Genomic DNA, 225,491 nt, shown 5'->3' on the forward strand with positions numbered 1-225,491 from the left:
AATTTACCAATTCTGCTTGCCCTAGTTTGGAAAATATACAACTCTCGTGAAATAGTTCGAACTACGGTTGTATCGATTTATCGATTGCACCGCCAAATTGTTTCGTGCTTCAATTAAACTCTGCGATTGAACTTTCTAATGTCTAGTCGGCATACACTGGAAGAATTATTCCGACGTATCCCACCGAGCCGGTATTATCTCTCCGTGGCTATTACATATCGCGATTGCTCTTTTTTTTTCACCTTTCCCTCGTGTAGACTTTGTCCTAACCATTCGAGATGCCTGAAATTAATTCTAGAATAACGCGGCACTTACCGGGTAAAGGACCGTACAAACATTAGATAAATCAGAACCGCACCCTTTCGTAAATTCTGAACCGGGATATCCAATAAAATAAGATTATCTATGGTATATCCGACTCGAAGCGAGGCGAAGCGTCGATGCGTTAGTCGAGCGACGGGACGCGCCGTAAGCCGACCTTTTAGAATTAACGAATATCCGAAAACAAATGAGGAAAATTATCAGGCATTAGTCAATGCTGAAGTACCCACGTGTATACGCACCGCGGTGCCGGAGATTTTAAGGCCGGCGGGGTGAAAAAGAGGGAGAGGGATAAGAGGGAGCCGAAATAGAATCGATGAAAGGGTTGAGGGTTGAACATCAAACCCCTTGGTGTCGTGATCTTCCCACTCCTCTTCCAGCCCCACATCCGCCTCAGCCGTCGTTTCAGTCCTCTAACTCACCGGCACACGGTTGCGCCCTCGTCGTGTACACATTTACATAAATTATTGATCTCTATGAAGCGGACTATCTGCCAATGTCATCGCCGCCGAGGATAAGAAAGTTGAGACTGTGGCGTTGACTCTTGGCATACCAAGTTACAATTTCCCTTCTCATTCGACTATATTAGGTACATCGGAAAGTGGGATTCAAGTTGGTTCGTCAAAGTCTTTCCTCTCATACAACTCTGCGACGAAAAGATATGTAATTCCTTTCAAAAATTTTTGTTCATTCGTCTGAATCAATATAAAGTCAGACGAGGTAAAAAAAAAAATTCACAAACAATCGGAAATTTTTCCTAAATTCTGTTTCGGTTTCATAATTACGCAAGTCAAAGTCTCGATCAACTCAAAATGTGCGATGATTCGAAGCAAACGAAAAAGCAGAGACTCGTCCAACGTGATAAATCCGGTTCAACATCGCGAGCGTATGATCTAGGTGTTGACTTGCTTCATCGTTGTTTGATACATACAAGTTACATGTATATTTTTACCTTTATATACGTGGATATTTGTTTTTCTGCCTTTTTACTCTCTCGTTTTTTTTTTCTTTTATTTTTCAAAATGTTGGAAAGAAATAATGATCCGTCACGTTCGCGAGTCTCGCACTGGTCTCATTGGAGTTTTCGCAACGGAAGTACAATCTCTTCGCGTCGGTACGACGAGGCACCGAGTTCCCGCGGTGTTATGTTTTCAAAATACACCAAGAAAATAATAACACCTGGGCTTGACGTCTGACAAAGGGTTTCATATCATTAAAATAGAGATATTGAGAAAAGGACCGCGCGGGCAACGCCTCGAGGGTTAACGCCTCACAAATCAATGGGAATATTGAACAATTGTCTCTGACTACGACTGGAGCGAGAAACCAAGACAATCACCTCGCGTCGAACAATGCTTGGCTTAATGACGCAAGCCCATTTCCTATAACTGAATGCACCGCCGCCGTCGTGCAACCGGCGGATCGAATGAATCTTACAATTAATATTTTAAATAATCCGTTCTATTAAATCACGCCCTTGGCCTACGGACAAATCGCAATCCTTCGCCTCCTCGCAGCTGTATACCTATAGGTACGCGTACACTGCACGTATATTGCGCTGCTGCACGAGTTTCGGGCCGTGTCTGCCGGTGATTGCAGACCAATTGCGTACCGGGATGTACCTACACGCTATATCGAAATAATTAACGTTCATAAATTATAAATCTAAACATCGGTTGGCGTCCAGCAATCCTCTCGACCTGACGCACAGACAGTTGCGACCGCGGCGGAACGGGCCTGGGGGACACGCCAAGCCAAGGGTGAAAACCCGGCTCCGGTAGAGTTGCGGATACCAAAACTGAAACCAGAGTTGTCCAAAGCTGTGATTGATATAGAGACGCGCTATGCCAGCGTTCGCCTCTCCCAACGTTGCTGCTGACGTCCGCAGGGCCAGCGGCGTTGCACCGATGCACGCGTGTGCCACCGAATTTGCTCTCCCTAAAAGTTCAGCAAAAAACAAAGACAACTTTCGAAATTCCATCAAGTGTGAAAGAAAGCGTGGCCAACTGTCTGGCAACCGGTTCTCCGTCGGTTCGACGGATTATTTCCTGTATCAATAATTTACCGTCGATATTCATTTTTGTACCTTTCAATGTGTAACGAATATAATAACAACTGGTCCTGGAACGGGATATAATGGATGAGATGAGAATTTTTCATACGAGTGTATTATCAACATCACCTGCGAATTTGTAAAAATCGGCATAACGGGGAAGAAACTCGACGTGAACGGTACGTATGGAGTGAAGTGGAAAGTCATTGGTTCCTCGGATATTTTGCATGCAAATACAAACGGCCGTCTACCGCCTTAATAAAATATGAAAAGCCGCGGGCTCTCTTTGGGGGGTTAAAGCCCCGTACCCACGGCTAGAATGAAGGGCGAGCTTGGGATCGGCGGGAGGAGGAATCGCGGATCTGAACCTCAATATCCGCGCTGTGTATAAGCATTCCCACAGACAGACAGAACTGAGAGATCCACGCCTGCACGGCTGTACGCTTTAATTCCTTCGGCGGCTCTAATTCTCATATTCGTATTCTACTTCCCCACCTGAGGGTGTTCCTCCCCTCGCCGCTTCACCGCCGCCTCGTGCCCACTGCGGCTCGGACGATGCACGCATTTCCAAAATAAACTCACCCCTGCACAATTACTTTTCATCGGTTCGAATGGGTCTTCCTTCTTCCATGTTCCGAAGCGTCGCAATCTCATTTTCTTGCGTATCTGTTTTACCTCTGATTTTTCTTCCGAGTGTGCCCCCCCCCCCTCTCGACCACCTCCTTCTGAAATTCGACACCCGTGGCGGAAATTGGGCTACGCCGTAAGAAAAAAATGGACTTGCGAATGTTCGGCCGCGAAAGCAAAGCCGAGCAGCTATTGGCCGCAAGCCCCAGAGTGCGAGTTATACGGGGTGTAGAGTAGAGGGTATAGGAGCAGTAAATTACAGAGTTTATTCCGGAAATACGTCTCCAGCACGTGGAGGGATAAAGATATTCCGGTTTTTGCATGGATTAGTAATGGAAGCTCTCTCCCGGGATAGAAGCTCTTTCGGAGGGCGGTTCGCCGCGGCAAGGAGGGGATCCCGCACCCTGCCTCCCCCCAAAACCGGCCCCCTCAGAGCCGCCGTATCAACGATGGCCACGATCAAGAATTGACCGCAACAGAGCCGGCTAAGTCCCCGCGGTGTCATTCTTCCCCGGATCTCCGTACGCGCCACGTGATTCAGGGTTCTCACTCTTCATCCCGTGGAAGGAATGCGGAATCACTCCGCGGCCCGATTCTCTCCTCGATAAGTATCAGAAGCTTCAAAGATCCAGGTGCGTAACATCGCTGATCGTGAGGTATAATGACCCCGGTCATTCCGAGCATGGCGAGTCGGGAAAATCCGAAATTAAATTTCGACACGCGCAGAGGCTGTCTTAGGCAAAGTGGTCAGCGCAAAGCGAGAACGGAGATCCGTTGCCGGTGGTGGGGTGCACGTATGCGCAAATAGGGACAGGGTGTGGTCCCCCTCCCCGGCACGTCGGGAGACGAGGGGAAGGAGCCTCATATGCATAGAGAAAGAGATATTCAACCCCGCAGGGGGTGGCTTCTCCCTGGCCGTCGCTGAGGTCCGGTGCGGCAAACGAGACGACGGAAGAAGGGCTGAAAGGATAACGAATATCACGTCAATTTTAAGGCTGCGAGGGGAAATCGCAATCAACGACGGTGCTCGCCATCCTGCTGCAGGGTCGTCCGTCCGCTAGCCGGCTCTTTCCACTGCCCGGCGAAAACTTATCGCGGGCATTCAACTCGTTTCACCACGTGTATAATCTGTATTCTGTAAAAGACGTCGTTACGCGTACGTCATCGAAGAAATAATCTTGTGACGATCGGAGTGAATTTTTTTAATTCGGGCTTCTTTTCACGGCTTGTGAATAGTTGAATAGAGATAAAATGTCATTTTCAACTCTTTCGGATCCTCGTAACGGGGTACTGAATATTTCTGTGACGGTTGATTACGATAACAATTGTCAAATCTATCCAGACCTCGAACGAATTCAAGGAAGAAGAAGTAAATTGCAATCGAGATGTGGTTAAGCGTTAATATTTTCTTGCATCCCAATTCGAAATACCAAATATGCCGAGTCACCGTCCGATACGCGGAGTCTGAACGGTCGAAACTCAACATACTTTTTCTAAAATTCGAAGGCTGTGCAGCCATATCGTAAAAACCTTATCTTCGCGATGGTTATTTTCAGGATATTATTTTAACGAAGTTCGCAGGCGGCGCGGAAATGAATTCCGAGAAAACGAAACCCGGGCTAAAATATAATTATTATATAGATTTAAAGCTCAATGCAACGGGTAATAATTCATAATTTAATATCGCCACTGTATAACGGTATAGCCGGCTCAATAAAAGCTTAGCAGACGTAGGTGTGTATTGTTCGGCATTCTATGTATAGTAACGCGCACACGTACGCACAGCATGCAGATTCGCATTCGAAGGCAGGACGAATACAGAAATGGCTAAGTGGTGGCATTGGCATCCCCCATCCCTCGGCTAACGACAGTCTATTGTTTCAGCGTATTAGTCATTCGACGTATCGCAAAGTGCTGGAGCGTTCTGCCGTAGCGTCGCGTCGCGGCGTCCCTCCTGCAGCCCTCTTTTCCCGCCACCGCTTTTCCCACCCCCGGAACACCTCGTCGCACCCCTGAGGAGCCTCGCGATTTCACCGCGTCGCGACGCCACCGTACGGTGAAGGCTGGCGCGATTCTTCATTCCCGCGACACCTTTATTCCGAGCAAAAATATCCCATCACCGAACGTTTCTCTCTTTTTTTTTTTTTTTTTTTCTTCTTTTCCTTTACTTTTTATTTTACCACTACAATGTCGACTTCAATTTTACATTCACTGCGATAGAATGCATTCATACCCACGAGCTTAAACGCTGAAAGCTCGTACAGTTCTCATCGCTGAACGCTCGATTAGAGACGCACTTGACCGAATGGCTCTCCGTCGGGCTTTATCACCATGGTATTATTATCGTTATTATTATTATCGCCATCGGTATTTATTTATCATACAAGTATGCAGGTCTCGAATGTGCGACGCAACGCAACGAGTTCACTCTAGCCAGGGCCAATCGCGTGTCGTTTTTGTTGTAACATTGACACCGTGAACAAAATATCTGATCAGTCAATTTATCAGACTCAAGAGATCGTCGATTTAGATCATCGGTTAAGACAGTCGAAAATAGTCAATAAGTCTTGCGCATCTGTATGATCTGAAAACGTAAAAGATCTTAGTGCAATTTAATGTAACGATACTACAGGCAAATCATTGCAGCGGAATAAAATGACTAAAGAGCTTACACCCATTTTACTGATTACAGATTTAACACCGGTGTAAAATGCACGGCTGTAACAGAACTTTATTTCGATAATTACTGCACATCGCGATATGGGCGCCTACCTTAATGCATTCCGCATTGTTCTGTAGTTCTCGACGAATCCACAGAGTTGTAATTAGCCCGCGCTCACCTGCAAAACGATCGTGTATAAGTACAAGCGTAATGCATTTTTTCAACAAAATGCAAAAACTCAGCGCCGTTGCGCAGCAACAATCCATTGGTCTGCATTCTGAGAAGAATTTCCTAAACACGGCTGATGCCTCAGGATGTTTTTTATTAGTTTTTTTTTCTTGTGAATGAACGACTGATCCGGTGGAATAAAGAGATTTGATTTATCTCCACGAAGAAGAAAATGAATATAGAAAAAAATTAGCAATCGCTGCTGAAACGGTTATTTTGTACACAGATACATCTCGGCGTGTAAAACTCTGGATCATTCATCTTCCGCGGGTACGAAGCGCTCGATTCGCGTCGATTTCCTCGCCCACGGGCAGGCAACGCTCCGATAAATCAGTCATCACACGCGAGGACACGTGGACGTGATGCTGACCATGATGCCCACGCGCCTACGTAGCCACTCACCGATTCGAGAATATCATTAATTCCGTCTTCATTTCCGTCGAGCGAATCGTTCGATCACTTTCGCCGTGGGCCGACGGCGCCGCGTCAATTATCCGCATGCCATTCAATCATTTCGTCAGATCGATGCTGGTTTAGTTTCCGGATCGAGGTTCCCCGGGCACCAGTCACGGCATTCATCTGGCTGCTCCTTGCCGGCGCTTCTGCTTTATTTTCCAAAGTGAATCTAATTCGGCGCCGAAATAGCTAGGGCAAATAAAGGTGCGGGGATGGATGGATAAAGCGGATTGATTGCAGGATGGGAGGTGTTGTGATAACCTATTATTGTCAGGCATGGATGATACCGACGTAAACGTTATCGGCGACTCGCGTGCCGCTTCGGCAACTACGACGATCATCCTGCCAAGAAGTCCGACCGGATCCGACTAATGGATCGGTGCCCTGCAAGTCGGACAAAAATCGGCCCGTATCCACTCTGCATGCATTCTTTCGAGCAGCGCGAATTACGGGCAAAATTAGGAAATTACACAGCTACCGTGATCGAAGGGGAGGGTGGAGGGGCCGGTATCAGGCTCCAATGAAAGATATCGGCGATTTTTGAACGCTGATCCTCGGATAGCGTGATACGATTCCACCACCCCCGTGTATTTCAGCCCCCCAGCACCCCAACGCGGCCCCAGTCGTCGAAGGAGGGTGAAATCGAGGGAACGAACGAACGAGCGGAGCCTACGAAGGGGGTGATTACATCATCAGATTAAAGCGTGATTGGCAGGTCACGATATTCGGCAATACTCGAGCAACAACAAAAAAATACGTGATTTATTCTACTTCCGGCTGTTCGGCTTCCATTCCTCTTCCCCCCCCCCCCCCCCCCCCTCTCGACCCTCGATTACCGTTTCCCTTCTCGCATCGCTCCCCACAGGCGTGTTCCTACCTGTAATACTCGATTCGTTCACACCGCCACTTTCAGTCAGTTTCTATATCCTCACGTGATGCCCATCAGCGTCATAGAAGTACCTCGCTCCTTCTCACCCTTAATCCAAGGAATCAATCAACACCGCGATACAAAAGTATTCTCCCTCTCGAATTAATGGAAATCTATATCTACACGTGATAAATCTCCTGAAATGGCATTAATACCGTGTAGAAAATCCTCTGATCCTGATATTCTGCAGATTCAAAAATAATCAACAACAAGTTAATTCGGAATGTTACACACCGACATCCTGGAGGGATTGAAAAAAAGAAACGTCATTCGTTGACTTATATTGTTCGATCAGAGATGAATATTCTTTCTATACGAACCGCGAAGGTTTTCTCCTCACACCGTATATTGTAACGACTTACCTATCCAGCTGGGTATTATATCTCAAGATCATTGATTGTGTGTCGTTAATAGTACGGCTGGTTCATAAACCGACACGCAACCCGCGCCGCGATGAGGTATGGCTATAAACTTCTCGGTGCCCGGGTTAAAATCACTATACTTTCTTCACAACTGTTGTTAATATCGATTATAGCCCGTGAGTTTGTGGAAAAGTATTAAAAAAAAAAAAAAACACCTTCACCACGACGCGGATCAATCTTTCGCGAAACTTTCTCGCCTAATGTGCCGAGAAGCTTTACTCGCCATAACGAAAGGTGCAAAATTTTACTTTGCAGAGAGACAGAGAAACAGAGACGGCAAGCGAGAAATATAAAGAGAGAGAGAGAGAGAGAGAGAGAGAGAGAAGTGCTAGACGAGGAGATAAATCGAGAAACCGAGTCTAGAAGTGAATTGCTGTTCCTGCAGCTGCAGGGTGAATCAGGGGCAGAACCGCGTACATATCTGCGTACCTACTCGGTTACGCTAACGTCCCGATGCTACGGGATAAGATTGACGACGATCCGCCAGGAGAGTAATATGTCGGAGGTTAGACCACAAACGCATAAACCCCATATCTAAGGGGTGCTAACCCCTTCGCGGTGCGCGGAGCACCTTCGGATGCCAAGTGTTCGCCGCAGCGCGAGGAGCTCTCTATAAATTGCCGGGCTTCTTAGCGGGCTGGTAACTTTCGTTTTGCACACGGGTGAATCATGCCCGCGATGCTGCAATTGCGGTGAAAGGGAAGGCCGAGTGAAATTGATCGAACCCGAACAGGCATCGTCGAACGACGAAGTCTCGCGGCCGTTTATACGCGTTATTAGCCCCGAGGCGCGAGGGTTGACCCGGGAAGGAGACGATCGGTCCGTGTAATATCCCCAAGGCTGGGAAGGAATACCTGAGGGATATTTTATAAATCTCGTGTAAACATTTGCAATGGATTTCGCGAGCTATTCAAACGGCTAAATTCTCTTAAGAATTTGGTCGGCGCCGGGGGTGCTTCTCCTTTCAATCTCTTACCTCGAGTCTCCTCCCTCACCTTCCTCACCCCCTTCTTCTCGGCCGCCCCTTTGGCACTCACCCTTTGTATTTCTAACAATTGATATTCTTCCCTGTGCAAAGAAACGGATTTCACCCCTCACCGGTATCGAACAAATACGAACGAAGAGCCAAGAAATACTTTACCCCCGGGTGTGGTAATTCGCAAAGTAGCTGTATATATACCTCGTGCCGTTATATTCTCTCTTGTCTCGATTCTTCCGAATCCGTGGTAACAAGCCGGCTATCAAAAATTTCCAACCCCATCGGTGTTTCGCTCCCCTCCTCGCGGTCTGCGAGATTACCCCCCCCCCCCCCGCTTTATTATACTTACATAGCTGCTCGGGAAACTTGAGACAATGAAAAGCCGGTCAGGATGTATCCTGAAAAAGTTCCTTTCGATTCAGAAGTCTCCACAGCCCGGTTTCCATGCCATCGAGGATCACGCCTGACTCGTACGAGGATATGGCGAGGTGAGAGGCGAGAGGCGCGCTCGCCTGCTGGTTTAATAAGGCGATAAATATATCATCTGCAGCGGTGCACCTCGCGCTACATTCGAATTCCCTTAACATCATCTTAATATCGCCAGACGCAGGAATCGAACCACCCCATTTGCTCCGTGAAGCAGAGTTCTGACGGGGCTGCTGCTGGCGTCAATAATAATCGCGGAGCAATTTGTGCATGGAAATATATTACTTTGCCAATAGCTCAAACTTGAAATTCAACAATTATACATATGTAGAATATACCTTGTCTACTGCCGCTGTAAATAGCGAACGAAAGTTTGGTTAGTGATCATACCTTCGCCCGGCTAGCTTTGGTACAAGTTCTTATCGTCTCGGTGGTCTAGGCTGGTGGTTTCCTAGGGTGTCTCGTTAGTTTTACGAGTGAGCGAGTGGGAGACGGTGGAGTGAGTGTGAGTAAGGAGGAGGCGGCGGGACTGAACCGCGTACTTGTATTTTGTAATTTAGAATTTAGATTCATCCCCTGCTTATCCGCGCGCGGCGCATAGTCGACACAAAGGACTTCGCGACCTCGTTATAAGGGCCGCGTTAAAATAAAGTATGATTAGGGCGATAGTTACGGCGTTTTGTATTATCATTCCGCGAGGGTCGGCTGAGGTGAGGAGTGGCGGTGCCGTCTTCGCACTCTCCGAGGAGTTGTTACAGTTTCCAAAAGTTTCACCCGTTGCCGCGTTCCCCGGAGCCTCGGGGTTTGCTGAAAATATTGCCAGGAGGTAATTGATACAACTTGACGATGTCAAATTCTCACTTGTCAAAAATATTTCCCGCTCGTTCTTTCGCGTATTTTCTCTGCGAATTCCGAAAGTTCAGAATAATTGACGGTTCATCTTTTATATTTCGCAACATATTTTTAAAGACGGGCTATTTCAGCCACCTGGATAATCGAAACTTTCGCCGACGATTTGCACAGGGATCGTTTGAAGACCCGCGTTATGAGGATAAAATCGGAGAACTTTTCAGCGTTACTAACAGCCGACTCTAACGGGCATCGACACGGCTGCAGTTTCGGAAGGTGAAATGCCGTTGAAAAAAGACAATCAGAAGTTGGGATTTATCGGCACGGTGGGTTAATTATGCTAATAAGTATGCCGGTGGTGGTAATAAGGCAGTTCTGGCCTCGGTCATACAGCTTTTAGCCCTCTTTACTGTGCCTAAAAAGCTCCGAGCGTCTCTCCTCCTCCCCAACGACTGGCGGAAAATAAAATAAAATCAGTTGTAAAGCAATTATTAATCGGGGAACATGCAACGTGGCTTGAAAACTTTTGGCGGCACGCAAATAAGCAATATTCCTTCTCCGTATACATATTCCAACTTTGACTCGTCGTGCCCGCCGTTTTAATCCGCTTCTTTGGCACATGTACATAAAACCCGGAACACGATTTATTCATTCGAAACGCTATCTCGCAGCGATAACTTGCCAGTTAACTTCACTCGTCGGTATACAAGGTACAACATACTTTTTCAATATCGCCGATTTTGAAAATAACTCAACCGTTTGCCCATGTCTTGGTCACGAGCTTACCAAAAGATCCTGATCCTTCGAGTCGGGCCGGTCTGCCGAGGATTAATCAACTCTAAAGTTACACAAGAGCTGAGAAAAAAAATCGTCCGTAAGATCGCGAGTTGCGGGATCCGTAGTTTGGCGCGTTGGAAATCCGGAACTGAAACCGCGGCAATCAGTAGCGAGCCTGGAGCAGTTCGTCTCGGCGACTGCAAACGGGCGAACGTACGTATGCAAAGCGGCCACCGAAACAGGCCAAACACCCGAAACACCCGAAACAGCCCGTTCCCCTTCGTTTCAAGACAAACAGTAGCGGTATCTTAACAAGTGGACGACGCCGAGCCCAAGACAAAGGGTAATTGAGGGCGTGGATTAATACCCCTATACGCGCGGAATCTGCAGGAGCTGGTCTTCGAAGTTGGAGTGTATCCTTCCGAGGAGAGGAGATAGTCGGTCCCTCTCCCCTGGACGACGTTAAGATGGGCGAGCGGTCGCAGCTCCTGCTTCGCCGATGGCCCCCAGGGATCGGGGGTGGGGAGGTCATCTTACTAATTAAACAATCAAATACGGGCTTCCAGGTACCCGCTGTGGAGGGATGCTATACATGTACCTTCCGCCCGTATCCCCGCCACTCTGCCACACTCGGGGGAAAGAGAGATCGATTGATTGCTTTCCTCAAACTTCGATGACTCTCCCTCGGGGCGCCCGCCCTTCGCTCTTCGCTCTACGACACACACGCCGATCATCGCCTTTTCTACCATGAAATTAAACAGACAGTCCGACACAGCTATCGCGCGGACAATGAGGTTTTTATTTCTCATCGCCGGTTGTTACGTTGTACGAAAAAGGTCGGAGATGTTGGCGAACAGACGATTACCAGAGATTGAACTTTGCCGCTTTTTTTTTCGTTTTGAAAGAAAATTGTCAACCTTTGACGAATTATGACTTGACCGTGCAGCTCGTCTCGACACGCTGAATGATTGGGTATAACTCTCGTGCAGAACTAACCAGATAAGGTTTCATACTCGGGTCGATTTCTCGCCCTAAAGTTACCGGCTGTGGTGTATCGATTACCAACGCGCATCTAGGCACACCGTGATCGTTGAGATAATGTGCCTTGGTAATGCGGGAGCCGCATAGCTTATCCAGGCGAGACATCTTGCCATGCGATCGTCAATATATAGGATAATGAAAATTGTTCAAATAGGTGTTATACGCAATCGCCTGTTGTGGTTATTGAAAAATGGCCAAGTTTAGCTTTTGCCAGCGTATTTTGCATTCTCGTGTGTAGATCGTGACCTCTGTCACTTTACACCGGGGAAAGAAAAAGGACCGAAAAATCAGATTGGCCCGAATTGAATTGCGAGTTTTCCTCCTTGCCTGTTTCTTTGTTCCATGCGAGGAATATTGGAGGCAAAGCAAACGTCTTTGGTTTGGATATACGATGTACCATGAATTTAGTAATTCTTAAAATGTAGAATTCGGGTAGTGCGTGAGGAATCCGAGATATGAACGAATATTGAAACGACGGTGACATTCCATCGGCCGCACGACAAAGACTGCGATGTGATATGAGAGATACGCGAACATCGCATCCGCGTACAATCCCCTGTCTATACGTGCAAGCTCTCGGCGTTCTCGGATCTGCACATACTAAATTGAATAATATTGTAATGTTGGACTTCAGATTCTATGCTAACGTAACAACGAACCACAGCCCAGGTACATTATTGGAATTTTCCCTCCCCCCGCCACACTGCTCATATCGCTGGAATGCAAGTCATTCAACGACATTCGACGACTCTACAGCAATATAAGCTCACTCGAAATAAGAAATCTCATAACATCCGCCGACGGTATTCCTTCGTGCGGGTACATTGATCCAGAACGTCTTCGCGTTTCATCGCCATTCGATTCCTCCGTGCGACTCGAAGCCTAACACAGCGACGAACCGATTTCCGACAAGGTGTACAATGAAATCGCATAAGCCGCGGGAAAACTTGTACAAGATTCAGCATCGACGCGGAGGAGAAAACCTCGCGTCGTGTGATATTACACATGTAAATTCAACGAGCACGTGAGATCGAGCGGGTGTTACAGTCGGCATCGCGGCGAGTGAACGATAGGGCATTTGTTTATACTGGATAATTGCTTAGCAACAATACACTAGTCGATATATTAATTATTGAACCGGGTGTCGGAGGCCTACGGCCTCAGACGAGAAGGGCGAGGGTCGCCTAGATACACGGCACGTGATAATTATTGTTTTAAATTTTACATTTTATAGCCGATCAACAGACGGCGATAGGAGTAATTGCGTGCGTTCGATTGTAATACATTATTTCACCCCCCACCAGACCTATCCTATTTTACTTCGGCTCTGTATCGTTCGATCATCGCCCCCCAGGCCCACCGCGTTGGCGATACTAAACTCTCCTCTACACTTTACCGGTTTTACACAAACCCGCACCTTACACCGTGTGGGATCGTGCATGCGGTACACACGCCACCCATGCGGATCAAAAGCCGTATTGGGTTCAACCTGCTTCTCGTATTCACGCGTATACACGTGATGCGCTCACTTCTCATACAGCGGAAAAGAGAGCCCGATCACTTTCGGATTTTCGTATGGCGTATTCGAAAAAGCTGACAGAGACAAGGATATCTGAATGCCGCTCGCTGATGCGGATCAAAGGATAGAGGGATGTGGATCCATGGGTGGACGATGGTCGCGTTGTCTCTGTCGGTTTCGTTCAGTCCGAAGAGCCTCGTTAACGATGGAAGGATCTGATCAGCCCTTCGGCTGTCCGTAAAAGTGATAATGACAATAATTATGTTTGTGTTTATACAGAGAACGTTGAAGGAAGTATATAGCGTGTTGTTGCGCCGAAATCAGATACCGTCCGCAACGATATAACCGTCGAGATTATGGGGAAAAAAATGCGAGGGTGAAATTGAAGAATCACTTGTCCGGCGTTGAATTCGAGGAAAATCGATAAAGGTGTGTCGAATAAACTCATTCACGGTGAATTCTGGGTTAGAAAGTCCGTGAATCATTCCCCGCGAAAATCTCAAAGACCGTTAAAAACGTTCGAACGAATCCTTCAGCGGGAAAGGGTGGATATACCGCGGAACATAATTTAGGCGGAACAAGATTGTTGATAAAAATCGTAAAACTTGACCGGCCCAACGCCCACACACCGTTAAACTGAAAGCAGGTGGTGGGAAATTGGTCAGCCGATAGTCAAACTCCGTATCGTGGGACGATTCGTCGGCTAGTTAACCGACGACCTTTGACCCGAGCCTCCTTGCTGCACAACACTCGCGGTGCATGCACAGGGACTTGTTACCGCTATTGATTATTACTCGTTATCTCGGTGAAGTATTGCGCTGATATAGGCAACCGGCTATTGCACGACGCGGCGTCTGTCGAGAGCACCTTACATACATCACTCCTCGGTTTTATGCCCCCTGCAGAGATAAGGAGGAGAGTGATGGCTAGGCGATACCTGTGATTAATAATTCCGAGCCCTTATCGGATCCGGAGCATCGCACTCTCGTCTCCTTTTCATAATCTCGCTGTAATTATTCGCTTTCGTTGATTGACGCAAATCTACGCGATTTTATACCAGCACGAATTGAGCCGTCGACTGCAATCCGATCAACGCCGGGCGACCTGAATTTTTTTTTAACTTTCAGGCGATAATCAGACTTTTTTCATCGGGCTGCCGGAAGCGGAAGACGATAGCGATAAACCTCCTCGGCAGGAGCAACGTCGCCGAGAGGCGATATTCCCCATCGCATCGTTGCCGGGCGCCATCGGTGACAGTTTTGGCGTGTCGTGCATAAGTCGTGAAAGGCGGAGGCGTGATTACAGCTTGAGCCTTGATCGCCTTTGCGTTATTATCGCCGCGGCTGCGTGTCTATGGCTCGAAATAGAAATTTCATCAATAACGAACGCCCGGCTCTACGCGAGTCTTAAAGAAATACTCGCGGCTTACTCGCGGCTTACTGGCCGCTGCACGACGGGAATGAGAACGATCATTTCTCCTCGTAATTGGCTCTTAAAATATTCTCGATTCAACGATAAGAATTGCCGCTCATTGATTACCCGTCATTAGCTCTACAGGCAACGGCAAATTGAATACCCTTGCATAACGACGTCGTTTCTTGCACAAATTTCCGCACGATTATATATTATTCACGATACTTGACTTATACATTCTGCAAATATGCTAATATACGGGAATCTGACTTACTTCGCGATATTTCGGAGCGAATAGACTCCCGAGGATACGGATTATTACTCGGTGCATTGTACGTCGCTGTCGACTTTCTTGCGAACTAAATTTATCACCACGTTGCCGAGAACCATCGCGTGTCTAGCGATCGGCTGATCATTTTGTCGTGTAGGTAAGAAATCCTTGCGGGGTTAGTATTTAATATCAAAGTGTCAGATGTTCGGTTCATCAAGCATCCTCGCGTCAAACATCTGCCGTCCTCTCATCGCACACGCAACGAATGAATTAAGTCAAATTATCGTAGTGATTATTAGCCCGATAATTAAACCTGCAGTTCCTAGTTCGGAGGCGAAAATGGAAGCCGGAAGAATACTCGTCGTTCGAAATCACTCCTCTTCGGACTTCTCCCTAAACGCGGTTCGTTGCCTTATAGTTCCAGAAACGCTGCAACCCCTCGGCGAGTTCCAGTTGGCGTCTGTCACTCTCTTCCGGTTTGGTCTACATCGGAATGGGATAACTTCTGCCCGAAGCAACAGCGACTGTGGATGGCTGAAGTAACGATCTTGCATCGATGTAACGAATGACTTCCGCTTACCCTTTGCAACTGTCTTTCCTCAAACTCGACGTTGGCGTATACGCCGGAAAACTTTTTGCCACGATATCTCGTCAGAGTTTCTGCTGTTCTTGCCAAAAACTTGTGCATTGGCGTAATAATATTTTTGCCACGCTTCTGCATTAGAAAATATAATACGCTGTGTTTATAGTGTCAAAAGTTTTAGGACAATAGAGCGAACTGAAGTTGTTCGCATTTATTCCGAGGGATCACAAGATCCTGATCCTCGAATTATCGAATCAACTGCGAGTGTAGAATAGATTTTACTCCCATCTCATGGTTCGATATTGTTGTTTAACCAGAAATTCGAGCCAGATATTTCTTGTCAAATTTCCATCCTCTCGGACGGAACGTATAACGTATACGCCATTGTTCCCGAGGCGATACATCATTCGGCAGAATATCACAGTCGGTTATTTCTTGCCCATCTTAAAGTAACGAAGTTCGCTGCCAACTTTACCAGTGATTTAGAACAACGGAAATGATTGGTTATAACGTCGCAAATGGCAACTGAATTTCCTCCAATAAATTCACGGAAATTAATAACTTGTGCAAGATTTTTTTTCCCTTAGTTTCATAAATCCAGAGTCGTTGGGCTGTCCTGAAATCAACGAATCGTCTGCCTGTTTCTGCAATTAGTTCGCGTTTCTTCACAACGAGTTTCAGAAATTACTCGGTCGATTACCGAATTTGGGAACGAGCGTGGTTTTTCGTCGCATTTTTTCTTCCCCGTTCCGTTCGCGCTTTTATTAGATTTCGTGACCTATCCGAGGAACCACCTCCGTCTGAGATTGAAATCAAAGCATTTCCTCGCCGACTCGCGACTAATCAAATTCGACAACAGCCGAGATTGAATTCGGAAAATTACTCCTCGAGTATAACGTGAACCTGACGCCGCACCTATAATGAGGATTTTTTCTTGTCTCGATGATTTACCGGGCGAGATTTGAGTAGAGCAAAACATGCACGAGTCGTATCGGACGGATTCAATATCCGACACGTGAAAGATATATTCGATGCAATGCTTATAAGACGTAAAAATTCCTATATTAAAATGATATAGACTTTGGAATGACGTCGCGCCGTGTCGTGTTCGATGCGTATATATCGCTCTCCTATTCTTCGCTATTTATTACATTCAGAAAGAAACGTCGACTGCTGCAGTATCGTACCTACGAAGCAGGTATGTTATACGAATATTTATCGTATCGATAACGTCCCGTCTCGAACTCGTAAATCGTTGTATTTTTCTCCATGGAATTTGAGAAATAAAAACAAGAAGTCACGAAAAGTACATACTCCCCGACCAACTTCGCGGCTTCCATAAATCTCCTTATATTCAATCATCCCTAATACAGCGAGGACGTGTGCATGTAGTTTTTTTCATATAAAACACTTGTTCCTTTGATCAATATTCAATCTTGGCATGCAACAATCAACAACGAAATTGGAGGACTGAAATACAGTTTCAATCACGACTGGTTTTAACGACCCGCTGAATTCTATTCGCCGTTTCTCTGCTATATTTTTCAAATCGTTTCTATTTCTATCCCAGCTACAATCCGCGCCAGTTTTTCCATGTTAACGGAACACTGATTCTCATTGTCAGCCTTGAATCGCATTCACGCAAACGTCAAAAATAGGCACTACTTTTCGTCCGACTTAAAATTATAGCCGCGGAAAATTTGTCAAAAATGTCAATACGGGTCAACAAATGATTATTTTTAAGCAATCTTAGGCGCCGCCTCGTTTCACCGAGTGTCGCACGAGTCGTGCTTTTCTCTACCATTTAGATTTTAGACGATTCCCTAACGACCCTGCAGGCCGAAGTCACGCGTTTGTCCCCACGGTGTCGTGGACGAAGACGGGGGTTTGGGGGAAACTGAAACGAGTCGGAATTGCGTTGAAACCATCAGAATTGATCGAACTACCGCTGAACTTTATACACCGACGTAAAACGCTCGCACGCGACACCGATAAAACTGCGCAATTGTTTTCCTAAATTATTAACTCAAACAACAAAACTTCCGAAGCTTTTGTCACCTAGCTCTGAATCAATTCTCGAATAGTGTTTTTAAATGTTTACAGTAAGAAAATAAATTGTATCAGATTTATTGATCACTCTTACTCCGTTTCAGGATCACGCTGCTTTATCCCCTTTTATTCACACCGTTGTTTAATGAACAACTTACCAACTGTTCGATCAATCGATCGCTGAGGTCTGCTGTTTCGAAAATACTTCAATCATAAGGCATGTGTGGCTGTGAAAAAAAAAACCGAGAAGGGTATTTTATTTTTATTTGTAACGTGTCGAGATGTGTTCCCTTCTCTGCCACAACAGACGCGTTGAGAGATATTGTGTGGAGCAAATTGATGCCGATTCGTATCAATAAATACACGCTCGTCGAGTGTGGATTTGACGGCGGGTTAGCTGAACACCGGGTTCCAATTTGATTTATGCCCGTCATATATCCTCTGCACTCCTCTTTGGCATTCGATATATTCCCGATAATTTTTACCTCGATTTAAAAGCCAGGGGAGAGCCGCAATAAGTGACACGTGCACGACTTGTGGTATGCATGCAAACGCTGAACCGGACGGAAATTCGGCATTTGACACTTTTCTACGTGTGCGATAAATTGGCGTGTGCGAGACGGATAAATTTTTTAATTCGATAAAACTCACCGAGCGCTCAAAGAGTCGATATTATTATCCCAGAATTTTCGAGTATCACAGAAACTTGATGTGAAATTTAATTTTTACATTATTTCATACGCGGTGTTCTTGTCACCCATTCGCAAAAAGCTGATACGATCTGTAGAGGCGGCGGAGATCTAAAAGAATGAATCGCCAAGGTTTCGCAAAAATATTTGATGAAAAATAGAGAGAGAGATAGAGAGATAGAGAGAGAGAGTGAGAGCGGTTGAACGAAAGGGGTGAAAGAGTGAGGTAAGAGAGAGAATTTCGATTGAATAATTAATGTTTCATTACAGGGAAGCCTATAGGCTCTTTGCAAGCACGACTACCTATTTCGTACATTCAGAAAGGCTTGAGCACACAAAGTCTGAATTCAGCTTTTCACATATTTCCTATACCCATTCAAGGGCCGTGAAAAGAATTTTGTATCGAGGTATTGAGCCAGCTGGGCAATACTGCCTTAAATCTCCGCCAAGCCATAAAGTCCTGAAGGTTCAAATGCATTCGAAGGAACACTCTTTTTGATTTTACTTTATTCAACGTATTTTTATTTTTTTTTTTTATTTTGCAACCGCCTTTCGAAACGAAAGGTAAATATATCGTTTGAAATCCATTGCGATGTAAAATGTGTAACGATACAACTGAAACATCGAAACCGTAGCTTTGTTTGTGGCAATCAATTAAGCAATCAGTAGCATATTGCTAGGAATTTTTCTCACGCGGAAAACTTTGGTCCATGATATGAAAACTGCAACCGAAACGCGCCGATTCCCCGAGATCGGTTCGTATAATATTCATCAGACGTCCCCCTTTGAAACATCCATTTTCTTCCCAATACGTGTTGACACACGCGAAATTGAGACACATTCAATTTTAAAGCGAGGCAGGGCCGACGTCGCGCACCGTAGGCAGCGGGGGAAAGTATAAATGACACGTGATAAGTCAGGGCAGGGGGGGGTATTTTCCATTTGAAAGTATAGGGAACTCCGGTGTAAGAAGATGCGACGTCCCGTCACATTTATCCATACGAAAAAGCCGCCGTCCCAAGCCAGCATGCATATAAGACGCAATTGCCTTTTCAATTTTTAATGCCCATGGAACACATATTGCCTTATACGTTTATTTCGTTCCGTCAAACTCGTATTGCAGCGTATATCGATGTGACACTGCCGACGTATTCACTCTGGTCCGATGATCTTTTATACCTATCTGCGTTATCAGTAAGCTGAACGCGTTCTTCGATGCGAGAAGATAAGTGAGATTGGATCTTGAAGGGGGTTGGATGGTCAAAAATCCAAACCACTTTTCAATTTTATTACGAGCCAGTCATACATTGAGTATTTATCGAGTTTTCATATTCGTAAGTTACGAACAAATCTTTGAAGATGTTAAATTAGAAAATACTAGCATAATGAACAAAAGTTTATCGTTATGGATATCGATGCTTCTTTTCGAATTTCATCGCAATAGTTATCTGTCAGATTCCTGGCGATTTAACTCAATGATAGTAGATTTTATTCAGAAGACAAAGCCACTGAACTATTTATTCATGATGGTCCCGTTGTTGAATATTTAATTTTACAATAATTCAACGATGTTGATTGTAATCAACAAATGACAACGAATTTGTTTCGGTGACTTCGTAGAAAGTGGTCTTTTGAATAAAATGAGCCATCGTAGAGTGAAATCCAACGAAACTATTAGATTTTTAACCATTTTGAAGTGGTTCGAAATGACTCCTAAATATCAAGGCTTTTGTCTGTGATTCCAGTATTTTCTATTTTTCCATTTTTACCGAAATTTTCGGACCTTACTAATATAATGATTTCATAAATACTCAACGGACGATTATCTCGTAATAAAATTGATATAAAGTATCTGTATTAGCCTGAAATTTATCAACCAGTTGCTTGTTATCATCATTCGAAGTACGCCTATCAGAATTTGACTAAAACTTTTACAGCTAAGAGCAAGAAGTGATGGAAATGTTCTGTCCAAAAAAGAAATGCAGTGTTGGTAGATCCGTCATAGATCAGGTGACTTCTGACAGTTCTCATCGCTATCGTGAAGTTATTACAAAAAATTGGGAAATACTCGGGAATCACGTTGAGAGCATGAAATCTCTTTCCTCCTCCTTTTTTCCTTCTCAGCCACCGAATTTTACCGGGGGGCAGTTTTATTTCGAAAGTTGTTGAGCAGAACGCTCGGCCGCCCTTCCCTCCGATTCGCGAAGCGAAACCTCGGCTCTCCCGGAACTTCTCGTTCTTGTTAACGTATAAGTAGGCTAAAGTAAACATTGTTCGGAGCGTTCCGTTGTGGGTAGGCATTTAATTAGGCCCGTGTTTAAGTGCGTGGGATTCTGCAGCTTGAGACAACGTCTTAGATCTCGCACACAATTCCCTTCGTGCTCAAACGCCGTGGTTAGTTGTGGCTGAAGACGGATCTCGAAGGTTTTGGGAAACCGACTTACCACGACCGCTAATCTCGCGTCAACCGTTAGCGCGCCCCGCTAGTCTGCCACACCGAATCTTGGGTTTACTGTAAGAAAGGATGAAGAAAAATCCACGTCCCGCTAAATCGGAAATAAAAGTGTGAGCCGGTGGTTTCAAAAATTGTCGTTGAAAAGAAAAAGGGACTGTAAAATAAATGACGAGACGCGGACAGTTGTAGAAATTGATGTTGAGTTAGAATCAAAGAATCAACTATTTTCTTTTTCAATATTCTAGGCACAAATATTGTTCCAAATGACGAAAAAAAATTCTGTCAAAGTTCAAACTCTCAATACGAACATTAAGAGATCGATGATCGCCATTTTCAATTTCCCATTTAAATGATATTTCAATTTTTTTCTTCAACTTTGGAATTTTGTATCTCGTCAACGCATTAGTGTACCGATAAGACTAGGACGTATTTTCGTAGGGAATCGAACGCTCTGCAAAACAGGTTTCTCGTCATTTAACGATAAATCTGCTCTTTGAAAAGTTATTCAAGAACGTTAATACGGAATAATACCCAAGCTTGGAAAAGATAAAAATTCCTCGAGGAATACCGTCCGAGTTTGGTCGGGGTTGAGAATCCGGTAAAATGCACGCCCGCGGGCTGGAGGGTTTTTGCATCTCGTGCTATATGCACTTTAGGCCCTGACAGTTTTAACGGGCACCAGCTACGGTATGTTATGCGCTAGGCGTATGGAAGTATGGATTTCTCATAAACTCGATCTACCCACTTCCCGGCTGGTACCCATAATTTCCAAAACACATATATTTAATTAAACAACCCCTCGAGTCGGAGGCTAGCCGCGCTTGCGATAATCGCGATTCAACTTGCAGGTCTCGTTAAGCTCTTCGCCGGCGCTTGCGGACCAATGAAAAAACCGGCTAGAAGAACGGCGGCCAATCAAAACGGGGCTATCGAAGGTACGAAAGGGCAGGCATGCGGAGCCTTGGCAAGCCTCCCGAGAAACGTATCGCGACCGTGTACCGCATGTTCGCCGCAGTATCGCAACCGCGATCAGATATCAATGAAATTTGCATAAAAATCTATACAATGCCCACACCGAGTAACCTGCACACCCGCACGCCGTAGGCCAGACACTTGTTCATTTCGAAATTGCAACCCGGTGTTATTTGCTGCAGCCCCACCAGGCATGATTGATGATTAAAAATTTCCTCCCGCTATCTTTAACCGTATTTATTTAATCCCGTTCTCGACGGAGGAAAATTTCGCGTCCGAGTTGGCGAGACCTTACGGATACGGTCAGAAAGTGTCCCCTGGCACAGTTGTCAGCTACCCCTTTCTACCGGGGAGAGTTGGTAAGGCGTGGAGAGCGAGCGTGGTCGATAAGGGAGTCCGACATCGGCGCGTCACCGCTTTTCGCAAGTTTCTGTACTACCGACAGGAGAGTCGACTTCTCACCCCTTTTCGCGGGGCTTGCGAGAAGCGAAAAGCGAGAAGCTTTCGCGAGAGAATTTTAACGGTCGCCTGTCGTGTCTCCGTAGCGTTGCGGCGTTATCGTCTCGACTGTGTATATAAGGTTTCATAGATTACAAGTGAGTGAGGGGCGCCGGGGGTTGAGCAATATAATTGCAATCATTATGCAAATACATTGTACCCACTGGCCTCTGTGTTGCTTGTACGCGTTTACACGCGTCGTTATAATTGATCGTCGACTGTGAAAAATATCCTACCGCGCGAGTTTTGTATCTCGTATCGATACCTGCGCGTTGCGTTTATATTTTAAAATTACCTAGAGATTTTCATCGGAAATTTATTACCCTTCGTTCCACAAGGCGATACTGTGATTTAATAACACCCTTGGCAATCTCTTGACGGGGAAAATTGCGCATTGGCAAAAGAAGAAAACAAGGAATGAAGTAACTCCAAGTTGGCAGAGAGTTAACAGAATATTGTCACGACACGGGGAAAAAAATATCCAGTCTTGACAACCGGTATTATTTTATCCCGATAATTGAATATACAACTCTGAAAACGTTGAATCGATGCAACCTAAAAAAAATTCCAAGGCCCTTTTATAACGGAAAAGTTTGACACCACAATCCGGAGGATTTTGTTACGATTTCCCAATCAGCTGCAAAATACGTATACAAATTATTGTCGTTGAAAAAATTGAATCAAGAGTATTTCCTGAGTGGATATACACAAATCCCCTCCTGAAATCATTTATCAAAACGATTGGTAGGTAATGAGAATATAATTTATGAGTCAATTATAATAAACATATTCGTCATAGAATAAAAAATGCTCTTCACATGACTGGAATTGTTATTCCAATTGAAATCCAACGGGAGGAATTGATTAAGAAAATAGACCGCAATGAGAAGCGAATCTTGCAATATTATAAGCGTAACCCTCTTGCAGCTGAAGTTCGTGACATCCATTGCGGATGGTAAACTTTTCGATTGAATGTGAAGTATGAAAAGCTCTGGTATTATGTTCGCGTTCGTCCGTTTTGCATGCGATTTGAGCACAATGCGGGCCATCGGAAGCCGTCTCCTACTACTTCCGACGTCTGACTTGCCTGTCTGTCTGTCTCCCCTGCATACGCAATCTCACACACACGTACACAGGCATGGGTATTCGCATATTTATTTGCCGCTATAGAAAAATACACAACGGTTTAGAGGGAGAATATATTCCTTATACGCGTTCTGTCACTCAGACGCGAAGTTTTGCATACGTCGGAAGGGAGGAAGGATCTGTGTTCTTAACCTAGCATATCACTTCTTATACGACGAGTACGACGCTGAGGCATATGTAAATGTCAATTCGGTGCCGTAGAGGAGCTTCGTCGGTGCGCGTTAGCGTCAATCGCTCGAAATCGCTCGAAGACTCGAAATCTGCGGAGCCGAAATAATTTCTATCACTTTACATCGTGATCCTGCGGCTTGTGGCCGATAGCATGGATCAACACGAATTTCGAGTCAGGGTGCTAGATATCAAGTTTTGATTTCTTCTATGCAACTTATAAATGAAAGAATAGTTTTCCTAGATAAAGTTTGTTTTCGAAGAAACCAGAACGATATTTCGGATTTTAAGCAAAATTATCTATTTTCTCAAATATTTTTTGTAAGTAACAAGTAAATAAACTCCAGTATTGCACTTAAATCACTTTTATTCAAAAATAATAATTAATAATAAATTACAAATGTAAAAGAATTGGTAAACAAAGTTTGAGAATTAACATTTCTCGTACTTCTTCGATTCTCGTACGGACTTTCTCGTATCAAACCCCAAACGTAATCTCCCACAATGGTCTCATGATACGTCTCCGATAAAGTCCATCTCATCTTGATGAAAACGTTCTCCTTGTTCTTCCGAATAGGCACCCATATTACAGCTGTCAACCAAAATCTTAAAACCTTGCTTATCAACGTAAAAACGACAAAAACAAATTTTATAAGTAATAAATAAAGGTTTCGGTTATAAATCGACGTATAGAATCGAAATCTATTTACTTCAATAGAAATTCGAAAACAAAATTTCTTTTTTCTCTGCTAACCCGTGTAGTCTATTCCCATATCCGATAACATCCAGGCGAAGACCAGCCTGCCCACGGCGATCGAGGAACGTAACGAGACCGACGATTGGAAGTCGGAGCACAGACGAATTCGCGGATCTGGGCGGGTGACAAATGGTCCCGGACTTGATTGAGTATCGGCACGCCAGACACGCGAGGCTGATAAATAAATGAATCCGGTCCTCCTGGGGCGCATCTTACATCTTACGCGGAATACAAAGCATTAATAGATACGTTTCCACCTTATACGGACTCGCTATGTACTCTCTATCTTACACTCGCCTCCATCTTGGCCGTACGTTGCCGTCCACGTTTCCACGATGAAAATAAACGAGGGACTGCCCGTACCGCTATCGATCTATTCCCGCAGGATAACCTCGGAATCTCGGAATATCGTTGCTCGAGGAAATTAATCGACGTCCCGCCCCATGTTCATGGTATTCATTGGATTTTCAAATTTGTTCTCCTGTAAATTGACGCAGGGTAATCTTACGGGGCTTGCGTCCTTTAAAACAGTCAAACAGGTATCTGAAAATTGCGAGAAAATGTGAATGAAAAATTGACACCAGCGATATGTTGAAAAATGATAGTCATCGAACTTTTGTTGGAAACCTTTTTCATTCGACTGTTCTCGAACATCAATCCAAGAGAAGGTGATCGGAATCCATTTGCATCAAGAGCCAAAGAAATCGTTCGTTACAGGCATCCCTTATTATTAGACGGCAATGCTGCGGGTTTAGGACTAAGCGGTTGATAGGTACGTAGCCTTTCATCGGAGTCCCGCCGCACGCTCATACATGGAGACGTAATACGTACGGTACCGTATACTAATGGCGGGTAGACCATAGCTGGTCATCCAGAAACTCGAGGGCTTATTACGGGAGCGCGGTGTCGAGAGCAAACAAAAGTCAAAGGCAAACTTATATGGGTGTAGGTGGGATACGCGTACCCCGTCTGACGAGTGTTTCTACGAACGCGGACGGGCATAATCTCCACATGACAGCAAAGCTCCAGTGACATGACGACCGGTAATAAGAAAGGGTTAGCCCGGAGGCCTAATGTAACACACCCTCGAAACACGAGGGTGAAATAAAAATAGTATCCAAGTTGTGAGTGGGTATGCGCCGCGGGGTGGTGGGTGGGTGGGTAATATAGAGCTTTTGGTATCATTATCATATCACGTGAGAGCATGTATGCTTGTCAGAGAAAGATGGGTGTTGGTGTCGGGGTGGAGGGAGGAGCGAGGAGCAGAGGGGAGATGACGAGGATCGGGGCGAGGGGGAGTAATGTATGTGTAATATTTTTAATTGTTGACATTAAAATGTGTCCCCCTCGGTTTTTTCTTGTTAGCGTTACGGCGACGGTGGAACGAGGGATTGTAGGGTAGGTTGGCCGGCTTCTGCTGGTTGGCATGCTCGCCCTACCCAACCCTGGGATGTTATTTATTTTCCGCTTAAAGAATTGTTCATGTGTCTCATCAAACGAATGACTTTGGGTCAGAGCTTGGAATTTATGATACGGAATGAAACGGAATGAAATGGACGTCGTTGGCATTTCCTAATCGTCCGAAGTGATGCTCTCTCTGTAATTTAACGGACCTTATTTATAGTTTGATAATTATTGTTGTTTGTTTATTCTTTCTTTTTTTTTTTTTTTTTTTAGTTTCGTTTTTTTCGTCATTTTTATTTTTCATTTTCTGGATTATAAAGGTGAAACACCTCAGATATCGGCACAACTTTACCGATTAGAAAAGCCCGTCGTCGTATAAATTTTTAACCCTTCGGTCATGCAGTGCTCAGAAATCCTCGCACGAAATCAACTGGTAATATTTAGGTACTCCGTAAGGTTGGTTAATTTCACATCACGCAATTTTTTCGAAATAATTATAGTCCCGCCTCTTTCATCCGCCAGAGTTGGCTGTTCCACAAATTGCGCAAGACTTATACCTGTAATCCAAAAAAAAAAAAAAATAATAATTCCGTCGCTGGTTCCAGAATCACGTTAGCCGTCCATGCAAAGTTGAGAAATGTATGATATCTACGACACTCGGCATAGAATTTAATTAAATGTAAGCGAAGAGTCCTACCGTGACCTTATCCTGCGCTACGATTTGATGGTAGAACTCTAATGAGCTATAAAACGGATATCTAGTCCAGCGCATCAGGAGCATGTGTGTCTGAGAACTGTTTTACCCTAATTACGAAACAATGGGTAATCCGAATCAACGAGCCATAGATCAAACATTCCAGTCTCGCTGAACGTACTTCCCATACTTTACTCAGCTCATTTCTAATCTCTCCGGTTGTCGTGCGGAGCAAAAATTCACTCTCGAACAAAAAAGATAATCACATTTTCATGAACATATTCGATGAAGTACAAACCGTTGAAGGTATTTCTAGGTTGAGCATTTCAAGTATTTCAAACTTTGCGTTTCACGTGCAGACTTTATTGAATTGACAATTTGGAAAGCGTGCCTCGAAATTGACGAAGAAAGTACCAACCTATTTTGAACTCGTGTGTACAAGGAAACAGGATTTATCCATGAAAATCTTAACCGTCTATGGAGAAAGGATATCTGCAACACGAGGAACTTTGTGTCATTTCCGTCAGTTAAGGAACTCGTCTGTCAAACATTTTCCCTTTGGTGACGGATCAAAAGGACTGTTTATACATCTAGAGAACGGTTTTTCACCATTTCGACCACGCCACCGTTACAAACGTAGAGTAAACCTACGTGAGAATGATGGAGTGATTGCGTTCCAACCAACTATACAAACAGCGTTTGTCACTGAAACAAATATATCGAGATGGTACGAATCGTTTAGCAGGTATTAACCGGGCACACGAAACGCTACCGCCAAAGTACGATCCAGCGATTTTCTGAGGGCAGAAGCAATCGAGTACGTAAACTTTTAGATAACGGATCAACACCGCCACGACGGGGGCAGTCTGCTCCACCCAGTCATTACAATTACTCGTTACTCTACGTAGTCCTCACGGTGTACGCGTTACGCGGGTATTCGTTACAAGTCAAAATATTTCACCGACCTTTCGCTATCTCCTCCCCCGGAGCAGTGATGTATTCGCAATAAACTAATTAGATGGCACCTCGAACAGAGGCGTCCAGGTGTTGGGCTCAATCGTTGATTAGGTACTGATTGCCTCGGTGATTTTGCAAAACCACTCACGAATAATGAGATCGCGAGATACGATCCATGCCCTTGCCGGCAGAAGTGGGGTGGATAAGTTGGGTGCTGAATTGGGCAGGGAAGCCGCGTATTAACCGTGTATTAACCCACCTTATTACACCTATCGAGGACGCTCCGTACTCGCTCACGGGGAAGATTCGACACGAATGGCTTCGCCGCCGCCATATGGCCGTTAGTTGTTCGTTGTTCGTTGTTCCTTTTATTGGCTCCGTTATAACCAGATAACGGAGTTGTCGCGAAGCTCTTTTAATGTCTGTATTTAGTCAAGCTTGTTTAACGATTAGGGAAGGTTAACTCTTTCTCCGTAAGGGAGAGACGCACACGCCTCGTTAATTACCAAACCAACGTTAGTATATTTTAAGGCGTTATACTATAACCTTTATGCCAAACGAAGCTTGTCGAGTTATTTTTTCAAAATCGTCAAGAAAACGATATTTTCAGACTCAAGTATATTAAAATTAATCCTCAAAATCATTGATCATTTTCCCCGTTGGATATACCTTCATATTTCGTATTGACGAAGAAAATTAGTGACATTTGTCGCAATTCGGACGGATTTCATTCACTTAGAAAAGACCTTCGCTTAGAAAATATATATATATATGTATAATTAATCGTTCGATCGTATGGTGAAAACATGGCCACAACTAATTTATAGAGAAAATGAACGACAAATGTTGTGTTTCTTCCTCGTTTTAAACCGTCACAATCAAACGCAACGTATATTGCTTACCAAAATATCTCCGAGCGTAGAAAATACTTAAGCAGATAAACTTGGTCTACTCAATGTGTAAAATCGCATTCAATGTCAAGTTTGAGTTTGGATAGTCGAATAATTGTTTCCTCTGATTTTCCTTAGTAAAACCACCAAGCTTGAGTATTTTTTTTTTTTTTGTGAGTGTAACGTATCGATCAAATCATTATCTCACTTCCCACACATGTACGTAGAGGTACACCCAGCTGTACATAAGATTATAGGATACAAACAATGACACATGAAATTTTATTACACCGGCATAATGCGTTTAATGAGTAGAATTACCCAAATGCACATGACAACAGCGTGTCCACCGGTCGTTGCATATCACAATGAGTAGCACGCGTTGTTGATACCGGTAACGCATATTGGAAAAAGTGACATTTTTAAGATGGTATCATGCCCGGCGTACGTATATATTTTGATGGGTGGTGAGATACATAGTTTGTCCTACCCTCGGCATACGATCCCGTAGAACGTATCACGGTTTAATTCGAGTCCTTTCGACTCTCTCTCTCCCACTCTCTCTCTCTCTCTCTCTCTTTCTCTTTGTATTTCTGTAATTAGGTAGTTTTTCGGAGTGATGTGATACTCGGTATTCTCGTATCTTCGTTTCACCGCCCTTATCTTGATATTTTTACGAGCCCATTTTCCGCCGCAGCGTTGTATTCTTTGTTTATTTTTAATTTTAGTTTGGTTCGAGACATTTGAGAGGCGTTTCCCTTCTTTTTTTTTTTTTTTTTCTTTGTATCATACCTACGTTTGAATGTCCACGAATCGTATAGTAATTAGGACTTTCGGCACGACAGTTTGTTCCTGCATAAAAGTGACTGAAAGTTGCATCGAAATGGTTTTGATATATACATGTATAAGATTATTTACCACCAAAATTGGTTGGTGTATTAAGTAAATGAAAACATATGAATTTCTTAAAAATACATCAACATATGTATTGATACAGTGGCGCAACTTTGTCTACAACTCATTTTCGAGTCAAAGTAAAATTTCAGGAATACAGGAAAACGTAAGTCTCGTTCTTATAAACATAAACCAAAAATTTAAGAAATCATTTTCTGTCTTTCTGAATGAAATACCGAATCTTTTGCATGGGAAATGTTTGGAATAACGTTATTTACTCGCGACCAGTGATCTGCTGGGAAAAAGCGAGAAAACGGAGAATTATTTCTGTACCTTTTAATGAGAAACCTGTCAAAGGATCCATTAACCGTTGGAATATTAATGAAAAAAATTGTTTCACGCCTTAGTCGTTCACGCGAGGTGAACAACAGCGGTTGTGATATACCTCCGTATACATGACGACATTCTCATTTTGCTTGATTGAAAAATTTCCCACTTGGAACATCCATTAAGTCATATCGGCACAGATGATCCTTTTGTTGTCGCTAGTTTGCATGTTAATGTACCGTTTTCATACATTCCGTAGGTATAGAGCAACACGCGCGGAACTAACGCCAGTTGGATTTCTGCGCTGTATTTGTACAGCGGGGTGTAAACGGCATTGCACTGACCTAAGTGACACCTGACGTATTCCCTGTAATTATTCACACTTTTAACATTAATTGATACTGATTACTTTGCCCGCGTGACCGACACGGCATCCTGCAGCCAGTTCGCCAACCAGGCTAAAAGCCTTTTCATTGATAAACGATATTTCTTCGTTCGTGTAGGTAAGGCACACCTATTTTAATTTTTTCAAATGCTTTTGTAACAATATCTGACCTTCAGGATCAATCAACGAAATTCTCCGACTAGCCATAAAGCTCACGATAAAACGAACGTATCGTACAATTACCTACCAAGCCTGAAACTTTCACTGTAAAACGTTGTGCAAAATTGAGTTAATTTCCTCGGCCAATTTAGTTCGGCATTTCGGCGAAGAAAATTGTACGTATGTATAGATATCCTCTCCTCTCCTCTCCACTTCTCGGGCCTCGCGCCCTGCGTCGCATATGGTAGGCAGGAGCATCTAACCACATGGTAGGAAATGGGCAACGGTTTGATGTATGGAAGATGCCAGGAGAGGGATGGTACGGTATGTTGTCGATTCGTCTTCCTGCGCGGCAACATCTTTCGCCAATCCTTCCATCCTTTCCCAGTTATAAATGAAGACCTACCATCCTGCACATCGACCTGGCAGGCCGCAGATTGCTCTGCTTTCTCGTCTACTCAATTTATCTATCGGTTCCATCTTCCCACTTTGCAGGGAATAACGGATTTCGGTACACGCGCACGTCGCAAGCTTTTCAGCGATCTTTCAAATTTTAACCCTGCTAATTACCAATTAATCAAGGACAGTCTGCGTCGTGAAGAGATTCGGGGTGAACAAGGGCTGAAAGCGTCCTGCAGCGCCGACGACCGACGGTTAAGGCTTGGGGGGGGACACAGGGGTGGTGGGAAATCTTAACGCCAGGCGTATCCTCTCGGGAGACAAGTGTGAGGAGAATTACAGGAACCCTTGATCTCGAACTGCCGTGGTATCTCCCTAATAATAAACTATAGTAAACTTAATCCCCAATGCTCCTATAAGTTAGTCCCTTTCAACGCCACAATAATCTATGTGAGCCTAGCATGCTTCTTCTATACGCAGTGCCTTCCAATCAGGCATTTAATATTACTCGTACAAAGTCGTACAAAAGGTTCCTCTGAAATTCCACCGGAGCTTCTGTATCAAGTACGTATTGCAACTGGTATGGTATCGATGCGCCGATTTTCACAAGTCTGCGTCGTAAGGAACATAGCTCACCTCATTTCCGAAGAGGAACTCGTGAACAGTAAGCTTTGTTTTATTGAGAATAACAGAAACACGGATCTGACATGCTTTTTAGAGAAGAAAACAAGGGAAGGCAAAATATTTGTTATTCAACATCCTCCACAGTAATTCGTATCCTTTTGTCGTTCGACGTTGTGATTTTCAAATGTAAGAAAAAGATGTGACTTCCTCAGATCGAAAAATGGTTAGTCAATGCTCGAAATTGAACGTGTACAACAGCTAGCCACAGTTGACGGTGGAGTTACGGAAAGACGAGGAATTCGAGTTGGAACGGTCTGAACACCCGTTGGATGATTTTAGGTTGGGCTTGGTTGAGTATTTCGGTGCTTGGTAGGCAGATGCAATGTAGATGTGCCTATAGGTGGGTATTACACAGGTATAGGCACGCAGCCCGTAAGAGATGCCTGGTTCGACCTAAGCGGAGTAAACTTCGTCGGCCAAGATTCATCCTCTCAGCGCCCCGCGTAGATTTATGGCCATAAATTTCGACCTAATAAGAAGTAAACGGAGCAGCTCGAGGTACCCAACCACCATCGTGCAGCCACTACACCTTCGCCCAACACCCGGTCGCCTTTCGAGTTCACCTTTACCTACTATAAAACCCACCACCCTGTTATACCGCCTACTCACCTACACGGTGATCATGCTGATGATAATCATAACAATAATGACCTTACGCTCGTTATATTATGCCGCGTGTAATAATGCACATATTTGGCATGCCTTTATACCTACCCAGGCGACGTTAATTTACCACCGTATCGTGCAGCATTAATTGCTCGACACTTCAACTCGAAATTGACTCGATCTCTAAGAGTCCCTGCACTTGTATGGCACGTTAGGGTGGTTCTTATTTGGGGTGGAGGTCATTTTTTTTCACCCTACTACCCAAATCAACTTCAAAAAATTCAGAAACACGTGCGTAATTTTTTCAGATTTTCACCTCAACTCTAAGATAGTCCTCGTTGTGATCGAAGTTTCTTATGGGAATAACATGGGAAAAACTTTGGTTTGCAGTATTGTATTTTATTACAAGCGTAGTAATGTTCCGAAAAATCTGTAACTGCGAGGTTTCAGTGGCTGCTGGTGCTACTATCTGAAAAAATCATTTACATCATAATATCAGTCAATGCAGATGGATTGCACTTCCTCTAAATAAAAAAAAGTCAGATTTCGCGAGTGTGCAATTCTTCGAGATTGCATGGTATGATGATGTAAATTTTTTCACAGGTAGTAGCATTAATGCCCACTGAAACCTCGCTGTTACAAATTTTATGGAACATTATTACAATCTTGCAATAAAATATATACTGAGAAAAAAAGTTTTTCTCATGTCATTTCCGTAAAAAACTTGGATCACAATACGGACTATCTTAGAATTAAAGTTGAAGTTAAAATACGAAAAAAATTAGGCAATTGTTGGAGAAAAATTCGACAATACCGTAAACAGGGACCACCCTGATGTCACGTGTACCGAAGCTTCGTCGTTGGGGTTAACGATCAGTCGAAAAATTCCAAAACAATAAGTAATTCAACGATCAATCCTAGTACTGCAGCCCGTGCGGCGCTAAATTCGGAAGGGGACACGTGGCGTCGTCTTGGGACTTAGGAGAAAGCCGCTGCTCGGTACTGTGCCCCGGATCTAAGGGCACGGAGGCAGAAAACACTGACCAATAAATTTCGCGGCAACTGTCTCTTACTTGTAATTAAACACACAATTTAAACGCCCCGTTAATGTCCGCGGGCTCGAACCGGAGGCCATCGCCTAGCCCTCCTTCTCGTCTGTCTAACGCTACAACCGGAATTCCCTTCATCCCTTGCTCCGCGTACTTGTGATATACGCACGCGGTATCGAGCCATCGAACTTAATTAGGGCTGCGGACCTTGTAGTTTTCGGGGACACGTGGTCGTAGCCTTTTTTGAGAGTTATTAGGATTTGACTGAAGTGCAGCGTCAAGAGCGGAGTTTGCTGTAACGATGAACTCGAGACGCGAAAAACAAGTAGATGAAGTATATTTCTCGAGTGAACGTCGAGTCTCGTACTTTTGAAATTCAAGTAATCGGAACATGTACAGCTGTATAATTCTGTGCTTCCTAATTCATGGAACACCTGATGATCAGTGATTTTTTGTACACGCTTTAATCAAGTAAGTAATATTAGCTTGTGTGCGATGAAATAAAATTTGCCTACGTTATCAGATCGATGACGCGTGTTACGTTAATGTCATTGAGTTAGAATCGAGTGTTACCAATCCCAGTTATAAGTCTAACTAACTGAAACTGATAAGAACGATTTTCGCAATCTCTGAATGTTTTGAATAATCAATAGTACGACTAGAAGAAATATCCACATATTCTAATCGTTTTCACCAAACTCTCGATCAAAATCTAAGGAAATTTTCACTGATCAATTATTTTATATTTCCATATCATATTCTAGTATTTTTGTTATTTCATTACAACCCATCGAACAACGGCCTCCGTGGCGCAATTGGCTAGCGCGTTCGGCTGTTAACCGAAAGGTTGGTGGTTCGAGCCCACCCGGGGGCGTTTAATTTTGCCCTTTTTTGGTACGAAAGCTTGAGAAGGAACAGCAGAGTACCGTCCGAATCGCGTCGTTATTGTAGAATTATTTTCGGAAATAATGTTACAATATCACCATCTAATTATACGAATCGTCTTTAGAATTCTCCATGACTATCTCAACGGGTCTGTAGAAATTTTCTTCCATTCAGACCAAAACCATTTGCCGAACGAAGCCCACAATCCCTCGGCTTAAATGCTCTCTCAAAACGGGTTTCTAAATTCGAACAGTTCCGTAAAAAATAGGTTTCCTTCAATACCTGAGACTACATCCGCAACGGCGCCGTGGCTTAGTTGGTTAAAGCGCCTGTCTAGTAAACAGGAGATCGGGGGTTCGAATCCCCCCGGGGCCTGAATCGAACACAAGTTTCGATTCATCTTTTTTCGCCGTATTTTTGCTCCGATTTGATAAACATTCGCATGATCAACTCGAAACAGCGGTGACGAATCACGGCAAGATCGACGCTGCTCATTGTAAGCAAATTTTAAATTTCGAACGGCCGCAGCCCGCGCGTCACGTGGCTGCTGCGCGTTCTCGTTCTCAGGCTGGCAGCACTGGCTCGTTCAGTCAGCTTTGCGCGAGCGAGAGTGAGACTGACGAGTGAGAGAGAAGCCGTGTTTTGTTGTGATCATGGAGTCGAGCACGGACACGTTGCGTCTCAACGATACGAAGTTGTTTAAAGTGATAAAGGAGACTGTGCCAGGCGACGGCACGGAAACTCTGAACATCATCGAGATTCGGGACAACGTTTTGTACGTCTGGAACAGCAACGATAGCTGCATCTTGACCCTGAACGTCGGGGCGGCGCGCGGGAAGACCGGCGACGAGATTGTTTATCAGGTATTTATCAATCTTTCAGCATTGTTTTTGACAATGAGACTGACTAATTTGTGAATTTCGAATCTAAACCGCTTACATCATCCTTCGTAGACAATAACTTTGACCCGTTAGCGCACTCTGCGGTTCCTAACCTCTCTAACCTCGCTTACTCATGCCTCTTGAGAGCGAAATGCGTCAGCACGTTTTCTGTCAGGTTTTGTTTGTAGTTGGTTGATTATTCGCCTCGATTCGTAAACGATGATATTCTTTCAACGAATGGTAATCGTTTTATCAGCTATATCGTGTGATTTCTATCGCATTACTTTTCACCGTTGTCCAGATTGATATTGCTGACAACTTCGCTTCGTGTTTTGGTCTGAAATTTAAGGAAGCTTCGGGATTTACTCGCCAGAAAGAAACTGGTATTTTAGATGCAGCGATGACAATGTTTATTAGTAGTGTCGTATGCTTTTTGAGAACTTCGGTGAAACTTCAGCTGACTGAATGTTCTTGATTGTAATTATGCGAATTACTTATATGTGTTAAATCGGTTGATTGAGACGCGTTAAACAAGATTGTTGGTACAAAAAGCTTAATAAGGGACACGAATGGTAAATAAGCCATATTGATTACGATATCGCTGGATATGAAACATCTGGCAAATCAGTAAGACGAGATTCAATACACCGAATCCAGGGACCGTCGAGACTGCGGACATCAATGATGTGAGAAGTAGCTCTTTGATCCGGAACTGACAATGAGAGAAGCTTAATAATATGAGTTTTCGACAAGCCAATGGCACTGATGTCAATGTTAGAAAACACGACTCAAGTTTATTTGACACAATCGTTCGCCTATTGCTTACCTGTAATTATTTCACTGGGAATCGACGACAGCATGCGAAGCCTTTCCACCAGAATTCTCCTATTGGCTCGAACGTTTTTGTCCACTTGAGCATTTTACCAATAAGACGTGGTTTTGGTCAATTGAATTTCCACTTTGATTAATAAGTGTTTCCTTATTATTAAATAATATAGATAAATATATAATGTAGGACAATAATGTGATACACGCTGGACGGTTCCTTCTTCATATTACATTTACTGACTATTTTTTGCTGTGTATAATACTCACAGGTTTTGATGATGTGAAAAATTTATTACACTTCGAATTCTGTTGAGCGAGCAACAAATCCGTTAATTATATCCATCGCTTGCTCTTTCGGAGGGGTATTAAAGAAATGCAATACCTGTACAGAGCGTCGAGTAATTTTTATTTTGTACAACAAAAGTTAACAAGGTATCAATGTATATCGTGTTTATAATGGCATGTATAGTATATTCTTTCGATATTTCTGAGACATGTTATGAAGTGCTTTTCACGGGGCTTCAGTAATAGAGCTATTTCATAACTTCAATGTAAAGACGTTCAAGATTTATTTTTATTCTGATTTCAAGAACGTGATAAATTGCTCCCATCCGCATGTACATATTGCTATATACGAATGTATATACTCAACATCTCCCCATTGGAATTGCCTCTATTCGAAATATTCTGAATATTACATATCTGCTACATTGAAACGTTAAATCATAATTTATGCTTTGATTTACACCCCGACGCATCTTTTATTAGATTTTCATTTATTGGAGGGTGGAAATTGGCTGGCATAGAAAATTCTTTTCACATTATGTTACATATTATATTTCATTCTCCGTTTCGGTTTTACTTTTCATTATTCGCCGACCAATTAGACATACCAAGTCAGGGGTAGTTCAAAATTTGCCGTCCGGTATTCAGTATTTTTACCTATATCCATACCGTAGATTTGTTAATAAAACAATATTTAAAAATTACAAGCACCTCTCAGTCACCATGTTCCACAACATTTCTCTATCTTCGTTTCGAATTTTTTTTTCTCGTACAAGACACACGCGAACGACGTGATTCTCAAGCTTGCCAATCGCACGCCAATCGTCCTTCTCACGATAGACGAGCAAAGTCGAATGTTTGATTCTGTATGGGAGTGTTTTGAACCGGATTCAAATCCGAGACTACACCCCATGTGAGTTTTTCAATACGCAAATTCGCGAGGATGGCCCAACGGGGCGCACCGAATGGACTATTTCCCTTATTTATCGCCTTTGTGCTCCGCACTGTATCAAACTCCGATATGTTTTCGCACGCATCTCTGGAGACCGCGGGGGGTTCCGTAAAAATAGGGACGAAGAAGCGGCGGAGGGCGGGAGGGACTAGAGTGGGTGTAAGAATATCTGAATAACTCGAAATCGAAGAAACCCTCGAGCCAATGACTGCGACGTCTCGGTTCTACCTTCGTTCGCAATACGCGCTCGTTTTGCATATTTTATCCCACGCGCATAATATCTCTGGTGTTATTCGACGATTAGGGCTGTTTTTCGATAGCGATTTTTCGCCGGGGTGAAGTCACAACTGCGCTAAGGGAGTTGAAGCCGTAACGCGAATTGACAGGACCGAAGGGGTCGCGAGGGCGCCTCCTATCCGAACTTATTATATATCTTGATAAAAGTATTTCATTCAATTTCAATTTCTGCGTAAAACGTCGTGCGCATTAAAACCTCTGTACATGCAAAGTTGGGTAAGAGGGGATGATAATTTATAGGAAATGGGTTGTTCGACGCTCAGATGTAATTTAATTAAAATAAATGTCGTCCGCGAAAAGGCGAACCAACACCATGGCAAATAAAATGCAAATTCAGACCCTTTTCCCTCCTCCGTGTAGGTACGCGACGTGTATGCGCGGGCATATATTCGACTACGTATACGTTCGATGCGCGTAAATGTGCCCTGCCAGCCTTGCGGTCGTTCGCCGCGGTATCCCGTCGGCTGTAAGGGATGGTCGAAAGCCAGGGGTGCAGGATGCCTCCATACACGCTTTCTACTTCTCTCCGTTTGCCTCTCATCGACGCTTTGGCCAAATCCCTTGTCTCCCTCTCGCTTTGTCTCTTTTCTCTCTTCGTGAAATTTTACACACAGCAAATAATTCGCTGAGGCGGACCCCAATTTTTATCTCTTCGAAGGTATATATATATATATACATGTATATGTTATACAGCTGTACGAAAATCTCTTCACGGTAGAAGGGCCAATTTTTAAATTAACGATCAGTCGTGATCTGTTATGCGGGTTATTGTTTAGTGGGAGGCACAGGTACGATAAATAGCAGTTTTATTTTTCTTGCTTTTCCGTTTAGAAGACAAATTTTTACTGCTCAAATTCACGAGGTTGAAATTATGAGGCTTAGCAACGACGTAAGGAAATTTGAAAAAAAATATAAGGAAAAAAAAAAACGAACAATTAGTATGTTACAACTTAATATGAATGACTGAACGAGTTTAGTTTTCAAAAATGAATATATTTCACTGTATCAAAGTTTATTAAATTTTGGACAATTGCGAAATAACACAACATTTCATACAATAATGCAACAGTGCATGCATCGTTACATTATATCGTTACGAACTTAAACTTCATTGCAAGTTTAGAATAACTTCACCGAAATTACGGTATGTGAATTAATTGATTCTCGAAGATTGCACATGATTAAATATTTTATCTCAATGAATTTCATCGTATACTATAATACAGGGATGTCGAGGAATCAATCGCTACATAATGCATTTTGGAAACACAAACCTCCAGGGAAAAGTACAGAAAACGTGAATATCCAAGCTTTGTTACATAATAATACAACTGACGAAATTTGAACACGCTGTACGAATCGCGATATTGCGTTATAAGTTTTCAAACTTTCTTCGGTTACAGTACGCGGCATTGATTGTTGAGCTGAAAATTTCTGACAATAAAACCGTTCATGGAAAGTTTCCGTATAGCCGGCGAAGGTGGCGACGTGGGCGTTTTTTTTTTTTCATTTTCGGAAGGCTGCAGCAGCGGCAGCAGCAGGGTGTCGCAGATCTTCGTAGGAATAATTACTTCTTTCTCACCCTGCACTAAATTTCCGTATTAAAGAACTTATCCCATTTCGTTAGTCAAAGGGGTGTGAACGTTTTCGTATTATCTCTAGCCTCTCGCAAAAAAGGGAGAGAGAGAAAGAGAGACCTCTCGAGGCCGCCGCGAAGTCAAGGCGCGGTTAGACGTTCGCCGGTAATAAAGAAAGATAACAAAGATAACAAAGATAACTCGATGCAATAAAAATGATTCAAAGTTTCCCGCGGTGGGCTGCCGGTTCCGATGGCGGCGCGGGTGACAATGGGGCGTCTTTGTGTTCTCTCCTCTCCTCTCCTATCCTATCCTCCTCCCGCTCCCCCCTTACCCCATCCTCTTCATCCACCCCCCGACACGCTGTGATACCTATCTTCCGGTTTCAACTTCGCCGCGGGAAAGCCGAGCAACTTTTATTATTTATGACTAATATTTCAGTCATTTTAACTCAGTGCCAAGGGAAAATCTCTCTCTTCGCGACCTCGGGACACCCGACTGCATTGGACCAGCTACTGAGCTTAATCTTCGCCATTTTCATAATTAATTACTTGCGTGTGTAATTTGTTATATCCGACACACTTGACCCCCCATCTCATTGGTCGTTTGACAGACATGCGATATCGTGATCTTTGCTTGTAACATTGAAACGTAGCTTCAGTTTGGTTCATTTTTGGTCGGAATCGTAGGGTTAATTTTTGTCAAGCATACTCACGATACAACTTATGATCCTTGCGATAAGAGACCACATCTTACGACACGGTGGCATGTACGTCGAATTCTTTTCCCGGGGGTTGAATTTATCCACCTGTCCGTGAACACGTACGTAATGCGTGTGTCGTGCCTCCCGTAATTCCGATCGAACCTGTAAAACGTTAAACGTTCCCGCACGCACTTTGCAGCCTGAGGTCGACCGGCTGCGGTAATGGGGCAGTTAAAATTTAGCGCTCCCGCAGAAATGCGAAACATGAAATACGAAATGCGAATAACTCCGGTCGCAACGTCTACCACAAAAGCCATTGTCTGCCACTTAGTGAATTCACGGGCTCGTCGACCCCCGCCTTTGCCTCTTCTCCTGCTGCCTTCAATGTAAAACACTTCCGTGGATTTTATTGTTCGCGTTCGTTCGCTCGGCGTACGTCTATATGTATACCTGTACGTATATGCAGCCCGGGCTGGACCACGTGGGAGTCCGAGGGAAGAGCAACATCCACCAATGAGAAACGTCAGCGTTAAATTACTTTTTAATTATCACACCCGAGGATTCGGCTTATTACGCTCGACGAGGTGTCTCAGCATCGCGTCGACGATTATGTATAAAATGCACGAGGGTTTATACCTACCTTGTATCTATATTTGAGATCGATGGAAGTCTGACGGACAGACTTAACGACGTGGTGTGTTATTTATGGGCACCACTTGGACTAACACAATTTTTCATTTTGATATCGTCACTTGAACAATCAAATGAACTGAATTTATGATCTTTACAACTCTCTTGAAAGACAACTGCACCCCTTTGTTTTTTCACCAAACATGTACCCTTCAATTTTTTCACACTGAATTGAAACCGAAGGTGAAAAAATATTGCGGTATTTTAGAAAAATACTCTCCGACAGTACATAGTCGAAGAAATATACCTTATACCATAGAATAAATATAACGCACAAGTGTCGCAAAATTAACCGGGAAACGTTTGGGTATAATATGGGGTGTGGAACTCATGAAAGTAAAATAGGCAGACAGATCAATTTATAGTGAATACATAAATTTTAAAACGTGATTTATTCAGCGGTACATAGAATAGGTTTTGTATGTCGATATTGAATATAAGCATTTTAATAAGTACGAGTAATTACGTATAATATGTTGTAAGTATGAACTTAATATTATAACGGTTATTTGGTTTGAGAAATTATCTACTTTGAATTACTGTCACGCGAAACATAACGTTTTAACACAATTTGTTTGCAAGAATACAAACTACCATAAGTATCGAATGTACGAGAAATTGATCAATTACATCAGCAATAACAATAAATGCCAACAGCTGATCGAACGAGAAACGCTGCCATTCGTTCACCTGACTCAATGACGAATAAATATACATCAAGTTATCGTGATTATACGTTTAGGAAGGCAGAGCACAGTTCAATCGTATTCGCTAAAGCTTTTGCCATGTCCGCCAACGCGGTCAATGAATTGCTCTCTATTTCTTTCAACAAACTGATTGATTTCTCACTTTCGGAGATAGACCCGGAGAAGGCATCGGCCATAATCTTTATCTCATCGTATATACCACCGACACCATCCCCACATTTTGAAATCGCTTCATTTTCGACTTTGTCGATCACACTTTTCTGCATTCCAGGTAAACGTGTTTGGCAATCTCGCAATTCAATGAAAACAGATTTCGTCGCCGAACTGCATGCAGAATACATTTCGTTCTTTTTCACTTCAATTTCGGTGAAAATTTTCGAATAATCCACATTTTGGTACCGCGATCTCGATAAAGCCATCATTATGTTTACCATGTCATCAGCAACTCTTCTCACTTCCCTTCGTATAACGTACCGAGCGGTTGCATCAATCTCCGAAGATTGGTACCCTATTTTTGCAATTGCGCCGAGAACATCATCGTATGCTTTGCAGACTGCATTAGTCAGTTTATCTCCGATCATTTCGATCGCAATTAAGTCATTTTTACTATCGTTTTCAATCCTGGTTCCGAATTTGGACACCTCGTCGATTATGAAATCTAAAATAATTCTGGCTGAATTTTCGTATTCATCAGACAATATCTCTTCGATGGCATCGGACGTGACAAAATTATTCACAGGTTCAACCGAAGATGCAGAAATAGTTGGTAATCGCGTTAATAAACAGCACTGTGCTGCGATTGCTAGCCCGGCGAAGACACTACGCTGCATTTTCATTTTATCAGACTGATATTCCCCGAGGCCGAATTCTCTTTATATACGGTTATGTTTGTGTTTACAATAAATATTTATTCCTATTTGAACGATTGAAAAAAACATTCGTATCATTTGATGCGACATTGATGTATAAACTGGTTTAGTATTCGACGTTGGATCACATGTTTTTAAAATTATTTCGCATGTGTGAATTGTTATATTCGACCTCGCGATACCGCGATGTCATGTTCTTCGGTGAAATGTAATATTTTGCGAAAAGCTTCTCCAAGTTTCACGATCGATTTGTCCGACCGACATTACTGCTTGAAAATTTAACGAAATCTACATCCACTGTCTTCTTCAGATTTCAAGTGCTGAATATTTCTACTGCATTTCAACAATTGGTCTGCATTACGGTCATCATTTTTTTTTAAACTATATTTTTCCACAGCTCAAGAGTACAGTTCTGAATAAAAAATGATAATTAATTTTATAACTGTAACGAGAAAATCTCGTATCGGTTGATATTCAATTTGATTATGGTCACTCTTACCGTGCTTTCTCGCAACTCCTAAAATAATGTCATGTTGGTACGACGATAAATTCGTGTTAAGGTATCAAATTTTCGAGTTCTCCACACGGTGAAAATATGACAAGGTGTAGTTAACCAGTCAGGATTCGAAGCCCGCGTAAAGTGCAATCGGCTACAGAAGAGTGTAATGTAAAAATACAAAATGACCGAAATGCGTCTGGAACTTTAGTAAATTCGCACGCCGTACGAACCAATAGGCAAATGTCGAACAATGCCCATATATACATATATATTGTATTCAATAGCTATGCACATGCTTTAAAATGCTGCGAACTCGTCCATTCGCTGGGCAATAATCTTCGACGAGTTCATATTCGACACGGCGTTGGGCTCGTAAAGGGGCGAGAATGGGGGCGAACGGGGCCAATACCAAAACCTATCCCTCGTCCTTTTCTCGCCCAGGCGGCATGCCGGGGACTCGATACGGTGTGAAGTGTGACGCACATTGCCATAAAACTGCCAACGCTACGGTGTTCAATAACCCGTATACCGCATTGCTATATAAGCCCATCCTTTCGCGCCCGAAACTTCCATATTTCGAGTGTGCCATCCTCCTCCTCCTCCTCCTCCTTCTCCTCCTCTACCTCCTCCACCGATTCGGGGCGAGCGAGCGACGTTGCGTATCGCGAAGCCCCGAAAAATCCCGTAAAGATATGCGCGTGCTTCGAGGGGCGGCTGAATCCCCGGGCGAGGGAATGGAAAAAATTTCGAGTCGCGAAGTTTGTAATTGCCGACGGAAGTCAAGCTGGGACAAGTGACGCGATGGCGAAGAGAATACCGGCGAAAATGAATTGCACGTTACCGAGGCTGGGGTGAAGGTGGAGGTGGAGGTCGAGGTGGAGGCTTCCCCGAAGGTATTGTATTGGGTGAAAATCTACGAAAATTCCCGTGGGGGAGAATCCCGTGCAGGCACAAGTCGGAAACTGCCCTCGTAAATTTTTAAATTAGAAAGAATAAAGCGCTGTGGCGACCAAAGGCTCATGACTGTATATTATCTATATGTATGTAACTATATATATATATATACATATATATGTTATACGATCGTTCATTCGCATTTTTCTTCACGCGGTTCACGCAGCTGCGGTGTTAAGCATCATCTTTTATTGCGCTGAAGCTGACCGCCGGAGTGCGGATAAATTGGAACAAATATATTTATTTCGTTTTGTTGATCACTCGGAATGAATAGGAACATAAGAGAATCACGTGGAAACTGTGTGCAAAGGTATTCTTACTTTTTCACTTATTTTCCGACATTCTTCCAGAAATATTGGCTTACCCTCTAGGCGGCTCGCTTTAACGTCGTAATTATTTTGTGAAACTGTGTCCGGTGTCGTCATTGTCAGGGTTTCCGCTTCGAATTCCATTTGCAAGTAAAAGTCTATCACGCATGTAAATGGTATCAATAATCGAATATTTTACTTCCTAATAAAATCGAACATACAAATTCTTCGATATATGTGTAGATTGCACAACCGACGCAGTTCGTAATTATTTTTAAGTAATCATCGCGGATGAGTCAGTGTAGAAAGCATGAAATTTTTGCTCTGGTAAACCTGAAAATGATGGAAAAGTTAAAATTAAAATATGCAAAATTAGAATATATGAAAAGACTGCATGAAAAACATCCTCTCGGTTAACGTGTGATATAACACGATATGTAAGCCTGTACCGAGTTGGTAATGAAAACCAGATCTTGGCTCACACGTACATACCCGATACGCGTACCGTGAACGCAATATAATGCGAAACTTGAACGGCAACGCCGACCGGGGTTGTGGGACTCCCTGAAAGGCGATTAGAAATTAACATCTTGCGGATCCACGGAACGGTCATAAAGTCGGTCGGCGAATTGGACTCGCTCGGCGTATCTCTCAAGAAATATACACAGCAATGGGGGTTGGATGGTGGGTGGAGTACAAACGTGTAAGACTCGGGGCGCACAATACTGTCGAGCATCTATAACTACTATGGCACGGTGTGTTCTTCCCTACCTGGAAGATAGTAGGGGGATGGCGCCTTTATCTCTCAAGACACTGGATACAACAATGCCGCCTATTGTCAAACCTGGCCATTAAAATACGGGGACACCCTTACGGCTTCCTTGCCCCCTCCTTACCCTTCTGCCTGTACTTCTTCGGGCTCGGAACCACCCACCAACTCTCGATGTATTACGCCTTCTCCTCCTCCCCCCTTCGTTATTACCGGGGTATAGCCTATAAGCGTAGAAAGGGTTATGTACACAACCGTACACTCGAAGTGATAATAATTCTCAGCTAATAACCCTACCGAAGCATATTCCTTATTACTGCCGGAGTTTATTACCAATTTAACAACTTCGTTATCACCTATAGACATTGCGTATTTATTCCGGTTGAAAATTTATTTGCCTGTTTCGCACAAAAGATGAAGAAAAATGTTATCACGTCGGGTGGAATCGAGTAACCACCATTTATGTACATTGTACATGCTTCTAGTTCCGACTATTCCACCGTTGATCGTTCAGAAAATCATCAAAATTTGGCAAGGTCCACATGCGGGATTCTTGAAAGGGTCCCTTCATTTCGAATCGGTAAGAATTCTTGAAGACGCATCGAACGTTGCGGGAAATCAAGGAAGTGCGAACCGAGCGTTCCATCTTCCGGATGTGCCAGGAGAGATGGAGTGGTGAATGGTTCTTGTATGTACAATGCCGGAGCATCGTCGAGTCGAAGATCGCGGAGTGCGATCTCGGATGGTGGGCTAATGCATTTCCTTTGCCAGTTTTAACGGGCATTCGTATACATAACTAAGTTTAATAACACCGGATGGAAAAGGACCGCCGTTTGCCTTGGCTGTTTATGTTTATAATAATACCGAGATTCCATCCGATGTGGTTTTTATTCATTCGAAAGTTGGATAGGAGTTGGGTAGAAGTACATTATTGCTACACGTTTGCACAATTCTTGAAAGATGAATAACATTTGCGGTCATCCGACCACTGCGAATCTATAATAAAGCGATATGTTTCCATCAATTATCTCATCGCGCTATTAATAACTGGCACGATCCGGCCCCGAGGGTGTTCCGACGAAATGGTCAGTCCGTGATGCGGCGATTTTCTCCCTCGGATCGTTGAGAGACAAAGAAGCAAAGGCGAAGGGGTTACGTTCATCGTAATTGGTCACGCAAGAATAGATCCGGTACAAGCGGGGAATTCGCGTTAATAAATTTGCCGATATCCAAGTTGCATAATCCATGAAGGACTAGGACTAAAATAGCGTAAGAAGGGTTGGACGCGAGTCACGCCCATTCGGACGCATGAGTTTCACCCCATTAGTCACGACCGATCGGGGAATGTCAAGTTTCACTCAAATGATCAACTCCGTCACGGTGAATACGCGAAACTCGATTCTTACGCGACTCGTTTTCTCTCCCCTGCGGTGAACAAATTTTGAACGTCAGCATTTATGGTCCGGCGTGGCGTGATTCACCGGCACCGATGCACTCGCGATTCCTCACCGCGCTACCGTCCTTTGGTCCATCGAAAGTTCGCCGATGGAACGGGAAAGGTGACCTCAGGGTCCCGGAGGTCCCAACTCCTAAGATCCACTCGGTCCCCGTAGGTCCTGGCGCATAATGCCGTCTTGTTGGGTGGCGATAAATCTACTATTATGTTATAACCGCCATCTCAGCGTCGGATGGCGGTACCAACTCGCGACGCCGTCTCTAATAAATATCCTCGAGACAATGGACACTGTCCAAAACAGCGCAGATCTTACGCCTTTAAGTTGGGTACCAAGTCGCCCCTCCCGCCCCCGTCCTCGCCTCTATCGCCGTAACCCCTCCTTCTACCAGCTACGCTCGCCCCGTGGCCAGAATTATAATGTTTGTTTCTAACAAATTACCATGATAATACGTAGTTGTGGTTTCCATGAAATGCGGTAATGCGTGTCTTCGGTGGCACACTTAAATTACCCAACAACTAGCTCGGAGATTCTCGCGGGTAGTTGTAATGTTAATTAGCCACTTACAATACACACGCACGCATACATAGATCATACCTATACCCGCTAGATTCTAGAAGACAATCGTACTCCTCGCTTATACCCTCAACCAACTCGTGGTATTTACAACTTTCTTCAGCTCCTTGTTGTGGCTAAACTAGAGATTCTTCAAGGACTTAACGCTTCCGTGGATTCGTACCTATTCCGGATATTCAAGGGCACCCTAAAGCAATGAGTTATTAGTCTTTCGCTACAGTTTTGCATTTGTTGTCACGTTTGCTTCACGAAGGTACGTTGACAAGGGCAAAAATTTCCGCTGGTGAACCGAAACATTAGAAAATTTGATTAAACACGCGAATGATGATAGAATCGGCTCTCCGCAAACTTGTAATTTTCAACCATCCTGAATTTAAGGTGCTTCGAGTAAAAAATGGATCGAAGTACAAAAAATTAACAGTTTTCTAATACCATGATCTCTTGGTACATTATACATCTGATTTAGAGGTCACCGTGATAACCTCGTGTCCAATCAGTGACGTTTGTTCTTCGGCTAGTCAGACAGTGACAAAAAGCAGGAAACGAATGAAGGTTGAAGTAGAGTGACAGAATAAAACGGCAAGTTTCCGGCAATGGAATCTGCGGTTTGACCATCAGGGGACCGAAAGTCTAATTTTGTTGCGCACTCGGTGCTCCGCGTTCAAGATTAACGAACTCGTGTCTATAACTTCCGCGGAAATTATAAGTCAACCGACATTTTGAGAGGTGACAGTATATTTAACGCGCTGCACCGCGCTGCGTTCCTCGGTACACGAATAAATCCTCTTCGTAACGTTCTTCCCTCATCCTATTTGTGCAAGTCGGATTCACGCGTCAAAATATAAAAATCTACATTCCAGCAGGTCTATTTATACGTCGCCCGCAGCCTCATTCCAAATCGACATTAAAAACTTGCAGCGTACGCTCGACAATGGATGCAAAAGCGATAAAGTTCATGTCTCAAAACACACCCTCGCTTCTCTTACGTGTTGGAATTGGTAAAATAATAACATTGTTCGTTGTAATTACGAAGGTAATAATACTAATAATCCACCGGACACGGCAAACGACGAGTCGGGAAATGAAAACCTCTGCAAAGGCACAAGAGCAACGAGGAATTTCCCGTACCTGTCATAGTGAATTTCTATAAATTTCAACTCCAGAAACAGTGTTGCCGACCCGACTTCCGGTGTTTGTTGCGAAGTTTGGAATTTTTCCACGGTGTTTTTTTGCTAACCACACCTTGAATTTCGTTCGATGAATGTAACGAGGTGTCGTCGTACAAGCCCGGGTAAACCGGGGGTTCACGATTTTTAGAGGGTATTGAAAAAGTTGGACCCAGGCATTTTAGGTTTCTAATAAAAACCGCGGTGTCGCGGTGTGTCAATAAAAGCTCGGGGTGGTTCGCTGCTCAGTCGATAAAGTGACTCGCAGCCTGGCTCGCTGGCAGACTCGGGACAACTTTGTTCGTAAGCTGCCGATATAAAGACCGTTTACGACCTCGTCCCGCTTTTCCTCCTCTTCCTCCTCCTTCACCACCGCCTACGCACTTGTTACCCGGGTAAAATAAACTGAGCCCGTTCAACCATCCTCGTGATACTGCCAACACGTTGTGCATTTTCACCGCAAATGTCGGAAATCGTTGTACCCTCACTTTTCACCTATCATGTATTATGAATTATAAGAAATCGCGTCGATGACTCTTCCAGCATACCTACATGGAATGTCAGAGCTTATTACACGAAGATTGGATATCAATATACGAGTGCAAATTTTTAGCGACTTTCAACGTTTCATTTTCTTCGGTACAAAATTGCATTTGTCTCGTCATTGTTTCCAAGGGTGAAAATACCTACCTCTATAATTTTATATCGTGATAATGTTACATCGAAAACCATAAGATAAGTCCGTCTGCATTTATACAGACTTGTCAGGGTACATTTTGCCAAAATCTACCTGCACTTTGGCAACTGATAGTACATTTTTGTGAACGACAATTATCTCGTTATTCACGATTGGCGTCCTTCTTACTATCTCAAATCGTCGACCATGTGATACTTGTCAACCGATGTGAAATATTGTTAACCGATAAATGCAGGCAGATGTAATTGAACCTATGTCGAATTGTCAGTGTGATATTTTTACGTATAAATATACGTAACGTCCGATATACGTGTAAATTGAAGAAGGATACAGAAATGTATGTAAACGTTTCTGTACACAGGCTGACTAATATTGACGTATCTTTAAAAAGGAGGACACGGTTATGTACCTACGACGGTTAATTTCAACGCGGTTGCGAAGGAGAGATAATGTGCAATCATTTTGAAATGGAAATGAAAATCAGATGATGAATCCTAACGATGCCGTTTATTATTTTAATTTTCAGCAGAGACTGGTTCGTTGCTCTCCGGGCTCTTCGCTGCTGGTAACTCGAGTTCGAGCCACTAAATTGCGTTCCTATTAGCCGTATAATTGCAAGATGGCCCCAGTAATTTCCGTTTATTCCAACTTCGTCTCTGAATGGGGAAAATTATAGGCAAAAATAAAAATAAATATCAGTATTAAAAAGTACAGGCTTAATTTCGCGGCCGTGCGATCCTCTCATTTCGGAACCTTTATAACGTATCGCGAATACACATCATTCGCTGTACCTTTGAGAAAAACACGCAAGGATCATATTGCATAATCATTCGCTGATTCATGCGCCAATTGAACTCTACGATACGCTCACCATACAATTCTAGTTACCAAAACTTTTCGCAAATGCAGAATATTATACGGATTATAAGCGTAACATTGACGGACGATTATACTCGCAGCGTTGTTGGGCGGCTGGTTTTCATGCCGCAGAATTTTTACGGGGCATATAACGTTTAGAATTCGGTATAGTAGGTGGCTGGGTATCTTGGGGTTGCAAATCGAACCATCTGCCCCTCCACTAAACGGGCCAATAATCGGGAATTTAAATTTTAAACGGCGATAAATTCGCGCACCGCGTACCGCCGTGGCGGACTTTTTACCAACAGCTTATACGAGGATTCGCGCGTTTATATTTATAGTGACTTTAATGTAAAGCCGTTCTCGCACTGCGACTGGCTTCAAACTTTATGCGGCTTGTTATAATGTAACTATAACTTTTTATATCGCTCCATAATGCGATACATCCCATCTCGCGCTCTGCATTGCAGTCTGCTGGTCTGTATCTCTACGTTCGAGCAGCAAAGCTATCATGGACACGCCATATTTACACGGTGCTTACGCCCCCTGCTCGATCCTTATTCGACTCGCAGAAGGAGGAAAGGATCGTGGAAATTTTCGGGAGACTTCTTTTTTCAAAATTACCCGTGAGAAGTGATTTTTACTTCGGCAAGTTCAGATTCGCGCATTCGGATATTCCCGGTTCCTCTCTTGATTGCCCCTTTTATTCGCCGCCTCGCGCCCTATCTAAGTGCGCGAACCTCATCTATGTCGAAATTAAAAACGTTAAATTTCATTATTATTTCACTCCGGTACCCAATTAAACAAGGAGAAAAGAAACGGCGTAAGAGTCCGGTGTGTATATATGTAGGAAAGAAGAATAGGTCACGTTCCGCTCCTTAAAAAAAGAGATTCTTAAAAATGGTTGCCCGCTATTTTTCTAGTTAATTTGAATTTCGTAATTACCCGGGTGCGAATACTCGAGGTAGTGTTGAATGAAAAAAAAAGAAGAAAAAAACGATCCTCTTTTTAATATCTCCGAGAATTCGTTTCGCCTCCCTTTCTCTCTACTTCCCTCTCGCTCTCTCTCTCTCTCTATCTCACACTCGACGACGACGAGAGAAGATCTCTGGCAGGGTCGCGTCGTCGCGACGCGGAGGGGACCGGAAGTAGGGTCAGGAAAAGGATTCATTACGCCGGGATTTGTAAATCTTCTTGTTTCTGATTAATTCCGTCCCAGGCATTAATGTTTCATACATCATCTCTGTCTATGCTGCATGGCAGCTATATTATTCCGCCTGGTAGGTTATACGTGCACTTCTTCCGGGGCAAACCCGCTGCTTTATTCATGGGGTGACGGGATTTGGGTACATGAACACGAACGGATGCTTGACCCTCTTTTTCCGTTTATCCAAAACCGCGTCCCCAAGCCGATCAACGCCGATCCCCGTGGCTTATCGATCGCGGGTTTTCGACTTTACCCCTGCAAGTCGCGTTCGCTAAACGAATTCCGCAGTACGCGATAATTGAAGAAATCGTCCTAGAAAAATCACGGAAGCTAACCGTCGCGGATGTAGTTGACAACGGATCGAAGCCGAAAGACGGGGGCTGCCGCACCGATCGAATCCAATCCCGAAGTAAAGAAGCGTTCGTCTTTCGAATATAAAGTCTAATTACGTAAGCGCGGAGCTTTTTCCCGTCCCTCCGGCTCCAATCACTTAATTCTTTTCCACCCCACTACCCCTCGTCTCGACCTTAGACACCCGGGTGTCAGACGGAGGCTGCCCCCCGTCTTTCACGTCCCCGACGCCACCCGCCGGCACTCCGTCTACAAGCCTCGAAATTCTCCTGCCACGAGGGCCGAGGCTGCAGGTGCCCTGAATACAAAATATCAATCAGCTTTTGGGGAAGGAGCGTGAAAAATACTCGGTAATTACGGGCGGCAGCGCAAATATATTCATTGTCTTGATTACGACGCGGGGATGGCGGCGGAGGTGGGGACGGGGGGAGGTTTTGGAGCGGAGCGACCCTCAGGCATCGGGAGTTGATCGGTCTAAACGACAATTCCGACGTCTCCAGAGGTTAACCCACGTTTTAACTTGAACGGAGAAAAATTATTCAATTTTCGCTGAAGTGCCCGTCGTTACGGGATAAGTTGATTATTTATTCACGCTGAGTAAATAGTGTCGGACTTCTTTTATTTCGTGCCTATAATTTACGTTTCGCAATATCCGATTTTCCAACATACGAAAATTTCAAGAATCGTCAGGAATTTATAGTTTAGCTTACTATATTCTTTTTTATTCAGACGATTCTATATTCTGACCTTTTATACTTTGAAATTTTTACAATTTATCCATTTTATTAAATCGAATTTCGCCTCTTTGAACATTTGATACCTATTTTGAACATTTCATTTTTTTTTCCTCTTCAGGCAATTTTTCAGACAGTTTGATAATGTTAATGAAAATTATTTTATTCTCAAATTGAGCCCATTTTGTCGCTAAGAATTAATCCTTCCAATCTACTTAGTAAAGTTTTATAGACTGTAATTTCATTTTTTATCAACGATGTTTTATCAGAGATAAGATAATTACAGAAAATCTTCCTTGATTGAAATCGATCCGTATGTTCCATCGTCGGCCTTCTTCGGTGGCGTCGCGTTTCAACGCACGTACACGTACAGTACAGAAGTGATACTTGTAAAAGTCTCTTGGTATCCCGCCGTGTCTCTCCGGATGTAAACTGCCTCATCCCCGGGAGGCCGTACGGACTTAATCAAAACCGCTAGAGCGAAGTGCGGAGCGTTATTCGCCCCCGACGGCTGCGAGAGTGAAAATTTGAATTCTCACCGAGGAGGCAAAGGTTCATCTTTAATTTCTCCGTGTTTCGCGATCCTGCTTCTTTTTCTGTTGCTCTCTCCATCTTTCTTCCACCTCCATATCTCGGTTCGTTTCTTACCTACATACACGTACGCACACACACACGTATATATATATACATTTTTCCCCCGTTCGCTCTGTCTCTTCTTCCTGCTTGTACCTCTCTTTTTACGGCGCTTGACACTCCTTTAAATATCACCCTCGGCTTCCGCTCATTTCTCCGCTTGTCTTAGGGCGATTAACCAGACTGTCCTCCTCTCACCCCCTCTGAAGCTGCTCGCCGAACCCGACAACAATTTCTCCGGCCCCCTCCTCGAACCCCCGCGAGTTCCTTCTGCAGTTCTTACCCCGCGGCGCGTAGTCACATTCGTAATATCGTCTTTTTAAGATTTTTTAAGCACCATTAGGGAAACTATATTGCCACTCGGCTTGCGCCCGTTCTGCAGGATGATTACCTAGCAGCGGCTACCGGCTTCGAACATACGCTCACCCCGCAACCCCCGCAACCCTCCTTGAGCGGCTCCTGCTCAAATTACGCAAATAAATTCTCTTTATTTTTATTCCGCGAGTTTTCTTCGGCCTGTTACTCCACGGAGGAGGAAGGGGCCCGAGTCGGAATTGATGTACGCTTTAACGATGACAGCCCGGACTTCGTTAAGTGGGTGTCGGAATTAGAGTTCTTCGCCGTCTTTTCTCCGCTTTCCTTGTGTAGTTTTCTCTTCTTTCTTTCTTTCTTTTTTTTTTTCTTTCATCACCTTTATACGAACACACATCTTATGGAGAAGCCGGAATCGTAAAGGAAGCTCGCGAATAACCCGACGTTTTAAATACCGGGATCTCCGATTCGACCATGTTACGTAGGGACTATACGGAGTCTCATCACCTGTTTCGCCAATTTCAGAAGATTTAAGTATAGGCATTTGTTCGTTTTCCCTTTTTCCCCACTTATCATATGTACGTACCTCCGTTGCAGAGCAAAATGCGGGGTCGGGATTAAAATTTGATTTTAAGCCGGTCGTAGATACGAGGAAAGAAGACAAATGGCTTGAAAATTTCTATTTTTTTTTTTTTTGTTGCATCGGGTGGTTGCGAGACGTGGCGAAGAAGTCTTGTTTATTGGGGGTGAGTGGGGGGCGTAAAGAGCACGGAGAAGAACGTACTTAAAAAGTACAAATCTGGTTGTCAGTCCTACGTCAGCCTCTGCCCTCTCTTACACTCCGAGACGAACCCACAGTTCACCGGCTTTTGTTTTCCAAGAGAAAGTTACGAAGTGTAAATGACATCACTTAGTCTTTTAGTCAGTGTTGAGGAAAAAAGAAAACAGCCCCGAGGTTTTACTCGCGTCTCATTCTTGCGGCTCGGTTCTCCTGTAGGATCCAAACGGTCATTCATATTTATTCGTTACAAGTCAGAGATTTCATTTCTGCAGGTAGGTGTAAAAAGGTAAACTTTTCAAAGAAAACGACGTCGCCTTCTCGCCATGTATCGCGTTATTTATCCTCGATACAGACGTTCGGAAAAATCTCAGGACAAACGTGGCTCGTAGTATTTCACTGTAACGTTACCCAAGCGTGCTGTATCACCCCCTTGGAGTTATTTTCTTTCATATTATGTTCTTCGCTGCAGACGTAGTCTGGGAGTATCGTATTCCTGTCCGTCTGTGTACGGCCTAACCCGTGGCGAATTCAATGTTTCCTTTGAAATATTGGTGAATCAGAGAAAATTGAAACGCCCACCTTTCGCGCCAGGCTACGCGACATTCTCAACTCATTTTCACTCTTTATTTACACGTATTCGTGCGGAGGAATCGGGATCGCAACGTATATTTGATAACGCGAAATTTCACTCACGTCAAAAGTAGGTATACCTACCAAAGAAGTGACTTGAAATTTTTGCCCCGGTAAAATGTCGGGGATGACGAGAATAAAAGGACACGAAATTGATACAACTTTCAGCTCTTTGCGAAAACCATTTTCTAATTAGAACTTTTAATTTTTATTAGCAATGCTCTGTTTAAATAAATGACTATATATGCATAATTCCATGAATATTTCCGTAATAATTCTGACAACTTGTCTTCCAAGGAATTAACCCTTAAATTAGCAGTAGCCACGGTCTCAGAGGCAAACTCTCTTTTACCGACTTACTAAATTAAAACCATTCATATCTTCGTCCCATTTTCACTGTAAAAAACATTTTTTATTCTTTTTACTCGATATCCTCTTCAAATTTATATTATTTTTCCCGCTTATTTCTCTCTCCCATCCATTCCTACCGTATATATTCACGTATGGATCACGCACGATACGATATTTAAATCTGTTTTCTTATTTTCTGAGGAATTTAGATTCAAATTTACATGCACATGACATAACACCAGTACGTATGCGTGAGTATCCGATGACTGCAGCAGATCCGTTGTAAGGTACGAATCGTTGAGAGCAACGTTTTAAGCCAGAGAAAAGTACTCTAAGAGCTTGTGCACTCGCTTGGCCGGCGCAGAACTTATTACACGCTCGCAACTTTTGCTTGCTACTGAGTCTCCGGTCTGGTTATTATTAAGCTGCCTTCCTAAGTATGCATACTAAATATGATAATATTGCCACGGCTAAAAAAAAAAAAAGAAAGAAAAGAAATGAAAACGCCGTGGGTATTTAGCCGCCTAATTAGAAAATCGTGACTTGTTTGTTAACCATTTTATTCCCTTTTTCATTCTTCGTTCTTATGATTTTATTTTTCGTCATCATACGGTCATTCCCCATATTCTTTTACTAATTACCTTCTAATTTTTCCACGATTTTGTAACCGAGTCGCAAGCTACAATTTTCTCAGATCAATTTCTCGTTGCGAAAACCGTAAACTTTCACAACATCTTGCTTGTAACAGTAATAAAAATATTTCTAACAACAATATGCCAATTTTTTAACATGTAGAATCATCAAACCATTCAAAAGTCGTCATTCTCGAAATAACGCCTAATACTGTTTTTGTATTTAATTCAGTTGATTGCAAAACGTTTCGATTCGAAAATGATATTCGATTACTTTATCTAATTCAGAAAGTTTAACATATTATTAGAGTTGTTTTATGAAAAAATCTCCAAGTTTTTCTATTCCACATTCTAGGTAAAATTAAATCAGTCCACATGACAGTTTGTATTAAGATCATGTTATTATTGACTGAAGCAATTATGCCAGTCTACAATATAAATATTAGAAATTAATCATGTTAAAGTTTCGAGCGTGTTGACATTGCTGTACATTTTTGGAAAAATCGATTATTCTATAACAGATTGGCTGTAACTCACAGTAAACCGTAATAAATCTAAACATAGTCTTATCTTTTATATTCTTCCCCACCTTCAGCATCACTCTAAAATTGCAGAATAATTATTTTTCATTCAATATTGCGTAACATTACTAACTTCAACCACGTGGAAATTATGACGCAGTGATAATTCGCACTTTTATACAAATATTATTTCACTTCCAAAGTATTAGTTACCCCGTATGGTCTTGTCAGAAAAATTTTGTATTCGTATTTATACTGTACGGATCGACTACATCGTCTTACTGGCTATACAACAACAGTATGTTACTATTAATGCAGAATCAGCGTGATATTTTCCTTAAAAAATGAGAGCAGGCTAATGTATAAGGTAAGATTGAATTTAACCAAAGATCTGTTTCGTCGAATATGACACGCCTTGTAATTTGCGTCTTTGGAGTATCTGTATCGTCCTCCCCGCCTCTCGTCCTCGGTACGTTTCTATGGTTAGAATTTCATCGGTGGCCTCCTCTTGTGGAGGAGGTTGGCCGCGTCGTGGAGGTGGTAGAAACGCGGCTTCGAAAGCTTCGGCCCTCGGCAACGAGAACTAATGCGCGGGGCGTTCGGCGGCTACGGACCGGCGCGATGCTCGCTATGGGAGGGTCCTTGGTTCGCGGCCCGACGTCCCGACGCTCCCGACGTCCCGACGTCCGCTGTCCAACCCCGTTCATCCACCCTCCCAGTCAAAACTACCCTCAGACGTACCTCTAAGCTCTCTAACCAACGCTTTCCACCCCGCCGGCTGGGCTAGAAAGAAGAGATCCCACGTTTTCAGGTGTCCCTCAAACGTTTTCGCAAACGACACATCTTACGACAACCCTTTTTTTTTCTGATCTATTCGTCTTTTGACACTTTCGCCGTTTTTCTCAATCACACGTATCAGTGATAATGATGCAACGTCACGGCACTTCTGCATCGAAGCTGTCACTACAGGCATACTCAATTAATTTCGGATGTGACAATGTAATGATTGCCGGTGATCTTTGCACCCATTAACTGTATTTATTCAATTTATTGATCATATTTTATAATGAATATCTCGGTAACAACTCTGGTTATTTGCTTAGTTTTAACCACTATGCGTAATGTTTAACTGATTATTTGTAGGAGATTTATCAAGAAAGTAGAAGATTTCGATGGTTTGAGAAAAATTTCATCAAACTGCTAAAAAATTTCATGATAATAATTACAATTCAATATTCTGGAAGAATCACAGTGTCATTAAAAATGTTAATAAGCCTAAGTATCATCATAAAAAAAGAACGTATTTTCTTATAGTTTTAATTTTTCAAACAAGAAATGCACTCAAACCGCCGAAGGACACTTGCAGTGTAACTATCTTTCACTGATCACACGACTTCTGTTTTATTGTCTTACAGTGCAGCTCATTGAATTAGATTTCGTCTCATTTGCACATCCATGATACCTTGTCGGTCTCATAATACGCGTAGTAAAACTGCAACTCAATGAAATCTTCCGCAGTAGTAATATCATGCTGTGGTCAGCCAAAAATCAGCATAAGCAATCGGACCGCGGCATTCAATAGTTTGCCGCTCATATTGGTAGCCTAAAAACAAAAAAAAAAAAACTATGCACAAATGACTTTTGCAAATCGTTTATGTTTTCTACGGATAGGCTTGACTTTCTGAACGTAGACCCTGAAATATCAAAAACTTACAGTACGGCACAAGGAATATTTCTGCAGAACGCGCGCGCCGCCTTCGGAGAGCACTTTCCTATCAGGCATCGATATCCTCCGATATTCAACTCTCCGGTCGGCTTTGCAAATAACCGAGAAATGGTTTCCGTTGAGGAGTATTAGTACATCAGAGTATTGTTTATGTATTGAATGATCCGATTCTCGATATTCAAATGAAGTGCAAACCAGTTTCTCCCGATTAGTTATCATCGTGACGTACTCAAGATTCGCGGATTAAAGATATTTCTTCAATCGCAAATTGATTTGAAATTCTTGAGAAACTTGGATCTAGAAGTAATAACCGACAAGTATACTCACACGTATTCGAAACCTTTAATTGAATTGATGAATTATAGAAGAGTTTCAAATATTGACAAATGATACATTTTTCGTCGATTAAACCATAAATTCCGGAGTTAATAACTATACTTATACACAGTTACCATCGCATATGCAATGAAGTAGATACGGAATGAGAATTAGTCAATTTCGATCGGGATCGACTTTCTTTGCTTTTTAATCCTACCAAACCCATCTTATACCGATTGATTGAAGGACAATTTTCATGTTGTATTCGTATTTGTGTGATTCCTCTTCACCGTAGGTATTCCGGATTTGAAGCACTCATCGATTCCCATACTTTAATCAGAAGTCGTCTTTTTCATAACAGCGCAGATGACTTCTTCTTATTATACACAAGTACTCTAATTTCTGAACGTCATGTAAATGGTAATATTTTTTCGAGTCTTTCAGTTGCCAAGAATAAAGCTCACCGTCAGGATTATTCCGTCGGTGCTGGAGACACCTGTGTATATACATATTAATATCGGAGGCTATCAGCTTCGCTCCGAAACCGTACATCGCTGTCGCGTATATCTTAGCTTAGATATGTGTATACAGCATACCTATACTAACAATGTGACGACTATGTATAAAAATGAGATTCTAGTCAGGTATTTTCCGAATTAGGGGCATAATCTAGAAGTGGTCCGGGACGCCCGCGCCCTTGCCACCAAGTCGGCGGCGAGCTTGATGTATGTTCGCACCGGGCGCCGCTCTCGCCGGTACCTAACCGTACTCATACCCAACCACCCCCACCCCCATACACCCTCGCCGCCATCCCCACCCGCCGAGTTCCGCTACACCGGGGAACACCGCGGACTCGCATTTGTACCGTAGTAGCGAATGCATTAATACATCGGGGGGGCGGCGGCGGCGGCGGGCAGGGAGAGGGGGTGGCGCACCCCCTCCCCACTCCGCCGAGTTCGCGTCTCATCCCTGAACACCGGTACCGAGAAAGCCACACTTCTCCCCGTGCCCTGCGACCCCCTAGTCCAGAGGCAATCCTCCCACCCTTCCCCGCCGGTACAGCCGTAATGATTTTGTTTTAAGGGCGTGTTTAATTATGAATCCGCATCTGGGTGTAGGCTCCACCTCCCGAGCGGTGTAGACCTCCGATGCTAGAAGCTAGATGGCTCTCGCTCTCTCTCTCTCTCTATCTTTCTCTCTCCCTCAACCGTAATTACGTCATATATTATCCATGCGGTATTTTTAATTACTTATTTCTTCGTTCCTTCCGCGAGGAGGGCTTCTCTGCGGGCGTGAGCGGGTTGGATGAGTCTAATATCTTTGGCAGTCCGCGCGCGCTCTTTTAATTGGTGCCTAACCGGCTGCTTATACGCGCCGACTTTGCTTCTGTTGAGATTTATTTTATCGTCGGGATAGGTGGGTATAGGTACGTCATGCTCACCGCACTTACGCCAGACTTCATCTTTAGTATGCGTATCTTTACTGTGCGCGATCATGGCAGAATGATCTGCGCTTATTTTATTTTATTTTATTTTTTTAATTTTTTTCTTACGTACAAAATTCGATCTCGGTAGACTGCGAAAGCTTATTGAACATCGACCACGCTTTGAGTTTTTTTTTTTTTTGTTTCGTATTAAATCCGAAATTTTGGAAATTCAATTGAAAAATTCTTAACAACGCCGTACTGATTTGACGAATATTCGACTCTTGCGTTGCGTTTTAACGTTGTTTTTACTTTGGTCACCCGCTAGGCGAGGACGGCTATCCGTTTTGAATGCCCGTATAATATTTGTGACTCACACCGTTCGTCCGCAGCTTTCAGGAAAGGTGCGTAAGACGCCAACCCATTATATCAACGTCGCGTCAGCCGTGGCTTTAAGAGTGCGCGGAGTTCCGCAATGTCTCTTCTCTCGGCGCGAGGATGGCACGGCTCTCTTTTTCTCGCCTTGTGTCACCAGCAGCTCGTCCGGTGTCGCGGTCGCTTCGAGAGAAGTTGTTCAGCCGAATTTCGAATCTTTTCAAACGAAAGAGCCACTGAATGCCGCGGCGAAACCCGTTCTCCCCGCTAACGATAAGCTCGAATGCCTGGCAAACTTGCATAAATGCACGGATAGGTTGGCACGCTCATTCTCGATACGTGCGTTGCACCTTTATGCAAGGGTAATCTCCGTGTCAGCCTTGCCTCTTCGTCAAAGGAAACTAAGAAACAAAAGGCACGGTCGGAGCGGGGAATCCTCTTTGACGTCTAACGAGCTAAGAAAGACTCTTTCAATTACACCTTATGCATCTCAATCTCAGGTGCATGTAGCGGTTCAAAAGAGCAGATAACGATTGAGAATTCGCAGGCGTGGGGAAAAGCTGAAGCCACGGAATTTCAACGGAGCGAGAAAACAGGGAACGAACGAATCCGATGACTGAAAAATGATGCAAAACGTTGAGGGGAACGAACGTCGTCACCGGAGAAGGTTCGGTTCCCAAAGAGGATTTACGTATGCGTTTCGTAGCTTCATCTCGAGGGGTGGTATCAGATTAATCGTCGCCGCTAAAACCTATTTTCCAAGGTATAATGTAGGTACACCGGTTGACTTCCCGCGGAACAGTCGTGTCACAGTCACGTAGGCGTCGAGTGTTTCATATTCCCGCGTGTAGGCGGTGCCCCTCGACAAACACCCGTTACTCAAATTTCTTGGCGTTGACGGAGCGAATTCCAGTCGTTGACGCAATCAGCTCAGCAATTCGAGGATCTAAAACGCAAGAATTCTCTTCTCTCGCCCGGGTGCTCGGAGGGAACGAAGCGCGTAGCGCGCGAAGACGAGGCCGGGATGAGATGGAGCAGGATATGAGCCAGCAGCCGTCAGCCGGGTACGTCGCGAGAATCGTCCGCTGACCACTCGGCCAGATGCTGATGATACAATTAAAATAGCAATGCTTACCACGGTTAGGACCACCCTGGAAGGGAGGAGAGCGAAAAAGGAGATCCTTGCGCCCGTCGAGGAGGAGGTATTGCAAGGGGGGCCTTGGTAAGTTCTTTCCGCTCGGCTGACGGCGGAAAGGGAATTATTTTAATTGCGGGTAGCCTCTACTCTCATTCTGCCGCACGAATTTCTCCGCATGCACCCTCCGCCCACCCGCCCGCCACTTCCTACCCCGACCGTGTGTGCTTTCGCCCATATACGTGTCCCGATGGAACTAACGTGGCAACACAATGACAGTCTCCCAGGACCGTGGTGCCTCCCATATGCGCCCTTCTTCCCCCTCTGAAGACCCGCAACAACTCCCTTCCATCCCGAGGGATATGGGAGAGGACGCTGACCATTAGCTTCTCCCTGCTCAATGTTACCCACCGTGCAAGACTTTTAATTCAGATCTTTTCCGTGTTATGTTTTCGGGAAATTCAACATACCCAACTTCGTAAACTGGCGATGGGAAATTTTACTCAAGGAATATACTCGAAGCCATCTCAATGTGTCTGCAATGGGAATTTCAATTACGGTCATGGATGAACGAGAACTTTTTGAGCATGCGAATTACTAAACATTGTATTATAGATACGGACTCTATTTTTTAACACAAAAATTTTGCTTCCTGTCGGCTAGTAAAAATTTTTCGTTTGATCTGTTTCAATACGAACGACAAGCATCGAAATGTCTTCATAGTTTGAATCTACTTGGGTCAGTGGCACTTGTTGAAGTATTGGGTGTAGTATAGGGTAAAACGGGACACAACACAGCAAAACATTTTGTATTTTCTCTTTTCTCGGGAATTTCAGAAGTTTATAAGAGTCGAAGCCTTTGCCGGCAGAATGTTTATACGATACCCGGAGTCCTCTTAAACCTGTCAGCCGATTTCCCTTTAGGACAAGAGGGTCTCGTCCGAACATTACAGTAATCGTCTTTCACATACGCCGCTAGTAGGATACTAGGATACGACACCCTGCTTACTCGCAAACTAAACCTCTGTCCTTCCCCCGCCCTTTCTCGAAAGCAATGTCCATCTGAAACCAACAACACTACTGCTGACCCCCGTTATCGTAACAATGCCGGCAATTAGAATCGCCGGCCTCCAAGGGACCTTGTACGATTAACTACTGATCTCACCGACACTCGAAATTCGACCCAGGTGCTTCGTAGATTCTATCCCAAAATTTGTCAGGACATTACCCAACGCCTCACTGCCTACCCGCCTTTTTCCCCACGTCGTAGATCCGTCGACTCGGAATTTCTCTCGAGGGAAGAACGAAATTCAAAATTGAGGCAAGTGAGACTGTAACGTGCGACAATCTTTCTGACACCAATTATGCGATAGAATGCTGTCTAAAGCGGGCTGTATTTTTCTCACATTTCCAATCTCTTTTCCTCGAACCGGGGAAAAAAGCTTGATATATATTTCGATACAGAGTACCGTGAAGGGCGCGGGACTCGCGATCCTCGAAAATTTGCGTGGTCCACCTCGTCGGGCCGAGTGGCGAAGGGGGTGGCAGAGGAACTCCGACGAAAATGGTAAAAGAGCGCCACTATTGTTTCTATTGTAAACGGGAGGCGGCTACGAGAAACGATTCGCGCCCGCATGGAAATTCCAAGTGAACAGTTCAACTGTTCAACTGTTCAACTGTTCAACTGAATAGCCCTTCAGAACTCAAGCTCGACCTTTATAATCCAACCATAATTACTACGGCTACAGTTCTATGTACGAGAGATTAATTGTTATTAATTATTTCGCGGTAATTATGCCATCGTCGTTCGTTCCCCCCAACAATGCTGGTGGCGTTCCACTTGAACACGGAAGTCCCCGCTTCAGAAATGCACCGGTACTCTCGTGGAGGCACTTTCTGTTTCCTCTTAGATTCTTTCAATTGCATGTCAAGTGCGCTCGCGAAATTTGCATTGTGCCACCATGGTGAAGAAACAAGGCTTGAGGTTCGCGAAAATGAACATGTATTTAAAACTCGAGTGGAATCCCTTCAGCGTTTCCACTCGGGTCTTATCACCTGTGTCTTATCATTGATCAGGTATCACCAACCATTCTTCGCATGGATCAGAAGGTACCGAAACTTTTTTTGGCAATCAATCTATCACCACTCATGCCTGCACCGACTCGTCAATTGGAGGATGGCGAAACTGGTAAACGTTTTGGCCATTAAACTACCCCGGGCTACCGTTTCTTACGGCGACAATAGAGGTGGAGATAATCGAAACTGACCCGCTGCTGTAAATCCCACGGAACTAGGGAAGATATTGTAACTGAAGCGCCGCGAAAGCAGGAACGAGTATTTGAACGTTGACCCTCTTAAATTACGGAAGACATTATATAAAGGCGCCCGGTGACACGGGAACGACGAAATCTGTCCTATTTTTAATATTGCCATAATTCCTGGCCTCATACCCTACCCTATTTACGTGAGCCTTGAGTATTATGCTTTGGTGTCACGACACAGAACCGTTACAGAGACACCCCCGACATCCTTTACTTGGACAATGTCCATAACGTCGACGTGATAAACCGTCCTTCAGGACGAACAATGCTACAAGTTGTCAACTCGGTATTGTCGGCGATCACGCCTCGGCAAGGATATACCAACGCATCCTCCACGGCTGTCGTACAGGACGCTCATTCATTATCTCTAGGAATCCAGGGTAATGGTGACCCTATAAATTTACACGATGTCTCGTATTAGTGACGAGGTGGTCGGACCGGCCATGCCGGGAGTGAATCTTCCTTCATATCAAGCCCAGCTAATGTCTGTTGTAGTGCCTCACGGCCAAATATCCCGCCTAATCCTTCACCAAAAATATGCTCATCACATGTAACGGGAAAAAGTAAATGTCTTCACGCGCGATCACCGGGTAGAAACCATGATTATTGTCATGTAGAGGACGAACCGCTCGGTATTGAGGAGGCTGTGCTCGCGTTGTTGGCAGTTCAGAATTACAAGTCTTCACGTACTCCTCAACGGCTGCGATGAACCGTTATGGTTCGCAGTTTCGCGTGGTAATAAATAATAACGTAAGTACCGTTGCCGTTAACAGAAACTGGGATAATTAGTGAGCGTATGAGGTGCAATCTTGGCCTAACGTCTCTAACGTTCTGTTATGTCATTACAAACAACGGTTGTACGATTAAAGCGCTCATTTGAATCATCCCAAGAGTCTTGATGTGACATTCGAATCAAATGCCGAGAGAATTTTCCCTCTCAACTTAGCGCACAGTTCAACACGTGTTCAAGAAGTTTTGTAATATTTATTCAGGAATATATTCAACTTTGTTGCATGCTCAGTGAAAAACATTGAAACTTGAACAATAAAAATATTACGTATGAAATTTCTTAGAGTCTTAAAACAGTTTCCTACGCTTAAAAAAGGTTTTCTTGTGAAAACGCTTTATTTTTTTTATTCCAAAAATGGAAAATGAATTTAATGTTTTTTGTTTTGAGTTCCAAATCCGTATATGTGGCAAGTGGAAATTTAAGCGAGCCTATCTACAGTGACATTTCATTTTACTTAATCGTTGGTGGCGAACGAACATTATACACGGCAAACAGAAGCGTTGACTTAATTGGTATCTGGCTGTAGTCTCCTTAACCGAATGAGTCCGCAAACAATCAGCAATAAAACTGTGTAACAGAGATTTTGTTGTACCGCGTGGACCGAGTGAACGGTTTACGAATTGCCTTACCGATCCCAAGGCGCCTCTCTCACTGGAATTGGCGAGGAGCAAACAATATACTCAGATTTTATTTGTTTTCATTAGATGCGGTGATGGTCGACGTCGTCCAACTTCATTGCCAAGACTTGATGTGATTCGTTTCCGTTTCACCATCCATTTTACCCATATAATTCATTCGCTTTTACAAACGAATGCACTCTCGTTTCGGCGTGGGTGTAAGAATCGACTGATTAGCTCCGGTCGATGATGAAAATAAGAGGGAAAAATTATGGATCTAAGTTTGATTTATGAAGCTGCGTCGTGGTACGGTGAAATTTTATTCGGTATTAAGAATTTCTCCTCGGAAGTGAATCCTCGATACTAAAATGGGGCGAGCATCACCACGTGTGGCCGGCGTAATGATATCTTCCGGTGGACGTTCACTTTGATAAATATCCTATTGTCTAATAAAGCCTACCGAAGACGAAGCGACGCGGGCAATGTCGAAGAAGTGAGGTGAGGTGACCGACCATTTACCATCCTGGCAATATCCAACTCGAAGTGGACATAGACCAGACGTTCGGACCGGTCTAATAGACATCGCATTTGTTACCTTCTCCATCGCAAACATTCCACCAACTCTCATTTCCAAGGATTTCCAATTATTTCGCGGGGCACGACTCACTATCCGACCACCGTCGTTTACCTTGACGTTATCATATAGCAATAAACAAATCTGTAGTGGCTAGTGAAGTACATTTTTTTCGAAAAATTCGGCCACTTCCATTTTCAGAGTTTCGAGAGACTCGCTCTGTGTGGAAGTGTAAATTTTACAGCATTCTGGGTTGAGTTTTCGACATTTGTTTTTTTTTTTTTCATTTTATATCGAGAACCCGGTAATTCGCGGACAACTGACAGGGACGTGTGATCCCGAGCAATTACAGGCACGTTCCATTGTCGGACAGCGTTAATAGCTGGCCATTTGGAGACCCCTCGCGCAGATGCTTTTACGGATGACCGAGAGGCCAGAGTAGAGGGTGCAGACTAGAATGACCGAGAGATCTACTTACCGATGATCCTCTGTAAGGGAGCTTTTCTTCGGACATCTCCCGGCGACTTTTGGGAACGTTCGTAATCTCTCGCCCACTACAGACGCACATATATCGTTGTCTTCGTCAAAAACCCCCTGCCCGTATCCATCGTTCTCATGGAACTGATCTTTTCTCGCGAGTTCTTTCTTGCCTTGTTCCACCACGTACGTTATCGTGAAATTTGTATCCTGTAACTCGATGCATGTTAGTCACTACGCAACCGAGACCTCGGTCAGTCGATGTAATCGGAGGAATCAATCCGGATAATTTCGTCATAAGTCTCGATTACGGTATGCGGTCAATAATAAAAAGAGGGTACGAGCGGGCAAGTCGAGTGACTTATTTATCTGGATAAATAATAGGAAAAAGGAGATACGTAGAAAAAGAAAAAGCACTCGATCCTACAGTGGATAAAGTAGCTTCGGGTGGCCCCGGGGAGGAGACGCGCGAGTTGGTAACAAATGTCTGCCACTCGATCTAAATTGAGTTAGGGCTCGGAGCGCCCCCGAGGATACCCGTAGAGGTAGGAGACCTGGGGCAGGACAACACCCATATTGCTACCGCTTGCGACGCTACTGACTTTCTTTCTTTCTTTCTTTTCGGGACGGGTGTGGATAAATTTTTCTTCGCGGACTTAATCTAAGCCTCAGAAATAAACCGTCGCTTCGAGCGAACGAACGGTATAGAGGGAATCAGAAAAAGGAAGAAAAAAGAAACGGCGATGAGCGTTCAGAAAATGACGAAGGGAGAAAAAACTTTGAGCCCGAAAAAAGACAACTCTGGGTAAACCCGTTGTCAGATGCGAATCTAATCATTATTTGACATGCTGGTTCGAGATCGACACTCGTTACTCCAAATACGAGTTATATTAAATATTCGCAGCATTTCCATTTCTAACTTCGATGCATCGACCAAACCTTTCGCACATCCGGCCACCGCGACCGCAAGCATTGGGGGCCAGTTTTTTCAGACTTCTACCAGCAAAACCTGCAAAGTAAACAGCAGTTGATATTCGAAATTTATAATTTCATGGTGTCAGAAGTTCCCCGTCCGATATTTTGCAGGTAATTTACACCCCGTGCCTTGTATCTAGTGAGAACAAGTAAAATGAGATAATGATCACGCGGTGGAGGTGAACCCGTTCACGTATGAGTGTGGATATTATATACATATGTCTGAATGTCCGGTGTTGAAAGGCGGGAACACCCATGCAGACGTTGACAGTTGACGAAGTGTACACGGTGTCTATATCGCGTAGCAATTTATCATTCAAGTAATAAAATAATAGCTGGGTGAGCCAGCGCTCATTAGAGTAGCTTGAGTCACGTAGTGCTCGGTCGGGTGGTTATACCCACCGTATACGCGATACTTACGTGTATATGCAAGTGCCCAAATGTATGTACGTGCATATAAATGGGAATGCTTTTTCGTTGTGGATGACAGCACATTATATCCTACTTTTATCCAGGACGTTGGCGGTGCGCGATTTGCAGGTGTGGAGCAGGTATTAACAGTGGTTAAGGTGGGCTAGCTGTTCTCTCAAACGTGACATGCGGCACACCAAAATACCATGGTACGACCCCGGCCAAGATTAATGGCACAATCAATTGTATTGCTCTTAGACGTATTACTGCATAATACACATGAACGAGTCGTTAGAGCCGCGTCGTATCGTGACTTTGGTCATTGGATATGTAACGCAGGCGACACTTCTGACGAATAGTTACAGCCGAATGCCTCTGCGTTGTTGAAACTTGGGCAAAAAGTGGGGTGGAAAAATTCTTTGATTAAAACACCCAGCAGCCCGTGTAAAAACGGTAGAAAGAATTTTTCACTCATGTCACGGCAGACTCGTGTATATTTATGTACGTACATAACACAGAGCTCGCATTTATTAACACTGTGCAGCAAGGGATAATCGTCATTGTTCGTTAAGTAAGACACCGACGATAGGTATAACAGTCTCTGGGACATTCCAATAGGACGGGAAAGAAATGAGCTCATTCTGATAATGCGACCCTATATATAGCTGCCTGTATAAAAGCCAACACTCTATAAGGCTCACTGAGGGGATTTGGACATCCCGGTGTACCCATCGCACCCCCCTTCGTTCCTCCCTGTCCTTGGAGTCTTGGCACCCTATATAGGCTCAGTCTTTTTCTAGAGATTCGGCTAGGCCTTTTTTCCCTTTGAGTTATCGACTGTCGGAAGCACACCGGAAGACAGAGTCTTTCCGGCTTATAGGTAATTTCGAGTCTTTTATTCCATGGCTCGGATATTGTAACATGATACGGTGAAAGGAAACCAACAATTTCACAAGTCTTAACCGAGTGTTTAATTGTAAGGTAGAGTTTGGCGAAGAATTAGGCGGTTCACTAAAAATGTCTTGCTAATCAAGCTCCTCGGGCCGCTCTTGAGTCTTGTAAATGAAGCCGGATAGACGACGACCCGGACCGTGTGGGTACCTACGTAGAGGTGTGTACCCATCTCTTCAACGGGCAAAAAGATCTTCCGAAGCGAAGAAAAAGTTATTACAAAATTGTCTCTGACCGAACGACACAACGACGACTAATTCTAACGAGCTTAACCAAGCGACAAGAGTCTGCAGTCAGCCTTGAGCTTAACAGGATAAGCTAATTGTGGGGTACCTAGGGTGGGTATTGGCTAAGAAGTCGCCAGACCCAGTGCTAGTGGATCGTTAGCAGCTGGCAGGCGACCGGAATCACAATGTTGTTTCTTATACCAAAGGACTACAGAAAAGCTGATTGTGTTTTCTATTTTGCGGTTGACAAGAAACTCCGGCTGTCAACAATTCATCCCCCTGATCCTCATTGAACAAGACTTGGTGAGTGTCAAAGAATCATTAAAAATCAAACTTTTCACCCTGAAATTCATTCACGAGTGAATAGACCTCTCAATTGGCCTAAATCATTCTTTCTCACACCACGTAGCAGTGTATCGTTCAACGTTCCGACTTTTTCTAATCGTACCTAACAGAGTTCGAATTTATTTTCTATCAATTCGTACGGTTAGCCATTGGTAACCAACAGGTGGATCACTGTGGGATATGGTGTATATGGAGTATAAAGCTAAGGGGTAGCTTGGTTGGTTGGTTGGCTGGGCTAAGGGTAATTTGAGGTGGATCAATGCGAGCTGAGCGTAAATACGCTGTACGCCCCTAAATGTGTGAACACAGTTCAGGGCTTTACTGCCTACTCCATATTGACAGTTTGATGTCAGTGACTGTCATTAATTTTCACCTGTGTAAATTACACACAAGGTACGTTTTTGGTACTTTCGTTATTCGTTCAACAATCCTGTTGCGTGCGGTACGGATACCTATTATGTGTTATGTGCTTATCTGTATTTTGTAGTTGTACACTACAAAAAAAGTCTATTATCATCTGTGGCACTCACTAATTCTCAACTCAACTATAAGATGCGTACCAATCTTATTCGAGCTGTCACTTTGACAACTGTAATAGATTTTCGATCACTCTTCAAGTTTGTTTTCAAGAATCTTTTTCCCGATGAAAATTTGATACCGCTGCAAATTGTCACAACAAAAAAACAGTGAACGTAATTTAAAGAAAAATTCAAGACAGTAAAAAACAGTCTAGATAATTCGAATGAGAACCTTCGCGGGATGTGCGAATGTGCGAACACCACGTACGTTTGCTGATAAATTGCAAATCAATGCGTATCACGCCAACTGAGCGCGGCATAACGGAAGTGTTGCAGAAATAGGTAGAAACGCGTCAGCACGTAAATCCGGAAGCTGAGCATCGAGTGGACTCCGGTACGTAAATCCCCGATAATCCGGTAGATGCGAGTGGGTATCCAGTGTGCGAACCATGTGATCCGCACCCGCAGGGTTGGAAATGACGCAGTGGCAAAAGTGAAATGAATGATACCCCTCTGTAGCGGATTCTCGTGCATAGAAGGATGGAAGAAATGGGCTGCGATATTTGCATTTCGCACATTCCATCCAGCGATAGTGAAATAATCCCAATATTGATGCATTGTTTACAAATATGAAATTGCTTCATATGCATCGAGAAGTTGAAGAAAATGACAACGGCTTCTTTCAATTATTATCGATGACATTATTTTACTACGAAGGACGTAGATTCAATTACGTCACGGTTGTTCCCAAAGGGACAAAGCCATTTCAGACGTACATCCCATTAAAGTTGATGTCCTTTTTGGTGAACTCAAGGCTGTTACGAATGTGCACTGCGGAAGGAATTGCTGCGTGGTCCAGAAGCCGACGGTCAGCTTCCTCGTTACTCATGAAGCATTCCATGTTTAATCTCGACATTCCCATAGGATCCTACCCTCCACTTACCTCCTAACTCCCCGCCACTTTAAACATAGTTTTTTCGGACCACCTTATCTATTTCACTTCGTATCATCAGTGACGTTGTTGAAAGTTGTTTAAATTGTTTGACTATAGTCAGTCATCAGTCGTCCTTTCGAGTCCTCTATGTTAAATTCAACGTCAGATAAAAAATGCCTAATTGTCCGTCAATCAAACCAAATTCTCGTTGTACGTCACTTTGCAGAAATTGGCTGCTCCATGATACGTCCACGTTTCTATCACTCTGTAGTGGGAACTCGACACCCTGACCACTTCATAGCCGATCACCGACAGGGGTAGCCGACGGTTCGAAATTCCCCCGAGTTCCCCGGATCACCCTGAATGCTTGAATAGCCTGCGAATAGCTTTCGAACTCTAACCTCTCGCCATACCCTATCCCGTCCCTGCACCCCAGCAACAGGTGATCCCCTTCGCGTAATATCGGACAACTATCCCACTCCGAGGAGAACGATTCGTGGATAATAGATTGCCGTGAACGGTTTACCTTTCCGCTTCAACGCTGTTATTATCCTCGAATACAAGGCCGGGGGTGAATGAGTGGTCGCGTTATACGGAAACAAAGATTTTCGAAGATTATTTTCACCCTGTTCGTTTGATTCATAAATTTTTTTTCCTCCTGAGAAGAAAATTGCCTTTTATTTTTACAGCGGTATAGAATGTTGATCTAGAATCCGATGCCCATAAGGATCATGAATTTTGGAAACGGAGAGACCTGAGACAGACTTAAAAAGTTAGCGGAACTTCTTCCGTTAAGACCCGTAGTCAAAAGTTTTGATCCGCCCGACTTAGGAGGCGAATAGAATTGGCGATTTTTCTCACCACGTTTCTGTCTCTGTAGAGTTCTCCACTGCCATACTAGCACTTCTTTGCGAGTTACCGCCGAGGATTGAATCCACCGAGGATTGATTACATTCAGACCGACGTAATCTTTTATTTTGTGGGAACGAAGTTCGAATGTTGCTTCGACTCGACAACCAGCTTCGCACCGGAAACTTGGCATTCTGATCTCGGGATCTAAAAAAAAACCAGACTTTGGCGACATTTGGGTAAACTTTTAGTAGAAAATAGAATACCGTGACAACCAACGTTGGTTCTCTCAATCCAATCGTCTCTTCGGTAAGACAGAATAAAAGAAACGAAGTGGCATGGAAAAGTTTGACATTGCCTGCAGTCACTACACTATGTCTGACAATGAGTCTTGCAATTAGAGCAAGACTCAAGTCCAAGGAACGAAATAATCTCGTGGTGCTAACTGCGTTATAGATTCTCGCCAGCCTGATCGCCGCGTTCAACTACGAAGGGACTTGATTAACACTTGATCACGTTAGCCTGGCGCAATTCTTATTCCCGACTTCTCCTCCAAGCAGCGAACTAAATATTCTTCGCGAAACTCCATCCAGGCTTGGTAGAGCTTGCATGTGAATCGCCTTTCAATACGTTGAAATCGTTGAAATTCTCGGTGTAAGCCGCACGTAGCTCGCTTTTCTTCCCCGTCCCGGGCTTGTGTTGCGATATCTATAAATCAAATCGTTGAGCAGTGAACCAAAAAGCTTATCTCTCCCCCAGTTCCGAATCCTCTTGAGTCCAGACGAGGGGGTAGATCGCAGAACGGGAAACGATACCGCCACAACCCTCACGTTTCTCGTGCGGTAATTATTTTCATCTTTAATTTAAATCGTTTGATTGTCCTCAAAGTCAAAGGGTTGTTTCTGGTTCTGACGTGGACTGATGAACGCCACCGAATCAAACCTTTGGCTCGACTTCTAGCGGGGCTGTGAAAAGTGAGGGGTTGGTGAGACGGACTTCAGAGTGCTGCTGGTTCTTTGAAAGATTATTGTTACCAGGAAATGAGGGTGAAATTGACAAATTGTTACTCGACCGAGTAAGGGTGAAAATGAGTGAGCAGGTAAACCGAGGACTGTTTCCGATCCCGTTCCACTTAATATTTTCAACCGTTTCAACTTCGGCGGTTCGTATTTGATTCAACGAAAATCAGTTCTTAGAATTTAACGCTTGATATTATTGTAACATTTCAGTACCAAGCGTTACAATCTTGTGAATCGGTGATTGTGTATTCTAATTCGTATCGGGTATTTGCCGAAGTCCGTGAAGGAATATCTGTTTCCTGACGGAAGGGTGGGAGGGCTGTATATCCGAGCATTTCATAAAGTTTGTGGAAAACGTGAAAGCGGACGTTTTGATGCGAAAACCATTAATATTTAAATACGTCTCCCCTGCCGCGGATACGTCTTCGAAATGAAATCGAAATTCAAGTCTCAATAATTATGTCACGTGCAGACTTTGCTGTTTTTGATTCATAGTAGGTATACCATTCCGACCGCTGCTGCCGCTGCTGCTGCAGTCGCCCGAGTTAACCGTCGTCGCGACGGCCGCAGTCAGTAACATCTTTGGATAATCGGAATTCAATTAAGCCATTAGCATCGGGGCTTGGCTGCGCTCGGCAAGGGTAACAAGCAGGCAAGAGGGGTTGCTGGCTGGAGCCGGGGTTAAAAGGGACTCGAACCTAATGCGAAGGAAAATCGAACTACCCGCAGAAACAACAAGCAAGAATTCCGCTCGTTGAATAATAAAGAAGCTGCTGCTGCTGCTGCCTCCGCTGCGTCGCGATCCGATATTTATTCACTCGACTTCATCCCGGTTGAGAATATTCCTAATTTTCAGCACGAAATGCGGTACGGTGCGATAACTGGAATAAAATCACAAATATTGAACTAATCAAAGGGTCATCTTTTTTCGCAGAAATATTCATAAACATTGAGAGCAGTTTTTACCCCACGCGAATACACCACGGTTAATTCGAAAATCGGACGCCGTTGCTTGTTGATCTTCAAAGAGCAAACAACCTGATCAATTATGGAAGGGGGCTTCCGATCCTCGTGTAAGCTGATTTCGAGTAACCTCATCCTCGTGATTCTTTTTCAGTGTTATCCATTGTCAGCCTGGGATTGATTAATGGATTTATGCAGACAGTGGGGCCGATGCTTTATTGCTAGTAATTATGATATTTGCGTAGCCTCGATAGATTGATTTATATGACCTACAAAACCACCCCTTGACGAGATTGATAGATTATACGAAAATAACAAGCCAGCTTGAAAGAAGTTCCGCTTCTTTCTCGACAGCAGCTATTCTGCTAAGATTACACTTTCCGTCAGCACAGTTTGGATTAAAATTTTGGGTCCTTCGATTTATACTTGTAAATAATATCGCCGTGCTTTCCATCCGGCATCTGTTTCCCGCGTCGTTTTTCCCGTCAACGAGAATTAACCCTTCACCCAGCCGAATCGGATCCGGAATGAGTTACGTTATAGTCACCCAACGCGTACAAGGGATGACAGTTTCGCCATCTTTGTGACACCCGATTCCCGTGTGTCCCGTCTCCTGCTATTCGACTTGACAATCTTGCGCTACACTCCAGGATTTTTTTTCTTTTCGAACTACACACACCTTAGCCGAAAATAATGAACAGTTTGCATTTTTTAAAATTTATTTATTTATTTATTGGGATAAACACGGGCAAGGTCCACTTACGGCTGGAGTAAGAATATCCACCAAACAGAGTTGATAGTTACAAAGTCACAAATTGAAACTAAATCCAGTAAAAGGCAAGAAACAGCAAGAGGGATTCGGGGGTGACCATCAAAAGACGTGAAGAAAATTGTCGTTTAATTTTCTAGAAATAAGAAGCTCTGTATTTTTTTTCTATTGGTACAATATGGAAAAGGTTGGAGTGTCCTGGAACATGATTTCGATTGGAGGGTGACAATTCTATCTCAGAATAACCGTTTCGAGCCGCTTGAATCGTTAAACTTTTCACGAAAGCCAATCACAAATAAGTGTAAGATCACATAAGTGGTTCGCACATACCTTGCATATCTCAGAGCTGTACATCCACTATCAACCGTTGATGTGTGCCAGCGTGGCCGAGTGTTCTAGAGTCAGATCTCAAGTCTCATAAACCCCACGAAAACACAATATTTCCATTTTTAACTACACCAATGCTGAACCTCTGTCGTTTTGGTGAATTAAAAACCGACCCAATCGCATTGTGGATTCATCCAAAGAGAAAAAAATCATCCCGTTTTAAAAAACGTGCCGCATGTTTTACTCATTCTTTCAAATATCCGCGATTTTTTCGTGCAGTACTTATCCTAATCGATGCATGGTTTCACATTCGATGCCTCTCGGAAGTCTTACAAATCCGTACGGAACAGGATGAATTTGAAGTGACCGTATAGGTAAAGGCTGCGCAAAGCCGCGAGGGATATACTCGGCTCTCAAGAATTCTGAGTAGGATTGGTACAAACACGCCATACATCCCGCGCAACGTCGAGAGACAAATGCAGTAGCTCAAACGCAGGACCGCAGACTCGAGGGTACAGATCAGCTTGCATCAATATACCGGGCACGAAGCGGCGAGAAGAGGGCGAAGTGGATCGTATTGCGTTACTTTGGGGGACATCTTCGCCCCCGACCCCAGAACCCCAACCATCCCGTCACCCGGTCATACATCAACTCTAATATTGGACTCTTACGAGGATATATCGCGATATCGTTGTCTAGTTCTTACCTCGTCCTGTGCACGCCGCTTCTTTTATTTTATTCTTCTTGTCCTTCTTCTTATTCTTACGCTTCTACTCATCTCCTAGCTCAATCTCACCCTAGCTTTTATAGCTAACTGTGAAACGTAGTCTGAGTATTCGCGAATCGTTTGTATAAATTCGTCAATTGAGTCGTGTGAACGTTTAATTAACGTAATCAACGATGATCAGGAGTTTAACTCTGCAAAAATATGAATATTTGGAAAACGTGAAAGTCTTAGCACAAGCTTATAAATAATGTTGAGGACTTTTATTATGGTTTTCAATTCAACAGTCTATTCTTGGTTTTTTGTTTCCATGAAAGAATCTAAGCATTGAAAAATAAAAATTCGGAATTCTTTTTGTCTTTATAGGTTTTTTCATTTATGTTTATTTATTTTTCTCCAACCGTGTACGACAGTATAATTTTTCCAAGATGTCATTGTCCACGATCAATAACAATCTCGGCTAGTCTAGGTCGAATTGTTAGTTTGAATTATCCCCGAAACTCTAACAGCACGATTCTTTGGATTCAGAGCCGTTTTTATTTCGACGCCGAAGGATTCTTGACTACTGTACGTTTATGGAGGGTGGGGGGAGGCGATCAAGGCAGATCGCATGGGGGGTCGCAGGGTCGTTTCGGAATGGTGGATGATATCAAAGCGAAGTGGGTGGATCGCAGGTGACAGGAGTCACCCTTCGTTAGGATGAGGTGTCAGTCATTCGATACCGGCGCCCTCTTCGTCACCTAGCGCGACGCCAACGACGTCCTCAAATATTCCGTTTGTGCGCAATCCGCGACTAACTCGTCGCCGCATGTGACTCGCCTCGTAATGAGAACCCGCACCACTGCCCCAAATTCATGCGGTCCTCATCTCTTGGCGACCGTACGAGCTCGATGATGCGCACTCAGGTTTTTATATTGGGCCTTGGATGCCCCGCAAAGCCAGCCTACAAATCTTACCATTCTCCGATTTCGTCTTCCCTTCACGTTATATACCTGAGTAGTTTTTACAAACTCGAAGACGAACGCGAGTTTTTCATCTTTGAACCGTAATTGTATCTTTCCACCATTTTCTTCAACCTCCGAAAAAAATGTAAAATATGAATATTTTGAAGAAATTCCAAATGTATTCTTCAACATGCGTACAACGATTATTTCCAAAGCCGTGTTATTTGAGAGTGATATTAATTTTTTACCACTTATTAAATTTCTTAGGAAATATTTGACGTTTCGTAAATGTTGTATAATTAATTATGGAAATTACAATTTTTTAAATACGGACGAATTATTAATAAAGAAATTATCCAATGAAAGTTATCAAAAAATTAGTCAAGCTCACTTAGGAATTGCAGTGCATTTCCACATTTTTTTAAACGAATGATGATCGTGAACTTGGAAAAATTCGACAGAAATTGATTTCAAACGTTTCACGAATTGAATCAATCGTATGATTAAAAAAAAAACATGTATGATTTTTTCTTTTTTCTTTTTGACGTTACAATTGTAGAAAATTAATGGGAAAATACTTAGCTGCTTCTTCGTCGAGAAAATTTAAAATTCGACATCTACTGGTATAATAGTAGCTTTCTCGGAAGGGAGGGTAGTAACTCATTGCGGTTATAGTTTACCATTTTAAAAAGTCCATTACGCCCGGAAATCGCCATTAGGCAGCCGAAAGACGGGCGCATTTTCCGTGCCATAAAGATCGGATATTGCGAGAATTATTCAGGATAATTTAAATTGATATATCAATTCCTTTCCGGGGTCGCGGGGATTCGGGGATATCTGCAGCGACGGGCCCGAGTCCGTTGAAATATCTTACACTAATATAGGGTGCCGCGAGAAAACAAGGGTATAAATTATGTACAGATATAATTTGAATTGCCCACACTCGATAACGCCGCGTACCTCGTAAAATTCAAATGGATACCATTACTCACCTTTAACTTAAACCGAACTCAACTCGCGATATCAGCTTTATTACTGCACAACTCGATGCAGGCAATAACTTCCCGCGTCATTCTTCAAAGTATCCCCTTGATAACGGTGGCGATGAAGTAATGTACCAATTTTCTAATTTAAATTAGCAATTTTCCACATTAGTGTGGCAGTACATATAAGACGAACGATTTTCAAGATGTGCGAACAATTGATTTGCTTCATGCAATTTTAGACGAGTTGTATTACAGTATCTACTGCGGTATAATCATGTTTCTCGATGTCGTCAGATTCTGTAATTTAAAGACAATACTATATTAATACAAAGCAAATACGGGTGCGCCTATATAATTGATAACATGTGATTTAATATTCTGAAAACATGCCGCCAGCCAGCTTCGCTTTGAGGAGATATTAGTACCTGCGATACGTTCCTTGTTTAAATAATATACCGCAGTTTGGCTGAGGGGGAACCACGGGGCGAAATGACAAGTCGAAGGTCGAGTATAGAGGGTTCGAAACAAGCTACTCGGAAAAACCCTGCGGACGTATAGGATTTTCTTTTAATAAATTAGATACGTAAAACCAAAAATAATCACTTGTCTAATAACATAAGTCCGCGACGAAATCCTCCTTCGATAAAAAACATAGACATAAAGGTTTTAATATGCCGAATCTATATCTGCTTTTCAGTTTTTTGCTGTCACGTCGAGACATTACATGATACGATTTTTTTTCAAAATTTAAAATTTGTTGTGTTTCGTTTTTTCATTTACACTACTTTAATCTATTTAAATAGTTTCTGTATGTACAAAACCAGTTCGAACTGACCGAAAGAGAATTCAAAGGAGAAATTAAGAAGAGATGAAATTCGCCACGAAACTCCAATCGATGATGTGAAAAAAAAGAGATTTACAAAATCATTAGAATTATACTAGGAGATAGATTTTCTGACGATTTTAATGTTTAACATTTTTAACTTGATAACTTTTTTTATAAATATTTTTGCCATCGTTAGTATTTGATTATGATTTGTAAGCAAACATAGCGTTTTATTAAAAAAAAAAAATCATTACATGAAAAGTATACATGGTACATATTTTCTATTACTATATTTCAATTCAAGAGCATTAAATCTATTACAATCACACGTAACAATAAGCAGTAGAAAAATAAACTTTCTTTATTTTTCCTTGCAGACCAGTTTAATAATTCATTATTTTATGGGCTTAATATTTTGTGTTTGACTTACGAGTAGTGAGAAATCAGCTAATTTTACAAAAATTATATCTACCAACCAGGTGAAACATACGTTTTTTTATTCAATTTCATACGCTTGCTTAATATCGATGAAAAAAATGTCTTCAACTGTCGGTTAGGTCGCTTCAGAGGCGAAGCATAAAATTCAAGTGCAATTTTTCACGAACAAGTGAAAAATGGGATGAAAATTCTCAAAGAGATTCGCACGTTGTGAAATTTGTTGGGGCTGAGTGAGTAAAGCGTGTAATAAGTGGGAGGTTGAGGGTGAGAAGAAAGGAAAGAAAAGAAGTCGAGTGGCGCTTTGCTCGATTTTTTAAAAACGGCATTTCGTGATACCTGACCTCATTCTGATTCGTACCTACTTCGTTTTTTATGTATTTATTTTCTTCCCCCTTATTTGATACCTAATCCAACTGAACTCGTTCGCTCTACCGGCATAACGAAGGGACGCCTGGAGAGTTTTGCTGATTTTCACAAAGACCAATACGTCTTGTAAACCTGCTTGAAAATCACATGCTGTTTAAACGATTCGAATCAAATTCGCCGTTGTTAAAGCCAAGCCGTTGTAAAGCGACACCGTTTCATCGCAAAACGGCTCGTGTGACATTTGACTGAAATGCAACCGGGATCGGGATTGATGCTGATTAATAAATTCACATCAAATTACCCCCCTTTGTAAAATGGATCCGGACATCGCTATGGGGCACGATCCAGACGTGTATTATACCTGTATGGTGTAAACAATGGAGAACGAAAGATCATTAAAGATAATAAATAGAAGCCATTCATATTCGTAGCTAACTATTCGACCCCGCAGTTAGTTCCCGATGCCGGGAGTTTTTGCCATCGGTTATAAATTACCCATAGCTGACAAACGGCGATATTTCTTACCAGGGTGCGCCCGAGTGTATCTGAGAGGTTTGATTGGTCCGTCGTCTGCATTGACTTCTATCTGTATCTACCGTCAGGGTCGTTTGTCAAAGACATATACTCCGTTCTCCGTCTGCTCCCGGCAATTTTGCGCCCATTGTGCGAAATCCGTCCACGATTGTTTTTCACTCTTTCTTCCTGCACTCGTTCACCATTGACAACCCCCCCGACTGATCATTAACCTCTTTTAAAATCCCACGATTTACCAAAATGTACCCTAATACGGACTGACAGCCACCGCATCGTGCACTCACTTGTATCTTTCAGTCGGTGAAAATTATACCTAAAATACTTGCGTATGAATGGATCGTCAGACTTTTGATATCTCAAATCATAGACTTGATCTACGAATGACACAGTAAGAATGACGATGATCAGCGGATCTGTTTTCACGCCCGTTTTGCAATCGGTAGATACCATCGGCAGAGCCGTGTAAAAAAATCTTACCATGATCTACAGCATGATTACGTGTTCTTTGGGTGCTAAACTATAAGCCCTAATCAAAGTGTAGGAACTTCATGGTAGCTCAACCCTGACAAAAAGTACCGAAACACCAAGTATTTTGGAATTCAATGAGGGCAGGAATTAAGTTCTCTTTAAGTGGTTATTAGATATCAGTTTGAAAACTGCTATGCTTGACCGTGTCCGAAAAAAGATTAATTTCTTTAAATTTAGCTGTCTGAGCTCGTCCTAGTGATTTTTTTGCAAAATTTTTAGCGATTTTGAAAACGTCCAAATTGTGTTCTTATAAGCTACTGCACAGATGTAGCTTTTTCGAGAGGGAAACAACTAAAAAGAACCTAATTATCTTGTAGGTGTACCTACCTCGTTATCGATTTTCCGAACATGTCTCTGTTGATATTACGACGTCCACGCGGCTGGCGCGAAATAAATTTTCACACGCAGAATTTAGAGGTGGGTGCGTCTATCTCATTTCAGAGATTGAAGGTGCAACCGTCACGCGTTGTAGGTGGCAACAGTGGAAGAAGCTTAGATTTTGACTAGTTCCACTCTGGCTCCAAGAATGCCATTTATATAAGACGGAGCTTTAGACAGATATCTAGTATTGCCTGCTCGGCGTGATACATTGCTTCGGCTACATGCCATATATTCGCCGACATTCGCCTATATAATGCATCGTGTATACCTATAGAAAGCCCTCGGTGGGCATGGAGCGCGTTTTTCTCTGAGTAAATTGTGAATATGATAATGTGAGCCTACAATCCGATTCGGTATTTCACCGGCGTTTTTCCGATTGCCTGCCTATTTGTTTGAGAAGCTCATCCACGACAGCTTGACGTACGAGGGGAAAGGCCGCCCTCAAAATACACGTAAGTCTGTCTCACACACGCGTATACTGCAGCTATATTATATATGGACGCGTTTATACGACTATATTACCGACCACGAACGGCGATGTCAAATTTCGATTTCATCGATCGAAGATATCCTCCGTACGCTCGATTCTCCGTGTTTTTCTCTTTCGTTTCTGCACTCTCAAATCTTTGTTCTTACCAGATTCTTACTTTTTTGAACCTTCGTGTAACCGTGCTTATACCCGTGTTCCAAAGTTCTGAAATTGGATTTTTTTCTTGGCTTCAGACTCTTTTCGTACTAAATAAATTCCATTTACGTCAAATTACTTTGAATGGTTTTAGACGTTGCGAGTAGAGAATCAGAAGTGAGAACGACAAAGTTTCTCTTTGGGACCTCTTGGGATCTTTAATCAAGATGCATAGAGAAAAATTTTCTAGTTAAAAAATCGCGGCCGTATGAAGATATTCATTTCGAATTCTCCAATTTGGTAATTACTCAGATATAGCCTGTACATGTATATTTTCATACAGCTAACCCGATTATAATCAAACTCGAAGATGAATTTAGGCTCGCTTGGACCAGTCGTGCTTATTTCGCGTATAATATTTTTTTTCACTTCGTTTTATTGTATTTTCCATCCATTTTCTTTTTTTTTCCTTCCTCCTTCTGTCGCGTGCACCGCGTCACGTGGCGGCGAGCATTTGCGATTTCGAATTCTAAAGAGCGGCGGTAATATATCGCGTAAAATTTATATTTTAAATCGACTCGCGTTAGGAACACATGTTCGGCGCGGAGAGCTCTCTAAGCACGTGCGTGCTTCTACGCGTTCGTACGCATTTACACACATTTGCGCACATTGAGGCGGGACTATACGGTTTCTGCCCGCGGCGCTATGTATCAAACACGCGTAATAATTTAACAAATAGCCACTTTATGGTGGCTGATGGAGGAGCATTCCTACCGAAGCATTACGCTCAACGTGTGACGTCACTTTACCTCATACCATGCTACCTATACTCTCTTACCTATAGTACCCACCCTGCGCGCACACAGAGGGAGATGTGGATGTAGGTATAAATTTACTAGAATTTATTCTCACGCGCGACGTGTTGCCCTGAATATTCTTCTCGACGAGAATCTAGGTGTAACGTACGCGTACATCTTTCGAAGAAATTTCAAGTTGTTACTTTGCAAAACGTGAGAAAGCGATTTTTTTTAAATGGTCTCACAATTGTTCCGTTGAAAACGATATTGCCAATCTTCTTTAGGCTTAATTTGGCGATGAAATGATAGACTGCGAATATCATCTAATTCCGTTTGAAAATAACACTCGATACGCAAGTATTGTACCAGTGACGGGAACGTATAGGACTGAAAAATGTCAGCGTGAAATTCGCAACCATAAATATGGCGACCGTTGAAAAATTCCCGGGCAAATTGAATATAGCGGGCGAGCTCCGTCATTGTAATGATGGAGGGTTTGGCCTCCCGGGGTTCTGGAGGACGCGAGGGGGTTGTACTTAAATGTAGAACTATTTTTCGGTTGTCAAACGAGGCGTTATCGCACCGCCACACTCGTTATTCGTCGCCGAGTTTTCCGAGTGCTATGGTCGCTGGTGTGCGGTTATACATGCAGGGTAGGTGATAATATAGGTTGTCGCGGAAAGAGAAATGATATTCGTGACTATGTCTGCCCATTTTGTTCGCGAATCGATTGCTAAATCCAACTTCGCCTAGCTACGCTGAGATTCCAAAAGTTTTGCCAAACAATTTTGGTTAAATATTCGAAAGGTTGTCACTTATTCTATCTCATCATGCCCGAAACTTGATCCTTAACGTATAATTCGGCGAAAACTATCAAGTGTTTTTACCTTGTATAATAATGTACATGTCACAGCATAATTACGAATCCCTGTTTTCTCAATCTCTGCCGCGTCACGATGAATTCATTCCAAGATTTTTACCTGACTGAAATCCGACGCTCCAACAAGTTCACATTTGTTTATGGAGCATTCTCCATCGGTGATTCTTCTTGTTTTCATGTACGGTGTAGAGTGTACGAACAATACGCCTTTCACCAGGTTTTAGATTTTCTTGACCACGCGTTTGATTTTCAATTTTTGATTTAATTCTCTCAAAAACACGAAAATCCAATTTTCGAATGAATAGCTCCAATCGATTGACTTCAAATTTTTCTCACGAATTCTTTTTAAAAAATTTTGAAACCAGGGTGGAAGTGGAAAAGTTTTTGATTTGGAAGCTAGAGGGAGAACAAGTAAGTGAAAAGTAAGGCAAGCTTATAAAATACAAACTCGTATATTTGAAATTTACATTTAAATCGATTTTTCTCCCTTATCAATTACTGGTTCTGCCTTTTGCTTTTAAACCAAAACTTTCCCACTTCTATCTTGGTCTCAAAATGTTCGTTTTTTAACAAAGAATTCATAATAAAAATTTTAGGCCAATCGATTAGGGCTATTTATTCGAAAATTCGATTTTGGTGTTTTCGCGAGTAATAAAAATCAAACCCGTGGTCCAACGGATATAAAACTCAGTTTTTTGTGTACATTCTACGACACACTTAGAAATAAATAAAATCGCCGATGGTGAGGCTCAGCCGTGGGTCGGTTTGAGGTGGAATGCCTCTTATTTACCTACGTACCTGTATGTATGTGTAATGTGTATACTTTTGCCGCCTAGCAAGTTGAACAATATTTTACAATTATAGTAAAATCCATTAAGACAGCGAGCTCCTCTCAGCATTACGCGTGCAGTGAGGATCGGATGAGAACCAGGGCGTGTTACTCGACGGAGTTGAGAGTTATAAGTGAAGAGTAACCCCCTTCAGTTACTCTCTTCTGTCGAGACTACCACACCTCGGGGCAACCCTCGACTAGTAAAGGCAACCTTCGTGATTATTGTCGCGTTTTATCTACTTACTCGCTCTTTCTCTCTCTTCATCCCTCTCTTCTTTCACAAGTTCGGTCAATTATGCGTGGCGGGAACGGGTTCTAATCCGGCACAGCGACATCGACGGTATCGACTGTATAGTTAAGCAGCGTGTTCAACCGCGAATGACAAATTTTTACAGCGCCGGCTGAGGGATCAGGCGAAAGAATAGTAATAATAATAAACTAATCACGGGTATCAATTATCGCGAGAGAGTAACTTATACGCGTGGTCGGGTCGGCGGTCCGTTCACGTGCTCGAGGGGCGAACTTCGGCCTCTGCGGAATGAAATTCGAGGCTCCCTGTTACGAGTCGCGTTTGTGTTTCGTACGTGTGTAATGTAAATTTCCATACAACTCACGGGTTGGCAAAGCGTGGCAAGTATAAAGACCAGCAAGCTGCACTGCGTGTACGGAGGAGGTGTACCACCTGATATTTCCAACATCTCCACGCACCGACGCGTGCACGTATACATGTTCGCATCTACTTTCGCGAATCCAGCAGTTTCATAACTACAGATATAACCGGGAGTTAAAACCACAGCACGAATGTCGTATCTTAGAAGCCCAAACAGCCTCCCATTCTCTTCTACTCCGAGGCGAGGGGAAACCTTATTACCAAACTAAATCTCATCCCTAAAACAAGTACCCGCCAACCTACCTACACCTGAAAGGGGGGTGTGGGTACTGCTCGAACAACTTCTCCACACGTTTGCGTGTATACGCTTCGTTCCGTTCGTTACAGCCTCGCTTCCTCGGAACATACTTCGCAGGTTCTTAATATCGGAACGAAAGAAATTTACCGGAGGAAGTTTATCGCAAGATTCGTTTAACTCCTCAAGTTCCGATTCAAGTTGATCGAGTTTCATTTCACTGGAACAGTATGTATTAATCGTACTTTAGGTTCATATTTCCAACGTGCGGTCCGATTCGGTGCAGTTAAATTTGACCGGTGATTATTCATCGCCGCGAAAACGTCGTTATTGGGGTAAAAACAAAGAGAGAAAAAGGGAAGGCGAATTAAAAGAACGTGAAAAAAAAACAAATAAAAAATTTTTAAAAATGATGTGTGGTTAGGTAGGATGGTAGGTGCGCGGCCGCAGGTGGGTTTTCAGATTTTAAGAGCACCGGCGCAATAAAAGGGTAATATATGGAAGGAAGATCTAATTTGTTCTTGTCGGGGTTCTCGAGCGTTGTAGCGGTCGGTCTCGGCCACCCCCTCAGTACGAACGAAAAATTAATATTCATAAGCGACCAACGAGGTCCAAAGGCGGGGTCAACTTACATGTATCTTTCGTTACTGACCCGAACCCGCGGCGATAACGGTCGAGCATTAAAATACTACCCGCAGGTTTCAACCCTTCTTTATTCAGTTTCTCGTCCGAAACCCACTACCCCTGAGTTGAAATTCCAACCCTCTTCCGTGCTCTCTACCCACACTACCTCTGATGCGAAGGTAGAAGCAAACTCGGGGTGGCCATCTTCTTTTTTTTTCGAACCGCTCTTCTTCTTTCCCCATGCGTGGATATGAATGGACGAGGTAATCGTCGTGCACGGAGAATATACTTGATGTTCGAGGTATATACGCGGTAAAACGTCAAATACGGAACTAATTTGGAGCCTGTATCATCCCCGGTTCCTAATTTCGCATCCCTCCGCAAGGGGTGTAAGGCGGGAAGGAAGGGAAGGGAAGGAAACGAGTGCGAGCCCTGCCCACGGCGGCCCTAGGAGTCGGTAATCGTTTGCGCAAATGCATAAACGCGATATAAGCCGTATCAGTTATAATTTACAATGTTATGGCTATTTTATGTATATCTTGCCGCTCTCAGAGCGGAGAAGTATTATTTAAATTAAACGGAGCTAAACTAAGCGAACGAAGCATCGAGAAGAGAAGAGAAGAGAAGAGAGGTATGGGTGGCAGGAGAATGCAGAGGAAGCCCCGGCTCGACGGAGAGGGATGAAACCCACGGAGGTGGGGATGGTAGAGGTATGCAAATTATTATCGCGGGGCGATAATTTAAATGCATATTCCGCCTCCTATATCATTTTATTATTGCCAGCCAAGTTAAGTCAGTCTACTATGCTATGGGCCAGTACCCGTTACCAGACGACTTGCGTGTTACCATCGCTATAACGCATTCCCGATTCGACATTCGTATTTATCGGCTAGACATTTGCCAATCGACGCGTAATTCCGTTCGGCCTTAGAACACCGTGTGCAGCCATCCTTAGAATCTTTTATGCGCGTGGGCTCTCTAGTCTTGAACGCCTTTGGATTATTCATTTTATTTTTACAATTATAAATCCGACTTCACCTCATAGCCAGGTAGAACTTTACGGATTTCTAACTGACATGCTCGAAAAAATTGAGTGTGAATATGGGGAATACGTTCAGGTTCTCGTTGCAAGACTTGACTAGGGGTATAATCGGGGCAGAAAGGCGGATCATCGCTGGAATCACCTGGTACGGCTCACACTTGCCCTCTTCTCACGACGCGATTTTAATTCGGGGAAGCTAGACTGTGACGATAATAAGGCAGTTGTGGAATTTTCGGTTGATACAGAATGGGAGGGGGGGTGGGCGGATAATAACGCTAATTAATATGCTAAGCAACTATAGAGCGTTGCCATAGTGACAGCAACGTGGCACCTTCTAAATACTTGGTTCAAACGTTATAAAATCGTTAATAGCACCGATTCGCATTAGTATGCTAAACTTTGAGCCTTTCGCCATCATGAACTTACTTCCCGCGCGCTGCTACTCCGAACTAATCCGGTGTTTCGCATAATCCCTGTTCCATGCAAAGATATAACTGAGTGAAGCCCCCATCGCTTTGGTTATATCCCGATATTAACCTGGATATGAGAATTCTGTGAACTATTTTTTTTTTTTTTCTTTTTTCCTATTCGAAAAGATTCACTCGTCGATTACGTCGCTCTATTTCTCTTCTCGGACGTTTCGGCGCTCATGCGGTATTCTAAGACAGGGATCTGTGTGATCGCAGAAGCAAGCGAATCAAAATATTCCGTCTATTATCGCGTTACACGAACTCGCCTTAATCTAGACTGACTTCTCACCGAATCAGCGGCTAACTTCGCGTAATAGAGAGAGAAGGGTTATAGTGCTCTGTAAGTTATAAGGTAGGCCATCGTCGCATCGGTGAGCCCTGTTGGTTCCTGACCATGGTATAGAATTTTAATATACTGGTTTACGAGCGCGATTGTCCGCCATTTTACGGGTGGCATAGGCGGCCATTTGAATTCTTAGATCTGCATACTTGGCGGAATTGCGTGGCGCTATGTCAGCCCTCCTCGTGAGTATGGGAGTCCATGGAACGGATACCCCGTATTACCATAGCGGCTACCCGAGTATTCTAATATCTCGGTCGCCTCTCTATATTATTGCTTAATAAAATAATAATATACAGCCTCAATTCGCGTCGTTGCGGATATAACAAACTCATTTTGACGTCGACGCGTCGGCCCGAGGAGGCATGGGAAACCCATTTGATTTCCATAGAATTCTAATTCTTTTCTGGGCACTTCGGAAATATTTTATATTAATTTTCTCTTCTCGGAACGCGGAGACGTCACGTTTAATTCCAATCGATATTTCTTATTCGCAATCCAACGATGCACGCAAGCGCCTTCCTTCAAATTTTTCTACATTAAGGGGCAAACGAAAAATTGACCGTATCGTTGCGATCGGACCGGATGCGGACGACTTCGTCATAACTTCCGTGTCCATAACGCAATTAGATTTGGGGAATTGTTGAATCATGTCCAAGGCGTGTGCCTGCGTGGATGGATGTGGTGGAGGAGTCGGTAACGCAAATGTGCAATAAGTAATCAGGTTAGAGTCTTGTCCAGGGTTTGATTAAATGAATAATCATCACCATATACAGATGGGTGCAGCCCGAACAAACATTAATATAAAACTTGATTGTCATTCCGTGCGGACGCTTCATCCGCCTCCTCCGCTCGGCTGTCCACCTCTGTATATCCGGCTGACCGGCTGACCGTCCATACGAGCTTCTGTCGGTTCATTAGCTAAACTGAAGACCCGGCTAACGAACTAACATTATTTGACCGTCATGCAAGGCCTGTCGCCTTGCCCCCTTAATCCGTCAAACTTCGAACCGGGCAGCTAATCCCATGGGTAAGGTTTCACGCCCGCGATGCGGAAAGAATTTTGTTGTCCAAATATACATTCGTTGGTTTCAACTCCCTTACCAATTCTCAACGTCACGATGACAATACATTTGGCGTTAAATAACGCGGATCGAAATGACGAGAAGAAGCGTACCGATATTGCTTTTCCATGCGTTGGTGGAAAACGTGGTTTTTTCGTCGTGTTCTTCACGTGGTCGTGGATCAGGTCTCGTGTCGCGAATGGCTACGGGGTGTGGCTTTCGGGTTGCGATGCTATAATTGTACAAATTTGTATTACCTAGAAACATGTGACGCTATTTTCTCTCTTGTTTCTTAGATCACCTAAGTTTTAACCAATGTACGTTGATATGGAAAATCCGTAGATCACTGAAATCGGATGGTTTGTAAATCCTGAAAATAGGATGGTCGATTCTTACAAGATTCACCTAAATTTTTTCAGTGTTCAAGGAAATCGTGTCGTGCAACGTATGTTTTATCCTTACCTATCGCAACAACATTCAATCCTCATTTGACGAACCTTGCAAACGAAATGTGTCTACGAAACGTCAAATCCCTAATCCGTAACAACATTCACGATGCGAGAAGAATTCAGCAGTGGATTCGCTGCAGAGGTAAAGAAGAAATCCCGACGTGGAAATGCAATTAAATTGCAAAACGAGATAGAAGACGAGCGAGAAGCGCGTACACCACAACCTACAAGGGAATACGAAAAAGTGTCCAAGGAAGCTGAGTAGGAGAGGGAGTAGTTTATATGGCGGAACGTATCCGCGCAGTTTTAGAAATATTAAAAAAGGCAGATTTAACAACAATGGGGTGGCTCGTTATAATAAAATAAGAGTAATTTATGATAATTGCTAGAGGCCGGTATGTATATATCTATATATATATATATCGCCGTTATACACGGACCTGCCCCGTCCGCACTTCTGCAGTGTTATTATAACCAAAATTAGTGCAACAATGAAAAGTAGAATCTTCATTATTTACGGCGTAGCGATTTCCCCGCGTCGCTTTCGGGATTAACCCCTGGGAATCGGGAGCCACCGCGAATTGTAGTCCGTAATTTCAAACTCACCTTGCCGCGGCTGTCGTACTTGCATAAAAGTTCTCTCTGTAAGCCGCATGTCTTTTGCGCAGTTGTATCGGCCTAGGTTTAATCAACGATCTTTCGTGATACGACGCTGACCTACTTGCTGAGTAGCGAATTGTGTAACCCCTCATGGACCCGGAATCATTCTCGTCACCTGCAATGAAAAACAAGGCTATCGGTGTGTGTGTGTGTGTTTGCGGGGGTTCCAATTCCACCTTCCCCATTTTGCATACCGCTACCTATTACAATCCTCGACCGCGGCTGTACGGTGATGGTGTCCCGAAACATAAAATACATTATTAAACCATATTAGCCAAGCTCAAATCATACTAAACGACGTAACTTACTCTGCCGCGATATTTCACCGCTGCTTTATGAATCCCTCGAGGTCAGGTTCAGAATAAAAGCCCAGCAGGGTTAATATAAATGACCAAATGCATTACGGGTCGCTTTGCTGACTGCTGTTTTTTCCTCCCTTCCTTCCTCCGCGTCGTACTAATAGAACTTAAAGATGACATGCATGCATTAATGCGGGATAATAAATTCTATTTCAACTTAAGGGGATGTCGGAACTTCGTCAAGTGCGGCAAATCGTATTTTTCTGACTAATGAAATCTCTCTAAACTTTGACCAATGATCGAAGGCTTATAATTTCGCTAATTGGTTGACTTAGAAAAGTTGTGATAACTCGTGATAGAAAGTAGAAAATATCTGATTCAGCTGCACTAGCGTACCATAATCTCAAATCGAGTGCAAACTATGTCTCAATTTTACGAACTTTTCTTAGCCAATCCACAGGCACAATCATAAGCCCCATAATTTCCTAGAGATTGGAGAGATTTGATTACTTGAAAAAAGAAAGAACTATTAAAAATACAATGTGCCTTATTTGACGGAGGTCCCACGATCCCCTTAATGTTTCACGAAAATTGCTCGAAAATTGAAGCGTCTCTTGAAACCAATACAAACAAGACCAAAATTAAATAATTCTCGTAAAAAGATTATCTTCAACTTATGACAGTTCAATAAGTTATTGCCAATCACGAGTATTGCAGCACTTAAATTTCTAAGCCGGTACATCATATTCTTAGGCTAAGTCCTACTGAAGAAAAAAACAACATAAAGCTGTAAACGAAATCGCAGACCCGTGAAAAACTGTCCGTCAATCGAAAAATATTCTGCCAAGTTTAGCGCGTATCGTGTTGTGTCGTATCGCACATTCCTCAAAGGCTGGACAGAAAACAAGGTGTGATGGAGTCGGGCGTGGCTCGTACGTTGGCATAATTCATTCAAACTCGCGAGTTTTTGAGTCCACATGATGTAAAAATTTCTAAACATTAATACAGCCGATAAAATTTTCGTGAGAATACGTATACCTAGCGGGTGGGTATAGAGAAATTTACGGGCAAAACGCTGCGTGCTTCTAGGCTCTACTGGCATAATTATATAATTAATTAAATAATTAAGCAGCGTGCCTCCGAGCTCTAGAATCTATGTATACCATCAGTGATAAATGCTTGTACAGTGATTCTACGACACGGAGCAACGCCAGACTACCTTATACTGTGTACACCTTTTTATTATGCGCAATTTTACAACACGTGAGGAAAAAAAAAATTACCTTATACACTTGGGTGTGCGATAGTATGGAAACGCTCCCAGAAGGTTCGTCGGTATACTCTAATTTCCTAATGAATTTGTTTCGTTTCTATACCTCAAGTAGATACGCGGTGTACCTCTGAATGAATGATAATCCGATTCTTTGCACGATTAGTTATTAATTGAGTAAAAAGGAAGAATTCTGCGAGTCCGTCGCCTGCACGATGCATACGTATAAGTGAACAAGTCGGAATTATCAATGATCCTTCGATATCGTTACGTTATAAAATTAATTACTTAAAATTTAACTTCAAAGAGGAAACCGCACGCTGTGACTCAAGAGTCCATTCAGCATGCGGCTTATAGTCCGTCCATTGATAGATTTTCAGAGGGTCGTAAAGAGCCACGTGTTTCGCGTAGTGACCTCGTCGATTTGCTCCGCCCACTACGGAACTACCACGTGGTCAATCCACGTGCCATTCCTGAAAACCTGCTGAAAACTGGAACTCGAGTCACTGATTTTCTTCACATCGATGAAAAGCATGTCAAAATTGTTTTAGCAACATTGCAATTCGACAAACTGCATAAACTCCAGTGCCAAAAAGAATTGGATTGTGCAAAAAATTGGTATCGGAATACAAAAGCGGTAGAAAAACTCCTGTTGTATCTGTTTTTGTTGGTTACACAGGTCGACACGATTTTTATTTTCCGAAACATTGTTAACTTGTTTTACTGATTCGGTGACACTGGTTACGAATCTAATACTCGTTTTATCGTATCACATTATGAGGTTTTTTAATAAAATCATTATGGTGGTCATTTTCAGTTTTTTCATAAAAATTATTATTTTCGAATTATAATTCAAGCTATCAAGTCTCGACACTCTCTCCACGAGTCAAAAGACATCAAAATTATGGAAACAAGATAGCAAGGTCGAGTGATTGTGAATATGATGGCTAATTGCAGTTGGTCATTAAAACGTAATATTCCATATAAAATACAAAAAAGAAAAAATTATGCCCAGGCGCAATTTTATGGGAAAGCGCAAAAGATGTTATTGAGAAAAATCGTAATGTAACAATTGTAATTGATATTTTCTTTCTAAATGTTTGAACAGATATATTTTGAATTGAATAAATTGACTTTATCTTAAAAAATATATAATGAACCTTTTTTTTCCAATTTTGTAGAAAAACCAGATGTGATTGAAAGACAATGCAGACACTTCTGAATTCAGAACACGTGAAATAAAGAATAATAGCAATAAAAATGAAAACAAATTCCGAAAATTATTCATACGTCGGCCTGTGTTATTAGCGAAAATCAGCTGAACGGCGTTCAATCTCTCCTCACATACGATTGCACGAAATTTTTCTATCCTGACGCCAACTGGGTTTGAGGGTTGTACTCTACATTTATAGTATATGTACGTATATACACAAAACTGCCTTGGGTGGCTGTAAATTTAACGCCTAGCTGAAACCGGCTCGAACTCCGGTAACATCCACACCTAGAATATGGGCTTTGGTGGTGTTCAGGAATTTCGGGTGATCATTGCACGCTGTCAACACATGCGGGTGGTCCTCGACGCTAAAGGGGTGAAAACGATGGCGAAGCGAGGACAAGGGGGTGCGGACAGGGGGACTCGAGGGTACGAACAGTGGCTGGCGGCGAGCGGGTGTAATGCGATATTAATGAACACCAAGAATTTCATTAAAGATTGTTTGTATATCAAACTGTCCACTAAATTATTCTCTATAACCCCTATAACGCCTTTTCCGGCCTAGAAACTATTGGCTCGTGCGTCAGCAGCGTCGCCCGCTGCCGTCAGCCGATTCTCCTTTCAAATCGTCACCCCTCAATGATCGGTCATGCTTTATTACCGCGAAACGATTGGCTTCTTGGTTTCAAGTTATTATTCGGTGAAAGTTTAACGTCGCGATACCGTCTCTTCATCCCTCGACGGAGTCAATTATTCCACATCGCTTTCGAACATATATTATCAGGGGATAGTAGTTGGAGAGCGAGAGAAAGAGAGAGAGAGAGAGAGAGAGAGAGAGAGAGAAACGGGGGCTGGAGCACGAACGCAGAGAAGGAGAGAGAACGCCACGGTTTATCGTTGTGAAGCTATTAACTCCGGCCAGGAATGCGCCATAGCGTCCTGCTTCGTTCAATTCAAATTTATGCCACCACCGTAGGTACACCGTACTTCGCTATGCTCAAAATCGACGCATTAACAATAGCGAAAATTTTTATTTACTTAACTGTTGGACACTTGTACCTGCTCGAACTGTATTGCGTATAAAGTTCTTAATATATGTTAATCAAATATATGCGATCACGTGTGTTCGTATATTATATGTTAATATTTTTTCGACCCAAGATACTTACAATTGAAGCATCTGTTTCTATACTGATAGCATACTTCCTCGATAATGCAATAATATTTTATTTGAATTGAGAGACTTTTAAATATTATTCGGCACGTGGATATTTTCTTGAAAAAATTATCTCAATCTTCGTTTACTCAGCTATTTACACTTCACGTCATCGTCGTACTGTGCGTATTTGTGATTTTCAAGTAGGTTACATGTTCGAACGCTGCACACTGACTTGAGTTTTAATTTCCGTTTTTTTTTTCTTCTGTTTCAGGTGAGTCAAAAATGTGAGGATATCTTACCCTTCACGTGTTATACCAGTGCGCAGGCAAGTTAGAAAAGATTTTTGTTTCGTGTTTTAGAGACGACTCTTTTTATTACCCCACCTTGGTCAAAAGATATTTTGTCAAATTTTTGCAGGAATGTGAAAAACGCACAAAGGCCGGCTCATCCGCATTAAAAGAATGCGTGGGGTTATTGCCACAGAAATTAAAAGGGAAAAAGAGATCTCGCATTGTACCTATACTCGACCGTAGTACACGTGTAAACCGACAACGAAATTTCATTCGTCACACGTGCAGAATCATTCATAAGATCCCTTGCTCCAGTTTTTGCCCGTAAAACGAAACTAACGTTCGCAAAAATAAAAGTGTTCACAGTTTTTCCATTCGTATTTTGATCTTATGACAGAGTCTTATCTGCCAAGCGTTCCATTATATTGATCTCTGTGTAGACTCCGAAACGAAAAATTCTGTTTCTTTCATATCATTTATAGGAAATTTGGTGTCGTCGTAACAGAGCTCGCTTCAAAAACAAGACCGTTCGAAGTATCAGGTCTTTACCGTACTTTATTTTCAAACTTCTGATTGAAGCAATAACTGCAGCTTCATTGCAGGGAAATTCGCTTCTTATTATGTTCACTTTCAACCGAGACAGGGAAATATAAAATACAAACAGTTTCGGAAATAGAAATTCACACATTCAAGCAAATTATTTTCTGCGATAGCGCGTGAAAACGGATAAGCCGCACTTCGTCGGATCGAAGTACGAATATGCAAAGAATAGTGAAAATTTGATGAATTTGACGTCTAGTCGTTGAAGCCAACTTGTTGGAGGTGACGAACGTACACGAGGACTCGACGTATTACTACGGTCATTATAAAGTTGAACTTGTTCCCGTGGCGCAGCTAATCCCAACAACCCTGTTTCGCGTTACTCCAGTGACCCCCGGTTGACCCAACCTCGAAAACTAACCACCGGCAAATGTACGAACCCTCTTATGCGTTACACGCGGTCAACAAGTCCGACTTACCGATTTTTCTCACGAAAATATCGCCACGCGCCTCGTCGCATGGATTAATTGCTACCTTGGCGACCATTTGACAGGCTTCAAACTTTCCCGTCGTTGTACAGCCTAAGTGAACGTGAATGTTTCAAGGGTCTTAATTGGCTTTTGCCATATTAGTAGAGACCCGTTCGCGACACCAGACCCAACTGCTATGCCGTGTGTATCTGTAATGGACTTTGCTTGGCTCTTCACGTTCGCAAGTCCGAGCTGTAGGTTTTAATGGTTGTTTGTCTGTGACAAGAAATATTCCGTTAACACAAGAAAAAAAAAGAAAACTCATTATTTAGAATACGAGATTCAAACTACAAAGATAATCGCTTAGACTGATTTGATGACAGGTCCGCAACTGTTGATCGGTTGTTTCCGATCAACCCGACATTGCTATTGGCTCCCTATGCAGGTCTGCTCAGATTGTTTTCGTAAACGAATCCACTCGCATGTACAAAACCCCCGATGCCACGCATCCCCAATTGCATTTGGCGACTTATTTTGCTATAGTTATTATTTTCCCTATAGTAGAAGAAATTCATAGCTTTGCTACAAGTAGAATTTCTATGGCTTCGGAAAAATTAAAAACTGGTTATGATATTCGAGCCAGGGGTATAAAATTTAATCCCGGAGATTCTGTCTGGCTCTTTCAACATCGAAGACAGAAAGGACGATGTCCGAAACTACAAAGAAACTGGGAAGGCCGTTACTTAGCGGTTAACCGGATCAAGGATTTACAGGATCCGAGGAAACCTATTTCTTCTCTGATATAACTCTCCTCGAGTTCTGTTTCATTACTTCTGCTAACATGTTTGCCAGTATGATATATTTGAAACGATACTCAGTCTCACCTCTGCGTGTCGATCTTGAGTGACGTATACACGATACGCCAGCGCGCGAAAAAGACAATTTCCGTCGGGAATCATCTTGATAATTCTCGTTTGCATGTTTATTTTTTGCGTGTCAGAAACGGATACCTATAAAAATATTTGTCAAAGACTGTCATAAGCAGCCGATGACAGCTGTCAAACGAAGTTTTGTTTGCTAGATGCGTTTTGTTTTGTTTTCGGCATCTCACCTCACCGCCAACTTCATGCGTATACTATTGTTATTATAATCTTTTTTACCAGTTCATTTGTTCAGAACTTTTTTATTAGATAGAGAGAAGACTAAATGAATAAATCAGAAGTGTAGAAACTTGTATAGAAAAAACTGTAAATATTAATTATTTTTAATCATTCGTTCATCTATTTGTAAGATTAAACGCATCGGTGTGAAAACAACGTTAAGCGATATCTTTCTTTCTCTTTCGATCAGTTCGAACTGACTTTGTATGTACAGAAACTGTTTAAATAGATTAAAGTAGTGTAAATGCAAAAACAAAAGATAACAAATTCTGAATTTTTAACAAAAAAAAAAAAAATCAAACCATATAACGTATTGTACGTGACAGCAAAAAATGGAAAGCAGATATAGAATCGGTAGATTAAAACCTTTATATTCATAATGGTTTTTTATTGAAGGAAGATTTCGTTGCGGGCCATGCAAATTAAATATTAGCATATACAACTCGTTTTTATTGAGAACAATAATATGGACACATATGCGTATATTTATTCAAACAATATATGATAAATTATCATACGATACGTACGTGATACATCGAATTACTTGTAAAATACAGTTTAATGACCCACAATGTAATATATATGCTTATACCTATTGAAACATTTGAACGCGTCAGCAAAAGATATTTTCATACATTACTCATATCACATATATTATACGTATATTATATGTACTTAGGGTTCTGTCTGAGTAACGAACCAGCAACTAACAATTTTCATAAACATTACTTTATTCTGATAATAAGATTATACACGTTCGCTTTTAGTTTTCACTTATCACTGGACTTTTTCATTTCAAATTAATCAATTATTTACAAGGTTATAAGTCGTTGTAGCTACGGTACGTGGTTTTATGAATAAATAATAAGCTGATTTCAATGAAGTTGATGGCTGCGTTTGTAGAAACTAGATTAGCTTTGAAACGCGTTGAAATCACCCGCCACAGGTCGGTTGGTTTGAAGGCAAGGGGGAACGGGGGGAATAACACTTAGCGCGGTTGGCAAGTTTTTGTTTTCGGATAAGATCGACCATAAAGTAAATTGGGCTGTACCGAATGTACAAAATTTGAAGAGCATTTATCGCCAATCTGGCCCAGCTAATCTTATCAAAAAAACATTTTGGCAAGCACGCACGTGTCGACGATATGGTAAATTAAAACGAAAACCAGGGTACTATATTTTATCGGATGTCGCATCAGGACCGCCTTCGGTCAACTTAACAGAGCATTAGGATATTACGTGATTACCTCTTGATTTATTTGCCCGACTGGCTACTTCGTTTGCCATCCACATTCGTTTCACCTGTCGCGCTGAAATTCGTCTCATCTGAACGCGCTGTTCTAGAAAATTTTTCGAAATTTCAAATACGGTGTTATTTCAATTTGATCCCGTCAAGGTGTCCGTAAAAATATAAATGTCGGAAAATTTGTTGAATGAAAAATAGCATTACTTGTTTGATCATGCGTTAAAACTTGGTGTTTCTTTGACGGTAAACGTTTCTATATTTTATAGTAACAAAACATACTTGACACAAGCAATGAAAGAATGATCGATGATCGAAAAATTTTTTGAGCAAGCTCATAAATCGTATTTTGTCATGTGCAATTTATGGATTAAAATAATTGCGGAAAGAATTTAACTGTGATTTTAATGATGCTACAAAAAATGCATTGTTCATACGGCGTCGCTTCTTTAAAAATGTCGAATATTTATACGCAAGTTGTACATTGAACTAAGGATTGTATATGTACCGACTATTACAAATTGGTGAATTTTGACGGGATTCCGGTACGAGATGGCGAGCCCTTTTCTGAGTACCCTGTGGCACAATGTCCATTGCATAAACGAAATTACAACACACGGAGTTTACGTTTATCTTCCAACAGAGAAATGTGACACGTAGCGATATAACGGGTGCTCAAAACACACATAGTTATCGTTGGTATGCGAGGTTGACTAATACCAGGTGACGTGGTGGCAATATAATTTTCATCCCCCCCCCCCCCCGCCCTCCCTCCGACCCTCTGCCACCCACCCGCCCCTCTTTTCGTCCATCCCTACAACCGAGTGCGAGCTGACACTGCCTTAATATGGACAAATGCCGGACTATATCTCAGGACGGGTTTGCCTTGCATTATTTGCCTAACATCCTCATTTGCCATCCTTACGTACATTATATGCCCGACCTTTAGACACCCAGGAAGGAACGACGGGGCTGACAAGCAAGACAAGGGATGCGAGGACACGGGGGCGATCCTTCCCATCCTCTAATTCATGCCTTTCACTCCTGTGAAAGAAGGCTACAATATGCATTTTACAATCGTTTCTTGCTACTGCTTTAATTTGTTACTGCATTTGTTTGTAAACACTGTACGGTATATTCGGGTCGAAGGAGACACAGACACAGCGGTTGTTATAATTATGATAAACAAATACTGTTGCAAAATCTGGCGATAAATAACGCACTGCATTATACCTATACGTATTGAGTCAACTTTGAATGGGATTGCCGGATATTCAAACAACTGCAGCACGAATTGTCAAAACAATTAGCGTGAATATCGAAATTTATCTTCCATCAAGAGCTTGAACAAACTGTCGCAATAATGCGCCTAATGTATATATATATATGTATGAATATACCTTTGATAAAATCTTGAATTCCAAATAATGAGAGAATGAATCAGAGCAGAATTGATGCTGAAGGTCCCGCGTAATAGAATTTCTCAAAACTAATGAAGTGTAACACAATTGAATCTGTACTAAAATTACAAAGAGGTCAAATTTATTGGTTTATACGTAGGGGGTAATCTCTGGAACTACTAAATCGATTTCAATAATTTTCACTAATAAAAAGCTAAACTATCCTTGAGTAATATAAGTTACAATTCATTTTGATGAATTTAATAAGTTTTTAGTTTAAATTGTCAATATTTGTAAATTACGTCGAAAAAAAGCATTGCTTGACTGCTTTATCGGCGTGGGATAACCAAATGATTGGATATACGTGAAATGTAACATTTATGTGATGGATAACTTTAAGTTTCGGGGTTACAATGCCGTCTTTTGTGGAACTTTCAAGCGGAGAGACACGAGAGCAAATAAGTCCGTGAAAATTAACTATCAATTTTACAAATGAAAATACCAAAGCTATTGAGAGTCTCGCTCTGAACTTGGAGGATAGGTAATTACAAAGAATAACTAATTGTAAAAAAACGTGCTTGGAAAATTGGCAGGGAATATTACTGGAAGACGATTAGATTCGCAGATCGAGCGCCGTTAGCATATCACGGGGGAAAAAGGAGCCCCGGGCAAAAATGTTGGCACTAATAAACATTCATGCTTCGGCCGAGGGTGGAGGTTAAATCCTGATGCATTAATATCATCCCCATCTCGCCTCATCCCCCTTCGGCCCTTCTCTTTTTATAATTCTTTGCTACGTCGTTATCCGCGCTCGGGGCTTGCCGGCGGTCGAGAAGAAGGGAGAATGGGAAGGAAAAACTCCTGTCTATTTCCCTATACCCAAGGGCACGAAAAATAATTACCAGGCTCAACGTAATTCCTGTATTTCCAGCGTTTTTCCAGTTATTCGCCGCCGAAGCATCGCCTGCTTATATCAAGACTGAACCAACCCTGCCGCCCAGTATTTTTATAATGTTTCTTTCCATTATCGTGCTACAGACTTAACCCTGATTAGCATGAATACGACATGAATTCAACGTCAGAAGTACCCCGAGGGTCTTAACTTAACTCTGATATTTCGAGACCTTGGAGAATTTCTTTTTTCAATACTTTAAATATCACTGTGTATGGCTCTGCGTTTGATTGAAAGTATACAAGCTTAACTCTCGTATATTTTACCCTATAATCGTCGATCGGAATACGACAATTTTTATTTTTTCAATTATCATCTCAATTTTATTATCTTTCAAGATAGCTATGATGCATCATTTCTCAACCGAAATTAATCGCGAAATCACATTTTATAACGATTCATCAAAAATTCGAGAATCACATTAATTAATCGATTCAGGTTGCAAACGACGTTTTTCACAATATAAATATAAACGGTATTCCGCTACGGTATTTCATGTTATACCTAAGAAGGATTGGGTGAACTACAAGTAACTATACACACTACGAGTAACTATGAATATGGAAGATTTAATGTACGAAATTTTTTTTTTATTCAGCACGATGTTACATCATGATTAACAATCGGTAACTAAAATCATTGTACAATAACACTTTCGTTCCCGTCTTCACAATAAAATCAATAAATTTAATCTCTACGTCGAAAGCAATTACTTCGAAAAAACTTATTGATCATCGACCCTGTAAACCACTTCAGAAAAAAAGGAAATTTACATTAAATGAGGAAAAACTATTTACTCGAGTAATACTATAAAACAGTTTTTGAAAAAAACTATACACTGGAATCGTCAATAATTTCGCATAGCCATTGCTTGGAAAATCAGAATGGCAAAATTTTGTTCAACTCTTGAATAATAATAATATTAACTATATAAATAATCGTCGTATACATAAAATCTAATCACATTACTGGAAAAGGCTTAAGTGTTAATTATAGGAGTATAAAATTCTTGAGGAATCACTTTTCCAGCAGGTACATTTGGTAAAGCTTCTTGTCTTTTTCGTTTTTAAACTTTGGCACAAAGTTGATCTTGACGATTTCGGTAAAGCCTTCGTCCATCGTTGGCGGCTTAAAATTCTTTCTGTAATGTTCATCATTCATGAGGTCGAAGTTCGTGCAGAATCGTAAGATCAACAGTAGCAGTAGCTTCACAAATCTGATACAGCGCCATATTACTTGCGACTTTGTGTCACTAACAATACAAAGGAAACAACATCAGATCTCAAATATACCTAGACTAGCTATAGTAACGGCGTTGTCACATTTTCGCCCAACCACCTGTGTTAAGACTACAAAAGCAGGCTGCCACCCTTAGTGAAATACTTCATACTGCATCAATTACCAAGAAAGAAAAAAAAAAAAAAAAAAAAACTTTACCGAATTTTTGTAATAGAATTTAGTCATTCAATTAATCGACTTTATATCATAACACTACATTTACCGTCACCTGAATTATATCTTCAGTTATTTCTGTCAACAGAATGTAATGAATATGACTGTCTACTCACATGTACGCGTGGATTATTGCGTCGCTTATCGTGTCATGTAAGCTGTCTGTGAGCTGCCGAAACTATAATAAAAGCAAATGATTTATAACTTACTTAAAGTTGTTCCACAACGCCTTCTCGTGAATCGATTCTAAATTTCTTTGTATAACTTGTACTATTAAGGATTTAATAATCGGTACCTTGTTGTTATGTTTTGTATGCTCGAGTTCCGTCCCCATTAAGAAACATCTCACCGGAATCCCCCGTGCCTTGGCAACATCGATATATTTCTGTCTGACAGTTGGATCTGGGTTAGTGTTATCCACAACAGCACTTTTGCCCTCGGATAGTGCTTGTTCCAATGCTGAAATACACTTTTGCCAACTGCCCAAGGTGTCTCGGTTTATCCGACGGTAAGTAGGCAAGTGTACTTTAGCAAAGTGTGATTTACCTGAACCAGGGCTGCCGACCATAATTATCACCTATTAAGAAGTTAATTTTTTGTCACATGGCCAAAAATCAATTACTTTTGTTGAAAATTACAAATACATTAACATCTGATAGCTGAAATGAAAAGTTGAAACGACGCGATACCTCCTGCTTGTCTGATTTAAGCTTAGCCGTAGGAGGGTCTGTTACATCTGTATTTTCGGTCAATTTCATTGGATCAAATTTAGGTAGTTCCCACGGCGCTGGCTTATGTCCCAAAAAATGTTCCTCTGGTGTTTGAAATTTTAAACCCAAATTCAAAGCTAATAATCGATCGGCACTCGAATGATCTTTCTTTTTTTTTGGCCCCCAATCTTTCTTTCTTCCAGCTGCATCGCCGACAAAAAAAGAGGAATCTTTATCCACAGTTACTCCTTCGTTTTTCTAAAAATTTATATTGCATTAATATTATTCCCCTGAGAAGCTTTCGAATACATCAATCATAGTGTAAATTGAATTTAATCTTGCACACATACATGGTTAACCAGCGAATCCCACATCCCGGTCAACGGTTTTCTGTATATACTTTTTCCAGTAGCTATGAACACCTTTTTTACCGAAATATTTGCGATTATTTTTGGTTACAGGATTACAATTTCCTTCGTTACGTAGGTCATAAAAATCATAACTGCACCTGTATCGGAACTCCAATTTTTTGGACAATCCTTTCAATTTTTACTTTGAAATCACTGGGTTTCCACTTTCCGAGACTAAGTGATCCTTGATTTGTAAATATTACTATTTTATACCCTTCCTTGTGTAATTTCTTCAATTTTCCGGGCACCTCAGAGAAAATTAATTGCCAATCGTTATGATCTTTGGGAAAAACATGCCCTGACTGCGTCTTTATCAAGGTACCATCCATATCATAGGCTGCTATCTTTGAAAACATAAAATACATTCGAGATTTCTTTTTTTATAGTTTAACACAAAGTTTTTACTGTTTAAATTGAATGATGAATATTTATTTGTATGGAAGTTCCCTGACTTTTAAAGTGCGACGTTAACGAATTTTCAAGACCAAAACTATGCTTCATTTTCTTCGAACTCTAAAGTACCTAATGATTCAATTTGTATAGCACAACTACGGCTATGAAATTCATTTAATCACGTACTAACTTTGGATCGTGCTACGACACCCTTGCTTGTATATATTAGTAAAGCCTTATCAATGTCTTCCCAAAGTTCTTGCTCTGTCGGCTTTGAATTTTCCTGACATTCCAAATCCTCCGTTTGGTTGCATTCTCCGCTGCCGTTAGCTGGCACGTTATCTTCTACATGATCTTCAGGAGTTTGCATATCTGGGTCGATATTCTCATCTAGGATTTTGAATTTCTTAGCTTTTGCTGATTTACTCAGATTCACCCCATCCTCTTCACCATCGGAACTAGATACGTAAATTCTCTTCTTGAGACTGCCGCTCTCGGCCTTCTCGTCCGGCGGCGGATTGAATTCTATACGGTATTTGTACTTATTGTAAAGCATTTCCAAACAGTCTCCGTGTTTGGCGATAAATTTCACATTCTTCTGCGTTTTGAAGCCGTTAAAGCCGGACGAGTGAGAGCCGACTTGTTTGACAAATACTTTGTAATCCGCATAGCTTGCATAAAGCCATACTGGTGAATTCACATGAAAAAAATAATAATTCACCAGATATATTCACCTAATGTAAAAATGAATAATAAAGCAACTTGAAACAATGATTATGAAAAAAGTACGATTTGTTCATAATTCGCCATTCTATTTGACGTTTTTCTTGTTGAATCAAACATTCTGGTGAGTGAGACGGGCCTACAGGGTCCGAATTCGAGGCGAGAATGTGTTTAGATTGATGTTACGGTCATGTTAAGCTAGGTTATGGTCGAAGGAAAACTAACCTTGCTGCTTGGAGCACTTAACGTCAGTTATTTGGGTGGCGACGCTTCTCCCGACGAAAGTTGGCGTTTCGTCAGCAAGATAGATCGGCGGCAGCGATTTGTCGTCGCTGAAAATGTAACAACTTTGCGGAGGCACGCTCATCTTAATTAAACAACAGAGAACCGCGGAGATTTTCGTTGTAGCCGAGAAACACGCGCCGGAATCCATTTACCTTGCGAGTCAGACGCGGCTGTAGCTGATCGAACGCTGCCAACAGCAGCCAACAGCAACGACGCGCGACGCACCGTGCCGGAGTTTGTGATTTTCCGCCTGATTCTTCGCAGATCGTAGGAGCACGATTGTGGTGATTGGAGGCAGCTGGATAAACGCGGCGGTATCGCCGGTTGCCTACGACGCAGAGTAAGGCAAGTGTACCAGTTATTGACATACACGTGTAGACCCAATTACTGATCCTTTTATTCTATAAAATTATAAAATGACGGCGCAAATTGTGAATTTTTCGACGGCTAAAACCAATTTTTGCCAATTTTAGAACTAAGGATCAAACAGATACAACCAAAACAGGTCAATATTTTGGACAGGATCATAACTGGTACACTTACCTTACGTGGCACAATCCTCTCGCGAAATATTTTACTAGAAGGTTCTTTCAAATTATTTTTAATCTTACGTTTTGGTTTTTGCCGATTATTAGCACTGATCCCGCCGCGACGCGGACGAAGTGGTAGATATCGCATCCTGTAATTTCAACCATTTCGGGACCGCTTGTGCAAGGTAGTATAGTCGAGGATTGCCATTCCTGTCCCAAAAAGGAATTTCTATTTTTTCTATTAACCATTTCGTTTTGCGTGTGTAACCCTTTTACTCTCCGCCCCCACGTTCCTCTTCATCACTCACTGACATGACGGCCGAGCATATCGTTTGGTTGAGGTTTATTCAATTTCCTTTTATTTATTAAGATTTTGTTTTTGTCCGTTTCTAGTGTCATGGCACTTACAGTTAGTGCCTGGCGCCCAACAATTCTTGCGTTATTATTTTTTATTGTCAATAATTACTTTTCTATTTATTTCATTATTTCGTTTCTTTCGGTATTTTATTTTAATATTGAGTATTCGTGAAAAGCGCCTGTGCGAGCCTTTACTTCCACGCAGGGTGAATACATACATGTATGAAATTTTTAATTTCTTATGGTAATACATTTGCAATACGCAAATATGTATCTAATGTAGATCAAACTGGGTTATATTCCTTATGCCACAGAAACTCATTGAACTACTTTTAAATTTTAATACAAACGTAAACAGTAGTTACAGCTTAGCACGTTCAAATGTTAAAATTTAGTCTAGCTTATCAAATAATTATCCGACTGACTTAGCGTCACCTGTATCGACATAAATTTAAATATATTGTCAACAATACAAAGTAGTATATAAAGCGATTAGAAATGAATAGAGCCACATTCCAACAAAATGGAAAACCAACGTATTATGTTTGTGGTGCTTTCAATGGTAGTATCTTGCTGTTTTGGAACGAAATCAACTACTACGTCTGTAACTCAGTATGGATCCGTGAGTGATTCGTCGCGTGTGATTCAATTAAGCGAAGAGTATTCGCTACTAGAGTTGGAAAGAGGTATCAATTTTTGTTTTACCCTTATGAGGGATATCGGTACAAAATTATCCGATGAAGCGGACAACGTTTGTCAACATGATTTCTACAATATCATGATGACCCGAGACAAAGCAAGCGGTGCATTAACGATGGGGTTGGATAATGTTATAAACACATACATAGCTACAAGGCCAAAAACGCAAGCTTCTTCACTGGATAGTATGGCTCGAAGCATTGTACGGTCTGAAACAACTAACTTTATTAATAATGTGACTGATTCAATCATGGAAGTATCAAATCTACAAGGTAATCGTAGGGATTTTGTAGTGGAGGCTAAAATCGCCGAAAGACGCAACGCCACCCGTTCCGCATGCATCACAGCGATTAGAGCAACTTTCCTGCCAATACAAAGGAACGCAGTCCAACCTGGAATGGAAGCTGTTATTGAGAACGCCATAACTAAAGCAGCTGCCGAATGCATTAAAGTATTTGGTTTTGTTTACGATGGAATTGAAATTCTTACGGGTTTTAGTTCCGACGATGGCGATCGAAGAGAGGACTGTTACTGCAAGTTGGAAGAAACACGACAGAAATCAATGCTCCCACTTAGGTCGCAGACAAAATATATGTACGGTGTACTTCAAATGATTACTAGCAGTGATTCATCGAGCAAAAATGAGTTGTTGCAAAACTTCTTTGACCTTGATTCAGTCCAAAAAATGCTGTCTGTCAGCCTTAGATCAGGTATTGATAATATTTTTGATGCAATGGAATCGGAGATAACCAAAACTTCTTGCAATGAGAAAAGTTCATCTGATTGTAAATCCTCCACGATTGATATTGCTGAAGATAAAACAATTGCCGATTTCCAGAAAGCGGATTTACTGTATCTCAATATAATTTCATCACTTTTCGGAGAATCTTCATCGACTTCTTCTATGACCTGCCAATCTTCAGGTTTTACCAACTTATCGGAGCAAATAGTTAAAAACATATTTGCAGTACTTAGATTGAACCAAACCGCAAATTGTACCGCATCGCAACCTACGATCGTACACAGGAGAAACGATTCACTTGCTGCTGCCAAAACTTCGGTGGAACAAAGCTACGCGATGGTAATCAAGAACGGCCAAAAGTTTCCCGAGAAAATTCAACGTGCGTTTGACGCTTCCAAAGCGAATGCGACCAAACAATACCAGTTTGCAATAAATGACATATTCAATGGACTTGAGGCCTTTCATTGCAGAGGTTCTCAGAATGGATCTGATGTCGTCTTATCTGAGATCCAATTATCTACTACTCGTGCATACTTGGATGTTGTGAGCCTATTTCAATACATGACCAACAATTTGCGAATTCTTGCGTTGTATAATGTATTCGGTCTATCCGAACAGACGGATATATTATTAGAAATTCAAGAGAATCAGGACAAAACTTACTTTGAATATTCCACTGAATTCAATCAAGTGTTTAATATGATTGCCGAAATACAGGAACAAATTAACGCCGCAGTCCGAACTGGAAAGGAGGTTCATCTGCAGTGCAATAATTCTAGCACGGCTCAAGCTATGAATATGAAATTGTCCAATGCTGTCTTAAGCACAGCACAAATTCCTCTTAACTCAATTGTAGAGAGCAAACCTGATGCTTCCGCCAACGTCGAAGTAGCTCGGCCGGAAGTACGTGACGCAGCGAAGAATTTACTTGCGGCGGTGAATAACGCAATACAATTATACTGCTGTCAAAACTGTACCAACGTCCTAGATAACTTGACTGCCATCCTGGAGGATGCAAAATCTTACAGTTCCCGTTTCGTCAATTCTACTTTCGAGCCATTGGTTTGCGACTCGCCGAGCAATAGCCAAATTGGAATTAAGATCGAACAACAACGAAATCACGCCAATAAAGCAATTTTGAATGAAGCTACAACGGGATTTGCTGGAATCAAAGCTCTCCTCGGGCAAATTTATCCATCTTCTAGGATTGGTAACAAATTGAGTCGACTTCTCGTTGAAATTTCACGATATTCTTTCCTTCTCAATAAGAAAAAAGAAGTCAAATCCGAGTACAACGCTGTACAAGACTACTTTGTGTATCAACTTACTTCTACGAGGCAGTCCAGATATTTACATTATATTAATGAAATACAAACGCAACGAGAGATCGCATACGATGGGATGTCCGAAGGAATCAGCACCCTATTTGATATGTTCAAGAATGACGCTTCCAATTCACAATCTAATGATACCATTATCATTGATCGCGCCCAGAACAGGACGTACATTTGCATAAAGAGAGCAGTTGACGCAATGCAAGAAGCAGTAACAAGAGTCTTCCACAAAACTTCTTCAGCTGTAAAAACTGTCCGGATCCCAACGTATGTCGCAATAAGATCAGCCACTTCAAGTATTTATGCCATCGTTCAATTGATCCTACAAAGAATGTTTTCTGGAATCTACCGTGAAATTGTAATCATGCAAAGAACAGTAATCTGCTTATCCGAAGTTATCGTCAAAAACTTATTTATACCTATGCGAATCGACCAGGAAAGCCATAAATCCACACATGAGCTCAATAACGCAGAATTCTCAGCGGGTAACCAGAGCGAGGCTGCATTTGAAACTATGTTCGCTGCATTTGAAGACTATACGAAGAACCTCCGTCCCGAAAAACATCCTCGTTTTAAATACTACTCATCTTCAATAGAAGTCGCCAAATCAAGAGTGATAGTCCATTTTAAGGCTATGTGCGATGTTGTCTTCAACTTTATAGTGAACTGTTTGATGAATGAATTCATGGATAATACCGCCCTTGTTTAAATTATTATCATTATTATTATTATTATTATTTATGTACTTAGTGCAAAATCACTGAATCTCTTTGACACGGAAGCTAAGTAGACATTTCGTTCTAGTAACTCACAGCTGAAATCGGAGGTACAAGCTAGTTTATAAAGGAAGATTTACATATTCATTTCGTAGTAATTTTCTACGCAGTAAAATTCTGCTGCCTGGCCCGTCAACTTTTCTACTGGAAAATAACTTTATCGTAGATACTGTCTTCTCATAGAATAAAAAGTACCTATTTTTGTGATGAAAGCAACTTCAAGAGAACTGAATTTGTGCATCTGCGTTGGTTGAAAGTCACTACGGAACTAACATCATATTATGTTACATTTTACAAGCCCTATTAACTGAAAAATATCATGTCTGACAACACTTAAAATTAATAATTTAAATAAAAATAGGTATGTTATTCAAATATAATTTTTATATTCCTTCCTTTCATAAAATAGTAATGATAATGTTGATAATGATAACAATAATAATAATAATAATTAGAATAACGAGGACGAAAACACCAACAACAACAACACTAGTGATAGTAATAGTAATAGCAGTAGTAGTAGTAATGATAATAATGTAATGTATCTTTTGCAAATCATCAATTTGATTCAACCTAAATATGACGTAACTGTACGAATTTTTATTAATCTCTGTATTATAGTAACTACAAATCATACATCATACATCAGACGTCACATATCATACATAGTATTATAGTCGAAACCAAATTTTGGATGTGCGGATGTTCGGATGTTCAGAAAGTGACGTCACCCAAAATTTTTTTTCTCTTGACGTCATCGATCTATAGTAACCGTCGACGACGAAAATTAGCTAGCCGAATTCCTCAGTCTGGAAACAACCGCGCAGTAGAATGGACGTATGAGAATCGCGCTCCGCGGATTTCGAGTGCCGGGTTCTCTACCTCCTGGATTCTACGCTCCAGGTCCGCTACCTGATGAAACACGACTTCCAGGACAAGCGCTCTGTAGTTTCTGCGCTCTAGGTCCGCTACCTGATAGATCTCGACCTCCAGGACTCGCGCTCCGTAGTTTTGGCTGTCCAGGTCCTTGATATGCTGACTTTTGAATTTTACAAGTAATTTTCTGTGGTTTCTGCGCTCCAGGTACGCTACCTGTTGAAACTCAACTTCCAGGACAAGTGCTCCGTAGTTTCTGCACTTCAGGTACGCTACCTGGTGAAACTCGACTTCCAGGACAAGCGCTCCGTGGTTTTGGCTGTCCAGGTCCTTTACCTTGTGGATTTCGACATCCAGGACTAGCGCTTCGTAGTTACTGCACTCGAGGTCCGCTACTTGATGAAACTCGACTTCCCGGACTAGCGGACTAACATTTATTACCCATTGAACAATCCTCAAGCATCGAGGGCGTGAGGTATCTGGTAAATCTCGTATCATCTGGTAAAACACTGACAACGAGTAAGCGAGCGTAGCTAGCGCACGAACACAAAAACCAGTTACACTAAGGCATCCGACCCCGGGCGAGCTTTAACGAGTGAGGGTTTTAAAGCTACTATAATACGATGTACGTAAGCAATTCCAAGATTCGATATTCATCAAGGCAAGTCGCAATTCCTAACATTCTTAGGGTTTCCAAACCGTTTAATTCAAAACTAACTAGATGCAATTTTTATACAAGAATTACCCATTCTAGCTTGTCCGAGTCTATCTGGGTCTCTCACACTAAGTAGTAGTCGCCTTAGCGAATTACACTGCAAACTTCGCACTCACCGGAAATCGCCCAATTTCCGAACTTGTATTTCAAGTTCTTGTGCATTATTTTCATATCGTTGTGCATCATGAATGGGCTCCTGTCGCCTGAAAATGACCTCGTTAAATTGTGCCATATTTACGGAAAGGTATCTGATGGAATAGGTTTTCCCGGATTACGGTTGTGCTTTTACACGCCCCTAACTCCCTGTGGGAAGTGTAATAAGTTCTGAAATCGTAGAAGCGGCGAATATTCAACAAGTCGGTAATTCCAATCGGCCATGCTTAATGTGCCGTGATTTTATTTATTCAACATTATTTATAATAAACATTATCAGCGATGTACGTTAGCAATGACTGAGTTAGAGATGTACACATTATATCTACGATTTAAAAATTTTCCTAATATGTATGAAATATACAACATATATATGTATATATGACAAGCCAGTTCCACGGTCAGCTATAGTTCACTTATTCCATGCGAAAAGCGACTGTAAAAATCGAAGAATAAATCGACATTGGAAATTATCTGACATTCAGAGCTTTCATGAGAAAACATTCATCTGAAGAAATCGAAAAAAATTTGACGCAGGCTCTGGATAATGAGTATGTGACGACGAAGGTAATTTTTCAAGTACAATACATATTTACAACATTAATTTTCAATTTTTTCGTATATCTAAATATAATACATACATTACAGGCTGCTCTCATTTTTTAAATCACCAAAACTTACTGGAGTAATGAATTGGTCAATATCAAACTCGAAGACATTGCGAAATAACAAGGTGACTTGCTGGTCGTTAATCTCGAACCGCCAAAATAACGAAACCTCGCATCTTCGTCATTACAGAGCAATTCACCGGAATAGTACAAAAATATGTTGAACTGCGTCTAAGAAATGTAACGAACGATCGATTCTTCTTAAATTTTCAAAAAATATTATATTATATAATACAAGGTAATCTGATCAGTGTTTTTCAATCTTCTTGAATTCGCGACCGCTTTACATGTAACACGAATCTGGCGACCCCCCTAGGTCCATAATTAAACTATATCAGTAATTTTACAAACGATGTATTTAATTCTCTTTTTAGTGAGACTATATTCTAAGACCCAAAACCCTTGCTTTTTACTTTTACCTGGATTGCGACCGAGAGTTTGAAAAACACTGAATTACATACCCCGAAAACGTGCACAAGGCATTCCTTTCGGAAAACCTCTGCAACACTGCTTGCCAACAGTGGCGCAAATATCAAGGTTCTAAAACGTCATGATGGGTGGAAACCAAGCAATATTGCAGAGTTACATTGGATAATCGATCAAGACAAATCAAAAATTGGCAACATATTATAATATCGTCGTCCGTTACTCCACCGCCAAAACGGCAAAAAATTGAAACTGCGTGACCCCCGGAGAAATTAAATCAGCTGAGCAACAAAATATTGATAAATCTGGTCTAAAAGTCAAAGATACCTCGTCAAAAAATCATCATGTTTTTTTTAAACAATTCTTGGTTCATTGTAAGTGAAAATTCTAAACGATAAAACCCGTTACTTCAATATATTTCAACCGATTTTATTCTTTTTAAATGTTATTTTAGTCATGCTTTGTTTGTTGTTTTTTTTTATTTATATAGTATTAAGTTACTGGACCCCCCCTCCCACACTTTCCCGTAGTAGCACCTCTAATAAATCAGTTTAGAAGGAAAGCTCGGAAAATATGGTATTGTTAGATAAAGTATCGTGTGGACTGTAGAGGGGGGGTGACTCTTAACGCTGCGTTAAATGTCCCACTTTTCCAGAATTGTTCAATCGAAGACAGACCGTCTTTCGGATAAAATCGTGTTCCGTTATGAATTTTGTGTAATACTATGGAAGTGTTCATCTGCCGTTGGCCTAATTGCGTTCCGAAACTAATGTATTGTATTGAGACACGTGTAACCTATTTTTTCCTATTCATCACATCTTATGTACGAAAGATTGATTCTTCGACGATTGATTACTCACACAGTGTTGGACAGTGTTACTTGAAGAACTTTGATGACCTACGTAAGTCAGTAATTTAATACGTTCCATAAATTACTTACGCTATAAAATATCTGAGATTATTCTTTTTTGCATTGACACAAACTCACGAATTTTAGTGAATTCCAAATTGTATTAGTGAGCGAAATCCTTAATTGAAAATTGCGTCATATAATCGTCTATGACTATGGAATAGGCTTTTATGTTTCTATCAATTATATACACGCATTGCAGCGAATTAAATTCTCTAGACTAGGTATTTAACTCCTTGTAGCCCAAAATCATAAATTTTAAAATAAATAGCATTTAAGGACTTGTCATTAATACCTTCCGTATGGATTTCGTAGGATCTTATTTAGTTTGTTACAGAAATGTTACACGGGGCTACAAGGGGTTAACCATGTTAATTTTATGATTTACATCAATGAAACTTAATATTTACGAATCTCTAGGATTTTTAGGTACAATCAGCCAGAAAATCTTCTACAGCAGCATTCGTTACGTTATACTTTCCACCACAATCATGCCGGAAACGAAAATGTTTTCGACATTATTTACATAGACGTAACTTGACGTTAAAAGAGATGTTCCCATACGTTTGTAAGATCGAGTGGAAAAATGCTAGCAACAAAAAACACTGATGAAAGTTCTTAGTAATACGTATGCGCCGAAGTATTACTGCGCATGAAAGAAGCCGAAAAAATTATTGTAAATAACATGATAGTTCTATTTATATTGAATAAATACGCTCCAAATTTAGACTAAATCGAGTCACGCTCCAAATACTACATTAACCAAACATACAGGCTAAGTATACTTGTAATTGTTTGTTCAGACGTCTACAGCCGGCCTAGTTTTTCAAAAAACTGTATGAACGGTTGAACAGCAACTGTATTAATATACGTTACAAATTTAGACCTCTATATAAGCTACGCCTTGTACAAAAAAATGTTATTCTGTAAAAATGAAAATCCAAATCAGTACTTTCATAGTGCTCGTGGTAATTGCACAGTGCTCTCTCGGATTAGTGCAACCAATTACTGCTTCCGGTTCTTCGTTTGACATCGACTACTGTGGAATAAAAGCTGACCTAGAGACAGCAACTCGTCTGTCTATAGAAGGAATCGGTCATATTTTTGATCTCCAAGGTGACATTTTGGCTAGACTTATTGACGAAAATGGAATCTTGAGTCAGCATGTCTCGAATAAAATTCGAGTGGCCAAAAACAAAACACTTACCGCCTTTGATAGTGCATATTTGATTGTGTCAAATACAATTGCCGGAACGCAACCAGCGGCATCCTCGGCGAACACAAACATCCGATACGTCGTCGACTACTACTCAATGATGGAAGTTGATCATATTTTTGCCTCAATTTATCTCATAATAAATACTTCAAACCAGTGTAGTGACAGCTATTCGGAGGTCTTAGCTAAACTAGGAGATAATCTACACGCATCAATTTCTGCAACCTATACTATGATTGAGAAACTTTTCATGAAAATACAAGGCGTCCAAAAATACGAATCTCAAATTGAAGCTTTATTTAAGGAGATCCAGCTAAGTGTTATTTCAGAAAATACGATTGAAAAAGAATTTATATTTAGTGGAATGGAAATCTTGGCCAAGGCTGCTTTCGGAATTAACCCTGAAAATCAGGGTTGTTGCCGTACGCTGGAAGAATACAGGAACAAAACAATAGCCACGGTCAGAAAAAGGATGAATTTGATCCATACCGCAATTAAATTGAAATCTCTCGCTCTTTCCGGAAGTGGTGTTGACTTGTTCGGACACTTCTCCGTTATCGACTCGGGTCAGGAAATGGCAACGGCTGCTGCCCAAACGGTTACTGTCAGTATCACGAATGCAGCGATATCCGAGATAAATAAAGCTGATAGCGAATACATAAGCGCATCTGAATTTGAGTCTTGCAACATTAATATTGCAAAAGACGAAACGTATGACAACTTCAAGGACTTTAGTCACGTCGTGTTGCGTATGGCTACAATAACCGATTCCGGAACATCCTCAAGTGCTATGACATCTAGTTTTATGATAGATTTTGCATTGAAAAAACTTGTAAGTAATTTTTTTGATGCAGTAAAATCGTCAGGGGAAATTGAAACTTTTCATAATTCAATACCTTCCACCGCTCGGAATATAGTTCAAGCTGTCTTCACGGCGATTCAAAACGGCCAAAAGTATTCGGATGAAATTCAAACTGTGATTGACGAATCACGAGTAAACGCAACTTCACAATTTGAGACGCTATTGATTGGTATGGACCAAGTACTTGAGCTTGTGGTTGAGGCTTCTACAGTGACCAACGTCAATTATGCGAAGCTTTCAGCTCAGATTATAATAGCACGCTCCGATTTAAGCTCCGCATTCCAGAGCGTCATTGAACATTTTTTCAACGCAATACGACTTCTTCTCGTGAACGAAAATTCCCCTGACCGGTCTAAAATCACATCCATTATTCTTATTCAAAATAACGAAACGAAAGCGTCTTTTGATTTTCGCGATGCATTTACAATGATATTTGAAATAATAGAAACTTTCTTAGCCAAAATTATAATCACAAATCAGAATGGAAGTAAATATTATTTGCCGACGAATTACTCCATCGCAGCTCCAGAGGTCAACTTGACTGAAATAATCAATAAATTAATAAGTGCAAGCAACTTAATGATGGATACATTTTTAACCATCAATCCTGGAGCTTCAGCAACAGCTGAAACAGCAAGGTCAGCAATGCATTACCATTTTACCAATGTGATTGAGGTTATTTACCAGTCGACCCTGCTAGTATACTGTCAAAATTGTGCCGGAATTCTAGCTGAAGTCAGAGACTTCCAGGAACAAGCAACTTCGAACTTCACGGCTGCAATGAAACATATGTTCAATGCATTCGGCCAAAAGAACAACACTCAACTCGGAAGTATGATTTATGAATACAGAAAGAGAACAGTTGAGACCATCATAGCTGCATTTGACTCAGTGTGCAGTGTCATTCGCAACGTTATCAATCAAGCCTACCCACTGACTCGAATGGAAAATGATCTCATTTCAACCCGCATCACCGCCGCCAAAAAGAGAACCTACAACCTGATGAAAAGTATAGTTATCGATATATTTCACCCACTGCAATTTCTTTCCATATCCGTGCAATCAAAGAAGCCGAGACTGATGGATGGTTTATCTATGATACAAAAAGGCCGGGAAAAATCGTTTTCCATGATCAATAATGCATTCATGAATATGTTTGGTAACATAAAGGACGCGAGTAATAACACCTCTTCGATTGATCGTTGTATGGATAAAACATTTGGTTTCCTCGAGATTTCGATTAGCACTTTTTTTGAAATAACTCAACAAATACTGCCCGAATTTTCGTCTGCCGTGAAACCCGCTGTTTACTCAACATCCGTCGCAATAAAACAATGGATTGCGCTCACTTATAGCATCGTGGAGTCAATGAACCAAGGACATTTTTCTGGAATACGAGATGAAATTGAAATCGTACAGAAAGTTGTAGTCTACGCAGCCCAGGCTATGACAAAATTTCTTTTTCTTCCAGCGCGAATAAATCAACAACACGATGGCGATATTGAATGCGATACCGATAGTGCAGAAATCGAAGCAGTTAACAAATCCGGGACGTCGATGGAAGCTATCTTTGCCGCGATATCCTATCTGATACCACCTCGTGAAAATGGCCGTGAAAGCGAGGATAATGAATCTTCAATTAATACCATGCAAATCAGAGCAATTTCCGATATGAACATTGTAATTGGTCGTTCTTACGACGTTATTGAAAGAATGTATACAAATAAAATGTTAAAACAAGAGGGAAACACAGATAAATGTCCTTGTAAAATACAGAGTTAGCACGCAGAATCTTTGATGAATCATAGCCAAGGTTCAGAATTGACAAAATCACTGACACATGTGTCTCTGTTTCAAAAATCTTCAATCACTACCGAAGCGTTACACAAATGTGCTACAAAAAGCCTCATCTTACCTCGCCGAATGGAACGAAGTTATTTGTGAATCTCATGCATTAGTTGTGAAAAAATTTATTTGTAATATATACATTTTATTCAGGTCATACACACGTATTTCCTCATTTATATCGCCGTACGTGCACTTGAAAAAAGTCAATCATCGTGTTTATGACAATCTGTATACGGAAAATCTAATTCCTTGCCTGTTATCATATGCTACTTTAAATCGAATCTAATTGTAAGTTATTCATAACGGGGTAAGTTTTGCTAATCTGAATTTGGCAATAGTTTCCCCCTTGTATTCGTACACAGTGACGGAAATACGAGTACCTTGACTCTGTTTATAATGAACATTAAAAAAACTATATCGATCACCCTTTGACAAATTTATCTCTCTTCCGCACAACCAAATCTAACCCTGTTTACGTCTGGATGGATTCGTTTAATGCTTTAAAGCTGAAACCTAAAACTTGGAGAAAAAGTTCTAGGTGTGATTATGACGGTGAAAAATCTGGTGTTATTTACTTTATTGTTTTTTTGTCAGAATATAAGATCTTCGGAAACGTTAAACGGTTCCTCACAACTTAGAACAAGTTCTAATACAATAACTACGTCACACACTGTTGTAAAACTACGTTAATTTCGTACGCGCGCCTCGCTGGCGATGAGGGCAAAAAAATCCCAAAACTCCATTCTGCTCCGGAAAATATTTGTAAATAAACAGAGTAAGCTAGAATATCTTAAGATAAGCATAATACCAGACAACGGGCTCAAGGACCTAAGAAATGCTCCTCAAGTAGCCTGGGAAGCAACCGAGTATCGGGGACTCAGGCTTATAATTTTGCGGTCTTTCGATGGCCTGGCCGAAACCCCGGACCAAGTGTCTGGGACCAACGTTTAGTAATACCCACCAAGACGCATCCCTTTTGAGCGCGTTGGAAGAGACCTCTCCTATCGCAGCCAGGAAGCTCCACGAGGTCCTTGGAACAGCCTAGGATCACATAGTTCTCTCCCTGTTATTTTCGTCTTCGGTCATCCTTCTCTTATTCAATATCCATCACTCATCTTTCCTTTTCTCATTGTTTTATTAAAATAGATATTTTTTTTCTTTGTTTTATCACAGTCTTCGCACAAATTTATCTCGTAATTTCTTTAATTTTATAACCTGCCAACGACTTCCTCAAAACCTACTACACCAACCCCGATTTTGTATTAAATTTAGTACGAAGAAATGTAAAAATTGCTACTGCTTGGTCAGCTCACATTGAAGTCAGAAAACTTCGTTCAGTTTGAGCATCCAGCAGTTAGAGAGATGACAATCGTTACTGAGAATGGTGAGTGTACGAATAAATTCACAGTCAATAATCGAGGAATACTTACCTAATTCTAATTTCCCCAAGGACACGCTATCCATGCATAGTGAAGCGAAATGTCGAGAGCTCAAAAGTCGACGTAAGAAATAATCGAATCACTCTGCAGCTAAAAATACCCCGGTATACCATCGCGTTTAAACCGTGACAAGGCTCAAGATGTCTATCTGCCTCATACTTGGCTGGGGCGAAGAAAAAATGGTTAGGGGCGCCGGCGGAGGGAGTGGATGGATGTATTCACATTATACGCTCTGTTCTTTTAATTTCTTCAAAGCTCGCCCTCTCTCACCTCCCATCCTCGCTTCCGGATTAATAAGGCGTCGACAATGTGACGTCTTTTTTCGTTCCAACCCCGGACAAGACAGTAGACAGCTACCAAAGTATACAGAGGGTGGAAGCTGTTAATAAATGTGTTCGTCGCACTGAGAGAAGGTACTTGGTAATCCACCGTCTCCTTGCGCCTTGCTCTTTGCTCGTTGCTCGCTGTTTCTTGGCTCCAGGGAATTTGTTTTAACGAGGGAAGCTCTTTTGAGAATACAAACTTTATTCGGCAACACCAAATGCACTCAAACAACGTCTGCAGTCCATCACGGTGAAGATCTACAAATACTGTATGCGTTCAGCCGTCCAATGCAAATTGTTTCGTTGCGGCATGGACTCTAATCCGTGGAGAACTTTAATTAATGACTCTGATGAAACCAAACAGGACAGACCGATTCAGAGGTAACATATATTTACATATATTGATTTCACATTCTCATATACCTATGTACTGAATTTTGCATAGCGTCATGGGCATGAAATCGAATACAAATTAATCTCAGGTAGACTGATTCTGTCAAAATGTAAAAATTTCGCAACAACCAATTTGTTGTTTAAATAGTCCCAGCAATCTACTTGCGGTCTTTTCTCTCATTCAAAGTAACGTACGTTATACAATGATTATATTATTTGAAAGATGCAGGTACTCTGTTCGTCAGTTTGGACGAACAGGCGAGTGAGAGTAACAATTAATTGCTCTTTGCTTATATCAGGTTTGGTAACAATTTGCCTGAAGGCAAAATATAGTTACCGTGTGATCGCCAGCGAAATTGATTGATTTCTGTCTAACTCAATAAGGAGTCAGCCCGAGGCGGATATTGCTATTTGATCCGATTAGAGTTTTAATTTATCACAGCTCACACAGGCTGCGATCTGCCGATTTAAATTTTTGAGAATGTAGATTGTCGATTTGCACGATAATATGGAAAAATAATCGTGTTTGGTTACGGAAACTTGGCAGCACTCGGTAATAAACTCGTTCGTCCTTGAAGGTCGAATGACTGTCTCGCGGCCCTTTATCCCGGTGATAATGAACTGTGATTTTTTTTTCTCCCAAGATACGTTTTGGACCGTCTTAAGAGAGTTTGGACGGAATATTAATAATTTCACGGTGCGGTGAGCTCGCTCTCCCTCCAGTCTATCAGATTCTCTTTTCAATTTTCAATCAACGTTACGGACGGTGCAAAGTATAATATGAAATAATAGCAATGATAACTTTGTCTTCGGCTCCTTGTTATATTATTATACGGTATCAGTTTCAATTTTTCCCTTCAATTTTTATATATTCATATATTCATGAAGGTATACCAACATGTCACAGCGCAGCATTTGGCATTGAGAGGGTCGCCTCGTCCTGAAATTTAAAAAAAATCGTTTTCCGTTTATTTGCATATTATTATAAGCTACATTTTTAAAGAATATTTTGGCCCAAAGCCGATGCCAAATTTTCAAAAATTGAAGAAGTTATGAGCACTTGAGTGATACAATGCACAGTGTGCATCTCAATAGAGCTAGTTCAAGACTAGAATGATCAGCCTATGAGGAGGCTTCAAATGTGCGTTAGTGAACCTCCTATATGTCCCAGGAATTGCAGAATAATGGTAAGCAAAATTTCCATGCCATTTTATACAGAAATCGACGTCAAAACCGAGGTCAAAACTTTAAACACGCTGACGTTAAAACGCGTTTTTCTCAAAACATCCTTTATTCAAAAGTGTAGACATGATATCTCAAAAAGCACTAGACCGATCCTGCTCAATTTTTTACGGCATCTTTATTATACCTATACGTATCGCGTGAACTAGGACAATCATGACGGCTTTGGTAGTTGTTTGGTGACTGAAAGTCGTTTGGATATCGCGCCGTCGTAGTTTCTCGAGATCGCCGCGCTCCATCGGTTCATGGCAGCACTGGTACCTGATTTCTCGCTGACGAGTGAGCAGGCGCGCGCGCGAATTTGGATCAGTCGCCAGAACGACGCGCTCCGGAAAACACGTTCACGTCAAGGCCTAAGGCCGATACACATTCAACCTAACGAGATTGACGACAACAGTTCTTGTCATAAAGATCGAGAGAACGGCAACGGTGCGAGATTCTCCGATCCTTTGACAATGAACATCTGACCGAGGGGACGGCAACAGCTCAAGATCCCCCGGTACGGATACACGAAAAGAAAAAAAAATGTGAAACCAACGTATCGTGTACACGAGATTGCGATAGTGTGAGTCAAACGGACAACGTCCGTTTACACTAGGCCGATTTGATATCATATAAAGATCGTTGTAACGTCATGGGTTTTTATGCCTCAGGCTTTTCCCATATGAGCTAATAAACGATATTACGATTCGACAGCTCAATCATTGTGAGTTCTCATTTCAAAAATTCATAATAGACCTGGAACTCCCATCCTAGATCATTGAAACCAATACGAAAATCCGAAGTAACTTCGAATTGAAGAAGCTTCGACCATACGGTAGTTTTTGATTTACGAGCTAAACATATGGAAAGAAAATTCAAATCGTTTTTTTTTTTTTTTCAAACTGAGTCGTGTCCAAACAATTGACAAAGTTTGTTTAAATGTCGATAAATATATTATGAGAATCATTTTATTTCAACGATTGTCTTGAAAAAATACCCAAAAAACCTTTTATAACAACAGCCTTCACACTAGACGACTCCCTTAAGGAGGTGCCCTGGTCGATTTCGACGTTGACGTAGGTATGTATCTCGAAATATCAAATTCTTTATTTCTGCATCAAATGATATTGTATTGTAGTGTTTTTGCTCAGAATTGAATTCAAAATCGCGCTGTTGAGCCCTTTTTCACGTTTGTGATACATGGATTTACATATTTGGCAATATATACGTCAACGTCGAAATCGACCAGAGCACATCCTGAACTCTGTAAAACCTAAAACAGGCAGTTTCGGGCCTGGGAACGGGATTACACACTTGTTGTTGGATAGGAAGCCTAATGAAGATGCAGAAATCGAATCATCCACGCGAAAATACCGTGTGTATAAACCGCTTTTGGTACTTCCAGTGAGTGTAAAGTGAAACGTGGCTTTGTCCAAGAAGGCTGCTTGAGTTTTTGAAAGTAATAAAACCAACGCAAGTTCCGTGCCCTGAGAAGCAATCGCGTCTCCATGGGCTGATACCCTTCCCAAAGTTACTTTGAGACGGGCTACGTAGAAATTCCTGCGAAATTAAATATCGAGAGTCTGGGTACCATATTCACGAGTAGACGCCAGCGACTACATAAAAATCAAAGTAACGAACGAATAAGTGGTGACCTCGTATTATAAACTTTTTTAATCAATATAACTTTTTTTGAGAATGGCATCGAATTCCTTGCAGTAATTTTCTCGTTTGGCAAACGTCTTACAAGCCTCAAGTTTGCCGATAAATTTCGTCGAAGAGTTCAAAGTAAACTGTTTGTTCTTTTTATAAATCGTTTCTCTACTGCATGTATTAATTATTGTTGGTACTGTTACAGTTATTGTCATTATTATTAATCCTATTGTTGTTGTTATAATAATAATAATCTCAATATGCGGTGTGTCGGAATGAGAAAAAAAATTATTGGAAATTATTATTAGAACACCTGCTTGTAGCCGCTGGTGCGATATTTGGCGACGAGATTTTTCACCCCAAATTGGCGCGTGAAAATCTTATGACAAATAATAATGCGTGTAGACGCAAACGCGTATTAATATCGTCATATCAACGCTCATACTTTTGTGGAAAATTTTTACTCGTAATAAAGCCACAAAGCTCACTGTATTCCACTCAAGTCTCAAGTAAGATATATCCTAATATGATTTCGGGTAAAAGGCCGCCCACACACACAGACGCACACACAACGGTGCACTTCTTCTTAAAATGAAGACGTCTCCCGCCCCTCAGAGTGAATAATTGAGCAGATATTTTGTGAGTTACGTTCGTCGCTAGGCAAGACATGTATATGTATACCTCTCCTTACCGTACATCTTTGAAGATAAGGCATATCCATTCCAGAGTTAGGAATACCCTCTGTAAACTCGCATGCATATTTCAACACTTAATTGATGTTTTTTGTCTCCTTTTTTTCTCCGAACCCTCAGAGTCTGTACGTACATATAATAACAAAACAATCTGAATGACGAAGAGAACCGACGTGTCGATTGAAACCCATGCAATAATGGAATATCAAAACGTATCTGGTCTTTCCAAGTACTATCACTGGTCCCTGAAACACTGGTTCCAAATAATCATCCCGCTTCGGAATAGCAAACTAATAGGATTCAATCCTAGATAGTGCAACGGTAACATCGAATGCTAATCGTAATTTACTTTTTATCTTTTCAGACATTACTGCTCACAGATCCTCCCACGTACGAGGTGACAAACTTGCAGATTAATGAAACCACAACGCAACTTGCAATCTGGGGTAACTGCGGGATAGCTGTCGTAGAGCTGCCAAAACGATGGGGAAAAGACGCTCTGTTTCAAGGTGGCAAAGAAGTAATTTCCTGTCGGTGAGTCTCACCACCTTCATACCGTTTAACATATCTTCACGTTTTCGAACTTGTGAAAATCTCATGGTGTGGGTGATAACATTGAAGATCTTTTTTCGCACCTTAATTGGATACGTTGAATAAGAAAATAATAGTCGAAAATAGACGGTAAAAAGATGGCACTCTAACCGTGATTAATACAGCTGACGAGTAAAGGTGAAATTTTAACTGGGTTGTTGCTAGGAAAAGAAAATGCGAATAAACGTTGTGACAACCAGCGACTCGCGGCGTTATCAACATACCAAAGCGTAATTGGAGACAGCATCGTTTCTCGCAACGCCTCGCGATGCGTTCTAATATCTAGCAATTACGGGGGTGTCATAATAATGCTCAAAACCGTGTCTTCCTTCCTTCCTTCCTTCCTTCCTTCCTTCCTTCCGTCCTTCCGTCCTTCCGTCCTGCCTAGCCCTTCTCGTCGGGTTCGTCGAGCGGGGCGAGAGGTATAAGGTATACGAGGTCTGAGGTGTAACTGTGTGTAAGGTATGTAAGGTATAAGGCAGCCTCTTATGGAATTAACGGGGCTTTACTTAGTTAGTTTTGAAAAGTCCTGCGCGGGGTGCAGCCCTGAATACTAACCGCCTCATCAACAACACATGCCACCCACCCGCAGCCCAACTCCCGAGGATCTAATCTTTCGGGCAATTATAATGTCACGTAATTAGTGGCCTTATTAGAGATAACCGTCCGCAAGTTGCGATGCTGTCGGTATCCAATCTTTTCGCGAACATGATCCTGCTGACGGCGTTCACATGTCGCACGTTTCCAACTTACTTAGGCATTACTTTCCACATTTCACATTTCACATTTATTATTATAACATATCTAACTCTTCGTGCCTAAAACCCTCATCATTTGACTCTTCTTAATTATTGTTTTTTTCCACTCCAGTTTCGTATCTAAATGTATTTTCACTATGTTGTGAAAAACTGTGATTAGTCGACCTAAGTATCGTTTGCTTTGAAGGACGGAAATAAAAAACGTTGATAACGACTTCGTCCTTTGAACTTTTTATGATACCGACAGTTCTCACTAATTACATTACTTGGCATGCCAAAAGAATACGTAACGTACAAAACAAAGGCAGGATTCAGAAGTGAAATTTTTCGTTTCAAATTCTGCACTCACACTGGACTCGCTCTTCCTTTAGCGTCCCGGTGAGTGTTCCGCCAAATTTACACAATCGGACGTATAATATTCTCCGACGCATTCATACCCAGGCACCGTTGTAACCTAGAACGTGCACACATATACATATTTGAGGTATACTTTCTAGGTAAATATATACACGTGACACACGAAACATGGAAGGGGGAATGCGACGCGAATAGTTTGTAAGCAAGTTGCAGCCATTAGAACAAATCTCAGGGATTTAAGGCCCGCTGTCCCCGAGCTGCTGCATGCAGTTTAGCGAAAGAGCACACTTTTACAATCACACTTTGCTCCGCTATTTTATACACCTTGAACCCAGACGCCCGGTACTGTAACCATCTTTTTCATACTAATTTTTGTACACGGTATATACAAATCTTTCGCTGTAAGACGGGAAATTTCTTGCACCACCTTCGTATGATGATCATAACAGTGACTTGAGTTTTGCGTATAAACTGGCGTGCCCCAAAGTATCGAACATTAATATCCCCGATTTCTGAAGGCGAAAACGGATTCGTATTCCCTGAGTTCATACCGACGGAAATCTGAATGAGGTTCAGAATTTCAAGGTAAACGAAAATCTCACGGCTCTGATGTATCTTTCTTCCCCGCTTTCTCCCGGCGAGCTTCGGATGAACATACCTATACTTAAACCGTGAAACATTAGTTTGACTTCCGGGTGAAGAACACCACGCCGCGGCGCCTTGCACCAGGCTGCCGGTGGATTAGCAAAATGGTTGCAATAATGGCAATTATTCGGCTTATGATATCAGCGCGGCAAGTGCGGGTGCGCGACTTGCCAGCCACTAACTACCGCTTGCGGAATCCGCGGACCCCAAGACACTGGATTAAAACTATCACCACTTCATCCCCAACCCCGTTCCCTTCTTAAGAACTTTCATCCGCAATTTCACCGCGACGCAGAAGCAAACTTTCGTACAGTGGGAACCAGGATTGGTTATTCTTGCAAAGATTTTTCAAAATCACGATCGAAGCTCGTGTCTTGACATTGACCACACAAACTTACATTTCAATTTATTACGTCAAATTGAAGAATAAATATTTCCATTTGACAAATACTCCGATATAAGTATATCACCCATTGTATCGTTGAGTAAAAGTAAATCGAAGCCTTTTCCGTTTCGGCTTTATATTCAACGAGAACCTTCTTGGACAGCAAAATTGCTCGCATCAAAACATATATATGTAAAAGGTGTATATTAATTCTTTCCAACGTGGATAAGATCGTGATAAAAAGAATTTTTGAAAATAACTTGATAAACATCAATTTTTGCCATAGCTGGAATTATTTTTGTTGAAATATCAACAGGTTACATACACGTATGAGTGTTAGAGATGGAAATGTAGAAACGGTCAGCAAAGAAACGTGCTCGGTTGGCTTATATCGAGTGGCTTACAAGCGAACGCGGATTAATTTAAACGAATAGGAAATTAACACCCTTCGGAGAGGAGAGAGTACACCCTCCAGTCCACCACCTTATCCGCTCTTCGTTCCTCCCCACTCCTGCTGGCGGATACAGAAACAGTTCTCGGGGTTTGGCGGGCGAGGTTTTGAAGCTAATTATTGTTTTAAGGATTACTGTTATGTGTTTATTATGCGAGGACGCTCGGCGTAATATTCGGTAGCATTCAGCGAGTGTATAGCAAGGCAAAGCCACCTTCACCTCGCCTCCGCCATTTATGAATAATTCGCGCCTCTCCTAACCCCCGAAAGTTCGCCTCGTAAACCGTAATGCCCGCTCCACGCATTCTAAGTCACAATAATGCCGAACGAAGGTAAAGAAGGAAAAAAGAGAGAACAAAAAAGGTGAAAAAGAAAATGGAACAAAAAAAAAAAAAAAAATAAAGAAAAACGAAGGTAAAATAAGGAAAAGAGCGAAAGTATTTCGACCTGGCATAGCGGATGGCCGGAGGACGGGAATCGCGGGGGTCCCACTTCATTTATGCATGGCGCTCTCTCGATGGCGTCGTTTTATTTTTTCATCTGTACGTTTATGAGCCGAGCGCGCGAGGGCAACGAGGCCCGGTCTGGTCCTTCCTCCGGATCGCCTACCAGGTCATCGTCGGTATCATCCATACCTGTGGTATACGCGAAGAGAATTCAAAACTGAGTGTAAGTTATATCGGACCAACCAAATCGATCAATTATTTCTCATAAAATCTCGTCGACGAATGCAATTAGATTCCTTTTAATTTCTTCCATTTCAAATTCACATCCGATTTCCGCATGTTGTGCCTGCAGCTACGACGATTTGGCGCACAGACTTTGCGTAACGTTATATCTTTCGCGAAAGGCGTAATTAGTTTCTGATTTTAGTTTTTCGTAATATTTTTCAGTGCTTTCATTTTTGGTTTTCGAGAATTAACTATTCATATCGCGAAGCGTTGAGACCGCGTCGGACTAATTTCTACTTCTGAGGCCATTAAAAGATTAGCGGAATATCTTGAAGGGTTACGGGCTAAGGTGGTGGCAGCGGTTGGGTTTAGTCGCGCGAGATTTCATTTCGTAGGCTATACTTGGTAAGTAAATATACGTATATAGGCGGTTGTAGGAGTCTGTAAGGAAGGTAGGGTAGAGGCTGTTACAGTCCTCCTAGAAGTTAGATCCGCATTACAAATTACCTCATTATAAACGTGCAGTTACTCGCGACGTGAAAAAATTGAAGGAAATACGATGATTTCATGCACAAAGCAAAAGCCACGTACGTGGTTAACCGCTCATACTGATTAACACCGCAGACCTAAGGGACCTGCGCGTCGTCTCAGTCTAAATGAAAAATCACAACGCGTCGTAATCGGTGGACTGAATCAGCTGACTCGGTCATTGGTCAAGAAAAATCTTCTTCTAATACGGAACAACACCTATACTATCATGTAAATATAGTTATCTTTGCGCACAAGTTTGTAAAATTCAACGATCCTCAGGCTTCCGTGAATTATGCTCCAATATCTTACGCAGATATGCATTTATTCCATAGCCTCGCTCCCTGCAGCCTGAATGAATGTTACGAATTTTTATTTCATCATATCCGTAATACGTACGACGTGCAGTGCTCAAAGCGACAGGCTAGCAAATAAAGCGAATTAAAATTCACTGCAGTGTTATAGATGCTCGTTTAATTATGCGTGATTGGGAAATATTGTTCGAAACTCTCCCCGCGTTGTATATACATATACATATATAGGTACTCGTATACACCTGGTTGAATCGGAGTTTTATCATCGGTCATAAAACGCTTTCGTATCAAACCTATTCACTCGTAGGAATTATATAGGTGTTGAGAATGAGGAAGGGCGGGGGGAAGGGAGGGAAGTTTGGACGCTGCGGCGACAAATTTCGAAAGCTGAGGTCGCATCCGGAAACTCCGGCATCGCCCTGCCGGATCGAGCTGTCCGCGTGGGAGATCAAGATAGACCACCTTGCGCCGATATTTCATGCTCTTATTTGCTTTTATCATTATTCATCCCCTGCAAACGAACCCTGCAGGCTGCGCATGCTTGCAGAAAAAAGGAAATGGAAAATCTCTGTACGTTTCTGATAAATTCCTGATTCATAAATCGTTCGTATATGTATATATACATACATAGGTACGTATACTCGTATGTTAAAAAATGAAAGATTTGAAAATTCAACGCGCTGCAGACGTAAACTTCTCGGCATGATTTCTGCGCTTGGGCTATTTTGGAACACCGGCGCTGTAGACAAAAAGCGAGATGTCCGTCATTTGATAATTTCGAGAGGATATAAATCTCAATAAAGAAGTGAGAAGAATAAACAAGGATTTGCTCTTTGGCCGCCCGTCCGAACCCAGTCCATTGACACAGATTTGGTGATCCTACTCCCCGTTATGAAAAAGGAAAAAGAAGAGGCGAAAAATTCATTCGACGGTACTAAATCACGTTCTGTATCGCGCGCCGGCCGACTGCAAAGCGGTGTCGCCACTCCCGCGGGGTTGCGGCGTGTCGGTCACGGTGTGCAAACAACCCAAAACAATGACCCAGCACGACGATTTTTACTCTCTGCTTGCTCATCGAAAAAAATGCGGTAAAAGTTCAGATAGTGGGGGACGGAGTGAAAGGGGTTTGTGTCAACGGCGAGTGCCGGGATGGGCGGGCGGGATGCCCGGGACTCCCTCTCGCGTATGGATTATCAGAGGGAATATACGAGGCAACGGCGTGTGGTTCGCCGAGATTAGCCCAGGTTTACGTTAGATTACATATGTAAAACCGTTTGGTTAAATCATTTTTTAAATAAACGCGTTATACCAAGTAGCTGCAGGGCCGGCCCTCCGCCCTCGTGAAATATCGGGACTCGTTAAACCCTCCCGGAGTCTTGACTCGAACGATTAGAGATAAATTTCTGCACACGTACGCTTTGCTCCTAAGTTTACGCATTTGGCAAAATACAGTAAACACCTGCGTAACGTCTCCGATGGTCCTTGGTTCCCGTCAAAGCATCGTGAAAGGGTGAAAGTACTTGTATAATTACATCGTAAAATGTGTATTTTCTTCTGCTTTTTTTTTATGAGTGGGGTGATTGTTAAAAATAAATTTAGAAAAATAACTTGGTGACCAGATTTTTATCCGCTTCAATACCCTACAGCTTTCGCGATTCGATCCTTGAAATTTTTTACCGCGAATACCTGCGTAAAAACGAAAAAACTACTCTTGCGGGTAGTCTTGAAGAATTTTTTCTTGAGGAAAAATTAACTTGTCTCTTAAATTTTCACCGACGTCCTCGCGTCGCCGGTGGTTTCGCACGACTTTTATACTACCTACCCTGAATGAAGAAAGAGTTTCAAGCACCCAGACAAGTTTCGGATGTATACTCTCGCGTACACACGCCTGTATAAAGCAGGTGTATACGAAACGTGGTAAAACCATCCGGCTTCTTTTCTTCCAACATGGCTACATATAAGAGGAGAGATAGTTAAAAAATATTTTTCAACTCGCAAGTCGCAACTATCCCGGCGAAGACTGAAGATCCCGTGCCAGCGGTATATATGGCGACAAGGTGATTTGCAGCTATCCTCCCACAAATTAATTAATGAATAAATAAACTCTGCCGGGTCGTAGGTATACAAGGTGGACGTGGAGGGGGGCGGGGGTGCCGGAGGACGGTGATTGGGCTGTATCTTCTTGTAAGTCGCCCGCAGCCCGAGAGCTGATGCTACTATACGACCTACAGAGATGCCCAATTCGACACTCTTTACGAGCTTCGCCAAATTAACCCGCGCCACGTGGTCAAGTAGTCCTGCCGCTCCGTGCCGTCGCCCCCTTGGAATTACTCCAGTACACCCAAAACCGCCTGTTATCGAAACGAAAACATGGTGCCAACGAACTCGAAAACCTACACCGCCAATTTCAACCAAATTCGTACGCTCTAAGAGAATGTAAGGGAATATCGGTAAATAGCGTAGATAGGGAGATGAAGAACCGCAAAGACAAGATTTTGCGCGGGGTTCGCGAGTACTGGATAAAGTGAAAAAAAAAGTTTCTAATTTAATATATAAAGCATGTAATGAAATCCGTGGTTTCGGGACGAAAGATTGAAGTATGGAACGAAGTACCAGGGTGTCAAATTTGTGGAGAGGGAAGCTGTGCAATGTGGTGAACATTCATAGACACACACGTGCCGGGGTGTGTAGAAGCACATAGATTGGTGGGTGGAAAGGGAGGGAGGGGAGAAGATGCCACGGTATTATACGTTCTTTTCAGTATCTCGGCGCGGTTAACAATCGCAAGTTTTACGAGCTAATCAGCCGGTTCATCTTGCCAGACTCCCGACCACCACCGGCTGAGCTGGTTCAGAGCTCCGACTCCGGGCTGGATCCCCGGCTCACATCAGAGCCAAACTTGAATTCCTGAGCTGGAATCGCGGTCTACAGCGGCACTGTACTCCTCGCAAAGGAAAGGAGCGTAAAGCAAAGCAAAGCAAGGAAACGAAACGTCATAGTTGATGCACTGCGGCTGACACCATCAAGACTCAAACGTGGGTCGAGCGGTTTTACGTCACGTTCACGCACACCGTAACAGCAGGCGTATAACGGCGGGTCTACATTTTTCTACGTCGTTGAATAATTCGTATTTTTCAAGAGGCGCAGCCTTTAAGTACTTTGCATATATGCGAGTGTATGTATATTATATTATACGCGGTGCATCCACCCGCCTCTGCATCCACCTTTCCCGCAGCTCTCTGCATCTCTAAGAACGCTTCTATGAACATAAAGAAATTTCCTATTCAACCACCACCGCCGACAATTCGTGAAATTAAAACGACGAGTTGTATAACTTGCGTGCCCGTACAATTTCAATTGATTGCCGGTAAAATTGATCCTTGTGCAAATGGTTATTGGTTCGTTTTGATTCAACTTTTATCCGTTGTGGGTGATCAATAAACCGAGATACATTTTCAAGAGCCTGAAATTTCGCTTTCGTAATTGCTTTTCTTCTCGCTATAGCTTTGCTGAAATCATGTTTTTCCTGTAAGCACATCGTCAGCCAAGCCTGGTTTTCTCCGTATCAAAATTGACTCGTTGAATTGACCAGTTCAAATCGAATAATGACGGAATTTGATAAATCTTACGTTTCCTGCCCAAGTATAATAACATACATATTTTCACTTGAATTCTTGAAATAGTAAATTTCACACATCCTGCATGTAAAGCTTCCGGATGGAAGACGGGGATGCATGCATAGATATAGCCGGGCAGGTACACGTAGATAAAGGGAGTCAACAGCAGCCCCACGGACGTCGGAAGAATACAAAAGTAATATAGGTTTTTTGGGGCACGAAAGATACAGGAGCTGGTGTGCATGACGTATATAGCCGGACGTGCGCCCTCGCGGAAATGTATTTGTACGTAGTCATATACATGCACAAGCTCATTGCTACCTCCGGCGGCCTTTTCTAATCAAAGAATCCGCAGAGACAGAGGGAAAATTTAAATACGAGACATGCCTCGCACGTAGCGAAATAAACGCAAACCACGGCTGCCAACCAGGACGAAAGAGACAGCTGTCGGTTCTTTTAATTACCATCCTACGTGCGATCCGCACGCTCCGAAAGCAAAGGGGCATCCTTTATACCTTTATTCTTTTATCTCAATTTCTATCGCACTCAACCTTCCGCGGACCCCTATTCCTCGCTCCGCAGAGTAGAATACTTCACGTTTGTGCCTACCACCTTCGCGTGTAACCTCAAATCAGAACTGCAGATGATATGCAACGAGTGGAAGTTTCATTTCCGTTTTCCAAGCCCCGTAAAACCTTCAATGACGCTAATTTTTTTCATCTTGTATCGTGATTATGCGCTTCAAAGATTCTGACAGATACGACTTTGTTTTTTTCAATTTTCACTTTTACTTTTGAAACGTTCTTCATCGTCCACTCGCGTGTTAATTTACTTGATCATTTCTTTGCCGTCGAGTACGCATTTGCCATTTGCCCAGCAGTTGCGAAGGGAAGAAGATTCATTTTCGCAATACACGCCATCAGACAGTCTCATCTACTCATTCGTGTAAGCATTCGAATGAAAAGTCTTGAAAATCACTCCAGAATAAATAGTCAGCCTTGACCCTTAATCGCGAGAGGAAAAATAATTCGCTAAAAATTGCCAGATGCCTATGAAAAAAACAATATCGACAGGCCAAAATTCTAAGGGGCACATTCTTTGCGTCCAGTAAAAAAATGTATCGCCGTCAACTTCGTACAATTGTTTATCAAATGAAAAGTCTCTAGCTTTAATTAGAGTAGGTATGCATACCGGCAGGAGGTCAGGTAAATACGCGCAGGCCGTACGTGTATTTCATGCTCGGGGTGTAAAGGAAGGCGTCGGGACAGTAGGTGGCAACCAGGGGGTGGCGGAGGGGTGTATGGGCAGGGGAAGCAACAAGGGCCGCTGGGACTTTGCAAATAGGGGCCGGAGACGCTAGGCAGGATTAACGGGCATAGTTGCCGACGGGGCCGACGGGAACGTCGCAGGCGACGCTGGCGAACCCGCCACCGTACGACGCGAGAGTCACAGGACGCGGGCACACGGATAAATTATGGCAAACTCGGCGAACAGGTCTTAACTTGAGGGTAACTGTTATATTTTGTGCAACATCCTGATTTTATGGCTATGATGCGAACGAACTTGAGGACACGCCGTCGTGAATACGAAAATCTCGTAGAACTTATTCGTAACTTACTAATTAACTAGATACGTAATGGACGACGCTGCGAGCACCTATACATATATGTACGTATAGGTATAAGCTAATCCATACCACCGAAGTGCAATGCGGGAACCGCTGTAACTAGCCAAAGGATTTACCCTTTGACCCGAGTTCAAACTACTGTAGAACTCCTCCGAGAAGCGTTGATCACGTCCCAGATGGTGTAGCTCAGATAATTTACTGCAGACCTAGATCTTCGCTTGTGTTTATTAAATATCAATCTATTCTTAGCTTTCCCTTGTTGGAAATAAATTGAACGCCGTTATTATTAATGAACTTTATTCGATCGCATTGTATTACCGACAACACACGTCATTCGCACCACACACATTCGCGTGGCTTCTCACATAAACAAAATTAATATAAAACACAAAGCTAAGCCCATTTTTGAAAACTTCCTGTATGATAGTCTCCAAAGATTACGTGCGTCTGAACACCAGATTTAGTCGCTTTGTGCTGATGGTACGTATATTTTCCGTTTGCCAATAAAGTCAGCCGAGAAAATTGTAGTTCGATAAGAAGTCGGTGAGATCAGTGAAACTCGTTGCCAACAAAAGAAAGTCACTTCGATATTTTTTTACCCAGTAATAGGAGATCTGTTACATTTTATTCTACGGCAGGTATACTTTCACTCACTTGATACTCAAGATATTCCAACTACGAGCTGACCCCGTAGCTCTTACTTGGTATGATAATTAAGCACCCTGATTCCTCATCATTTGCTTGCTGTGCAATCTGAATGGATTTAGTCTTTATCATAATGCGAGTGATCTACCCGCTATTTGTCCCATTTCGTGTAGGCACGTGGGTTATACTCCTGTCCTTTGGGAGTGTGCCGAGGAGGATGAGAAAGGCGTGAGGAAAGGGAAGGACGCCACCTGTACTTTATGTGGTTTTTACTCTTTGCGATTACTTAGGCGCCCTGTAACTCACCCTTGGAGACAACAGTTGCCGAAGTTAAGTTTGCCGTACGCGGCCGCCTAACGTAATATCACCTTATTTAGAATATATTACATCGTCCTTGGATCGCAAGAGGAGTAAGGAGGACGGTAGAGGAAGGGGATGCTCGAGATATAATGAGAGAGACCCATTATGATAATCCGATGCATAGATTAGACATAACTCATTAAACCACCTGCGTGTGACGTCTCTGCAGATTCCGAGCCGCAGACCTTGTCTCGATAAAACTGGTTTCCGATTTTCATCTAATCTGTTTCTCATCTCTTTATTTACTTTTCACGAAAGTATCGGCTAATCGTGCTTCTATATGTCGAACGATTCGTTGCGAATGTCAAATCCCAAATACGGCTCTACCAACGCATCATTTCGCTTATTGATAAAATCGATTGATTAAGTATCGGCGCTTTTTCCAATTAAGTTTGGGAACATCCTGCCGAGTATCCGCGTAATTAGGGCATAATCGCTTCACCTTAGAGCAGACGCTGCTTCGATGGTCCTTTGTCCGATTGGGTAGACTTCTGATAATGGATAGGTACTTGGAAGAAGATACGTAGGTACTCACCTGACGCCTAACGAGTAGCCGTGGTATTTGTCCGAAAGTGAACGAAACTTTATTATTTACCGCTTACAATGCATTAAAAGTTTCTCCAGCCGAAAAAGCAAACACATTAAACACCACGGTAGGTTGGTGTTGGTAATACAATCAAAAAGTTTCCCTACGGAGGGCCAAGTCGCCCGGTACAAAGATACACAGTGATCTTGGTGGCCATCCCGGTACCCACCCATTCGCCCATCCCCCGTTCCTTCTGCCTACCAAATTTATGTTAAATTACGCCTTAAAACAGCCCTCACACCATTTCTGCTAAGCTGCAGCCGACTGGAATTGTTTTGTCCAATTTTATCGTTTCCTTACAATTCGACAGATGCGCACCTCGCGAATTTCCTCATCGACTTCCGGCCGTCGCTCCTCGCCTGACGCTGCCTTGAGTCAATTTCGCGAAAATTCGAAGCAGACGACGATTCAAGGCGCGTAGCCAGTCTCAGAGACCGCGGGCAACCCTTGCGCGGACAAAATTTTCACCCTCCTCAGTGGCCGGAAGAGGTGACAAAGTTAAGAATCCCCACAAAGAAAGTGCTTAGCCACTCCGCGGGTTTATGCGCAAACTTCACAAGAAAGTTCATATTTTATTTTATATTTATGTAATATTGTTAGCGACTGCGGCCAGGAGCGGATGCCCGAGTCTCCAGGCATACAGTGAACACGGTAGACGTTCGACGAAGACCTTCTTTAATAACGGCGCGGTAACTTTTTCTATTTCTCAACGACGGTAACGACGGATCGTGATAGTCTCGCAGAAGCTGCGCATCGAACAATCGCACCATACAAAGATCGCCTTTTCCCACAAATCTTTCGACCGCCACTATCATGCGAATAATTATTATTTCGCGATACTGTGCGGATAGAGCAAAGCACGTATGCACGTGCCGTTAGTCCAGTTTCGGGTTGGCTGGAGTTTTGGATCGTAAAGACGCGGAAGCCTAGAGGAGGCTGCATCGAGGGGCTTACCACTCTCATAATGACTGTCCCAAGTATGACACCATTGCATATGTATTTCACATATTACATAGTTATTACACTGGTATTACATGTATGGCATAGGGATTACAATAGTATTGCATGTATTGCATAAGTATCCCATAAGTATTGCACGTATTCCACAGATAGTGCACAAGTATTACATACGTATTGCATATGTATTACACATAGTATTACATGAATTACATGACCATTGCATGACTATTGCATACTAATTATACAACTATTACAAGACTATTACATGACTATTATATATTTATATAGATACACATTATATTACTGTAAGATGAGTATTTCTCAGTATACCTATTAACAATGGTTTTTGTCTCACTGTCATTAATTGCATCCCTGAAGTCTTGCTTGAATTACATTAAATAGTTTATTGCAACTATTTTTTTATAACCTCTTTTACCCTCTAAATTTCATAATAAAATTTGCAAATCAACCTTTAAATATAGTAAAGAATAATTCAACGCAACCATAATTTATATATTATAATAATATTCTCTGTATATTTATGCTAATAGTACTCTGGAGAGGTTAACGATACATAATTATATATATTTTTTAGCAATTGAGACGATCTTCAATTAACTTTTAAATCACAGCGTACTCTAACAAATCAGAATCACTGAATACATGATGACGTCTTCGGTCAATTTTCGGGTTGCTCAGAATTAGCTTTATTTGATCTCCTGTTACATAACTTGTATCGTCCACATCTGGAAAAACGAATATGGAGCTCGACGAATTCGTCACTTTTCGCATGAATTTGACTTCATAATCTTCCTCGCAATCTCTGTCTCTTGATTGGATACTTTTAACAACGCCGATGTAGTATTTTTTGGTTTTTTTGGTGAGAAATTCGATCAGCACAAAATTTCCGATATTTGCATCTTTACCTGAAAATTCAAAACGTTGTAACCAGACGTGCAATGATTTCAAATGAAATTTTTTCACAGCAGTATTACCTTGGAGTGAAGTTGTAGGAATAATCTCGAGGATTAGTTTCAAAACTAAATCCGAATAAAAAATATGCCCATCAACTATCTGTGGTGTTGGTAAAGTTCGCATATATCCAGAAATGCATTTGTAATCATGTGACCCCACTGGTGCCGGACGGAGACTAGAACTTATTAATCTATACCAGGTACATAGTACGCCAATACTTTCATTATTGACGTCAGCGCTTAATCTGGAGTATTCTCTTTGTGGGTCTGTTTTTCCAGTTAGATAGACGAATCCAAGAACAAGGCCTACTCTGTATTTCGTTTCTGCCTCAGTGTCTTCTCTAAAAAGCATCCATGTCCCTATACTTATTTCCGGATTCTCTTCGACAGTATTTGATCTAGTAGCTGATTCCTAGAAAAACAATAACATTATACGGAGAACCAAGAAGTTGAAAATTAACACTTTTTGTAGTCATCACAACGACAGGATGTGCCAATGATGGAATCTAAAAAATTTATGAGGTTGAAGTTCGTAACGTTAACGTAACGACACATTATTTGAAAAAAAACTATGTTTTTCAACTTCGTAATTGCTTTACAGAGGCTGTAGTTCTGATGTGGGTTGACTTTGCTTGATTCAAGCCACTATTTATTGATTACTGCATTTCTAAAAAATTCTAAAGTTGCAAAATGGCGATTTTCTTCAAATTGTATCGTCTCGTTAACGTTACGAACTTCAACCTCCTAAAAATTTAGAATCTCAACCAATTGCCGCATAAATTATACAACTCTATTCGTTGGGGTTATACATTTACCATAGAATAATGCTGCATTATATTTTTTTTCTAGGTGTAGGTAGGACATTTTCCGCAGTATTTTAATGAGTCTGGGTCATAAGGAAAGATATTCATTACTTATTTAGGAAGAGTTAATATCAAGCTAATAAGTACCTTCTTGGACAAATGCGGCAGTTCGATTTCTCGTACTCTCTGAAGTCTGTCGCTACTTAAACGGTGCTTGGTTTTATTAAGCAGCCAACAAATGGACGATTTTCTAACGACGTATTCGGCTTGCGACGAATCACGCACGACTGCAAATGGACTCGTTTCATTTAGTTGAACTGTTTGGGTGGAGTAATTTTTGAGTTCCAAAGTTCCTGTTACAGACTGCAACGTAATCATATCATGTTCAAGTTCTGCAGATATAGTGTCTTCATTTGCGCTCTCCGTTTCCTCGCTGATTTCTTCGCTGTCAGATTCGTCGTCTGAGTCTAGTTGAATAGACTTTGCAGAAAAAGGCAGTGTACATAAGATATTGTTGAAAAATATACCAAGGTTCCCGAGATCTTCAATAGCTCGACATTTCGCGTCTTCAACGGTTTTCTGTATTTCTTGATTAGAAGGTAGTGGATATGTGTTGACATTGATTACACTTTTTCTCTCCCTAAATCTTGGAAATATAATATTTTCTGACTCTTCGATGATGATTTCATTTTGTACTTGAATTCTATTGAGACGATGAATGATGTCCATCATGCTGCAGTTGACAATAGTCGAGTACGTGGATGACATTGAACGGACTTGTCGGAAAAAGCTTTCACATGGTTGACTACTATATAAAGATGGCAGGAAGAGTTCTGGTTGGTCCGAATCTCTCAGGCGTATGATGACGTCAATAAGCGTATGAGCATTTATTTCAATGCATGTGTAACAGTTGGAAGTTATAAAATTTTTGCCCAAAGTGTAACTGTCATTTGCCGAAATCCATGCACGCCACATCCTTAAACAAAACACAGAATACCAGATGCTAAATATTCTTTCCAACGGCGTTAATTCAGAATCGATGTATGAAACTACGGTGTTATGTAGTATTTTCAAATACTGACATGTTCCTTCGCTGCCAGGTACTGTATCATTGAGTAATTTTCTGACATTTTCTTGACATATTTTTTGAACAGAAGGGAAATTCATTTTATCCTTTGGGTCCAAGTCAGAATAAGTTATCTGGTGTTTGTCTTTAGATTGTGACTGTATCAATAGTTTCAGGTGACTAACAGTCGCTATATTGTTTCCCATCGGCAGAACAATTGAGTTTTTGATGAAGCGATTTCTTAGCTTTGTACCAATGTGTACAGTATCCTGGCAAACAAAGTACTCACTGCAAAATTCACTGTTGAACCATGTCCAATTTTCTTTACCAAAGAGTAAATCAAGATTCGAAATACCTATTTGGCTTTCAATCCTCATCGCTTTTAACAATCTTGGATCACCATCCGAAGAAAATCCTAATACTCTTATTCCGAATTGCTGACATTGTTCGTAAATAAATTGGAATCTGTTAAGCACGTGTTCGGCTGTGAATTTATTGTCGGTTCCAAATATGCACAGACAAAATGACGCCGCATTTTTTTGTAAAGGCTGTGCCATAATTGTGTACGCCAAAGAAGCAATTGGAATATTTTGCATCGTTTCTTCCATTACTTTTGGTGACGTTGCCATGAAAGATTTGCACTTAGGCATTCCATTTTTATCTGTTGGTAATACCAACCCAATTAATTGGTTAGTTTTTGGGTCATATTGCACGGTGCCAGTAATACGCGTCGCATCTTCGCTTACCCATATGACTAGAGGCAGGTCGGCCTTGATTAAGTAATTTTTCAATTCCTGCAATCGAAGCTGCCCTTCAATGATGTCTGGTCCGTTTTCTAACAAATACCGACTGACAGATGAGGGGGATGGTAGAGGCAAGTTCGCGCATAACGTTTCGTACGACAATCTTCCACCAATCATGAAAATATACGATGCAAACTTTTTCACTGTGCAATCGTATCTGTTCCCGCAAGATTCGGCCTGACTTTGTTTGTCAGAAATTCTCATCAATTTTCGTACTAACAAGTTACTTTTACTGTTTTCATTGACTGTTGGACAAGACTTCGTTAATTTTTTCGATGCCGATTGTGCTAATAAATTTTTCACGCAATCCTTTAATTCTGCATTATATTTCAACAGCAATTCCATTTCGTTCAATGTTGGAAAATAATATGGAATCGTTCTCTCTGTAGTAATACTCTTCACTCTTTGTCGGTAGGATTTGTCACTTCTAGTTCTTAGATCTTTTTTAATTTTTTTTTCACAGTCGGAACTTTTTGTATCTATAGTCTTAGTATTTTTGGTATTACTAGTCAATGGGGTTGATAGAATTTTCTCGGAACAAAGAACCCCTTTTACATTATTCCGAGGTTGAATTCCCCCTGTAACTCATCATTTGTACTTTCAACTATCACAGCTTGTGATCTAACATCCGATTCATCATTTGGCTTGTCACGTGCAGATACTTCGAGTTCTTCATCGCTTTCAATTCGATTTTTCGACCGTTTAGTAGGTTTCGCTTCCGTTTCGTCATCACTCTCAATTTCTCTAGTAATATGCCTTTTTCCCCTGCTTTTTTCAATTTTAATAATATCCCTTCTTATTTCAACGGGTGTGACTAATTTCACGTCTTCGATAATTCTTGGTAAATTTTGGCCGAGCTTCTGGTTCTTGTTTGCGATACTGTCGCTCAAACTAGCATTTGTATTCCAGTTATCATTGTCATTGGTGCCTTTATCGAATACATCCGTAATAAGTGGTTGAACCTCGGGTTGAACCTTTTTACAACTAGAAGTAAAAGCTGTAGTGTTAGCGACGACGTTTTTGAGAACATTTGCTGTATTTTTTTCCGCCTGACCCGATTTTGTATCAATTTTATTGCTATTGTTATGCTTGCGAGGAAATAAATTTTCCTTCGAATTTTCCACAGGGTTCAAAGTCAAATGTTTTTCCTTTACGTGCTTCATAAAATTTTGACATACCCAACGAGTTTTCCTCGGTACTGATTTCCCGTATTCGGCTTTATGCGCGGTAATTTTAGTTTTACACAGGCAACACGATATTTTCCCCGAATAGGTAATTTCTTCGTCAACGTCTTCTTTGACAGATACCTCTATATACCGATTTTTAGGGCTTTCTAAATAATCTTTGAAGGTTTCTTCACCATCTGGTTGCTTAGAAAACCAATTTTTAATGAGCATGTATAATTGATCTTCTTCACTCAATAAGTCCTGTGATTTTCGTGACTGTGGATCTGATTTTTTTCCCGATACAGCTTTTAGCGTTTCCTTGGTTTCTTTTTTTGCTTTGATGTTAGTTAATTTTTCATTAATATCCTGTTCGGCCGTAGCAAAATGGTTCAACCCCTTTTCTATAATATACTTCTGAATTTCGAAGAGGCAAAACCTATGTCCTCGTAGTATGCGGAATTGTTCAGGTGTATTACTGTAGATACCGAAGAAGTCTGATTTTGTGTAACCATCTTCGCCTAACAATCCCAGCATGTCAGTTTGGGCAAATTTCTCCATTTCTAGAAAGGCTTCGCTTGAAAGGTTTTTCAGAGCGGCCGCTGAATCGAAACCCAGACAGGTGAGGAGATGCTTCAGGTACAACGGTGGATCAACTCCAAGTTCCTTCCTAATTACGACCCAAAACTTTTGTTCTTTAACATTTCCAGCGATGGTCTTCGCCATACTCTCCTTTTCTGCCTTGCTCGCTGATTCCTCCATGCCTAACTCCAAGCTAGTTTTAGATCAAACATCACAGTTACCTGCTGACATTGTGAATGTCAACTAGAGTGATTGATTCCAAAATATAGTACAATTTGTGACACTTCTGGAATGAACAATGAGTAAGGAACCAGGACAAACTGATAGAGATCTGATTTCTTAGAACTTTCAACGAAATCGTATGTTTTCATGAAGTCAATTGAAAAACGCATAATTATTGAATCTATTTGGAATTTAATTGAAATAATTGATAGTGTGTCACAATTTTTGAGCACTTGTAGATGATTCTGTCCTGCACTATGCGACAGTTAGGATTTTTCTTTTATTTTTCATTTCATAAATTGGTAGGTGGTAAAAAAATTAGGTCATATTCTTTCTTTTCTCTTGGATTGACGCAAACTTAGAAGCAATACAACGGATCGGAAATTACAACAATATCACGTCACCCATGCTAAGGTATATTTACTTATATTTATATAACAAAAACCGCTGAAATTCAATTGCCTGTAACTTTTGTACAGGTCAGCAAGAAATAATTGAATATTTGCCAGATCTAAGCGACAGATTAAATTAAGTACGTACCTTTCCGTCATTCACGTGTTGTAGCCGGCAGACTCACACAATCAAGTCGAGAAATAACGGTCCATAGGTTATACAAACAGTTGCCAATACGAATTTCAAGGTTATGTCACGAATCCGGTAAACACTGTAAAGCGCATGCGCTTGGTACTGCGCGCGCAGGTATTACATGACTATTACATGCTGTATTACACAGGTATTTCATGGTATTTCATGACTATTGCAACCACCATTACATAATATTACACGACTATTACATGGTATTTGCATGATATTGCATGACTATTACAGGGTATTACATAACTATCGCACAGTATTACACGGCGTTACACTACTATTGCATGATATTACACGAATATTTCATGGTATTGTACTGAGATTACATACCATTGCATGGACATTACATTTGCAGCTGTCCCAACTATTACATGAGTGATAAACCCCTCGGGCTGCATGGATGGCGACGTACGCGAAACGCGGAGCATTTCACATATATAATTAAATTCAGCGAAAACGTGGCGTAATTGTTAGAAACCGCAATTGTATATACGCCGGTGGTACGAGTTTCGCCTGTGTTATACCGGGCCCTAATATCATAATTGTAATATGTGTGCGTATTGTAAACCTTGGGTATTTTAACGCTCGCGGACCACCCTTGCTAGTATCTTACATTACCGGCTGCTGCCGCTGGCTGCTGTTGTCGTTCCTGTTGCCTTTGCTGTTGCTCCGCTCTTGTTACCATGATTGCGGTTGCTTATATAAAATAGGATCCTGCGGAAGCGCGTGGCCATATACGAGAGCACACGCACTCACGCGTGCCTCCGAGGCAGGTATGCGCGAGCGTACGAAAGGCAGAGCTATCGCTTAGACCGAAATATTTAACGTATTTCAAGGATTTAACCTCGCCCCATCCTCTCCTCTCGGGATCCGCCGGGGACGCAATTACAACGAAAGTAAAGATCGTTAAATTTAACACGCGGGATTATTACTTCCGACTGTATGCGCCACTTTCATACGCCGATTTCATACCCCGTATACCTTCAGGCGTGTACATCGCCTCTTCCAAACCCTGCATCCGGATGCAGCCTTCAAATGCCTCGCCCTCCCGAGAGACGTGGAACCTCGAAGCGCCAAGATACTGAAACGGCATTGTGCAACCTCCGACCGGACAAATTGAAGCAATATCAGAGCTCCCTCGGGCCGATTGCGGACCGGGCGAAGCCAGAACGGTTGGGTGACACTCTCTGAATGCTACACGGCAAATACGCGAATTCCAACTACATCTACATGCTCCTGCATCGTTCGCACCGCGTCTCCACCAATTGTTCCTGCAGGCATCACTTTTGTTTTAATTAAACTCTGCGGGCTACTTTGAAGACACGTTTTTTGGAGATATCGTCAATTGTACTATCACTCGAACGTGTTCAACGCGATGCGGGGACGCGGCGACGTCGTATTCCAGCATTCTTCGAAAAGATCAATTTTCCAATAACCTTAAGAAGTCCGGGGTCGAATTTGACCGGAAATTTATTGCAAACGAAATATTCGTATTATATAAACGATTTGTATGAACCTGGAGGCCCATCGAGTTCCCACGAGCCCTTCACTTCACCGGACCAATCGGTCTAAATTGATTAACTCCAAAATTGGTGACTAGCTCGCTTTACCAGATGCCTGTCTTTGTTAGATTTCTCGATGCGTTATCTGACTCAGTTTTGGCCGATTTAAACAGCGGCTGAAATTAGTATATTGCACAATCCGAATTAAATCCAAGATGCACCCCGCGGATGGTCGGAGCTGTGCAGGGCGACCGTCTAGGGGGCGAAGAGGAGAAGCGAGGAGTCGAGGTTATCCTAGGCATCACGGCCCATTTACCACCGGCGAGCCATATTTCTAATTACTTTCCGACGGTGATTCGTTCGTCCCTAACCAAAAACTTACAAAAAGAAACGGACCGCTCTCGGTGCTTGGGATAATAATAAAAATCTTCAGAATGAGAAAAGAAAAGAAAAGAACAAAAACACATATATTAAAACGAATGAAAACCTGCAGCCTTATGCGCTGTGCGAGTAGGTATATACGAAAGCGAAGGAGAAAGAGCGGCCAGGCAAAGTGAGGGAAGAGGAGGAGCGAATGGCGACAAAATTTTACAGTTCCATGTATATAGATCATAAACTTGTAGGTGACTGCGGGGTGGCGGTGGCGATGATGGCGGAGACGAGGATCGGGGGTCTCGGGGGGGTGGAAGAGCGACTGCTGGTCGGACGAGAATTATGAAGCGGAGCAAAATTATCGCGGGAATTAAAGAAAACCAAAAATTATAAAGTTATTCAATTGTTAACTTTTCCTCCACCTTACCCCGCCTTCTCTTCGTCGCTCACTGGTTACTTAATTCAACTTTTTCCGCATCACCGCTCTACACTGCGACTTCATCTGTAGTAGAACGGTTCCGAATACGGCTAACCGTCTGACAATGAGGCATACTGAAACACCCCCGAATCGCTCTGCGAGAAACTCTCGAGACTCCGTGATTTATCTTGTCTCCTATCATATCAATTAACAGTCATTGAGTGCATCGTCTCCTCTTATTCTCTCCCAAAATCCTCGTACCTTATGTAAGACTTTTAGTATTATTTACTATTTATTGATGTCACTGCCAGTCAAATTTTGAACGTAAAATTAGTATCGAAGCAAATATTAAAGCAATTCTACTTTTAAGTGTTCTCGAAACGAGGACCAAATTTAACGTGACATTACGTGACGTGACAAACCTGCATATTTTGAGGTCCCTGTTCAAAGTATTGGAACAATTAAAAAAATCGAATCATTGTGCCCCTACAGCAGTTATATCATATAATTGGCGAATGACTGATGTTTTTGAATGCGCCCAAAAAACACAAGTAGAAAGTATGGAAATCTTCCATGGTCCACGCATTGACCCCTGAACACACGAGGTATAAACCCTGGCATAAGTACTTTGCTATTCGTCAAATGACCAAGTAAGAGGTTTGACGACGCAGTGAGAACGTAGCTTAAAATCACGCTAACAAAAATTCGGGGAAAATGTGTAAGAGATTTGATATTTCGTTGGATATGGAAAATGATTTTCGTGAGAATGAGAACGGTGGGCACTCTGGCGTGCAGACAGAGAGAGAGAGAGAGAGAGAGGCGAGCGGTCGGCTTGAGGCACGTCGGCAAGGGTGGAGGGCGAAGGGGGGAGACGACGACGACGACGCCGGAGACTCGAGATAAACGATTTTCTCGCACGGCAATAAATCCCCACGAAAATACCGGAGTCCACCCGCGGGACTGGAGAGGTAACCTAAAAATTCATTAGATTATAAATCCATTAATGCTTAACTGTTCGCCGCCTCGCGAACCCCCCCACACACACCCCAGCGATTTCCCACTTCGTTCAAATCCCTAATCCCTGTCCCTTGCACGCAACTATACGTGTGTACATACACCTATAAACAGAGAAATACACATTTGCACACGTAGGTACAATGCATATAAGGTATGTGTGTTATGTACGATGAATGTGCGTCGTAGAGGGAAAGAACAGCTCCAAGCTCCACGGTGGTGGCCGTTGATCATTAGCAACGCCGCTCTCGGCAAACAAGTCTTTTCAATAACGGTTGCTTACCTGTAGTTTCAGGACCCGGCACAAGACTCGTGAGGGAATGTTTCGTTTCACTGAAATCGTTTTGTCCCGCTCGACTTGGTCCATATTATACCTGTACAAATCGAGCCCGTCGTTACGCCTCACACATAATAAATACTCTATATAAAGTCTTTTGTAAGAAACGTCACTACGGGTACAATGTGTCACTATTAGCAATATGAGCTGTGTAACAAACGCATGGAGTAGCTATTTACACCTGTAGGTATTCAACGTAATTTCAAGCGCTTGGGACATTAAGTATTCGCTGTCATTTCGAAGAGAAGTTTCAGGTGCAAAGATTTTCTCTGATTGCTAATCAACTCTTTAATCTTTCATTTCGAGAAATCGCTAAAGGACGCGCCACTGCCGTTTTCGTCCATGCCCCTGTAATTTCAGGCATTAGTTAACGAGATTCTTCGACTTAAAATTTAATACTTCACTTAGCGCTTCATGAGCCTGAGTTCATTTGGAACCATCTCCTAGACGTTTCTCTCGAGTCTTACTATAAATTTTCACACTTTATTTTGCATTCGTTATACTTATGAAAATTATTATACTTACGACTCAAAAGTCTCTCTTGGCTTAGAATATACCTATATATAGACCTATATATTTGTCAGGGAAATTATTTTTAATTTCTACGACACTACCCTGCGCGACACAACCCTGTTAGAAGTCCTTAATTATACCTGAGCCGTCAAGGCTGTTTCTTTTATTTCATTATAAAATGTACTATAGACTATAGACTCTACGTTAAGTAGTAACGGATTTGAACCAACGATTCTCTCCATCAATCGTCTTTCTTTATCCTCGATTACTCTTTTTTCAAGCTTTTTATCTACGCAAATAGCTGAACCTAATGTTTCCAAACCTTGATTGAAAGATGCCACGACCTAAAAGAGAACTTTGGAACTTTGATTGCAAAATTGTTGAAAATGCATTGTTTTCCCAATAAATGAAACACACTTGTACGGTTCCAGCGCGTGAGACGAAATTGTTTGTCAAAGTCTGTTCTCAACTCTCGCTAACCCCTTGTCGCATTTACTAAAACCCCTATTCTCCATGGTGCAGAAGGTTGCACATCCAGAGTCCCCGCGGCTCACCGTTGTTAAATATATACGTACATGCATTCGGATTACTAGTTTCTTTAATTCGCCTTACAAAGCCCGGAGTGGCGTTCCACGACGTGAATTCCGGGCTACGTATGCCAACGAAAACTCCGTACCGTAAATACGCCCAAGCTGCAAAAGCGATGGAAGTATGCATAGGTATAAAGCGTCGTATAGAATACCGGCGTACAAGTCGAGTATACGAACTTGTTCAGCCTTTGTCTAATTTATAATTTATTACACCGCTACAATTGCGCTAAATTTCAGGTCCCCGGATGTCTCCTAGCGCCTATTAAGCAAAATATATACGTAAACGCGCAAGCTAGACTTAATATGAATTGTTTCCGAACGGAAAACTGCGCTTATAGCACTGCCCTCGAGTGATTGTGGCGGGAAGATCGAGATTAATCTTTCCGTTATCCTGAAATAATACTAGGTATATACATGAATATTTATAATCCCGGAATTGTGACGGATCGAAGGAAAACACGTTTTCTGCAGTCCGTCACCCTCTGTGGCTGTTTCTCCCCCTGCGCGGATAAAAAGTACGGGTATATTGCGTCCGCCCTTCATGCGCGCTTTCATTTTTATCAATTATTAAGAACTCGGATAGCCAGTGAGTGCTGCATACCCGGTGTACAATGTTATAGGCATTAATAACTCCGAACACGAGTGCACGGTAATGTTAAAAAATAGAATCAGGAATATGCTGTCACGTATACAGAGTATCCTCTCAACATTTTTCTTATGTCTCAAACAAGGATTCACTCACCCACACAAATATTTATAGTCTGCCTTGAATCCGCTTCTCATTTCTCCACTATTGTTGCAAGTTCACTCAAAGATTAATTAATCTTCTTGCGTTACGTTACAAAAATCTTTGATTTCTTCTGCATCGAGTATTTGTCTGTGTCGACTCCTCGTAATACTATCTTCAATTTGAAATCGAAATACAGTATTCGGCTAGCAAATTCACTGCATGATGCTGACGGAAGAGGGTACTTCGAGAACTGACAAGAAGAGACTAAGCGGGAATAATCAAACATTAGAATTCCACACGGCGTCGCAGTATGGCGGCGAGATAATCAGAACTGGTCCAGAATTTTAAATAAAACACACGTAATTGAGGCCCGAGGACAACGTATGCGCGCTGTGTTTTAAAATAATTATTATTTTCAGCTTACGCCCTCGTATCACGACGACTCTCCGCAGAGGGTAGACGTGTGGGGAAGGGGCGAAGAATATATGCTTCCAATTGTCCCTTCGTGCTATAATCAGCGTTTCTATCTCTAAATTAATTAATTCATAATTTATGCACTTTATGACTCGAAGAAATTCAACAGCATTCAGAATTGCTGTTTCAACAATTGATAAGCAGAAAACACGTAATCCACATCTAAACACATGTAGATCATCGTTTGTATCTTGCAGGAGCCACAGTCTCGATGAAAGGTTATTTCACTGCTCGGTTGTGACCGAAGTGAGACGCGTTCGTTGGCATCCAGCTTCCACCAAAGACTGTCATCTCCTCGTACTCACATCGCAGAACACTTTCAAGTAAGTCGTTGGGTCAAACACGTTTTCTCGTCTGAAATATCATGCAATTCCACAACGACGTTACTTGATTCTTCAGCTTATACGAGTGTGAGCCAAATGGTGGACAATCCCTGATCAAGACCTGGACTGTTGGTCCAGCGTTTAGCTCGCCAGCAAAAATACCTAGTCCTGCTTCTTTGGGTGAAACTGCAGTGGACTTCGATTTCGCTACTCCGACTCTCAGACCGGAAATTGATAGGAAAGACACTCAAGTACGATTTCCCATTTAAGTCTAGAAAAAATTTTGCATCGGTATCCAAACCAATTCTGTTGCTCGTTCGCTTTAATATACCTTCACGTTTGTAACGCATGATTATTACAGAGCAAAGATGTGGATTGGAATGATATAGAATGGCCGATTTTGGTACTGAAGGGCAACGGAAATGTCTATACTGTACACGGCAACATTTTAAACGGGAAGTACGTTTCAAGTCTTATTCTATGTATACGATAGGTGTTCCAAGCGCGCGCTGTATGATTGCCTAGCATGCTACATCATCGATTAACAATATCTTCGTGCATTTACAGAGGCGAAAAACCAGTGGTCACAGGTCCGTTGTCCATATACCCGAGGACACATGACAACTACGGCGTAGACTCTTGCTCGATAATGTGCCTACAGACAACGCCTCCACTCGTCGTTGTGGCTACTAATACCGGAAAGGTCTACCACAGTATCTTACTTCAGGAAAAATTCGAAGACGATGAAAAAACGGTACGAAGAACCTTCGCGCATAATCCGTCACTTCGATCTACCTAAACAATTATCTTACGGTGAATCATTGATCGATCTTGGGAAGCATATTACTAAACCATACACTAATATTTTTCTACCAATACAGTCGTGGTCACAGTACGGATCGACCTTTAGTCTTCACACGCCAGAAGATGCCCTCTACGTGTACGAATGTGTTGAAATGGAGCTGGGACTCGGTTTCTGGGACATTGAAAAGAAGTACTCATGCCCTGTACACTTGCACGTGGATCGTGGCAACAGCTCGAGGTATAACAAAATTCCTCAAATATGTTGAATAGAAGCTGGGATTACATTTCTAGTGATTTTTAAGATGAGTTGGAAAGTTTTTTAGGAAGAAACTTGTCTATCGCACACTTTACGTTATCACGTAATGTAGAAAAAACTTGATTTCTCTCGATTACCATTGTTACTTGTTCTGCAGGTACTTCTGTTCTCACAACGCAGGCATTCACGTCGTAAATTTGCCAATGGTATCGCAATTGGCGGACTTTATTCAGGCTCCAGATGGTAAAATTATTCAAATGATTTACTGTGTCACATATAACGGATTATTAAAATCTATGTTTATTTCACTAATAGCCGCAATATTACCTCAACCATAAAATAGATAGTGGTTAAGAGCTTTCATCCTTTTATCTAATATGTAGTCGTGTAAATAATCAGACTTGATTCGCATGAACTTGTTTTTCCTTTCACGCAGATGATTCAAACTTGTTCCTTCCATCATTATCAACACAGTCAAGCTCTCAGTATCTGGTATGCACCAAGACGAAAAGCAGTTTAAAAGCTGCTCCCGTTTTGGGCTTCGGACTTCTCCAAGAACCATGTATCATGATTGCGCTTCTTCACACCGGAACAGTAGTCAGCCTATCTGTGGTGGATCTTTACTATTTACCAACTCCTATGCCCTTAGAACCAGTCACAAGTCCCAGTAAAAAGGTAGGACAGCAGCAACTCATTCTCAATAATAAAAAATTTACAAAGCTCGCTTGAATCAATATCACTTACTTACTCCAGATAACGAAGGAAGCATTCGATACGTATATCAAAAGTCTTCTCAGGCATAATGTGTCGCAACCTATCTTGAAGTTTGGATCAACCACGGAATCGATGCCTCAGGAAGTGTTACAGGTAAACCGTTTGAATATTTCATATACAGATTTGTTGTTGCAATAACACGTGATTAGCAGATTGTCGAATTATATTGATAGATCGCGTTCTATTGAATTTTACGGTTTTTCTCTCTTCAGCTATTATTGCGAGCCACCGAAGTATTTCGCAGTGAACACTTTGCTCGTCACAACAAAGTGCGAACAGAAATTGCTAAACGAGTCCGTACATTACGAGCTCTGAAGACTCATCAGCTCAAAGAATTGGAATTATTGGCAGAACAGAAAAAAAAACTACAGGAAGTCGCTGAACGTCTTGCTGAACGCTACGAAGACATGAAAGATCAGCAGGAAGAACTCGCGCGAAGGTACGGAAAGACCTTTTCTATTATTAGTTATTTCAGGCTACTTCTAGAGCTTAATGTTAGATGCCACAGATAGGCCTGTACAATAATTACATTTAATTCCTATACATACTGCATGTTATCTATTTATATAACTTATGGCAGTAGATCAGCAATCGGATAAATATATAATAAGATTACGGATGAATGGTTAATGCAGTATGTTAATTACGTTAATGAATATTTCAAATGATCTCGTTTCTTGGCAGAGCCGAAGAAGTTTTGTGGTTGGCGAATCAACGACAGCCGTCGATGTCAGTGGCCGAAAAAGAGGAAGCGAATGAGTTTAAAAAAATTAGCAGCAAAACAAAAGAGCTAATTCAGCAGCTTGAAAAGCTTAAATACAAGGAAAAGTATCAGTCTGAGCAGTTGGCGAACTGCCACAAACTCGAAGCAAACAAAAATATAATTATTAGCACAGCCAGGGAAGATACAATCAAGACAAACCTCAAGGAAATGTAAGCATCTATTCATCAATGTTATCTCCTTACTTTTAGAACTGACAAATCGTAATTGCAATGGAATCAAGTCCATTTTATAACCCGACTCACTTTATCATTTTGCAGATCAGCAAAAATTTCAAATTTGATGTCAACGGTGAAATCATTAGAAGAGGAAGTGTTGTCCTAATTTACATATATTTGTTTACAGTCTATTGTGATTTCGAAGCCAACACAAATTCTATCTACAATTTAACGATACTGATTCAATCTGTTATAAATAAAAGCTATTCATTCAATTAAAACCACTAAGCGTCTTATTAGTTTTCCAAACATTAACAAGGGGAGATATGAACAAGAACGCTATGAGGTCTGCATCGATCCTACAAATAAACATTAACCGTTTAGAAGAGGTACAGCTTGGATTTGTATGATCTCATGGAGTGAAGAATTTCAATACCACACAGGCATACAGTCCGACCTCTCAATAAGAACGCCAGTAATAAGAACGCATCCCCAGTTTCTCGTTCTCGCAGTTCCTTCACTCTGACTCAACTTCAAAGCTCGAATTATTCGCGTGCGAACCTCTCAATAAGCTCGCCAAGTCTACAAGAAAAGAAAGTGAGAGTCAGCAATCGAGAAGCCCGCGCATGATGGAGGTACTCTAATTTCGCGGGAACACTCTTCCCCTTGAGGACTTGAGCGTTTTTATTGAAAAAGTGGGACTGTATTTCAACTCTTACGAGTTGATTTAGCGCTAACTCAATACCTCACGCAGATTCATAACAACCACAAAGTGTTTGCTCGTCGAAGAGAAAATTTAATTCGTATGATTGTCGTGTGTTTTTTCTTCTTGCATTCATGATACAGTAAAGACTGCTACCCTAGTGGGGCTTTGGTAACGGAAAATGGACGAAATAAATTCATCGTCAAACGACGCTGTCTGCGACGCGCAACTTAAGTCGGTACAGGATCGACACGTAAAGACGACAAGAACTAATGGTTACATCACGTGTACGTAGATGCATAATGCACCGTCCGATATTATTATGACTGTGAAATAATCACCGATTAAAATTTTCGTGTATCAACGTATTATAGACGCCGTAAATCCTCTACGAATAAGGTTTTGCCGTTATGAAATAGATGAAAATTGGACGTAATTTATTGCACGTCAATTCCTTGTTCCACTCATGATACGTTTTTGAAAAGTGATACAAATTAATTATGATTCTAAATTAGACGTGAGTAAGTAACGAATGATATTACCTGAAGATGTATGTTTCGAAATGGAAATTTTTAACATCAGAATCGCTTCGCTTCATCCTTTTAGGGCTAATTAGACCCCCAGACGCAGGAAAGATGTCGAAAAGAGCGTGGGACCAACAACAAAGAAATTGTGAAGGAAATTTTTGGTCTTTTCTCTGTAAGTCTTGATCCGTTGATTTGATTTCAGCATTTTTCCAAATCGTCAAAAGTCAAAATTTTCACCCACAATCCAAAGAGATCAGTTTAGTTTAGTTCAGTGTATCCGTATTTTCACAAAGTAGGTGAAGACGTTACAATAGTTGTGCAACCATATATACATGAAATAATTTTCATTTTTTTTTTTCTCCATACAATTATTGCTTGTCTTATTTTGTAGATTTCCGCCTTCCAATAATAATAATCATAATAATCGCCAATTCATTAAAATATGTTTGCAATACATTGGACTTACAGTACAATAGAGCAGGGGGTTGGCAGTGGTCGGTAGAATCATCTGCATTCGCACTATGGATAAGCGAAACTGCCGAAACCCTTGTCCAGGTGTAGCCGGACCTGTCACCAAACCACCGACTAGCGACGCGGCGCCTGAACAGAGTGATCCGTCTTACATATTGGCAGTTGCTGTTCAGGACCCAACTGACAGGCTGGGGATCTGAATCAAAGGCCTTCCGTTCCGCAGTTACACCTGCTAGCACCTGAGCCACTACCGTTTATATTTAATTATTATATACCTTAAGTTAAAAAAATCGTAATGTATACATCCATATGGACTGCTTCGCCCATCCCTAAATAAATATGGATACTTGAGCATAGGGTGTGCAGAGTTTAGCATTCGATTAGTCAATGATTATTTTTTTGTCATCCATCCTGTGTTCTGGCTTTCTAGTTTTGATCAGTTCATTCCGGATTTTCAATATTGTCAAAGTATTCTCTTCCCTTGTTGAAGATTCATCGTGGCTGTTTTCTCATCTCATTAGTCAGTTAGTCATAAATATTTCTTCTCATGTAGTCAGCTTGATGTTGTCCTGTTGTCGCCGCGTTTTCAAGTTTGTTACTTCTTTGTTGACTTTGCCCTTGTTTCATGCGTTTGTACAATCTTGGATTCTTCATCCGTTAAACTTGATTTATGTATTTTTATTACCGAAGTCTTCACGTAGCTTCGTCTGATGTCTACAGTAGTCCCGTTTCTTCAACGATTTTATCCGTAGAATACGTTCTATTCTACAGGGATGCGCTTCTCAGGATAAGCTTCTGAGTTTTTTCCAGCGGTTTCAGGTGTTTAATGTATGTTCGGCCCCATCCTATTATACCGTATTCTATTATGGAATTTGCCAGACCATAGTAGATTTTTTTCATTGTTATTTTGTTCACCATATTTTGTCGGTTGGTGACGGTGTGCTTTACTCTTTTTTCGAGCAAAAAATTTGTCGTCTGGTATCTGATTTGTATGACCGTTTCTTGACTCATTCGACCCCCTGCAGGAACTCAGCAAACGCACCAAAAGTAGCGTGGGACCAACAGCACAGAAATGACGCAGGAAACACGAGCAGCAGAAAGCTAACCATATACATTTTTTTGTTTTTCGGCTGTAACTTTTGATCCATTGCTCGCAGGGAATTTGGACCACATCCGATCGGTTCCTCTCGCAAAATGATGTCGATATAGAGCATAAAAGAACTGATTTCAGCATCATCTAAGATCTTGAAAGTTTTGACTGACAATCCAAAGGGGTCAGCCTCACTATATTCAGCAAAAAGTTTTTAGTTTCTTATTCTCCACGACGGAAATGGATTTTCGCAAATAAAATTGGTAATAAAGGGCAAAAATAGTTTAAATTGATTACAATGATTCATTTTCAACGTTTAAGAAAGCACTATTGAATGTGAAATTGTTTTGTAGAACGTTGATTCTGAGGGTTGATGAATGTTGGAATTGATATTTACAAAGTAATTAGAACTTAGAAAATAAAATGAGTTGAACTTGAGAATAATGACTTACACACTGGCTCATTGGAATATGGAATAAAAGTATTCTCGTGAAAGGTCAAACAGATCTACATACTTGTATAGGGGACGTTGATGACAATATAATGTATATCTTCAGTCAGCGATTGATATCTATTATGGTAATACATGCATATATTGTATGTCACGCAGCGTGATGCGGCTGAAGATGGGCTCACAACATCCTCGACAAAATTCTAAAACTCCAACAGTGTTTTTGATACAGCGTGCGGTAAGTTCGTTTTACCGTGCCTGCGGAACGTGCGGTAAGTAAATGTTACCTTTACAGCGATCTCTAGAATTGTAATAACATACTCCTACGCACTGTGTATTTACCTGATTATAATCGATGGAAACGAACGCGACGCTAAGGAGCGAAGGCGACGCTCGGATTACTAGTATCGATTAAGAAAGGTCATATTAGCTTTTCTTTGTGTACCAATACCACTTTTATTAGATCTTATCGCAAACTTATCAAAAAATAGTATACATAACTAGTGCGGGCAGGTGACCCTGGACCTACTTCCCGCACTTGTCACGTAATGTACTATTACAGCAAGTTGCGCAATGTGATCGACTTGCTGACTGAATTCAATAGTTCCAATTTCCTTACAATTCATGGGCTATAGTTTTTTGTCTTGCTTCACCCGTTTCCATAATCGCGTAGTTGCCCATCTAATCTCCTGAAAGATAAGTCTTTCGAGATTTTTAAAAATCTTGAACTTCGTTAATCTGAGTCAAGACGTTGACTGAAGAAAACAAAGACGGATACCCCTGGGTAAATTTTTGTGACCAGTTTTCGGCGGACAAGTGGGCCCAGGTGGACCTGGGTGCGTACGAGGGTTCTTTCTATCGACGATACCTAACGGGGGGCTCGCACCGCCATTTGTAGTAGCCAAAGTGGTGTTGGTATAGAAGCTTGAGATTGAGTCGATACAAAGTGAGTACGTAAGACTAGTTGTCGATCTGCTCGATCAGCCCGTGGGAAGTCGCGTAACCGCGTTCACCGCCATCCGCCAGCGACTACCACCACAACAACTTCCGAGCACCTCCAACCACCGACCACCTTCGTCCTCCTCATCCTTCTCGTCGCCGTCCTCCTCCTCCTCCCCTCCCTGGTCATCTTCGTTGTTCTTGTCCTCCACGACCACCGCCGATCACTTCCAACCAGCACCAAACATTTCTTACCCCCTCCAACCACCTCCGACCACCACCGACCACTTTCGTCCTCTTCGTCCCCCTGTTCCGTCATGTATTCTGTAACATTAATATTCATAATTATTCCAACAACTTTTCACATGCTCTCTCGATCTTGAGTTTTCGTAGGCATAGAATCGAAACGCTGTTTTAGCTAGTCGCAAGTGAAGTATCTACGATTGGGTAGAGAAGCAGAATTGTTTTTCGGAAAGTGTTCGGATGAAAAAAAATTCAGAGTAACTGTAATACATCACGGATGCGCTAATTTTGATCGAGATGAAACGGATGCTCCGTATATGAGACAGTATTTAACACTGCGTAGTGATTTGAAGACCTAGAAAGGTGATAGGGAGAGAAAGAACGACGCTTCTCAACACTTCGAGTGTATTTTAACACACATTTGAAAGATACGAGCGAAATTTTTCATCATCCAACTGTCGCAGAACGGCAGCGTTATTAGCCGACCCGTTCACTGAAGAATACATCTTCAGTCAACGGCTGACCATCGAAGGGCCTGGCCGCTTGAGTCTGAAATCGGCAGGAGAGATATAGTGCGTATTTCTTGTATGAAATGTGAAAGCTAAAATCATTATACATCATATCATATCATCATACATCATACATCATACATCGTACATCATACGTCGTACATCATACATAATCATACATAGTATTAAAGGTCGAAACCAAAGTTTGGATGTCGGATGTTCAGAAAGTGACGTCACCAATTCAAAATCAGCCAGCCGAATTCCTCAGTCGGGAAACAACCGCGCAGTAGAGCGGACGGATAAGAGTCGCGCTCCGCAAATTTCGAGTACCGGGTTCTCAACCTCCCGGATCCCGCGCTTCGGGTCCGCTACGTATTTCAAGTACGGGGTTCTCAACCTCCCGGATCCTCCGCTTCGGGTCCGCTACGCGGTGAAACTCGACTTCCAGGATAAGCGCTCCGTGGTTCCCGGTTCATGTTTACAATAAATTATTTCAATTCGTTTTTCGCGCAATCCCAAATTCGGTAGTTGTCAGTCCGCTAATAAAATTTCTCGACTTCCAGGATAAGCGCTCCGTGGTTCCCGGTTCATGTTTACAATAAATTATTTCAATTCGTTTTTCGCGCAATCCCAAATTCGGTAGCTGTCAGTCCGCTAATAAATTTCTCGACTTCCAGGATAAGCGCTCCGTGGTTCCCGGTTCATGTTTACAATAAATTATTTCAATTCGTTTTTCGCGCAATCCCAAATTCGGTAGCTGTCAGTCCGCTAATAAAATTTCTCGACTTCCAGGATAAGCGCTCCGTGGTTCCCGGTTCATGTTTACAATAAATTATTTCAATTCGTTTTTCGCGCAATCCCAAATTCGGTAGCTGTCAGTCCGCTAATAAAATTTCTCGACTTCCAGGATAAGCGCTCCGTGGTTCCCGGTTCATGTTTACAATAAATTATTTCAATTCGTTTTTCGCGCAATCCCAAATTCGATAGCTGTCAGTCCGCTAATAAAATTCCTCGACTTCCAGGATAAGCGCTCCGTGGTTCCCGGTTCATGTTTACAATAAATTATTTCAATTCGTTTTTCGCGCAATCCCAAATTCGGTAGCTGTCAGTCCGCTAATAAAATTTCTCGACTTCCAGGATAAGCGCTCCGTGGTTCCCGGTTCATGTTTACAATAAATTATTTCAATTCGTTTTTCGCGCAATCCCAAATTCGGTAGCTGTCAGTCCGCTAATAAAATTTCTCGACTTCCAGGATAAGCGCTCCGTGGTTCCCGGTTCATGTTTATAATAAATTATTTCAATTCGTTTTTCGCGCAATCCCAAATTCGGTAGCTGTCAGTGCGCTAATAAAATTTCTATAACTTTACATTCTTCTCATAATCTTCTTGGTAAAATATGTCGATAAAAAAATTATATCAAACCTTACACATTATTTTTGATTTGTTCTCACGCTGAAAATATTTATTAGTATTTGAGGTATAACTCGAGGTGGTTGGCGGTTTTCGTTGGAGGTAGTTAGGGGTGGTTGCGGGTAATCTCGGTGATTCAGGAGGAGGGGGACGAGGATTTGTGCTCGGTGAGTAAAACACTTTTATAATATTTCATGGCAATTGTAATTATATTTTATCTGAAATATTTCAAACTTGTCATGTTTACATTAAATTATTTCAATTCATTTTTCGCGCAAGCACAAATTCAGTAACTATGAATAAGCTTATACAATTTATTATATTATTAATTAATTAATTATTATTCTTATAATATTTGATGGCAATTGTAATTATATTTCATCTGAAATATTACAAACTTGTCACATTTACAATAAATTATTCCAATTCATTTTTCGTGCAAGCACAAATTCAGTAGCTACGAATAAGCTTACACAATTTATTACATTATTAATTAATTATTTAATCAATGACTCAATTATATTAATCCTTACACAATATTTTCGATGTGTTCTTATACTGAAAATATTTATTACTATTCAAGGTATAACCTGAGGTGGTTGAAGGTGGTCGGAGGTGGACGAGGAGGAGGACGAGGAGGACGAGGATTTGTGCTGGGTGAGTAAAACACTTTTATAATATTTCATGGCAATTGTAATTATATTTCATCTGAAATATTACAAACTTGTCACGTTTACAATAAATTATTTCAATTCATTTTTCGTGCACGCACATATTCAGTAGCTACGAATAATCTTATACAATTTATTACATTATGAATTAATTGATTAATTACATTAATCCTTACACAATATTTTTGATGTGTTCCTATACTAAAAATATTCATTACTATTCCAGGTATTACCCGAGGTGGTCGGAGCTGGACGAGGAGGAGGACCAGGTGGACGAGGAGGAGGACGAGGTGGACGAGGAGCAGGCGGGGTGGGTCGTGGGAGAGGACCTCTCCTCTCCTCCGAGGAGGGGAGTGGGAGGGGCAGGGAAGGGGAGAGGTGGGCGGGGAGGGGGAAGGGGTGGGAAGGGGAGGGGAGGGTGGCGGGGCGGGGCGGGAAGGGGGAGGGCGGCGGGGAGGGGGAGGGCGGGCGGGAGGAAGGGAGGGAGGGAGGGAGGGAGGGCGGGAGGGAGGGAGGGCGGTCGGGCGCGGGAGGGGGGGGGGGTGTACTGCTCTATTAACTCTAATGGGCTCGCATCGACATCCGTCCTCCACTCTCTCCATCCCTCCCGCCCGCCCGCCCGCCCTCCCTCCCTCCCTCCCTCCCTCCCTCCCTCCCTCCCTCCCTCCCTCCCTCCCTTCCTCCCGCCCGCCCTCCCCCTTCCCCCCGCCCTCCCCCTCCCCGCCGCCCTCCCCCTTCCCGCCCCACCCCGCCACCCTCCCCTCCCCTTCCCATCCCTTCCCCCTCCCCGCCCACCTCTCCCCTTCCCTGCCCCTCCCACTCCCCTCCTCTGAGGAGAGGAGAGGTCCTCTCCCACGACCCACCCCGCCTCTCCCACGACCCACCCCGCCTGCTCCTCGTCCACCTCGTCCTCCTCCTCGTCCACCTGGTCCTCCTCCTCGTCCAGCTCGTCCTCCTCCTCGTCCACCTCCGACCACCTCGGGTAATACCTGGAATAGTAATGAATATTTTTAGTATAGGAACACATCAAAAATATTGTGTAAGGATTAATGTAATTAATCAATTAATTCATAATGTAATAAATTGTATAAGATTATTCGTAGCTACTGAATATGTGCGTGCACGAAAAATGAATTGAAATAATTTATTGTAAACGTGACAAGTTTGTAATATTTCAGATGAAATATAATTACAATTGCCATGAAATATTATAAAAGTGTTTTACTCACCCAGCACAAATCCTCGTCCTCCTCGTCCTCCTCCTCGTCCACCTCCGACCACCTTCAACCACCTCAGGTTATACCTTGAATAGTAATAAATATTTTCAGTATAAGAACACATCGAAAATATTGTGTAAGGATTAATATAATTGAGTCATTGATTAAATAATTAATTAATAATGTAATAAATTGTGTAAGCTTATTCGTAGCTACTGAATTTGTGCTTGCACGAAAAATGAATTGGAATAATTTATTGTAAATGTGACAAGTTTGTAATATTTCAGATGAAATATAATTACAATTGCCATCAAATATTATAAGAATAATAATTAATTAATTAATAATATAATAAATTGTATAAGCTTATTCATAGTTACTGAATTTGTGCTTGCGCGAAAAATGAATTGAAATAATTTAATGTAAACATGACAAGTTTGAAATATTTCAGATAAAATATAATTACAATTGCCATGAAATATTATAAAAGTGTTTTACTCACCGAGCACAAATCCTCGTCCCCCTCCTCCTGAATCACCGAGATTACCCGCAACCACCCCTAACTACCTCCAACGAAAACCGCCAACCACCTCGAGTTATACCTCAAATACTAATAAATATTTTCAGCGTGAGAACAAATCAAAAATAATGTGTAAGGTTTGATATAATTTTTTTATCGACATATTTTACCAAGAAGATTATGAGAAGAATGTAAAGTTATAGAAATTTTATTAGCGCACTGACAGCTACCGAATTTGGGATTGCGCGAAAAACGAATTGAAATAATTTATTATAAACATGAACCGGGAACCACGGAGCGCTTATCCTGGAAGTCGAGAAATTTTATTAGCGGACTGACAGCTACCGAATTTGGGATTGCGCGAAAAACGAATTGAAATAATTTATTGTAAACATGAACCGGGAACCACGGAGCGCTTATCCTGGAAGTCGAGAAATTTTATTAGCGGACTGACAGCTACCGAATTTGGGATTGCGCGAAAAACGAATTGAAATAATTTATTGTAAACATGAACCGGGAACCACGGAGCGCTTATCCTGGAAGTCGAGAAATTTTATTAGCGGACTGACAGCTACCGAATTTGGGATTGCGCGAAAAACGAATTGAAATAATTTATTGTAAACATGAACCGGGAACCACGGAGCGCTTATCCTGGAAGTCGAGGAATTTTATTAGCGGACTGACAGCTACCGAATTTGGGATTGCGCGAAAAACGAATTGAAATAATTTATTGTAAACATGAACCGGGAACCACGGAGCGCTTATCCTGGAATTCGAGAAATTTTATTAGCGGACTGACAGCTACCGAATTTGGGATTGCGCGAAAAACGAATTGAAATAATTTATTGTAAACATGAACCGGGAACCACGGAGCGCTTATCCTGGAAGTCGAGAAATTTTATTAGCGGACTGACAGCTACCGAATTTGGGATTGCGCGAAAAACGAATTGAAATAATTTATTGTAAACATGAACCGGGAACCACGGAGCGCTTATCCTGGAAGTCGAGGAATTTTATTAGCGGACTGACAGCTACCGAATTTGGGATTGCGCGAAAAACGAATTGAAATAATTTATTGTAAACATGAACCGGGAACCACGGAGCGCTTATCCTGGAATTCGAGAAATTTTATTAGCGGACTGACAGCTACCGAATTTGGGATTGCGCGAAAAACGAATTGAAATAATTTATTGTAAACATGAACCGGGAACCACGGAGCGCTTATCCTGGAAGTCGAGAAATTTTATTAGCGGACTGACAGCTACCGAATTTGGGATTGCGCGAAAAACGAATTGAAATAATTTATTGTAAACATGAACCGGGAACCACGGAGCGCTTATCCTGGAAGTCGAGGAATTTTATTAGCGGACTGACAGCTACCGAATTTGGGATTGCGCGAAAAACGAATTGAAATAATTTATTGTAAACATGAACCGGGAACCACGGAGCGCTTATCCTGGAAGTCGAGAAATTTTATTAGCGGACTGACAGCTACCGAATTTGGGATTGCGCGAAAAACGAATTGAAATAATTTATTGTAAACATGAACCGGGAACCACGGAGCGCTTATCCTGGAAGTCGAGAAATTTTATTAGCGGACTGACAGCTACCGAATTTGGGATTGCGCGAAAAACGAATTGAAATAATTTATTGTAAACATGAACCGGGAACCACGGAGCGCTTATCCTGGAAGTCGAGGAATTTTATTAGCGGACTGACAGCTACCGAATTTGGGATTGCGCGAAAAACGAATTGAAATAATTTATTGTAAACATGAACCGGGAACCACGGAGCGCTTATCCTGGAAGTCGAGGAATTTTATTAGCGGACTGACAGCTACCGAATTTGGGATTGCGCGAAAAACGAATTGAAATAATTTATTGTAAACATGAACCGGGAACCACGGAGCGCTTATCCTGGAAGTCGAGGAATTTTATTAGCGGACTGACAGCTACCGAATTTGGGATTGCGCGAAAAACGAATTGAAATAATTTATTGTAAACATGAACCGGGAACCACGGAGCGCTTATCCTGGAAGTCGAGGAATTTTATTAGCGGACTGACAGCTACCGAATTTGGGATTGCGCGAAAAACGAATTGAAATAATTTATTGTAAACATGAACCGGGAACCACGGAGCGCTTATCCTGGAAGTCGAGGAATTTTATTAGCGGACTGACAGCTACCGAATTTGGGATTGCGCGAAAAACGAATTGAAATAATTTATTGTAAACATGAACCGGGAACCACGGAGCGCTTATCCTGGAAGTCGAGGAATTTTATTAGCGGACTGACAGCTACCGAATTTGGGATTGCGCGAAAAACGAATTGAAATAATTTATTGTAAACATGAACCGGGAACCACGGAGCGCTTATCCTGGAAGTCGAGGAATTTTATTAGCGGACTGACAGCTACCGAATTTGGGATTGCGCGAAAAACGAATTGAAATAATTTATTGTAAACATGAACCGGGAACCACGGAGCGCTTATCCTGGAAGTCGAGTTTCACCGCGTAGCGGACCCGAAGCGGAGGATCCGGGAGGTTGAGAACCCCGTACTTGAAATACGTAGCGGACCCGAAGCGCGGGATCCGGGAGGTTGAGAACCCGGTACTCGAAATTTGCGGAGCGCGACTCTTATCCGTCCGCTCTACTGCGCGGTTGTTTCCCGACTGAGGAATTCGGCTGGCTGATTTTGAATTGGTGACGTCACTTTCTGAACATCCGACATCCAAACTTTGGTTTCGACCTTTAATACTATGTATGATGATGTATGATGTACGACGTATGATGTACGATGTATGATGTATGATGTATGATGATTTTAGCTTTCACATTTCATACAAGAAATACACACTTTATCTCTCCTGCCGATTTCAGACTCAAGCGGCCAGGCCCTTCGATGGTCAGCCGTTGACTGAAGATATATTCTTCAGTGAACGGGTCGGCTAATAACGCTGCCGTTCTGCGACAGTTGGATGATGAAAAATTTCGCTCGTATCTTTCAAATGTGTGTTAAAATACACTCGAAGTGTTGAGAAGCGTCGTTCTTTCTCTCCCTATCACCTTTCTAGGTCTTCAAATCACTACGCAGTGTTAAATACTGTCTCATATACGGAGCATCCGTTTCATCTCGATCAAAATTAGCGCATCCGTGATGTATTACAGTTACTCTGAATTTTTTTCCATCCGAATACTTTTCGAAAAACAATTCCGCTCCTCCACCCAACGCAAATGCTTCACTTGCGACCAGCTAAAACAGCGTTTCGATTCTATGCCTATGAAAATTCAAGATCGAGAGAGCAAATGAAAAGTTGTTGGAATAATTATGAATATTAATGTTATGGAATACATCGAGCGCGTGTCGAATAGAATCCCATTTCGAAATGAATAATTCTTCTATTTTCATATTATAGCCGATTATTGTAGATAATCTAGTTTGTCTCCTGGAATATTATAAAATTTATAGCATGCATCACATATTAATCGCAAATGGAATATATATATATCAATATCGTACATGGACCGCATATGCATGTATACTTTTTGGTCTCTGCATCATTATCTCATCTGATCTGTTATTATTCATGATCTATGCATACATTCTTCTCTTGGGTACCTATACTTCAATTAAATCACTGTTTTGCTACGAATTTTGGAAGAACTTTATTCTCATCAATAATTTCTTGCATCGCCGACAAGTCGGTCAGTACACACAGGCTAAGTACTAGCTTCGACTAACCATTGCGAAGACTGTGTTACTGGGAAGGTGAATGCAGCCAGTATCGGGTCAAAATCGGTAACTCTCTGATGTTCTGCAATATGTTTTCAACAATACCGTTGGAATATCTCACAGAGCGATTTTCGGTCGTCACATCTAAGCCCATCGGGGCAACTGTCTTTATATTCTTCATCCAATGGTAAGGCTAACCCCTTTGCATTTTCGGCAAAAATTTTCGCTAGTTTGAAAAGTGCTGGAATAAATTAATTGTAGCACTAGTCCGACGTAATTTTGCAAGAGAAATCGACTGTGCGCAGTCCCAATACGCTGCGATCAACGCATGAAAAGTTAGAGCCGAAAAACCAGAACCTAAGTTTATCCCATTTTTCAGCTGGTGCTTTTACCTTCGTTTCCTTTCACCGTCATTCATTAGGAGGTCATAAAATCATCAAGGTTTCGTATATTCTTGCTTACTTTTATTCTTCGTTACGATGGTTCTAAAATAACGTCGGAAAATGATTTCACGTCGGCGTTTAGCTGTATGTATACCACAATTCTATTGGTCAAGGACAAGACAGATTCTCACACGGTATAATTTTTGCCCTTCTTATTTCTATTCTCGAGTCACCCTCTTTATTTCCCAGTACTTAGTCTATTAGGTTGAGCCTAATCAGCAGCAGCTGTAAACAGGTCTTTTTCACCAAAATAAAGGTCGTCTAACATTTTGATGTGAGTTCTTATTTCACATATCATAATTGCAAGTGTCATTTGTACTCTTATCTTTCTATAACCATATTGAATCTTTATTGCCGACTAATACAGTAGGCTGATTTATATTTGCAACTTAATGGAATAAACAATTCGTCACACTAATTATAAAATAAAATCTTATTCTGATAAACTAACCAGAAAATTATTAATTATCTGGATAGGAGATCATTATGATGATTGATTTAATGAACGACAATCGTAGTTAGGTAAAGATTTCCACTCTTATACGATAAGTTACTCGCTCTCATTTTAATCGTGAAATTTGTTTTTTCTATTCACACTGTTATTAATAACCTTATTATGGCGTAAGTAGTTCTCGTTAAAGAATCTTTCACAACTCGCAAAAAACGTATTTACTGGAGTATGTAAAAATTAACTAGCACAACTCTCTTTGAAGTCTTGAAATGTATTGAAGAATTATATGCAATATTTATACATTACGATCATGAATCTTCTGTGAATCAACGACTATAATGATAGAGAGCTACTTTTGCAATTTTCACAAGTTACAAAAGGCCAAAGTGCTATACAGTACATGATGTGTATTACACCTATGAAGATAGCTTAACCAAAGGTCCCCAATTAAATTACATTGCACGGTTACAACCTTTGTTGAAATTACGAACGGTACGTACCAGAGTTACACTTAATATTATCTAACCTGAGAAATATGTTATGCTTCGTTGAATAAAAAGTTATTGATTGCTCTTGTATTCGGAAAACAGTGAAAAAGTTCAAAGTGATACATGATAATTGACATTTACAGCCTCCATTCCATCTGCCTATTTCCTTTAGTATACACTAATTGAGGACATGAGGCAAGTGGCATCATGTGACGAATTCTGCAAACGACAAAGTGACCGCATAATTGTCATGCGTTCAAACGTTTCCCTTTGTTTCTTTTTATGGCACCGGAAACGATGATTAGACCGCCATTCAAATTACATTTATTTGTGTTTATACAGAAGATTCGGATAACATTTTGCATTCGGAAAGAATATAATTAAATTTTGATTCAATCATTCCCAAGTGCTCGAATAGTCTTGAATCAAATGAGCTTGTCGAATTGGGATGAGGAACTTTATCTTCCAAACTTGTTTGGAAATTTGAATAATGAAATGACTTCATTAAATTCTCAAACGTATGTATAGTCCTCTATCGGCATATATCGATGATATGCACCTCAAATTTTCGGAATACATTAACTCTTGGTACTCATCGTCATGTTGGCCCAATCTGGGAATTCGTGGAGATCGTATATGACGCTTCCCCAAGTAGGGAATCCGATAGTCAGCACTATCAACGTAATTACACTTGGACCTATACCCGCTATCACCAAATCCTTGGTTTTAATGTGTCCGGCCGCAGTTGCGATGGCATTTGGCGGTGTCCCGACTGGCAGATGAAACGAAAATGAGCAACACAAGGAAGCCGGTAACATCAAATACAGCGGATGCAACTTGATCGATACGCACTAAAAACAATCAAACCATAAAATTATTCGGTTAGTTGATCGCATTGTAACGTTGAATACTTGGATGATTTTACCTCCTGTTCCTTAACGATATTCTTGCTATACTTATGCACAAGGATTATATCTTCGAATGATAGTAGATTGGACGAAGTTTAAGAATACGTGCGATTACAAAATTTACGAAATTTACAATTTAACACATCTTAAGACTGACTCAAGAATACCCTCGGTAAACTTCTCCACTCAGCAGATACAGCAAACTTTGATAAGATTATCTTATCATGCCAGGAGGCTCCAATACTTCGTTCATCAAAATGCGACCATAATTATAGCGACCATCACGGAGGAGCCCGATAGTTTTGAACTACTCATTCGTAATCCTTGTACGAATATATTATAGCCATCAATATAAAAATATACTTCTTCACTCTCGTATAACCTTCAAGATTTCTGCATCTGCAAACATGAACTATGGCACGCTGTATCTTAGAAATAATCATTCTAAGTGGAAATTTACATGGGACTTTTTTCTTCCTCATTAAATGACCCAGTGGTGGCTATTTTTACAATTTTTTAAAATACTTTGGTACGCTGTATCTTTGGTATGATCTTTCCGACAGCAAAGTCGTGCATGAATTTTGTATTCCTCGTTCCATTATCTAATGGCGTCTGTTTTTACATTTTTTCTAAAACTGATCCACTGAAACGATACGTTTTTTGACAAACTGGTACTGTGGTACTACTACATCATGTCCCTCAATCACAGAATGTGTGTGCAAAATTTGAAATATCTATACATAGCCACCACTAGATAATCGAACGAGGAAGAAAAGTCAGGTACGACTTCGTTTTTGAAATGAACGTACCAAAGATACAGCGTGCCTAGGTATTAATTTATAAAAAGATGCAGTTTACATCGAATTAAAAAAAAAAATGCGAAAATAGCTGTTGCTAGATGATTTGACGAGGAAGAAGAAAGTCCTGCATGTCGTTGCTCGTGCAATGATGTTTCCCAAGATACAATGTATCAAAGTTCATTTTCGCAGATGCAAAAATCTTGGAGTTCATCTCATCATTAGTCAACTCTATTTCCCTAGTATGATTTCTCATATGGACGAAATTGTTTTTTATTTTTTTTAGCTATAATGAGTCCTATAATCGTCAACTGAAGTGAGTACTGTTATACCGGTGAAGTGAAGTAATTTGACCCGTCATGAGCTTCATTCCGTACATTCAACAGGATGGCGTTTTCTACACCACAGATGTAATGAAAATTCAGTACTATTCTTAGCCATGTATATTTGTAGGTTAGTAATAATGTACGATACAATTGTCCACTTACCAATTCAGCAAGTATCGGTAATATAATGTTGGCAATCGCGGCGTTCGAGGTCAATTCTGTAATCATCTCAGCCATGAAACAAACGATGAATAAAATAACTACTGGATGCAAATACCGCAGGCCGGTTAATGCATTTCCCAGTAGTGTCGAGAGTCCTGAATCAGTACTGCCCACAGATAAAGCGAAACCACCGCCAAGAACGAACATGAGACCCCAGTGCATTCTTGTCTGAATTAATTTCCAGCTTATCAATCCGGGAGTCGGTTTTGTTGGACGTTTGCTGGGGTCTTTACTGAACGAATTGAGAAAGTCTAGATTTGCTGGGATTATGAACATTAAAAGCGTGACAAAAATTGCTGAACTGCAGTCTTTAAAGGGCCTGAAAATACAGAACAAAAATATATGAAAGTATGTGCATCAATTTATAATACTTTTATACGTAACACGGTATGAATACAGACGAGACCGGCAGGTGATACGAAGTAGAAAAAGTGTTCATATTCTTGAAATGAAATTTCATACTCACATAGAAGTAATGTATGTGGGCCACCCGGGAACAAATCCAGGTTTTCTGAAGAACCACATGAAAATGACTAAAACGAACAGAATTGCAACGCAAGATTCGTGCCACGTGATTGGCCCTAAGTCCTTGTATTTTTGCTGAATAACGTTTTCGGCAATTTTTTCACCCTCCCGGCCAATATTTATATCCTGAGCATCCTTGCTGTTTGGCCTGAACATTCCCATGTACATAATTTGTAGCCATATCCATATCAAAAAACCACAAATGAGCATTGGTGGAACAGCGTAACACATCCATTCCGAAAAATTGATGCCTGGACTATGTGGAAACCGTCTGAGAGTTAAATAATTCTTCATCAGCCAAATATCTCCAATGAGTTAAACGTAACATGGTTTGAGGTATTTCCCGTACAACTTAAAGAGAAAAAATGTTTAAAAAAATGAAATTAACGCCACGTGTTAGCGGTGCGAATACACTTACCCTTCGTAAAGTCCTTTAAAAGTTAAATTAGCTCCGGTTCCAATTACTGTACCTGTACCACCTATACTAGAGGCGTACGATGCGATTATATAGTACGTCATCGTGGCACGGGTCGGTTTCTTGGCACTAAAAAAAAAGTGCGATACCAATTTAAGAAACAGCCTTCCAATACCCATTAACTTCGTTTATAATAATCTCCATAAGTGGTTTGTTGCTCCATTGAAACGATACTGTAAACTGCTGCTGACAACTATTACTGTAAGCCTATACTTAAAAATTCAGAATTCCTTCGAAGCAATGACTGGAAATTACTTACGGCTGACCACCTTCGGCGTTTTCAAAGTCGTCTTTGTCTTCGATAAACATAGCGCCGACTCCTTGCTGCGATGAAAACAATAAGGCAAGATTAATAAACAAGTCAGAATTTTCGGCATACGATTGTGTAAACTGAGCATAACTCCGCTTACATTTTCCATTTCCATGAGCACAGTATTAATTATTGGAATCATCATAGCCGTAGCGGCGGTATTCGAAATCCACATAGAAATGAACATGGTAACCAGAAAAATACCGAAGGATAACCTTGGAAGAGTACAAGAAAAAATCATTGTTTTTTATAATTACACAGGATCAGTTCAGCATTCACATATTAATTGCAATTGCGGGATCTAATCTCGCTTTCAAATATTACAAATATCGACACATGATACGCAAGTACTTGAGATAGTTGAACCGGTTTCCGTTGCCTTCGTTAAAATTACAACACATTTTCATTATCGTAAGTAATTGCCGGTGAGGCCTAGAGCGTAAGTTATATATTTACCTCCTATGACCGCATCCAACTACCTTAATGATCAGGAAAGCAACGCGCATGTGCAATCCTGAATGTTCAATTGCAACGGCAATGATAAGACTTGCGAGGAACATCATTGTGGTATCGTTTAAATAACACTTCGTTGTATCGGTTGTGCTCAATATCCCCATTATCGGATAAAGAAAAATCGGCATGAGGGATGTGATTGGAAGCGGCAGAGCTTCCGTCACCCAGTAGACCGCCATCATAGCAACGACGTACAAACATCTGTACATCTGTGTAAAGAGAAATGAATTTTGTTGCAGTAACGTTGTGATATTCTCGATTTGATAATGATAAAGTAACCGCAGCGACGAACCGGCTGGGAATACTAAGAAACGGTTACGGCATTGATATCGATCAGAACAACACGTATTACGATTACTGGGTGTGTGTAAGTAAATTGAAAAATCATGCAATACATCAACAAGTCATACATAATCGGTGAAGCTAATTATGTGAATATTCTAACTTTCGCTCACCCGTTCATTGTTGTAAATTATTATGGGAGACAGAACTATCGGCCATGTTATTACAACAATGGATCGCCAGTATATGACAATGAATCGAAGTAGAAGTTGTCGGAAACTCGCAGCTTTCCTAAATGGTAAATAAGATAAATTGCTGGTTGAGACATGGGTGGAAATGAGGGATAAAAATAGTCATAAATTAATAGTCCAAAACGAACCTTGGAACAGACGTTTCCAGGCATAGCTCTTTCTCCGCGGCAGCTTCAACCGCGATGATATCCTGCTTTGCAGTGCTCATATTGGGTTTTATTTAGCCTGATAAGAAGAATAATAAGGAATAAGCCAATAATAAGAGGAAATGAATATTTTCATAGCTACAGTGTTTAAGAATGTGTTTAAGAATGTGTTTGTTCGTATTTTCGTTCGTTATTTTTAAGAAACATCAATCCTCATTTGACATTCAAGTCGTCAGGATTTGCTTTGAAATTACCATATTTTCAAGGAACTTCTATCTTTATTTAACATTCAAGTGGTAAAAATTTACCTTGAAATAAGCATGTTGTGCATTGGCATTCAAGTAGTCAAGATATAACCATTTTTCAAGGTAGGCAAATCTTGATCTCTTGAATGTCAAATAAGTAATTCAAGTTTCGTGAAAATCACGAATGAAAATACGAACAAACATTTGTTACGCGTCTACGCGTTTTCTTCCTTCTTTCACTTGCGAATGCGACGGTGGGATGGATATATAAATACATCTTGTTACATGTCGCTCCGCGTATTGCGAATGCAACGACCCACGTGACCTCGAATTTTTCTGAACTAAAGCTTTATAAGCACACAATGATGCCAGAAATGAATATTCCTTTGTCTGATAGAAGTGACGTGCGAACTTATTGATTGTAGGTATATAACCTTATAAGAAATAATCAACAGTTTGTTACGAGCTAAAAAACGCGTGTACAGTGATGAGGTTTAACGGCGACTGCCCCTTAAGTTCAAAATTAAGAAGTGCTATCTTAGAAAATGATGGAAAGTGGATGAAGTGTGCAGAAGTATTTAACGCTGATTATCGAAAGGACAAAAGGTTGGAAGGTTTTGGTTCATATAAAAATACGTAAGAGCGTTAGCGAGGAAAGGAAACTCCAAAACATTTTTAATGAATGGAACGAGGATGAGGCTTTGCAGGTATAAGGGACGGTTGAAATAGAAGGAAAGTTTCCAAAATGGAGGGTGGTCGAATATACGAGTATTAGAAGATATGCAAGATTGCGAAACGTTGGAAGAAAATGGAGAAAGATTTGAATTGGGGACATACTTTGTTGTACAGTATTGTTACGAACGTAACACAGAATAACAAGATCAAGAATTGATTGTTAACCAATGTCAAGTAGGCCAACTTGAAAGAGCCAAGGAACAAATAATAGTTTGAAATCGTTAATTTGGTATATCTCAGACCGAAGTACCGGATTTCACGACTGTGGCGAATGAGTCGGTAACGCGAGGAATGCCACCTGGTAATTTGCAGTGCAAACTTCCGAATTAAATGTTTACACTTCGAATCGATGGGACGTATAATTCTACGTATAATACTAACGCAATATGAAAAACAGTGCGTTATTTCGCGAACGTGATTTTCCATCATATGAAGTTCATGAAACATATATAACAATTTTATTGATCACCTTTGACATGTAATGCTAAATATAGTTATCAACCCGCTCTTAACTGCATTGAAATCAATACTGGCACTTCATGTATGTAAATTATGTTAAACATTGTAACAAGCTTTGAAGCGAAGGAAAGATAACCAACCGGAGAAAGCAAAGACAAACATAGAAAATAAAATAGACCCTTTCCCAACGGTTGTTCAACTTTCAGTTCATCCAATTCAATATTCATTTTCCGACACACAAGTTTAGTTTAATTGAATTGCAAATACCCACCTATTGGTTGCACATAAGCAATTGCGCAGTTGTAAAAACAAAGAGTAGCCAAGACCCACTTTCAGCGATTTTCTTTAGTCGTAAACAAAGATTTATATTATAAAGATCAAATTTCATTCGTGAGGTTCATTGGTTATCATCGAAAATAGACTCATTTCTCTGCAAGTTCCCGAGAGCGGAAAAGTAGGAGAAATATTTGAATATTTGTTTCCTCCATATTTAAGAATTCATTACGAGTTGAACACTTCACTCTGATACTTTAGGTTTTAGAAATTGTCAAGCAAATATGCACTCTTGGATTTATCTTGTGGATGATTACTACTGCAATTTTTAAATTCTACTTCTACGATATTGAAAGTCCGCATCGTACGGTGCAATAATCTACACTGCACTTCAAATCAATGTAGGTCAGTCACTTTCGTATAAGAAAGGAAAACCGTAGATGTTGATTCAAGAATCTAATTAAACGGTTAAGAAGTAATGGTAAAGTATTTATTCACTGTATAATCACGATATAATAGAGACAGTTATAGGTATAAGTATTGAAATATAATCGCCTTGGCTTTCGTCGTTTTCTTATTCCCTGTAAGACTTGAAAGTTAATGTTCGACTGACGAAAAATATTTCTTCGTCAACGGTTCTGCCTACCGCGTTCGCTAATTATAAACACATATGCCTAATCGAGTATGATGACAAATTATACGACATTGATGACGCATATACCTATGAAACGATTATCGCTTATGATTTTGATAGACTACAGCTAATACGAATATACATGTATAATTTTCAAGCGTGTTTTTCTGGCCAAACTATCTACGTTCACTACAAATACGGGTATTCGGTCACGTCTCAACTATTTTCCCGAACTAATGTATTTCCGAATTCCATGGTATCTAGCAGTCAGCATCGCCTCTCGTTAAACAAAAAAGACGAAACGACGATTAATAACACTAGTAGATAAGCTCAAATTAACGATTAATACTCAAATGAATTACCTTCCTTATTATATACACAATTCACGTCACGTACACCAGTAGTAAACGTTATAACTAATCTTTATTCGCACCATCCCATTATAAAAATAGCACTTCACGTATAAAAACATATGCGATACCGTGTGAAAATCCACTCACAAGCTCTGTCCATTCGTAACACATAATTATACAAACGTTTATCGTCCTCGGGCGGTTACTCTTGTGTAACATAAGAATGACGCTCAATTTCCTCTCGAAAATTGGAGAAAAGTCTGACAATGAATATGTTATGATATATAACAGAATCTGACGAACTTGAACGAAATACTGAACCGTCCTTACTCCTCGATCCTCGACCACATGCCAATCGTTTTTGGCATATCCGCGTTGAGCTTCTCTAGTCACAGAAGTAGACAAACCGAGACGCGGACTCGCCTAGTAGACTAATTCGTCAATTGAACGTGCACAGAAAGAACGGTCAAGTGGAGAGAGATGCGATGAAGTGGCATATTGACATTCGTCGTGCAGTTCTGTATTATTCTATTCTGCATGCAGTACACGTATCAGAATATTGAACGTGCAATCTTGAGGAATGTTATCGGCACAACCACCAGATTTTATCAATGTCGCGGTCATTACCGAGCAGGGTTCCTTGCATTTCGAAGGCTGCTGTATGAGTGACCGGAAAATGTAACTCGCCAACTTTTTATACACCATGAAAATATGTTTTCGATTTCAGCCAGACTCGAGGCGTTGCGTTGTTGATATACGAATGAAACCGCGATGGGAATGCAAATTTGTACACGGAATAATAAGGCAATATCGTGATTTACTGTCGGCTTGAGTGTTGCTGTTTTTTTATAAGCCAATTCCGCTCACCTCCGGTTCGGAAAACAAACCGACATAATTGAAATCAGACTATATAGACGATCTTTTTAAACAACAGCATAGTTGGGAATATGTTTTCTAATCTGTCTTTGCAAAGACAAAGTATCGGAAACTTTTACACGGCTTACCGTCGACACGGAAAAGTGCGTGTTATTGTGGGTGCTTATCTGCTCTTCGGCTGAGATACAAGTAACGTATGAATGTGGTTGCAGTTGAACTTTAACCTCGAACTCCACAGAATAAATATCAACAGAGCTCCGTGCTATCTTACCATATTCAACGAATCTTTCATGTCAAGTTAGACGAGCGACGCGATCGTGTTTTGTGCATCCTTCACCCAATCAATTTTGTATTAACAAAAATGGCATAGATTAATTGTAGCACTATTCCGACGTAATTTTGGGAGAGAAATCGATTGGGCGCAGTCCCAATACGCTGCGATCAACGCATCGAAAGTTAGAGCCGAAAAACCAGAACCTAAGTTTATCCTATTTTTCAGCTGGAGCTTTTTCCTTCGTAATTTCTCTCCTGTTGATCCCACGCTCTTCTCGCTGCGTTTTCCGAGTTCCTGAGGGTCCAATGAGTCAAGTAAGGGTCATTTCAATCGAATCCGAGACCAAAAATTTTCGCCTCAAAAAATGAAGAAAAAGTAAGGCTAACCCCTTTGCATTTTTGGCGACAAATTTTCGCGATTTTGGAAGGTGCCGGAATAAATTCTTCCGTGCATTATTCTGACGTAATTTTGCGAGAGAAAGCGACTGGGCGCAGTCCCAATACGCTGCGATCAACGCATCAAAAGTTACAGCCAAAAAACGTGAACCTGTGTTTTCGACATTTTTCAGCAGGTGCTTTTTCGCTCGCCGTTTCTCTCCTGTTGGTCCTACGCTCTTTCCGCTGCGTTTTCTGAGTTCCTAAGGGTACAATTAGTCAGGTAAGGGTCATTCACATCGAATCGGAAATAAAATTTGTCCAGATTTTCTGCCGTATTTGCAAATAACAACGGTGAAAGTATAAATTTTATTCGCACAACGAAAGTAGAAGAAAAAAACTCTCAAATGACACTGAAAGTGTCGATTTATCTTTCCATGCGACACTTTGAGAGCCAATCGTAGTTTTGAGGCTTCCACATCGTTGTGACGTTATCACTTACAGTACCGGCCCCAGTTTCCGGCAACTTTTGTGGAACACAAATACACAAATTTTCAAAAATATGCATCAAGTATTTCAAAAGTTATAGCGAAACGAAAAAAGAACATAGAGGAATGAATAAATTTAGATCTTTACATTAAACATAATTGTATTCCAAAGTAGATGTCGACATTTTGTGTGAAATTTTCCGCCGTAGATATTTTGTTCAGAACTTTCATGAACCTAAAGCTAGCATCCAAACTTAGCAGCCAAACGTATTGAATGTTTCGGAAGTATAAAAATGGAATTCAGATTCATCCTCGGGATCCTATCAAAATATAGGGGTCTAAAGTACTTCACGAAATTTTGATTGACGGTCTCCTCTACCTCATTGGAATAAATATTAGAAAGATAGGCTGCTAATTCCGGCTGCTACCTTCAGCCTCGATGGACTTTTTTTTGGACGACCACCGCGAAGCGAGATAATCCACAAAAAAGAAAAATACGAATGTCAGCCAATTTATGGACATTTTTGAAACATCCCATCTAGAGCGATCCACCAACATTCTAACATGTTACAAGTCACACAATATACAAATTCAGAAGCTATAAATGCGCTAATAAAATTTATTATATAATTGATTAGTTAATAATTACATTAATCCTTACAAAATATTTTGGATGTGTTCTAATACTAGAAATATTTATTTGTATTCAAGATATAACGCGAAGGGTTGGTGGGGGTCGGAGGTGGACGGTGAGAAGGACGAGGATGACGAGGAGAACAAGGTGGACGAGGAGGACGAGGATTTGTGGACTGTGAGTATAACATTCAAAAGTAGTGAATAGATCAGGAGTAGGATCAGGAGTAGGAGCAGGAGTAGGAGTATGAGTAGGAAGGAAGGGAAAGGGCGGGTGAAGGAGGGGAGAGGTGGAGAGGGTAGGGGGAGGAAGGATAGGGCAGGGTAGGGTAGGTTGTAGGATAGGGTAGGGTAGGGGTATTCCTACTCCTGTACTTCTACTCCTACTCCTAGTCGTAATCCTTCTCCTGATCCTACTCCTGATCCTACTCCCGATCCCGCTGCTACTCCTACTCCTACTCTATTCAATACTTTAGACCGTTATACACACAGCGCACAAATCCTCGTCATCCTCCTCGTCCACCTTCGACCACCTCCAACGACCACCGTTAACCACCTCGCGTTATAACTTGAATACAAATGAATAATTTCAGTATAAGAACACATTAAAAATATTGTGTAAGGAATAATGTAATTAATTAATTCATCAATTATATAATAAATTTTATTAGCGCATTTATATCTACTGAATTTTTGCTTGCGTCAAAAATGAATTGAAATAATTTATTGTAAACATGACAAGTTCAAAAAATTTCAGCTACTATATAATTACAATTGCCATTAGATATTATAAAAATATTAAACTCACCGAGCACAAATCCTCGTCCTCCTCGTCCACCTTGTTCTCCTCGTCTTCCTCGTTATCCTCCTCGTCCTCCTCCTCGTCTACCTCCGACCACTTCCAACCACCGCCAACCACCTCCAACAACCACTGATAACCACCTCGGGTTATACCTGGAATAGTACTAAATATTATCAGTATAAGAACACATCAAAAATGTGTGAATGTAGAAAGTGTTCTTCCTCTTCGAGCACAACTTGTAAGAATGTCTGTAAGTGTATTTACATTTTGGAATCTTACGCTTCTGATGCGAAGCTCGTAAGACAGTCAATGACCGTCTAATATTGAAATGCGGATATGCATCATCAATATTAATATTAATCACGCGGCATTTTTCATTGTTGAAACGTATAATTTTGAAAAACTGGTAAATTCGAAAAATTAACGACGGAGCCAGGAATCGAACCTGGTATCTAGCGATGCTTTACCGGAGCCTTACACCACTAGACCACCTAGCCGCCCTGACTCTGATGTCGTTAATTCCTCTCATCACCAGTAAGTTCAAATTTGTTTTCTTGTGCTGTGATAGTATGTGTGAATATAGAAAGTGTTCTTCCTCTTCGAGCACAACTTGTAAGAATGTCTGTAAGTGTGTTTACATTTTGGAATCTTACGCTTCTGATGCGAAGCTCGTAAGACAGTCAATGACCGTCTAATATTGAAATGCGGATATGCATCATCAATATTAATATTAATCACGAGGCATTAGAAGCGTAAGATTCCAAAATGTAAACACACTTACAGACATTCTCACAAGTTGTGCTCGAAAAGGAAGAACACTTTCTATATTCACACATACTATCACAGCACAAGAAAACAAATTTGAACTTACTGGTGATGAGAGGAATTAACGACATCAGAGTCAGGGCGGCTAGGTGGTCTAGTGGAGTAAGGCTCCGGTAAAGCATCGCTAGATACCAGGTTCGATTCCTGGCTCCGTCGTTAATTTTTCGAATTTACCAGTTTTTCAAAATTATACGTTTCAACACATCAAAAATATTGTGTAAGGATAAATGTAATTAATTAATTAATCAATTATGTAATAAATTTTGTCAGTGCATTGATAGCCACTGAATTTTGGCTTGCTCGAAAAATTAATTGAAATAATTCATTGTAAACATGACAAGTTTGAAAAATTCCACCTGACGTATAATTACAATTGCCATTAAATATTATAAAAATAGTTGATTATAATGATTCATTTTGTACTATTATCGTCTACAAATGGTTCAAAACTGAACGCAATCAATAATTATACAGCTAAATATTTAAGTAACACCGAAAAAAGGTTAATAATCAAATCAGATAATGGAGAAAAAATATCTTTTACATCGGTTCAAAGTGGAAACCGGGTTCTTTAAATGCTGCCGTATGAAAGATCGGGACAAGTACACATATTTTTTTTTTTAATCAATAAAGTACGATTGTTCGTTATTTTTTTTTTGTTCGGGAGATAACTTACGAAGCTTTCTAGAATTTCGAGCGTATTTAGACTCACATTTGGACAGTACAAGAAAAATTTACTCACCATCAATTGTCGCAAAATGGCGAAGTTATTAGCTGACCATTGAAGCGCCTTGCGCTGGAATCTCGAATTGGCAGGAAAGATGGAGTGCGTCATTTTTGTCTGAAATGTAAAAAAATAAAATTACTTTGAATTGTCATATATTTTTTATCATCGACGAACTAAAAATCTCATAAAAAAACGTTAAATCACATTCATTTTCGTTCAGAATTCTTACGTTTGAGCTCGACAATTAACATGATATCACGGTTTTTTGGATCATTTTGGTACATCAAATAGAATGGTGCACGAATTAAAAATAAGTAGTTTTAAAACACTTACTTGCTGAAGCTTGCTCGGGGTCGGATGCCTATGTAACTGGTTTTTGTGCTCGGGCGCTCGCTTATTCGTTGTCAGTGTTTTACCAGATGACAAAGTTGTAGGGGAGACTGAGGCACGATGACTCCTCGAAAAATTCTGGTATTTGCTTCACAGTGTACAGAATGAACACTGTCTTTGTGCATGTGAGGCAAACCGAATCTACCCGTAAGATTTTTTCTATATAATGCTACAAATCACGTTCACGCATGCATGTAAGTACAACGTATTGTGATTTTATGACAGCAAATTTCGTCAAAAAATACCACAGAACAATCAGCTAAGTGCTAACAGATCTTAAACACGACGCACAGCAATTTTAGCTCCAACTGAACGAAGTTATGGTCGTGTATTCTTATGTAAACCATGCCAACCACTCACCAATTGCAATTCGTTGATCCGAATCGTTAGGTTTTTTTTCCTATTAAAAATGTTATGTGAAGCATGCATATTGGTTTGATAGTATAAAACATGACATTTTCAATAAACAAACCTGTAAACTTGAAAATTAGTCCGAAAGGTCAAAAGTCATCAGGTCACGGACCTTGACGGCAAGAACTACGAAACGTTAGTCCTGAAGGTAGAAAGTCACCAGGTCAAGGACCTGAACAGCCAGAACTACGGAGCGCTTGTCCCTGAAGTCGAATTTCACCAGGTAGCGGACCTGGAGCGTAGAAACTACGGAGCGCTTGTCCTGGAATTCCAGTTGCAGCAGGAAGCGGCCCGAAGCGCAGGATCCAGGAGGTAGAGATCCTGGTACTTGAAGTCTGCGGAGCGCGATTCTCATCCGTCCGCTCCACTGCGCGGTTATTTCCAGACTGAAGAATTTTCGTCGTCGACGATTACTATAGATCGATGACGTCAAGAGAAAAAAATTTTTGGTGACGTCACTTTCTGAACATCCGAACTTTAGTTTCGAACTTTAATACTATGTATGATGTATGATGTATGATGTATGATGATATGATGATATGATGTATAATGATTCTAGTTCTCACATTTCAGACAAGAAATACGCACTTTATCTTTCCTGCCGATTCCAGAGTCAAGCGGCTTACGCCCTTCGATGGTCAGTCGTCTACTAAAGATGTATTCTCCAGGTAACGGGTCAGCTAATAACGCTGCCGTTCTGCGACAGTTGGATGAAAACAATTTTAGCTGGTACCTTTCAAATGTGTGTTAAAATACACTAGAAGTTTTAAGATGCTTCCTTCTTTCTCTCCCTATCAAAAAAAAATAAAAAATCGTCGACAATCACCTTTTTAGGTCTTTAGATCAGGACACTGCGTTAAATACTGTCTCATATACGGAGCATCCGTTTCATCTCGATCAAAATTAGCGCATCCGTGATGTATTACAGTTACTCTGAATTTTTTTTCGTACGAACACTTTTTCAAAAACAATGCTGCTTCTCTACCCAACGTAGATACTTCACTTGCGACTAGCTAAAACAGCGTTTCGATTCTATGCCTACGAAAACTCAAGATGGAGAGAGCATGTGAAAAGTTGTTGGAATAATCATAAATATTAATGTTATGAAGTACATCGAGCGCGTGTCGAATAGAATTCCATTTTGCAGTGAATAATTCTGCTATTTTCATATTATAGCCGATTATTGTAGATAATCTAGTTTGTCTCCTGGAAAATTATAAAATTTAGAGTATGCATCACGCATCAATCGCAAATGGATCACATATATTAATATTGTACATGGACCGCATATACGTTCATACTGTTTGGTCTCAGCATAATTATCACATCTGATCTATTATTATTCATGATCTATGTATACATTCTTCTCTCGGGTACCTTTGTACTACATACTTCAATTAAATCACTGTTTTGCTATGAATTTTGGAAGAAATTTCTTCTCATTATGAATTTCTCGCATCGTCGACAAGTCGGTAATTACACACAGGTCAATTACTGGCTTGGGCTACCCAATGCGAAGACTGCGTTACTGGGAAGGTGAATGCAGCCAGCATCATGTCGAAATCGGTAACTCTCTGATGTTGTGTAATAAGTTCTCAACTCTATCGTTGGAACATCTCAGGGGACGCAAGTGCTCGACGATTTTCGGCTGTCACACCAAAGCCCACTAGAATAACTATCTCTATATTCTTCAGTTATCGGTCGAGGTTTGAGTAATATTTAAAGTGCAGGTTTCTGATGTTTCTCATTGTCAGATTTTTCCCATTGTCCTGCAAACAAAAACACGTTTCCGACATATCTATGCTAATAGTTAGTGTTAATAATTTCATCTATCGCTTCAAACACTTGAGTATCTTATGTTAACGGTTGTACGTACAGCCGGCAGGATAAAAATATACTTTACGCATAATTGGAGAGGACTCTCGGTGGCGCTATATCCTTCACTGTCTACCGACGCCATCTTATGAAATACCTATAAAACTAAAGTTAATTGAAAAGCTTTGTATTCGCTCGAAGCATTCGCTTACTTCTCGGGTGGTGAACTTTTCGCTTCACATCAAACACCAACTGCCGGTTGAATCGGGTATACAATTGCCGTGCGTAGTGCACTGTTCATGGAATGGTAATACTCAGTGTTGCAGATATTGCAGATTCCTGATACCTCACCTCGCGCGGTCTCTGTAACATAGCGTATAGATATTTTAAATTCATTTGGAAAAAATGAATTGTCAATTTGGTGCTATGCCAATACTGTGTGGAGATAACTTCCATCTACGAATTGGGTGATATCAAAATTTGTCCGCTGTTCGATCTGAGCTAGCAGTATCATTGGACAACGATAGACTTACCTGAGTTCAAGTGAAGGGACTCAACACAAGTTATATTGACCATTAAAGCCCACTGTGCGTGCGGTTAATCTTGACGTAGTATCTGAAAGTAAATAACCCTGATCTCAATATAGGAATATTATCGGAGATTTTGAAAGTGTCGTTACAGGATACTCATGGCCCATTACCATGTGTTCCCCTACGAAGAACTTGGCTGTTTCTTAAGGCAAATAGTTAAGTATGTCGTAGATTAACACCCGTATTCATAGTCCTTTCTTGAGGAACAAGGATTCCTTGTTCTCATTTCATGTTTCATGAACAAGGAATCCGTGTTCCTCAAGGAAGGACTATGAATACGGGTGTAAGTCACACATTTGGCCGGTCAAAAGCCACGGTCATTTACCTGTGTAATTTCAAGGATCGATGCACGAGAACTGAAAAGCACATGACCAGGATCTCAAACATTTGGATTTTCTTCGAGTGACCCAAATCTTTCGCAAATTTGCAAAGGGTGTCGGCCCTGAGTATCGTTTTAAACGCAACATTCTCTTCACCCTAGGAATTGCCGAACAGCAATGACAACATTGTTAGATCGTAGAAAAAGGTTGAAAAGTGAATGGACTCCACCGTTATTCATTAGGAGGTCATAAAATCATCAAGGTTTCGCATATTCTTGCTTACTTTTATTCTTTGTTACGATGGTTCTAAAATGACGTTGTAAAATGATTTCACGTCGGCGTTTAGCTGTATGTATACCACAATTCTATTGGTCGAGGACAAGACAGATTCTGACACGGTATAATTTTTGCCCTTCTTATTGCTATTCTCGAGTCACCCTCTTTATTTCCCAATATTTAATCTATTAGGCCGAGCCTAATCAGCAGCAGCTGTAAACAGGTCTTTTTTACCAAAATAAAGGTCGTCTAACATTTTGATGTGAGTTCTTATTTCACATATCATGATTGCAAGTGTCATTTGTACTCTTATCTTTCTATAACCATATTGAATCTTTATCGCCGACTAATACAGTAGGCTGATTTATATTTGTGACTTAATGGAATAAACAATTCATCACATTAATTATAAAATAAAATCTTATTCTCATAAACTAACCAGAAAATGATTAATTATCTGGATAGGTGATAATTATGATGATTGATTTAATGAACGACAATCGTAGTTAGGTAAAGATTTCCACTCTTATACGATGAGTTACTCGCTCTCATTTTAATCGTGAAATTTGTTTTTTCTATTCATACTGTTATTAATAACCTTATTATGGCGTAAGTAGTTCTCGTTAACGAATCTTTCACAACTCGCAAAAAACGTATTTACTGGAGTACCTAAAAATTAACTAGCACAACTCTCTTTGAAGGCTTGAAATGTATTGAAGATATTACATGTAATATTTATACATTAATTACGATCATGAATCTTCTGTGAATCAACGACTATAATGATAGAGAGCTACTTTTGCAATTTTCACAAGTTACAAAAGGCCAAAGTGCTATACAGTACATGATGTGTATTACACCTATGAAGATAGCTTAACCGAAGGTCCCCAATTAAATTACATTGCACGGTTACAACCTTTGTTGAAATTACGAACGGTACGTAACAGAGTTACACTTAATATTATCTAACCTGAGAAATATGTTATGCTTCGTTGAATAAGAAGTTATTGATTGCTCTTGTATTCGGAAAACAGTGAAAAAGTTCAAAGTGATACATGATAATTGACATTTACAGCCTTCATTCCATCTGCCTATTTCCTTTAGTATACACCAATTGAGGACATGAGGCAAGTTGCATCATGTGACGAATTCTGCAAACGACAAAGTGACCGCATAATTGTTATGCGTTCAAACGTTTCCCTTTGTTTCTTTTTATGGCACCGGAAACGATAATTAGACCGCCATTTAAATTACATTTATTTGTGTTTATACAGATGATTCGGATAACAGTTTGCATTCGGAAAGAATATAATTAAATTTTGATTCAATCATTCCGAAGTGCTCGAATAGTCTTGAATCAAATGAGCTTGTTGAATTGGGATGAGGAACTTTATTTACCAAACTTGTTTGGTAAATGACTTCATTAAATTCTCAAACGTATGTATAGTCCTCTATCGGCATATATCGATGATATGCACCTCAAATTTTCGGAATACATTAACTCTTGGTACTCATCGTCATGTTGGCCCAATCTGGGAATTCGTGGAGATCGTATATGACGCTTCCCCAAGTAGGGAATCCGATAGTCAGCACTATCAACGTAATTACACTTGGACCTATACCCGCTATCACCAAATCCTTGGTTTTAATGTGTCCGGCCGCAGTTGCGATGGCATTTGGCGGTGTCCCGACTGGCAGATGAAACGAAAATGAGCAACACAAGGAAGCCGGTAACATCAAATACAGCGGATGCAACTTGATCGATACGCACTAAAAACAATCAAACCATAAAATTATTCGGTTAGTTGATCGCATTGTAACGTTGAATACTTGGATGATTTTACCTCCTGTTCCTTAACGATATTCTTGCTATACTTATGCACAAGGATTATATCTTCGAATGATAGTAGATTGGACGAAGTTTAAGAATACGTGCGATTACAAAATTTACGAAATTTACAATTCAACACATCTTAAGACTGACTCAAGAATACCCTCGGTAAACTTCTCCACTCAGCAGATACAGCAAACTTTGATAAGATTATCTTATCATGCCAGGAGGCTCCAATACTTCGTTCATCAAAATGCGACCATAATTATAGCGACCATCACGGAGGAGCCCGATAGTTTTGAACTACTCATTCGTAATCCTTGTACGAATATATTATAGTCCTCAATATAATAATATACTTCTTCACTCTCGTATAACCTTCAAGATTTCTGCATCTGCAAACATGAACTATGGCACGCTGTATCTTAGAAATAATCATTCTAAGTGGAAATTTACATGGGACTTTTTTCTTCCTCATTAAATGACCCAGTGGTGGCTATTTTTACAATTTTTTAAAATACTTTGGTACGCTGTATCTTTGGTATGATCTTTCCGACAGCAAAGTCGTGCATGAATTTTGTATTCCTCGTTCCATTATCTAATGGCGTCTGTTTTTACATTTTTTCTAAAACTGATCCAGAAAAACTGAACCACTTTTTTGACAAACTGGTACTGTGGTACTACTACATCAACTCCCTCAATCACAGAATGTGTGTGCAAAATTTGAAATATCTATACATAGCCACCACTAGATAATCGAACGAGGAAGAAAATTCAGGTACGACTTCGTTTTTGAAATGAACGTACCAAAGACACAGCGTGCCAAGGTATTAATTTATAAAAAGATGCAGTTTACATCGAATTAAAAAAAAAAAATTCGAAAATAGCTGTTGCTAGATGATTTGACGAGGAAGAAAAAAGTCCTGCATGTCGTTGCTCTTGCAATGATGTTTCCCAAGATACAATGTATCAAAGTTCATTTTCGCAGATGCAAAAATCTTCAAGTTCATCTTATCGTTAGTCAACTCTATTTCCCTAGTATGATTTCTCATATGGACGAAATTGTTTTCGTATTTTTTTAGCTATAATGAGTCCTATAATCGTCAACTGAAGTGAGTACTGTTATACCGGTGAAGTAAAGTAATTTGACCCGTCATGAGCTTTATTCCGTACATTCAACGGGAAAGTGTTTTCTGCACCACAGATGTAATGAAAATTCAGTACTATTCTTAGCCATGTATTATATATAAATGTAGGTTAGTAATAATGTACGATACAATTGTCCACTTACCAATTCAGCAAGTATCGGTAATATAATGTTGGCAATCGCGACGTTCGAGGTCAATTCTGTAATCATCTCAGCCATGAAACAAACGATGAATAAAATAACTACTGGATGCAAATACCGCAGGCCAGTTAATGCATTTCCCAGTAGTGTCGAGAGTCCTGAATCAGTACTGCCCACAGATAAAGCGAAACCACCGCCAAGAACGAACATGAGACCCCAGTGCATTCTTGTCTGAATTAATTTCCAGCTTATCAATCCGGGAGTCGGTTTTGTTGGACGTTTGCTGGGGTCTTTACTGAACGAATTGAGAAAGTCTAGATTTGCGGGGATTATGAACATTAAAAGCGTGACGAAAATTGCTGAACTGGAGTCCTTGAAGGGCCTGGAAATACAGAACAAAATTATATGGAAGTATGTGCATCAATTTATAATACTTTTATACGTAACACGGTATGAATACAGACGAGACCGGTAGGTGATACGAAGTGGAAAAAGTGTTCATATTCTTGAAATGAAATTTCATACTCACATAGAAGTAATGTATGTGGGCCACCCGGGAACAAATCCAGGTTTTCTGAAGAACCACATGAAAATGACTAAAACGAACAGAATTGCAACGCAAGATTCGTGCCACGTGATTGGCCCTAAGTCCTTGTATTTTTGCTGAATAACGTTTTCGGCAATTTTTTCACCCTCCCGGCCAATATTTATATCCTGAGCATCCTTGCTGTTTGGCCTGAACATTCCCATGTACATAATTTGTAGCCATATCCATATCAAAAAACCACAAATGAGCATTGGTGGAACAGCGTAACACATCCATTCCGAAAAATTGATGCCTGGACTATGTGGAAACCGTCTGAAAGTTAAATAATTCTTCATCAGCCAAATATCTCCGATGAGTCATACGTAACATGGTTTGAGGTATTTTCCGTACAACTTAAAGAGAAAAAATGTTTAAAAAAATGAAATTAACGCCACGTGTTAGCGGTGCGAATACACTTACCCTTCGTAAAGTCCTTTAAAAGTTAAATTAGTTCCGCTTCCAACTACTGTACCTGTACCACCTATACTAGAGGCGTACGATGCGATCATATAGTACGTCATCGTGGCACGGGTCGGTTTCTTGGCACTAAAAAAAAATGTGCGATACCAATTTAAGAAACAGCCTTCCAATACCCATTAACTTCGTTTATAATAATCTCCATAAGTGGTTTGTTGCTCCATTGAAACGATACTGTAAACTGCTGCTGACAACTATTACTGTAAGCCTATACTTCAAAATTCAGGATTCCTTCGAAGCAATGACTGGAAATTACTTACGGCTCACCACCTTCGGCGTTTTCAAAGTCGTCTTTGTCTTCGATAAACATAGCGCCGAGTCCTTGCTGCGATGAAAACAATAAGGCAAGATTAATAAACAAGTCAGAATTTTCGGCATACGATTCTGTAAACTGAGCATAACTCCGCTTACATTTTCCATTTCCATGAGCACAGTATTAATTATTGGAATCATCATAGCCGTAGCGGCGGTATTCGAAATCCACATAGAAATGAACATGGTAACCAGAAAAATACCGAAGGATAACCTTGGAAGAGTACAAGAAAAAATCATTGTTTTTTATAATTACACAGGATCAGTTCAGCATTCACATATTAATTGCAATTGCGGGATCTAATCTCGCTTTCAAATATTACAAATATCGACACATGATACGCAAGTACTTGAGATAGTTGAACCGGTTTCCGTTGCCTTCGTTAAAATTACAACACATTTTCATTATCGTAAGTAATTGCCGGTGAGGCCTAGAGCGTAAGTTATATATTTACCTCCTATGACCGCATCCAACTACCTTAATGATCAGGAAAGCAACGCGCATGTGCAATCCTGAATGTTCAATTGCAACGGCAATGATAAGACTTGCGAGGAACATCATTGTGGTATCGTTTAAATAACACTTCGTTGTATCGGTTGTGCTCAATATCCCCATTATCGGATAAAGAAAAATCGGCATGAGGGATGTGATTGGAAGCGGCAGAGCTTCCGTCACCCAGTAGACCGCCATCATAGCAACGACGTACAAACATCTGTACATCTGTGTAAAGAGAAATGAATTTTGTTGCAGTAACGTTGTGATATTCTCGATTTGATAATGATAAAGTAACCGCAGCAACGAACCGGCTGGGAATACTAAGAAACGGTTACGGCATTGATATCGATCAGAACAACACGTATTACGATTACTGGGTGTGTGTAAGTAAACTGAAAAATCATGCAATACATTAACAAGTTATACATATTCGGTGAAGCTAATTATGTGAATATTTTAACTTTCGCTCACCCGTTCATTGTTGTAAATTATTATAGGAGACAGAACTATCGGCCATGTTATTACAACAATGGATCGCCAGTATATGACAATGAATCGAAGTAGAAGTTGTCGGAAACTCGCAGCTTTCCTAAATGATAAATAAGAAAAATTGCTGGTTGAGACATGGGTGGAAATGAGGGATAAAAATAATCACAAATTAATTGTCCAAAACGAACCTTGGAACAGACGTTTCCAGGCATGGCTCTTTCTCCGCGGCAGCTTCAACCGCGATGATATCCTGCTTTGCAGTGCTCATATTGGGTTTTATTTAGCCTGATAAGAAGAATAATAAGGAATGAGCCAATAATCAGAGGAAATAAATATTTTCATAGCTACAGTGTTTAAGAATGTGTTTGTTCGTATTTTCGTTCGTTATTTTTAAGAAACATCAATCCTCATTTGACATTCAAGTCGTCAGGATTTGCTTTGAAATAACCATATTTTCAAGAAACTTCTATCCTCATTTAACATTCAAGTGGTAAAAATTTACCTTGAAATAAGCATGTTGTGCATTGGCATTCAAGTGGTCAAGATATAACCATTTTTCAAGGTAGGCAAATCTCGACCTCTTGAATGTCAAATAAGTAATTCAAGTTTCTTGAAAATCACGAATGAAAATACGAACAAACATTTGTTACGCGTCTACGCGTTTTCTTCCTTCTTTCACTTGCGAATGCGTCGGTGGGACGGATATATAAATACATCTTGTTTATATGTCGCTCCGCGTATTGCGAATGCAACGACCCACGTGACCTCGAATTTTTCTGAACTAAAGCTTCATAAGCACACAATGATGCCAGAAATGAATATTCCTTTGTCTGATAGAAGTGACGTGCGAACTTATTGATTATAAGTATATAACCTTATAAGAAATAATCAACAGTTTGTTACGAGCAAAAAAACGCGTGTACAGTGATGAGGTTTAACGGCGACTACCCTTTAAGTTCAAAATTAAGAAGTGCTATCTTAGAAAATGATGGAAAGTGGATGAAGTGTGCAGAAGTATTTGACGCTGATTATTGAAAGGACAAAAGGTTGGAAGGTTTTGGTTCATATAAAAATACGTAAGAGCGTTAACGAGGAAAGGAAACTCCAAAACATTTTTAATGAATGGGACGAGGATGAGGCTTTGCAGGTATAAGGGACGGTTGAAATAGAAGGAAAGTTTCCAAAATGGAGGGTGGTTGAATATACGAGTATTAGAAGATATGCAAGATTGCGAAACGTTGGAAGAAAATGGAGAAAGATTTGAATTGGGGAAATACTTTGTTGTACAGTATTGTTACGAACGTAACACACAATAACAAAATCAAGAATTGATTGTTAACCAACGTTAAGTAGGCCAACTTGAAAGAGCCAAGGAACAAATAATAGTTTGAAATCGTTAATTTGGTATATCTCGGACCGAAGTACCGGATTTTACGACTGTGGCGAATGAGTCGGTTACGCGAGGAATGCCACCTGGTAATTTGCAGTGCAAACTTCCGAATTAAATGTTTACACTTCGAATCGATGGGACGTATAATTCTACGTATAATACTAACGCAATATGAGAAACAGTGCGTTATTTCGCGAACGTGATTTTCCATCATATGAAGTTCATGAAACATATGTAACAATTTTATTGTTCACCTTTGACATGTAATGCTAAATATAGTTATCAACCCGCTCTTAACTGCATTGAAATCAATACTGCCACTTCATGCATATAAATTATGTTAAATATTGTAACAAGCTTTGAAGCAAAGGAAAGATAACCAACCGGAGAAAGCAAAGACAAACATAGTAAATAAAATAGACCCTTTCCCAACGGTTGTTCAACTTTCAGTTCATTCAATTCAATATTCATTTTCCGACACACAAGTTTAGTTTAATTGAATTGCAAATACCCACCTATTGGTTGCACATAAGCAATTGCGCAGTTGTAAAAACAAAGAGTAGCCAAGACCCACTTTCAGCGATTTTCTTTAGTCGTAAACAAAGATTTATATTATAAAGATCAAATTTCATTCGTGAGGTTCATTGGTTATCATCGAAAATAGACTCATTTCTCTGCAAGTTCCCGAGAGCGGAAAAGTAGGAGAAATATTTGAATATTTGTTTCCTCCATATTTAAGAATTCATCACGAGTTGAACACTTCACTCTGATACTTTAGGTTTTAGAAATTGTCAAGCAAATATGCACTCTTGGATTTATCTTGTGGATGATTACTACTGCAATTTTTAAATTCTACTTCTACGATATTGAAAGTCCGCATCGTACGGTGCAATAATCTACACTGCACTTCAAATCAATGTAGGTCAGTCACTTTCGTATAAGAAAGGAAAATCGTAGATGTTGATTCAAGAATCTAATTAAACGGTTAAGAAGTAATGGTAAAGTATTTATTCACTGTATAATCACGATATAATAGAGACAGTTATAGGTATAAGTATTGAAATAGAATCGCCTTGGCTTTCGTCGTTTTCTTATTCCCTGTAAGACTTGAAAGTTAATGTTCGACTGACGAAAAATATTTCTTCGTCAACGGTTCTGCCTACCGCGTTTGCTAATTATAAACACATGTGCCTAATCGAGTATGATGACAAATTATACGACATTGATGACGCATATACCTATGAAACGATTATCGCTTATGATTTTGATAGACTACAGCTAATACGAATATACATGTATAATTTTCAAGCGTGTTTTTCTGGCCAAACTATCTATGTTCACTACAAATACGGGTATTCGGTCACGTCTCAACTATTTTCCCGAACTAATGTATTTCCGAATTCCATGGTATCTAGCAGTCAGCATCGCCTCTCGTTAAACAAAAAAGACGAAACGACGATTAATAACACTAGTAGATAAGCTCAAATTAACGATTAATACTCAAATGAATTACCTTCCTTATTATATACACAATTCACGTCACGTACACCAGTAGTAAACGTTATAACTAATCTTTATTCGCACCATCCCAGTATAAAAATAGCACTTCGCGTATAAAAACATATGCGATACCGTGTGACATGATGTATAGATTGTAGTTTACGAGTACAAAAATAGAACATTCACGATACTGTTGAAGGAAAAAATTCCAAAGTATGCCACGTGCAGAATAACGGTGCACCACCGAAGCAGTCCGATGCAGCAGTGATGGTTGGATAATTGGGGTGCACCTTCCGCAGGTGCCTGAGACCTGGAGGCGTGTTTTTTTAGGACCATATACCGGGTGATACGAAAGCGAAGTAGGGGAAAGTTGAAGCAGTGGATGGGTGTGCGTGAGCCTGTCCAAAACCATCTGTACAAAGTTCCGAAAGTGTGAATAGTTTCCGGACGAGACCGAATACACGCCGCCTTCTAAACGGTCATACCGTGCCGTTTTCATAAGAAGATTTTTAAGAAGCGATTTCGGCAATTGAGAAAAATTAGATGTGGTCCAATTACAAAACATTATGTGAATTATAAAAATGCGCAATTCTTATGTCATTCGTTTCAAGGATAAGGATGTAAAAGAATCCAATAAAGTTGGGAATACGGCTAATTTATTTGATGGCAAACCGTTAAATGCTCATTATGCTATCGCTGGACATTTTAATCGCACTCACTCAATTTATGATACATATGTGTATTATGTATAATATGATTTTATTATACCGCAGCAGCACGAAATACTTATAATTCTCGACACGTCTCACGCTATGTTTAACGACTACAAAGTATCAAATAATTAATTTGGATCCACAATGCACTGAAAACCTTGGATTAAAATGAAAACAAAAATCCCAACATAACATGATTTCCCGGGAAACAGCGATTTTAATCATCTAATCAGTAGACTGCAAAGCTGCAAAAATTCAGCAACGCTAGGAAAAACAACTTTAAAAGGAAAAACAAAAACACTGTTCATATACTCTGAATACGTATACCACCCAATGATGTGAAACTTGGTAATTACGAACACCTTCGGGACTGAAAATATCGTCCGTTATTGAGAAGTGTCCATTATTTAAAACAACATTAACGCGTTAATCGGGTTGCTGGAAATTCTTAGACTGACCGTTGTAAAGAGGTGTCCGTTATTGAAAGGTGTCCGTTAAGTGAAGTTTCACTGTACAGCGGTTATAGTTTTATCTTACCGAGATATGTTAATCGGGTTGATTTCCTATGTAAAAAGATCAAGCGATTGATAACACGCACTGACGACGATTGGATTGCAGTCAATAAATTCAATGGAATAAAATAGCAGTGTCAACCTTATTCCGTTACAGTCGGTATGCGTTGGTCTATTGCCAACGTAACACAATCGATTGTTTTGTTCGCAAGAATACAAAACAATAACCATTAGTGATGGAAAGTACATACAATGATCACTTCCGGAGGAGAGAAACTCAAGCTTAAGGGGGTGCCCTGGTCGATTTCGACGCGACGTATACATCAAATATCGGAGTCTACGTATCTCAAATACGAAACCGGGCTTAAGGCAGTAAACCCTGCGCCGATTGAAACCCGTTATAAAAAACGACACCTTACCTTAGTCGCTAGTAAAAATAGGGAGCCTCCAGACCCTTAACCATACACGAACGAGTTTTTTTGGTCTTCACAAGATCACAGCCATTTTATTGTACTTATTAACAATCCGAAAACTAAGTGGAACTATAAAACCGTAGTGCTGTATTATATACAAGAGTGAGCGGCGAAGGACGTGTTGCTGCTCTTGAGAGCAGCGAACAGCAACTGTCCGGTCAGTCCTCGCGGCGGCTTGGAAGTCCAACCACCTCCGTTTAACGTTGCATCGTACTTTTGCTTATGCCTAATTACGTCTCCCACGCTCATCGTTTGCGCCATACAAAACGGGCGGAAAATCCACTCACAAGCTCTGTCCATTCGTAACACATAATTATACAAACGTTTATCGTCCTCGGACGGTTACTCTTGTGTAACATAAGAATGACGCTCAAGTTCCTCTCGAAAATTGGAGAAAAGTCTGACAATGAATATGTTATGATATATAACAGAATCTGACGAACTTGAACGAAATACTGAACCGTCCTTACTCCTCGATCCTCGACCACATGCCAATCGTTTTTGGCATATCCGCGTTGAGCTTCTCTAGTCACAGAAGTAGACAAACCGAGACGCGGACTCGCCTAGTAGACTAATTCGTCAATTGAACGTGCACAGAAAGAACGGTCAAGTGGAGAGAGATGCGATGAAGTGGCATATTGACATTCATCGTGCAGTTCTGTATTATTCTATTCTGCATGCAGTACACGTATCAGAATATTGAACGTGCAATCTTGAGGAATGTTATCGGCACAACCATCAGATTTTCTCAATTCCGCGGTCATTACCGAGCAGGGTTCCTTGCATTTCGAAGGCTGTTGTATGAGTGACCGGAAAATGTGACTCGCCGACATTTTTATACACCATGAAAATATGTTTTCGATTTCAGCCAGACTCGAGGCGTTGCGTTGTTAATATACGAATGAAACCGCGATGGGAATGCAAATTTGTACACGGAATAATAAGGCAATATCGTGATTTACTGTCGGCTTGAGTGTTGCTGTTTTTTTATAAGCCAATTCCGCTCACCTTCGGTTCGGAAAACAAACCGACATAATTGAAATCAGACTATATAGACGATGTTTTTAAACAACAGCATAGTTGGGAATATGTTTTCTAATCTGTCTTTGCAAAGACAAAGTATCGGAAACTTTTACACGGCTTACCGCCGACACGGAAAAGTGCTTGTTATTATGGGTGCTTATCTGCTCTTCGGCTGAGATACAAGTAACGTATGAATGTGGTTGCAGTTGAACTTTAACCTCCAACTCCACAGAATAAATATCAACAGAGCTCCGTGCTATCTTACCATATTCAACGAATCTTTCATGTCAAGTTAGACGAGCGACGCGATCGTGTTTTGTGTATCCTTCACCCAATCAATTTTGCATTAACAAAATGTTTGATTTTTTTATCGTAGCGTTTCTCTAAGCAGACATATACATTCTCAACTATGAAATTCAAGGTCATTCTCAATGAAACACTGTTAGCAGAAGAATAGATTTTTAACAATTTCTGTTTCCACACTTGGTCAGGGTTATCTTTGGGGATTATTTCCACAGATCGACACATTCAGATCAACACCTTTGATATGCATCATATACTGCATATCAAAGGTGTTCATTTGAATGTCAAAATCAATATACAATATATATGACATGCATCATATATTCATATAACATCGGCATACTGATTATAGCCGATAAGATATGATTTTATCAGCTATTGTCCAGTTTCTCCATGCTCTACTCGCAGTTGAAGAATTGACCAATCGACCCAGCCATTCACAGCGGATGTCAATCAATTCCTCTATACGTAAGTTGACTTCAGATTTGTAAATTCTGATCCCTTATTGTTAGTGGACAAAAAAGGGCCAAACAGCAAGCTATATACCTACTTCCTTCTTACAGCAAGAAGAGAATTCGGAATGAATACCGAAAAAGGACAAAACTAATACGACGATGCTGCAGTCGCGAACAAGTTCTTGTGAATGCAAAAAAATTTGACCTAATTCACTGTATTAAAAATTAATCGACGTGCTATGCGTTGACACACTTCACCTTGGCCTCAAGTTCGACATGATTGCGTTACATTCAAATATCCAATCACCGAACGAAGAAATTCAGTTGACTCGATTATTTATAAACTGATATCGTAGCGACGTCAGAAGGTGGGGCGATACGAGAAAGGACTCATGTTTCAGATCTGGCGATTTATTCGTTTTTTTACTTTCGACCATTTGTTGTCGCTTACGGAATTCAACCTTGATACACCTCCCCACTGACTTTGACCGCATCGGCACGCAGATTACTGGATTCACGAGGTTTAAATCAGTATAAAGAAGCAAAAGATTGATACGGGATATGGTGTACGAAAATAAGAAAAGACTTGCACGCTACATATTCACGAATTGTTGATTCATGGCTATTTGCAGCAAGTAATACCCACGAAATTTATATGACATATTGTTCATACAGATAAACACAAATCATTTTTCCTAAATCTTTCCCAAAACATACCCAAGCAGCAAGTCAGATTACCGTACAAACAGCTATTTCAAGAATTTTGTTTTATTCTAAAGACGCTGTATGATGGGATTGTTCTCAATGTTGCCTACAATATACGTATGAGATTACACTTTCTGTAAATTCTCATTTTGTTTGCTACTTATTGTGTAACTTGATCTTACGTATCCAGAGCCTGCTTATCATCAAACCTCTGCTTTTATGTAACAGTATAACATCAAGCGACATCAGTGATTCGGGAAACCGTCACTCGATGATCACCCCACGTACTATCAATAGTGTCACTATGAAACCACTGATCGCCTACTTCTTCAGAGTTACTATTATCTATTCGGAAACAATCCCCACCACTTGAACGACCAACTTTAATTTAAACACAAACACCTCAAAATCAAACGCTTCCAAAATATTCACAAGTCGGTTAACTGTACCGGGAAAAGTTGAGGGAACCGCAATAGCGATCGCAGCCTGCGTCTTAACTTGGATTGAATCAATCTTTGATTTCTTCGAGCAATCAAATGTTCGGTTTCATATGAACTGGCACGTCGTCATTGCAACGACTACGTCCTTGTCGTTAAATGGGGATGGATTGAACAAGCTCGTTGTCAACGTACGATTGGAGGATGAGATATTTTTTTCATTTTACCGCAATGTAAGATATTGTGTAATCTATATAAGTTAATATTCTGATTGCGAAAATTCTGATTTGCGATAAAATGCGTGATAAAATGTCTGAGCCCTGCTCGAACGATGCAGTGGCTAATTGTAACTTCTGGTCGAAATGGCAGGATGTGTGGATTGTTACTTGAATATCTTAACATAATAGTTTTCTGAAAATGGTCCTCACAAAAATTAATCTCTTCTCATCTCTACAAAGGTATATATAAGTATAAAATTCAATGTCTTTCTGACTGTCTCTTCGGATGTTATCTTATAACTCCAGAACTGCTGAACCGATATTAATTCTTTTTTTTTTCTTTGTACAGCTACGGCGTCTGCTCGGGTTTTATAGGCCATATTTCGTTACAAACAGATCAATAGTTTTGAAGATATAAGGGATATTTGTAAGCCAAGTCAGGACAGGCTATTACACTTATGCGAACGCTGACTAAACTCTTACAGATAGAGGACAGTTATGCTGAGGAGTTTTCAATGTTTCGACAGGCTAATTTTCACTTCATGAAACTGACCATTAGGTATCGAGTTTTATAAAGTTCAAGAACAGCGAGGTTTCTAACCAATGATTCCACTTTTTTGGCGATGGCTATGTATACTAAGTTCCAGCTGAAAACCGGTTGGTTTGCGGTTGGCTGCAGTTTTTTCTTCAAGGTATCATTACTGAATCAATACTCTTTAGCCGTTTATATTTTGTCTTACAAGCTGAACGTGTTGTTTTATATATCAGAACATGCCGTTATTCAGAGAATGCATGAACATTTTGTCCCAAGCCTAAAGTGAGGGCATCAGTTTAGCCCTATAACCAATCAAGCATAATCAAATATTTTCGTGGAAAATTTAATTCGCTGCGTAGTACAACCGAAGATGCAGAGCATTTTGTGCCCGTCCAATCTGCGAAGAGGCATCCGTATAATATCTACTTATGTAATATATCGCTAATAGCCTATTAGTATATATTGTAGTTAATCGAAGTAATTCTTTGTACAAATTGCAATTAGTAGAATACTGGAGATGATAGATTGGACGTCCGTCTTCTTGATAAACGATTCGTCTGACATGCGAGAGATTCATGCACAATTTTTCCTTCGCATTATCAATCTTTGCATCGTATTTTATTTATCATGTGCATATATTCTTCGAACTATGTTAATGGTATACGTGAACAAGCGGCATTACTTCGCTTCAACCGCTGTATCATAATTATCTTACGTGTCGCATGCTCAAAAAAACACCTATTCCGATTGATGCACTTAACATTGCGAGTAATTATCTTCGACGAATTGAAGAATCGAATTTCATGTAGCTTCTATCATTTATGTGTCTAAAGTGTACTGCGAATGTGGATTGTCAATTGATTTTATGCTGATGCCATATTAAACTTAAGATTTGTAAAACGATACTTTGCATATCTCAGAAAAAGTTACAAGGCCGACTATTTATTCCCAAGGACAAATCATCGCACAAATGAGTGCCCATACATTATCCACTTAGTACGCACCGTGCAGCATGTTACGACTTCATTTACGTTGTCGGATAAAACGCAATATTTTTACCACATCCGGAATTTGATTACGATATGCATCAAAAACAACTTGCCTAAATGTAGTTAACCACATTCAATTTCTGTTATTGAACTTACTAACTTCAATAAAAATTCATTTCACGTATCAAAGCGGCGTACTTTTATAAAACGCAGATCAGTGCAATTACTTTGTCAATGCAGCTTGTGAACTATTTATCAGAATGTAGATTTCTCAATTGAACTATCAATGATCTGTAATCAGCAATGGTGAGTATGTTTTGAATAAGATATTGTAGCTATTGCGTTTACATCAAACAGCAATACGCGTTATTTTCGGTTTTCCTGTTTTATCACCACTTAACGATCATTGATTGCGTCATTATTGGTGGCAACGTCTGTATCGTAGTCGTTAAACATTAAAATATTCACTTCTCGGTGAGATCGCATAATTAAATAATTGGTATGAAGACTACACAGCGAAGTTAGATACTCTGTCTAGGTCTAAAGTATATTTTCTCGCGAATCGCAAACAGAATATCCGTTTTCCTAGAATGGTACGTGTGGACATTGATATCCATTAGATTTGAATATAACTGCGGATTTCTATTATAATATGTTAAAAGACATCTTTACAGTTAATTGAACCATAACTCCGATGTGATTGACTTTGTTCCATACTATTAAAAAAAAAATATTCGTTTCGATCTGACATTCTTAGCAAATAATACGTTCACCGAAAATATTATTATATACCGTTTATGCTTGCGTTCGTTTTTCGCAATATGAATGCAATTACACCGAGTGAATTAAATAGTGCGTTGACAACATCACATGACGCATTATAACGTAAAAGTGCAATTGAGCTGCGACGAATCGAACCTTATTACATCAAGCGTTGTATATTCTGCAGTCAACGCACCAAGGCTTAATGCCGCGTTCAGATTATATCACTCAGTCGGTACGTTTATTTGAGCTACAAGGTTTCACGGGCGACAACTTATCGATAAAGCAGACGTGATAGGCGCTGTCTTGAGATTTAATGATCTGAACGTATCATAAAATTTATATTATAAAACTTCGTAATGTGACATCCTAAAATGGCAATTAGCAATATTTCGAGGTGTTTTCATTTTGCACCACGGATGTGTTATAGGCAGACCTTTATAGGTATATCAGTGTTAGCACCAGTGAATGTGTGCCAACTCTTAGAATAAAAAGTCACCAAGTGCAGTCTGCTTACCTCTGCTTCATCAGTGGGTAACTAGGTTTACGGTGTTGTTGAGTGTTGTGTTAGGTTGTGTATTCGCATGATGGACTAGTCAATTGTACGTGAATCTAAGGAAAACACTCATTTAAGTATTTCTGGGCATAAATTAGAGCTCCTGAATATCTGCATTTCTATTTTAACGATAATTAACAAGTCAAAAAATGCCCAGCTCTATCAATCAATTAGTTAAAATCTGATTACATACATTTATAGGTTATCTGTACACCGCTCCAAGTCGAAATCTATTCATTGAAGCTTTGATAACAATGAGTGATAATTCGGGATCCGTAGGATACGATACGCCTTCAGATGGTAAGATCATGCGTCTCATTTTCACCCTGCTTGTGAGAATTACTCGCTCTATAATTAATTGTACGGATATGGAACGTACCCTCAGCATAATTCAACTCCGATATAATCGCTCGACGGGCTTATTCTATTGCTCTGCTACTGGCACCTAGAGCAGATTACAAACATGCAGAAAGCGTCGATGTCGAAAAAGTATTCGAGTCGGAGAGAGAACGGAACGTAATAAGACTAGATGCTCTTTCTTTCTACGTGTGCATTAGACAAAGAAAGGAACTAGTCTTACTACTTTCCTTTCTATGCCATTTTCCACTTACACGAAAGTGTATACCAGGAATTCTCCATTTCTCTATGCCCTAAGCATTGACACTATATAACCGCAATGCCTAAAATTCTAATTACCTAGTGACTGCTGAGATGGCGCCAATTAAAGAAAATTGTAATAGTTCTCCAGGTCACTCCAACATATTAGCACTGTTGTAATTATATATAGAGCAGGCACATTTGATCAGATTGAACTAAACACAGTACTATAAAAACTATGGAACAGAAGAATTTTTTCAAACTCATGCAACAGTTTACGGAAGCAGAAATAATTCTTACCAGTAATTTATGACTCCAATGCAACTCCACTTCGGTCACATGTTCACACCAATAATGATATTCTTCATAATATAGTGTTCACTTTTTTTCATTCACGGTAGAGTGGGTTATCTTGCATTAGGAAGGAAACTGTAACAAGTGAAAAAAATCTAGTACAAAATATTCTTTTTTTTAGTCTCTGTACTGAATAGTATATTATTACTGCATCATTAAATGAGATTAATGTAAAATTACTTGTAGCCTTCATCTGACAATATTAATAGCTGGGCAGGCAGAATTGTGAATTGTGAAATCAAATACTTGCATTTTTTAGACAACCACATACATAAGCACCGAGTACACAGGTGCACTTTACTATTTCCATTAGACAGAAGTAGCTGTTGCTAGACGGTTAACATTTATTCAATTTCATGATTTCTTGAACCTGAAACTTGAGTAATACCTGCAAACTAGTCTGTATACCAGCTTGTAACGCAAATCATTCACCTGGATTTCATTTCATTCTTTCAGTCTGCATCTGCCATTGATTGGAATAGTGGAAAATCCTATTCTACAACTTTTCTGAACGCATTGAACTGAGTCAACAAATTATTAGCATGTTATAAAAAAAAAAACAATTTCAAGTATGAAAGAAAAGGCGTTGGTCTTTAAAATATTTACGAATTAAATTTTCTTCTTAATATCAATCCCTTTTTGTTCAGTTTATACGCAATAAATGATGATTGGCCTTTGTCCTTTGCTTTGATAATTTATTCTAATCATTTCGTTCTTACAATCTTTTTAAATCATGGTCTGGTAAGTTTCAATACTTATTATTTTCATTCAAAAATTTCTTAAATTTATTTTCTACCTGTTGTGACGAATACTAAAACTGTTATCTTTTTGTCATACGAGTGTCAAAATGAAGCTATTACACACGAAGTCGAACGTCTAACTTAAATTTTTTTCAACGTTCGGTTACGTTACCGTTAAGAACTACATTGTACGTGATTTATATTAGGAAACCTTTCTCGGTTCTTTCACAATCGAAAAGTATATCATATAAATACCCTATAAACTGTGATGGGCGATTCGAAACTATAGTAGAGTTTCATGGAACGAAGAATTTAGTCTTTCTGGTGCAGACAAACATCTTGCGTATATGTACCTGCACTAATCTAGAGTTCGACACGTATAAAAGGTGATAAACGCTACGTGTTTCCTACCCCAGTAGTTGGATTTATTTTAAGTGGATGTAGAAATACTTATTTCTAATTAGATACATTACGTCTACCAAAAAAGCTTCTGCAATATTACATTTAATGTTTGCTTTAAGCTTTTTAGGTGCTTTGACATCCCAATTTACTCCTCCCTTTTTGAACAGATGTATTTCAAATCTAATCCAGAGACCGGTCAGGACAAGTCCGATCAGGTATTGAATACATAAATGTATTATCCTGGGGTTCCACGCTTAATGGAGTGAAGTAAAAGTAATATATTGTGAACATGCACTGCGTACCTTCATACAACCGGAATTGTATATGTCATTCATGACTGTAATCGGATATTAGATATTGAAGTTGGCGCTATGGTCTTACTAACTACATTAACTTGCTTTAAAATTCTAATTTGGATATACAAACAGGATAAACAAATTACGAGGCTGTCGAACTAGATCGTTGAACCATACAATTTGCTTATGCAAACTTTTTGATGAAAACATAACGCAACGCGTCCCGACTTGGCTCACTGAGCGTGCGCGACAGAATAATCAGGTATTAACGTTTGTCAGAAAACTTAAATAGTCACAACAGTCGTCAGTCTACTCAAGCTTTTATGCAAAAAAAAGTAATGTCTACCGTGTTTGTCCTCGACGACAGTTACGATTCTGCCCAAGATGGGAATTCGTTGGCGTTGAAAATTACATTTCCCCAGGTCGGAAATGAAACAGTTACCACAATCAGCGTGATTAGAGTTGGTCCAATACCAGCTACTATGAAATCTTTGGTTTTTATATGCCCGGCAGCACTTACAATAGCATTTGGCGGTGTTCCAACTGGTAAGTGGAACGAAAACGAGCAACAAAAAGTAGCTGGTAGCATCAGATATAACGGATGCAGCTTTATCGCTACACACTGTAAACATGAAAAAGAAACGATTGTTTATCAAGCTTAAAGTTTAACCTGAGATAGAATTAAATGTTAGTGAGTTACGTCATAATCTCATTCATCGGCAATAACTTTCCAGAGTCCTGATAAATCGGTAGTGTTTTAAGACTGAAAAATAGAAAGTTTCGTCACGATTCTTCACTTACCAATTCGGCAACTACAGGTAACACAATGTTGGCAATAGCAACGTTGGCGGTAAACTCTGTAACCGTTTGAATTATGAGACAAATCACAAATAAAGTAGCTACTGGGGGTAGAGACTCCAAGCCAGATAATGCGTTCCCTAGTAAATCCGAGAGTCCCGAGGAGGTACTTCCCTGGGATATTGCAAAACCACCGCCAAGAACGAACAGCAAACCCCAATGCATTTTTGTTTGAATTAGTTTCCAAGTTATTAAACCCTGACTTGACTTTGTCGGATATTTGCTTGAATCCTTACTGAATGCATTGAGAAACTCCAATTTTGATGGAAGTATAAACATGAGGATTATGACTAACATTGCTGCGGTAGAATCTTTAACAGACCTGTAGTATGAAATTAAAGGAAACATTACTCACGTAATACTTATAATAGAATATCAAGTATACGTAGCTGTATCAAAATACAAGGAAATGTGAGTTTCTGATTTTTAGAAATTTCCTACGGCACTTACATCTCCGTGATATAATCGGGCCACCCTGTAACAAATCCGGGATTCCTGAAGAACCACAAAAGAATTACGAAAACGAATAAAACGGCAACAGATAATTCGTGCCACGTGATCGGCCCTAGGTCTCTGTATTTTTGTTCGATAATTCTTTTCGCAACTTTTTCACCCTCTGGACCAATATTTATTGCCTGAGAGTCTTTGCTGTTTGGTCTAAACATTCCCATGTACATTACTTGCAGCCACAACCAGACTAAGAATCCGGAAACAAGCATAGGCGGAATCGCGTAACACATCCAATCAGAAAAATTGATTCCGGGGCTGTCTGGAAAACGGCTACAAACAAAATAGTTTTCCAATGAAACCTTGAATATTCACAAGGTTGAAGTTAGTTACGTGATAGCAACGAAACATCTGGAAGAAAATGCTCTATTTTGCAACTTTAGAACGACTTTGAAAAATGCAAATTTATAAAATATGACCATGCCTCGCTTGCTTTACTACGGTTCACTGAATTTCAGACAGTTATAAATTTGCAACAAACAATTTTCCTCAATAACAACTGTTAAAATAACGCTACTGACTTCAACCTGATGAGAATTCGCATTTGGCAATATAACATCAATGGAATAAGTTTCACTTACGATTCATAAATTCCTTTAAGCGTTAAATTGGAACCAGTGGCCACCATGGTACCGATACCACCGATGCTAGATGCATAAGCCGCGATGAAATAGTAAGTCATCGTAGCATTCGTCGGTTTTTTTGCGCTGAACATGATTTTAATTAAATCCATTAATCGTTTATTAATTACTATAGTATTTGAAAAATCTTATTGATACGGCTATTACTGAAAACTACTCACGGTTGACCGTCTTCATTGCCTTCGGTATCATTTGCGTCTTCGATAAACATTTTTCCCAAACCTTGCTACATTAGGTAAAAGTAGTTGAATTAGAATTTCATACGGATATCAGTTACTTATCGATATAACAACAACATCAATCTGTACTTACAGATTCTAATTCCATTAGTACAGTTTCAATAATTGGAACCATCATGGCCGTAGTTGCAGTGTTTGAAATCCACAACGAAATGAACATAGTGACCAGAAAAATACCAAGAGTTAATCTTGAAAAAGTGAAATTGATTTAACTATAAAAAACATGGAAAATCAAATAATTGAAAGAGGTAATATATGCACTATATCAGAAGCACTGTTTCTGAAACAACTAAAATCGTTGTAAGTAGGGTGAAGTAGACAAGGCCCTTTGGGCGGACTTAGAAAGTAAATGAATGTATCCATTGTCTCATGCTTATTTATTTTTTTTTATTCTCAAAGTTTTGAACCATTTGTACGGATTGTCAAAAAACAGAAAAACGTTACATGAATAAGGTGAACGAAAAATTAATTTCCTGCAAGTACGCCGGAATAGCGTTACAAATAGTTGATTACGTTGTATTCCAAAATTTTATGGAAAAATGTAGAGGGCCTTTTTTGATTTTTTGCGATTTTTGGAGCAAAACCGTTTTCGTCCGAGAATTGATTTGTAGGAAACTTTTACCACTAATTGGACCCTCGGAAATTTGAAAACACCAACTACAATTTTGAAAGATGTACAGCTACGGAGATGCGACTATTCAAACTAATTCAACCCCAAAGAATGCAAAAAAGAGAAGTAGAACTTCGTAGGATCAACATCTGCACAAATGCGATCAAATTTCTAACGAATTTAATTGTTTTTTGGCTTCTTTGCGACGTATTTTGAAATCTGTCCAAATTTGGCGATCGAAATGCAAAGGGTTTAGCGTTAAATTTTCCGATTCCTTTCTGCAACAAACGTCGTGTCCCAAAACTGATTCTTACAAGCCTTTCACCACTAATTTGACCCTCAGGACCCTTTTTGAGACAAACAGAGTATCGCAGAATCAATAGCTAAGAATATATGACTTAGTTTTCGGTTTTTTGGTCGTATCATCTATAGCACTAATCCCACTGACACAGGAGTTGTCTTAACCCCTTTCCGTACCATTTAGATCGACGAAACTCGGACCCAAGTGGTAACTCGTGACCAACTCTCGCGGCGTACCGATAGGAACTGACATTGCGACCATTGCGACCGTTATATTACCATGTTTCGTGATGTTTATGTTTGGCCCGATTATCTGTTCACGAGCCTGGCTCGTCATATTCATGTTTGGGTCAAAATCTTCATCACAAGTCAGACTCGTTAAAGCACGGGAAAGGATTAATCGCTTCCTCACCCCCAACTTCTTTAATATCTCGTAATCCAAAATTATGATTCAGTTTCCTATATCGACCATTCGAAATGAAGAAACTGAGGATCGACTATTTCTATACGTCATAGGATCAACCTCTGAGAGAGAGAGAGAGTAAAATACCCATTTTGTCAGTGACTTCAGACCTCGTTCAATCACTTTCACACTATTAATTATATCTACGAAGCGTTCGGAGAATTAGAGTTATGTGGTTTTCAAATTATCATAATTGTCGCGTAATCCAGAAAATCTACCGTATGTCCTATTACGATACATTCTACGCGTATAAGAAATCATATATCCGATCAAATGTCGCAATTCACTTCAGAATTATTCTAACCATGCGGGGAAAACACAACTCGTGGACACGAGGAGAAGGTGAAAAAAATTTCGAGAGTGCAAGCATTCAATCACCTTGTTACGACGCGGAACGCTTCTTATCAATATTCGCTTATAATCTGGAAAGAAGTTCAATATCGTGGCTTGCGATTAATATTGAGCCGAATGTAATACGGGCAACTTTTAACTACTACCGCCTGAAAATAAAACATGACTGTAACTGAATTGCGGTGCATTTGTGAATGTTGAAATATGATAAGATAATTATTACCTTCTATGGCTACACCCGACAAGCCGAATAATGGTGAATGCGACGCGCAAGTGAAGTCCCGAATGTTCAATTGCAGTAGCTATAACGATACTTGCTATGAACATCATCGTTGTATCGTTGAGGTAACATGTGGTTGTGTCGCTTGTGTTCAAAATTCCCATCAACGGGAAAAGCACAATGGGTATAAAGGAAGTTACCGGTAGAGGCAGTGCTTCGGTTACCCAGTACAATGCCATGATTGCAACGACATACATGCATTTGTATGCCTGCATAAATAAATTCTCATTTTTTAGTCGCTTTAATTGAATCGAAGACCTTACAGGACGCTAGCATTATAGTTTAGAATTTCAAATTAATTAAATTTCAGAAATGCAACCTACCGTTGAATCTTGATATATAAGTATTGGACACAGAATTATTGGCCATAATATTACAATCCACGATCTCCAGTACATTCCGAAAAAACCAAGCAGAAGTCGTCCAAAACTTACATCTTTCCTGAAAGAAACAACAATGCATTGTAAAAAATGACGCCAGCAGACACAAGTAACATCAGTTACAATTGCAGAGCGTATTCCTTGAGGTAAATTCTGTAAACCAACCTTACAAATTCGGCATCACTTCTCGCGGCGGGATCCACCTGGACGGCATCCAGTTTTGTGGCACTCATAACGTAGTCTAATAAAGTTTACACTGAAAACAGAATTCACAAAGTTCATACAGTAGTTAAGTTCATACTTCTTCTTAAGCAAACAATGAAATAAAACGGTAGAAATGTTACTCACTTCCATTAAACATAACTGAACTATTCCGGAATTACATAAAAAAAATTCATTATTTTCAAATAATGATCGACGCTTGGTGTTCTTGACTTCCATTTTACGAGTATATCGATCTTAACGACATATTAATCAAACTTACACTATAATAAATAAAAATGGAACTTTTAAAAACGATCCCACCATGTGTAAGAATGACAAGAGAATAAGGTTAAATCAGTATCGTAGATGTTGCGCAAGACACAAATTAAAAAAAAAAAATGAAAATCTCCCAAGAAACGCATGAATGTTACTGTAGAACTGTTCGACCGATTATCATTGGATAACGGAGGTTCTGAAAATTTTACGCGAATACTCCGAATTTTGACAAGAATTCGTATCTAGAATTCAAATGCATTTTCGACCGGTGAAGTTGAATCTCTGTTACTGTATCTCATACTTCAGTGTCTAACAAAATTAGCAGTGCGAAGAACGAGAAAAAATATCAATGTACACTGATAAACAAATTTTTAATCATAGGCTACCAGTTTATCTGAATCCTTAGTGTCGTATTAATAACATGATGTACAGCCAGGCTTTTCCGTATGTTATCCCCAAATTACATGGATTAAAAATAATGCAAAACTAAAATATTGCTTATTTGGCTTAAAATCCAGCTCGCTTGCTTAAAAGAGTTATAACCACTGCTGGATAATACTTGAAATGGTTTCATTTAAAATAGGCATTTAAAGTGTAAATGGAATTTTGTATTTAACATTTTAAATTTTCTCAAAGTAACCATTTACTTTATGTTTTTGAAAGCGTTTTCCACTTTTTACTTAAAATGGATATATTGAAGCATTTTACCCAGCAGTATCAAGTACAATAAGCTTGCCGTCATCTGCACCAGTGGAACGATTGTCTACCTACGGTTTTATGATCATGCAAACCAGAAGGAGGAGCATGAATGACGACACGGTCCAGAAGCAGTCGCTCCTCAAAGCGAATACTGCATACATAAAGTAAAAAGAAAAGAGAATCAGAAGGATAATCAACATGTTTGATTTTCGTGTAACATTCGCATCTCCGAAAATAACGATCCGATCTAGTCGATCTGTGTACCGTTGTCCAGTGTTATGACATTATGAATATTATGATCGCACGTGCACCATAGAAAAACACTCTACGAAGAAAACAGACCACCTTACCGTGAGGATGAAAATTCAAATTCTGTGATCGTTGACCATTCACTGTGAATCCTTTGCGTTCCTCAATTTCGCACTCAATTGGCAATAATACTTTTTAAAATTTAGACCAACTGCAACGGATTTATCGCATCGGCGCTTAAGACCATTAACAGGCGCCAGTAGACTCTGTAATACTTTCGGGAGCAGCAGAAGCCACTACCGATCAGGTCTCTACGTTGCAACAATATCCAACGATATCCATGTATCTCACTGGTCTTTAAGCTTCTGCCCAATAACGCCTCCCACCTTTATTTTTTGTACTCGCTCGCTTGATATGACACCAAAAATGTGGGACGGTGAATTTAACGCCGTTCAGGGTTAAATCCTGAAATAATGAAAATGTGTGCTTTGACATGATCCAAAGAGATTTCGCATACGCTTTAACTAAGTAAAGAATCTGAGACACTGCGAGAAGTTAAATTAATTCCAGTTTTGGCGTAATCATAACTTTTATAAACATGATCGGTATCGGTCTGAAACCCAATGGAGTAGCTGTTATTTGTAACTTATTTATATTTATGAATAATTTGAACAGTTACCTAACTTTATCTACGATAATGATCGGCCAAATTATGTAAATACGTATTCCGGATGCCACGAATGTTACGATGGCTCGTGATTTTATGAATAAATAAAGTAAATACTACAAACAAGTATTAAGTGAGGATCTAACCCTCATGGGACTTGCGTAAGGTGGGTTTTCAATCGATCAAAATGATCGCAGAGATTAACTTTCGAGTCTCATTTGATCCGCATGGTAACCATAACAGAATTTAAAGACGAGGAAAGAAAACTCATCTTGACCAACGCTATTTCACGTTTTACCGATGGATTTTGATCGGTGATTCATATCATTGAGAAAAAATGATGTTGTTGATGTTGTTGTTACAATATGTAATAAACGTACCTAGGCGCATGTGTAATTACTTAATTATCAATATCCAACGGTATGTATCCGTTGAGGTCTCACATAGGTACTAGTATCGCCGTCGACGGCAAAGATATGAAAATGTTAACCGCACAAACAGGTGCTCGAGTAGATACTCAAAGGTAGGATAACGATCAGAAAAGAATATGTTGAGTAGGTACCTTAATCTAAGAGACCAATTTAAAGGGATTAACTACCGGTGTTCCAAGTCTTACATTAGCAGCAATAAAAAATTGATTGAATCAGGAATAGTATCCACGATAAGAGGTGAATTTGTAACCATATGATGATTCTTTTTAAAACCAAAAGTTATGAGGAAGCATCTACAAGACCGTATAGCCTCGCAGATGGGGCCGTGACTATATCGATGTCTGCCTTATGATTATTGGAATTAAACTTTCATTCCATGAACTCACATCAATATATTTACGTACGTGATGTGTACCAGAAAATTATTTTCATCTAGTCGTTTCCATCTAATCAACCGTTACATGTTAGTTTGAATTTCTATTGTTGCTGAAAGCTAGAAGTTCTGATTTGATTGAATCTTCTGCAAACCGATTGCAAGTTTCTCTCTATTTCATAGCGAGCATTTCAATTTTTCAATTACGGAACTTGCTAAGTTAACATTGAGAGGGACTATAAATTGTGGTGACGAACGTATCAATAATTCCTACCCATCGCTCAACAAAAATCCAATCATTTATTGTCGGTACTCAAGTAAATAATCTTACAGGATTCCCGGACATGAATATTACTCAAGTATTCTTCTACAAAGAATGAACAAACTAGACCTTTAAGAATTTTATTAATTCAATGGCACGTATGCCTAAAATAGAGTCTCTCGAAGAACTGTTTACAAGATCTATTATTTATGTCTAGGGTACAGGAATTGACGTTCATTAGACGCATCGCATAAAATGAAGAAAAAATCATTTGTGCAATAGATGTGTACGGGTACTCGTTTTACACACAGGAACATCACTTTCCGCAATAATATCTAAAATAAGAGGTTGTAAAAAATTGCAAAATACGCATGCTGGGTTTTTTATAACCTCTCGATTACAAAAAAAAAGGGAAAAACATTATTTACACAGCTTCCAATAGTTATTAACTCTATTATACAATCTTGAAAAATAAATGATCATAATTTACGTATTAACAGTAAGAAATTTGACTGACTTCAGGCAGTTCTATGACGCACGAGATTAAACGCGAACCATGGACGATTCGTTTTGTCTTTTTCTTTTGCCTGACTCTACCACAAATATACACATATTCAGATAAACATCGCGGAATCAAGATCAAATGTGAAATTCTAATATCTTTCACGAATGCATTATGAATACGATTAGATTACTTTAACAGGAATTTCACGTTGATATTATCAGTAAATGCAGGGAAAACCACATAAAAAATATATCGTATTAAATTGGAGTAGATTTATGTACAGCTTAAAAAATGCATTCAAACATATCAACGATTACTCATTAGTATTAGGTATTTTTAATCCGAACTCCAATGCAAACTTGCAGCCATGCCGAGAAAACCCCATAAAGGCATAATACTGGATTCCCTTATATTTGTGCTTCAGTGTTGAATTTTTGTACCTTCTTTATAGTGAATTACGCGTATTGTAAATGCTTCAAAGGCAAAAGACGTAAATAGAAGCTGCGGATTACAAATCTGTGCTGTTAGTTATTCTTCGTCATTAATTTCTACATGCAGCATCGTACAGAATCTACGCCAGTATTTCCTTCGCGATCCTGCTACTTGGCGTTGGCGTGCCGTTATGGTGGCACACGACGGCTGTACCGAGGGTGACACTTCCCTACGATGGAATCGCACAATTGAGCAACTTGGACATCAAGATCAGCACGAGAATTTTGGTAGCTGCCTTGACTGAAAATCGTGCCAAATTATTAGTCGAAGAAATAAACCGCGAGCTCAAGTCAGCCGGTAGGTATAATTTATCGTGTAGAAAGATCAATACCACAATGGGAATGATTTCACTACCGAAAAACTATTCTGCATGCAATACTCAGCGAATGCAGGTGATAAACGAAATGAAACGGTCGAGCTGCGGTGAAAGCACGAAGTACGGTGTTTAACTTTTATCAATATTTAAACCAGCAAAAAAAAACAATTGTCACTAGTTCATGAGCAATCTTAAATATCATCGGCTTACTGACAAACCAGATACCGTATCTAGACACATGATCGCGGTGGGCCTGAAGCAATTTCGAAGATGTCTAAACCTGATTACCCAAGTATAATGTAGCGAAGATCTAAATTTCGCGATAAGACGATTCATCAACAATTCTCAATGATTCTCAATGAGCTAACCATCCGTCTACTTATCGACATCAATAATAAACCTCATACTATGATACCTAGAGATTATATCACTGGACGAACACTATATCGACAAAACACATAACTAATACTCATGCAGACCTCGGATCTAAAATTGTTATAATTCAAGGAGAATGAATAAAAACTTCCGTACATTCTCGACCTTATTTTTCACGTAATAACGAGGACGATTTGTTAAACTCCATTCACAGTTCAATTCGATAATGCCTGCAATGTCCAAAACGAAGGAAATGTTTCATGCATAGTCTGTTCATAGAAATACTCACGGGAATGACAATACTCACGAATAATAATAGAGCTGTATGATACAATAATATATCACAGTGCAACGTGCAGTGTTTTTTCCATCGCTCTTAACTTTGAATGCAGTAATATCAGTAAATCACGTTTTTATGTTAGGAGCATGAGACAGTTTTAATTGCAATTTTTTGCTGGACCCACTGTCGTTACGGTTGACTTTACGGTAACAGTATTTTACCATGTAGAGTGGCGATTGTCGGATTCAATCACCAGCCCGTGATTCCGAAGGAAAGCGTATAACCACGTTAACCGAATATCCTGCCAATCACTACCATGGGAGTAGTAGAGTACAATTTTTCCTTGCGAATTCTCAAATCCTTGTCAGATATCTAAATAAGACTTGATGTACGATGTACGAACACCAAGTATTTTCGTTTTACATTCTGCATAAACATGTGCGAGCGAATCAAGTTAATCTATAAGTCAATTAAGGATTATTATTTGATAACAAGGAATTGACATTTTATCATGATAATTCTTTGGGATGAAATCTGAAAAATAGTCATGTTACCTGATCATCACATTTCATCGTGAAAAAGTTTACAGATCGGTATTGCAATGATTTTCTATCCATAAAAGCTTACACTATTTCTTGTTTTTCATTTCTTTTTAAACCATAATGGTTTAATATCAATGATTGTTTTATATTTTCAGAACTCTACAATCTTCAGATCTCACATGCCGTAATTTCAAGTAATTTAATATCCTCGGCAATTACTATACACGATCTTGAAAAAATAGCAATTAATTTCGACGTTCAAGTCGGCGAATTGCTTTTACTCGAAGTACCGAATCTGAGTGACGGTGTTCTCGCAGGGTCTCACAGAACAATATTCTTCTCACCTGAAGCGAGTAAGTATGATGATTAAGAAAAGTAAAAAATTTAAAATATCCATAATCGCTGATCGTTGTGTAAGTGTGAACTTTAGAATATACTTTCAATTATCCTCTTATGGACGTTACATTGCTATTATGATCATGATCAAGAACTGTACATCTTTCATCGGTACAACAGTTAATTTATCTCAAACATTTATGACGTTTTCTCCTTCCTACTTCGTCTTGAGTAGATGTACAAATGGTCGTGGACATGATCAAGTATATAAATTATCTGTAGTTAGGATCAAAGCTACAATATTATTTGATCATGGCAATCAAAGTAGTAGGTATTGGTTTACGTGTATGATTCTCGGGATATAAGAAAAATCAAGATGACGTACAAGTATAATTGAAGATGGTAATATTCTGATAACTTACAGGTGGGTTGAAACTAACTCAAGTACTATCTAATTGGATCTTACTAAACAAATCAGTGGCTTTGACAAGGAACGCGTTGGCTGAACCTACTCAATTCAGCTTGGATAAACAAAATAGAAGACGGTTTCCCGCTAGTTCAGCCTATGATGTTCTCCTTACTCTCGTCAACCCATATCCGGACAAACTGACAGTCGATTGGCATTTGCCCAATGTCATAAAAGGTAAATCAATAGATAATGGTATAGGAATGTTCGACCGAGTGGCATCAAACGTTTGTCAACAGCTCTGCCTTGTCGAGAATGAGCCGACAATTACTATAAAAATCGGGAATCAAACTCGAATCTGCAGTTTATGAAACCTAGAGTTTATCGTCAAGATTATATACCCAGTTAAACTCTGATATTCAACTTAAGTACATCGAAGGAACTGTAATAAACCAGAATCATTTATTATGCTGTCCAGAATACATCGAACCATTCCTAGATGAACTTTCGGTGGTGGCGAACTTCACGGTTAAATCGCAATGGCTGTACCTTGTACCATTGGATGTAACGCCAAAACAGATACCTGACAGTAGTGTGCTTGGCAGACACTATGCGTTACCAGAAGATGTGTTGCCACAGATTATAACACCACTAGAAAAGAAATTAGGCAAGTCCTTATTATTTGAGAATACACTGTTAATGAAAATTACTTTACACATTTCTTAATTACATTAGTTGATTATTGTTATATTAATTTACTTATACCAATTCTAGCATCACAAGTCAGCCTCAATCCATGTATCAATTTGGTGATGTATACACCTCCGTGTGACAAAGCACCGCTTCATATTTACACACGTAGTGGCCACCGATCAAAAACGTCAAGCAACGTTGAGGCTTTTCTCTCCCCGAGGTCGAGGATTGACTTTTTTTTTAATTCTGGACAAACTGGCAATTAACGATCTTGTTAGAAACTTCAAATAACGTATTCATACTTCTAGGTGGGGTGGCGTTGTGATAGCTAATCCTCCGATCGAGTCTTGTATCGACGTGGAAGATAATCAAATGGTTACATTCAGTCCAGAAGCATCCAGTATCATGGGCGTATTCATTGCCCATCTCAGACTACTACTAGGAATCCCAGACAAGGTAAAACTGTAATCAGAACGTAAATTACACAATGGGAAAGGCGACTGCGACGTTTCGCCGCGACGGCGCCCCTGTGTTTTCGGCTATTGGGGTGGTGATACCGGTAACGTCTTTCCAGTCCACCGTAACCGAAACTACAGTGCTGCCCTATATGATCCGGTTTCCTGTCGCCATCCCCATTGAATTTATTTGTGGTAACATGTGTAAATTTTCTGAAGGAACCTATTCCTGGAGCAGCATTGGTCCGACTAGACAATTCAAAACCACGTGAATGGGAATTAGATGCTCTGCTTAGAATCCGAGCTGTAGAGCAACTGACCTCAGCTAAACTTACTTTACAATCTTTGGCTCAATTGTTGGAAGAAATTAGCAACATTGTGATCACAGATACAGTTGGCGATAGAATAAATGGGGCTCTAAAGTGGGTCGAAGATTCCGCCGACAAGCTGAGACACGGTAAACTAATGGAAGGTTTCGCTTCAAGTAAAGAAGCTTTTGTTACTGCCGAAGCTGCGTTTACCGACCCATCTCTTTTGGCTCTACTGTATTTTCCCGACGACCAGAAGTAAGTACGTCAAACGATGTTCGTTTTTATCAATCTTCATTCTTGTTTCCAATTATAGTTCAATCGGTTTAAAACCACGTGAGAGTCAATAAGTCGTAACGTACATACATATAATTTATTAAATTATATTTTTATGAAATTTCAGGTATGCAGTGTACATTCCACTATTTCTGCCTGTCATGATACCCGTACTACTGTCTCTGAGAAACATATGGAGGTATTTTTTCTCAAAAACCGAGGAAAATGAAACCAATAAGGGTGAATTGACTGAGGAAACCAAAGAGATTGATAAACCTAAGACTGACTAATATTTTTTGGATTTTTAAATAACGTTAGGTCAGTCATTCGGATAAAGATGCATGTCAGTTAGAAATTATTGACATACCTTTGTATAACTGGAAACAATGTTCATATTCAGAACTAAATAAGACAACTTCGGACTCCAGTTTATCTGCAAAGTTACAAAATTTGAATGCAAAAATTCAACAGCCACCAAGACTGTACTTGCTTGGCAGTTGTGTGAATTCTAAATAGTCACAAAATCTATATGTTTTTTCCCTATTGTCTATTATTGTTTCCATGTAACCAATATAAGGAGTATCCCACGTGAAATGGTACGGGTTTTGGCCGATGGTCAGCGAATGTGACATCCGGCTAGCATCTTATCCCTTAATATCTTGTGAAGGGTCTTCCATAGTTTTGAGTCCCAAATAATTCTCGACTTCCCGCAAATCGCGATTGTAGAATTTTCCTTAGGATCTACTCGCTTCACTTGAAAATTTTACCGAACATAATTCGAATTATGAAAAAAGTGTGATATAATTTTCTTGTTCGCCTACAATAAAGTACTGAAAAAAAAACTTTTTTCAATTTTCAATCAAATTTTTACAATAATTTATTGCCGGTAAACATAAAAAAAAAAAATTACACCACACTTTTTTCGAAACTTGAACTATGTTTAATAAGTGAATCGAGTAGAGCCTAAGCAACATTCTTCAATCACGATTTTCGGGGAGTCCAGAATTATTTGGGACTCAAAACTATGGAAGATTCTTCACAAGGTAGTAAGGAATAAGATTCTGGCCGGACGTCACGTTCGCTGACCATCGACCGAAACCTGTCGCGTTTCGTGTCGAATACCCCATAAGTTCATTTAATTTACATGTGAAATGTGGTACATAATCGAGTATATATATGCTTATAACCTAATTTCAAGCGGATAAACACGTATTTTCATGCTACGAATTACATACCTACTCCGTTTTCATAAAATGATATTGAAGGGATAACAACTGGAAAATTATGATCAAATACCCGAATAAACCTTTTGTTAACCTTTGATATTATTTATCACTATGCTACCTCACTGCGAATAAACTAAAACTCCTTAGTCATTTAAGCATGTGAAAAATATAAACCTGATTTCTAATTTCTACTTTAATTTGTATTCAACTTCTTTTTCCTTTTTCCACCATTATAAACGCAAAACATTCAGAGAAACTACAGATAACACATATAATTTTCGAATGATTTGTGAATATAATTACTTAGTTTGAAGATTGATTTATTGAATCATGTTTGATATTATACAGGTCTTTCAAAATTTTAGTTGGTGTCATAGAGTCAATACAAGTATTGGCTGCATTTTCTATTACTTTTTTTTTTTTTTGTTCACGTATTAAGATTTCCTGTATATCAAATATTTCAAATTGCACACAAGTGATTTAAATAACATTACATCTAATTGTACATAATATAATAGTTCATTTAAAAAGAAACATTTCTTTCATTTAATACGTAAAAAGTAAAAGCTACGCAAAACTTATACTATATTTAAAATTTATCCATTAACTTTTCATTTTATGAAATAAATTCAGTCTCCTTTTTCTAAGGTCTTAAAGTGGGACTTCTTTTATAAACTGATTTTTGAAATTTTTTTTTGATTGTTCTACCTATTGTGATTTACTTCAAGAATACTCCTACTTTAAAAAGAAGCAGGTTCAAGGCAATTGAATCATATGGTACTACCAAAAAAGTATTATAATGATGATGCAAAAATCATGAGCAAAGTAAGCAAACCAAAATGGGTATTTCAGATCAACATACTAAAGGTTTCTGGTCAAACAATGGATGAACATAAATCCACAAAATTACTAAACAAATAGATGAGAACATAAATACAGGTATAATATGTATATTTTGTATGCCGGAGGTCACATGACTATCTTTCAATACATCGTAATATTATTTCCCAGGTAAACTAGGGCCAAGTAAAACAGCAATAGTTTGTTTGGACATACCAGAAATACATTTGATTAGAAATGTCCCTACTGAGATATTAACCTTCGCTGCTTTTCTATGTAATTATCCAGGAAATTATATCAGCTCTTTCATTGAAATCTACTGTACTTCCAACTGAACTTGTGAAATCAAATTCAAGTTCATCTAAGAATTCAAATTCAATGCAATTTTTTGTCTAAGCCTCTGACTCGAATATTGACAATTAATTATACAAATTCATATTTTGTGGAAATAATTTTCATTAATATTAAATTCTGAAATAACACGAATCAATACTTATCATGGCGAGTAAGAATTCATTATTATAAAAAAATGAACGGTTCGTTACATTTCATGGAAGGTATCAATGACAATGGTACATATTCTATTATACTGGAAAATGATGGAAACAAAGTAGGAGTGATCATTTTTACTCTCTAACTCATTCCATTTTCTCTATTAAACACTACCAATTGGGTGATTTTTGAAATATGATTTGAACCAGGCGTAAATGCCAGTTTTTGATAAATAGTTTGACTATATAATTCAATATAGTCTGGTAAAGACTCTGAACAGTAATCTGCAATATATAGATATCAATATTAAAAAAAAAGAGATCTCAAAGAGAGATTTAATGATTTTATTAATCAAGAAATTACTAGAGTAGAATTCATCAACCAAGTAGATAAGCTAATTTCTGGCACTATTGACGGAACATCAATTTTAAGATGAATTTTACATTTTTTCAATACGAGTTCGCTTCTTCAGGAGTACAAAATAGCAATGCGATTAATCAATATTTTTTTGATGTTTTTTTTATTTCATTTTTTATATCAATGTCACATCGCTGCATTGGCGTAGCTTAGTTGACAAAGTGCCAATTTCATTTCCAAGTGTTTCATTAGATGAACTGCGCTTATTCCGCAACTGTAGTTGAGGAGCCTTTATTTACAATTATTATATACCAAATTTACGCTTCTTACAGTAATATACGGGGATAAGAATCCACCAGTAATTGTAATTTCGATTTATTCGCAAATTTACGACATGTGCCAAGAGATATTTGAACACATGCAGGATCATACTTTTTCTCAACTTCTCATTGTCAATCAAACAAATTATTTTCAGTGAAACACACAGTCAGGCTTGTACAATGCTGTGTCATAGTTTTCACTTGTACATTTCGTTGTTACAGCCAAACTAAATTATAATAAACAAAGGAGACCAAGAGTCAATGCACAAATACATAACTCTCTGTGTAGAAACGGTACATTGTTTCATTTTCCTTGCACATTACGTAAGCTTAGGTGAGAAAATCATGTCTAATTAATTGCGTGAATACAACTTTTATCTTTCATCTGAGAATAACATAGATTTAGCAAAGCTGAAAAACCGTCTGTCATTTCTGTATATAATCTTTGCTAGTTAATAAATAATAACGAAACTAAAAGCATTTCATCCTCGCCACTATTCATTCATTATGCAGTTTGAAAGCCATCTAAGACGGAATATTATTCATGTTTGTGTATGTTGGATAAATTGATTATTGGTCGGACAATCAAACGATCACTCAAAAAGTTGCGTGACTTGCAATAAATACGTAGTTATGATACTGTGAGGGTAAGTTTTCACTTTTTGCAGTTCGGATTAAAATTTTTTTATTAAAATATAGCAACAATTGATTCAAAAATAGCACTTACATGCACATATTCTTAGATCAAATGTTCGACACACTTTTATTGGACATGACATTTAGGAAAACAAAACTAAAATTTTAAGATTCATGTGAAATTTTCTATTAAAAGTAAACTAAGATTACTGTGTGTTTATTTTCCTTCCTCGTTACGCTGAGCTGTTAGAATTCTGTGTGAAATTGAAAAAAAAAAATATTATTAGGTATATTAAACCATGGATTATGAAGCAGCGAAAGCCGCACGATAATCGAACTTTACAACTAACTATGTAAATTATGGAACTGCACATGGCTATTCAATTTATGCATATACCCTTGGCCTACCTATCATGGTAACACCATCTTAAGCTAAATCGATTAAAATCCAATGCTCAAAGTCGGTGAAATTTAAAATGAAATGTACAACAAACAACATCTTCTTAATCAGTAAACACTAAAACTTGAAACAACTGTTGAATCATCTAAACCAGGACAATGATCTTAGGGTAATTGATTATTGTTGTAAATAGAATGCCATAGCAAACCTAAACTGATTACAGTAAATATTCTGTTATAGCAGATCACCAGAAATGAGGTTGCACGTAGCCTCCGCCCATTCCTATAGGATTGAACCGATGCGGGTGTATCTTTTCCATCCGCATGGCACCAGGACCCCCACCAATGAATCCTCCTGTATGGTGTCCGCCTCTCGGCGCAAAGCTCCCTCCTCTCCCCAGCACTCCTGGTCCGTTAGATCCAGTCATAGTAGCACCTGACCCGCTGCTGCTACCGCCTCGTCCGCCTCGACTTCCACCTGAAAGCCAAGGAACACACCCTACTCTTACAAAAAAAAAAAAAAATCAAATTCCAATTGCTATGTTACCCGTAACGTCAAACTTTCACTGAGACGAATCCAAGTCTTGAATAGATAGGCTTGAAACTAATTCCAAACAGTTTCGATCACATAAAATGATGTTCTTCACTCTTACACTACAGAAAAAGGAGATCAGCGCCCAATAAGCGTTGTGTGGATTCAACTTATTCAAAACAATTCGATGTGACAAAAGTGATTGGAATATTTGTTCAAGCCTATTGCTGTAGATGGGGGGAAAAAAGATGCAGGTAATTTTTAAACCGTTCTGTAAAAACATATAAATTAGTGCTAAACATGTGCATTGATCACTTGATAGTTATTTGATGTTTACAGTTTTAAACCAATGGTCACATTCGAGCAGTTCATCATATAATACAATTGTTTTTCATTATGCATTTTTTCTAAAATGCGTCAAAATATTCCGTGGTAAGTTTATTCATCATATAAAATGCTCGATGATTATGCTAGGTACACTATTGCAACCACACATTTTTCTTACCATTTGTCAAGTGTACACAAATACTAGCGTATCTATCTGATTCGGAATTTCAAATTATGGTATACATACTATACATAAATTTTCTAGCGTTGACAAAGACAGTGGCTTTTACAATATGAATGTTCCTTAATAATTAGTTCTCTATAAAATTTCGTAATGTTAATCCTTCCAGAGATTTAAAAGCAACCCATTCTAATACTTAGAACAATATGTTTTATTATGACCTATCTGACATCAAATAATTTTTCGGAAATAAATTGTGGTTATAGTTTAAATTGTCATGAATTCATTATACAATTCAATATTATTGAAAAGTATATGTTTCACTCATTGGTTGAACTTGCAACAAGTTTTATTACCTATCAAATGTTACAACGAATTAAATAGGCTCGTAATTCACAAAGCTGCTTTCTTCAAAATATTTGATATTTGATTTATCAATTTCAATAGGTTTATTACTCAAACACTGGAACAAGAATTACGAGATTTGGATACAATGTGAACGTGTGAATAAACACGTGAACATTGTGTCAAACTTGGTATTCGATGTTAAATTTTAGCATCTGATTCTAACACATGTATCGCGTACTCAATCAACTATAAGTGATTTTTCAGTGGTGTCTACTGTGTAGAATAATCGGTGATCATTGCAAAACAGTGAACCACAAATCTTTATAAATTAATACTTATACTTTGTGTGATTCAAAATTGTTGTTACTACAGAAAAGTTTTGAGAGAAAACAAAACACAAAACCGTAGGATATTGCGTCAATATGGCATTTATTGAACTCAGCAGTGATAAGAACATCGCATGCTGTATTAATAAATAAATTCTAAACATAATTTTCGTAAGCTGAATAATTACGAACAAAAATAGTCAAGTTATGCTTTAAAGAAATGACACCACGTTGCAATCCAAAAGCGTCAGGACATCAGGTTCATAGAGAAAGCAATATTCTATTTGTAATAGTTTAATTAAAGAGAAATAAGTAACACGATACACGTCTTCTGTTAACATTGGGGAACAACGTTATAGATTTAAAAAACGCGTTTCTAATTCATCTAGGCAAATATTCTCTGCCCTGGCAATTTTTTGAAAAATTAATCTATGAGAAAGTAATACCGACAAAAATTGAGTATCTCATCAGATATCTTTAAGACCTACTATAACAAAACTGAAGCAATCGAAAATTGCCAGCACAAATAAGTACAATTCACAATTTTATTCAACACTCAACAACATGTACGTATATAAACAATTGCACAGACAAATTCTGGTATATTAATGTATTTATAATGAATTTATTTTTTACTTTAATATTTTAGTTCAGTTGAGTTCAAGTTTATAGAAGAAAAAGAAAATTTGAATATATTATTGGAGGCTATAAATGATATTATGTCAGGCATTTCTCTAAATTTTCGTTATTTTTACTTCGCCAATTCTCTAAGCATTACAAGAATCTATCAGTTTGAAAAACTGTCCGTTTCAATTTAAGCAACACCGAGTGTCACAGGCTCAAACATGGTTGGAACATCAAAGGTATCGAGAACATAACTCAGGAACAATTATACACAACTTTGATATATCCATGTTTTCAATAACTAAGAACTCAGAGAAACAATTTTCGATACGAGAATGAATCTTTAGAAATACTCCGTAGTACACAGAATTTTGTTAATCGTTAATGTAGGGGCACCAATAAATGAAAAGACCCAGCAATACGTCACTGGTGAATAAAGTATGGTTCACACGGTTTCAATGTGACTTTTAGTAATAAAAATAATACCGAATTGAAACTGCCAATATCCTGAGGAAAAATATCAAAAATATCAAAAATGACAAATAAGCAATCCGTACCGATGTTCTTTCAACAATAATATCTAATAAATACAAGTACTTCAAACTACGACTAAAATGCTGTAACCAGAAAATATCTTGATGAAGGTAAAACAAAAGATAAAATGTTAGAAGGAGTGCAAATACCGATAAGCATCCTTGATTAAAATTCCATAATCATAGAGAGAAAACTCACGAAAATGCCTAGTTCAATGATTAAACAGGCAACTCCTCTAAACCAATAATATATGTTTCACCTCAGTTGAATAAAACCTAAATGTTTTCAGATATTCAGAAGTAGTGGATAATTGAAACAAGTAAAATGAATGAATCTTACTTCACAGGTTCTGTGTTCTTAACATGGTGACAGTACGAGGACGTAACTGTTTAAAATGAAAAACTTTTTTTGAAAAGTAACTCTACGGCTGAATTAAAAAATGATTATAGGTTTCAATATTTCTCAAGTCGTTGATATTATACTAACCAAACGTCTAGATAATAGCAATGAAGTTCAGTGAATGCCATTTTACGTGACGAACAAATGATTGTGCAATAAACTGTTAAACTTCACTTTCGAGCCACTATATTTTTTCTCCCTAATGGAAATGAACAATTATCCTTATCACAGCCATTGTTAACACTACAAACTTTCAGGGTTGCTTCCATTCACCATATCAAGTTTTCAAAACCTCAATTATTTCATCTTTACATCACTACTTACGTTATTTTATTTTTATATTTGACACCATATTTACAAGAACTACTTCATTGGCAATCCTATGGAGAATGTGTTTTAACTAACAAAGATACAGAGGAGAAAAGTTTTATCCTGTTAGCGTTAATCGTTAATTCTCGTGGTTAATAATGTTGTAAAGTTTTTTCGTGCATTTTACAGGATAAAAATTAAACGGGTGTGATAATAGAAGCCTCTTTGTTAGTTAATACACGCAGAAAGAAACACTGCAACCACGTAAAATATTCCAAACGCAACTTCCCATCGGATTATAAGATAAGCATGTCAAAACACAACGTTTGACAAACTTATTAACTAAATCAGTTCTTCCCCAATAACACTAGACTCTTAGATCAAACTAGCCTAATCACGATGTATTTAATTTTGAGCACCAATTTTACTATTATACTGATTATGTTTAAGAATAGGTTAAATACGAGGAAACATTCGCAATATTAGATTCCTAGATATTTTTAGTTACTCTGAAGTAACTTCTACAAATCTAAAATTCTATGCGCCGACAAGGTGGACTTTACTGATTTAATTTTTTATTTACACAAAAGAGTAAACTAGCCCACAGTAATTGTGGTCATTTCTTGAGCTTCGTTTCCATGCAGCACGAAATGAAATTGATTGCATCAAAGTTGCTTGTAAGTGACTCAATGTGTAGTTGAAAGTAAAAATTTGTTCTTTGAGACAAAGAATTTAAATTTAACAACATCACCGTAACAAACTCATCCACCTTGAATGTCAGAAATCTTACAATTAGTGATAAGATAATATTTAAGATAAAACAGTAAAATATTATAACAATCAAAAATACTGTTCAGTAATCTAAGCAAGCAAGGCAATAGCCTCAGCTTGTGCGCTGTAAAGGTTGTCGATAAATTTTTATATTAAATACTTAAAATCCCATCAGATATAATGATGAATTACTCTCGTTATTGATATTGAATAGTCTGATTATCTTTGAGCTCAATTAACATTAACTCGGAACATTTCATTATGATTTTGTAAGTAGAGATAGTATGAACAATAATGAGTAAAAAGGGTAGAATTGTGTTATAATATATATTTTGGAATATCACAAATATCTATCTTGATTTCCAATTTGTACCATACTGGTAGCAAATTTGGTACACTCGCAATGCTTTTGCCTTTGTTCGGTTTTCTGTAATTGTTATAATGTAATATCTCTTCTCAAACTGGCGATACCATAGGGTATTTCATCGTTTATCTGCTCTATTTGTTTTTGGACGTACACTGTTCGCGGAGTATTATCAATCAAAATGGGTGACACTAGAATTTTCCAAATTCGCGAAGCAATTAAAATTACTTTACATGTGTAGAACTAATAGATTAAAGTCTATACAAAGAAAACAATTGAAAACGAACGCAAATCCATAAGCTATAGCAAAGATATTTTTGCCTTCTTGTTTCCAAAAAAGAAAGAGTGTGTGACAAATTGTTGAAATTACATATTGGAAGGGACTGTAAGCAAGATGACAAGAGCAAAAAGGCTTCGACGTGAAATAAATCATATTTGTAACCATTAATGCATCACAAGATGGTCAAGTATTTACACGAATTAAAAATTTCCGAAATTAGTGGTAATTTTGATTGATACGCGCTCGATGCACTGCGTGGATTTGAATTTTTTTTTTTCTAACAGTGTTAGGTAAAAGATGACAGTTTACTCGTCAGTATATGCAAAACCAAATTTACAAGGGATACAACATGAGAATAAACACTGCGAACAATTGATCCTGAACGTGTCGTTTCATATGATTTCAGGAATTAACAGCATTCTGATAAATGTACACTCCAAGGAGACATATTTCATGATTTGCAACACTGTCCGTTGCCTATTAAGTACAATGTGCATCTGGACAATAATCTAACACAAAATCCTTTTGATTTATTACAATCTATAACAGTGAAATTGAGGCAAACAAATGGCAAGCTGCATCAACATACATTTGTAATCATAAATTTACACTTTACTGGATATTGGTAAAGCAAAAAATGTGCGTCGTTAATCAACAACTGGGAAATGAACCATTAACTGTTTATTCTATTAACATCGTAACCATTCTGCTTGCCTGTCTCCTTGGAAACTAGCATTCTCGATAACAATCTTTTCGAAATTCAAAAACAAATTTAAAATGATATCTGAAAGATACAAAAATTATTTTTAAATCTGAATTCAAATATTTATAGAAACATGTGAAGTTCAGTGCATGTATGTATTGTAAAACGCATTTTGGATTAGTGCAGAAAGCAATAATTACGTTGACTGAGTGATAACTATACAGTGTTTGAAATCCAGATAAAAATTTAAAGGTATTGATTACCAAAATTTTATACTCTATCCATAAGTTACTTCATTTCATACCAAGAGCAGTCACATTGAAATGACAAATTTCGACTTGTTTTCAAAAATCAAATGTTATCCACAGAATGATATAATTTATGCTGAGAGGAAAAAGCTCCAGTGTTTACACTTGACCGAAGTGTGTAACAATAATTTGGTACATAGACATAGACAATACGAAATACCCTAATCAACGACAAATAAGAATGTTGATCCATGTTGACAAAATTGATTTTTAGATATAAGCTACCACAGTTAATACTGATATGCCTTTTTCTTGGCGGCATACAAACATTCTCCTTCGGTAGGCATTAAACAGAAATGCTAATTTAGTTTCAAGTCGAGTAATCAACTGCAGTGCAGCAGGCAGCCATGCGCGTAAAAGATAAGCACCACTTAAATTATGATCGAAATAATGATCCAACCAATATGTATACCAAACAGAGAAGAAATATACTTTAATTCGACTAATCTTGTCAGAATGCTTTTGCTATTCAGTACGATAGAACATTATTTACCCTGAAGGAAGAGGTGGAAAGTAGAAGCCTATGTAGTAATCACGTAAAGTGTATTTCAGATATGGAAATAATTACAATACCAATTATATAATACCTAAGATAATATATGTATCGATATTGCATCATAATAGTAATGATAAACAAAAGCTGTTACAATAATTATATCATAACAAAGAAATACTAAATACAAACACAAAGAAAAAAAGAATATGAATAACTGCATACCATCTGAATGTTAGTCAAACAAAATTCTATGCATTTATCATGGTTCATGATGCACACAACACAACACTTTTACTAATTATATATGGAGTTTCTTCTTCAAAATTTAGTGCTTAATCAACAAGAATTTTTGGGATATGCATAGTACATAATGTTTGGACGAAATGTAGTTGCTCAATTGTTTTCGCCTTTTTCTTCTTTTAAACTTTCAAAGTCCTTACATACTTATATCTTCTCTTTATCAACCGTATTCACAATTAAGTAGTATAAAAAAAAGCAAAGAAAAAAAAAACTAGCCATATAAAACTCAAAACAAAAAAACAAAGGAAAGCACTGGAGAGCTATAACCGGCAGCTGCATGAAAATGAACAATCCCAAAAAAACAAGTGAAGGGGGTTTATTCTAAAAGCGAGTGCGAGAAGCCATTAGAGTCGGACCTTGAGGCGGTCATCTTATCTGGTAAAACAGTTAATGGTTAGAAAACTGTTCATTCAAAATACACACACATTGTAACAATGTGGTGAGTCAACCTTCTACACATCCATAACTATGCAGGTCATATCATATGATTAAGATACAAGGGAACCATAAAGTTATTAAAAATGGAATTAACACAAATAATTCTTAAGCAAACTTTACAAAGAAACTAAGCACAATCACTTAAACAAAATGTAGTACCGGACAAGTTTATTGGCTAAAGATATTGAGTACGTAATGAAATATGAGAATTAAGAAATTTTCATTTACGACACAATAGGTGTAACATGTTTGTATTCCGTACCTGATAGCAAAGTTAATTGTTTGTTGCCATTGTGACCGATCAAAATTGAAAATTTTGCAGTTTTGATGCTCCTTGCTAATTTGCATTGACCGTGCGCATATATGTTGATAATAAAACGGTATGGCGGAAATTTTAATTCTTTTTCTATTCTTCATTTTTTTCTTTGCTCTCGGATGACGAAAATCAGACAAATGAATACCAAATACTGTTGAGATATTGCACTTACCCCGACTTTGGTTGTAGCCTGCCTGCCAGCCAGCATAATACGCGGCCTTTTGTTTCCCGTGTTCTTCAGCAATTTTGACACAGAGAGGTTCAGAGCCTCCTTCAGGTATCGTCCCATGTAGACCATTAATTGCTTCCTGAGCCTCTTCACGTTTGTCAAACCTAATAAAATTAAATTTTATGTCAACACAGCATTCAAACCAAAGATAAATATTTTTTGCAACCTGAGCTCTCATTTGTTGCAAAGGATTATATAATTAACTTATGGATATGAAAGAAATCTATTTTTGCATTCGCTGTTCAACAAATTAATGATTTGCAAGAAAAATTACGTAATGTTGCATTTACTGCGATCTAATACACCTGTTTACATCAATGCGATCAAGATTTTATTTCGAATAGCTTTATTGTTCAGAGTACAAAGCTCTAAAAATATATTCTGCAAACTTTGTGATACATTTGCAACACACAAAATTGCCTTTAGCTACCAATGATGCTGAAGCTAGCACCCAAAGTTGGCAGACAAACGTGTTAAAGTTTTTGAAAATAGAAAAATGAAGTTCAGTTTTATTCTCATAATTAATATATAAAAGTATCAGGGATTCAAGATGTGTCGCACAATTTCGATTTTCGGACTTCACTACCTAATTCGAATGAACAGGAAAACGTTTCACTGATAATTCTGGCTGCTGACTTCAGCCTCGTTAGCTACCACCGTAACGAAGAATTATATTCGTAACTAGTACCACAATTGCAGTTGAGACTGTGATTAAATGTCAACTAAGCTTTTAAGAAACATTTAATGCAAGCAGAGATATGTCACTAATATTATACTTTTTCACAGGATTCGAACACACTTAATATTCGATAATTACATGTAAAATCAGCTTTCACAAAACTTCACGAAAAATAGAGTGTATTTCCGAGAATAAAATCTACTTATGTTATTCAGTTTTGCCACCAACATTTGCCAAGACCATTAGTATATTCTACAATAACAAAGCCATGACTGCATCATCATGAATCTTGCTAGAGCCAAGAACTAAATTTAGGTGCAGTGCTCATTTCCGTTGAAGTTGAGTCAAGATAAATGCCTCACATTTTCAAAAAAACAATTGACAAAATACGAACACGGTGTGGAAACTTTTGCTAGGCACCTTGCACAGTTACCGATTATCAAAGTTTTTGTAAACGATTTACTTTTTATTGGTTCACACTTAATTCAAATCCCAGTAATCTGTAAAATAATTAACCGTGATGTATTTACCTGACAAATGCAACTCCACGTGGCAAGCCTGTAAGTTTGTCTTTCAGGATATTCTTTTGAACAATTTGCCCATATTTACTAAATATGTTGTCGATCTGACTCTCAGTTATGTTTCTGTAAAAAGACATGAGAAAAATAGATTATTAAAATATTGAGATCACAAAGGTAATGCTGTTTCATCTCAAGAATAATGGTAAAATAAACTTGCATGAAATATAATGAAATCATATGTGCACTTGAAGAGTATCAATTTCAATGCAAATTTGAATATAATTACCTCGGAAGATTGGTCACATAGAGATTGGTCTCCTTAATCTCTTCGCCGGAAGGTCGGGCCAAGGAAACTTTGAGTCGTTTATTTTGAACTTGCAATCCGTTGAGCGTCGCAATTGCCGTTGCAGCATCATCCGCCTTTGCATAGTTGACAAATCCAAACCCATAACTGTACCCCGTCTACGATAAGAACAAAGGTACACTTATCAAACACGACTCATTTTGGAAACAACAGTAGTGGAAAACATTTGCTAATACAATAGTTAGAAATTACATTCATATAAATCAAAAATTTTATGGCTAATCTTTCACAAACAGCTTCTTCAATATCATTCCAGAATAAATTAACAGCAACGTACCAACCATATATTTCAGATTAGTTGTCTTTTATAGAATTGCGGATATAAGACACGCGATTGTTTAGTTACAACGATACACAGGCAAACTTGGGAAATTTCGGCTCATTTGTAGAATTGAAATATTTAACTTTAAATGTTGGATCGAATAAAATGATGCGTTAAGATACGTAGAGATGAATTACCTTGTAGTCCTTCATGACCCTACAAGACTCGACTGGTCCGATGGTAACGAACATACTGTAGAGTTCTTTTTCAGTCATGCTTTGGGGTAGATAATTGATAATGAGATTTGTTCGGGGTTCATCGGACTTGGGCTGATCAAAGTCGGTCATTTTGCGATAGCGTGCAAAATCACGCCCAGCTGCAGTCGAATATTCGGTAGGGTTTTGTAACGCCGATTGATGAAGCGAGGGCTGAGCGTCAACTGATGGCTGCGAGGTCCAACTGATATCGCCAATCGATACCATCAGCAAATACAAAAAATATAAACAAATGTGTTACTACCTCTGTTCCTCGCATAGCCATAATAGTTTTAAATGTTAAAACAAATATAAAATAAATATCTGACAACATGTTGCCCGAACCTGTGTGGGAAAACAAACGAAAATAATGATAACTGAACGAGGGAATCGAAAACTATCAGAAAAATTCAACTAAACAACAACTTCGGAGTAAAATTTACCCGACCTAGAGTAACGCGGAAACAAAATTAAAAATAAAATATACACGTATATAATATATCGCCATGTACATAGAACTACCACTTGTAAAACTACGTAGAAATATATATATATATCAACCAAAATTGCGATGTCATTTTAGCGACAAAGTAAATCTGTCAGAACAAAGAAGTGACGTACCTTACGACGCTTGGGTGATAAGTCCCGGTGTTAAAAAGCAGGTAAAAATGCTTTTTATCACGTTAAATTAGCGTAATTAACAACCAGAATTATATAACACTGGCGATCGTAATTAAGGCTAGCCGTTGCACTGAACTGTTAACACCAAGACCCGCAGGGAGTCAGGAGCGAAGCGTCGAGTGAACCTTTCTCGCGGAGAGCCGACACAGAACTGCGAATAATTCGGCGACCAAAACTCAGCTGGTCGATCTTCTCCCCTATCCAGCCGCACACCCTCTTACGTTAAAATTTGGAATAACCAATTCAAAATTACAACCGCCAACGACGAACTGGTTCGTGTACGCAAGATACGAGCTGACAAAGCGAACAGAAATCCTAACAACTTATCGCCATGTCGACACTGGAGCAGAGCGGCAAGCCGGGGACTCGACTCGTTGCACGCCACGAAATCGTCGGCGTCTCCCCCGTCTCGCCCCTTCCTCCCTCCCTTCTTCCCCCCCCTCTCGCCAATCCCCCTTCCCCTCACAATGCCGCTTCCTCTCTGCGCCGTGCCTATCGTACGGTCGGCTGGTCGGTCGGTTGGGTCGGTTGGGTCGGTTCGACGCGCCAAGCCAGCCAGCCGCCGTTTGTCGCTGCCGCGCACAACGGGATGAGCCACGGTAAGGCAGCAACGCGGGGAAACGCAACGCCCGCCGATGGCAATAAATAATCAATTTCAATCACCGGCTCGGTCAGCGTTAGCAGTACCGGAGACGCGTTACCCGGGTGCAATTTACGTATGCATGCATGCATGTATGTATGTATGTACCTATGGAGATATCGCGTACCTTGCGTTCCAAGTCGAACCTGTGAACATCGCAGGTCACCTCGCGGTGGTTAAATTTTTTTTTTCCCTACTTTACACTGCTCTGGTTATTAAACCGCAGCCGGTGAATACGTATTACGTACGACACTTTTTTTTTGTAATAGACTTATTTTATACACGATAACGGCGATAGGGACAACAGGAAACTGCCAGCATGCTTTATCAATTGTTATTTTTTAACGAATGCGTTATTCGCAACAAAATAAATAAATATATAAACATTAAGAAAAATAAATGAATTATATAAAAAAAAAAAAAAATTGATGGCGAAGGTAATTTACAAATAAAAACCCACCCAATATTTACATTTCTCGTTGTCGACACGAAATAATGCAGTGATGTAGATAAAATTGAAAATTATCTGACAAGCTATAAATTTTTATACTTTTTTTTAAACGCCTCTATTATCCACACAGGTAAAATAAGTGGCCAAATATCGATTTACATTACCTTGTATGTTGGTTTACGTAGTTGTCCGAATTCTGCTTTTGGTAGAATCCGTCCATTTTGAATTTCCGCTGCACATAATTATTTGCCGCAGTGTCGGATTCTTTTTGTTTTATCTGGCTTCCCAGGCGCAGTGCTGCATTCGGATTATCTGCGACTGCTCGGGAAACTCCGAATCTCTTCCAATGCAGTTCGCAGTCCCAGGGTCTCGTCTAAACGGCGTGGTGGTAGAATCAAACTGCATTTCGAGCTTGTCGAAGTGCAGAGAATCCTTTTGTAGAACAATCTACCGCATACCAAGCGTGCTTATCTCATATTGATTGCCGCTCAGGCTGCACCGTTTGTCGCACGACGCAGCATTTCCAGTCAATATCCAAATACCTGTAAACTTCGTCAATACGCATTGTGTATTTTCTATACTCGACACAACTCGCCCTCGTATCCCAGCTCACCTCGACAATGGTTAGTCATCGCCATTCATGAAAATTGCTTTTACCCCAATTTTTTTTCGATTGTACGTTCGCGGTGAACGCAAATATTCAATACGTGTAGGCTGATCTGTAGCGTAAATACAGTCTTCAATGATGTACGCAGTTGTTATGATACTTTCAATACCGCGTGTACACGGTAGTACCTAAGCGGATAAGCAATATCTTTCAATTGCCCTCGTACTGAGGAGATTCAGCGTACAAGCAGTGCCCTACAGGTGTACACAAAAGTCGTAAACAAGCCAGCGAGATCGCTGACGGTACAACTGCAGCTAATTTCGGAACATATTGTTGGCCTAAATCTGTGCCGATCAGTGCCGTAGGGGGCTTGAGGATGTCCGTGATTTCGGCAACTGAATTATCAAGCTGGATTTACTGTTGTGAATGAAAAGTGCATACTTTAAATTCCACTCGTTAATCGCATATTCTGTTCAACGGCGTTGCGTTTGTAGGGCCGAGAATATATAAGCAATGCGATTCGCCTTTTGCATTTTTTTTCTGTCTGTCCTACGCGTGGTGAGAGAAACCGAATGAAACCTAAGAGAATCGTTTCTGTGCTACACGAGAGGGATGAAAAACAGATTCCTCTGGGTCAGACAAGGAACCCGGGGAGCTCGTACGAGGACTGGAAGAAACGTTGTCACGTTTGGTGACAGCGTTGCCGTATTTCAGTCCTATACCCTATATGCATTAACTGTGCCACCCGGCCCGCATGTTACTACGGAGTTGCGGCGATTTCGTTGGGGATT

The 225,491-nt window shown here is 40.3% G+C and overlaps 9 protein-coding genes, 1 long non-coding RNA gene and 2 other non-coding genes across 25 annotated transcripts; 6 read left to right on the top strand and 6 right to left on the bottom strand.

The window, feature by feature from the left end:
* Positions 1 to 23,043: 23,043 nt before the first annotated feature.
* Positions 23,044 to 147,129, top strand: LOC107226302 (nuclear pore complex protein Nup88). Its single transcript, XM_046733755.1, has 14 exons — positions 23,044 to 23,048; positions 34,255 to 34,485; positions 119,471 to 119,640; positions 143,956 to 144,081; positions 144,158 to 144,332; positions 144,443 to 144,540; positions 144,649 to 144,835; positions 144,963 to 145,123; positions 145,299 to 145,384; positions 145,578 to 145,816; positions 145,895 to 146,008; positions 146,128 to 146,354; positions 146,600 to 146,848; positions 146,957 to 147,129. The coding sequence occupies exons 2-14, from the start codon at positions 34,276 to 34,278 to the stop codon at positions 147,018 to 147,020; spliced, it is 2,106 nt and encodes a 701-aa protein (XP_046589711.1). The 5' UTR covers positions 23,044 to 23,048; positions 34,255 to 34,275; the 3' UTR covers positions 147,021 to 147,129.
* Positions 33,538 to 33,611, top strand: Trnan-guu. The gene has a single exon. It is a non-coding gene; the product is annotated as a tRNA-Asn (tRNA).
* Trnat-agu lies at positions 33,924 to 33,997 on the top strand. The gene has a single exon. It is a non-coding gene; the product is annotated as a tRNA-Thr (tRNA).
* LOC107226304 (uncharacterized protein F21D5.5) lies at positions 97,872 to 101,491 on the bottom strand. Of its 2 annotated transcripts, none has more exons than XM_015667065.2 (8): positions 101,211 to 101,491; positions 100,453 to 100,949; positions 99,968 to 100,213; positions 99,810 to 99,881; positions 99,439 to 99,717; positions 99,045 to 99,326; positions 98,866 to 98,927; positions 97,872 to 98,549 (listed from the first exon to the last, which is right to left on the bottom strand). In XM_015667065.2, the coding sequence occupies exons 1-8, from the start codon at positions 101,416 to 101,418 to the stop codon at positions 98,315 to 98,317; spliced, it is 1,881 nt and encodes a 626-aa protein (XP_015522551.2). In that variant the 5' UTR covers positions 101,419 to 101,491; the 3' UTR covers positions 97,872 to 98,314. The 2 variants fall into 2 exon arrangements, with proteins under 2 accessions (XP_015522551.2, XP_015522552.2); XM_015667066.2 differs by having other exon boundaries at positions 97,872 to 98,438; positions 101,211 to 101,490.
* Positions 131,607 to 135,602, bottom strand: LOC124293316. Of its 2 annotated transcripts, XM_046733754.1 has the most exons (4): positions 134,800 to 134,923; positions 133,526 to 134,354; positions 132,597 to 132,987; positions 131,607 to 132,527 (listed from the first exon to the last, which is right to left on the bottom strand). In XM_046733754.1, exons 2-4 carry the CDS (start codon positions 134,351 to 134,353, stop codon positions 132,223 to 132,225), a joined length of 1,524 nt encoding a protein of 507 aa, XP_046589710.1. In that variant the 5' UTR covers position 134,354; positions 134,800 to 134,923; the 3' UTR covers positions 131,607 to 132,222. The 2 variants fall into 2 exon arrangements, with proteins under 2 accessions (XP_046589710.1, XP_046589709.1); XM_046733753.1 differs by having other exon boundaries at positions 133,526 to 135,602.
* A 12,656-nt stretch (positions 147,130 to 159,785) lies between the features above and the next one.
* Positions 159,786 to 171,643, bottom strand: LOC107220192 (protein I'm not dead yet). 4 transcript variants are annotated; one of them, XM_046735266.1, is made up of 10 exons: positions 171,626 to 171,643; positions 165,456 to 165,552; positions 165,250 to 165,367; positions 164,738 to 165,003; positions 164,382 to 164,496; positions 164,231 to 164,295; positions 163,915 to 164,040; positions 163,438 to 163,767; positions 162,912 to 163,290; positions 159,786 to 161,569 (listed from the first exon to the last, which is right to left on the bottom strand). In XM_046735266.1, the coding sequence occupies exons 2-10, from the start codon at positions 165,533 to 165,535 to the stop codon at positions 161,297 to 161,299; spliced, it is 1,752 nt and encodes a 583-aa protein (XP_046591222.1). In that variant the 5' UTR covers positions 165,536 to 165,552; positions 171,626 to 171,643; the 3' UTR covers positions 159,786 to 161,296. The 4 variants fall into 4 exon arrangements, with proteins under 4 accessions (XP_046591222.1, XP_046591221.1, XP_046591219.1 ...); XM_046735265.1 differs by lacking the exon at positions 171,626 to 171,643 and adding an exon at positions 168,503 to 168,521; XM_046735263.1 differs by lacking the exon at positions 171,626 to 171,643 and adding an exon at positions 168,182 to 168,327.
* Positions 159,786 to 182,731, bottom strand: LOC124293641 (protein I'm not dead yet-like). Of its 2 annotated transcripts, XM_046735261.1 has the most exons (13): positions 182,641 to 182,731; positions 182,435 to 182,552; positions 181,923 to 182,188; positions 181,567 to 181,681; positions 181,416 to 181,480; positions 181,099 to 181,224; positions 180,622 to 180,951; positions 180,096 to 180,474; positions 176,703 to 178,743; positions 176,321 to 176,402; positions 176,000 to 176,150; positions 174,561 to 174,669; positions 174,033 to 174,385 (listed from the first exon to the last, which is right to left on the bottom strand). In XM_046735261.1, the coding sequence occupies exons 1-9, from the start codon at positions 182,718 to 182,720 to the stop codon at positions 178,471 to 178,473; spliced, it is 1,752 nt and encodes a 583-aa protein (XP_046591217.1). In that variant the 5' UTR covers positions 182,721 to 182,731; the 3' UTR covers positions 174,033 to 174,385; positions 174,561 to 174,669; positions 176,000 to 176,150; positions 176,321 to 176,402; positions 176,703 to 178,470. The 2 variants fall into 2 exon arrangements, with proteins under 2 accessions (XP_046591218.1, XP_046591217.1); XM_046735262.1 differs by lacking the exons at positions 174,033 to 174,385; positions 174,561 to 174,669; positions 176,000 to 176,150; positions 176,321 to 176,402 and adding an exon at positions 159,786 to 161,240 and having other exon boundaries at positions 178,415 to 178,743.
* Positions 165,001 to 174,757, top strand: LOC124293642. 2 transcript variants are annotated; one of them, XR_006903516.1, is made up of 3 exons: positions 165,001 to 165,161; positions 170,896 to 170,995; positions 174,546 to 174,757. XR_006903516.1 is itself a non-coding variant. In XM_046735274.1 (3 exons), the coding sequence occupies exons 1-3, from the start codon at positions 166,206 to 166,208 to the stop codon at positions 174,642 to 174,644; spliced, it is 318 nt and encodes a 105-aa protein (XP_046591230.1). In that variant the 5' UTR covers positions 166,040 to 166,205; the 3' UTR covers positions 174,645 to 174,757. The 2 variants fall into 2 exon arrangements, 1 of the variants encoding a protein (XP_046591230.1); XM_046735274.1 differs by lacking the exon at positions 165,001 to 165,161 and adding an exon at positions 166,040 to 166,324.
* On the top strand, positions 182,183 to 182,801 carry LOC124293643. The gene is made up of 2 exons (XR_006903517.1): positions 182,183 to 182,346; positions 182,461 to 182,801. It is a non-coding gene; the product is annotated as an uncharacterized LOC124293643 (long non-coding RNA).
* Positions 182,802 to 192,699: 9,898 nt separating this feature from the next.
* LOC107226318 (GPI transamidase component PIG-S) lies at positions 192,700 to 210,188 on the top strand. Of its 2 annotated transcripts, XM_015667096.2 has the most exons (10): positions 192,700 to 193,069; positions 193,225 to 193,323; positions 204,266 to 204,496; positions 205,868 to 206,065; positions 206,473 to 206,691; positions 206,933 to 207,121; positions 207,229 to 207,367; positions 207,456 to 207,603; positions 207,822 to 208,168; positions 208,314 to 210,188. In XM_015667096.2, exons 2-10 carry the CDS (start codon positions 193,278 to 193,280, stop codon positions 208,474 to 208,476), a joined length of 1,680 nt encoding a protein of 559 aa, XP_015522582.1. In that variant the 5' UTR covers positions 192,700 to 193,069; positions 193,225 to 193,277; the 3' UTR covers positions 208,477 to 210,188. The 2 variants fall into 2 exon arrangements, with proteins under 2 accessions (XP_015522582.1, XP_046591224.1); XM_046735268.1 differs by lacking the exon at positions 204,266 to 204,496 and having other exon boundaries at positions 192,701 to 193,069.
* LOC107226319 (protein I'm not dead yet-like) lies at positions 194,490 to 202,400 on the bottom strand. 2 transcript variants are annotated; one of them, XM_015667099.2, is made up of 10 exons: positions 201,571 to 202,400; positions 200,207 to 200,297; positions 199,985 to 200,102; positions 199,605 to 199,870; positions 197,731 to 197,845; positions 197,580 to 197,644; positions 197,359 to 197,484; positions 196,721 to 197,050; positions 196,214 to 196,592; positions 194,490 to 196,034 (listed from the first exon to the last, which is right to left on the bottom strand). In XM_015667099.2, the coding sequence occupies exons 2-10, from the start codon at positions 200,272 to 200,274 to the stop codon at positions 195,780 to 195,782; spliced, it is 1,722 nt and encodes a 573-aa protein (XP_015522585.1). In that variant the 5' UTR covers positions 200,275 to 200,297; positions 201,571 to 202,400; the 3' UTR covers positions 194,490 to 195,779. The 2 variants fall into 2 exon arrangements, with proteins under 2 accessions (XP_015522585.1, XP_046591223.1); XM_046735267.1 differs by lacking the exon at positions 201,571 to 202,400 and adding an exon at positions 201,230 to 201,310.
* On the bottom strand, positions 209,120 to 224,390 carry LOC107226317 (sex-lethal homolog). 5 transcript variants are annotated; one of them, XM_046735269.1, is made up of 7 exons: positions 224,258 to 224,378; positions 222,265 to 222,526; positions 221,728 to 221,903; positions 221,451 to 221,564; positions 220,185 to 220,345; positions 212,706 to 212,934; positions 209,120 to 212,311 (listed from the first exon to the last, which is right to left on the bottom strand). In XM_046735269.1, coding segments are annotated over exons 1-7 (999 nt in total). In that variant the 5' UTR covers positions 224,314 to 224,378; the 3' UTR covers positions 209,120 to 212,310. The 5 variants fall into 5 exon arrangements, with proteins under 5 accessions (XP_046591225.1, XP_015522581.1, XP_046591228.1 ...); XM_015667095.2 differs by having other exon boundaries at positions 209,120 to 212,934; positions 224,258 to 224,380; XM_046735272.1 differs by lacking the exon at positions 224,258 to 224,378 and adding an exon at positions 222,943 to 223,390 and having other exon boundaries at positions 209,120 to 212,934.
* Between the last annotated feature and the right edge of the window lie 1,101 nt (positions 224,391 to 225,491).

The sequence above is a fragment of the Neodiprion lecontei genome, chromosome 3, assembly GCF_021901455.1.
Source record: "Neodiprion lecontei isolate iyNeoLeco1 chromosome 3, iyNeoLeco1.1, whole genome shotgun sequence".
Taxonomy (NCBI): Eukaryota; Metazoa; Arthropoda; class Insecta; order Hymenoptera; family Diprionidae; genus Neodiprion; species Neodiprion lecontei.

Bases quoted from the DNA above. Each gene is read 5' to 3' on its own strand.
- LOC107226302 (XM_046733755.1), top strand. From the start codon at position 34,276: ATGGAGTCGAGCACGGACACGTTGCGTCTCAACGATACGAAGTTGTTT. The intron at 144,333-144,442 runs GTACGATTTCCC...TGATTATTACAG, and splicing joins TTGATAGGAAAGACACTCAA to AGCAAAGATGTGGATTGGAA. The intron at 146,009-146,127 runs GTAAACCGTTTG...TTCTCTCTTCAG, and splicing joins TGCCTCAGGAAGTGTTACAG to CTATTATTGCGAGCCACCGA.
- LOC107226304 (XM_015667065.2), bottom strand. From the start codon at position 101,418: ATGGATTCCGGCGCGTGTTTCTCGGCTACAACGAAAATCTCCGCGGTT. The intron at 99,327-99,438 runs GTATCGCGTCGT...ACTTCTTAATAG, and splicing joins TTAAATCAGACAAGCAGGAG to GTGATAATTATGGTCGGCAG. The intron at 98,550-98,865 runs GTGAGTAGACAG...TTGTATTGTTAG, and splicing joins GCAATAATCCACGCGTACAT to TGACACAAAGTCGCAAGTAA.
- LOC124293316 (XM_046733753.1), bottom strand. From the start codon at position 135,592: ATGGAATTGCTGTTGAAATATAATGCAGAATTAAAGGATTGCGTGAAA. The intron at 132,988-133,525 runs GTACTTATTAGC...TTGTTTTTCTAG, and splicing joins TGCCGCATTTGTCCAAGAAG to GAATCAGCTACTAGATCAAA. The intron at 132,528-132,596 runs GTAATACTGCTG...TTGAATTTTCAG, and splicing joins TCCTACAACTTCACTCCAAG to GTAAAGATGCAAATATCGGA.
- LOC107220192 (XM_046735266.1), bottom strand. From the start codon at position 165,535: ATGAGCACTGCAAAGCAGGATATCATCGCGGTTGAAGCTGCCGCGGAG. The intron at 165,004-165,249 runs GTGAGCGAAAGT...CTCTTTACACAG, and splicing joins TAATTTACAACAATGAACGG to ATGTACAGATGTTTGTACGT. The intron at 164,041-164,230 runs GTAAGTAATTTC...CTTTTTTTTTAG, and splicing joins AACGCCGAAGGTGGTCAGCC to TGCCAAGAAACCGACCCGTG.
- LOC124293642 (XM_046735274.1), top strand. From the start codon at position 166,206: ATGAGGTTTAACGGCGACTGCCCCTTAAGTTCAAAATTAAGAAGTGCT. The intron at 166,325-170,895 runs GTTGGAAGGTTT...TTTGTATTCAAG, and splicing joins GATTATCGAAAGGACAAAAG to ATATAACGCGAAGGGTTGGT. The intron at 170,996-174,545 runs GTGAGTATAACA...CTCACATTTCAG, and splicing joins AGGACGAGGATTTGTGGACT to ACAAGAAATACGCACTTTAT.
- LOC124293641 (XM_046735262.1), bottom strand. From the start codon at position 182,720: ATGAGCACTGCAAAGCAGGATATCATCGCGGTTGAAGCTGCCGCGGAG. The intron at 182,189-182,434 runs GTGAGCGAAAGT...CTCTTTACACAG, and splicing joins TAATTTACAACAATGAACGG to ATGTACAGATGTTTGTACGT. The intron at 181,225-181,415 runs GTAAGTAATTTC...ATTTTTTTTTAG, and splicing joins AACGCCGAAGGTGGTGAGCC to TGCCAAGAAACCGACCCGTG.
- LOC107226318 (XM_015667096.2), top strand. From the start codon at position 193,278: ATGAGTGATAATTCGGGATCCGTAGGATACGATACGCCTTCAGATG. The intron at 204,497-205,867 runs GTAGGTATAATT...TTATATTTTCAG, and splicing joins CCGCGAGCTCAAGTCAGCCG to AACTCTACAATCTTCAGATC. The intron at 207,604-207,821 runs GTAAAACTGTAA...AATTTTCTGAAG, and splicing joins TACTAGGAATCCCAGACAAG to GAACCTATTCCTGGAGCAGC.
- LOC107226319 (XM_015667099.2), bottom strand. From the start codon at position 200,274: ATGAGTGCCACAAAACTGGATGCCGTCCAGGTGGATCCCGCCGCGAGA. The intron at 199,871-199,984 runs GTAGGTTGCATT...TTATTTATGCAG, and splicing joins TTATATATCAAGATTCAACG to GCATACAAATGCATGTATGT. The intron at 196,593-196,720 runs GTAAGTGCCGTA...TTCATACTACAG, and splicing joins CCCGATTATATCACGGAGAT to GTCTGTTAAAGATTCTACCG.
- LOC107226317 (XM_015667095.2), bottom strand. From the start codon at position 224,313: ATGGACGGATTCTACCAAAAGCAGAATTCGGACAACTACGTAAACCAA. The intron at 221,904-222,264 runs GTAATTCATCTC...TTCTTATCGTAG, and splicing joins GGGTCATGAAGGACTACAAG to ACGGGGTACAGTTATGGGTT. The intron at 212,935-220,184 runs GTAAGTGCAATA...CTTGGCTTTCAG, and splicing joins AGGCTACAACCAAAGTCGGG to GTGGAAGTCGAGGCGGACGA.